A 251,325-nucleotide genomic window follows, 5' to 3' on the forward strand; every position below is an offset into this window, starting at 1 on the left:
TTTTTTTTTTTTTTTATTTTTTTAAAAATTTTTTTTTTTAAAATTTGTAACTAATGCAGTGTGTTCTTTTCAATTACTTTTTCCTGGGCTTCAGTTCATCTGTGCAATTTCTGAGAAAGATCTTGGGCTTGGTTTGAGGGTTGTAGTATTCGTGACCCTTGGAAAGAAGGAAAGTAAAATTTATTAGTTTGTAAATCCTTTTAAAACAAAGATTTGTCAACCATGCAAGTATATACCAACCTTGGACCAGTCATAACTTGCAGTGTAAGCGAAGATGTTTCCTTTTGAATTGAAACAACAGGCTGTAATTGGCATATTCAGCTGCTCAGAAGTCTGAAAGTAGAAAATTGCATGGAAAAGAATAAATTTACATTTACAGCATAAATTGCAACTTCCCCACCACCGGTAGTCATAGGCCCACAAGCCCAGCCCAGTCAAAATGTTTTTTAGTAGTAGGCAAGATGACCAGAGTAGTAGGCAGCACGAGCATCCCCACAAGCTCGTTTGGACACCATCTTGTTTGTAACTGCTAGAGCATTGACCACTGACCCTTCACAATGTTCATTTTCCCACGTAATGTTTGAGGCATTCCTAGGCTCCAGTAACCACAATCTGAACTAGAAGAGACCTCGTATTTATTATTAAATAAATGAACTTTATTGTGAAGAAGGTGGCAGATCTTTTGTTGTAGGCAGCAAAATCACTGGCTGCCAGCACATTTTGACTGAGCTGCAAGCCATGCAAAGGGCTGCATCTACATAACCCCTTTGCTTGCTTTACGGACCTAAAATACTAGATTAGTATTATCTAATGGGATTTAGACAGAAATGACACCTGTCCCCTATCCCCCCCCCCTCCAGGGTGTGTGGTGAGAACTCACCTTTAGCTTTGTGCGAGCATCCTTGTCCCAGAAACTGAACTTTCCATCTGATCCCACAGTGGCCAACAGACAAAAATGCACGGGGTGGAAAGCAATATCATTCACCTGGAAACAAAAAGACTATCATCAACCAACTGCTGCTACAGTTAATGAATTTGAAAGACAGCTTAGCTGCAAGAACAGGCTAAACGAAACAACTGATGGTAAATACTGGGCCAAAGATACAAGTCAGCTACAATATGTATTACAATCATGTACAATGAGATGTGAACAAAAGTAAGCTCACCCTCACAAAAGACGAGTATCTCTTCTCGTAAGAAGAGATTCTTGTATCGAGAGACAAGAGACCTGTCTCTCGAGAAGTTCTAAAATACTGTAAGTACAACGGTTTGATCTTCTTGTGAGATTTTAATTGTCTATGGTATAGAAAGTATCTGCTTTTAAGTTTTATCTTAAAAGTAAACTTATCAAAGATTTTATAGATTCTTAATCCTAGTTAATTAATTTTAAGTATGAATATCATCTTAGAGTTTTTAAGTAGTTTTAAATTATTATTGTATTTATTTCATTGTCTTTGAAAAGCCTCTAGGGGGAAAGTCAATAAAGTATGTATTGTATTGTATAACAAAACAAATGGTAAACGCATGTGAAAGAGGATGGCCTCGATGTTGCACTGAGTGCATTCATCAGATCAAATGATTTCTTCTGTCACTTGACTATATCCTTTTTGATGTCCTGTCAAATTGAATACTAGTGGACCAGGAATATGAACATTGCAATCACTTTACCTGACAGCATGGCTCTATAAAATGAAATTTCTGACAACCTTCAATCAGAATTTTTTCACTATAACCTCCTTGTGACAAAATATGTCACAGAGAACAGCTTGCTACAAACATAATAATTACCTAAACAGTTTTTTTTTCACCTTTGTCTAAAAAGAAAACATCCAAACAAAATAGGTAGTAAACTTACTGCATAAATGTCCTGAATGTTAGCTGTCCCAGTACCATTTGATCTGTGACACTTGAATGTAAAGTTATCTTTCCTATGAGAAAAAAAACGTGAGCAAAATATTAAAGATTTGAATTCCTAATTTAAAGGCCAGGAGTACAATGATCTCCATCTATTTTCTTGCTACAAGACATTGTCTAACAAATAGGTAATGAGAATTAAGAAAATTGCCATCTTACAGAACTGTTATTTCATATTTATCACATCAAAATAAGGATTAACACCTGTTTTTTTTCAGATAAAGGACCACAAATCAGTGTGAAATTGTTTTGGCAACAAGATTGTAGTGGTGCTTCCCATTGGCCTTGGGCCACAAAACAGAGCCCCATAACCATAGAAATAGGAGAATCATGCATGCATAGAAATAGGACAATCGTGCATTTGATTTTTTTATGGTCATCATGCCTAGTGGCATGGTTTACAGGCACAGACACCCTACATCCGTACGTATGACAGTGACACGCAACATGACAGAAATAGGTCCACCAAGTCGACCAAGCCATGCCATGGTTACATCTTTGACATTGGACATCCATGTTATGGTCAGTTGACAGCTGTCAAAACACGGCTGGTCTGCTGACCAGTATCACATGACCATATTGCAGCCTCAAGCCTCATATTGTAGAGCTCATCAAGGTCACATTTTTTTTAAGTTGACAGCTGACCAGGTAATGGTGTTTCCAATGGATTACTGGCTCAAGTTCTAACTTTTTCCTGTCTATGGTAAATAATGTGGGAGCTCCACTTTTAGACTTGGATAAATCTATTTAATATTTTCGATTTTCTCACGGCCACTGTACAGTTCTGTTCCATGTAGTACAGGAAAGCATTTCACATATCAACCCCACTAATAGGCAAATGCAAGATCAAGAATGAAATACAACAAGTAGCCATCTTATTCTACCTTCCATGTGACTGCAAGAGACAATAAATGGTTTAACAAATTGCTATCTGGAATGTTGTCGAAACAACCAAAAAGGATGGTTATTTCGTCAAACTTATCAACTTGCATGTTTTGATTTTTAGCCAAGAAATAACGGCAGACCAAAAATCTTCGTATACACACACTTTACCAAAAGATGCTCCAGAGTTTCTTCGTGATCTCCACAAAAGGTGCATAACGGAGAAGGAATGAATTTCATTTTATATAAAATATATTTTTAAAGTCGATTAAAATCTTGTATTGAAAGGCTCGCGTTTGTGTCAAGAGTGACGCAGCAATGATATATATATTTCCAGTCTAAGGAGTTGGAAATATTATATAAAGACTCAAACTTAGATTGAGCAGTTGGGGGATGGACCCTTAACCAGGGCCGAATAAATCGATTTCGAACACATACTAGTCATATCTTCAAGGTCATTTTCCGAGACCGTTTTGTCGATTTGGTTTGCATCATCTCCAGTTTTTAGAAGAAGTTTCCACGCAGGCGGGATAGCACTAAAAACGCCGAGAAGGAGAAGATAATCCGACGAGGAGAGGTTTTCTCTTAAAACTTCCCAATTTTTTAGCTTCCCGTCATTTGAAAGGATGTCTCCCAAATGTACAAAACCTGCCTCCTTAATTTTCTTATTAAATATTATTTTTATTGATCAAAAGTTTTTTGTTCCAGATAATCTCATTTAAAATGTCCTTTTTGAAACAGGTGTGCAGCTTTTAAAATCAGACCAGGCTTCGAGGCATTTTTGTAAAAAATTGGTATCGCAGGGAAGACACGATAATTGAAATTGCATTTGAAGAGAAATTCTATCCTACATTCTTAAGATAATGAGATAAGAAGGTTTTCCATGGGCTAACGCTATCATCAAAGTACCTTTTGACACATACAATTCTCTGTGTTGCAATCAAGGATTCAGTGTGAGGCATCTTAAGGCCACCATCTTCATATTCACTGATTAAAGCCAGTCTCTTAATTTTGTCTTTGCCTTTCCACACAAAATTAAAAATCACCGATTTATCTTTTAATTATATCCTTGTCGAAAGGAATAAGAGAGGCTCGGTACATGAATTTTGGCATAGCGAAAGTTTTAACAAGTTGAATCTTTCCGATCAGTGTTAAATTTCTCCATTGCCAGCAATTCAAAGCCTTTTTGATAGATTTTAAGGTTAAGTCGAAGTTAAGTTCTTTGCTTTTATCCTGATCGTAAGTAAAATAAATACCCAGTATTTTGATTGGTTCGTTTACTTTATTTATATCGAGAGTTTCATGATGTCTGTGAGAGCTTCCTAGCCAATAGGCTTCTTTTTTCTCTTTGTTGACTTTGAGGCCAGAGCAATCGCCATATGTATCTAATAATGAATAAAGCTATAAACATCACTTCCTTCATATATTTCAACTTACGGATTCTGTGGCTGAATGAACTGGATTGCAACTCTCCCCTCCACTGAGCCAAGAGCAAATCCCACTGGATTATTGTTTTTCTTTGGGTCTCGGAAAATACTCACACAGCGATTCTACAGCAAGAAAAAGAACACCATAGTTAAGTGCATATAATTATATGATGTGAAATCAGAAATCGGGTATGTGTTTCTGATGGATATTCAAAGCACTTGTAAGTGTAAAATACATATGGAATTTTTAGGAATGGGAAGAACATTACTTATGATATTTTTAGTCATTTTTTTTTCCTTGTTGAACACTCCCCTCCTCCTTTCTCCCTATCCTACCCTCCCTCAGTGTATTTGTCCACTTTTCCTTCATTAGTTCCCAACTTCCAACTTGAGTTTTGCCAAATTCAACCTCATGACTGCATGTATGTGAACACAGGGATGTCGCTAAGGGGCGGCTGCCAGCTAATTTTACCGGCTGAAAGCAAACTTAAATCTGGCTGAAATTTCACGTGAAAACGAATACTAAGTAGGTAAACTCTTAGCGCTGCCAAGGCCAGAAAAGCCAGCTGGGCTTGTTAATGACCCGGCTTAGTGTTTTCTTAGCTACATCCCTGTGAACACAGTTTTACCACAAGAATGTTCCAAATTTTATGTGACAAAGAGCACAAGTTCTAAACCTGATATTTCAATGGTGACTCAATCCTCTTGTATTCTGAAGGCTGATTCTCCAACTGATAGCAAATTATTCCCCTCTGTGCAGTTCCGACAATGGCCATGGGGTACACCACATCTGCACAGTACACCCTCTCTGGAAGTTGTAAAACGAGCATGGGGTTTGGTGACCGTGTGTCCCAGAACTTTAATGTCTGGTCCCAGCTTCCAGTCATCAGACAACTGTAGTTTGGTGCTTGAACCCAGTGACAAGTTTTTACTGCTTTGTCATGCTGATAAGAGAAGAAAAATAACAATAAATAAAGTAATACAGTCAGCTCTCTCTTAACAGACACCTCTATAAGGTGGACACTTCTTTAAGACGGACACCTGGTGTTGGTTCCGTCCCTGCTGTTTTTAAGTCAATTTACTGCAACTAAACTTGCCTATAAGATGGACACTTCTCTAAAACGGACAGTTGGTGCTGGTCCAGTGTCTGTTTTAAGGAGAGTTGACTATAAATCTGGATCTAAAAGTCGCCAATCCCTTACATTTGTGATGATTGTGCAACTGCCCTACTACAGAGCTATAAAGCCACTGGGAGTAAAGTAAGTAAGTAAGCTTAAGAGGAGCTTAGTCAATGTTAATGCGAGTTCCATTTGTACAGTCTCATAGTAATCAAAGGATGTTCTGACGAAACATATCTTTTTTACTTTCACTTGAGTTGTTTATCAATAGTAATAAAAAAATCTTTTTGGATGACTTCTGATCATTTTTTGTAGGCCAATGAAATCAGGGCTGCAAATAATTTTTTTCACTTGAAAGGACATATGTCCTACTAAGACACCATCTTAATTGAACAAAACAAAATTGTGGTTGGACAGATTTTTATTCATTGTTGCTGTAAAATGATTTACAGTGCAAATACTCGAACCGGGACAGTTGGAACAAAGTTAACCAATCACAACGGTAATTGAGAACAAAGAATGGCGACCTTTTTAGAAATGGACCAATAACGTCCAAGACCGCAAACAATAGATTTGCAACAAAATTTAAACAGTCAACAACGTTTGAAACAGTTGCGGACCTCTCAGGAAACTTGCCTTGTATTTGATTGGATAGTTTCGATCCTAAATTTTCACTGACTGCCCCCGAATTTTCAGTAGCGCTCGTAAAACCGTAATCAAAAGTTGGCTTTCACAGGCTGAAAAATTCTTCAAAAGAAATTTTCTGATAAAATTTATTGCTCTTCGTTGGTGATAGCACAGTAAAGATCGGGACGCTACACGACAGCGCGAAGCGCGAGAGGGATGGATTTCAATAGGACGTCTCAAGTGCCTATTCCGTTATGCAGTTCTTATGTCGCATGTGAGCAGAAAGTGAATAGAAACGTTCTAGATTTCATGTTTGAAAAGTCAGTTTTTTCACTCTTCTAAGTCAACTCGTTTTTTGATTATTTTTTTTTCTGACGAAAGACAAGGCAAGAAAGATTTGGGATGCCGCCACAGCGACAACTGACCTTGCATATTTTATTAATGGCAATTTTGCTTTCGCCGCATGAAATGAATTTTCTCCCATAAAAGTTTCAGTGACTTTAGCCTGTGGTATTTTTATAAAACCACAGAAAGATTGAAGACTCAATGACGAAACGGAACAAACTCCTCTTTCACGAAAACCGTGAGTTTACAAAGTTGTAACAGTAGATAACCGACAGAAAATGAGTCCGTGAGCAAACAAGCGAAAACAACATTCGACCTGATGTTTACATTTCACGTGGCCTCAAATCGTGTCAAAAAATGTAAAGTGGTAACTTGTGGACAGTTATACGGCATTGACCAACGATATAAGTATTCTGTTTTCGTGAATTTCAAAGTCATACGAAGGTGTAAAAGCAATTTGTTAACATTGGCGAGGAAGTGACTCGCATCGATTTCAAGGCAACAGACAGACCAAAGCTACTGAAAAGCTAGAGCGAAATGAAAATAATTACGGCGTGAATTTGATTTCACAGTCTTCATTTTATTTCCGGAGTGAAAATTTTCAAACAAGAGCGAACACAGTGTACAGTGTGGAATATTCAATTCACAACTCCTGGCCGTGAAGAGAAAATTCACGGTTCGTAGTTTGATTTGTAAACTTTTCGCGAAGATGATATTGTAACATACATCTTGTATAACTTGTCTAAAACTTTATCTATCTACGACCTCTTGAAAATTAAGGATCGAAACTAACCAATCAAAAACAAGGCGAGTTTCCTGAGAGGTCCGCAACTATTTGCAACGTTGTTGAGTTTTCAAATTTTTCTGTAAATCTATTGTTTGCGTTCTTGAACGTCATTGGTCTGTCAACGAAAAAGGTCGACATCCTTTGTTCTCAATTAACGTTGTCATTGGTTGACTTTGTTCCAACTGTCCCGGTTCGAGTATTCGCACTGTAAGATCAAAAAATTGTCCGGACATTATGTCCGACCACACTTGCGATTTTGTCGGACATGAGCAAATTTTGGTCGGCCAATGTCCGATGACCGACTGTTATTTGCAGCCCTGTGAAATTATGAAATCTCTGATTATCCTACATGTAAAATGATAAATTGACCATCCCCTGCATAGTGATTTTAGTAGAAGTTCCATAGTATTACCTGGGCCACTTGAATGGCCTGATTGGAATTTAGATCCCACATCTTGCACTGTTTGTCAGTGGATGCTGTAAACACTTTTGTACCATCCTGCAAATAGACAACACCATCATAAAGTAAGGCTTTTTATTCTTCAACTCAGTCTTTGTTTATCACAATTTCAACTACCTTATTGTTACTTACTTTCGCAGGAGTTTAATTTCGCGAAAAATCAAAGAGGCTAATTTCAAACTGTTTGCAAACTGTTTGGACAACCACTCAAAATGCAGAGGGGAAACCTGTGATAGACTATAAACCCATTATGGAGAAAAAGCAGTACTCCCATATTCTTTCTGGCAACTCGTAATTTTAACCAGAATAACAGAAGCTCCAGTGGTATAGGTCACTTGACTGGAGTGTAGACTCAACCTTTACTTTACAGGCCATTATTAACCTTTCACATCTGATCATCCTGTGGTTACAAAAGGTAAAGTCTGTGTTTGAGCCTTGAAGCCAATCAGGTCAGAGCTCATCCCAGTTTCTAAAGCATGAAGCAAGTATTTCGACTCCTTCCTGGATGGGATGCTAGTCCTTACAGGGTTCCCCCGCCGCCCCCCGCGGGCCCCCCCCGCCCCCCCCCAAAAAAACATTTTGTCTGTGTTTTATAGTGTTGTAGTCCCTAGTTCTTGTGCAAGAACTTGAAACAGCTGTGAAAATGTAGCTATAACAGCAATTTCTTGTTCACCCACACTACATTTTTTGTGATTTTTAACTCTATAAAAACACTAAAGAGTTTTTTTTTTGTTATACAACTATTCACTTACATCATGCCAGCAGCAATCCAGGATGGGGCCGGTATGAGACTGTTGTGCCTTTGGTATGGTCTGACCATTTTCTTTGACTTCCCAACATCGAATCTAAAGAAGTAAAACACAAGGAATAAATTTTACAGTCACAATCATGATTTTGAGGGATATTGTACCATGGCCTATATTTCCAAGTGTTAAACAGTAAACGAGTTCCCTCTAGGATAAACACCATCAGGAGCAACACAAACTTGCTGGGGGGGGGGGGGGGGGGAGAGGCCGGCCATAGGCAGGGGATTTGACAGCAATTGTATGCCCATAGTGGGGAGTTTGACCGTTTTCATGGACTTTCTTACAACATTTCATTGACGTTTAGTGACTCCTTTGAACATCCACAAATGCTCTGGGGTTCAGAAAGTCTCAGCTAAGTTCAAAATGCCCGGCCTCCCCCTCCTGCTGCTTAACATTGATCTAGGTGCATTAAGTGTGGCTTATTGGCTGGAATCAACTCCATTTAGTCGATTTTAAGGGTGTCTTTCCCAGAGACGTGTCTTTTCATAGAGAGTTGACTGCATATATATATCGATTTCATTTAAGAACTGTGAAAATGTACCCAAAATGCAATTTTGTTCTTTTCAATTCCGTTCTGGAACCGAGCTGATAGCTACATTTCAAAACCTGCACCTTTGACGATATACGCCATATAAACCCCTCAAAAACCAAGCTAATGCAGATGTACGATACTTACATCATTCGCCCAAGATGAGGCGATAAGAAAGTCTGCTTTTGGACTGAATTTGAGCCCGCTGATGGTGTCATCTGGAGGTGCCTGGACTTCTATATCCTTCATGGGGTTGTCGAGGGTTCCAAGACCGAGAGTGTTCGCAGTGGTAGAAGTCGAGCCAAATGTTCCAAAACTTGACGTGCCACTGAAAGCTGTGCCCGTTGAGCCGAACATGTTTGTCAACTAGCGATGCAGTGTTTTAGATTTTTATATTTTCATTGGAAAGACGGCAAAAACCAGCAAAAACTGCTTTTCACCAGAAAACTGCTTTCGACCAGTTTCAACCAATATGGCGCGCGGCTGAGTGACTCATGGCGAAAGCCGCTGCTTGCAATACTGAGCCCGTTTACAAACGCGCCGGCTCTGGGAACGAGATTGGATTTTTTTTTTCCTGTTCGTTTATTCTTAGAAAATGAGCATCAGATGATATGGCTTATTTTTATTATCTTACTTCATTTCACTACAATACTCTTTGCTTGTTGATCAACAAAAGTGGCGTTATATTTTAGCGTGGCACCCGACGTGGGCTATGAACTTTACAGAGATTTCAACCCTCTCGATTGCCTCGGCTCTCCCGATTTTTATCAGATTCAATCAATCAACTTTATTAAAAGAGGGTAACGGCAAACAGTAAAAACTACTGACAAACAAGCGGCCCTCGGATTACAAATTACAACTACATAATATATACTCGGATTCTAATCTTTAGTACGTTTCTTTTAAAGTAAAGAAAAGCACCAACAATGATTGTGAAAAGAATAAAGATCTGTTAAAATAACTCAGAAATGATGTCAAAATGCCGGAAATGGCACTTGAGAGAACTTAAATTTGCAAAATTTAACAAGCCCCCAGACCCCCTTAGAGGCTTACACCTTCGGCGCTAACAATACTCCCTATTATCCTTCACAAAGGGTTGGAATCTCTGACTTTAGAACTTTAAGTTTTCGATGCAGTGTCACAGATGTTTTTTCTTAAATTTCATCACTGGCTTCCCAAGCTCAAAATTCGACACTGTCCGGGACACCTGGTATATGGGGACAGCTTGTGTATCTAGAAAATTGTATGGGAAAGTCACCGCACGTAAGAAAATGGTGTAGATACCGGTAACTATCTAATTTGTAATAAAGTTTTCCTACCTCAGTTGTGTCGTGTACTTGTCTTTTGTGCCGATTTTGAAGCCATTCTAACGCCGTTTAGAGAAGTTATTCGAAATCATTGTCCTTCAAATAAAGTTGATGCTAATGATTTCAACCTCGTAGGGTTATTTTTTTTTTCCCCAGGGTTGTAATGATTTCCTTCAAATAGTATTAAAGATAGATATTCGCTCTCTCGAAGCAAAGACAAATCGTTGTCGATAATGATCAAGAAATAGCAGAACCTAACAAAATTTTAAATTAAAATTACAAGGAAAACAGCTTTACCACACGTTGTGGCTCATAATTTCCTATTAAAATGTACATACCTTAGTTCAGCTCACTTCAATTACAGAGGAACATATCCAGCCTTAATCTGAGCATGGAGCTCAGAAAGTTGGCAAAATGTTTGACTTTGCCAACGACATTTTATTCATTCGCTATTTTCGATGTTGGGTCAAACATGTTTTGATCTCCAACAACGTCCAAGACTTGTGGAACATGAAGTTTGCCAGGCCTAAACTAAGTTTTTGGTAGCACAACAACTAGTTACTGGTAATGAAGCACTGTTCGCACCTAATGAAATTCTAAGTTTGCTGATTTTAGTCCATTTTAACCAGTCTAGCAGTGCACGCACTCTCAGTCAGAACCCCCTTACTAAATAACTTACTACACCGACTTAATCAATATTCTCAAGGATTTCAGAGGTGGCAGAATGGTAATCGCGGCGCACAGCGAGGACAGTGATGTCATTGGGGGTCGAGGGTTCGAATCACGCTTTATAGGGGTTATTCTAGAACTGGCTTGGGGGCCGAATAACCTCTCCCCGGTGGAGATTTGAGTCTAAAACCAAGGAATTACTCTCGATCAGGCTTTAAAAGTAAAGTTAAGTCTCTTCGAGCCTGTGGCCCTCGGCCGGGTTTCCCGGTTTCGTGTTTGTCCCCCCGGTGGCCCCGTGGGGAGGGGGCAAACCGGGGGGGGGGGGCCCCCCCCCCGGGGGCCGAGTAATTCCTCCACAGAAATTCCGTTTTGATTTTTTTTTCTTATCTTAAGTAACTTCTGTTTTTCCTGATCTCCTTTTCCCTTTTTCGTACTGTCTAAGTTCTTTTTTTTTTTTTTGCTTGTTTTTTAATATTTTCTCAAATTTTCCTTTTTCATAAGTTCGTCCCAAAAACCGTTGCTGTGCTGAAAAAAAAAAAAAACTTTACTAAATTGCAAAGAATTCCATCTTGCGGCATAGCTAATGATTCCCGAATATCATGATTTAAATGTAAATAAAACCAGACTTATTTAAAGGCTAGTACTACGATAGAAGGCTAAAATTCATGGGCCAATATTTCCTGAAGAAGACTGCCTTTTTCGGCTAGTTGAAACATTGGCCGATAAATTTTGCCTTTCCGTCACTGTTCGATCCAGCCTTCTTTTTGTTTTTATGTTCTTGGTCTGGTATACAGATTAGGTATGCCTTTTCAATGAACTCTTTTCCGATGTACTGGTAGGACATTTGTCTACAAATGAGCGAAAAAAGGGAAACAAAAGAAACAATAACAGCAAAAAAAAAACATGAAACGTGAAACTGCAAGGCTGATGTAACTGCGCATGTGTAAAAAACTTAATGCGGCAGAGACACGATAGAGACCAATCCGAAAGTCATACACTAGCAGCATTTATATAATAACCTGAATTCTACGCGCATTTATTGTTTCACTATGATCTAGAGTCGACGATAGATGACGTCACGGGGTGTGACTCGCGCGCGTGATCAGAGTTCAGTCAATAGAGACAATAAAAAAATAGATCAGAACAGAAGAGGAACACAGCCCCCGCCGCGCCGTGCCCCACTTGACGCGAGAGACGCACGGGGACTATTTGTTAATTTGTTCGCGGCCTAGTGCATTTTGTTCGTTAAGCAAAAAAAAAAGAACGATTCCAGCAAAGCACGACCATAGACCACTGTTGTGGGCAGTTCAAAAGGCAAAAATCTGAAAGAACCAACAATTAAGCCACTAAAAGTTCTCACATGAAATCTACATCTTATATTTTTCCCAGAAGGTAATATGGGAGGAGCTGAGGTAACTTACGATCGAGATAGATAGATAGTTTAATTGATATTTTTACATGCCAGTCTAAAACTGAATTGCGTAAAAAACAGAGATAAATTATTAAAAAAAACATGATATTTAATATTAAAATCATTCAACTATATTAAAAATTTGCCATAGAGGGCTTAAATATGCCTCCCTATTTCCTTCATCTTTCACCAGTCACCCAATGCAACAAAGCACGGGGTACTACTTTATTATTGCAGTCGAGCGAGAAATTTTTGTCCCTTTCGCAGGTTAGTGAGGAAAATGCCTAGTAAAATATTATCACTACTTCCTTTCACTGTCTGATTTTTCTTACCAAAGACAAAGCAAGATAACACAGTTTGGGGAATAAGTGCCAAATTATTTCATCCAATCAAAAACTAGCACGAGCGCTCACGATTACTCCGAAAGCAAATCGCGCACACAAATTCGTGGAACGAAAACCGCACGCCAAATCACTTCTCGGAGAAGTGATGTCGCCATCAACTGGCACTTGTACCCCTGACTGAACAGACAAAGGAAGTAACGGAGATTTTCTCGAAAGCTCGAAAAAGAGAAATTATGAACCAGAATTGTTTTTTTCGGGGTGAGGGATGGCTTCAATACCGTGCAGTGTCAAAGTCTATTGAAGTAAGAATTCCAAACTACCACTCCCCCCCCCCCCCCACACACACACACACACACACACACACACACACACTTTCACTGTGAAAAACTGAAATGTCCTTTTCTCTTGGCACAGCTACATAGCCGGAGTCCCCTCGGAGGGGAGAGTGGGGGAGGTCTTCGTCATTCATAGGTTTTTCTGACCTAATGGGAGCCGGGGGGATCACAAAGGAACAAACTGGCTTACTTAGAATTCAGATAAAGTTGTTTAATTCATTTGAACATTCTAACATTTTTTACGGAGTACAATGAGTACTCGAAGATAAACAAATGGTTGATTACATACAAAGCTCTTTTGCAATTATTAAAGTACTTCAAACTAATCCGGCATATAATAATACAAATAGTATTTCGAGGACGCCTGAGTGATTTTGTAATACAGCACTCAGCACTAGTTTAATCATTACAACAGCAGTTTTTAAGAAGAATAATCGTTGGCCAAGGAAGATTGGTGCCGTTACAATGGCTAGTGAATAAAAAGAACACGTTTTTCAGTTTTCATCAAGGATATTACTGACATTGACCTCTATTAACAATGCATTCAGTTTTATCTTTAGCCAGAGCCCCCAGCGGGATCGCATTGGAGTAGGCGCACAATAGACGGGTCACTTTTGGCTCCTTCGATGAACTCGGGTAGTGAAAGCTTTCCATCCAGATTCTTATCCATTTGCGAGAAAATCTTCTCGACTCGCTTTTCAGGGGTGCTCTCGTCTTCGGGCATTTTCATAACAGAGCCTACCATCTTGTAGATAGCCCTGACAATCTCCAGCATTTCCTCTTTGGAAATGTACCCGTTGCCATCCAGGTCGTACATGCTGAAGGCCCATTTCAGCTTCTGCTCGAGTTTTCCGCGCGAGGTCACGGACAGAGCGCAGATGAATTCGCGGAAATCGATGGTGCCATCGTCGTTCTTATCAAATGTGCGGAAAACGTGCTCCGCGAACTTGGACGCGTCGCCATACGGGAAGAAGTTGCCGTAGATTTTCTTGAATTCTTCTACAGTGAGATGACCGCTCGGGCAGTCTTTAAGGAATCCTTTGTACCATTCTTGTAGCTCGTGTTCGTTAAATTCCGTCTGTTCTTTTAGGTCGGATAACTGTTCTGGCTTGAGCTTACTGTTTTGTTTTCCCATCTTTCACTCAGCTAGCGACACCTGCAAGACGAACCAAAAACAGCGTCTCTGTCAGCAGTTGAATTACACTTTTCCCTAGTTTAATACACTTTTCTCCTCGCGTTTCTACAGACCTTTGCAAGGCACTAGCGTGCGATTTTCTTATGAAACAACAGCTTTACACGAATATGTTGCGAAGAACAACGGAACATTCAAATATATCCCGAGTCACTTCTCTCCACAATCCAAAGAAAGTAAAACCAGTGCCGTTCCAAAACGAAGCAGGTAGTTTATTACTATTATTGTAATGCAAATTCTGCAAACACCGCGACAAATCAAGTTAACAGAAGCGAATTAAAACGGCGCAAATATTTTTTCTTTACTTTACTTCAACGTAATTCTTATGTTGAGTAAATCGCTCGACTTCTTTTCGATAAAGGGAAAATCAAATTGCGCACTAGTGAATGAGCAGAATCGGATCAAACCAGCCAGTGTCCGCAAGCATAGATAAATTAAATACACGTAAAGCTGTTAACAGCCGATCCAGACAGATTTACCCTACTGTGAAACTGAAAGCGGACAGTAGTTGTTTGTGCTTGGCAAACATCACTAACCCGAGTAATTTACATTAAAACAATGAGCCCCTTGCGATACCCTGTGCAAACATGGCTTGATTATTCACACAATGATCGATAGCTTGTCGTGATTGCTCTGCCACTGGAGTGTACAGGAAAACCTTCAGAGCAAAACAGACAGAACTGCTTGAGATATTATGCACAACTCGCAGCTAATTTTCACCGTAGAGGTTAAGTCAGCATGTCCATCCATATTACAGATTTAGTAATGGTGAAAACAAACATATACAATTGAATTCCATCAAAAAATACAGTTAAACGCACTGGCTCCTGACTTGTCTTAGCTCAAATATCCTGATTACTGCTTGACATTGTACCTCTAAAACTATTTAAAAATTTTATGACCTGGTACTCTTAAACGTAAAACAGAAATACAAAATGAAATCGAAGTTTTTTCTGTACTGAATTACTTATTTGGAGTTTGAACATGCACCTGCCGTGATGAATTCACTGCAGGGGGGGGGGGGGGATTGCAAAAAAAAAAGAGGGGCCGCTGCCCCGTTACAACAGCTGCGTTACAACTCAGGGTGCCATCTTCGGCGGTTGATGGGCAAAGCTTCTCAACCCCCCCCCCCTCCCGAAAAAAGAAAACAGCCCAGCTCCCCCCCTCCCCAATGAAGTTGTGACCATTACAGTATGTAAATCATCTTTAATTCTTCCCTTACTGCTGACTATATCTTAATGTTGTCTCTTAAAGTGCACCACACGGCATCTCAGAACCTAACCATTATAAAGCTCCTTAAATTCAGCACATTGTGACAATTTTTCTTTCCCTGTATTAGTCTTCTAAGCATGGTTTTTGTTCTTGTTGTAGTGCGATTCAATTTCGAGCGTAGTACATGTTGTTTTTTCGTTATTCAGGTTAGAAATCAAAACTTAAAGACCTCTATTGATATTGAAAAAAAAACTACCAAATTTAAGTATGCTATCAAAGTGCGGGCCTGATCCGAGTGGTCAAGCACTTCGGTAAAATCCAGTCTTTACAGGTAGAACCACATCTTGCTACTGCTTTCACGTTCAACTTCGGAAGTGAAAAAAAAAAAACTGTTTGAAAAAAAGAAACAAGGCAAAGACAGCTAAACAGAAGTGCTCACGCCAAGTGAAAGTTATTGTTAATACTTTCATAATACCCCCCGGTCCTAAATCATTTCACCGGTAAAAAAAGAACGGTGCATGCTATTGCAGCTACAAATTAAATAATAAGTGAAACTACTAGGCAAATTGTCTCGCGTGACTAGCGAAGAAGCGAGAATGAGGAGGAGCAAAACTCCACCCACTTCTTACGTGACGTCGCTGTTATTAGCTATGCATGAATACACCATTTTCTTTAGACTTGCCTACAAGTCGAGCACACAGAGCGCGAAGAAAGTCTACATTTTCTTCGTCGCAAAACTGAACGTAACATTGTCTGATGCAGTCTCGTAGGAAGATTCGTCCCAGTTCCGGGGTACATTATGTTTTTGTAACTATTCGAGACGTTTTTAGCGGGTCAGTTGACAGACCCCAAGACTGGTAACCCGACGCAAATAAGTTTCAAAAGCAGACAAGCGTTCAGCAACTTTTGACATTTTATTCAACATTTAAAACCATCTGAGATAATTGTCCACTTCGTTTAAGAGAAACGATCAGATATCTCCACGCATATTTATAAATACACGTTCTCTTCTAGTGCACTGATACAGTTCATATACACGGCACAACAACAAATTCTCTATTAATACACCTTGTCTCAGAACATTCATTTATCTCAGCAAAAAATGACGTTTATCTAACAGTACATACGTACAGTCGATAGAACAAGTCCCGTTGTTCGACAACTCTTCGTCAAAATTCCGATCGTTACCGAACGACATCCGATCTAAATTATCCAATCAGAAAATTGCACGAACATTCCAAACTTTATGACGCAAGAAACGATAGATGATTGCTTAGCAACTTCTGGACGGTCACTTGTTCCTTCACTGAACTGAAAGGAATTGTCACGCAACACCAAGAAGCGTTGTGTGACGAACCATATACCGTAACAGCTGTCAGAGAGAATACTACTTCATGCAAAATATTATAGCCCCAAATTTGCGCTCTTATTTTTTAAATTGTGATGGCCAAAAAAAACAGGCCTCTGAGCTAAGGAAAACCGATACATTAATACACAACTTACTAACAAAACCGAAAGGCAGTTTCTTTTTTGCTTTTAAGTCGAGAGACTCCATCAAGACATTAGACAGAAAGGCCCACTGCAGACAAACTCATGACTTTCTGCCTACATACCATCTAAACTGTCAGAAATCAATCAATCAACGACATAAATAAATAAATATTACTCTCACGAGCTCCGTTTAATTGATTAAATCTTCGCATTCTAAATCACTTATAATTATTCAAAGATTAAAGGAAGGATGGATTCTCTCTCTGCGGCTGTCTTAACAGACAATAATATCATTCACAAAGACGGCTACCTAAGGAAGCATACACAAATACAAGTGGTAACTTAGTCGCGTAACAATGATAAACAATTGCTTCTGACTAGAAGACTAAGAGCGCCATTTTTAAAGCCCTGTAAAGAACCCAGCTTTTGACCGCCTGCGTCAAAAGGTCTGCTGTCCTCAGCCAACGTGACAAGCTCATTAAAACTGTCTATCCACAGGCTCCGTTCAGCTCTTTCCCAGTTGGCTGGCTTGTCATTTTAAGAAGAAAAAGTGTTACGAGACTAAATATTTTAACAGACAATAGTTTAAGTTTAACCGAGGCTCATGTAGCCCAAAAAACCATATTCTTCTAAAGAGAGGGGAAATAAAAGAGAGAGCACTAAAACAATTAGCATAGTTCCTAGTCAGCGGCCCCTCCGGCGGGGTCACACTGAAGTAGGCGCACGATCGAGGGGTCACTTTTGGCTCCTTCAATGAACTCGGCTAATGAAAGCTTTCCATCCAGATTTTTATCCATTTGCCTAAAAATCTTGTCAGTCCGTTTCTCCGGCGTGCTCTCGTCTTCGGGCATTTTCATAACAGAGCCCACCATCTTGTAGATAGCCCTGACAATCTCCAGCATCTCGGTTCTTGAGATGTACCCGTTGCCATCCAGGTCGTACATGCTAAAGGCCCATTTTAGCTTCTGCTCGAGTTTTCCGCGCGATGTTACAGAGAGGGCGCAGATGAACTCGCGGAAGTCGATGGTGCCATCGCCGTTGCTGTCGAACGTGCGGAAAACGTGTTCCGCGAACTTGGACGCGTCGCCATACGGGAAGAAGTTGCCGTAGATTTTCTTGAATTCTTCTACAGTGAGAGTGCCGCTCGGGCAGTCTTTAAGGAATCCCTTGTACCACTCTTGCAGCTCACTCTCTGAAAACTGCGTCTGTTCTTTCAGATCTGCCAGTACCTCGGGCTTCAGTTTGCTGTTTTGTTTTCCCATCGTTCACTCGCACAACCTGTAAAAGGGCGTGCAACTCAGTTTAGTCTTTGTGTCAAACAGTGCACGTGAGTTACATGCATGTACGCATGTGACGACGTCGCGACGCGTCGAGATGATTGATGGACGTCAGCGGTGAGTTGGGTTAGTGTGAGGTGTGAAGATTGCAGGAAGACATTATGGTGAGACGTTGGTTGAGTTAAGAGGAAATATGACTGTTATCCGTGACCCAGCAGTGAAATCCGACTGTGTTAGTTTAACCGTCGACATCATTAACCGTTATAAACATGAAAATTCCCTGTTTAAAAACACTTCTTCCTATTTATTCTTCCTGAAATGGGAAACCTTCTTATACAGAGCAGTCTAACGTAAGCACTTACATCTCTTACAAACACTTCTTCTACCTGGAATCCGAAACCTTGGCTACGATCTGAACCAAAGAGATTCTGATGAAACCCTAGGTGTGTGACCACTGGAGTACTTTTAACGGTACTAAGGCGGTTCTACAGTCTGTGGACGATATCCTAGTGCATGACCAATTAGATAAAAGCTGCTTTATATTTTTATACTTTTATTTCAGTATTTACTCACATTTGGTTACAGCACTACACCTTATGCTCACCAGCACCTTTGCAGAATTATTTAAACTAGTTAAAAAAAATTTTAGGCACATTGCTTTCTAGAGATGGCGGCTTGCTTTAGCGTTAAATTTATAGGAAGCCAAGTTGTTTAATTTACCTAATAATTAATAAATTGATTTAGTGATTAATTAATTAGATTAGTTAGGTATGGAGTAATCCGAGGAACAACTCTCTTTGCTCCCATGTACCATGTTCGAACAATTAACGCTAAAAACCTGTAAAACATTAGGATGAATCACTGCTGGGAATTAAAAAGATTACGTAAAAGATTGATAGTAGTGGGATTTCTGTTAGGTTTCTGCAAAGTTTTCAGTGTAGAGAATTAAGGGATCATGAAAAGTGACTGAGGGAGAAAATATCTATGGTCAGTGACAGACTTGATCGCCAGTCCCTGGTTGGAAAATGAACCCCCGAATGAACCTGTGCTCCTTCCCCCTGAAGGCTCCAGGGAGGAACGCAGACTACACCCCAAAGAGTGACAGAAATCAAGCCTAGGGTAGTGAGCCATTAATAAGAACAAGATGAACATAATTCAATCAAATGAACATCATATTATTACCTGTTTGTACAAAACAAAATCAATACATGGAGGTTACAAGAATAGCATCTACGCAATATTAGTCTATGCTAAATAATCTTTCTGAATTTCAAACAACACATGGCTCTCAGGTGATTAACCTAATCAAGTTTAATTAATTTCATTGCATAGCAGCTGATCTGTAGGGTTTAAAATAGGATTTGGATGTACAATCACAGGGTTCGTACACTTTTGAGCATTTGAAATTCCATGACTTTCCTTGACCTTTTCCATGACTTTCAAAGTTTTCCATGACCTAAATTTGTCCATTTTTCTTGGAAATTTTCAAAATTATCTTGATTTAGGATACATTTTTACCCTTTTTCTCATAAAAAATAACCTCCCTAATTTATTTTGTACAATCAATACCATTTTCCATGACTTTCCATGACCCAAACTTAAATTCCATGACTTTTCAGACCTGGAAAATGAAATTCTTAAATTCCATGACTTTCCAGGTTTTCCATGACCTGTACGAACCCTGAATCAAACTTGACCTATAGCATCAAATCAATCTCAAATTCTCCCAGCCAACCAAAGCTGGACGTTGCCCTTCTAGTGCTACAAGCCCGTAGTTAAACCTTATCCCAGGCATCTTGGTGCCAAGACATCAGTGGTGTGAAAAATAAGCAGTAAAGACACAAAATTACATTCTGCATCTACAAGTAACACTCAAGAAAAAGCACACAACTTTATTGTGTAACGTGTCTGTGATAAAACACTAGTGCACTAAATAGAAACATTACAGATTTGTGTAGTCACTTTATTTTTTTACTGAGCGTTCACACATACATCAGAAATTCAGGGCAGGACATAGCAGATTAACACTTGTCATTTAGTACACATTATAGTTAAAGGTGAAGTCTGCATTCAAGCCAAGGAGGTCATCTGGCCAGAGGTTTAACATGACTTTGCCAAGGTGTCCGATATTAAGACAATAAGTTGAACTAGCGGTAATTTCAACAAACTCATTGCATGTGTAATGACTTATTTATGCTACACGTCAAAACATGTCAATACATTAAACAATTTGGGTATTTTAACAGATATAATATGAAATGGAGCAGATTCAATAACTTTTCATGATAACATGTTAAAATCAAGTTTCTTTGAAGGAAAAATTGATATTTTCTTTACAAGTACATGTGGTATAAAATCAACAAATCTTCCCTCCCCCCAAAAATAAAACTAAACATATCGATTTAGTAATTAGATGTCAATTTTCTATTTCTTTTTGGTACTGCAGTTCTAATCTTAATCTTATAACTATTACTATTATACTACGATTATTAATAAGTATATACTTTTAACAGTGGGTAGCGTTATTTGGCACGCACCGATTGGCTTCTCAAACCCTGAATATCCTTTGCTATTCACACCTCACGCAACTCGAGCAACTCGCGTGCGAAAACTGTACTCGTTGACAGGAATAAACTTGTCAAAAATCATCCTTTCTGCTATATTATCTCACAGTTTTAGTATATACTAAAACAACTATTCACCTCAGTGTGATTCACCGACTGCCGATGACGCCGCACGCCCGGGCCTGCTGGCGCCCGGGGGCCCACGGCGGCGCGACAGAGCGGCCGGAGGCCCGCCGGGACGCCCAGACGGGGCGTGGTGAGTGAGGGAGTGTTGCATGGGAGTGAGGTGAGGTGAATGGGATGATTACTTGGGTGATACAATGTGTCAGTGGCTAGTTGTTAATTATACTACTATTACTTAATGTTATATACGACTACTACTTAATAACATATTAAAGTAAATTCAAGGTCATCACAACAGAAAAATAACACAGAAACAATGGGAAAACACTTGAAAACAAGCAACAAAACAACTTCAAAACTGAAGGAAAGAAATAAGCCAGCAAGATATGCCACCAATTTGCTATTGAGATACAATTAAAACTGGAAAAGTCAAGCTTTATACAATGTTGCTTAATATGTAATTTATCCTACACTATGTTTAAGTACTGGAACTGGATGCATCACACTGTAGAAGCCGGACGATGGAGGGGTCACTCTTGGCCCCTGCAATAAACTCCTCAAGAGAAAGCATTCCGTCTTCATTTGTATCCATTTGATTAAAAATCTTGTCAGTACGTTTCTCTGGCGTACTTTCATCATCTGGCATTTTCATAACAGTGCCTACCATCTTGTAAATTGCTTTAACTATCTCCAACATTTCGTCCTTAGAGATGTATCCATTGCCGTCCATGTCATACATGCTGAACGCCCATTTTAATTTGTCATCCAGTTTTCCCCGCGATGTCACCGATAGTGCACACATGAATTCTCGGAAATCAATCGTGTCGTCGTGATTCTTGTCAAACGTACGGAAGACATGCTCAGCAAATTTGGACGCATCTCCATATGGGAAGAAATTGCCATAGATCTTCTTGAACTCCTCCACAGTGAGGTGCCCACTGGGGCAGTCCTTAAGAAAACCTTTGTACCACTCCTTGAGTTCGACTTCAGAGAACTCAGTTTTTTCTTTTAAGTCATCTAACACTTCAGGTTTGAGCTTACTGTTTTGCTTGCCCATTATTTACTCTAAAGGTACAAAAACAAGAAAGTATTAGCCTTTATTAAATAAACAATTATAAATTAAACAAAAATCTTCACCAGTTTTATAACCTCCTTAGCCTTGAAGTACTGTCTCTTTTTACCAACTTCTGTAGATTCTCTTAAAAATTTGGTGGTACATCAAGACAATGCTCCACCTGTCGATAACTTTCTTTATTCTCGTCACTCTTTGATTGACAGCATTAATGTTGTAAGGAGAAATTACTGCTGATCACACATTGGACTACAAACTACTGAGAGTGATTTCAATTTAAATCTCACCAAGTAATTAATTTTGTACATTCAAGAGTGTGTTAATTTGTCGAGTAAACACAACAGAAATTAGAACATTTAAAGTACACAGGCAGAGGTATTTTATAAAGCAGTCTATGTGCACCACTGATGCACCTTAATGTTTAGTAAGTTAAAGAATTCAGTATTATTCATGTGCTAACTTTCACATCTGCAAGGTGTTAAAGGTGTATTCAAACAAACTCTGCATTAAATTTATACAATAACCATTTTAAGGACTTGTTTGTTTTAAAATTCAGTACATTAAATATTGCTCGGGCATTAATATTTTCAAATGCAAAGTTTAAGTCACGCTGTTAGCAAATTTACATCACATTTCCCAAAGGGCCAAGACATTATCTTCCTCAAAGCTGGGTTGTGGATTCATCTGGTTTAAATCAAATTATCAAATGATTTGTTTATACAACACAGCTTCCTCATGGAAACTAGATACAATATTTGTTGCAGCTGGTGAACTGAATTCATGTTAGAAATAACACGAGATCAACTTGCTGGGAAATTTTAACGCAGCACTCTCATCTATTTTGGTGTGATTTTAAAAAGCTCTGACTCGAAACTAATGGTTTGATTTTGCAGAAGAGTACTTGACAATTGACAGGAACTTGACAGGAAGGATAAAGACCACTAATGGCCAAAAGTTTTGTTTTTTTTTTTAAAAAAAGAAAGAAAGGATTACTTTTATTGATGAAATTTACAGCATGAGGACCACTGTTCAAACTAGGCTCACCATACACTAAAGCAAAATTTAAGCAATGATTCTTTTTAGGAAACTGATTTCTACATTAAGTTACAATTATGAATATTTAATATAAACATATCCTGTACACGTTTATTACTATTTTATGAAAACAAAATGTACGTGCTCTATCTCATAACACAGGATGTGTTCAGAACACAATTTACAAACAGATGTGGCAAAATAATATCCATGAAAAATGTGCTCAAAATTATGTTGTCGTCTCAAATTCTAAAGTTAGGACAAAGCAAAAATGTAGTTTTGGCAGAATAAATATTAAAAGTGGAAAACACTTGGTTTACACTGTAAGTTTGTACTCACAAAGAGCAATTATTTACATTTGCAGTTATGAAAGCAGAAAATAAAGTGGTCACATAAAAAGGAAACTTTAGCTAATTCAACTGAACAAAACATTCATCAGTGAAAGTAATCCAATATCAACTTCATCACTAGTTAATCATATTTAAAGGATAAAATGTTTTTGCAATCATTATTTTCTCAACAGTCAATATTTAAAACCAATTTGATTTTATAAACACTAATTTCTTTGTGGGATAGTTTGGGAAACTGGTTTGTCACAATAATATTTATTGAATTACCAATACAAATTTAAAAGATGGGAGGTTTAAGGCATGACAGACAATTTAAATAAAAACATTTTACTATAAACTTGATATGTATTTAGTTGTAGTAAAATGTGCAAATGTTTGGACAAGCGGAGATAAAAAGCCATACCAAAATCTCTTAATGTGCAATAGAAGCTGAAAAATTCACTCACTAAAAATGTTGTAATAATTTCTTGCGTGATATGGTGCATAGTGTTTACATGACCTGTAATCAAGTCCTTGGCTAAAAGTACAAGACAGATATTTGTTTTGTCTTGGAAATATGAGCGATATCACAATAAGCTAAAACTCCAGGAAGGTAAAAAATTGAGTTTCCTGTTATTACTATTATTATTATTATTTTTTTGGTGCCAGACCCTGCAATAGTTGAAAACAATTGTGACAATCTTTCACTGAGGAAGCTTATGTCAACATAGAGTAATTTACAGAAGTTTTGTACTAAAATATAAACAAATAAAATCATAGTAAATGGTTTGAAGCAAGGAGTATCAGTAGTTCATGTAGTGCGATTGTCAGGGTGAGGGGAGCTTCTGAGAAAACTGTTGTTGGACTAATGTTTCAAAAACCCGAGCAGACATCATCTTTAGAGTCTTAATAAAATCATAACAGACACTGAGCCTTTACTGAGATAGACCTGGTTTGTACAGTGCTAGACTACAGGTTCCATGCAGAAACTGTCTTATAACTTACAGTATCCCTCTCATTTACCAAAAATCGTCAGAATTCTGAAAGTTGAAACTGTTGTCCTCAGCAATATTTTTTTTAATAAATAAAATTAATAATGTCATATAGCAGAACCACTGACAACCAACAAAATGAAAACAGTCAGATATGAGCATCCCTTTGCCTAATAGTAAGGCACAATTCACACAGTGAGTCTCTTTTAATCTTCTCTTGATGTCCAAACTGGTTTATTTTGGCATAGACAACCCTCCAAGTTAAGACCATTTTAGTCGCCATGGCGACTAAAATTTTGGAGCTGGCAACTAAATTGGAACCAAAGTCGCCAGCCTGGAGACCAAAACTGAGAAGAAGGATTGAAAGCGTGAGCTTAATTTAGAGACCTAAAATTTTTCACTGGCAACCAAACTTGAGCAGTCGGTGGCCAAATGGCCACTAAGGGAAAAAATAAACTTGGAGAGTTGATAGAGATGATATCATTGGCTTTTGTGTTGCAAATGTAACCATGATTACAGAGTTCAAGTGTAGTTTTTTTTTTGCTTTTATAATAGCTTTGAGGTTTTTATTAACCCATCAAAATGCCCATAACTTAATCTCAGTTATTTAAAAATTAAGAGATCAAAATTACTATTATATTTTTGTGTGTAAATACACAGTTATGGAAACAAGACATTTAGCCTGGGCATTTTAACAAGCCATATTCTTACAGAGCAGAAAATGCTTTAATGCCTGGAAACGTGCTAATATTATTCCTTGACTAACGATTACTGACTTTAATAGTCTTTAAAAAAATAGGTTAAATTTATCATCATAAATTATTGAGTGGTATTTCTGAGTAACATAACCTATTGCAACTTAATTTAGAAGAAACCATCTTCATAATTAAGTTTTAAATGAGAAATTTAACACCGGATGTTTATAATTTTGTTATGTTTATGGCTAGTGTAAGATGAAGAAAGTTTGATAAATCACTTTAATTCATGCAAACTAAGAAGCTTTTTAAAAGTACAGCTAATATTCCATGCAACTATGGTTACCAAATTAGAAAATAAAAATGTGTGTTATAGTAACTAAACTGCACTGTAAGCAAATAAAATAAAATGAATAAATGATTGTGCTGTACATACCGTGAGCTGTCGTGTCATGTTGAGTTTACAAGGCAGTTAGTGCTCCTCTGAAAAAACTGCCAAATAAAACTCCCAGTGCTAGCCTCCTTTGGTGAAGATGTGAGATTCTTCAGTGGGTGGGCGTGATATGTGCAGATAAGTGCTCTGGAAGTTGCATGTGTATTCCTGTGACCGCGCTCGAAAAAAAGTCTTCAGCGAAAATGACTGTGCAAGGTTACAGCGATGGACAGGTATTTGTTGGTGACTTAGCGAACAGTGCTCAAATGCGTCATGAATCTTGATTGTGTTCGCATGATGTCAAAGTCATTTAGTGGTGGCAGTACAAATAAACAGTGAAAGTACAAACAACAAAACAAACAAAAAACATAGAAATAAAATGCTAATCTGGCACTGTTACTGGCTTGGCATACAATACAGGTTCAACAACTTAAAAGATATGTATACTCATCTGGCCTATATAATCAGAAAAATACACTTACAATAAGTCAAGTCGCAAGTCCACTTACAGACTAATAACATGACACTCTGACTGGTGTTTCAAGAAGTTTACCTTGGATTTTGCTCTCTTGAAATTCTGCAAATAATCTGTAGTATGTACTTCATTTGAAATTCCAGTAACTGCTTTTCTGATTAAGTTGGAGAATTTGATTTAAAAATTAAGGGATCAATGTTGGCATTAATACAGTTTAAGGAAAACTTGGAAACAGTCTTCCTATACAAACAGTGAAATCTACCAGGATAATTTGAACTTACCGAATATTGTGTGACACAACAGTCAATGAGAACTGAAAACAACAACCTGAAGAAGATCAGTGAAACTGATCGAAACGTCGAATTCTTAAATATTCTTAGCCTCGGAAAATATCCCGATGAAAACAGTGAATAATTTTAATTTCTTAAGATGAGAGGTGAAAGTTTCAGAAATAGGATTAGGACTGAAAACTTTGAATTCCAAGATAAGCTAAATATTTCTTTGCACAAATAAAACAAGGCATTACTGTTGCTGCCAGAAGCTTATAGTGGGAGCAATGAAATGTGTAAATCTACTTTGTCTGTCTTAATTTCACTTCAGAGTATTTGAGTTATTAAGTACCGCATTTGGCATATAACACGAAAATTAAACTAACAAAAATCAATCATTTACATGTTATGACGCAGTTTGTGTCTCATGTTTACGTTTGGCTAATTAGACCCACTGGGAATTATTGGCAAATAAGAATAAGTGAGAGGACAAGATGGACATTTTCCAATAACGTACTTAGTAAAACTGAATAAAAGGAAACAGCTTAGAACACGTGTTCTATGTTTTTAACCACTTTTGGGTTTCATTATTCTTTCTGCTGTCAATTTGAATGACAAATTTTAATAGTGGGCACTATACGAATCATTTTATTATGTTTTTTTCTTATGTAGACAGAGAGATAAAAAGAATAACTGATTCTAAATTATGTTTTCTGTGGGTGTCCCACTTTCAAGGGTAGCACAGTTACCACAATGTCTAAAGAAATCACTTTTATCACTAACATAGCTAGACTAACACTGTGAAAAATAGTGACCTGATCTGAGAGTGGTATGAAAGCAAAAGTATATCATCTATTTTGCTGACTGTCTTTTCTGAAACAACAAAGATTTTGCAAAACAGAGTGTTGTGTATTTTTGAATTCTATTTTACAATTATCATAGTAAAAATGGGTTCTACAGTGTATATAAAGATTTTAATAAATAATTACTTATTCCGACTATGCCAAATTGTTTTGCATTCTTTTCCTTGTTGTGGGAGTAACAGCCAGTCTTGGCTACAGTTCAATTAAGTGCAATTTCACCTGACCTTGATTAAAAATTTGTGGTTCTCAGTTTAATTTGCTGATATTGATGAAATATTGACATGATCAACGCTTTCATAAAAAAACTCCTACTCAAGTTGCGACAACAAAATTACACAGAAAACCAGGTTACTCCCTTAGGAAATTCAAGAGAAAGCACTTTTCCACAAAAATTTAAATCAATGACATCAGTGAAAGTTTCAGGAAGTAACTTACAATAAATTTGACCTTTTTACGCCAGCTGATATAAATTGACTTCCACAAAGATAAACTGCACTTTGAGGTGAATATTCAGAAAACACAGAAAGAAAGCTTCTGTAATGTTATTTATGGTAATTCAAAGGAAGTGCTCAAAACACTTAAGCCAGGCAATTTATTCAGGAATCTTTTTGAATCTGTAAACTGTTGACTTTTCAAAAAGTATTCCTTGCTGATAGCACAGTAAATTGCCCCGAGTGCAAAATGGGGAAATTTAAAATGCTCAGAGCAGATGCAAGCATACCTTTTATGCAAAATTTGCCCACACTTAAAACTCAAAAGAGTGCAAATAAACTTTGCTACCTGTCAAACTTTATACAAGTCTCAATGTCAACTTTTCCTTAATCCAAAATAGATTAAAATATCTTTTAACAATGTTCAAACAGCCAAAAAATGAGTTCATCAGTTAGTGAAGCCTAACAAATTTAAACTTTTCTACACAAAAAAGAAAAGAAGCACACCTAAGAACAACCTTGAAGGGCAACAAAATGTCACATCTGAATAATTATAATTCTGGTTTATTTCCACACATTCTTCTTGTTAGATACATTTAAGATGATCTGTTTGAAGCAAAATACAAGACAGATTTTTTAACCTAACGACAAAATAATTAGAATAGGCAAGAAATTGAATGAACTTAAGGTCGGTCACAAAACAACTAGCATAAATGCCTGAAAACCATGACAACTTTGGAATATAACACACAGCTCTTAAGTCCTTACAATAATATTCTTTTGTCAGAAGCTACATTTCGAGATCAGCAGGGAATAGGAGCCAGTAATTAGTTAAGAAGATCTAGTAAAATTCTCTTTTTCTTGAGTGTTATAAAGACAAAAGTATCATATCAAATTGGACTCCACTTTGCCCTTTTCAAATTTCAAATGCATCAAAAACGTTTTACAGGCGAAGGAAGATAAACTGTGAATATATAAAGTGATAAATTATTTATAGCGAAACTATTCTCCACAATTTGCAATACATTATGTGAGACAACTCTCAGATATACACAACGTTATGAAGAAACGATCGATATGCCACACAAACCCATATCTATATAATGAAAAAAAAAATCCCGCCAGTAACAAAAACATGTACAATTATACTACAACAGTCGGCTACTCGAGATCTGTACGTTTACGCGAAAACAATCTGCAAGTTGTACAGCTCCGAAATTTAGCTTCTTGAAGCTTTTTACACCTGTATGCGACCGCGTTATGGACCAAACCATGTAATTTCGCCTTTCTTGGCTCTACAAAAGCAGTACACAATCCACACAGTTTTCCAGCCGAAACAGAACTCTTTTCGATCAGTATTTTTAATAATTTATTGGACACGGTCTAAAAGATATACTCACAAACAATACTCTGCAAAGGCCGAAAAAAGAAGCCTTGAATTGTTCTAAAACAACACAAAAGATGAACTGGTGCAGATACAATAAGAGTGTTTTACTTATGCGAAACATGTGATTTTTTCCCAACGTGAATGACAAATCGTACCCACGACCTTTGAAGCAGATCTTTCCGGAATGCGTCAACAGAGGAAAGCTCTCCACGAGTCAGCTGAATTTTTTAACGGCAAGCACGATTTAATATGTAGTGATACTTACTCTTTTGTTAGCCCAAACCTGCCCATTACGAGAGAAAATTTCTATTTTCGATATAATCGAGTTAAATTTATCGCAATGTCGCTGGTGGAAAGTCGAGCGCTCTGCATGTATAAAACATTAAACATGTCAACAAACCTAAGGAGCGCCTCGCGAACCCCTTTTGTCGCGCAATTCAAACAACTCACAGTTTTGTTAGTCCTTTCTTGGAGATCGAAATTTAATGCCCTGCGCTTGCAAGCAATTAAAACCCATACAGTAGCCGAAAAGCTTTGACACGAGCACTGTTCGTAGCTGGAATAGCCGTCGCAGATACCCAAGAAACAAGAGTTTACGCGAGCACCAAAGCTGCCTGTCGTATCGTCTCATCTAAACCTAAACATTCAAAAGCGAGTTCAAAATTGACCATTCGCGGCGAAAATACCGCAATTGATCGCTTAAGAATTGTGCACATTTGTTCTGCTCACTACTGCCCGCTTGTTGAGCGCATCCAGGTCGGCTAGCAGAGAAAATGTGAGCGCAGGTGGCTCGACTTTTGCCTCAAGTCGTTCGGGTTTATCAACAAACATTCGGTTTTGCGTGAAGAAAAATTGAGCAAGATTGGGAAATTATTGCAAAACCGAATGTACTTTGAACACTTCAACCTCCACACAGTAGCACACAAGGCCTTTCTAAGTTATTTGCTAAAAGAAATATGGAGAAATTACTCACCAAACGAAAGAACCGTCTCCTCAACCGACTTTGCGTACCGAGTACAGCTACAAGCAAAGGCCAGACAGTGACTCTATGACGTCACAGAGAATTTGACGCATGCGTTTAGAGAGGCAGTGCTCGCGCGATAAAGTGAATATCACGCGAAAGAAGCATCATGTTAACCCATGTGGAGAAGTTCAGTTTCTTTTCATGAAAAGATGAATAATTTGAACAATCAAAAACAAAACTACTAGATGTCTTTTCTTAAAACAGATTACTTATTGCTTCTACAATCGCGCGAATCGCGTTCTTTTTTCCCCCTAAATCGTGCAAGTGGCAAAAAATGGCATATCCGATCCAAATGTTTAGCTCATTCAAATCACAATCAAAACGGCTTTATATAATAGTTTCCATGGAAATTCCCCCCAAATGCACTTTCGAGAAAAGAGGCACTCCTCTCGCAAGCTGTCTTGCAAATACGACAGGAAATAATTAGTGGCAGAAGTACTAGATCGCGAGTCTTTTATACTTTTGATCGAGAATCGTTTTGACCCTCGAATCTGCCGTTCGTGGCTTAAGACTTCTTGACGGGTAAATAAAAGAAGCAATTTAATTTTTATTTTTTAAGGCTTTTCAAGTGTATCTTTGATAAGCGTCCACCTGGTGTTGTTTCAGTTTACGTTTACGGCAGAAGTGAATACGAAAAATATTCACCGCACGACGCCAAAAATAGACGTGATACAAAACCTCTCAATTATGAGTTTTTCCCCACTATTGTTCAAATTATTTCAACGAGCCCGCTTCAGGGGTTTAAAAGTGCGTGAAATTCGTTTATTTTTTTGCGATGTTAAAATGTTTTTTTTTTTTTAAAAAGAAACTCTGTAAAAGCCCGAGATTTATATACCCGGAAACGCGCGGTTTGCAAAACAAATCTGCTTCGCTCGTTTCCATCGGTCCCTATTTAGGGGATTATGCGTTTCAGTGTCAACAAATGAAAATATTGCTAAGCCCGGAGGTCTTCGAAATGCTGAAGGTTCTTATGAAATCGAGAAATTTGGCGATCGAATGCCGCACATTTTTCGTTTCAAAAATCGGCGGATTCAGTAAAATGACATTTTGTAAAGATATGGAGTAAGAAAGCGGCGGATTTTAAATCATCGGCTTAAAAAGCAGCGGGATATTAACGATTCTTTTAGCCCTCAGGCCCCGTTACTCCCACTCTGATCGACAGCAAATTTAGGTTAAATGCTGTAGCGACAATGCGTGTTTGAAGAGCAACGGAAATTGACTCGTTGGCTTAAAAGCCCAAATCGATCATTAAAGTGAGCCGGGAGATACATACAAGTGTTCAATGTGTCCTAAATGGTTTGTTCGGGTCTGTATTTATTCTGATTTGATTTCCATTTTTAAATGCAAATCCATACGTATAATCAGTCACTTGAGCTCCATCTATTACGTGTTCGAACATCATTTACACAAATTTTTCGAAAGATTTCTATCGAACGCGTTGATCATATAATATTCAGAAGTTGATGGAAGTGCTAAATTAATACTCACACATGTCAAAACTGACTAGTGCACACGACAAACTACGGTATATAATAGGCCCAACAGCGGATCTTTTCCGGCGAAACATGCACATTAAATGCAAAGTGAAGAACTTCGGAAATGATCAGTGTAAAAGGAGCTTTTATTTATGGGTCACAAAGGTAACTTTTTTAAGGGCTGTCATTTATTTTGAAAACAAATACATTTGGACGATTAGGTTCTATTTTGAGCAAATCATTTCTGTAGCTTCTTAAGGAAGCTCCCCTGGCGTTTAAAATTTAGCTTACAGAATAAAATTTATTGAGCTTGATTTAGCTCTTTGAATGAAACGTCGATATTACGTTTACTGAAACAGCTTTTTGCTGAATCGCTGATGCTGTTTAGATAAACTAAAATTGCGCTACATCCGCGTTGGACTTTAATTACGCGCGCGTGACGTAAGCAGGCCGAAAAGGAGTTACCTCATTGGACGATTCGTGCAAGTTGACGTCAGAATGGATTTCTCCTTTTCAGTGCGTCCTCGCCCACAAACTGGTCTGCAGATTTTATCGCCATATTTATAAACAAGATGGATAACAAGTGAAACAGGTTTATTATTTAGCATGAAGAGGAAGGCACGTAGGACTTCGGATCAAAAGACACTTTACTCTCACAGTGCCCCTCTCCACGTAGGAGTATAATTGCCCTACCATGTTTGAAGGGCGTAGACGCTCGTCGTTAAATTTGTAAAGCCGGACCAAACTGGGCGTGGCTCAAGCCTTGTTTGACGCCTAAACGATTCAAAATCGTGAACACATGATGACAGCATTTTTCATTTCTTTACGTGCATTTTGAAAGGATAACTTGATGGGTAATAACTTAAGAGTTCTGTCCTAAACACCTCTCTCCTCCGCAGAGGCTCCTTCAGTGGATGGGGGGGGGGGGGGGAGGCGAAAAACACGAAAATTGAAAAAAAAGGGGGAGTGTCCCCGCGCACTTTCGTTGCCATTCTCTCCAGGCTCCGCGCACTTACTTACCACCTCTTCCCCATTTCCCAGCCCGAGCGAAAAAATAAAGGGCCTCTTCGGAGAAGAGAGCCTAAACACCTAACACGAGACCAAAACCCGCAATTTACCCCCCCCCCCCCCCTAAGCAAGGCAACGAGCATCCCGCCCCTTTCCCAGTAGACCCTACCCTGGGATAATTGGGTAATAATTGTGGTTGGGAAGTAATTGCGTAGTAATTGTCACTTAAACCTATTGAGCAGAAGTACTTTGATGTGGTGCTGTTCGTTGTTCAGTATTTTTTAAACTGACACTTGAAATTTCTTCTGGATTTTTTGTGCACTTGGAAATTCAAATCTTCCCATGGTGTGTGCCATTTTGCGGCGGGTAAACTTGCGTGCCCTAAGGACCCCCAGAGCTGTGCCGGTGGGAGCTTTGTGTTCCTGGCTGGTCAGTTCCACCTAACCGCATTGGTCTGGGGGAGAGGTGACAGTGCACCAATACACACTATGTTGGGCGTGGGGCCAGCAACTTCACCCTGCAAAACCCCTTACGTGCTACCAAAACGTCAACTTATTTGCCAAGTCAACCGGTTCTGGGAGAATAAGGAAAGGGCCCCTTTAGAGAAGAACATTCTCCTCGGCTAAAACGAGAAGAATAACCCAAGAATAACCCACGATTTTGCAATACATACATTACAAGCAGGTTTCATCCACAGACTTAAATGTTCGAACCATCTGGTGTAGTATAATAAACATTACCACATGAAAGTACTGCTCAATAGCTTTCTTGTGAGTAGCCAAATAACCTTTAATTAGCCTTTTCTGTAACTAAAACCGAAGTTATTCTAGCAAGGGCAAGACACAAAAAGTACTTTGATATCTTGATATTTTCTTTATTGTCAATAGAGTTTCTAGCTGTACAAATTTCCCATCCATAACTATAACCCGTATTTAACACGCTTGTTGAAATTCTATTTTATCAACATAGACATTACTATCGAAATACCGAGTTCTCTGGTAGAAACAAAGTGACATTGATTGAGCGATTTTCATCGGCTTAGCCTGCGTATATGGCGGGCGACTTCTCCCTAATTCCCTCGCGGCTACGCAGTTTGACTCCGCCGTTCGCCGTAAACAAAGCACTCGGTCGCGAATCCCGCCAGCGAAGCAGGCTAGCTTTGGCTATCCTGAGCACTCCAATTGGTAACAATTCTTAAAATTGTAAGGTAGTCGCTTAGCACTAACTGATAGAATATAAACTATTTAGTGATTTAGAGTGCTAATGAATAAATTTGTACTGGATTTGTTCTGGGCGTAAACCACTAACTTGCCGAGATCTTGAGGGATTTGAGCCCACGACCAGTAGAACAAATTTTACACTGCACTATAGAGTGCTCAGACTGAAATGCGAGGGAGAAGTAGTAGTCTGCCCAAGGTTGCGTGACAGAAACAACATATGAAGTGTCACGCTATTTTGAGACATGAAATATTAAAACCGTCTCCTCGATGCTTGCCGACCAGTTCTAGTAGCTTTTGCTTCTTTTGTGAGCTGTAAGATGATTCTAGTTCGTAAATCGTGCACAAGTTAAAGAGCAGTCCTTCTTGAAGGTTTGTTTTAGGATCTTTCCAGATAATCCTCTCCAGCAATGCAAGCGCCTGAAAGCAAAATAATATAAGACAACCGTCCTTTAAATTTTAAAGATCTTTTAGGAACGGACGATAGAGCAGTTTTCTACTGTCTGTCTAAATAAATCTTTGCAAGGTTTTTTACTGCGAGATCTGATTGGTGTATTAAGCTATTTTGGCGCTTTGTGATTGGCCAGAAATATGTTGCTTTACTCCACCGAAAAACAGTCTGCTCTTCGAGGCTATGTACTGCTGCACGTATAGCAAATACCAGTGAAAGGGATTATTAAGCCCTGGCCAAACGGTAACGCAAGTGGACGCAAGAAATCGCAAGTTGAACTTGCGCACACACTTGCGTTGGGTGGCCAAACGGACTCGCAAGTTTACTCGCAAGTGCACGCAAGTTGCGCGCTGCAATTCAGTACTTGAAGTAAATAGCAAGTCAAGACTTTTGTTGACTTGCATTGGGCGGCCAAACAGTGAAAAACTTGCGTTGACTTGCGTGCAAATTTGATCTCGACCAAAGTGAAAGGGGGCAAGCGTGGCCGAGTGGTTAAGGGCGCTGGTATTGTAATCCGGAGGTTTCAAGACCTGCCCTTGCCACTAGTTGGATTTGTTTCTCGGTTGTCCCGAGTTCAAATCCTCGACCACGCTTTGTATATAGCCAACTGGTCTGCCTCCTGCCAGTTGGGATTTTTAACCTTGTTATGTTCATTTAAAATTATTTGTTTCCTGTTTCAGTGGCATGCCTGTAAACTAGCTATCTATAAACATATATATATATATATATATATTTATTATTTTAAACCATCGCAAATCAACGCAAGTGCACGCAAGTCCTGGCCAAATGGAGACGCAAGTAGACGCAAGTTTTCAACTTGCGTCCACTTGCGCCTCCTTTTGGCCAGGCCTTTACACGAAATGTACCAGAACACAATCTCCATGATAAACCAGTTAAGAACCTTTAGATGTTAAAAGCTTACCTCTTTTAATTTTCCGAGGAACAGCAAACAAACAGCCACGTTATTTACAGCCTGTGCACAAAAATAAGAAACAGTACTCAACAAAAAAATTGCGTAATAAAGTACTCATTACAATCTAATGGCTCTTTTAAAATTCTGCAATTCTACAAGCCTTCGTATTCTACGAAAGACAGTCAGCTCAGCTGCATGTCGTCGACTATTCGCCGTTCAAAGAAAACTCGCGCTCGAAGTCCAATTATCGAAAAGAAATTGTTTGAAAGACAGGATGGAAAACGTTAATGTTGAGAATCTGTTAACCAGGATTCGTACTCTTTTGAGCTTTCGAAATTCCAAGACTTTCCATGACCTTTTCCATTCTTGGAAATGTTCAAAAATTATCTTGATTTTCCTGACTTTCCAGACCTGGAAAACGAAATTCTTAAATTCCATGACTTTCCAGGTTTTGCGTGACCCGTACGAACCCTGGGCCCGGTTGTTCAAAGCACGATTAAGTTAATCCAGGATTAGCGTGAAATTTGATTTCAATTTTATATAATTTCGTTGAGGTTTGCTGTTTCTGTTGAATATTTTCTGTCCCACAGTTTTGACATGGACCAATCTCAAACTTAACAAAATATTTGCTCTGGGAAACCCTTTAAAACAAGATAAATTAAAATCTTGATCATCTTTTAATCCTGGGTTAGCGTTAATCGTCTTTCGAACAACCCGGCCCTGGTTAATGGGTTTAAGACAGTAAACGGAAGAGGGGGAATGGGCCCTTTGCAGGTAACGGTTACATGGTACAAAATAACACCTTGCTGGAGGACAGGTACGCGCTGGGAGATCCAAAACAGATCAAAACAAAGGGCTTTAACCGGCCATGCTTGACTTTCTTTGTTTTGAATGCCCCAGAGCGGGCAATTTTTTTTTTACGCCCACTTCAAGATGGCCGCCACTTACGGTCGTCGACTGGTAACTAGTACCGGTTATGCACTCCGGTTAGCCTACTATTCACTTCGGTTAGCCTTCGGTTAGCCTGTTTACGGTTAGCTATCGATATTTGTAAGGGAAACACGATATATAGTTAAAATTTACCAATTCTGGGAGCCGGCTCCCGGTGGCGTAGCGGTATCACGCTCGCTCTTCTTGCAGACGACCCGAGTTCGATTCCACCCACCAAAAAAAAAATTGCACAGAGCGGAGCTTGCCCTCCACCACGGAGGGTTTTTTTTACCATATGATCGCAAGCTGCAAAGGGACCATTAGCGACGCTATTCAAGCTTTTGGATTGATTAAACTACATTACGCGAGTGGAATAGAGAAGCGCTCTGAGAGTGAGTGAATTACAAGAAGCAACTGATCGAAGGCGTTGGGGCTTACCACAGAATTGTAAGGATCCAGCTTTGTAGCAGCTACAAAATGCCTGTGAGCTTCGTCAAACGACCCCGCAGACAGAGCCAACAAGCCCCTGTTGAAGATAAAAGAAACGGAAAAACCATCAGGATTCTTTAGCCTCAATCCAAGATTAAATGAGTAACTTTTTTTGACTACTAAATAATAATGTTTTGTGGAACCTGGCATTACTCAAGAGGGGGGGGAGGGGCAGAGATGGCGCAGTGGCGAGAGCGCTCGCCTCCCACCAATGTGGCCCGGGTTGGATTCTTGGACCCATTGTCGTATGTGGGTTGAGGTTGTTGTTGGTTCCACGGTAACGCTTGAAACCTCTCAATATCGGGTACAAAACACGAGCTGCGTCTCACACGGGTTTTTGGCTCGTCATGCAATCTTCAAACAACTGCGTGGCGAGCAACTATAACGTGACTATTGCATGACGAGTCATAGAAACATTTTGTGGGAGGCTGTAATTGGGGGAAGGAGCAGGGTTTTGATTTGCAATGGCAAAATGAATGAGGCAACCATTTTCTGACGAACGGAAAACGGATTTCGAGCTTAGATTTTTAATTTCCGTTTTCCATTAAATTTCGTCAGAAATAAATGGTATGGTTCTCCCTTGGGTACGCGCTTTGAGTGTGGAACGTTACACTCAATTTAATCTGAGGAAAAGAAAGAGAGGCAAAATACAAACAATTTTTTTAAAATAAAAAATAAAAAAACGCGTACTTATTCATGACCACGCTGCTAAGTGACTTTGGATCGCCAGTGGCTTTGGACTCCACCCGCTTGAAATAATTTTGTGCCGTTTCCAAGTCTCCAAGCTGTAAAAAGACATGATCAAACCAAACAAATCAAACCAAAAGCCAACCAATCGTTACTTCGCTTATGCGCGTTTTCCCGCGCTTAGCAGGGGTGGTTTTCTCTTCGAGATCTGATTGGTCCATTGGACAAACAGCGTCCACTGTGATTGGTCAAATTCACTTTTCCCGCGCTTACCGCTGGCTACAAAAAACTCAGAATTCTGATTGGTTCATTAATTCACTTTTCCCGCCACAGTGATTGGCTCTGCGACAAATTAGTCACAACCGTTTTAGCTTGACGAAAGCCATTAGGAAACAGATATTTTGAAGACACTCAAGAAATTTCAAGACTCCATACATATACATATTTCCTGAATTATTTAGTTTACCTGTAAGTAGATTCTTCCAATCCCAGATAACAAGCTGAAGGTACTGGAGGGGTCTCTATCCATGATTGATTCAAAAACTGCCACAGCTAAACTGTAATCCTGTCAGTTTTAAACAAAATAATCCACATGAAAAACTTCCATGCAATAGGCCATTTCCAAGTTACCCTTTGCCTCTATTTCAAAACGAGTCTACGTGCGAAACCATTCAAATGGAAATGAGTTTGATTTGCATGAAAATGGACCTGTAGGTGAAACTCATTTTCATATGAATGGTTTCGCACCTAGACTCGTTTTGAAACAGAGGCCAACAGTAACTCGGAAATGGCCTATTCGTTTCTCAATTTTTCTGTAAGCAGGGAAATAATTTACATTTAACATTGCAGTGAAAAACCCAACGTCACCTTCAGCAAAACAAATAGGGATCTGGCATTTCCGAGATGCCTTTTCCCACTGTTTCAAAACGAGCACTAGTGCAAAAGCTTTTTGTGTTCATATGAAACGTTGTGCATCAGGACTCGTTTTGAAACAGGGGTAGAAGGCTTTACTCGTAAATGGCTAATTCCAATAAAGGTTGATGTTACACTTACAGAGAGAAAGAATGAGTCATAACTAAACTACAATGCAAAAGTGACTCCTTTAAAAAACACCAAACCCTCGTATTAAACAAGGACGCTACTTTTTATCTCACCTTCATTCCAAGAAAACAGTTTCCTATTGAATAAAGAACTCGCACCTCTCTGGAGATCCACAACTCTATTGCAGCTGTAAAAAAACCCACTCTTTTTTACTCAGAAAACAAACAAATTAAGTCCAAAGGACTGACTCGTCCCCAGTCGTCTTTTGAGCCCGTCGTGAGTTCTTGACTGGGGGCGAGTCAGGTCCAAAGAGGTAAATAAAACTCAAAACTGCATAAAAAACAAATCAAGCGTTCCTGCCACCAGTATAGTAGAGAATTAATTGGAAAGTTAATCATTCTTTGTTTCAAACTATTACTCTTCTTTATCTACTCAACTTGTTTAGTTTATTTCTATTCTTCCCCAAGAACACAGTTCACAGTGATTCCACCAAAAGCTTGAACCTGTTTACAAAAACAAAATTACCTAGTCTGTTTTCAGGTGTCATCTCTCCCTGTCCCCCGTCTTCAGTCAGATTGTCCTGCAGGTTTTTCATTACTTTACAGCAGGTCCTCTGGAGCTCATACAGGTTGTCCAAGGCATCTTTGGGTCTGCCCATGTACTGAGGTAGTTCAGCCTGTAGGATTCTCAAGGAAAATGGAACCATGGATCCTACAGAAAATTAAGGAAGTGAATTTACCTATTAAAACGTTCAATCCCAAAAGTGTCCATATGTGGAAAAGAAAAAAAATAATTTTGCAAAATATTGAAAATTTATGTCATCACATAAATGTACCGGTTCAATAGCTTTCATTTGAATGGTCACACACAAGGATTTGACCCAGAGATTCAATAGTTAGAACCATCCTGTTAACAGCAAAGTAAGAACCACCTTGTACAGTATAATAAGCAGTACCACAGGAAAGTGTGGTTTTCCGCTGGCTGAGGAACGAAAGAGGTGGAAAACCTTTTTCTCCCACAAGGCTGGGAGCCTGTGTTCGAGTGTATGGGGGGTTTTAGGTCACGTGAGACACTCACTGTTCACTTTGCGTTTGCCATCTGCCATTGCCTGGCACCCCCACCCACCCACCCATGGAGTAATTCTAGGGGCAATTGAGTTGGTGTTTTCATTAAGGGACCATGTAGTTTCGTTCGCTTGATTCATGTCTTTAATATTCCCATGTATATTCTTTTGCCATGTATATTCCCATGTATATTCTTTTGCCATGTATATTCCCATATATATTCTTTTCCCATGTATATTCTTTCTTTTTTGACTCAGTTATTTTTTCTTGATGTATTGGAATTATTGTTTTAATAAAGGTTAGGCTGCGTGGTTCGGCTTGGCATGGCTCCCAGCTGTGTGCGAGAAGTACTGCATAATAGCTTTAATTTGAATGTTCACACACTAGGGTTCGATCCACAGACTCAAAAGTTATAACCACCTTGATAACAAACATTTGAATAGCCACATACAAGGGTTTCATCTACAAAAAAATTAAGAAACGCTTCCGCTTTTGCCAAAACGTTTTGAGCAGTTTGTGTGACCTTCCAAAGATTTCCAAAGATTTGTTCATTACATTGTATTTGCTACAGTTTTTGCAATGTGTACCCACAAGCAGCAAGATTAACCTACCTTTCCTACCAGGATATGTATCAGGGTAAAACTCATAAAACAAATCAGGTTGGTTAAAACTTCCAAATGCTTCCAATTCAACCTCAGCAGTACTAAACATCTGCAGTTTGAACAGGAGAGCTATTCGGCAAAACCAAACCTGTCAAGAAATGTAACAAGAAAGGCAGCCTAGCTAGTAAGACCTATTTCAGTCAAATCCCCTATAAGAAGGGATATCTCACTATAATGATAGAGTGATTTTCACTTAAATGTCGAAAGTAATTTGTGTTTGTTTTGGTTTTGCAGAACTGTTTTTAGTGATTGGTTTGAAATGCTTGTGTCACTTTCTCAACCAAAAAGAAGTTAAACCAAAACCAATCATGACTAACACACCCTTTCCCCGCACTTCACAAAGGGAACATATATATTTGTGTCATGTTTTGATTGGTTCACTGGATTGTCCATGTCCTTTGTGATTGGCCAGAGTGATTGTTTTGGTTTTGATTTTACAACACTCAATCAAAAATAACTCTTACTATGTGAAGCAGAGTAATCTGGCCTTGGTGGCTTGATAGTAGGTGTGTACAAATATTTGTACTTGGAGACTGCTGGGTAAATCTGACAAAAATGTTTGGTGGGGGAAAGGACAAGCATCCCATGAAGAGTGAGTAGTACTACTCCTAGTTTGAGTTCATGCTACAGAAACTGTAACCAGCAGTCTTATAATAGCAGACTAACAAATTCATATTTTATTAACTAATAGGGGTGGTAAACAGTCATTCGAAAATATGAGACTCACAGTTCTAATATGAGTCAAATTTCATGGGTTCCTCCATGTCAAATTTTTCGTAATAGGGTCTCAGAGTCTCAATTTCTCAAGACTTACAAAGTCTGATGCTTCCTGAAAAGATATTAGGGGACATGAATGGTCCATCAAAATTTTGCAGTGCTCGCAAAATTAGGCTTCTGCTCGGAATGCTCGTAAAATTTTAATGGTTGCTCGTTTGCTCATGCTCGCATATTTTTATAAGTGCTCGCATGCTCGGTTTTTAGAGGAGGTAGCTTTTTGAAGAGTGCTTGTTGCTCGCAAGGCCTACTTTTGTCAATGTTCGAGCTTGCAAAGAAAAATGCTTTGCTCGCTAAGACCCTTCGTAGTGGTAGTGTCCAGAAGACACTAAGCACAACTGTGCTAATTGAGGGCACTGTTAATTGTATTGTAACAGTGTCCTCAACTGTACATGTACTTACCTGTAGGGTCTTGTGAGTATGTAAAGCTCTCTGACCCTTCTGTCCCACTCCCTGACCATGTGCTGTTAGGAACCTGGTGGTAAATTCCAGAGCAGCTCTCCAACACTGTGAAGCCTGAAAAAAGAAAAACATCATGTAATAAACTGGCAATTTGCACTAAATGCATGCATCTGGATGCAGGTAACTTGCAATCACTAGACATGTTTGGTAAAAGCTATCTGCAAATCAGTAATTAAAGTCTCTGGGAAGCATGCATTCTCCCCTCACCATACCTGTGGCTCTAAAAATTGCTCTGGGAATTACAAAAGCACAACACAAGCCACAGACTGTCTCTGTCTGGAAACTTCCTATAAATCAGTGTCAGCTGACTTCAGCTGATCAAAAATTACATTCCCACTCATTCAACAGGTACTGTTTAGTAGTAGGGATAGTACTAATAAAGGTATAAATACCGTAAAATTCCTGTTATAAGCCCTGGGCTTATACAACTTCGTAAGGGGTTTTGGGTGGGCTTATAAGTGAAGGGGCTTATATCCGGGAGGGCTTATAAGCGGAATGAAAAAACGTTTCGAAACAAGCCACGGGAGTGTTGATGGAAATACGTTTTTAAGTTAAAAACGCATAATAAAGCAACATTTAGCCCTATTCAGTACTGTCACCTGGTAGAGGGGAGCTTATATCCAGGGGGACTTGTAATCGGATGTATTTTTTTGTTTCCAGGATGATGGGCCTATAACCAGGGGGGCTTATAAGTGGGGGGGGGGGGGGCTTATAACCGGAATTTTACGGTAAATCTTGATGTAGGCTTCAATAATAATAACTTTCAGTCTCAACAGGTTGTGAAACACACCCCTCCAGACTCCAATGGACCCACTCAGCCACAGTCACATTAAGTACTGTACAGTCATTGATCAGTATCACACCGCATGCTTAGAAATATCTACCTCCCCCTCGAGAGTTTCACCACAGAACAAAAAAATATGTTACAGGCTTGCCTTGTCTAGCTGTCAGTAGTATCGCATGCCCAGGGGGGTACTCCGGATTTCAAGTGACAGGGATGATCGAATAGGGGCAAAAATCAAGACCCAAAAAAATCCCTTAACCAACAATTAACCCCCAAGAAATCAACTGCAAAACACGTATGTTTGTACTTTATTTGTAGAACTACACAGCCAAAGCACTACCACAAATCTTAAGATCATTTTAAATACTCAAAGAAAATACTTACTTTAATCAAAAGTATAGTTGCCAAATTTTCCTATCCAAAAAAATCTCGGAATCAAAACTTTCAACCCCCAAAAAATCCTTCTATAATCCCTGGCCTTTTAAAATCCCAAGTACCCCCCTGGGGTCACATGCCTTAGAAAATGCCAACTGCTGTGTTCTAACATGGAATTAAATTCTCCCAACTATATTCCAATTATATTGCAAAATTATTATGTTGAAACCATGCACTTATTTGCTACATGTACCAGTAATTCTCTGAGCCCTGACTCATCAAGTGGAACGCTATCAACACTCAATGTCTTTCTATTCTCTGCTTCTTGTTCACCCATGAACTTTAACAAAAGTTCCTTCACTGGATCAACCTGTGAAAAGAAGTCTCCAAATTACCAAACATAGGACTGAAATAAGCTAAAACAGATTCTACATAACAGTACTGTGCAGTGCCGTGTCATACAGTGCGTCACAGTGCAGTGTATTGCAATTCAATCTCATCTTCTCAAAACAGAGAAAACATACATACATGTAGGAAATACAATGCAAACAACAAGAAGAAAACAAAGCTGCAAATACCTAACAGGAACAAACAGTAGAAGACTCAAAACATGTGTTTGTTCCCAGGATAGGGCACAGCAATGGATTCAAGATTTCAAAGATAAACACCATCCCACAGTAAAGGTTTTAAACCTTCCCTCCCTCTCTCCCTCCCTCTCTCCCTCCCTCTCTCCCTCCCTTTCTTCCCTCCTCTCCTGTCCCTTTGAACAACAATATACCTGTGGTCCCTCAATAACCAGTCCAGGGGATGTTAAGAACTGTTGATCGACATCAGATGGATTCAACATTCCTGATCCAATGGTGACAAGAAACTGATTGGTTTGAGGTGTCGATATCCATGCCGAGTTCCTCCTCTCAGCTTCAGTCTGTTTGCTTCTCACCCACTCCCCCTCAGGAGTTGGTGGTGCAGATGGCTGGCACCTTGGTTCCTGAGTAATATTCAGTCTGGTATCAGAGGACCCTTGTTTCTGTGCGGCATTTAATGGGTCGTTAAAACCTTGAGAGGTTTGCTGTGGAATTGGGGCAAGTGGCGGCATGGAGTTGTCAGCTCCTTGGAATGGTGGCCATTGCTGTGATTCATCTTGCAATGCTTCCTGGTTATTCAGTGTCAGAGACTCCAAAGGTTGCTGGGAAGGTTCGTGCACTGACTGTACTTCTGAAAGTTGCTGTGTCGGCTCTGAAGGATCATTTGATGTCAGAAAGGTTTGTTCAGATACTTGAGAAAAGGGGTCTGTTGTTCCTGGTGCGACTAGAGAATCAAAGAAACTGTGTCCTTCTTCATCACGAGTTGAACTGGAATTTGTTGAAAACAAGTCACTTAGGGTGCGATTGTCAATATGTTCAGCTGGTACACCTTGAATTTCCACACTCTGAACAGATTCGTCTGTCTTACTGGTGTACTTTGTCTTAGTAGGGCTAGGTTCTGGTGAGCTGTCATTCATCCATTGACCCTCTAGAAATAGACACAGACAAAATTTATTTTTAAGTAGTTCAGTTAGTCAGTCACTTAGTCTGTCAGTCAGTCGGACAGACAGACAGACAGACAGATAATTGAAAGCTGGTAAGGGAAGGGCAAGGGAAGGGAAAGGAAGGGAAGGGAAGGAAGAGTAGGATATGATAGGGTTGGGTAGTGTAAGGTAGGGTTGGGTAGGGTAGGGTAGGGTAGGGTAGAGTTGGGTAGGGTAGGGTAGGGTAGGGTAGGGTAGGGTAGGGTAGGGTAGGGTAGGGTAGGGTAGGGTAGGGTAGGGTAGGGTAGGGTTCACCGTGGTCAAACGTCTCAGGCAGGTTTTCTTTCCATTTCGCCGTTTTTTGTTCAAATTGAAGTGATTACGAGCAAGGATAGATAAAAACAGTTGCCGAGTGAAAGCATAATCCCATTCCCTCAGGTAAACCAGTGTTTTTACTTTTTAAATGTTTTGCATCCGAACCAAAGGTGCTTTGACAAATGGCGCCGACAAGTCCGCATATTGCTATTTTCAAACACGTAGAACTTTTTTAGTAAAGCTCCAAAAAACTTAGTAAACCCTTAGGATACCGGTTATGTATCGAACTTTGAACTGTGAAAATTAAAACCTTATCTTTGCAGTACTTTTCTTATTTTTTGCATATTTCTGTCGTTTGACCACGGTGGAAGGGTAGGGTGGGTAACGATGAGGTACACCAAGCCATCATTTTTTCAGGTTTCACTGACAGTTCATTGGTACCCTGGGTGGAACAAGGCACTATGTCTTGCCTTAGAACATAACAGAAGAACTTCAGTGAGGCCTGAACGAAGACCTCTTAATCTAGAGTTGCACTGTGCTTTAACTATTAAATCATGACACCTCCCAGCCAGGACACCAACTATAATCATATTGCTGGCCAGGCTGTAAAGAAAATGGATTTTCAAGGTTGCCCTTGAAGTCATTGTGTGCTACCCCAAAGGCCTTTCTCAGCAACCTTACTTCAGTGACTGTCAGGGGTTGAGACTAACTTTTTAACTCACTGGTTTACTGGCTAGAGACATGTCAGATTTTACTAGCCAAAAGTAATTTTTCACTAGTCAGGTATATTGATTTCTATCAAGAACAGTTGACTTTTCCGAGTTTTTCACTAGCCAAATGGTTAGTAGGAATGCTAAACCTGGTAGCCAAAACCTAAATTTTAGTAGCCTTTGGCTGGTTGACTACCTTTAGTCTCGAGCCCTGGACTGTGTAACAAAAAAGTCCACAAATGTTACTTTTCCATTATGCAAGTGATGAATAAAATCCACTAGCACAACAGGAACATTCACTAGCCCCGATCTATCAAGCAGGAATTTCTTTGCACACTGCTGGCAAATTCTTAATTGCAAGGTTTTTAATTTGACCACTTTGACTTACCTTCAGGGCTCGGACACTGCCAGCCAAAAACATTATCCATAATTTGAGGGTTTCGATAAAGCCAATTTTCAAACTCCTAAGAACAGAAAGAAAACATTTAGTAGTCACTTTAAAAAGCACTCAAAGTTGCAGTTAGGAATAGAGCATACCCAGTGCCGTAGCAAGGGTAAAATAAGTGGGGGGGGGGGGGCATTCGAGTGCCGGAGTCACGAACCGCTAGGGGGGTCTGGGGGCATGCCCCCTAAGAAAATTTTGAAATCTAGAGGCTTGTAAATGCTATTTCCAGCATTCTCCAAGAGCTATTTGTGATTTACGCATATCACGAATTTGAGACATTTTTTCACATTGTTGTCACGATTTCTGGTTTGTTTTAGTTTTTGGCTGTTTAATATTGTTGTGCATCACCCTACGTATGTTAAAAAATGAAAAGAAGTACAAATGTTATTGTTTCAAACCACTCGGGAGATAAAATTTTATTTTCAACATAAGTTTCTACCATTTTATACAGGTCTGTTTTTACTTTTTAGGAAAAAAACTGGGGGGGCACGAGCCCCCCCCCGGCCCCTTCTCTTGCTACGGCACTGATACCAAACAGCTTCCCAAAATTACTCTCCTGGTTGCATCAGGCTATAAAAATACAGTCAACTCTCTCTAAGACGGACATCTTCGGGACCGACCACAGCTGTCCGTCTTAGAGAGGTGTCCGCTCTGTAGAAAGTCAAAGTAACAAGGCACCAGTAATTCTGAGGTAATAAAGCTAAACCTTTGCACTTGTAATGCAACAAACCTTTGCTAACTGCAACAAGACTAAAATAATAAAAGGACCGTATTTGCTTGTTAAAGCAAAAATTAAGAGCTTGTACACAAACTGTAAAACTGTAAGTAGAAAACAACCTCTTTAGTGCCCATACATGTAAGCAGAAAAGTAGTCTTTTTGATTACTAAGCTTGGTGTACATGTTGTGGTTTAATTTTCATCTTGGTTCATTTTTTTCAAACCAGTTTATTTTTTTCGAACCAGTTCAATTTTTTTAAACCAGTTCAATTTTTTCAGGTCTTAGCACTTGTTGACAGGATTTCAGTAAATTTCCATTAGGCATCCACTTTGTTATTATGGCTAATATTTGTGGTGATGCTTCTGTTCCAAGACGGAGGCTCTAACAAGTACTATTAGGTTTTTACGGGTAATTATTATTGTTTTACATTTTATTTTATTTTTAACTTCATGATTTACTCTTGAGTAACAAAACAGAAAGTCACTGCACATTAATCTAAAAGTAGTTAAGTTATTGCCATGATGTGTTCATAATAAACAAGCTGCAAGACTTAATTTGAATTGAGTCTTTTTTTATCGTTGTCATTATTTAATTTTCACCAGTGCTGTACAAGCAGTGTCTGACATTTGCAGAATTTAGAATGCCGAATTCCAAAGGCGGAAATATTACAGACTGCAGAATCGCTTTGCTTGCGGTTAGCTTCACCCCATTTTGCTTGTGGTTAGCTTCACCCCATTTTGCTTGCGGTTAGCTTCACCCCATTTTGCTTGCGGTTAGCTACACTCCAGTTTGCTTGCGGTTAGCTTCATCCCAGTTTGCTTGCGGGTTAGCTTCATCCCAGTTTGCTTGCGGTTAGCTTCTGTTTGAGCTTAGGGGCATTTGTACATGCTTATCAGGGTTAGGCACTTGTTTAAGTGAGAAGGATTAAGCACTCAGTTAATAAGTGATTAGGGTTAAGCATTCAGTTTGGACGGTTAGCTTTTATTTGAGGTTAGGGCATTGCACAACAAAGTCACCTATGCTTTTTCACCCAGTCACTAATTAAAAACAACAGGTATTTAGAATTTGATATTTGAGTTTATTCTAAGAAAAATGCATTTAAATACCCTTTCTACATGCTGCAGAAAATGACAACACAGTAGTATAATCAAGTTTAATGTTCTGAGTGCTAGCTGTTCAAGGATATGAACTGGTGGGTGAAAAAAGTAATTACAATTTCTTCAATTTTTCCCAGAAGGAGATTTGAATGAAGGAACAATGTCTTGTCGACACGATCAACTTTAATAGAGATAAAGTCTCCAACTGAAGAAGTAGCGTTTGAATACTCTTTGTGTCTCTCCGGAAGTTTTAGCGCCTTAGGCTACACCATGATTTTAAAAGATAATGAGCTGTTATGTTCATGGCCCACTTATGTTCCTTGCTGCAATCGCATGAACAGTTACGAGAATCCATTAAATCAATCTTCAGGAGAGATAAAAGTTTCGGACATTGAATAGGTTTATCAACAATCTTAACACAACTTTTGCTCCACTGCTGCTCCGCATGAAAAACTGTACGAACAGATGGACAAACATGGCTGTCACTTTCACGTTGACTTCGGAATAGTTGTCATGTCTGTTTACAAGTAATTTCTCGACCACAATGAGCAGCTCGAAGGAGAAATAGCACTTCGTAAAAATCTCTTTTAGCCACCACTTTACTTTTGTCTGCTGAAATAAGCCCACTTCTTACTTGTTATTGTCGAGATTTCCCACTTCGATCGTTCGATCGCTGTCTTCTTTCGAGTGAATTCCAAGCTGCTTCACGGTCTGGTATTTCAGGTAGGCTTGGCTTTGCTAATGTTAAAGAACTTGTCTTCGATAAATAGCGTTATTGGCGATTCTTTTTTTCACTTGTTTCTCTTTCAATGCCGCTAATTCTTTACAAAATGTTTCTTTCGAAACACATATGGCACGGTTCAGCCATCTTTCGAATTTTTTACAATCTCGTCCCCAGAGGCCGCGATCCTTCTGGTCTGCGCCAGGGATCAGGACCTCTGGGCTATTCTAAAAAGCTGCCGAAACAATGAAAACACTTCTGATTGGTCGATCTGTAACGCGCCAAAATTTGAACGTGTGTCGGGATGATTGTCCTGGCCCCTGGGGAGTTGAAAGTCTGTGCTTTATGCAAATCACAGATTGTGCACGCAATCGTAACATGTGCAGTTTTTGGATGTATTTCTGTTTGGAGACGACATCAACAGTCTCAGAGCAATTCTTTTTCACTTAAATAAGCATGTTTAATGTATAACGATGTTTAACAGTAGAGAATGATCCCAAAACAGCATTAATTACAATTACGTGACACGACCTGAATTTGCATAAAACCGCAGACATGTCTAGTCTCTTGTGAATGAATTAACGGTCGAATGACTTTTTAATTATTCAGTGGAACGTGGAGCGTGCGCAAAAGAGTCTTGCAATCTCTGGCGCAGGCGCACAATCAAACCGGAACCAGGATTTCCTGGTTCCGGTTTGGATTCGTCCAGAGCCGTTGAGTTTCCCGACCGCTGGTCAAGGGGAACACAGGCTCTGGGGACGAGATTGAATTTTTTAAGTCTCATTTGCTGTGAAGTGCGCATGTACGCATATTTAGCCGAGCGAATGGGAGTCTGGGACCGAATAAGTTATAATAACAACAAATCTGGGTGAAATGTGCAACAAATCCTTCGTGGTCAAGAGGTTAAAGGCGCAGTACTACAGAGCGAAAGTTGAGCGAGAGGTCAGTGGATCAAGACCAGGTAAGGTTAGAGAAAAAAAAAAGAAATAAATATCTGTGTATAGGGGGTAGTGGGATAGCAAAAAAAGGGGGGAGGGTGTAGGGTATATCAGGGGGGAGGTGAAGGGGAGGAAGAGAGGGAGGTAGGGACTGGAAATTTCCCGTAATTTTTCCGTGTTTATTCTTTTCACCCCCCTAAAAATGCCATGCCCCTATTTTTCACCACACCCCAAAAGATGAAAGCCCTTTTCAGACAGTTGATAAATAAACTGGTTTAAAAAAATTGAACTGGTTCAAAAAAAATAAACTGGTTTGAAAAAAAATGAACCACTGACAAAAATTAAACCACAACATACACATATCCTTAGGTCGCTGACTAACTTTGCTTTAGGTCAATACCAAGTTTGGAAGTATTTTCACTAATAAAACATGATAAAAACACTTCTCAAGTGTCCGTTAATGATTTCAAAGTGTCTGTTGTCCGTTTTAGAGAGGTGTCTGTCTTAAAGGGAGTTTGGTTACAGTAATTAAAATGACTGAAAAACGGCAGGGACCATCACCTGGTGTCTGTCTTATGGAGGTGTCCGTCTTATAGAGGTGTCCGTTAAGAGAGAGTTGACTGTAAGAATGTGGACATTTTATTAACCTTTTTTAACCAACCTTAGCAGAAAGCTTTCCAGTTTTAGACACGTTACACGTCTCAAATGCATCACTGACAATCCTGCAATTAAATAAAATCAAAATTAATAATCATAATTTACTTATCAAACACATTGTAGCTTTAAAATGAGTCACACCTAGCCATATGGGCAATGATACCCAGGACAAAAAATAACCTTTTCACTTAATATTACCCAATGTGCACACATTTGAACCACTCACAAAAATACTGTTTATCTAATTTTGAACATTCTTAGGATGATATTTCCTTCTTATTAACCCAATATGAAGTTCAGTTTTTTAAGTTCAGTTCTTTCTGGAATGGACCAAGCAAAGCAATCTCCATGCAAGAAAGTCTGAGGGAAAATTTTTCCCAGTTTACCCGAAGCTAGCAAGAGTTAATAAGAAGTTTATTGTATGACTCTCTTTCTTGTTTGTTGTGCGCGTTTTGCCTGGGAACCCCCATTAACATCACTCATTATTGATGGAAAAATCAGTCCCAACCATTAGCCAATCACAATGTGTGTCATATCATAACAAAATCTAGACAAAACCATCGCTTGCATCTGAGCACAAACACCTGCCACCAAAACATGATCTAACTGGGTATTAAATGTGGCACGATTGGTCATCAAACATTTGAAGTTTAGCAGACTGTAACCAACTTTCGCACTCAAAATGCTTACCATGAATACTGAGTACAGGCGAAATTTGTGATTCAAGTGAACCTGTAAATGCATATCGACTCAGAGCGAAAGTTGCCATTAGGATCTGCTATATTTCAAATGTTTGATGACCAATCATGCCACGTTTAATTTCCAATTAGATCATATTTCGGCAGCATGTTCATGCTTAGATGCAAGCGATGGTAATCCATCTGAATCTAAATGCTACAACCTTGTTACAGTGTCAATCAGCTTGTCAATTCCAGTCCCCTCAGATTCAGGCTGCTCTACCTCCTCCACATTATCCAGTATGGTCTGAGCTGACTCAAGTGAACTTAAAAGAACAGCAGTCAGCTCATCTCTGCTAACACCATCATCTTCAGCCTGCAATTCACACAAATTGGTAAGTAAAAACCAAGAAGAAAGAATTTAAGAATATGCTTAATGCATACCCTGGGAAGGTGGAACCCCACATCCATCCCAGGGAGGGATACCCATACAAAATGGATGGAGATGCTTGTTGTCTTGCTTTAGGGGTGTTTATTACAGACTTAAGTCCAACTTAGGGTGTTTAGGACAGAATGACAATATTTTTAGCTGTCAAGGTCTCATTTACGGTTGCAAAAAATAAAAAAAAATAAAAAAATGTTGTCATACAATGTTGGTCGTCTAGACCAAACAAAAATCAGATTATGGTATCTTTTAGCAGTCAAATATGGTTTGAGTTACGCCCAGATTGGTAGAGGTTTTATTCAAATTTTCTGATGAGCATCCCTGTCCCTTTTCTACGGGAGTCCACTTAAGGGGGAAGCCTCGAGTCAAGTGGCCCATACTTGCCGGAGCTGATCCCTGTTTTTGTAGCATTAAGCAGCTAGGAATATTTCTACCCCCACCTCCCCCCTGAATGAGATGCTAGTCCATTGCAGGGTACCCCCCAGCATTATGTTGCCGGTACCCATTTATACACCTGGGTGGAGAGAGACACTATGAAAGTAAAGTGTCTTGCCCAAGAACACAACACAATGACCCTGGCCAGGGTTCGAACCTGGACCCCTTGATCTGGAGTCCAGCGCACTAACCATTAGGCCACCATGCCTCCCATCAATCCCCTTAGACATTCTAAAAGAAATAGAAAATGACTGCTTTGTGTTTACATACAACCTGTAGGCCAATGCAAACTCACTATGCCATTATATATTTCTTACATCAGATATATGAAATAGCATTACCAAATTGAAGATATGGAACAACAATCTGCATTTATCTTTAACTGTTCCATGCAAACACAGAGCTATTCCTCCAATAAACTCTTCCAGGTCAATAGTACCATTCTGCAAGGAAAAGAACATTGCATCAGTATCAGATAATTAACAACTATTCACCAAAGTGGAGGTGGTTAGTGGTGGATATAAATATCCACCACTGTACATACACTACATGTAACAGTGAGATGAAATAACCCCAAAAGGTTGATTTTTAACTCATTTTAATATTCCTGTCAATGATTGGAATTTTTGCGCACAAGTTGCTCAGAGGTGGATAGCAAAGGATACCTGGCATTTGAGTAACTAATGAGCGTGTGCCAACAACGCTATCTACTGTTTTAGTATATACTATTAGGGGGGTAGCTGTGTCACAATGTCGCATGTTTCTGAGAACCGATGTCACCTAGCCAACAGCTGTAAATGTCGCTGTCATTTTCCCTCTATTGTTGCAGTGTTGCATTCACATTCTGTTGCTATTGCATTTCAGTGCTGCAGTGATGTCACTTGTCACTGTTAAAATGTTCCTGTGTCAGTATTAACCCTAGATATGCCGTGGGCCAATTTAATTGGTCCATCGATAAACACCTAGATTTGCTGCAGGAAACACATTGGGCCATTTAGAATAGGAATTGCTGTACTATCGATCGTTAGTTAACTTTGACAACCCTTTGTAATTAAAATCATGAAGCCGACAGTCACCCAAGTTTTGAGCATCCACATTTGCAAAGAAGAAGATAAAATGACGGCCATTTTGTTATGTGTTTCTTCTCCCAAAATGTTAGCGTCCTCAGAACAAAATGAGACAAGGAAATCATGGAAATGGGATCTTCAGGACCTTAACATTAATCGATAACTGATCAATTTCCTTCGGCATGTTGGTACAGGACAGAATCTACTTTCAATCGTACTGCGTTGTGGAGCGACTTCGCTTGCCAGTGGATCGCAAGTGTGGCAAAAATGTTAGATTTACCACTATATATTTTGGTTCCCATCGCTCTTTTTGGATTATGGAAAGAGTTTAACCCTTGCTTTTTTAAGAGTATGTCACTTTGGATGGCTTGGACCAAAACATGAAGGTATAATTAAACATTTATTTCAACACATGTTTTTAGTGTGGTATAAATGTGAGAATGTGATTTGCTCTGGCATTTGTAGACCACCCCCTTTAAAAAGCTGGCACATTAAGGGTTAAGGATCATGTCGCTTGTCGCTTTTTCCCTTTGGAAGGCCTCTTTTATACCTGTAAACTTTCATGCACATGGACAAATCGGATTTATTTGTACTAGGTGGTATACAAAGATTTCGTGTCTGGAGTGTGTGTTGAGCCTTATAAACTACAAGATAAAAGATTTGTTACTACATTTGTACAAAATGGCATGAAGTAAATCTTACATAAGTGGTTGACAAAAATAAAACTACAACTTCTAGTGAAATGTCTGTACACCTTGCACAGGCCAGGGGAGTACTCAGGATTTGAAGTGACAGGGATGAACGAAGGATTTAACAGGGTGTGAAATTTTTCCATGACAGCTTCAGGACGGACAAAATGTGTAATTCATTACATATGCACGAACCCCACTTGAGTGGGGTTCGTGCATTATTTATGAGCCTAACGAGTAGCATATCTGTGAAAACCGGTTTTCGAAGCCGACTCCGACTCGAAACTGACTCGATCACTCAGAAGCGATATAAGTCTACAACTGAAGCTTTCTAGTTTCGAAAAAGTTGACTGATAGTTGGAAAGAATGAGGCAACGGCATTCTTCGAAAACAAGTTGATTATAACGGCGGAAGAATATAACGAAAGGTTTTGTTTGTTTATTTCACGGGCCGACAGAGCTAGCGTGATTTCACAACTACACAAGGTTTAAATTTCCGCTCCTACAAGCTTACGAAGATGTTTAAAACAGCAAAACCTCTATAGCTAATAAAACAATTCATGACTTATAGATTGAATCGATGCGCAAATTTATAATAATATGCTTGATCTAGCGAGTGGTCGAATCAACACGCGCCGATCAGATTTTATCTTCACGCGATGTTTCACTGATGTCGCAGCGAGAATTAAATCTCCGCTTCTACAAAGTTTACAAAGCCGTTTGTAACAGTGAAAAACTCTGTAGTCAAGGAAAGAAAATTATTTTAAACGATGCGCCGAGTATGCTTGCTACATTTTTGCGAGCGAATGTTTTTGTTTGATCTAGCGAGTGTCAACACACGCCGACCAGATTTTATCTTCCGATGTTTCACTAACGTCGCAGCAAGAATTAAATCTCTCGAAAATCTCCGCTTGTACAAAGTTTACAACGCCGTTTGTAACAGTGAAAAACTCTGCAGTTAAGGAAAGAAAACGATTTTAAATGATGCGCTGAGTATGCTTGCTAAATTTTTGTGAGCTAGTACTTTTGTTTGACAGGTGCCGACAAGACTGATTTTATCTTTGATGTTTGAATTTAACTTGAGAAGCGTCGCGACAGGAGATAAATTACCGCTTCTTCAAGGCTTTCGAAGGTGTTTACAACAGCAAAAAACTCTGTAGTCAAAGAAACAAGTCATGATATTAAAAAAATGACGCGCTGAGAATTCCTGCGAATGTTTTGTGAGCGAAAGATAATCACGCGAGCGAAAGTGATTGTCTGTTGATAATTTTAATTAAAACACGCTCCGAAATATGTGATTTCATATTTCGTTGTATGAAAAGCGCTAGCGTCACGACAGGAAAGATACCTCTGCTTCCACGATACAAAAAGTTTATAGTATATGTGGCGAAAGGCTCTGTAGTCACGATGAGCAAATACTCGTTGGAATGTTCATGTGTGAGACTGTTTGTTTAAGCCAAGCGACGGCAATTTCTACTGAATAAATAAGCGCCGTCACGAGCGTAATGTTCCTATCATCGGTTTTTTGCGTCTCGGCAAGAGTAATACCTCTGCTTCTATAAGATGTAAGAAGTAAAATCGAACTAGGATATTGAGTAAAACAGGTTTAAAACTGGATGCTTGCTTGCCAAGTTTCGCATTTAGTTGCTTAGAAACCAGTTAGTACAGGGTGTCCCTTGATAATTCTTTAGCTCCATTACGCATGTGCACAACAATTACTGAATACCTAATGAATTACACACTCTGTCCGTCCTGAAGTCCTAATGCGATTCTGGGAAGTAGAGATATTTTGGAGTTATAAATCTTAAGGTTCGTTGTAGTGCCTTGGCTGCGCAGTTCTGCGAATAAAGTGCAAACAAACCTGTTTTGCTGTTGATTTTTTGGGTTAATTCTGGGGGGTTTTGTTGGAAGCCCTAGGGATTTTTTTGGGCCTTGATTTTTGCCCCCATTCGATCATCCCCGACATTTGAAATCCCGAGTACCCCCCCCCCCCCCCCAACCCGGGACACCATGTCAGTTGTGTATTTATGTTGTAAGCTTGGTCAAGAACATAAGATTGCTGTCTGATGATAAAAAATTATCTATCATGAATTGCACAGCGAGGTAAATACCTCATCTTTGTCGAAAGCATGAAAAAGACGTTCACCAATAAAGCCTGGAAGTCGGAATCGTTCAGCAAAATCTTGACGATTAATCAGAGAGAGTTCAACATGTCGTGTGCCATCCTCTCTTTTCGTCGAAATCTCATTGAACACTGCTTCGATATTTGCCAATTCTATGCTGCTAAGTTTCTTTACAGCACTTTTGTAGCACTCTTTGGAACTTCCCTGACCCATTTCGTCGAAATACTGGATATTATCCAAGCGATTTCAGTCACATCTTGGATGATTTTGGCCAAAATGTTTTCTTTCCAAATCCAAAATGGCGGCTAAAAGCAATCCGCTGCCTGATCGCGGTTCAAAGTGTAAGGTGAACTCGCGCCAGGGCTCTTTAGAATTGAACTTTGACGGACACTTTGACGTAGACTTCGAGCAGAACAGTCCCATTTTTTCGCAGTCTGTGGAGCGTGAAGCGAAAAAAAATTTCGCAAAGTCCGTCGAGCGTCAAGCGAAAAAAAAATACGTTCATTTTTTTTTTGCTTCAAGTTCGATGGACTCTTCGGAAATTTTTTTTGCTTCAAGCTCGACGTACTCTGATCTGCGAAAAAATAGGGACTGCTCGTAGTCTAACATTTCAGTGGACTTTCTCTTTTTCCTAACTTGATCCTAGTTTATCTTCACCCGCTTTGCTTTCCGTTATTTCTGTTTAGAAAGGAACAGACGAACACTCCATTGTAAATCATGGCACTCAAAAGTATCAATAAAAATATTCCGGTTATATGGCCCCCCGCTTATAAGCCCCCCCGGTTATAGGCCCATCATCCTGGAAACAAAAAAATACATCTGGTTATAAGCCCCCCCCCCCCCCCGGATATAAGCCCCCCTCTACCGGATGACAGTACTGAACAGGGCTAAATGTTGCTTTTTTGTGCGTTTTTAACTTAAAAACGTATTTCGATCAACACTCCCGAGGCTCGTTTCGAAACGTTTTTTTCATTCCGCTTATAAGCCCTCCCGGATATAAGCCCCTCCGCTTATAAGCCCACCCAAAAACACTTACGAAGTTGTATAAGCCCAGGGCTTATAACCGGAATTCTACGGTATTCGGGAATAATCATTAACTACATGTATGCCACAAAATGCATTTCGTGAAGCTTTCGCACAGCAAACAACGGTACATTTCTGGGACGAACTTGTAAAAAAAAAATTAAAAAAACGCTAAACGCTGAAAAAGAAACGAACTTAGACAGTAAAAAAGGAAAAGGGTGAAAAAGATAAAAAGATAAAAATCAAAACGGATTTTCTGGGGAGGAATTAATCGGTCCCCAAGCCTGTTTGAGGGTACAGTCAACTCTCTCTAAGACAGACACCTTCGGGACCGGCCGCAGCTGTCCGTCTTAGAGAGGTGTCCGTCTTGTAGAAAGTCAACGTAACATGACGCCAGTAATTCTGAAATAATAAATCTAAACCTTTGCACAATGCAACAAACCTTTGCTAACTGCAACAAGACTAAAATAATAAAATGACCGTATTTGCTTTTCAAATAGGCATGAATAGATTGTGCTAGTAGATTCAGGAAAAGTTGCTTCATAATATACCCAAAAGTTGCTCTAAAGTTGCTCAAATATCAAAAAGTTGCCACCAAAATTTAGAAAAGTTGCTCTCTAGAGTCGTTTTGTTTTTAAAAAAAATACTCAGAACGTGTTTGTTTGTTGCCATTAAAACATTATCATTAAATGTTCTTACAATCATTAAAAGAGGCCAAAAATGATTTCAATGATTTTGATGATTTAATGATTTCAAAGTGTCCGTTGTCCGTCTTAGAGAGGTGTCCGTCTACAGTAAAATGACTGAAAAACGGCAGGGACCATCACCAGGTGTCCGTCTTATGGAGGTGTCCGTCTTATAGAGGTGTCCGTTAAGAGAGAGTTGACTGTAATTCCTTGGTTTTAGACTCAAATCTCCGACCGGGGAGAGGTTATTCGGCCCCCAAGCCAGTTTTAGAGTAACCCCTATAAAGCGTGATTCGAACCCTCGACCCCTGATGACTTCGCTGTCCTCGCTGCGCGCCGCGATTACCACTCGGCCACCTCTGAAATCCTTGAGAATATAAGCATATTAAGTCGGTGTAGTAAGTTTTTTAGTATGGGGGTTCTGACTGAGAGTGCGTGCACTGCTAGACTGGTTGAAATGGGCTAAAATCAGCAAACTTAGAATTTCATTAGGTGCGAATAGTGCTTCGCAACATTTTGGACATTGAAAATATTTCAAATCAAGCGTTTTTACGCTACCGAAAACTTAGTTCAGGCCTTGCAAACTACATTTCCCACAAGTCTTGGACATTGTTTGAAATCAAAACATCTTTTAGCCGCCGTAGGCGAGTGTTTCTCCCTACTTCTTGAGTGCTCTAGCCGCTTCCTAAGTGCTTTACAACAGAACAGAGCACAGTCGAGGCTTCTTTATTTGTTTTATAATTAAGAAATTCATTAATTTCCCCACGAATTCGCGCAGTTATTTTCAAAACAAACTTTTTTCAAGCGAATAGAAGTGGCGTCAGCGTACATCTGTACTCTGATAAAGTACGCAACAATTAGCCAATCACAAAACTCGTTAGAATGGTTAAAAGAATTTGATTGGTTGAATAAGACATCATCTGTCAACAGCTGTCAAACCATCAAGTTTAAAACCATCAAAGTTCAGAAATCCACAAGCTGAAAACGGCAAGTGGAATCCGAATTTTAACACGAGTCCTTGAAGTTCTTAGGACTTTTAGTACAACACAGGATAGAAAAGTAGACTGTTCAGTGAAAACCGGCTGAATTCTGGCCCATGAAAACTTGCACGTTGTTAACTTGACAACTAGAAAAACAAACTGCTCAAAGCTTGTGGCTGGTACTTCACAAAATGTGGCCGTGCGGCGTGTTTCGCGAATCATTTACAACCATCGGATTCAAGGGAAAAATTAGAGTCGGCTGCTGTGATTGCTGTGGCCTTCCACCTATCGCACTGGAAAGGATATAGGAACAGGATTGTCTTCCTGAATTGCATTGGAGGTTTTTAATTTCTGGACGTCTGCTTCTGGAATGACAGGTAAACTTGTGTTCGATGTTTTCTTTGTTTTCGCGCTTGTTCAATTTATTCTAACTTTGCAGCAGCTTGTTTGAAGCTTGAAATTCAACCCCTTTTGCAAATTATAAAAAGTCCTAGGTTTAGGGGTGAATTGTTTAGGTGTCTCTCGATAGCGTTGCGAAATCTAAGAAGCGATGACCTCGAGTAAAGTTCACCGTCTTTTGTTCGAGCTTCGGCGTAGAATTTACCGAGGTTGTTGTCTAGCTTCTTTGTTGGTCATTTTGTGAACGCTTTTGGCAATTTTTCTTTCACGGCACCAAGCTGTTTTGAAAACGCCAGAAAAAATTATTCAGTATGTGATAAGTCTGAGTTGTGTGTGTATTCGCTAGCTAATTTAGTTTTCTGTTTTTAGAATTGCTGTTTGTTTGTTTTGTTTGTTTTTTTACACGAAAATGTAGCTGTGCGTGTTTTATCTAAAATTCCGTACTTCAATAATGTGAAACTCATATTCAAAAACTCAGATAGCCCATTTTGTACTATCTTTCGTGTTTTTCGTTTCTGCTTTCGTTATAATGTCTTCAATTTCGGCCTTGAGTTGTTTACAAATCTTTGGTTGGTTGTTTTGTTGTTAAGCTTACTTTCCGGCTCGGTGTTTTTTCCGTAACTTGTACCGAAATTTCACTTTCTATCGCCGTGCAATTTGTGCTGTTAGGAACAGGACGTTTTAAATTAACTGACGCTAAAATCTCGTTTTCATTCTCGTTTTTCCAGGTCAAAGAAGATGTCAGGGTCAAGACAAAACCCGAGAAAGTCGTTCGGGAACAACCTCGTCCCCAGGACTGTCCGCGTGGTGCCCCCGACAAACAGCCCTGGTGCAGGGTGATATATCGAGCTTGGCGATTGGTAGATGGTATCGGATGGTATGTAAAATATATTGTGGCCGAGGATTGGCTATCCAAATTGTGCTTGCGACGCGGGAAGCTTCCAAGGTGTTTTGACTTCAACTTCGAAAAGAAAAGATTCCGCGCAGATATGACAAAAAGTTACGACAAATGCTTCAATGAGAAGAGTAATTCAAGCTCAAGTAAGAGAACTTCGTTTGGGATCGCAACCCAATTTTGTTTTAAGCGCCGATAATGCCGTTCGCTTTTTTGTGTTAACAATAATCAAGATGAAAAAGAGTTGAGACGAAATTCCCACGCCATACGTAGGAACGAAACCAAGAGAAGTTTGTTTTACGGGTAAGTTAAATTTTTAACTGGCTCCTGTAATTTTAACTTAATTAAGTTTTATTTAATTGGCCTCGCAAGTATCGCGTAAAATTGTGTATCTTGTGTTCACAAATTGACAGTATCACTCGACAAAAATGCCAAAAACATTTTCTATTGTCAAGAGCTCGAAAGTTTGGTGTTCATAAAATCTGCTTTTATTTTACTGTTTCGCAATTTTGAATTCCGATCAGCCTAGTGGAAGTTCCACTTGTATACTTTACGTTGGCAGTACCACCCATGGTGTACCACCGATTACTCCAAGTCGGAACGGTGCCTGATGGTACAATTTCAATTTCCCAATTCAGCTTTAGAAACCACAAGTTTGTCAGCCTTTAGAAATTACAGGAATGCTGTCCACTGGAAAAGAAAAACTGCTGATTAGTTGAAGATGAGTTAAAGTTTCAAATTTTGTTTACATGGTCCTTATCAAAAGAAAAATGTCAGCACTTGATTCCGCGATATTCGCTCGTAGGTCTGCTTCGTAGGCTGACTCAATTTGAAAGGGCAAGAACTTCTTTGAATATCAAAATCACGAATTTTTGATGTGTTAATCGGCTTAAAACACTGGCTTTGGAGTTCTTCTTTAACAGGTGGTTAAAATGCTGCTGGAAGAGAAATCATATACGAACGAAATTCGTTCCTTTCAAATGCACAGAACTATTTTTGCTTTGCGGTTCATAGCATATTTTATTTATTTAAATTTGGTGATGTATTTTGCATTTGATATTTTGCAGATGCGGCTGGATCACAAGTACTTGGCAAAATTAACCATCAGAGTGTATTTATTGACTTAATGCATGTATTTATCCGTAAATTAAGCAATAAAGAGAGGTATTATTAGAAACTCCTTGTCTCTTGGTTACTGGTGAGTTTAGTGGTAGTCCTCTGGACTGCGTCCCCTCATTTGAACACTAGTTTACAAGAAAAAGAGTAGTCACAGCTGTCAATTGTTGGTTTAAAAAGATCAGTTAAACATCAGTCAGCTAATATAAACATAACATAAAAAAAAATTGTAAGATGACAGGCCACTACCATTCTATTCTATTCAAAATAAGGCCTAAAAATAACATATTCCATATAAAAATGTGTTGTAGTGAGTTTATTTTAACCATGATAGCAAGGTTCAATTTGGAAGACATCTTGTGGTAAACAATTTTTTAGAATGTCTCCCTCCCTAACAGTATTAGGGACCGGTCATTATTTATGTAGAGGGGAAGGGGGGGGGAAATATGTTAGAAAGATCAAAAATTTCTGTAAGGCCCCCCTCCAGGTCATATAAGTAGCAAGTGACCCCCCATCTTTATTCAAAATTTATGTGATGCCCCCTCCTCCCTCACCTCATATCTCCTCTTATTTAAATGCATGTTACATACAATTATAAAGTGATAAGTTTTCTAAACTTTGGAAAAGTGACAGATATTACAAATTATGCTTTCATGGCAAACACAAATGTAATAACCATGCAAAATATAGTTTTTTTTCCAATTATTTTCCTACAGTTGTATTACAAAGGACTTCTTTCTTGTTGTTATATCATGTTTAATTACTTCTTGGGCTATTGCAGTGACAATCATTTTGTTAAAAGAAAATAATTTCAGTCAAACCAAATATTAGCAGATAATTGTAAATAACCCTAACCCTAAACCCTAACCCTTTCAGTAACTAAAATTTGAGATAACAATGGAGTTTAGAGTGCAAACAGTATTTCTTTAAAATACAAATCACTAAGTTGTACATAATGGTGGAGTTTAAAAAAAAAGAAAACAATAGAATTGGCATAAAATTGTAAAATTTAGCATTACTGACATTTCACTCTACCATTTAACTGTTTTAAGCCCCCTCTTAAAATAGCCTTGACCTCCTGTATGAAATAGCCTTGACCCCCCTTCTTTTTCCCTCCCCCCTCTGCATAAATAATGGCCGGTCTCTTAGTTAGAAATAATTTAAAACCAAGATTCATGACCTCATTTGAAGCCTGTGAAACTGTAAGATTATGCAATGGACTTCTTTACTTGCTGTGAAGGGTAAATGTCCAAAAGTATCTAAAGTAGGTGATTTGACCAAATGATACTCCAAGTACTACATTGTAGTTCTTTTTGTAACACCCACTGAGTAATATGGGAAAGACTTAACAAGTAAAGATGGCATAAATTAAAAAGTTGTGAATATTGGTTTGTTGTTCATGTCTTACCCCTTCCCCCAAAACTGCATACAGTCATTGCAGCTAAAATAACCTGGTTGCATGTCATAGATAACAATTTGCTTACACTTTATTGGTTCGTTTTTGTGTTATTTATTTATTTAAAAGATTCCCCATAAAAATAAATATTTACAATTAAAAATAATAAAATATATAAACTACTAGTGGAAGGATAAACGCAGGGGGAACTTAATTCCCATGTAAAAGCTGTTATCCAAGATAAAACTAAAATTTATAAATAGTGTTGTCCTGCAGGTTATTGTACCAAGACACATAGTACTGTGACTTTTTCAGAATCACATGAACAACTTGTGGCACAAAAATATCTTGAAATATAACACACTGAACTTTGCATGAAGCTGTCAAGAGAAGTGGGCTAGAATGAACTACCCCCAGTAACTTGTACAAAACATAATGGTCAGCAGTCAGAATGAGATAAAAAAATCAAATTTTATTGGTCTCTGTCTTTTTGTTACTAATTAAAACACTTCATGAACTTGTTGGGCATTGAATTTATTTTCCATTATAAAAACTTTCAAAGCTGTTTGATATTTGGTTTCCTGTCTTGTGTACATCATGATAATTACCCCAGTTCATCTTTCATAATTGTAAGGGCCTAATTCTTGGATAACCAGTTTTTTAAGTATTCTCAGTTCAACCTGCAACCTAGTACTCTCAATAATTTTTACAGGGAAGTTCCTTAATTAAATAGCTCCCAGGTACTTTTAATTTCATTGAAAACCTTACTGCTCAGGCTGTAACCTGCAACCTCTTTGACAGATCATGAGATATACAGAGGTTTGTCACTTGCTAACACATTTGGTCAGAAAATAAGGCCTGCCGTATCATTTTGTTAAAATTCAGTGATTGATTGAAAATAATGAGTTCCTGTACGAACTGAAGAGTGCATGGCATTCATTTAGTGCGAATGTAGGAGATTTATGACAACGAAGAGCATTAATATAAAAAAATGCAGGCCTATGTTGATCATTATCATAGTGATTTCATAAGATTGTAGGAATGCCTATTTTTTAAATTGTATGTTCTCGGGGCCTATATCGATTTTTCTTGTGGCATTAAGCTTCACACAAAAACAAATGTAGTCCAAGATCATTTGTAAACAAATTTTTTTTCAATGCTCGCCAATTATCAATACAATGTGCTTTGTTAACAACACAGGCAACCACTATGGTTTGAAAGACCTGAGATTGGAGCAGGGACCTCCCTTGCTTTGAAGCGACGATCGCCTCTGGATGTGCAAACAACACACGCAACTCACCCTTAATTTCTGTGAACAGGTACATCGAATTCAACGTAAACTTCTTCATCACTCGAAATCGAATCACTCGAGCTGCGGTCATCTTGCCCTGCTAACTCGACCTTTCCACTTCACAGGACAGCAAAAGGAAGTCCCCGCTTTTCAATGTGCGATTTGGCATGATTTGGAGTTAGTCTCTCTTCGCAATATTCACCTCGACTCCTCACAACTGAAACCATTCGTACTATAGCAACCAATTCAAATCAGGACTTAAATCAAAACTGGTCGGTAACACTCAGAGAATATCCCGACCTAAATATACTGCTTCTAGAGCACGAACTTTCTACTAACACAAAAATATTGCTTCTCTCCACTGCAAAGTTCAAGGCTCGAAGAAGCGGTATGGCCGCCATTTTTTTTTACAGCAAGAACTCGACCCATACCTCATGCGACAACTTAGAAACGAGGCAATCTCCAAGATTTCTGGAGATTTTTACAGCCTGCACCAGGGCCATTCGTCGGGGGATACCACGCGGATAGCCCTGGGGACGAGGTTGGTTCGGGAATAGTGGTCGGCCATATTGGGTCGATGGCGTGACATTTCCTCCGTACATCTGGACTCTGATAAAGTACACTGTTTCAGCCAATCAGAGCGCGCGTTATATGAAAACTTAATTATAATATTTCTTCAGAAAGAAAAGGTAGATAAATTTTTTATATACGCCAGGGCCGTAACCAGACCTTTGACATAGACGAAGCAAGAATTTGCTCGGGGGTTCTGGGGGCATGCCCTTCAGAATAGTTTGAAATGTAGAAGCTCTGGAACTTTTCTTCGACATTTTTCATAAGGTATTTCGTAAGAAAAATCAATCTCGTTAAACTTGGGATTTTTTTCTCAACAAAACATATTTGTTTTTAATTTTGGGTTAAAATCTAGACGAGGCAAGTGCCTCGTCTGGCCTCTTGCTAGTTACGGCTCTGTACGCTCTCTCGAAACAAAGACAGCGTTCTGAAAAAAAATCTCGAACTGATCAGTGTTCCTAAGGACAAAAGTTGTTTAAGGTGTTACTCCGGCGAAAGGTAGAAATATGAGCCATATGTGAAAGGGGAACTATTTTCTACGGACAGTATATGAAAGGGTTTCCTTTTGTGTCGAAAGTGGCGGTTTTCGATGTCCCGTGTTCATAGAGAGTTGTCAATGACATGTTGTTTTTTTAAAACAGGAACTCATTTGTTAGATTTGGCGTATTGCCTTCTGAAGTAGTTTGTAACTCTTAAAAGCTGCTTGACTGAATTACCTTTGTACTGGAAGTACGTTATAACACTTTGGATCCTTTCCACTATTTGTTTGTATATAAAATCAAGGAAACGACTAGATGTAGTCGTATTATTTACAAAGAAGGAAACAATGTAAAGTTCGAAGCTAGTTCGAGTTACGTATGCGAATCGTCTGAACTTGAAGTCAATTACTTTTATGTACGTAGTTTGTTTATCGATACTAACTAAGTACAGGGATAATCAAGATGCGCGTTGTAGGTAAAGATTGATAGTTTATATATAGTTAAAAACAAATAAGGGTTCACTGATAGCCGCCAGGAAATTTATCGAATTTTCCTTTTGTGAGATGTAGAACACACTTGAGCTATTTGTAGACATATATTTCCGCGATCTGAGCTAAATACGGCTCAACTGAACGAATTAAGTAATAGACTAAAAATAGCAGCCTGCACAAAATTAAACATAACAGTCCCTAACCTCTGAGTAACTTTACATACGAGTGATTTTACTACCCAATAATATATAAGCTCTCTCTGTGGCCACATGGAAACCTTTTGGACTCTTCTTAATACTGACCAATACTGAATTTATGAATATATGTTGTAGTTTAATTTTTACCTTTACGTATGGTTTGTGAACGAATAAGTAGAGTTCCAAAAAACAATGAGGCGTTTCCGTCTTAGTATACACTGTATAAGTGGCATTATGGATATTAAATAGCCTTAAATGGGTTTGGATATCCCGTTTCCGTACATTTTTTTAAATTTGTAGAAAGAGAAAACAAAATCCTGCTGGGATCAGTATAGACAGTATAATGTTGATATCTCTCTTAACTGCAAGTATCAAATAAAGAGTCCAAGCAATGCAACTACTAAACTAAAAGATCAACTGTTCATAACGGCAGTTTCCAACCATTGAATACAATCCCCTCCCTCCCCCCCCCCCAAACATAGCAATAGATAGCACTATTAGCTTTATTGTACACTGTTATCGATACAGCAGACGACTCACTTGGGAAAAATAACGCTTTTAAGGACAACACTGGTGTTGTCATCGCTAAATATACTTCGCTCAGTCTGAAAAATGTTTGCGCGCAATATATTTTAAAAGAAACCGCTCGAGAAGTTAAACCGCAAGATAGTTCTAGCTGATTATCAGCCACTTAAATACTAAGCAACATATAATTTTTGAGCAAACAATTTTCGATATTTTGCTTTTTCAGAGACATACTGCGTTTTCAGCTTGAACATAACGTCGAATAAGGTCTTGAAACGGAAACAGGCATTACTTTGAACTTTAAAATAACTACAGTTGAATCTCGATAACTCGAACCCTCAATAACTCAAACCTCCCGCTAACTCGAACCTTTTTCGATTCCCCTCTAGGTAATTTTCTCACTAATTTTACCCTCGATAACTCCAATCCCCGATAACTCGAACCTTTTTAGATTTTCCTTTAGGTTCGAGTTATCGGGATTCAACTGTAGTCATTCCAGTTTGGAAACAAGGAATTTTCTACAAGGAAGCTTTCGAAACCGCGGCAAGTTTTTCGTACAAAAAAGTAGCCGTTATAAATTAGATCAATATGAGTCGAAATGATAAATTATTTATTTATTGATAAGAGTTTTCGTGGAAATCTTCATGGGCCAGGAACACGTTGTATCGAGTCCCAACCAAAAAACCTTAGATCTTGTTTAAAAATAACTTTTTCCCAGTCTGAAAAGTGGCAATTTTCACGTGTTAAATCCCATTTCAAGTTTAATCTCGTACACAGATTTATAAAACCAAAAAGTCATTGCTAAAATCGTTCATACATACATCATATGTGCTTCCTATAAATATGCGATTTAGCTCAGCTAGTTGAAATATTGGCCAATAAATTTTGCCCTAGGGCCGTTGTACCAGTCTTTCAATCAATCTGGTTTTATTTTATGCGATTTATGTCATGTCAGCAGAAATAGAGGTGACGTAATACGATGAAATCGGAAGGGAAGTGCTGTGACACTTGAGATTACGAACTCTACTACGCACGGGAGAGAGGATAGTATTAAGTGATTTAGTGGGAGAATACGGATGTAGACAAAAAGAGTCACGTTCGTAAAAGGAAATAAAGGTCATTTTTGAAGGTCTAAGAAACCGCCATTTTGCGAGGTAAGGTGGCCGTCTGTGGTCACGTGACTAAACACCCCCTATTATTCAGTTTCACCATTTCGAAAACTTCAGCCATGTTTGAAAGTAATGTCAACAGTGGTTGGGTTTGAGAAGTTTATCTGGTGAAGCAAACTTGGAATTCATCGTTTTGAGGTCGAATGCCTCCATTTAGATGTCTCTGGCTGGAGAAGGAATGATTTTTGCCCCTGGCGGATAGTTTTGTGTTGGAATCGAGAAGAGCTTGCGTTGCGGGCAACATGGACGAGCGAAAGAGGAGGGAAAATCTCGAAAATTTCGTCCGAAATCCTCGGAACGAACTGTACATTGAAGGGCTTTTGGTAAGTTAATTGTTGCTGTGTTGAATTGTGGTACTGTCAGACGACTGAAGCTTTATCTTGTTCTGTTTTGTTAGGATGGCATCCAGTCGTTGGTCTGTGATTGTGACTTTCCAGCCCTCAGACGTAACAAGAACGTCGAAAACTTCCTTCAACGATGTGAGTAGTTTTGGCGTTCTAATATTTGCTGTTAACGGATCTTGAGAGGCACGTACTAAGATAGATTTAATTGTTTTTCAGATGAGAAGCCTAGTAAAATAATCGAAGACTGTCGCATGAATGCTAACGACTTTCAGGTCGTAAAAGTCATTGGCCGCGGTGCATTTGGTGAAGTTCAGTTGGTTAGTTACTTGTCTTGCACTTTTAACTTTATAAACGAATTATATTCCTCTCGAGAGCAAATCTTCCCATTAGTATTGTATTAATTTCTTGGTTTTCTAACTCAAAAGTAAATTTGTGCTTTCAGCCTCTTGTTAGAAGTAATTTCCTCTTCTAATGCGAAAGCAGATGAATTGCTAAAGCTAGCGAGAGACGCGAATATTTTAAACGATACCGTGCTATCGAATGCGGGCTTTATCATTTGTGCTGTTTCGCTTGTTTAAAAAGCTAGAAAACTGTACTGTTCTACTTAATTTTCTCTACAGGTGAGGCACAGAGCATCGAAAAAAGTATATGCCATGAAACTGCTGAGCAAATTTGAGATGGTAAGTGGCACAAAAATTCTGCAGAAATCTGCACACATCTTCTGGTTAAATCGGGCTAAAGTTTTCGCTCTTTTAGTCAAAGAGTGGGAAACAGTATAACCTTGTTTCGCAGCAAGCTTTAGTGTTAAAATGATGTCTTACTCTGTTGAAATTCAGACACAACTTCGATTTGTTTGGCGTTGAAGCTACATGGCTTTTACTGCAAGGGTTTTCATTTCAAGGTCATAGCAGCTTGAATTTGTATAAGTTGTAAATTACTGCTCTTGCAGTGAATACTTTCCCTGTGTTTTTAAGTTAGATCCTCAGTCTATGCCCTTTCCTTCGAGGTCATCTGTTCCTTTTGGAAGCTGTGGCTTTCTGAACAAGCCTTTAATTAATGTGATTCTCGCCGCTGGACTTCGCTGGACTTTATTCGCGTACAAAAATGTACATTTACCCATATGGTTGTTGTTCGAGGCAATGGCTTAGTTAAAATAATAAATGCATTGTACTGGCGAAGCTCGCTTCTTGAGTGCTAGAGAGATGCCTAGACCTTAGATTTGTAATTTAGAAGCATTACGTTATGAACAAATTAGCGACAAAGTCGCCCCTGGTTTCAATTCCTTAAATACCTGGGATAAATTGCGAATGTTGATTTATGCTTATTTACTGTTGATTTTGTGTTCAGCTACCCGCAAAATAAATCCTTTAAAATAGTTGCATTTTTCGTCCAAATTGGAGTGTTACTAACTAGATGTGTGTACAACATGTTGCAATGTTTTCTCCTTGGCTAATTAAAGGGTACAATTTGCAGAGGTGTGTATAAAAAAATAAAAATAAAAAAATCCCTCACTAAGCTTATTAGTACTTTGCCAAAATGTTTTGTTAAGACACCCAACATGTGTTCTACATTGCAAATCAATCATTTATTAATTGTAATTCTCAAGGATCATTAGTATAAAGCTCTAAGTAGTAGTTGCAAAAGTGAGTGTTTTGTAACACAATATTAATTGGTCAGGTTTAATTCAAGGGCAATCTCCGTTATTCTTGATATTGTTGGTACATTGTTCACATCAGGAAATGTGTCATAGAAAAAACTACAGCAACTATAACCTGTAGCTGTTTTCCACAATAGAGTGATTGCTTTTCCCTCTTTCGACAAACTTTTTTCTGTGTCTGATGATAATTGCATTTCAGGTCAAGTGAGTCTTTGAAAAACTTATAAAGGGTACATTATTGCTCCACAATTTTGGACACTTTTTATTTTCGAGGTTAATTTTACCCAAATTTTTCTTTGCCCATTGTGGACAAAGTTCTGATAAAAAGTTTTGTTACTGCAAATGAAACAAGGCATGTATTTGAAGGACATTAGCCCTTGTCCTGCCCAAGAACACAAACACAGTGACCCAAGCCAGTACTCAAACCCCGAGACTGCTAGATTGAATATTAGGCCAGTGTACAGGAGGGGGTGAATAGGTTGGCAGATTGACGGATTTGGCCTTAAAAGGCGCACAGATTATGGATTTTTGTGCTACATTGAGTGGATTCGCGTATCTCGAAAATACAGTGGATCGTGGATTTGCTGAAAATTTTGGTGCGGATTCTGGACTCTTCATGTCAGGAGCTTTGATCGTGGATAGTTAATGGAAATTCGGATCACTTAGATCAGTCTGTGTTGGTATGTTGGTGAAATTGTCACAAAAACAAGCAATTGGGCAAGAAAGAATGAAAAGTTTCTTGCCTGGCAGGAAAATCTTCTTGTCATGGATGACCAGACAGTATCTTTTTGGTTCCCTGTACAAGGGGGGTGAACAGGGTTACGCAAATCCACCCAACTGTTCTTATTTTTTGGCCAAATCCGTAAATCCAGGCAGGTTATGCAGGGGTTTCAAAATATTTTGAAGTAGGCGTCAAGAGTAGGCTGAGCTTGTTTGTCGCAAGCTGATTGTAATGACCACAGTAACTGGCAACATGTAATCAAGTAGCTGGCAGAACTCTGGTGTTTGCCGCTTGTTTTGAAAACCCTGGTTGTGAGAATAAAGAAAACAATCAACTAGAGGTTACTGTCTAGTGTCTGATGAACCATCCCAGTGTTGTGCTCTAGCAGAGCGCAAAAGTAAGTTGCCTGAGTTACTTTTGCCTTTGGGGAACTTGTATAAGTTTGTTTTCCTGAAAGCTTTTAAAAGTTGGGTACCCAAGATTTCCTTTGGGCACCCTGCCGTTATTCTAAGTGCACAGCTTTGCAGCCATTTCTTGGAACACACCTGGTTTGACTGTATTTTGTTTTGTGCTAATTGTCGCCATATTTTTCTTAACAATAGATCAAGAGATCTGATTCTGCGTTCTTTTGGGAGGAACGTGAAATTATGGCTCATACCACTAGTCCTTGGATTGTTAAGGTAGTTATTGTACCTCTTTTGTTTATCAATTCTTTTTCATTTGTTTGCTGATTTTTATTTTAACTTAAACAAAGTTATCTAATGTCATGTTAGTTAATTGAAATGTCAGACTTTTAATATGGGGGTACCATATTTCCTTGAATAATGGCCGAATCTTGATAAAACACTTCCCTTGAATAATCACCACCCTTGTAAAATGATACATGCATACATACATTCCATGATCACCTTGTTGGAATAATCTCCCCAATATGGTGACCTATCTTGACTACCCCTGATTCCAAGCACTCGTCTTAAGTCTAACTGGCAATCTTTATTACTATCTTGTGGAGCACTTGAAAACGTAAGAACTGAAAGTCAATTTACGAAATAAAATAAAATAACAAACGATTCGAAAACTGTACATTACATGTGTTATTATGCAAGTACTCGTGTACAAAGTGTACTCGAAAGTACTATTTCAACATTGAATTAAATCAAACGAAAACCATGATAACAAATTAATGTATATAATATTTGAAAGCATGCGAGCTATAATAGTACCTCTTTTCTCCTGTATTATCCTTATTTATCTTGATGTAATCTCTAAGCCTATAACCCTTTCGTGTTCGTGTGCAATTCGGAATGTCTGTTCTTTCATTGTCCTAATCAAAGGCTCTTCGAGCAACCTCATGGTAATTCGATGGATGAAGTGCCGACCTCCGCATTTTTTCTAAATAAGTGTCCAATAAAGTAAAGCAATCTCACTTTGCTTTATTTTTCCACGTGAGTTGCGACATTGATGGCTCGTGCTTTCAGGGGTCGTAGCGCTATTCAGTTTTCACAACCAAAATATTTACCGGTTAGTGTATTACCTTTGATCCTTTTAAGCATTAAGTAAATTTGTTTTGTGAATATGTTTACTTTTCTGTCAGCACGTATAGCGTTATTTTTGAGCAGCGAAAAAAAATTGAGAGAAAAGATACGCCCGAGCACTTCGTGTATCTGCTCGAGTCAAAAAGATGAAAAACGGATGACGTGACACGAGGTGACGTGACGCGAAACAAAAACGTGCCGTGGATGTTGTGTTGACTAAAACACGTCACAAGGCGAGCGTAATAATTTTAACAGTTTTTAAGCGTAACTATATGTAGTTCATTGGTGCTATCAGTAATGTCACAATCTCACTTAATTTGCCTTCGAATGTTTTCTTGCGTGAATGGGTCATTGATAGTTTTTTTCTTCAAATAAGCGTTCAATAATGTAACACAATCTCACTTTATTTCCCTGTGAATTTCCATGGGAATTGCGTCATTGATGGTTCGTGCTCTCAGGCTTCGTAGCGCGAATTCTATTTTATCACAAAAAATATTTAAGTGTAACCTTTGATCCTTTTTAGCATTAAGTAAATTTGTTTTGTGAATATGTTTACTTTTCTGCCAGCACGTATAGCGTTATTTTAAGCAGCCATTAAAATTTGAGAGAAAGATGCGCGTTTCTGCACGACTCAAAAAGATGAAGAACGGATGACGTGACACGAAGATGATGTGACGCGAAAAAAAAACGTGCATGAATGTTGTGTTTACTAAAACGCGTCTTTGAATGTTTTCTTACGTGAATGGGTAATTGATAGCCTATGCTCTGAGGCTTCGTTGAGCGAATTCTTTTCTCTTTTATCACCAGAGGATAAGTGGAAGTGATCCTCTTTCGATTTGTTTTGTGAAATTCAATTTAGTTCCCTGAAAGAGAGAGACCCTGGAACGAGGTTGAGATTTGATTGACATGTGCTGAATGCGTTTAAAGGACCTTTCTGTCAGCACGTTTCTCGTTTTAATGCTAAATTAATTGCGGTTTGATATCAGAATCGAGTGAGTGAGTGTTCGAGTGAGAAAATGCGGCCCATAACATAACCTCATTACCATTCGGTAAAAACTAACTTGACTTGAAACAGAAATTACGTAACAAATGGTAATAGAAATCATAGTTAATCATTACAACCCCCCCCCCCCCCCACTCCCTGCACCTTCACTTTCCTTTACCCTCTTTTTGTTAAATTTAAAATTTACAACTGGGATAAAATGATTCCAGCACAGACACCAAGGATATTGACACTGGAAATAATTACTCAAAGAAACCAAATTGAGAACATTGAGAACACTTAGAAACCTCATGTTTAGTGTATTTGGTGCGATTATTGTGATTAAATGGGATAATAAAACAAAGTATTTTTTGGACAACTACCTGTGAGAGATATTTTAAATAATTGCCTCTCCCCCTGTCAATTAATAACCTCTGCTTGTACAATCACCCTCTTTTGGACCTGTAGGTACAAAATATAAACTAATTACCCTTGCTATGATTTGAAGAAATATGGTATTTAACTATAGATACAAAATATAGACATTTCCAGGAAATTAGGGACTTTTTAAAGGCAATGTGTGATAAACAAATCCAGTGTTAATAATATTGATATGATTATTGAGACATGTTAACAAACAAGGTAGAGAAGAAAGGGTAAATGTTTTTTTTTGTTTGCAATACTAAAAGATAACAATGAACTTACCAAAGAACTTTGATTACTTATTCACAGCTACACTTTGCTTTCCAAGATGCGAAAAATTTATATATGGTAATGGACTATATGGCAGGTAAATAAGACTTCTCTAACCTTTTCTAATCTTGACAGTAAATTTGTGCAGAATATTTGATGATGTTCTTGTTGGTGAGTTGTATACTTATCTCCCAAAATTTAAATCAAAGCTTTCCTTGTACCTATATGTCAAAACTCTAAGGTGATTCAGAAGGGCTGGTCACGAACTAAGACAGCCAGATGGAATGTAATGTGTTTCTCCACTTCATTTCTGTCTTGAGCTTTCCATAATGGAATTTTTTCCCAGTGTTGCAGTGAGGTGAAGGAAGTTTCCAGACATTTAGGCATTGAAAGCTTTTGCATCATCACGTAAAAATGTTAAGTAAAGACAAAAAAAATTTCTTTGGTGAGAAGCAAAAATATTCTTAGAAAGGGAATGCCAGGATTTTTTTCTGTCTGTCTGTCAGTCTGTCTGTCTGTTTGTCTGTCTGTCTTTCACGTAAAGAAGTTTTTTTGAATTAATGGAATTACCCTATTAAAATATAAATGAATCAATCTGTCTGTCTGTATTTTTAGTTCATTGCACTTAAAGACTTTTGAGAGATGGAAGAGCTTGTGTAATGGCTCATATTCTGTTTTATCATACAGTCTTAATTTTAATGGAATGAATCTGTATTAAATCATGTAAGCCCCAACCATTTTGAAAATTCAAATTATAAAATTGCTTTTCCCTAAAGAAATCACCATTTAGTGGATAGCATAGTTGGTTTTGTCAATACATTTCCACTAAATAGTGGTTTGTCCACAATTATCTACCCTGTGAACAACTGAGGGCTGAGATGAAGGCTACCAAAACCCTTTTTCGATCAATCAAAATCAAGTCTAGAAATTTTGGTTGTGACATGAGATGATTGGGGGAAATACTCTTCTATCAACAGGAGGTGATTTGGTCAACCTTATGAGCAACTACGACATTCCTGAAAAGTGGGCCAAGTTCTATGGTGCTGAAGTAGTGTTAGCACTTGATGCCATTCATTCAATGGGATTTATCCACAGGTATTTTGTTTTTACTATTTGTTTATTTCATGGTAAAGTCATTGATTTTTAAATGTTTTCTATATAAAGTTAGGGTACAGTTAATAATGTCATGCTCTCATGGGGGGGCTAAGGTGTTTTGCCTGGGGCTATGAAAAAATGGTGGTTATGACACCCTTTTGTTTATTTTTTCTTGCTCTAATTGTATACAGAAGAAGAGATTCATATTATTTCTGCGTTACCAACAATAGCTGACAAGTTACAGTGAGGTTAGCCTTTTCCCTCCCACTTGTGAACATTTACTTTACTTTTTCATTGTAGGGATGTGAAACCAGACAACATGCTTCTTGACAAACAGGGCCATCTTAAGCTTGCTGACTTTGGAACGTGCATGAGAATGGACAAGGTACAAGCTAGCTGTTTTTTAATACTTTTGTCAGTGTAGTGCTGGTTTTTACCAAATGGTAATGAGGTGTAGTGATCATTCTTGAAGTGACGTGTTTCCCTCACTTGACCACTCACTCACTCCATTCTGATATTAAACCCCAATTAATTCATGTATTTAACGGTGAACGTGCTGACAGAAAGGTTCTTTAAAATGTCATTCAGCGCATGTCAAAACAAATTATTTCTCCAACCTCGCTCCCAGGGTCTCTCTCTTTCAGGGAACAAAATTGAATTTTCACAAAACAAATTGAAAGAGGATCAGTTACACTTATAAATCCTCTGGTTATAAACATGCAGTAAAATCTTGTTGATTAATCAGGGTAATGAGGAGGAGTACCCGGAAAAGCCTGTCTTTAAAATTAACCTAAAAAGTAACTACTGCACAGTTAGTCTAGTTTTTGACATCACCCATTTCTGTCAAATGCCTGAAAATGCCCAGAGAGTTAAAAGGAAGGCTTTATATTAAACTCAGGAGTCTATAGATTTAATTTTCTATTGTTTAGAAGAAATCATGTGATGACATGGTTTTGAGTTCTTTTGGGACTAACCAATGATTTTTATAATTTATCTTGAAGGATGGTATGGTGAGGTCAGATACTGCTGTGGGTACACCTGATTATATCTCCCCTGAGGTAAGAAACAATCCTCCTTTTCTGAGTTTCTTTTCACCCTGTTAATATAACTTAAGATGTCAGGATATGAGATTGAACTGCATATGAACATGTATCTAAGTTGGGAAAACATCTCCCAATTAGGTTCATAACACAGCATGTCTGAAATGCAGAATTTAAAAGAACCTGTTGCTGAAACAAATGACCGGTCCGTTACATGTACTTATAGATGCATGTCTATCAATGGCGGATTATTGCTTAGTGTCAAGCTTGGTAGAGTTTGAGAAAGATATTAATAATAATAATCACTGATGCTAGTTACTTGGAAAAATTTCAAGTCCTTCCCCCTCCCTCCTCACGACACGGGTTGGTCACTCGAGGCCATGTAACTTGATTCCACTGTGACAAACCTTCCTCACACTGCTTCAGCTAGGACTAGCTTTGTTATCCTGTTGGGAGAAGTTGGAAATTTTTTCAAGTAACATGTCACAGATTGAGGCAGATTACAGCTTTGTTGGACACTTACTTTGAGTTTTTTGCAATCTTGTCAGGTTCTCAAATCCCAGGGTGGTGAAGGCTACTATGGCCGTGAGTGTGACTGGTGGAGTGTAGGGGTGTTCCTGTATGAGTTACTCGTTGGTAGGTGAAATAATTTTTTCTGTAGTATTGATGCAGGTTTGTAGGAAGTAGACACCTTGCTCTTTGTCGTGTACTTGTCAAGTATCCTCTTGAAATGAGAGAGTTGTCTTGATATAGTAAATGGTTTGAACCCAGGAGTAGCAGTAGGTCATATAGTGTGATCGTCTGGGTGAGAGTAGTTCTGAGAAGAACCGTTGTTGGTGACTGATGTTTTGACAACCTGAGTGGAAGTCATCTTCAGAGTCAAGTGAAAAGTTGTTGTCAGTCAATGATGTTATAAAAGTGGTCCGTTGAAATTGATTCGTCAGTTTAGCTGTGATGTTATTGGCTTCATGCAAAGTTTGTCAACAGTAATTGGTCAGTTTTGATCCATCTATTGTTAGTCAAATTAAGTTGTACTGTCTGCGGTCTGTTTGTCGGTTCTGTTTATGTCATAAATAAGTTGTTTGAAGACATCACGGACTTACTGAACCTCTGCCTTACATCGACTTACTTTCAGTACAACGGAAAACACTACAAGCAGTTGCATGACGTACAGAATTGTCTTACTTTTTATACTCAACCGTTTTTGAGCAATTTAAGTTGTCTTTTTGTTGTGATTTCAGGTGATACTCCATTTTATGCTGACTCACTGGTAGGAACTTACGGTGAGTGTATGCACTATATTTTGATCAGGCCTTTTGTTTTCTTTCTATAGCATGTGCTCACTTCGGTAAAACTGAAGTTTGCATGCGTTGTGACAATTTTTCATTGATTGGCCACTTACTGGAAGTCGCCACAAGTTTGTCTTGTTGTTTACTTTAATCTGTTTGGTTTGTCTTGAGATGGCCAAAGTGTGAAATTTTGCTTTTATCATTATTCATTCTCATTAACTGAACCAAGCAAAAACAAATTGAGAGAAAAAATGGGAGACATATCAGCTTTGATGTGGCCTTGGTGGTCTAATGGCTAGTTTGCACTCTGGGCTCAAGTCCTGACCAAGAACACAACACAATGACCCCAGCCAAAACACTTTTAATTACTCTCACGGTGCCTCTTTCCACTGGTATATAAATGGGGACCAGCATATTAAATGCTAGGGTTAACCTTGCAATAGACAAGCGTCCCAGGGTGGATTAGAAGAACTCTTGCAAAAGCTGCTGATAAAACTGAAACCAGAGATACAGCAGCCACCTGTTGGGCCACTAAACTCAAATGGAGACTTGCCCACTAGTGTTCATTACTTGTTTACATTTTCCTTTTTTCTTTTTCCTCTCTACAGGAAAAATTATGGATCATAAAAATTCACTTCAGTTTCCTGATGACAATGAGATATCAATATCAAAGGATGCTAAGCACTTAATTTGTAGTTTTCTAACAGACAGGTAACTAGACTATCCTTTTATTTTTATTATCTTGGAGCTACCAGGCTTTGAATCAGGGTCTCCTATACCTCTCTGCGAAATGGAATCACGTGAAAATATTTGGCTTTTCAGGCATCACAAATAATTCTAAAAAAGGTTTTACGTTCACGCAAAAGTCATGGCGATCCCTGTGTAGACTGTTACGCTCGGAAGGTGTAAGACCAGGTATTGTAAATAATCAGTTATAAAATCACGAAAAAAAGATGATTCACGATTCACGTCTAATTCAACTCTTTGTTCACGGGTCACGTTTAAGCTAAAAATTGCATTCACATGCACGTAAAACAATCTTAAAATTGGGAAACACGAATCACAAAAAAATAAAAGCCCAAATCATGTTTCACAGCACAGAAACAGCCTCAATCAAGCTTCACGTAAAAAGTATAGGGGACCCTGTTGAATGCCCATTGTTAAATTTCTTTGAAAATTGTCTTTTTGGCATGATACCATTCTGGATAAATGTTATATCTATAAGTGTAAGAAATTGCAGCAAGGTAAATGAGTTGTTGATGATTTTGTTGTTGTTGTTTTGTAGAACACAAAGAATTGGTCAAAGAGGAATCGCGGAAATTCAAAAGCATAAATTTTTTGTCAATGACCAGTGGGACTGGAACTCCATCAGGGATGGTAATTATAATGACTTGTGTTAAGATTAATTTTTTAGAAAAGACTGTTGAAGTGAAAATACTTTTCACTGTGACTATAGTAGATTTTGTACTGTTTCCTTTATAACTACAGTCAACTCTCTTTTAACGGACACCTCTATAAGACAGACACGTCCATAAGATGGACACCTAGTGTTGGTCCCGTCCCTGGCGTTTTTCAGTCTTTTTACTGTTAGTAACTATACTCCCTATAAGATGGACAGCTCTCTAAGATGGACAGTTGGAGCCGGTCCCGACGGTGCCCGTTTTAGAGAGAGTTGACTGTGACTCTACCTTGAAACGCTAGTACATTACCATTTAAATGAAAGCTTTTGAACAGTTCTCTTTTACATGATACTGTTTATTATGCTGCATGTGGTGGTTCAAATGAATAAATGTAATTTTGTGGATGAAACGTTAGTAAGTGAGTGCGAGTTTAAAGGATTTTTGTGTTCTGGTCACGTGACTTGTAATCTTGACAGGAATAAACTAGTCAAAAATCATCCTTTTGGGCTTTAAAATATTATCTAACTGTTTAGTGTATACTAAAACAACTATTCACCTCAGTGTCTGTGGCTACGGGTGAATATTTACCCCGCTCCTTTGCAGCCCGGTAAATATCCACCTCTAATAGCCACCTCCACTTTGTGAATAGTTGTTGATTATGCTATACAGAGTGGTTCTATCTTTACATCTTTGAATGATCCCCTTATCTTCTCCAACCATATGTGTTGCATTGCTAGTTGGGTTGGTTTGTGAAACCTGGCATCTCAGTTCTTATCAATGTGCATAATTTGCTTATTTGACAGCTGTTCCTCCTGTGGTCCCGGAGCTTTCTAGTGACGATGATTACTCACACTTTGACGACATTCCAGAACCCGATAGTGGAGAAGAGTTCTTTCCTACTCCAAAAGTATGTTGCTGTTAATAAGACTTGAATTGATGCTTCAAAGAAATGGTTAATAAAAGATTTAGTGTTAGATTCTAATCATGATGCTTTAGTTATTACATGAAATTTTCGCGACATGTTAATTTCGCGATTTTGAGGGGCACATATTTCGCGACACTTAAATTTTGCGATTTTGCGAAAATTTTGTATTTTGAATCACTTTAATTTCGCGTTTTTGAGTGAGACACAAGTTACATTTTCTTAGCAATGTATTTTGACACGCCTTTGAATTATATAAAACAACTTCATCTAAGGAACAATAATGTCAAAATTAACAAAAACGCAGGAGGGGACTTAATCTCAATAGAGTAGTTCTCAGAATGTCTACAAGTGAGTCAATTGATGACAATATCTATTTACATTGATTACTGACATATGCGAGTCACTAAATATTCGCGTCATGTTATGTTCGCGACACTTCTTGTTCGCGTCACTTTAATTTCGCGATTTTTTTAGAATCGCAAAATTCGCGAAATTTAAGTGTCGCGAAAATTTCATGTAATAAGGTAGTACTGATTTCGGCTTGTAGAGTGAATCAAAGGTCATGTACATCTGGTTTTATTTCACAGGCTTTTGCTGGAAATCATCTACCTTTTATAGGATTTACTTTTTCGGAGGAAGTCGAGTAAGTGAAGGGCACTAGTTTTATCACTATCCATACCACTAACAAGACTGTGATAAATTATTTCCATATACAAAAAGAAAAGGACAATATAAATACGTCCAGACAAGCAGCAGTAAGTCTCTTCTTATTGCTTTTTAAATAAAAAATAAAAAAAATGGGTGTATTGGGAGAGGATGCACATCAACACAAGCTAGCGCTGGTTTTCATGCCAGTCCTCTATCCAGGTGGAATTGGAGTTTAGAAATGTTGGTTTTTAGTGTCCTGAGGGAGGAAAACCAGAGAACCCGGTGGAAAAACCCTTGGAACAAGGCAAGAACCAACAACAAACTTAACCCACATATGGTACCAGGCCAGAATCGAACCCAGGCCACATTGTTGGGAGGCAAGCGCTTTCACCCTTGCGCCAACGCTGCTTCCCGTTTTTTTGTTTATTTAACAAATGATTGTGTTTGAGCTAACAAACAAATGGTTGTGTTTGAGCTAACAAAAAAGGAAATTTCAGTAGAATGATTCATCCGATCTAAGATTGTTTAAACACTAAATTTTCGGTGGCCTCTGTCCACCTTCCTCAGAGTATTGAAAATGAGTTTGTTGAAAACAAACTCATTTTCAATACTCTGATGAAGGTGGACAGAGGCCACCGAAAATTTAGTGTTTAAACAATCTTAGATCGGATGAATCATTCTACTGAATTTAAGTCTACCGATCGCCACAGACAAAGTGTAAAAAAGGAAATCATCATAGAGACTTCTTGTGCTTCTCGCAGGCCAACTGTAATTGTTGTTTCCTAATTCTACTTTGATGTTTGCAGATGGAGTGTTTCACCAAGTGGCGGAGGTTCTGATGGAATGGTGAGGATGGTAAAAAGGACAATCCACTCTCATTGCCTTCAATTTTCTTTTTAGAATACCTTCCTTTTTATGTGGATAACATTATAATTTCTTTTCTTTTCTTTCTTAGGATGGAAATAATTCCAATGCTGGAAGTGATAGTCGTCAAAAGGTATGTTGAATATACTTGTTATGCAATGCTTTTGAATGGTATACTATTAGGCTTGTGCGTATACCAAGAAAATACTGGTGGGATATTCCATAATATACTACGAGAAATTGGTGTGTAACCATTTTATACCTTGCCATAGAAAATACGTTGACTAAATTTAATTCAGAATATTAAGATCCCAGCCCACAATAGGAAGGTTAGGTTGAATGCAGTCAAATATACAACAGCTTTCCTGTATTCTGATTGGCTGTATTTTCCATGGCATGGTATAAAAGTGAATATTAGTCATGAATGAATGGTGAAAGGACTTGAGGTTGGGCGAATGCAAGGTTTCAGGGAGAAATTGCGCAACATTAAGTCCTATTACCAATTAGTCAATTATACCCCTAAACAGTCCTAAACTGTCTTGTCAGAACAAAGGTGCTCTTTTAAAGGGGTTTGGCTCCTCGGACTTGGCTACTGAGTGTTTCTTACATGTAGGTTACAGTGCAAAATTTTGATGGAAATTATTTATTTAATCCGCACCTTTTATTTCTTGTCTGCATGATTTTACACAATGATTTCATTAAGGTGTACAAATGCATGACCTTATGAAATTTGGCTCTGTGCTGCTCATGAGGAATTCCTTGCACAACTCTTCTGTACTGTATATACTGCATGTTATTTGTACATGGCTGTAAAAATCTTTTGAGCCACTTTAAGAGGTGCACTGGCCAACTTCAGCAAACTCCAACAGTTAGATCAATATTATTGCGTTGTTCCAGAGAATATCCATACCCCTCCCTTGGAAGGTTTTTTGGTTTGAATCCCACAGCTCCACAGTCTAGCCCCATACTTTCCACCTTTGAAAAATGTTTTGGCTTTTGAGACCCCCCACCCCCTCAGAATTTCCAATGACCTTCCATGGGGGGGGGGGGGTATGGATATTTTTCTGGAACAGCACATTAATGCTGGTCGGAGTGGTTGGCACCTGTAATAGATGCATGCTGCACACACGCTAATTCTACAATGACAGGAGAATTTTACTGAATAACCTTCAATGATGTTGATTCTTTCAGCTTGAAGCAACTAACCACAGACTGAGAGAATTAGAAGAACAAGTTGCACTTGAAATGCAAGCCAAAGATGAGGTGGAACACAATTACAGGTTAGATCAACAGCAATAAAACCCCAAAACAAGTGGAGCTAAAATTAAAAAATGATTGTCTTATAGATGTCAAGGTTTAAAGATTGCCATGCTTTGTGCAAGCTCTGCACTCTGTCAGATGGTATTGGAATCCTAGTAGTAGATTTTTAATGTTGTGTTTAGTTAAATAGTGTTTATAAATTGTCATGTCCAACAAACTCTGTTACAACAGTCACATTTTTATTTGCTTGTTTAGAATGGTGAGCACCAAGCTGGAAAAAGTCATGAAAGAATTGGACAATGAGGTGAGAATTTTGTTCTGAAATCAAAAAGAGAAGGGTCAAAATTTACAAGAATGCAGCCTGAACTTCAGAGCCAGCCTACTGAAACACTGGGGGTGGGAATTGTTTTGGCAGTGCAGTTACTATAAAATGCTGTCATAGCAAGCAAATGTCTCAGTGATTGATTTGTTTCATCTTTATTTTACAGTCGGAGGCAAAAAGAAGAGTAGAATCATCAAACAGAGAACTTGAGAGAAATGCAGCATTGTTTAAACATGATTTAAAAGAGGTAGGTTTTTCCCCATTAATATCTACAAAGTAATAAAAGAAGGTGAATCATTTAATAAGTCTTCATCATCATTGTTCCTTATCACCCCCGTGGGAGCATAGGGCCTCCACCAGTTTCCTCTGGCAGCGCACATGGTTCTTTACTAATGCTTTGGCTCTTTCCCAGGAGTAGCCTACTCTTTCCAACTCATGCGACATGGATCGCTTCCAATAAGTAATACAGTGGAACCCCGATATAACAATATGCCAAGGGGGCAGTAAACTTATATCGTTATATCGAGGAATCGTTATATCGGGGTTCTGTCCCATACATTTTACTATTGCCGGAACATAACATATTCATCGTTATTTCGGGAATATCGTTATATTGAAGATCGTTATATTGGGGTTCCACTTTACTGTTTTATTTTTAGTGCAAATATAACATCATTAAGTGTTCTTGGCACACAAAGTATTCCTAGGAGTGAACTTTAATCTTACCGATAGTTTTCCATAACTTTTTGAAGTCGTGGTGCAAATTTAGGGTATAGAATTATTGAAAAGAAGTTGGATTAATGGAATAATAGGTCACTGAACTTACTTCTTCAATTTCTGCTGTATCACATAACAGGCACAGAGGCGGTGTGAGTTTGAAGCTGAAGCCAAGAGAAAAGTATGTAATTTGCCTAATTCATCTTGTTAAGTAAATTTAATTTCTGCTTTTGGACTTGTACTCTTTAAAGGTTTTCGTGTGCAAATAGGTAAACATGTTGTCTCTTGAAACTTTCAAAGCTTGAGGGCAAAGTACAGGAACTACAGAGCCGCCTTGATGCAGAACTTGATGCTCGGGACAGAATCTCGCAGTCGTCCCAGAGTGTCCAGACCAAGATAACTCAGTTGGAGAAGCAGGTCTGGGAGTTGACGGAGCAGCTCAGAGTGGAAACGGATGCACATACAAAGAATAAAAAATCATATAGCGATTTACAAAAGGTATGTTTCATCTACAGTAGATGATATTGATAAATGTAGAATAGTGTAAGAATTGTGTATAAAAATACACAAAACAGGAGGGCTTGAAAAAAACAACAACTTGAATTCCATCTCGCCCTTTGGACAAGCAGCTCACAAAATTTACTTGCCTGGGGCAGTTGGAAGCTTGTCTTAGTTTCTTTTTATGATTTAGTTGTGCACAGGGCTCAAAGAAATTTAATTCAATATTTTGTCAATATTTTTTTTTCGGGCTGGTTGTAGCCAGGATGTACTAGCCTGAAAGGCATTTTAACTAGCTCGAAAAAAAATCCCTATAAGCATGATTAATTTCCTTAAAAATGGTTTGCTGAAAACTTTTACTTGCCTGTTGTGCAAGTGAATGATAAAATGCACTAGCCCAACTGCAAAATCCACTAGTCCCGGGTTCATGCACGTGTTTGCATGCTGAGTTGGTAGACAACTTGCATTGGGTAGATAATGAAAAGTTGCTTGCCCGGAAGAAAAATCTACTTGTTCCAGATGACAATACATCTGGGTTTTACCGGTAACTGCAAATTCTTTAGAATGAGACATAAAAGTACTGCATGGTAAATCAGTCTCAACACTGTGGGATTGCTTTGTGTGAACCTCAAATAATAATTTTGTGACATCTTATACAACTTTTTTCTCAATTTAAATGAGTGATTGTGTTGTCTTCATAATGTCCTGCAGTCATACACAGTAATGGAGAGAACGTATGGGGATTTACAAGACAAGAATAGGATCATTAGTGATCAGAAGGTAATTTTACCATGTATATGTTTTGTGTTAATAATTAGTTTTTGGAACAAACTTGTAGGTAAAAATTTTATCATCAGTTTGAACCTGAGTAAATGACTTCTTGTTTGTTACAAGAGTTATACTTACAGGTGAATAAAAAGTGTCATTCATTAAAGTATTAATAGTGTTATATAGTGACATTGTTTGGATCATACCAACGAAACTGTGCTACACAAACACACAACTAAAATTTACCAGCCTAACACTGCTTTCTGGTTTTACTTGTTTATGTAAGTGAAAGTCTTCTTTGGGCTAGTAAATCTTGCTTTCTGCAAGTTCTAAATAACATCCTTTACTTTTTAAGGTATTCTTACAGTTGGTCACATTGCTAAGTACCAGTGTTCTACATAATTTCTTAAATCCATGTTGGTTTCATTGTCTTCCCACAGCTTGGCTTAGAGAGAGAACTTATCAAGGTGCAGGGAAACCTTGAGGCTGAAATGAACATGAGAAATCAAGCAAACAGTGCTAAAACTGATATGGAATGTATGTATTAACTTGCAGTTCAATATCTGGTCGTGTTAAATCTTGTAAAATTGTTTCAGAACAAGACAGTACACAAGCTATAAGTCGATAACTTATGGTGCATTGCCAAATTGCATTGACTGTCATGGAAAACAAGAATAAGTACTGTAGTCTAATTAATATTGCTTAACTAGGAAATGGTACATGTTGTGTAATTTCCAATTGTAAATGAAAAGGGAGGTTTGTTTTCTAAATCTTGACTATGCTTTGAATGTGCACAGATTAACACAGACTATCCATCAAATCTGTGCCCAGTGCAGTACATTAACTAGATGAAAAAAATGTCTTATGTTTTAATCAGGTACTTGCTTTTATATTTTATGCTTATATAAGTTTCCAACTATGATTACCTGCAGGTCAGAACAGAGTCTTAAAAGACGAGCTTGAACAGTTAAAAGCAAGAGCTGCATCAGATGCCAGATTACAGCAAAAACTTCAACAGGATCTTATCAACCTAGAAAAAGTATGGAATGAAATGTTACATTTTGTTAGTCACTTAAAATGAGTACCAGTATGCTTGAGATTTGTAACTCCTGACCCCGGTTGTTGGAAGGATGGACAATGCTATTCACTGGATAAGAATATATGTAATAACAATCCGAAGGATATGGCAATTCGTTTTCTCAACACTTATCCACTGGATAGCAATTTATCCAGTGGACAGTGTTATCTGCCCTTTGAACAACTTGGGCCAGGCTGTTTAGCATGAAGTGACTAGAAGTATTTCTTATCCCCCTGGGTGGGATGCTTGGCCATTGCATTTCACCCAGCATGCTGTCAGTTTGCTCAGTCAATTCATGAGCAAAAGTAAAGCCTTCCAAGCCTAGTGGCTTGTAATCCTTGCAGTTAACTGATTTCTGCAGCATGAAGTGGTTAGGATTACTGTCACTCACCCTGGATAGAATGCTAGTGCAGGTCACCCTACAAGAAACCTGACCAGGGGTAGATCCCATAAGGGGCTGTACCAGTTGGGGCGACAACTAAGGAGAGAGTAGGTGCCTCTCCCATCACCCCTTCCCCCCCCCCCCAAAAAAAAAAAACAACAAAAAAAACAAAAAAAAAAACACCTAGGTTGTCTGGCTATTTCCTGCTTTCTGGGAGAATGTGTGATGATGCATCCAATGAAATTATTTTTTTTTTTTAATTTTTGCGATGAGAGTGGGAGGGGAGGGGTTGCATGGCCTCCCCGGTCTTCCCCCTCTTCTGCCAGACCTGATTCCTGAACTTTTCGATCTAGAGGCAGTGCACTGGTTATTCCGCCACTGCAGTTCTTGTTTACTTAATGGTACTTTTTTCCTTTTGTCTAGGCAAAGGCTAACACTGAGTATGAACTAAAGTCAGTCCAGAATAAATTTGAAAAAGTCACATTAGAGTTCAAGGTATGGCTTATATTTCACAATGAATTTAAATTACTTTAAGTGTAATACAGGTACAAAGCTTGTCATCAGAATTTTACTGCATAGCAAGTATCTTATAGTAACAATGTCAGAGATAAGTGTCAATCCAAACCAGGGATTCAGTATTTCTGTTTTTATTACCTTTTTAATTTTATATTATTAGTTTTGCCAAATACTCACAATAAAAAATTAGTGAATGTTAGTGATGTTAGCGAAGAAATAACTTCAATCTGTGGATCTAAATGACAAAACCATAGCTTTACTACAAACAAATAATTATGTCTCTGGGATTATAATTAAAAGTTGCAAACAAACAAGATAAGCTTTAAAAACTGTTTACTCTCACAGTTTTTCAAAAAGCCACATCACAATCTGTTTTAATCTTCTTCAGTTTTTGTCCATCTGCGCCTTCTTTTGTATTTGCTGTGTTATTGAAATGTACCGTTAATGTTTTAAGTGGTTATTTTTATTTAATTTATTTCAGTTTGGTGTCTAAAATTAGTGTCTAAATTTGGCTACAATCCATGACGTAGTTCCTTTAAACTTTATTCCAAAGACGTGAATTTAATTTTTTGTTTTGCAGCAACAACTTACCAGTTATCAAACAGAAAAGAATAGATTATCACTGACCCTGGAAGAAAGAACAGAACAGGAACGAGCTGAACAAAGCAAAACATTGGAGAGACTAGAGCAGGAACTAGAGATCAGAACAAAGGCTGAAGCAGCAGCTGCCGAGGCTGAGAGAGAAAGATCAGTTTTAGCTGTGGATCTTAAAGATTTACAACAGAAACTGGCGAGACTACAACAAGAATATAATGCCCTTCAAGACAAGGTGAGATTTTTGTGGAAAAGCACAGAATAGATTTACAGCTCTACTGTCATATTATGTTTTGTTAGATGTCTTCAGGGGTCTCATTAAGGGCCAGACACTGGGCAAATTGACCAGCTGTGAACATGACTTTGCACAGCTGGTTTTAGAATTTGAACCAACTTCAGTTTATTAAAGAAAGTAGGTCCTTGCTGAAACTTTGCTCGCGGGCAAAAGCCTGATGCCCACCAGCCCAAAACCTTAATGAATTCCCTGAGTCTTGTAAATTTTTGTCAAACTTTTTCAACATGTTGTGAAACCACTATTGATACTGGCTTTGAAGAATAGGAAATGAAGTAAAGTTTCTGACCAGTTTTAGAGAAAATGAGCTTTGTCCCAAATTGATGAAATTCCATTATGGTTTTTTTTGGTATCAGCTGTTGCTTGGAAACCAGTGATAGTAATCTTAGTAGAGGAATATTAGTTTACCCCAATTGCTTCTCTCCCACTTTTTTATACTGTGTTTTTTACTTGACAAAGAATAATGAAACTTAAAGTTTAACTATGGTCGTAGAGCGGTTTTCTCTTGAGTGTCGAAAGTAATTCTCGTTTGCTTTGGTTTTGTATTACTACACAATCAGAAGTAAAACCAAAACCAATCGTGATTCTCTTGCGTATGTTTTTCCGCACTTTGTGCGGCTACATGTATTTGCTTCACGTTGTCATTGGTTCACTGGATTGTCTGTGTCCTTTGTGATTGGCCAGAGTGATAACTTTGGTTTTGGTTTTACAACACTCAATTAAAAACTGCTCTATGTCACAAATATGGTTTAGTTTATCAAACATAATTATAAGGTTGCCTTCTGACTTATTTGACCTTGGAGCCTCCTTAATCATTTTTCAGAGACAATAGTTGAGTTAATAAGTTGTAAACAATTTTTTTCTTCTTATCAGAATAAAAGTTTGAATAACAAGTTGGACTCTGAGAGCCAAAGAAGAAATCAACTGGAAAGTGACTTGAAACTGAATGCTCAGGAAGTAGCTGCGCTGAGATCAACAGAGAAACAACTTGCAAAGGTGTGAAACTTTGATCATGTTGGTCATGTCTTACACTAGTTTTGATAGAAGCCTCAGTTGTTAAAAAATCTCCTTATTAGTGCCCTTTACGTTGGCCACCCAGCATTTAAAACCTTGCCTTCCCTTGGCTTGGGCCATAGTCCTTGGTTGGAGCTTTAGATGCTTAAAATCTAAACAAACATATTTCTTTTTTGTTGATTCCACTTTAGCAAGTCGAAGATCTGATGGAAGAAAAAAAGCAGTTGGAAGATGCATGCACAAAACTTAAAAGGTAATCTTCTGGTCCGCCTAAATGGTTTGAAAACATAAGATGGTCATGGGATTAAAGCCCTACCCTCCCTCCCCTCCTTCCCTGTACCTTTATGGTATATAAGAACTTCCTTTGTGGAGGCGGGGAGTTGTCAGAACAACTGCACTTTTTTGGAAGGGAGGGTTAACAAGAAACCACCTAATTCTAATGAACCCTAGCACAAAATTTAATGCCCTAACATTTTTGTTGAGTAGTTTCAACCGATTTCTGTTCCACTTTGTCTTAAATCACAAGGCTAGCTGGCTGGCAAGAAAAAGGAGTCTTATTCGAGAATGTGTTGTTTTTGTTGTAGATGTTGTTGATTTAGGTGTCAGTAGTAGATTTTAAAAAAGACCGCAGGTCAAAATAAAAAGCTTACTCTGTACATGTTTTTTAATTTTTATCGTATCTGTACTTTTGCAGTGCAAGTGCTGTGGATGACCTACAAATGAAAGAGCTTCAGGACCAACTGGAGGCAGAAACATACTTTTCGGTAAAAAAAAAAAAAAAAATAAAATCTTAGGAACGTCTCATTTATTTAGCAAGTACGTTAGCATAAAAAACAACAGACATCTTCCTTGGGGTGTGCAAAACCTTCCAGTTTCAAGGCAAAAAGAAAATCAAATATTAATTATAATGTGTGTATTCTACCTTATTGGTTGTCACTCATTATCAGGAAGACCAAGTAGATTTCTTTAATACCAGAACTGAACTTGAAATGTTAAAATAATTTTTTTTTTATTTTGTCGTCATTGCATACATCTTGATGTTTTTTCTCATATAGACGTTATACAAAACCCAAGTCAAAGAACTGAGAGAAGAAGTTGATGAAAAGGCAAAACATCTGCAAGAGATGAGTAATGAGATACGTCAGCTCAGTGAAGAGAGGTGAGAAGTCTTCAACTGTGATCCACATTTAATTTCTCCGTAGTATATTCATCTAAAGTTAAAGATGTTGGTTAGGAGAATAAAGGGACGGATTTTCAAGTAGAAATTGCCTTTTTATTTTTACAGCATCAAATTTTTTGTGCAAGGGCTAAAAGGAAATTAAGTATCAGGGGCAGGGAAAACCCAGGTCCATTTACAAGTGCGCAAGTGAAAACTGAAATTTACTCCTATTGGGCAAGTGGATTTCAAATTTTTTTCCTGTCCTTTAGTTTAGAGAACTGTGAAGAGAATTTGTACATGGTTGCTAGCAGAGTAGGAAACAAAATTGATTGTTTTCCATTTGGTTTGTGTTGATGAATCTTGGATGGGAAGAAGTACATTTTGCCTTATAAACTTTTTCCCTTGCTCCATATTTTTCATCAAGACAAGTATTCTCATACTTTTTTACATCTTTGTTTGAAATTTATGCATTTTATTATTTCAGGGAGTCTCTCTCTGCCCAGTTGGAGTTAACATTGACTATGGTTGACTCAGAACAGCTGGCAAGGTCCATTGCCGAAGAACAAGTAAGTTTTTTGTTGCTCGAAAATGTTTGGACTTTCCTGCATGACATCTTCTATCAAAGTAGGTTTTTTTTCCCTGTCTTCCATGGTGGGTTAGGGCACTTTCCATTCGTCAGAACTGGCCGGCTTGTCCGGTGGTTTTGAATGTGAAATGGGCAGTTTCCACGAGATTTTCCCACAAGTCCACCACAACAGTGAGTAATATTTTTGCATTGACTGATTTGACAGGACAAATCTGACTAACAAGAGAATTCTGTTCTCCAGTATACCGGTCTGGCTAGCCAGTTCTGACAAATGGAAAGAGCCCCTAACTGTGAGACCAATGAATGTGAAAGTACAACTTAAAAAAAGAAAAAAATCAATTATGATATTTTTTTGTGCAGTTCTCTGATCTCGAGAAAGAAAAGACCATGATCGAGCTGGAGGTCAAAGAACTCATTGCAAGACATAAAAGTGACATGTTGGAAAAAGGCGCACAGATCAGTCAGCTTGAAGAACTTAACCAGCAGCTGACAGACAACTTGGATCAAAAAATGTCCGAAAAAGATGAACTAAATTCTAAGATTAAGGGTTTACAAGAAGGTAAGTAACAAACCTGTAAAGGCAGGTGAAAAAAGAGTTATAGTTGCCGGTAACATGAGTTGGTGGGTTGAGAAGTTGAGAATCAACACAGTTTTACAGTCAAACCTTGTTCAATTATTCATGCCTCCATAATACGGACCCCTCTTTGTTATGGAAGTTTACCTGGTCCCAGGGAGATCATAATTCACGTCTCTACCTCTTTAGAATGGGCACCCCCAAAATGTGGAAATGAAAGTTCTCCTCACCTTGCTACCGGTGAATAAAACACTATGGGGTAACCCTGCGATGTACTAGCATCACATACTTCAAGTGCTTCATGCTAAAGGAACCAGGGATAAACACCAGGCAAATTAGCCATTGCCTACCAGCTTCCAGAGCTGTGCTCTAGCAGAGCCCGGGTGCCACAGGCGACTTTCTTTTGGCTTTGGGCGACTAGTATAACTTTGCTATCATAAGAGCTTTTAAGAGCTGGGCACCCACGTTTTCTCACAGGAGAGCCTCTGGGCACCCTCCAATATTATTTTAAGAGCACAGCTTTGGCTTCTTCCCCCATATAGACCCTTTGCATGATCTGGTTACATGGTACAAAAATCAGCCATGCTGGGATGCAAGTTATGCATTTTGACCTTCAAAACAAAGAAAGGTGAAGCTTGACTGGTGCAAGTCGCCTTGTTCTGAATGTGATTGTCCCACTGCGTGTTTTGCGGCCCAGCCTGGCTGATTTTTGTACCATGACTGGATTATACAAAGGGCCTATTCAGCTTTCATTACCACTTAGGTCTCCTGGGGTCATGTGATTATACCCGCTTTCAGTGTTACTTGCATGACTATCTTTCTACATCCATCTTTTGACATGTTGTTTGAAATGAGCCAATCAAAACCGATGCATGCCAGTGTTGGTTTCATGCAAATGAGCCCACAAGTTCAGAAGGTCATGCTAGTGGGCTGTGATTGGCAGATTTCAATTCATCTTGTTTGTTTAGCACATCGAAAGATAAATGTCGATAGAAAGCCGCTATGCACGTTGTAGGAACTCAATGTTCTCTACTAGAAAGCAGCAACAAGTAAAACTTGAGAAGGGCTGAACTGCAAACTTCTTTTATTACATGATCAACGCATGGAAGTTTTAATTGTTGTCGCTTTCTTAAACTAACCTCAAAATTTAGTCCCAGTCATTACACATGTAACACTGAAAGTGCGTGTAATAATTTTTAATTGTTTTTGTTGTTACAAAAGATCTTGGAAAATCCAAGGACAACAGCAAGGACATTGAAGATGCCACAGAAAGCTTAAAGAAGCAGCTGGTCATCGAGAGAACGTTAAAAATCCAGGCTGTAAACAAACTGGCGGAGATAATGGCCAGGAAAGACTTCATGCAAAGGGAAAACAGCAGCAGTAAAAAGAGAAAGGCTACGTCTGATGACCTTAGGAAGAAAGAGAAAGAGTGCAGAAAGTTGCATCAAGAACTAGGAGCAGTAAGTTGGACAAATTGCTACAATCTTAGGGCGCATTTTTTATTCACAATTCTGGAATGAGAATGGCCAGAATGTGAAATGCGCGTGTTTTTCTATTGTGTTTTCCTATTCCGGAATGGACAGAATGTCATTCCATTCATTCTGCTCCCAGGAGCAGAATGAACAGAATGTTGCACATGAAATCCAAGATGGCGGACGGCATAGCCCGTGATTCAAGGAATGTGACTCCTCTCTTTTGTGAAAAGCACTGCCAGAACATTCGACAAATCCATTACAGAATCCATACTTTCTTCCTCAGCTTTATTAAGTAGAAAAAATGGTGCGATAATGGCTGCATGTAATGGTAGCCTCTTCGTTGGCCGCCATATTTGTTACACAATGTTTACTCGTGCCAGGAACCCGCATGTCATCTCAACTACATGGGCGTTTTGTAATGCAGGCGTTCCGAATTATTCCTATCATTCTGTACCAAACATTCTGATTTCAGAATTGTAAGTAAAAAACGCGCTCTTAGTCAAAAGAAGTTAACACATTGACTTCGCCTTGCAGTTTCTATGGCAAATTTACCACTAGTTTTTAATTTTCATCACACTATGCCAAAATACCCCTTTCTCCACCATCCGATGTTGTATGATTGTAGCCAAGGGCTTTCAAAAACAAAATACCGCATTGGTAGGGGGAAGGGGGTTGGAAAAGAGGGCGAAAGGGTGAAATTGGACCAAATTACAATAAAGTAGGGCCTAAAATGACAATATGTCAACACTTTTGTCACTTATTGCAGCTTTGTCTCGTTTGCAGTAAATGGGAAATAAATAATATAAAAGTAAATGGGAATTTACCGTGGGATCTTCTGCGTAGTGGCTCTTTTTGATCCCACTGATTCCAGATCGAATTGGAATTTGGAAGTGTTAGTTTTTGTGGAGGGAGGAAAACTAGAGAACCCGGAAAAACCCTCGGAGCAAGGACGAGAACCAACAACAAACTCAACCCACATGTGACGCCAGGTCCGGGAATCGAACCTGGGCTGCATTGGTGGGAGGCGAGTGCTCTCACCACTGCACCATCCCTGCTGCCCAAGTATATTTTTTTATCAAGTAAAGTCCTCTTTTTTTCTGGACCTAGAATGAATAGTGTAGTGTTCCTGTAGAAAAACGATGGATTCATGTTCATGATGTGATTGTGGCTACCCTGGGTGCAGAGGACTTTTCTTGTGTGTAGTGAAATACATAGCTTCGGCAGCCAAATGCGGCATCCTCGGAGACCCAGGGGCAGTTAGTGGGGGCGACGGGCAGCTTATCGGGACAACGGGATTTTCGGGCGAAAGTTTACAACATAGAGCGTAACAGCCCCTGGGCACTTTGTCTTACCGAACCAGTTCCAGAAGCGTTTGAACTCCTTCCTCCTGATTGGCCACAAAAATATTTTTGTGGCCAATCAGCGAGGTCGACCAGAAGAGTGACTCTGATGTCTTCTTACACGAAGTTGTTTTCCTCATAGACTCATCGTTGTTGTTAAGCCCGTCCATCGGATGATACTACGTGGGTCTCAGATAAAAAAGCAAAACAAAAACAGAACAGCGAGGCCTGGGAATATGTTAAATGGACACTTGTTAAATGTAGCATAGCGCAAGGAAACCAAAAGTTTTTAAAGCTATACGCGAGCACCTCTTGTTTATAAGTTTTATTTTTGTAGTAAATAATAAAGATGGTAAATTTTAAGCTCGGTAATAAATAATAAGGATAAGATGTTCCATGGGTTCGATTCCCGTCGGGGACTCAGAATTTTTCTTTGTCCCATGCTCGTGTCATGTAGAACATCTTATCTTTAAGTTTTATTTTTGCCAACAAATTAAACAAAAACCCTTTGTTTTAACTGTCAAGCCGGCAACAAAATAACAATAGGTGACGACAGCGATATCTTCGCTAACGCGTGGCCCGTGCAGTGAAGTACCCAAACCGTGGCAAGTTCCAGAAGTCGGGCAACGACCGAGAAAAATAATAAGAATTGTTGTTTACTCGAATAACTATTAAAAAGCGCGCAACTAACAGTGTAGAACTGGCAGTCGTCTAAGGCTTATTTTTTTCCGAGACTCTCCATGTAAATAGCATCCGATTGATGGGCAGAGCATCCACGACGAGTCTATGAGGAAAACAACTTCGTGTAAGAAGACATCAGAGTCTCCTGGCCGGTCCTCGTCGCTGATTGGCCACAAAAATATTTTTGTGGCCAATCAGGAGGAAGGAGTTCAAACGCTTCTGGAACTGGTTCGGTAAGACAAAGTGCCCAGGGGCTGTTACGCTCTATGTTGTAAACTTTCGCCCGAAAATCTCGTTGTCCCGATAAGCCGCCCGTCGCCCCCACTAACTGCCCCTGGGTCTCCGAGGATGCCAAATGCGGTTGCCACAAGCGGCAAAAGGCCTCTGGCCTAGCGTGCGGCAATTCTTTGTTTTCTCTGGCTTTGGAGGAAGTTTTCTTAGTCTTAGAAATCCACTCACTTCATGAAACTGACACCTTTTAACTTATAACTTGGTCGTCTGTAGGAACGAGAGAAGTATGGCCAGATGGTGACTAAATTCCAAGGAAATATTGCTGAATACCAGCAGAATCTACAAATGGAGATGGAGCAGCGACAGAAAATGCAGGCAGGTTTTTTTTTCCGTTTTCTAGTTTGCATTAGATACTTGACTGAAAATGTTGTCAACAAAGGGTCTCAAAGTGGGGTGGCCGAGGCTCGGATGCCCTGAAATTTTCACCCAAGAGCCTGGAGCGCCATCGTTTTTCTGTTTTGAGCACTTTCTTGCAGAGTGTAGAGCTCTGAGAATGTTTGCTACAGCGCCTTGAGTCCTGGAGTCTGGCTGTTTTTTCGGGCTTGGAACCTCAGAGCCCTTAACCCTTTTGTGTGCAGAATTTCCTTTTTCTTTTGTCAAGGTGTTGAATTCGAATCTCAAACAGAATTTTATGTCCTTTTTCAGATGGAGCTGGATTCTAAAGACCTTATGATCGACAGGCTGAACTCTCAGATTAAACAAAAGGCGCTCAATACGAGCATTACCGAAAATGATGATCTCTCTGTTTCAGGTAATACAATATATGTGCACATTCAAACTTTTTCATGCAATGTCTATTCCCATAAATGTGGCGGAAAGTGGTATGTGACGTCTCAAAAAGAGGGGCAGAATTTTCGTCTAGTGTTAACGTCGACATGGGTTGCAGGTAGCGTTACTTGAAGAAGAACCGAGTTCTTTTTCTTTGGTACCAAGCACACCCTGTCATACACCAAATTTATTTTTCTTATACTTTACTTGCTTGATGAATTTTACTTTCAAGCTAGTAAAGTATATCAAGCAAGCAAAGTAAATATGATTCAACAACAGGTGATGTACGACTTATGGCGTTCACCCATGAAATATACATTTGTCTTCTTTTCTGAACAATTATGGCAGCTACAAGTTTTTTATGATTGTACAGTATTGTCACACAATAAAGGTACTCCTTGTGTTACGTGTCACTTAGTGAAACCTGGCTTCAAAAGGATCACAACTAGAACTTGCGTTACTTCTGTGTACATAAGTTTGCTTGTTTGTGATCTAGTTCTTCTTACGTGTTGTAAAGTGTCATTGCAGATCGAAAAAAAACTTTTTATATAAGGGCGCTTTATATTTGTCAGAACTCAACTGGCTGGCCAGACCGGTATATTCGAGAACAGAATTCCTTTGTTAGTCAGATTTGTCCTGTTAGGTCAGGCGATTGACAATGCATAAATATTATACATTGACATGGTCGATTTGTGGGACAATCTCGTGAAAAAGGCCTAGGGCCATCCACATTCAAAACCACCAGACCAGCCGACCAGTTCTGACAAATGGAAAGCGCCCTTAGTGTTCACAAATGCCCATCTGTACACGTGCTTTCATCTTTTCAGCTCTTTTACCCAAGGAAGGTTGGGTATCGATACCAAACAAACAGAACATAAAAAGATATGGTTGGAAGAGACAAGTGAGTTTTCCTTTCCTTCATCTCCTTTTCCCAATAGTTTAGTAGTACCAGGTAGCGAGACACCTCGGAAGTATTAGCCTAAATTCGCTTTGGAATTAAACCTCGTGCAGTGCTTAGAGAGTTACCTCTCACCCTGCCTCTAACATTAAATGTCGAAGAAATAACGCCTGAAAAATTGCGTGGTGTGGGCGTGTCTTCAGACACTAGTACAGTGAAACCCCAATATAACGATCCTCGATATAACGATATTCCCGGTATAGCGATGAGAATTTAGCGGACCGAGCTTAAAATCTTTCCCGATATAACGATATTGTCAGTACTGAGTCACTTAATACCGTAACCTCACAGTAATCGAGTAATCTCTAACGTTTCTGTCAACAGCTTTGTACGCTTATATACGAAAATGATACTGTATTCTAAGCCTCTTTATCAACTTTATCCTCCTTCTCGTTCGATAGTTTTCTCAGTTTCAGTATATTTGACTAGGTTTATAACCCCGATATAACTATATTTTCGGTTATTTTACGGCCTTGCCGTACCCAAATTCGCAAGTAGCCAATCAGAAGCGCGATCTACTGTCCTGATATCCTACGATATCAAGTCACTGACCTGATATGCCACCATATCACGGTCACTTTGAAGTAAAGTAGTGTTACTGTACGATGAATTGAAAAGAGGTTTTACCAATAAAACAGAACTTCGTATTTTAAATTTAGCGGTGTTTAGCGGTCGTAAAAAGAGAAGAACTTTCCTGCCAAAACTAAACTTGAGCGCGCTCGCCAATTGCGCGAGGTTTGCCGACGAGTACTGAAACATTCAGACTGAAACAATGGAGTCGGAGTTTTCAAATTTTTCGCTTAATTTTGATTTTGAAAATTTAAAGAATGAAACTCCAAACAAACGAGTGGGAAAAAAGGCAGAAGAGGAACTTGGTAAAAGTGTTGAAGACCAAGTCCACACAATTTGCACTACGTACCTGGCAAGCATGGCTTCAATAGGGCGATTAATATAACCGGATTTTTGGCTGAATTTGGGTACGGTAAATACCTAATCGTACCTCTTTGGTACGCTTCGGCTGCATATCAGGCTCGTTTGGTCTCGCCATGGGTATGTTGGCTCGACTGCGTCTCGCCAAAATACGAACCATGGCTCAACCAAACTCGCCTGATATGCTACTGAAGCGTACCAAAAATATACGATTAGGTATAATATCGTTATATCGGGAGTTTCGATATAACGATTCCTCGATATAACGATATAATTCTACCGCCCCTTGGCATATCGTTATATCGGGGTTCCACTGTATTATGGGGTTAGTCACTCATGCGATCTAGTGTTTTCAGTTGCTATTATTGACCAGTGTAAATATTCTTCAGTTACTCCTTTTGCCATTTGTTTTAATTTATTCTTAGTTCTTCTTTAAGTCCTTTGCATATCTGTCATTTTTGAGTCATTTTGTTGTTTTCCTGTTGCAGTATTTAGTCGTTAGCAGTCGCAAGATATTCTTTTATAACTCCGACGCTGATCACAAAAGTAGTTCAACTCCTGCCATCATTCTAGAAATAAGGTAAGTATAGCAACCAACTCTCCACGAATATGTGTTAATTCTGGAAAATATTTTAATTAAATCCTAAACTTTATTCGTTAGTGTCAGGGTTAACACAGGTCAAGAAAAATAAAATTCTTCAAGGTCAGGGAACTTTATTTCAAGTCAGGGAAAACTGGCACATTGAAAATTATAACACCTCTGATGTAATACCATTGAAGGCTGGAAGAAATATTTCAGGCCAGTGTGATCTCGGCGTTTGCGTTTTTTTTTGTTGGAAATTGAGGCTGCAACTTAATATGACATTTTGCATTTTTGGTCTGGAAAATTTGATTTTTATCAGGGGAAAGTCAGGGAATTTTGAAAACGGATATCTGTGGCAACCATGAGTGTTAACGCGTTTCTTTCTAAGCTCTGGCTTATTATCATTCTTTGAACTTAATTTTACAGTAAGTTGTATCACGTGAGATCTGTAACGCAAGGCGATGTCATACGTGCCGATGCTAAAGATATTCCTAGGATATTTCAGGTGTGTATTGCGTTACCAATGTCACATTACATTCCCTGCCCGTCTTGTATCTTGTATGAAACTCAAAGTACTTTCTGTAGCCAAGAAAATAAGGGGTGGCTGACATGTTCACAATGCCAACTTATTGTGTTACTGTGTTGTTTTGCCTTAGTGTTCTCTTGTTCTAAAGGATTTTTAGTCCTCAAGTTATTTGCAGGCCTATGAGGAGTATAGCACTTTCCTGATTGCGCGCACGGAGAGAAAGACATTTTACATTATACATGCCGTTTATTTTGCAGATTTTATACGCCAACGAGGCTGAGAGCATTAATCCAGTGGAAAAAGACAAAGAGGAGCAACAGACAGAGGTACATCCAGAGTAGTCTTACAGTCGTCCCGTAACTTTTAAGTCTGTATATAGAACCCTAGTGTGTGACCATTCAACTGGAAGCTATTGAGCAGTACTTTCGTGTAATGTTATTTACTATGCGTACAGGGTACTTCCAACTTATGAGTCTGTTGTGTGACCATGTAAGAGAAAGCTATTGAGTATAAATACTTTTTGTCCAACCAATTTCATTTGATTTTCGAAAGTAATTTGCGTTTGCTTTGGTTTTGTATTGCTACGCTTAGTAATCGGTTTAAAAAAATCTTGCGCCACTTTCTTAGCCAATCAAAAGTAAAACTAAAACCAATCGCGACTCGCTCACGCAAGTTTTTCCGCGCTTCGTGCCTGCGCAGGCATGCATTTGCTTCGCGTTTTAATTGGTTCGTTGAATTGTCTGTGTACTTTGTGATTGGCCAGAGTAATTGCTTTGCTTTTGGTTTTACGACACTCAATTGAAAACTGCTCTAAATCACCAGTGTGTGATTATTACAATTCCTTCCAGTTCTGTCCAATTGTGACCAACTGTAATGCAATTAGTGTCAAACGTAATATGAAGGACAGTTATGGATTTTAGACCCTTCATTGACTGTTTTTACATGTACCTCACTGTGTTGTTTCTCATTTCTCTGCTTGTTTCAGGACCGAATGAACGCGATCGACTACATGAGGCATCAGTTTATTCCCATGCACTATCACATGCCTACCAACTGTGACTCGTGTAACAAACCCTTGTGGCACATGTTCAAACCTCCTCCAGCGGTCGAGTGCAAACGTAAGTGAATCGACTGATTCTATTTGATTTTCTCATAACAACATCAGTATATTGTCAAGCAGGCAGGTGAGGAGAATAAAGAAAATCATCAACTAGAGGATTCTGTCTTGATGTACCACCAGATTCTCAGAACTGGCATTACCTTATTATAGGAAATTAACGCTCCTGTTAGAGCGGTTTTCACTTGAGTGTCGAAAGTAAATTGCGTTTGCTTTGGTTTTGCATTGCTACGCTTAGTGATTGGCTTAAAAATCTCGCGCCACTTTCTCAGCCAGTCAGGAGTAAAACCAAAACCAATCGTAACTCGCTCGCGCACGTTTTCCCGCGCTTCGTGCCGGCTACATGTATTTGCTTCGAGTTTTGATTGGTTCACTGGATTGTCTGTGTCCTTTGTGATTGGCCAGAGTAATTACTTTGGTTTTGGTTTTACGACACTCAATTGAAAACTGCTCTAATAGGTCTTATCTCGGTTTTCGACGCCATCTTGACGAGTAGGCAAAGCGGGTAGAAATTTAACAGTGTTTGTATGAGAATCCGACGGCAAATATCTTGGACAAAAATTGAATTCTGGACAACTTATGAATTGTAAAGTTAAGATACTAGGCAAAAGTTTTTATTCGCCGAGTTTGAAGGATGTAGCTGGGCTAGAAAGCGTTCAGTTACGTTTATAATTACCCATACATTTGTCTATAATTTTTCCCGCGAACCGCGTCAATCATGCGGAAAAAAATACAGACAAATTTCTACCCGCTTTGTCTACTCGTCAAGATGGCGTCGAACGCCGTGATAAGGCCTATTGGAAGGGAACTTACTCCTGAATGAAGCAAATTAACGCGAAAAAGATAAATTTTTAAAATGACGGAAACTAACGCGATAAGCACAAGGAAGTGCAGTTTGTGGCGACATACAGAACAAATTATATTACAACATTGGATTTTTTTGGCCGAGATCATATTATGTACCAGTCAAATCGAAGGTTCAACATCCCCCCCCCCGGGCAACACACCGGGCATTTGAATTTTTGAAAAATTTGTGTTCAAATTCCCCCCTTCCAGGGCCAAAAAGCCGTTCAAATGCCCCATCATAGATCCATTTCAGGTCATTAAAAATTCCTTTCTTCGAGAATTAATTCACGCGCCAAGTCTGCAGACAAGTCTAAAATACAGGAAAAAGCTTTTGTAACCCTTCGCTTTTTATCCAAGTTGTCACAAAGTGGTAATCTTTTCTTTATGAATCCTTAAACTCGTCATTTTGGACCTTATTTCGGCCTTCGCCATGATTTATCAACCCACGTTCACTCACTGGGACACGTAGTACGAAATCGAGGTTAGAGTTCAAATTCCCCACCCCATATGTGTAGTGATTAAATTCTCCACCCCCAGGGACGACAAAGGCGTCAAATGCCCGGGGGGGGGGGGATGTTGAACCTTCGATTTGACTGATACATAAGAAGATGATGCGTCAAATGTCGAAATGTCCTTCTGAAAGCAGGCATGAAATGGAAATGTCGTAGAGATCGAAATAAATCGAAATACAAGCCAATGACCTCTGTAGAAAAGAGAAAGTCAGCTATGTCTTACTCTTTTTTAACATTTTAATATTGCCAGGTTGTCATATGAAGTGTCATAAGGACCATGTCGACAGAGAAGAAGCTTGTATCACAATGTGTAACGGTAAGTTTCAGCCACTTAGCTCGATTAGCCTTAGCTATTTCTAAGTGGCTGTGCTCTTTTTTATTGTTAATTTTTCCTCTTGCATGTATTTATTTATTGTAAAACTCTTCTGGACACGAAATAAAGATTGTTGTTGTTGTTGTTGTACTGAAGTGACAAACCTTTGGTAACAGTGGTGCAAGTATTAAAAAAAAAAATAAGTATGTTTATAGTGGTCATGCACATAGCTTCATATCTCAACGAGATAGCTATAGTTTACAGGCATGCCACTGAAACAGAGGAAACAAATAATTTCAAATAAACATAACACGGTTAAAAATCCCAACTTTCAGGAGGCAGACCAGCTGGCTCTATACAAAGCGTGGTCGAGGATTTGAACTCGGGACAACCGAGAAACAAATCCAGCTGGTGGCAAGGGCAGTTCTTGAACCGGGGAACTCCGGATTACAACACCAGCGCCCTAAACCACTCGGCCACGCTTGCCTCCAAAAAAGGACAGTTAAAAAAAACCTCTTCTGCATGATATAAACGGTTTGTTTTGTCTTGTTTCAGTAAATATGGAAATGATCTCAGCCAAAGAGCTCTTGGTCCTCGCGCAAACCGCTGATGAACAGAAGCAGTGGGTGTTGTACTTGAGTAAGAAAATCATCCGAAAAGAACCCAAAATAAAGAGCGCGTCTGTAAGGTGAGTGAGTGAGTGAGTGACCAGGCGGATTAGTGAGGGTGAGTTAATAGGGATGCAGTGTGGGTAGTCAGGGGTTGAGGTCTGAAGGAGAGCTTGAGGGGGGTGAAGAGAATTGAAGAGTAGAAAATGGGTTTGGAGTGGGGGTGTGTTTCGTACAGGTCTAGAGGTTAGGAGTCGACCACGTTCAAAAGAAAGAAATTTGCAAAAAACAAGGAAAGTTCTTCAATAAGGTTCTAATTTTCACAGTTCAAGTTTTACATGTATTCTGATGGTTTCTAAATGTTTTGGAGCTTTACTAAAAAGGTCTACGTATTTGGAAACAGTCATTTGCAGACTTGTCGGCTCCATTGTCAAAGCCATTTGGTTCGGATGCGGATCATTTAAAAAGTAAAAATACTCATTTATTCAAGGGATTGGAAATATATTTACATTCAACAACTATTTTATCTGTCCCTGCTCATACTTCCACTATGATGTGAACGATTTTCCCCGAAATTGAAAGAAAAACTGCCTGAGACGTTTGACCGCTGTCAAGGTTAGGAGTAAGGAGGTCTTGGGGATTAGTGGAGAGGTGTGGCGGATAGGGGAAGTACGGGATAAGTTAATAGTATGGGGTGTATCAAATAAGGGTGTAGGGGCTCGGAGTATTATGGTGCAGGGTTTTGTAGTAGATAGGTGTAGGGAATAGGAGTACCGTAAAATTCCGGTTATAAGCCCTGGGCTTATACAACTTCGTAAGGGGTTTTGGGTGGGCTTATAAGCGGAGGGGCTTTTATCCGGGAGGGCTTATAAGCGGAATAAAATAAACGTTTCGAAACGAGCCAAAGGAGTGTTATCGAAATACGTTTTTAAGTTAAAAACACATAAAAAAAGTCACATTTAGCCCTGTTCAGTACTGCAATCCGGAAGAGGGGGGCTTATATCCGGGGGGGGCTTATAATCGGATGTATTTTTTTGTTTCCAGGTAGATGGGCCTATAACCGGGAGGGCTTATAAGCGGGGGGGGGGGGGCTTATAACGGGAATTTTTCGGTATATTGTATAGGGGTGTAGGGGTAAGTATTATGGGGGACAGGGGGTTAGTGTGTTAGGGTTTTGCGGAGAGGGGTGTTGGAGATAGGGATGAAAGGGATTGGTGTTTGGGGGTGTAGAGAATGGGTTTATATGAGGCCTCAGGCGTAGTGGAAAGTGCAGGGATAGTGCAGGGTTTTTTAGAGATGTGGGGGATATTTTCTCGATTAAACGCTAGGTACCGAATAAAAGCCGGGTCTCCAAGGTGGAGTTGAAATCAGGCCCCTTGGGCATCTGTTTGAGGTATAGTAAGCTGTAGGTATATTAGCCAGATACATGTTTGTCAAAACTAATGAATTAAAACCTTTACTAAATAAACGTCGGGCTCGAATAAACTGGAGGAGTCAAATAAAAGCCGGGTCCACCAGGCCAAGTTTGATATAAACGCCGGGAGGGTTTAATCGAGAAAATGCATCAAAGATGAGGATCTTCTTTTGTTGCTTTTAGACTTGGAAGTGAAGAAGCCAATATGAGAAGAAACGTGGCGGAAAGAAACGCAGCCTCGAGACCTGTTGGTCCTGTGCGATCCGTGTCCGTTTCCTCAGGAAACAGGAAGATTACGTGACTCGAACCATAACCCGGCCGTTCTAGCCTTATCTAGTAAGAAAACTTTGTATTTGCGTTGTTTTAGTCTCCTTGATCCTGCGGTGCGCACTTCGTAGACAGTCTCTTGGTCGTCACGCTTTCTGTCGTCCGTGGTGAAGAGAGATTATTATTATTATGTTACGTGACGTGAAAATGTTGTGTTACGGTGAGTGAAGGGACTTTTTGCAGTCTCATTGGCCTAGAGCGTGACAAAATAGTTGCACAACTTACCTTCAGTCTAAGGGTAACGTGACGCCAGACTGGTCGAGAAACTGAAAATCGTGTGACGTTGGCGTGACAGATGTCACGACAGGATAATTTTTTCCCCTCAATAATTTTACTGATAATGTGTGAAGAAAAGCGATGCTAAGCGTTGCTTTTGTTTTCTCTTTGTAGGTGAACTTGACAGTGCAGTAAAGAATAGTAATGGAATCAGTGTATACAGTAAAACAGAACATTACAGTAATAATAACGAGCGGCCCCATCACAAACAGGCCTGCGTTTCCTCGCTTGTCTTGCGAGTGAAACTAGTGGTGTTCCTGTGCGACTCAAGCAGTCCTGAGGAGCAAATAGCCTGACTGAACCACAGGACTCTTACACACATCACAACGGACTCGCAAGTATCTATGTCGCGGCTGTCAGCGGACGATTTGAATCCTCGATTTAAGTCCTGTGGCTTATATGTATAGTACAAGTCGTTAACGGATAGTTTTCTTGCTTTTAGAACGCGTGGAAACCTTTCAATCCGATCCAACCCATGTCTCTTCCTTCTCACTGAAAAAAATTCCGTCACTTTCTAGTAGGGATAAAGTAACTGTCAAAATTTGCAGTGGTTTGTGTTTAGTTAACAGTGCACTGTTTCAGTCTGTAGCATTAGATTATATCGGGTGTCTTGATTGGTATATACAATTAACCACGCCAGCAAAGTTTATTTATTTGTTTCGGAAGCTCTTGTAGTGTATCCCAGAGAAAAGTGGTTCCTTGTAGTTAAAGCTTGTTGCCAATGTTACTGACGTGAAACTTGAAGTGTGCCCGATGTTGTAGTGTTTTCGTTGTTCTAATGGTAATAACATATTTTGTGTCTTGCAAATATTTGAAGTATTATGAAATGACAGAAAAGTGCATTGACAATGCATGAACTACAGTAAAACCACATGCACTCTTAAGCAGCTATGTCACGGGGATTTCGCAGATTTTTGGTCTAAACTGTTCTGAAATTAGTGATAGGCAACTAAACCTATAAAAACATTATCTTTGAACATCTAAAGGAAGATATAACCATAATTTGTGGATAGAAGGTCAACCTATGGCTATAAATATCGACTTTTCGAAAACGCGCGGAAACAACTTGAAAACGTTAGCCTAACTTTTTCAGGATGCAATCCGTTTCCATCCAAGCCATCAGCAGCCAAAGAAATTCGTTAACAGTTTCAGTGCTTCAATATAGCAGTTTTAAATTAAAATGGATTATTATTTTTTAGTTTTCTGCGACACAAGTATAAATTTTGGCTGTTCAAAAATCTGTTAAAATCCGTGACATAGTCCATTTAACGATTATATGAAATTTTACAAAAATGAGGGAACAAGTCGTCTAAGTCTGTCTTTTGCTCAGTAAAAGAATCAAGCCCAACGTTGAAAGTTTATTGGATGTTACTGATTGTTATTTCTATTAACGTTCCGGCTTCGTTAGTGCTAGTAATTTATTGGCCGGATTGTACGATGTAATCAATTTAATTGCTCTGATATTGGACAAATGAATATTTTCTAGTTGTTTGTATGGCGCATGTCACAGAGGCTATGAACAGATTCTATAATATTCGCTCGTAGTTCGGTGCTTGTAAGTTATAAGCTGTTTTTCGTCCTGATTTCTGGCGTTTTTGCCTCCAAGATATAGAAAAACCGTGAATAAATTTTAGATTTTTATACAAGTCATTGTGACTTTGTTCACTGTTCTTGTTTCTGTGCCTCGTTAAGAATTGTGGGTCACTGGGACTGGGAATCACAAACAAATAAACAGTAGAACAGGGTTTGGGATTTGGAAAATCGGGGGGAAAAAATAGGTTAGGAAATGGTAGCTGGGCAAAATTTGGGCTCCTAGTACGCACTCCTAGTACTCACTCCTTACGTACTCCTAGTACTCCTAGTACGTAATTCCCCCCCCCCCCCCCCCCACCGATTTCTCGAAGCTCCCGATTAGTATTTTCGAAGCAATTTTCATTTCCCCTGGTGGGTCTAGACAAGCTCTGATTAGACCAATATAATAAGATACTGCAATATCACAGCGACAAACCGATGAGTGGTGCCGGATCTATTGAAGACCTGGATCAGTAACTTAGTTAAAACGGAAAATATAGACGGCAAACTGATCCTGACGGCTAAAGCGGTCAAAAATAAACAAAGTGGATAAAAAGAAAAAAACTAGAATATATAGAAAAAACTTAGACCTGTTGGAGATTTCATTTTGTTTTTGGGGGGTGGGGTGGGGGATGGTTAATAAATATAAATCACGTCAGATGGGGTTTTGTGTGACGGGTTCAAAAGAGGCGTGACAGAATCCCGGCTGCGCTGGTAGGTAGTAAATTTCCGTGTTAGCAGTATTGTGGGTGCTGATTGATCGTCATTTCACGTGTTGACGACAGTGATCATGTCGATTGGAGTCTCAGTGGCAATCGGCCAACGATCGGTACTTCGGTTCTCCCCGATGATAAACCGAAAAGCCGGAAGGCACATAAAAGCGAGGCCTAAATGAATATGACGGAGGGTCTGGCGGAGGTGGTTCTAACCACTGCAGCAACTCTCACAAATGCTGTGCCGCTGCACTTTGTAATTGTCGTCCCGAAAACGGGAAAGAACTGAATTTTCATGTATTTTCGAAGGTTCCATGCCACACGATAAGCAGTGGACAATCAAAATGAAAGTAATCTGGTAATGTGACTTCCGGGTCACGGCAAAAAGTGTGTGTGTGTGCACGCTCAGATGTTTATTTCAACGACACCATTGGTCACTAAGGTAAGTTCTGTCATTGCAATTCAGGTGTAGGATAAGGTTAGTTCTGTCCAGACAGAGCGTAAGTTGAATCGTCTAATCCTGTGGTGAGAAAAAAAGGTTAATTTTTGGTTGAATCCCGTACTAGTTACGCACTCCAAGCAAGAGTCGGGTAAGACTTATTTAGCGTCATTGGTCCGCAGTTCCGCACATCCCAAGTCGAAGAATGATCGATGACTGGCGAAAATTCTGCTCAGGGTTACCACAGGTTAGGGGGAAAATAAAACTTTTGGAAGTGAGGGAAAAGTCAAGGAATATTAACTTGACTCGGGGAAAGTTGACATTTTGATGAAAAGTGAGGAGAAATTATAAGGTCTTATAAGAATTAAGAATTTAATTATTCACATTGAATTAATTTAAAATATAATTAAATTAGATTACGATTAAATTAAAATTTAAATAACTTAACCCATTGACTCCCAGAGATTCTTGAAGAAAGAGTATTTTTGGACAGTTTTGTCTGCTCCAGTCCACTGGAAACAGCATTTGGAATGTAAAAGTTGGATGCCTTTCTTTCCACTTCTGTCTACATTTTTGCTTGGCATGGCAAAAGTCAAAGTTCGGAGGTTTTGGGTAAATGGAAGGTTTTTTCATTTTTCAATTTTTTCCCCTTGATTTTCCTTTTTCTCCTTTTCTTATCTTTTCATAGATGCCAAGTCTCACGCTTTTGGCGTGAGACTCACTCTTTTTACCCAATCTCACGCAACTACGCCATTTAGACAAAATATCACGCTTTTTTAAAAATACTACAACTTGAGGAAAAAGTCTTATCAATTTAAATAAAGAGATATACTTTCAGCTGTACTTTGGTAGAGATGAATGCTAATCAAGTGGGAAAGAGGTTAAAAATAACAAATGCTTGCCCAGAATAAAGGAAATTGCTTCTCTGCAACTAACATTTCTAAAAATTTTCTGGGAGAGCATACCCCCAGACCCCCCTAGAAGTTCGGCCCTCTGGGTCTCACTATCGCCCCTTCAGGGCAATTCAATTTCTCACTCCATACCAACCAAAACACTTGGCATCTATGTCTTTTTGCTGCAGTTGTTGGCCTTCCACTGGGCTTATAGATCCCAATAGGAAATTCTTGCCAGTAAGTAGTCAAGGGTGGTTGAGGCAAATTTACCTCTAGTTGTTCACTCAAATTTCTGAACATTTTCGTGTGTATTTCAAACTCAATTTAAACCCAATTGCTGAGAACTGGCCAACTGGGTCTCCTGCAGAGACAATAAGTACATTAGTGTTGCCTTTTTTGGTCAAAGACGATGACATCAGAAGTGGAACAAAGGTATACCTGCCAACTTTTTCTGGGTCAAAGGGGTGAGATTTTTATCCTGAGAGTGCCAGGATTTCCGAAGACGATACGACCATTTCCGAAGTTTTCCGAAGACGTTCGAAGTATTCCGAAGACGTTCCGAACATATCCCGATCCCACGACCTGGTTGCCAATGCTTTTCTTGTCAAAACTCTGAGATTTCAGGCGTGAGACTCACACCTTAGGCATGGGAGTTGGCAGGTATACAAAGGGCAATGTTCTTCACGGCGGGTTGTGGTTTAAATTCTTAAATTTAAATTCTAGTTTCAGTACTGTAAATGAGAAAAATTAATACATTTTGTCCTTTGGTGGAGAAGAAAGTAACTTTTTCTTTTGCCTCTTTCACAAGCTGTCAGCCAGCAAGAAGAAAACATTTCATACAAGACTTTAACTTTGATACTGGTGTATCCTGTATTAAAATGAAAAAAACAAGTGCTGTAAAAAGTCAGCGAATTGAGGAACTTCAGGACCATCTGGTGAGTGCAAATAATGATATTTATTTACCAGTATAGCATGAGTGGAGCCCGAGGGGGGTTGAGGACACTCTCATATATGAGCTGTCTAAGTATGTTAATGTGCTGCTGTGAAGGGTATGGGTTTTCAAGCAGCTGGGATTGGGTGTAGAAATCAGAGAGTTTTGGTCTAAAATATAGGGTATCATTTGTTGGGAAACTGATTGGTGGGCCCGGTGATGAATAAATAGAATAGGGAGTCAAGAATAGGAATAGAAACTCGGAAGAGAAAAGTGCTTTCCTATCATAAATAAAATCTTTGTGGCGTTGTTATGTTGTTGACAGATGGTTTTTCCATTAAAACACTGATAGTGATGCAGTTAAAAAAATGCAAACTGTCTGGGATGGGCTATGGATTTTTGGTGTCTACCTTATTACATGAAATTTTCGCGACCGTTATTTCGGATCGCGATTATAAAAGAACGGAATATAGAAAAGTCGCGAAAACATGACGCTAAAATTAAGTGACTCTCATTATGTCAGCAATCAAGAAAAAATATTTTTTTCATTGAAAAATAAGAATTTTCAATGTAAAAGGATGTTGTCGTCAGTTGATTAAGAACAATAACTCATGCACGTACAAGCTTAAGCATGACCTACTTGTAGTCATTGTGAAAACAGCTCTGTTGTTGCTATTGCAGAAAATTATAGTCTCGCCCTTGCGTTTTTGTTAATTTTGACATTATTGTTCCTTTGATGAGGTCGTTTTAAGGGCACGTTAGGTAATATTGCCAAGGAAATGTACATTGTGACTTAATCAAAAACGCGAAATTAAAGTGATTCAAAATACAAAACTTTTGCAAAATCGCGAAATTTAAGTGTCGCAAAATATGCGCACCTCAAAATCGCGAAATTAACGTGTCGCGAAAATTTCATGTAATAAGGTAGTCTAGTATAGGGTTGCAAAATCAGCAGGACAAGGTCTGGTGTAGGGTGAGGGTTTCAAAGTCCCAGCAGCACACCCCACCCAAAAATATACAGAGTGCCCCCCTCCTGCCCTGACAGTGGACCTTCAACAACCATGAGAAACCTTCATGATTTATTGCCAAAAAAATAATTCCCTAATGACATGCATAATGGTTGTTGATCTCATTCGACCAATCATTATCAAGGAGCCACATGCATCTTTTAATTCAAAAGTTGAAAATAATTTGCAACTTTATAAGTTGAATTGTTTAATCCTCTGACGTACAAATGAGGGGGGGGAGGGTGGATGCCACTCCCTGCCCCCAAGGTTTGTTTGAAAATTTAAAAAGAGGATTTACTCTATAATGCTGAAACGTTCAGTAGCTGTTCATTCATCCCTTGCAAAAATTTTGATTTCAACCATGTGTCCATAATTTTACACTCCATAAGCATTAATCAGGCTTGATTTTACATCAATTTCCATTATTTTCTGACTTTCTAAGAGAATGGTGAAATCCAAGATGGCGGGTCCAAGATGGCGTGATATGACATCACAGCCAACAAAAATTATGTCATCTTGTAGAGTGTTTTGTTATTTTGTTGCCCAGGGGGGGTACTTGCAGTATACATGACGGGGAGGTCCGACGTATTTTTTGGGTTGAAAATTTACACCCTCCGTATTTTTTTGGGTCAAGAGATCCGTCATGTATTTTTTTAGATCTTAAAGTCTGTTTGATTGAAGAAATCAGTATCGAGGTGCTAGGTCTTGTACTTTTTGGGGTAGAAAATTTTGATGCCAGGTATCTTTTGGGTGTAAAATTTCAGGCTCATGTATTTTTTGGGTTCCAAATATGAAGCTCCGTCGAGCCCCCCCCTGTGCCATGTATACTGCAAGTACCCCCCCCCCCCCTGGTTTTGTTGGCATTGCTTTCTTCTGATTCAGTGTTTTTCCCATACAGGATTGTTACAAAACCCATGTGGAAAGACTAAGAAAGGAAGATGAAGCACAGGCAAAACTACTGCAAGAGATGACCGATGAGATACGTCAACTCAGAGAAGAGAAGTGAGAAGTCTCTCTAATTAAGTGATTGATGTCTACTTTCTATAGATTTAAAATGTAAATGCAAAGTTAAGAATGCTGGTTAGGAGAATTATGAGCTATGTTCCCCCACTTGGAAAAATGCACCGTCGTCCTTGAAAACCTTTACCACCATCTAACAAGGGAAGAGACACTGTTTTGGATCAGAGGAAATACAGAGGAAAATACTGAATATTCGTCATACTCAGATCCCGGGGGGGTACTTGGGTAAATTTTTGTTGGGTATGTCCCGCTGGCCTCTCAGAACCCCTACCCCATTATAGTCATATTCTATGGCCAATTATAGACCCCATCTTAGTCAATTTTGGGTAAATTTAATTTTTACGATCCCAACTTAGTCACTTTCTGGGAGCCGTTTGTCAAATATTGAACAACAGCAATAAATACGGTAACATTTTTTCGGCGAATATTTCCGTTCATAAATTACAACTTGCCAGATTTTCGTACTCTCAAAATCCCGGAAAAGTGTGACCCCATTCTAGTCACCCTATAAAAAATGCTTGAAATGGCGACCCCATTATAGTCAGTCCAGTCGTGAAAATGCGACCCCATCCAGCGGCACGTACTACATCCCCATTAGCCCATTTATAGGAAGTGCCCCCCCCGGGACTCAGATTGCTCATATTATTCACAAACTTGATCAGGTGAAAACCTACGGTACATATTTGTTTTATTTTTCAGGGAGTCTCTCTCGAACCAGCTAAAATTGACAATGACTGTAGTTGACTCAGAAGAGCTGGTGAAGTCCAATGGCAAAGAACAAGTAAGTGTAAAATCATGTGGTGATTAAAAAGAATAGAATAAATAAATTGACATATTTTACGAGGGTTGCACTTTATAGTCTTGCGACTAGCAAACCTGTGGTCCTTGGATTCCCGCTCGAATTTGAATTTAGCAGTGCATGTTGGTATAATTACCAACATTATTACAACATTATTAAGTACATTTCTTTTTATTGTTATATATACTTTTAAAACTTTTTTAGCTTGTGAATTTAAATTTTAAATTTTTAGCTTTTTTTATTTTTTAATTATATTGTAATGCGCAATTGAAAATTTTTAAATTGATAATTGCACAGCTGATTCGCTTTGGTTTATGTTACATTACGTTCTGGTTTATTCAGTGATTTAGAAATATATTGTTCCTTTTTTTTCTGGCTTCTCTATACTCTAATTAAATTTGTTTAAAATATACACTTGTCTACACTGTATGAATAGAAAATCAGTCAATGTCGTTTTTCTCCTTATTTCCGCTCATTTGTTTTCAACTCTCAATAACTTGAACTCCCGATAACTCGAACCATTTTCAATTTCCCTTAGAGGTTCGAGTTATCGGGAGTCGACAGTAACAAATACATGTATACTAAGTACTTTTATTCTCAACCAGATTTCTGATCTTCAGAAAGAAAAGACCATGATGGAGCTGAAAAAAGGCACACAGATCAATCAGCTTGAAGAACTTAACCAGCAGTTGACAGACAACTCGGATGACGAAACATCTCAGAAAGATGAACTAAATGCAAAAATTAAGAGTTTACAAGAAGGTTGGTTAAATTCCTGTATAGCCAGGTATTATTAGAATTATTGCATGTAGACAAGAGTTGAGGGATAAGAATTAGATGACAGTTTTCAACTGTGCTTGATAGTCATTCATGGTGTCAAGAGAGTGTGGTCTTTTAACCTATACTATTACCTTATTATTAATGTTACTTATTTTCTCAGGAATTATTTTTTTTTTCTCGTTTTTCAAAAAAATTTGATTTATTTAAGCCCACAAAAATACATTTTGTAATCAATTTACCTCAGTCTTTTTATTGTTTTTAATGTAGCCGTTTTTTGGAAAAATCATGAAAATTAAGTCCCACAAAATATGCCCATTTCATTTTCGTGAAATTGAGTTCCCACGAAAATACAGTTAAATCCTTACAACTTGAACCCTCAATAACTTGAACCTCCTGCTAATTATAACTTGAACCTTTTCTTATCCCCTCCAGGTAATTTTTTTACTAATAATATTTTTGCCCCCGAGAGCTTGAACCCCCTGATAACTCAGATCTTTTTCAATTTCCTTTGAAGGTTTGAGTTATCGGGATTCAACTGTAAATAAGGAACAATAAGGTACCTTGTCATAAGCAAAATTTCCAATCTATTCTGAAAATCTGAGCAGGTTTAAAAAAATTGCTGAATAAGCACATGAGATTTGGTGACTGACTGAGAGCAAAAGTTTGAACTTTTGTTGATTTCAGGGAGTACGTGATTTCATAAAGTTCTGCCTTTTGGCATAAAATATTAGATACTGATTACTAAGATCTCAAAGGGTGAAGGGATATAATTAATAATGGTATTATTATGATTGTTTTACCAGAGCTTAAACGCTTGAGGCAGCAGCTGGATTATGAGAAATCTTTAAAAACCCATGCCACCAACAAACTGACAGAGATAATGCTCAGGACCGACCCTATAGAGAGAGATCTGGATCAGAATCTAGAGGACAGGAGCCACTGCGTCATTCTGTAGCATTAGGTTGTATCGGGTGTCTTGATTGGTCTGTAAGTTTATTGCAAGTTTATTTAATTTGTTTCGGAAGCTCTTGGAGTATATACCAGGGAAAGTGGTTCAGTGTAGTCAATAAAAGCTCGTTGTCAAGTTTTTTGTGACTGCGAGCAGTCGGTTTTGTTCCTGAGATGCTAGGAGGGAGTTGGCATTATGCAAATGAGGGGGAAAACGAGGGGTGATGGGCCCACACTTTTCACGGCTCGCAGCTTCCCCCCTCACTACTTGCTTGCATTTGCGTTTAGGCGTCACACGCTGGGAACAGAAAGAGACTGCTTGTAGTGATCTAAGGTTGTTAGTATCCACGGTGTTGTTTTTTGCTGTTCTGTACTCTTAATAACATAGTTTTGTGTATAATGAAATAATGGAAAAGTGTATTCTTAGCTTAAAAACACGGCTTGGCTATATGACAAATTATGCATGAATTACTACACTAAAACCACATAGCTCTCAACAATTATATGGAATTTTACAAAAATCAGGAAATTAATCTAGCCCAATGTTGAGTTTATTGGATTTTACTCAAGATATAGAAAAACTGTGAATAAAATTTAAATTTTTAAACAAGTTGTTGTGGTTTTGTTCACTGCTGTTTTGCCTGTTTCTTGTTAGGAATTGTTGGTTAAGGGAAGTGTTTATGATAGTTTCAATTTTAACACTTTGTTTTTTTAAGAGATCTTATTTAAATTGAAGTCTCTGATGAGAGATATAGGACGGTGAAAAATGAAACAAAGGAAGACAACTGGCAGATCCCGTTTCCAAGAAGAGAGAAGTTAAAAAGGAGGAGGGTCTAAAATTATCATTTCTACATAACGCACCTGGAATACACTAGCCTGCAGAACAGGCGGTTTATATTGCGGGTCAAAGCGCTATACAGTCAACTCTCTCTTAACGGACACCTCTATAAGACGGACACCTCCATAAGACGGACACCTGGTTATGGTCCCTGCCGTTTTTCAGTCATTTTATAAGCTGTAAGACGGACACATCTCTAAGACGGACAACGGACACTTTGAAACCGCCAACGGACAGGCACTAAAAGTTATTTTTTCGCGAATAACACTTCAAAACTTGTTATCTACATATAGCATAGCAGGTCAGCGCCTTTAGAATACCAAATTTACCAAAAACAATCCGCTAAAACGCATTACCATTACTTCTCTGCTTAAACTTGCAGATTTAGTTTTCTACTTACAGTATCACCGTTTGTTATTAACAAACAAGTCGAATCTCTGATATTATTTTTGTTCCACTTTATAGGTTTTGCTAACGTAAGCGACTAAAACAGACGTGTATTCGTTGTGCATAGCCGTTTAGCTTTATCGTCTCAAAATTTCTGGTGTCACGTTACCTCGACTCTCTATAAGGAGGACACCTCTCTAAGACGGACAGTTGGGGCCGGTCCCGACGGTGTCCGTCTTAGAGAGAGTTGACTATATTACACTTGTTGGAGTTCTCATTTTGTTTTTTGAAGTGTGTGTGTGTGGTGGTGGGGGGGGGGGGGGGGGGGTGGTGGCGGAGTAAGGTTGCTTAAATCACGCACAGAGAGAGGAAAACTTTGTTTTGTGACAGCTTTGATACAGTGGAACCCCGATATAACGATAGGCCAAGGGAGCAGTAAAATTATATCATTATATCGAGGTATCGTTATATCGAAACTCCCGATATAACGATATGGCCGTAAAATAACTGATTTTGTCGGGGTTTGTTTAAAATATCGTTATATCGGGGTAAACCTAACATGTACTTTTTCACTAGATACAGAGGTTTATAATACAGTATCATTTTCGTATATCATCGTACAAAGCTGTTATCAGAAACGTTTGAGATTACTCGATCACTGTTATGTTATTGGATTAAGTTCGATGTTCTGCTTAAATTGTGACTGTGTACTGATAATATCGTTATATCGGGGAAGATTTTTTGTTTGTTACGCTAAATTCTCATGGTTATATCGGGAATATCGTTATATCGAGGATCGTTATATCGGGGTTCCACTGTAGAAGCGCAACAGAATGTCATCACAAAATCATTTTGGAACATCCTGGTTGTAGCCGCCCGCGCAGTAGTTTTAAGGGGCGATCGTGTGGGGAGAAGTGAAACACAAGTGCCCCTAAGGAGGCAATCCCGTTTGCTAATTAGTCGTCATTTTCTGATCGGAACTTTGGATTGCCCCGTTGAGGGGACAGCCTTTAGCCGCCAAAGCGAAGTGTTCAAAAAAATCCTGCAAGCCTCTACCTATTTTCATTCCCCCATTATTAATATTTCGGTTTAATTTTAGAATTGGTTCAATTTTTTTTGCATTTTCATTGTCTCATATTCATTATCATAATCTGAAACAAAGGAAAATAAAAATCAAACTGGTTTGAAAAATTTTCCACAACATAAACACTATCTCTGATTCCCAGGGTACTCCAATGATAGTAATATAAACAAAAAAGCTAAACAAATGGTGTTGAGCCCTTCAGTGTGAAACCGTTACCGTTACTCTGGTGATAAACTAGGATACGTCAGGGTCGTAACCAGGTATATTTTTTCATCGCTGATCCCAAATTTTAGCTCTAAATTTTGATTCCTAATCGCCAAAATGTGGCAACATTTGATCCCTGATTCCATTCTGATTCCATCTGATTGGCCGATCCGGATCCCAGTGACATTGCCATGATTTGTGACCCGGGATCCCGGGTCCATGATCCCGATCCCGAAGACCGGAGTCCCGAAAGCCGGAAGCTACATGAAAGCGAGGCTTTTAAAAAAGGCGCATAAAAATATGGCGGACGTGACTCTCGGCAGCAACTCTCACAAATGATTATGTCGTGCCACTACACAACATTTGTGAGAGTTGGGATTCATTTTGAGATCACTAGTTTTACTGCTAAGTTCTGCAACTGTCTTCCCGAAAACAGGAAACTCCGAAAGATCTGAAGTTTCATGTATATTTTCGAAGGTTCCTCCTCTTGTTCGCCATAGATAGCATTGGCATGGATATTAGCCCTGGATGGATAGGCAGTGGGCATGCAATCAAAATGAAACACTAATAGACGGCAGGTTTGTTTGAATAGTCTGAATAGTTCTTTATTTCGCTACGTGGATCACTTCAATATTTGAATTTGGCGGCCCTCAAGCATCGGTAGCGCGTACCATGTGACTTCCGGATTACTGTCATTACTGCACAAGTGTGTATTTGTGCACGCTCGGGATGTTTACAGGATTTTCAACGACACCATTTGCAATTCGAGTGTAAGGTGAGTTCTATCGTGTCTTTCTTAAATTTATGAAATCCCCGGCTAAGCCAGTGCGTAAATTGAATCTACTGCTCCCGGCACTGGGGAGAAACATGATTTTTTGGTTAATTTTCGCAGTCCAATGAAAGTAGTACGATTATGGTCAAGATTTTCGCACAGCCCCAAACATTAATTATGCATACAATTTTCTGACTGACTCGTTCTTTTTATGATTGCTGTTTGTGTATAGGTGATAGTATAATATAGTTGCATACTTAATTAATGTATGGGGCTGTGTGGAAATCCTACCGGTAAGTAGTACACAGTAAGTTTACAAGTGTAGCCCTAACAGGTTCTTACATAAATGGTTAAATTAGCACAAATTTAGGCATAGAGGGTGTCTAACTGGCAAAATTTAGCTTTACAGGTTCTTAAAAATTCGGTTCTTACTCACAGGTTTTTACTGTAGTACACAACTAGGGATAATTTGATCACATGACTGTAGTTTCTGATTCTACGACTTTATCTACACATTCTGTGTTGTTTTTTTTTGGTATAGAAATCAACTCGGATCTCGAATCAAAACAATCATTGTATTTGAAAACTCTCATTTTACCATTGTCCGATTTAATTAGCCGTAATCACACTCTTCTGTACAGTCTCGCACCCTCGGGGATATGCTACATATTTTTTGGTGGTGGCGCTGGGACTGAAACCCTTACCCTATACTGGACCCAGTTCAGCTGATTTTGCAACCCTTTACTAGATTAAACATCGAAAATGGCTTAACCCAATGCCAGACTTGCCGTTTTCAGAACTGTGTCACTATTTGTGTTTTTAATGTAAAACCATCTGTCAACAACGTTGCTGTGACGATTTAATTTACGTTTTAAAAGGCCTCTTCCTCTTCCAAGTTTCTATTCCTATTCGGGACTTAATTCCTCATACTACTGATCAGTTTCCCGGCAAATGATACCCTATTCTAGACCAAGAATCGCTGATTTCTATACCCTATCCCAGACTAAACTGCTTGAAAACCATATTACCCTTCACAGCGGCACATACCTATATAGCTTATGTATGGGAGTGCCCCCCCCCCCGGGTCTTGTACTCCTAGAGTCAAATAAAATAAAATAATTAAGACTAGTAAAGACTGCTTTTGGAGTCCCACACTCCAAAGGTTAATGACTTGTGAAATGTTGACTGCTCTTGAAGTCCCGTGCTCCTGATGTCAAAGAATAATTCGAGGGATAACTAGCGAAACTACTTTTTTCATAGTCCCAAATTCAAAGTCCTTCCTAGCTGCAATTATTAATGGCAAATGACATACCGTAAAATTCTGGTTAATCCCCCCCCCCCCCCCGCTTATAAGCCCCTCCAGTTATAGGCCCATCTACCTGGAAACAAAAAAATACATCCGATTATAAGCCCCCCCCCCCCCGGATAATTATAAGCCCACTTATGAGGGATAACACTAAACAGGGCTAAATGTTGCTTTATTATACGTTTTTAACTTAAAAATGTATTTCAATCAACACTCCCGTGACTCTTTTGGAAGCGTTTTTTATTCCGTTAGTTAAGCCCTCCCGGATTATAAAGCCCCTCCGCTTATAAGCCCACACAAAACCCCTTCCGAAGTTGTATAAGCCCAGGGCTTATAACTGGAATTTTACGGTATGCACCTGAGTACTGTTCTTGCATCCCAGGGGGGTACTCCGCCTTTTAAATGATGGGGATGATTGAATGGAGGCAAATTCAGGATGCAAAAAATCCCCAAGTCTTCCGACACTACCCCAAAAAATCCCTGGACCAAAAATAACCCCCCCCCCCCCAAAAAAAAATCCCTTGTCAAATTACCCCTAAATTGCCAGGAGGGGCAATAATATAACACAAAGAAAACCATAAAAATTGAATGCTCGTGTTTGTTTATCATCATACCATAAATACGGCAAGGCCTCGCCATGGCACTTGCATAGCTAGTGTGAATCGCATTGGCCTAATGGCTGGACTCCAAAATGAGCAGTCTGGGTTCAAGCTCTGGTCAGGGTTATAACAGTGCCCCGGCCAGGGCTAAAAACCCAGATCACTCAATCTGGAGTCCAGCGCACTAACTATTAGGCTGCCAAGCCTCTCACATAGCAGGATTCCTCTGTAAGTGAGAATCTTAACATTTTCTTTGGCATGAGAAGAGCATTTTTAACTTTTTCTCTTGCCTCTTTCACAAGCGCAGCCAGCAAGAAAAAAACATTTCATACAAGAATGTAACCTTTTGATACAGTTGTACCCTATACTGACATGAAAAGTGTAAGGGCTGAGAATAATCTGCAAATTAAGGAACTTCAGGACCAACTGGTGAGTCCATTAACATTCTTTTTGGTAAAAATTTAATGATATGTTAACAGCTTAATTAGTCTGAATAAACAGAAATCTTTTCTTTGGGGACCTTTAGTACCTGTAAGAAACCTTCATGATTTACTTATACAAAAAGTATAATTGTGTAGTTCCATAATTATCCAATTATCTCCCCCACAGAAGGGATTTTTCCTAAGACCGCCACCCCTCTGGAAATTCCAATGAATCTTCATACATTTCCTTACGTTTTTGGCCTTTGAGACCCCTCCCACCCCCATGAATTCTAAATCCCTTCTATGGGGGGAGTATAAACATTTTCTGGGACCATACATTAGGGGTGTAGAATGGTCTGAGAGACAAGGCAAAGACTAACGTCATGTTCTGCACTACCCTTTGAATCTCTGAGTTGTTATTTTTCTGGGATCACTTGATTCTGATTCAGAGTTTTTCCCATGCAGACTTTGTACAGAAACCAAGTGACAGAACTGAGAGAAGAGGTTGATAAAAAAGCAAAACAACTGCAAGAGATGAATAATGAGATACGTCAGCTCAGAGAAAAGAAGTGAGAAGTCTCTAATTAAGTGATTGATGTCTAATTTCTCATTAAAACATAAATACAAAGTTATAAGCATGCTGGTTAGGAGAATTATGAGCTATAACATGTACAGAACTAGAAACCTGATTTCTTAAACTTCCAGGGGAAATGGAGAAATCGGGATGTTTGAGAAATCAAGGGTATAATAACAGAGAAGTACAGTCCAAGAGAAGCAAGAATTCAGGTTCAAGAAATCAGGAATTTCGAGAAACTGAAGGCTAGAGAAATGGAGATTCTATGAAAGTGACCAACCAAGAAGTAACAAGGGAAGACACACTGTTTTGGATCAGTAGAGACTTGAAGGAAATACTGAAAATTAATCATACTCAGACTGGTTCAGAAACCTCCTGAAAACCTACATATTTTATTTTTCAGGGAGTCTCTTTCAACCCACCTAAAATCGGCATTGACTGTGGTTGACTCAGAAGAGCTGGTGAGGTCCATTGCCAAAGAACAAGTAAGTGTAAATCTTGTGGTGATGACAAATGAAATGCTGCATAAGAGAATGATTCATGGGACTTTCAGGCACAGGCCCATTCCCGTTTCCACCGTTTCATATGGAAACCAGTCAACCTCTTGTCCGAGTCACACAAAATAACCAGAAATGACATTTCAAGGAGTCGACATTTAACACTTTTCCTGGGGAAGCTTGCCCCCCCCCCCCCACCTCACCCCCACCCCCTAGCTTAGAAAATGGTCACCAGTTTTCCTGGATCCCCTGCTAGACATCCCCACATTTGGACTTTCAGGCACAGGCCCATTCCTGTTTCCACCGTTTTATATGGAAATCAGTCAACTTTTTGTCCGAGTCACACAAAATACCCGGAAATAACATTTTAGGGAGTCGACATTTAACACTTTTCCTGGGGAAGTTTGCCGCCCCACCCCACCCCTAGCTGGGAAAATGGTCACCAGTTTTCCTGTATCCCTCCCCTCCTCCTCCCCTCTCCTATTTAAGTTCTTAGAGCTTTTTTAGTCAATGACTTGAATATCACAAATAAGTACTTTTATTCCCATGCAGTTTTCTGATCTTGAGAAAGGAAAGGCCATGATTGAGCAGGAGGGAAGAAAAAGGCGCACAGATCAGTCGGCTTAAAGAGCTTAATCAGCAGTTGACAGACAACTCAGATCAGGAAACTTCTGCGAAAGATGAACTAAATGCAAAAATTAAGAACTTACAAAGAGGTAGGTTATTAAAAGCCAGGCCCCAGTTGTTTGAAGGTTGGATAACGCTGTCCACCTGATAAATCACTATCCAGTGGATAGTGTTGTATGTTTTGCTAAGACTTATCCACTGGATAGCGATTTATCCAGTGGATAGTGTTATCCACCCTTTGAACAATCTGGCCCTGGTGTAAAATGGAATTAATGTCAACAAGAGATGAGGGATAAGAATTAGATGAAAGTTTTTAACTATACCTGACCATCGTTCATGGCATCAAGAATGTACAGTAACTATAGGTCTCGCTTCTAATTTTAGTTGTATCATCTTCAGCTCTGTTAGTTTACCTTATTTATAGATAATTTAGGGTTTTTTGGGAAATATAACGAAGCATTTTAACAACGCGAACAAAATTTACGCGTAATATAATTAACGTGAATTTAAGAAAGTTTCTGGTCAGATACTTAAAGTAAACGTGTTAACGTGAATAAAATTAACGCGAATTTTTGAAATTCGCGTTAATAACACGTATCATTAATTTCCTATAATAAGGTATTTCTTAGTTCTAACTTTTATTGTGTTTTTGTCACGCATTGTACAAGCAACTAATTATAGATCCCACTTCTAATTTTCTTAATTCCATTTAAGATAAGATTAGTAAAAAAGCTGATCTGAAAAGTGGGCTGAAAGTGTTTATTTTTTTTTTTACTTTTGTACCAAGACACAGAAAAGTTTCTGATCCATTCCATGTCATTCTTTATATGTCTCGTACTACACTACTTTGGAAGGAATAAATTTCCCCTTATGATTAGTGTGTAGATTCTCGTGATTTTTATTTATTGATTAGTTGTATTGACGAGAAATTAGATGCTGATAACAAATTAAAGATCTCACAGGGTGAAGCGATATGTAATAGTAATTGGACTGAGTGGAGTACAATTCAGGTCAGGGAGTAATCGGGCGAGTCATTTCGAATCGGCCGAGCGTGCAGCACGAGGCCGATTTGAAATTACGAGCTAGATTACTCTCTGCATTGTACAAAATGAGGTCCAATTACTAATTAATCGTATCAATAACAAAATTCGAGGTTATGAAGTGTTTGAGAACTTTTTTTGAGAAAAAGTTTAAGGTAAATTCAATTGGTTGTACAAAAAGTAGGAAAACAGGAAGAAAAAACCCATTCAAATGCACATAATTGACGTTCGAATGGCGTAGGTGTCCAATTACAGGTATCCAATTTGAAGTTGCTCAAATTGGATACCTGTAATTGGACACCCACGTGATCGTGCGCCGATTGCGCGACAAATAGGCGCGCGCAGAACCAATCAAAATCAAGAATTTTGTTATAGATACAATTAAATTAATAATAGTATTATTATGATTGTTACACCAGAGCTTGAAAGCTTGAGGCAGCAGCTGGATAAAGAGACATCTCTGAAAACCATGGCTGTGAACAAACTGACAGAGGTAATGGCCAGAACAGACCTCATGCAAAGAGGGGACGAGTGCCACTGTTTCATTCTGTAGCGTTATAGTTAAATTGGTGTACAATTTACCACACCAGCAAATTTTACTTGTGAAAACGCCGTTTCACAGACGAAGTGTGGAAGTTGCACGCTCCGTGTATTGGGCTCCTAGTTAGTGCTTGTAATTTATTGGCCGGATTGTACGATGTAATCAATATAATTGCTCTGATATTGGACAAATGAATATTTTCTAGTTGTTTGTATGGCGCATATCACAGAGGCTATGAACAGATTCTATAATATTTGCTCGTAGTTCGGTGCTTGTAAGTTATAAGCTGTTTTTCGTCCTGATTTCTGGCGTCTTTGCCTCCAAGATATAGAAAAACCGTGAATAAATTTTAGATTTTTATACAAGTCATTGTGAATTTGTTCACTGGTCTTGTTTCTATGCCTCTGAGAATTGTGGGAAGGGAAGTGTTAGTGATTGTTTAGTGTGCCAGTAATGACCTTAGACCGCAGAGATACGCACAGAAATACGCGTGCGCAGTGTCCAGTGAGAGTTTGGGAGATTTAGAAGCAAATAATTTTGCTGACGCAATATTTGTCACAAAAGCTAAAGCACTGGCCAAACGGAGACGCAAGTGGACGAACTTGCGTCTACTTGCCGTTTGGTCAGGGCTTAACTCGACAGATTAAAATTTGGCCAATTTTACTCATCTACAAGAGCAAATAAAAATTGTCACATAAAAATTGCGTGAAAACTAGGCTTTAGCGTGCACTATCGAGTTATGGTGCACCCGGGAAGTCTGGAGAGCACGAAAGAAGCGCAAGAGTTGCTCGAGGCGATAGCCGAAGGCAACTCTAGCTTCTTGAGTGCTCTCCAAACTTCCCAAGTTCACCACAACTCGATAGTGCACAGCTAAGATCATGAACCAATTGTGTTATAACATTGCCGAGAAAAAAGTTCTCGCGAAGCGATTTGCTCACTCATTCCGCGTGCACTGGAGATCTAGGGTAAAATGAGAACTGGGATTTGGGCAAATTTTCACTGGGAAAATAAGATTTGGGTCACTGGGACTGGGAATCACAAACGAATAAACATTAATAATTTCCCGATTAATATTTTTCATTTCGCCTGGAGGGTTTATCAATCGGGATTCTATTGTATTTTCACATGTTCTTGGATGAGGAATGGATCTGGAATAGAAGAGCTTTTACATTAGACCTGTTGGAGTTTTAATTTTGTTTCTGGGAGTCGGGGGGAGGGGGAGGGGGGGGTTAAATTACGTCAGATGGGTTTTGTGTGACAGTATGCCATCACAAGACCATTCCGGAAAATCGGCCAGCGATCGGTACTTCGGAGCGCCCCGATGATAAACTGGGCCATGCGATACGTTCTCGGAATTGATCCGAGTCCTGACCAACACACACTTTCACCAATGCCGGAAGTCACATGAAAGCGAGGCCTAAGGGCCAACCAAATTTAAGTAATGGTCCGTGTAAGAACTAGGCAAAAGAACAATAGGCTAGTGAAATAGCGGCAGTTAGACTTCAGGCGCTAATTTCTCTAATCAAATTAAATCTGAACGACCTGATTGGCCCATACGCGAAAAGCGCGAAATTTGAATTTAAAATTTAAATTAAGATAACTCGTAAATCATTCAAACAACATTTTATTTCGGCTACCCATTCAATACATTCAAAACTGTAACATATCTAAAATTTGGACAATTTCTACGTGCCAACAGGGAGAAAGTTACAATGATATAAAATAACTTTGGGATTAGCTCAGCGATACATCAATCAGCGACCTCGTGAAAAACATTTCGCTCGGATTTCACAAAGGAACTGCCAATTTGTGATCCAAAACAGCAACAATTCACGCGGATATCGGGAACGCGCCAAAGTCGCGCGAAATATCACCAACAGCAACAACCATTCTAAATACAGACTGAAAATAAAAATACCTCAGTGAAAACGTTCGAAAATGCTTTTCAAAACGAGTCTTCTAATACATCTTATGCTGAAATAATGTTCACCACATCAACAATAATAATACTCGCCGTCTGTCGTGTCCGTTTCCAGGTCGAGTCCATTCCGAGCCGCGGAAAAGGTTTTGATAATATAAAAACAGACTCCATGTACTACAAATCGATTCCCCTGGCACAAATTTCTTTAGACTCTACAAAGAACAGTAAAGCGATAACGAGAACGCCGAAATGTTCGTTTTTGTAAAATGTTTATGCTGTCTTCACAAGAATCGAAGAAGAATCGAAGCGACGGTCAGCTTTGAACAGCGCTTGTTCTGCAATCCGGCACCAGACTTGTATGTTCAATTCCTGAAGTGGCGTAGCAGTTGAAAATGGAGCAGCCTAGAAAAATAACAAAGTCGAATGAGAGAAGAGTTAAGACAGACGCGTTTCGAAAGAAACAAACCAGCCAGTTGTAAGAAGTTACACGCGCGGACGTGTGAAAATATTTCCACTGCCTTCAGCTTACCTCAATGCAAGTGCTAAATTCGCATCTCGTTTGGAGTGGTATTCTCCCTACAAAAGCATATCTTTTGCTTCCACTTGTTGTGACCAGTTAGACTCCATTTACCAGTGCCACAAAAATTTTCTTCTTGGCAGGCGACAGCAAACAACTGTTCCAGGTCAACATTTCCAAATCCGTCACCCTTCGTGTTGTGGAAAGCAGCAGTCACTCTTGAAGGAAATTTTCATCGATATTTTCGACGATATATACTTTTCAATTGTAATAAATAATATGTTTGTATTTCGAGAAATATATAATAAATAAATTTGGTGAAAAATACGACAAGATTCGCTCGTAAAGGGCTAGAAAGCTCAGAGCTCCGATCGCAAATCCAACATGGCGTCGCATGAGATCGCGCTCGCTGCATGTTTTGCGTTCTATCTTTTGATTGGCGCATAGAACAATGCTGAAACTTGGCCGTGAGAGGGATAACAGGGGCATGGGGAAAACTACGTGAAAAAATGTTGTTTTTGTCAGGATTTTCTTGTTTTTTTGGGCGATTTTTTGATATTGACCAATCACATGCGTCGATTTAATTGAAATTAATAATTAAGACTTAACACCTTTTAATCGATTTTGCGTTTGGCCTGCCTAGTTTTTACGCGGACCATTACTTAAATATGGCGGACGTGCTTCGAACCACTGCAGCAACTCACAAACGCTGTGCCGCTGCAATAATCGTTCCGAAAACAGGAAGGAACTGAATTTCCATGTATTTTCAAAGGTTCATCGCCATACAAAATGAAACGCTCAGACGGCAAGTACAGTTATTCAAGGCAATTAAATAGCTGAAAAGTTCGTATTAAACGCTTACGCGGAATCGGAACCCTTTATGGTCGCCCTGAGGCATCGCTCCATGTGACTTCCGGATTTAATACGGCATAAGTATGTATGTGTGCACGCTCAGATGTTTATTTTTAATGACGCCATTGCAAATAATTCGAGTGAAGGATAAGGTAAGCTCTACCATATGCAGTCTTTTATTAAATTTTAAAGTGTGATTGAAGATTAGCTGCCGATGAATCCCCGGCCAAGCGGCCAGGGTGTAATTTGAATCTACTGTTCCCGTGGACCCGCATTGAGAAAAAGTAACGTGATTTTTTTGGCTAACTTCCGCAGACCAAGAGTAGTGCGATTATGGCTATATTGGAGATTAGTATACACCAATTAAGGGGTAATATTCTCCAGTTTACCCACTTAACATTTTGTGAATATTATGATCTAGCTGTAGTTTCCGATTCTACGATTTTACCTATAAAGTAAAGATTCTTCTAGAAATGAGGGCGGAGTACCTGCAGAATACACTGCCACTTCGAAGCAATACCTCAGAAACAGTGGCTACATGGGTATGCGGCTACGCGGCTCATGGATTAAAGAACGAGGTATATTCATGCTACATGGCTATGTGGTAGCCAAGTAGCCACTGTTTTAGGCTAATAGCTTCAGAGTGGCAGGGTATTCTGCAGTTAAGCCACGACTTTCCAAGGGGTAAAAGCGACAAGCAACATGACTCTTAATACTGGGGTTTAACAGTGACAAGCGACATCATTAAAGCACTGAAATGCGACAGTGACCCAATTTATAGCGGGACAAAAGACAGCAACATTTACAGCTGTTGGAGCGAGTGGGCAACATCGGTTCTCAGAAACATGTGACATTGCAACACAGCTACCCCATTTGAAAGGCCTCAGAAATCAACCTGGAGAATCAAAATAATCAGAGATTCAGAAGAATTGTATATAAAAACTCACATTTTACTATAATTTCTCTGATTTAGCCTTTAATATAATGATTATAATAATAATAATCATAATAATTAATATATTATTATGATTATTAGTATTGAGACAGAAACCCATAAGGGTTGAAACGTGTAACGCGTGCGCACACAGCATGAATTTGAATATTCATTTTGCTAAGTACCATATTTGGAAACACGAAGAATTTGTACGCGAATGTTTTATACACGTAATGATCGACACACGCAACATAATTTTTGGTTTTGCGCTTAGTTGCTTGAATTTTGACCTAAACGCCGTAAATTTCTTACAGAAATTAACTAGAGAAATACATTTAAGTGTATCGAAGCGAAGTTCTCCAGACTATACTTCAAGAAGAAGAAACAGGAGAATTTAACCAAATTTAACTTTATTCAACCAAGCTTGTTCAAAAACAAGATTACGCCATCGAGCGTGAGCTAGCGCGCGCTGTGAATTTAATCCAAAGGTATAGAAATTTTGATTGGTTAAACGTTTCTCGTGATTTTCCAAATATGGTACTTAGTGTAAACGAATGTACAAACGCTTTGTACAATGCAAAACATAGGGAGTTACACGTTTCAACCCTTATGGGTTTCTGATTGAGAGCATAATACAATCTCTGTGTACGGTATATTAAATTTAAAATAAAATTAAGTTAAATTAAATTCTAGTTCCACTGTAAATGGGAAACTGCCTTTTTTCTTTGGGGAGAGGGCCAGAAAGAATAGAAATAAGCAAGAAAAAAAAAATATTTCATACAAGAATGTAACTTTTTGATACAGCAGTGCACCTTGTACTGACATGGAAAGCGCAAGTGCTGTGGATAATCTGCAAATTAAGGGACTTCAGGACCAACTGGTGAGTGTTAAACATACTTCTCAGTAAAAGTTAATCGTATTTATTTAGAAGCTTAATTAGTATGAATAGAGAAGCATCTTTCTTTGGCACCTTTAACCCATTGACTTCTGGGGTTTTTTGACATTCAGTTTTTGGTCAGTTATGAGCTAAATAAGCTCACAAAGATGCTTAAAAAGCCCCTCAATATATGAAGGCACGAGGATCATTTCATTCATTTCACCATTTATACATAGTTCACATATATGTCTTTGATGTAATTGTTCACTTTGTCATCTTCTCTACATGCGGGACATTAGGACTCACAATTTCTGACCTGCTCTCAACATATATCAAGGCTTCAGAGCTCAGTTGGTAAAGCAATGCATTGGTATCGCGGAGGTCACGAGTTCAAATCCCGTTGTAGCTGTTGTGGTTTAATTTTTTATTTGGTTATTTTTCAAACCAGTTTGATTTTTATTTTCCTTTGTTTCAGATTATGATAATGAATAGGAGACAAAATAAAATAAAAATCAAACTGGTTTAAAAATTTTAAACCAAATATAAAATTAAACCATAACATAGCCTTGAAATTTTTTCAGGCTAAAAAATGCAATTGCTCAAATTGCTAATTACATACTGCGAGGAATCATTTCATTCATTTCATCATTTATCGTATGTTTTCGCCCCGCCTGGGGGGGGGGGGGCGCAGTTCACATATATGTCTTTCTTATATTCACTTTGTCGTCTACTCCACATGCGGGACATTAGGACCCACCACTGACCTGCTCTCAACATATCAAGGCTTCATAGAGAAGTTATTAGAACAATGCGCTGGTATAGGGCCGGGGAGGACATGGGTTAAATCCTGTTGTAGCCTTGAAATTTTTTTTCAGGCTAAAGATGCAAATTATTGCTCAAATTGCTTACACACTGTAAGGATCATCTCATTCGTTGCATCATTTATCCCCAGTTCACACACGTCTTTAATATATTCACTTTGTCACATGATTTTTTGATATTTTGTTGGGATTGCATGGTAAGCGCAGTGGTGAGAGCGCTCACCTTCCACCAATGTGGCCTGGGTTCGAATTCCAGACCCAGCATCAAATGTGAGTTTGTTGTTGGTTCTCGTCCTTGCTCCAATGATTTTTCTCCAGGTTCTTCGGTTTTCTCCCCGTCCATAAAAACCACACTAAATTCCAATTCGATAGGGAATCTGAGGGCCACAGGTTTGTTAGTCAGTCTAGACTATTAATTGCAACCCTCATAAAATAATTCTAATTTATTAATTTGATCTATTTATTATTTATCCTTTTCCTCTAAGTCGGTGTTTTTCCCATACAGACTTTGTACAAAAGACAAGTGAAAGAACTTAGAGAGGTTGATGATAAAAAGGCGAAACAATTGCAAAAGATGAGCAATGAGATTTGTCAACTCAAAGAAGAGAAGTGAGAAGTCTCTAATTAAGTGATTGACATCTAATTTCTCTTTAGTAGAAACTCGGCTGTGTTCTATTGGAAATCCGCGAATCTGATTGGTTCTCCCACTGATTTCTATTCGCCGATAGAAAACAGTCGCGCGCTCGCGTAGCTCTTTAAGCGGTAAATTTTCTTGATTTTTGTCTTCAAAGTGCACAATATTGTAGGTTTTGGATTGAAATCCTTTAGAGTTTCTACTAAAACAATTAGACTACTCGCCCTCGTTTTCTATGAGCGATAGTCAACTCGGCTGCGCCTCGTTGACTATTTGCTCATAGAAAACTCGGGCTTGTAGTCTAATTGTTAAATAAAATATAAATACAGAGTTAAGCACGTACTGGTTAGGAGAATTGCGAGCTGTGTATTTTACAAACGTGTCACTTAAGAACGATTGCGCTAATTGTTTATGTGCATCCTTACTGTGCATGTAATTCATGATGCTTGTCATGCCACGTCATGCATCGTGTGCGCACGCTGAGTCAACTATTTAAACATATACATGTTATTGTGTAGGGCTCGTAGCCACTGCGTAAACTTCACTTTCAGTTTACTCTCTTAAGTGGTCGGCGTCCCCCACATTTTTTTGATAGACAGCTTTCTTAATAATTCTCCACGGCTTGTAAAAAAATAACATGAACAAACATCAATGTGGGAAGTTTGAAAGATTTCAGTTTTTCTGTCCAGGCAGGATTGAATTCTGCCCTCCTACGGCGGTTATAGGCAGTTACAGTTAGACGAGTGCAAATGTGATCGCTATTTATAGCTAAATGATTAGATTTACTTCAAGGAATGTTACCAGTTGAATCATTTTGATTATTAGATTGACATATTAAACAATATTTGGCACAGAACATTGCATTTTATGGATTCATTTGCAATATTTTTGGACAAATTAACAGACACTGCAGCGATATTCAGCTTTTGAATCAGTAGAGACTCAGAGGGATCACTGATCAGAGGTACAGATTGCTATATTATCATTCAGAAACTTGCTGAAAACCGACATAGATATTTTATTTTTCAGGGAGTCTCTCTCGACCCAGCTGAAATCGGCACTGACTATGGTTGACTCAGAAGAGCTGGCGAGGTCCATTGCCAAAGAACAAGTAAGTGCAAGTCTTGTCAGTTGGCGACCAGAGAGGGAGGTATGAAATTCAGGCTAGTACTGTGTGCTGCATAAGGGATGATTCACGAAGCGTGTGGGCTTACGCGAGCGAAGCGAGCGGAAGAGCGGGAACTGAGAGGGAGTACGGGGGCCTTACTCAGGAGCCTGTTCGCAGGCTACCTGCATTTTTTTAGCACCTCAACTTTGATGAATCAATACTTACGTCTATAACGACTCCTTTTCAGTTGATGCAACAGTTTTGGTATTAAACAGATGCCAATTCACTGGTGAACAAGTTATGATTATTTTTTTGACATTCGAAGTCAAAAAAGCAACGGTTTATAACTTGTTAAATATAATAGAAGCACCCTTAATTTCACTTCAAGTGCTTGTAACTCAAAAACGAGCTCGGTGAGCCCCATTTTTTATGATGGAATAATGATCACCATGTTAAAATACAACTGAACAAATGCTAGTTTAGAGCACTTAAACTTTACCTATTAGACCGCTTTTTTTTTTGGGGGGGGGGTTTTTTTTTTGTTAAACAGTGTGTTTGGTTGTGGATGGCTCGGATGGAAATAGATTGCAATTTGAATACGTTAGCCACCGTTTTCAAGTTGTTTCCGCGCACCTTCCAAAAAAATTGATTTTTTTAGCCGAAAGTTTGATTTCTTAAGGTTATATCTTCAGTTAAATGTTCAATCTCAGAACAGTTTAGTTCACGAAACTGCGAAATCCCTGGGACTTAGTCCCTTAACGTTCTTAGCGCTTCTCCAGTCTACCACTTAAATATCACAATTTAGTTCTTTTATTCCCATGCAGATTTCTAATCTCGAGCAAGAAAAGACCATGATCAAACTGGAGGTCAAAGAAAAAGGCACACAGATCAGTCGGCTTAAAGAGCTTAACCAGCTGTTGACAGACAACTTGGATCGGGGAACATCCGAGAAAAACGAACTTAATTCTAAGATTAAGAGTTTACAAGAAGGTAGGTTAATCCTGTGAAGCCAGGTTAAAAAAGGAATTAGAACTAGCAAGAATTAATTGAGGGATGAGAAGTAGGTCATTTATGGCATCAAAGTGGTGGGATTTGATAATTTATTTAGAATACTAAAAACATGCTTCTGTTTACTTGCATGAAACTGACACAATGCAGCCTAAAGAACAGCCTGTTCCAGGTGTTTAGGTAAGTAGGGAGGGGGGAATGGTGCAAAGAAGAGTGACAGATGAAAACGGCGAGCAAAAAAATAGGGATGGGACTAGCTAGGGAGAGGAAGCGACACCTCATCCCTTCCCTATTTTTTTTCCTTTTCGCGCCGTTCCCCACTAATTGAACGCCTGGAACAAGCTACCTAAAGGGCCTTGTGATTTCAATTTTCTCATGTTTAGAAGATCATTAGTTGAGTCATGTTAAGGAATACTACTTGCTCGACTTTGAAAGACCAGGGCGACGCCCCAAGCGAACTGTCAGCTGATAAAATTCTTGGGCGTGCAGTAGGCACATGCAGAGAAGTTTCAAAACTCCATGTCAAACTTTATACAGGCTCACTATACTACTTTGGAAAAGCTGACCATCTCAGTCATCTTTTGTATTTATATTTGATTATTCGTAGTGATGAGAAATTAGATGCTGATAACAAAGATTTCACAGGGTGAAGCGATATAACAAATAATAGTATAAATTTGATTGTTAAACCAGAGCTCAAAAGCTTGAAGAAGAAGCTGGATAGTGAGAGAACTTTAAGAATTCAAGCTGCGGACAAACTGGCAGAGTTGATGCACAGGAAAGACCGTGAATTACGCATGCAAAGAGTGGACAGAAGTTGCAACTGTTGGCACTCATCAGACGATTTCTAACGAAGAAAATCTCAGTCCCTCAGCGATAGAGCCAATTTATACATTGAAATTTATATTTAAACGCTATTTCGTACACCGAAGAACAAGTAGTCACCTTCGCAACTGTTTTTTGGGTTGTCACGCGAGGCTTCTTCCCCCCCCCCCTACCCCCACACACATACACACACACGTGGGGAGGGGGAGGAAGAGTTGCATGACGAGCCCAAACAACGGCTGTAAAGAAGAGTGAAGAACAAGACTTATTTTTACCATTATATTTTGTTTATTATTACGCCAACAAAATACATACATACACATACACTAAATGACAAGATGACAACCGCGCAACTAATTACAAGACAAAGTTAAGTTATCATACTTACACTAAAAACAATACATTACTCGCACTAGTAACAACACATACTTACAATAGTTCTCTTATTTCCATTTAATTCCTCCCATTTCCCAGTTCTCCCAATTTTTTTTTTAAAAAAAGGATCCTTGATTGCTAATTTTTCATAGCAATATATTCTCCATTTTATAATAAATTTTAATTTTAAGGTTAAAGCTTTCAATATTAGGGCATACACCATTTTTGCTATTAACAGTATATAATTTAGTAAGGGGGTTTGAAAGGATGATTTTACTAAAGGCCGATTTACACGGTACGATTTTGTTGCATGCGACAAGCTTACGACACACCTACGACAGTCGTAAGCGAGTTGTAGGTTCGATTTAGTAGGCCTGTCGCAAGCGTCGCAAGCATTTTGTTGCATGCGACAAGCTTACGACACACCTACGACAGTCGTAAGCGAGTTGTAGGTTCGATTTAGTAGGCCTGTCGCAAGCGTCGCAAGCATGTCGCAAGCATGTCGCACGCGACAAAATCGTACCGTGTAAATCGGCCTTAAGTATAACGTCTTTTAATTTTATTCTTTGGTGTTTTATTGTTTGGTTATTTTCTTCAAATCTTCTCCAGAACATTAGATTAGAGTAAGGACAGTAATAAAGAACAAGGCGCTATGCAGTTTTTATAAATTTTATCAACTTGAGTAAACATTGCACTGTTTCAGTCTGTAGCATTAGATTATATCGGGTGTCTTGATTAGTATGTACAATTAACCATGCCAGCGAAGGTTATTTATTTGACGGATTTGGAAGCTCTTGGAGTGTATCCCAGAGAAAGAGTTTCATTGTAGGAAAAAAAGCTAGTTTCCAAGGTTACTGAGGTTGGTAGTATCCTCGATTTTGTTTGTTGTTGTTCTAGACTTTATAACATAGTTTGCAGATTCTATAATATTTGCTTGTAGTTCGGTGCTTGTAAGTTATAAGCTTTTGGTTTTCCAGTTTTCTTGCGTTTTTGCTTCCAATGTTTAGAAAACCCCGAATAAATTTGAGATTTTTATGCAGGCTGTTTTGGTCTCGTTCACTGTGTGTTTGTGTGCCTTATATTGAGAATTGTGGGTGGGAAGATTTCTCTGATGATAGAATTGCGGATACCCAGATGAAAGAGCAACCCACCCTTGAGGTAAGATAAGTATAATCCTGAGTGGATACGCAGTGGAAAAAAGAGCAACCCACCCTTGAGGTAAGATAAGTATAATCCTGAGTGGATATGCAGTGGAAAAAAGAGCAACCCACCCCTGAGGTAAGATAAGTATAATCCTGAGTGGATATGCAGTGGAAAAAAGAGCAACCCACCCCTGAGGTAAGATAAGTATAATCCTGAGTGGATACGCAGTTGTTAAACCATAAAAAGTTGATGTTTTTGAACGGTTATTTTGCATAACAATTTTAAGTTTTCGCGTAATACATTCTTTTCGTTTGACACCTTTTGTGAAGTTATTTTTATCATCAAACACTTATTTCATCTTTGATTACGATATCAATTATATACTGATTTTTGAGAATGTTTGAATTGAGTGTAATTTTGGTTGAAGTTATCTTTCTTATCTAGTGTGTGTTTTTTGTAACGAGAGTCAAGGTTTCTTGTGAGTTAGTTGCCGGAAAACAGTTTTGTTCGACTATTGAACGACAAAGTAAATTCATAATATTTATTCATTCCTAGGTAACCTACACTATCAACCATTGTATTAAGGTCTTTAAGAACAAGAGACATACTTGTTTGCTATTTATGATTAAATAGATCTTGACCTTTTTGACCTTAGATTGGTCAACCACGGATTCTTTCCTGGAATAACTTGTTTTCTGACCTTAAGTTGTTTTATACACTTTTATTCGGTGATATTTTTCTAGCAGGAAACCTTGACCCTATTTTCCCACGTTCTGTAAGTGACAAAGAACCTTTTTAACTATTGTACAATGTTTATTCATTTTTGTACACCCTTGTTTGAACAACCATGTACGTAAGTATTCTTTTAAATTCGGCTTGTACAAACGACTGCCCTGAACTCGTAAACAACTTAGTATTCATTTATGGAAAGGGGTCGGACTGTAGTTACCGAATAACACGCCCCTTCTTCTTCGAGTTTAGTGGAAAAGTTGTTGTTGAACTTTGTACACAAAGAAACCTATTTTCAGCTCTAACTGTACAATTGTATTACTTGTAACTGTTTTTGTTGTAGAAAAACAATGTTTGTAATTTTTATATTGCTCGCGCTGTTTTATTTTGGCCAGTTTACGTTCGGTTCGTAAGGAAATTTTGGACAGAAAAGCGTTTTCGACATCGCAATAAGCTCGAAGGTTTTTATGTTAATACCTAAACGCGCAGTCGTACTACAACGAAAACTAACTGCGCAAGTCATTACGTAAGCTTAGATACATCAAATTTGGCGTTTTGACAGAGATTGACAGCTAGAAATCTGGCCACTTTAAAAGAGCGCGAGTTGTTTTAAACACCAGAGAGAATTGAGAACAACTTTGTCAGTAAAGGTTCTACGCCTGAGGCAATGTTATTAAAGAAGTTGAATCAAGACGAAGTTGACCGTCATTCCTGTTTAAAAGTGGGAACTGCTAGTCCCCCTTAAAACCCGGAAAAAAGAGCAACCCACCCTTGAGGTGAGATAAGTATAATCCTGAGTGGATACGCAGTGGAAAAAAGAGCAACCCACCCTTGAGGTAAGATAAGTATAATCCTGAGTGGATACGCAGTGGAAAAAAGAGCAACCCACCCTTGAGGTGAGATAAGTATAATCCTGAGTGGATACGCAGTGGAAAAAAGAGCAACCCACCCTTGAGGTGAGATAAGTATAATCCTGAGTGGATACGCAGTGGAAAAAAGAGCAACCCACCCTTGAGGTGAGGTAAGTATAATCCTGAGTGGATACGCAGTGGAAAAAAGAGCAACCCACCCTTGAGGTGAGGTAAGTATAATCCTGAGTGGATACGCAGTGGAAAAAAGAGCAACCCACCCTTGAGGTAAGATAAGTATAATCCTGAGTGGATACGCAGTGGAAAAAAGAGCAACCCACCCTTGAGGTAAGATAAGTATAATCCTGAGTGGATACGCAGTGGAAAAAAGAGCAACCCACCCTTGAGGTGAGGTAAGTATAATCCTGAGTGGATACGCAGTGGAAAAAAGAGCAACCCACCCTTGAGGTGAGGTAAGTATAATCCTGAGTGGATACGCAGTGGAAAAAAGAGCAACCCACCCTTGAGGTAAGATAAGTATAATCCTGAGTGGATACGCAGTGGAAAAAAGAGCAACCCACCCTTGAGGTGAGGTAAGTATAATCCTGAGTGGATACGCAGTGGAAAAAAGAGCAACCCACCCTTGAGGTAAGATAAGTATAATCCTGAGTGGATACGCAGTGGAAAAAAGAGCAACCCACCCTTGAGGTAAGATAAGTATAATCCTGAGTGGATACGCAGTGGAAAAAAGGGCAACCCACCCTTGAGGTAAGATATGATAATCTAAGATAGATATAATTCTGTGTGGATACGCGAATACTATTAGATCGGAACGATCTAGAAGATCCCAAACGATCCTCAAAATCCCAAAATCAAATTAGATTAAATCAAAATGAAATGAATCTAAATTTAATTCAAACTTATTTTAATATTAATGTTAATTTAATTTGATTTTAATTTAACTTCAAAATTTAAAATTCTAACTGAAATTTAAAATGAAACTAAAAGTTAACTTAAAACTAACTTAAAATTAAATTAATTTAAGTTAAGTTTAATTCAATTTGATTTTAATGTAATTTGATTTTAATTCAATTTTAAAATTTAAAATTTTAATTTAAACTGAAAATTTAACATTAAAAATTAAAATCAAATTAAATTAAATGAGATTAATTTTTATTTAAATTTAATTAAAATTCAATTAAATTGAAATTTAACTTATTTAATTTAATTCTAATTTAATTTTAATTTTATGAGCTTAATTTTAATTAAAATAAACTAAAAATAACGATCTTAATTTTGATTTAAAATTAAATTATAATTAAACTAAAAATGTTCGGGTTGTAGCCAGGCATGTTAAAAATTCGAATTTATAAGTTGACACTGGCTAAAAATATTGTTTTTGGACGTTTCGGCAACTACTGTTGCCTTCTTCAGCAAGATAAAAATGCAAATGTTCAACGGCGTCCTGTTACATATTTTATCAACGTTGACGTTTATCACTATCCAGTAGATAAATGTCGACAAAATAAACTTCGCTATCGGATGGATAGCGTTATCCACGGAAGCTCTCTGTAGCGGTCCTACTGGAACCGAGTACTGTATGTAAGATCGCGCGACTCACTGGAAGGTTGGTAACCAGTGAGCTTGTTGCTTCAAAATGGCGGCAGTTTCAAGCATGAGCTACTCAACTATCGGTGTTTTCGTTGGTAATTTACATCATGTGAAAGGAATTACAGACCAAAACTTTTTTCTTTGTTCTTCAGTGGGGCTACTGATTACTGAAACGTCAGCTGCTGGTGGTATATGCTCTGCTGCTAAAAGTACGGAAATCAAACCTTGCGAGTCAAGAGAAGTTGTTTTCTGGTTTACCAGCTTTTACCGGCACAAAAGGCAGCAATTATGTGAAGTTGGAAACATTAGGACCATTTAAAATTACCAGGTATGATCTACATTAGGTCTTTATAGGAAAATCTTTCCATGTGTTCTCGTTCAAAGAACGATTTCCCCCTTACAGGAAAGTGTTTGAAACCCGGAGGGGTGGGGTGGAGGGGGGGGGGGGTACTCTGTATATTTTTGGGCGGGGGCGTGCCGCTGGTACTTTGAAACCCTTCAGACTGTATCGCTATCAGTGTTTTAATTGAAAACCATCTGTCAACAACAATGCCACGATGATTTTATTTACGTTTAGGAAAGCCTATTTCTCTTCTGAGTTCCTATTCCTATTCTGGTCTTAACTTGTCATGCTACCTGCACCAATCAGTTTCCTGGCAAATGATACTCTTTTCTAAAACTCTTTGATTTCTATACCCTATCCCAGACTAAACTGCTCAAAAGCCATACCCTTCCAGGGCGTCAAATTGCGCCCAATACAGGAGCCAATGCGACTAAATTTTTCACTTTGGCGACCAAATCCTGAAGCGCACAATCGACCTCAAATCGCTTGGGATCACTTAATTCATCAAAAACTGCATATCTCGTAAAAAAAATCGCACATGGTCCGGTGAGCAAAGTACACAATAACTTCTTGCTTCATCTAAAGATCTTACATCTCAGCTAAATTTATTAGTTTTGAAGGTTATTTACCTGTCCAAAACTGTAAGAAAACCTCTGATATGGTTTGCAATCAAGTGTTGTTATATGTATATATATATATTTTTTTTTTTGGGGGGGTGGGGGGGCAACTTCCTTTTTCAGTTTCAACTTAGCCACACAAACAGCCACACAATAAATTTGCTCTCTATCTTTGCTCTTTGTATTGTATTGAAGTTTACAAGGGCGCAAAATGGTTCCATTAGAAATGTTTAAATCCATAGATGAAGTCAAAAAACATCGCCAAATGACTGTCAAACATCGTATATAGTCTTCGATGCGTACATGGCACGTGCTTCTATTTAGGCTTTTGTACATCATGCTAGCATTTTTTCGAGCATTTTAGTGAGGCAAAAGCATTGAGCATTAATCGAGCATTTCAGTGGCATTTTCCAGGAAAATTGATTCTTTTCGGAGAAAATAAAAAAGAAACTATTTTTTTTAGAGAAAATGAAGACTAAAACTCAAAATTCAACAACAAATAACTTTCTAGAGATAGTCAGCTACTTTTTGTACTTAGCCTCCTAGACAATTTTGAGGATTATTTCTTTTTTGGCTGTATTATTTTATGAACTTGTATACCTTGTTGTCATTCGTTGCAACACTTGTATGTTTATGTAAGTGTTAACAGATAACACCATGTTACAAACTTTGAAATTAATTTTAAAAAACCGTTCGTTTGTTGAATTTTGAGTTTTAGGGCCTGTTTACAAGGAGGCGGGTAACCCTAGCACCTAGGGTTACCCTAGCGCTCCCACATTTCTTCTTTTTTTCATCGACGTGTTTACAAGGCGCTAGGGTTACCCTAGCAGCTAGGGTAACCCTAGCTGAGTGCTAGGGTTACCCTAGCTGCTAGGGTAACCCTAGCGCCTTGTAAACGCTCTGCTAGGGATAACTCGCCTACCCCGGGACAACTTTATTTTGGCTCCAAAAAGCTAAATATGTTTAAAAATACCGACAAAAACAGCGAATTGTGACCAAGAAACATCGTGTTCATTCACAATTTGTCGTACTTTTGCACTGGAACGGAATTATTTTCGAATAACAGTTTCTAACGACAAAATTTTACAAGGTTAACTGAAGCGTAACCGGTGTAAGTTGACCCGGGTAAGTAGGGTTACCCTACCTGCGAATTTTGCTTGTAAACCCGGGCTATCTTCTAACCCTCTTGCTAGGGTAACCCTAGCACCTAGGGTTACCCTACCTGCTTGTAAACAGGCCCTTAGTCTCATTTTTTGTAAAAAAAAAAAATTTCTTTTTTATTTTCTCCGAAAAGAATCAATTTTCCTGGAAAATGCCACTAAAATGCTTGATTAATGCTCAATACTTTTGCCTCACTAAAATGCTCGAAAAAATGCTAGCATGATGTACAAAAGCCTACCTATTAATACACCTGAGTGGAGAGAGGCAGTGTGTGAGTAACACAACACAGTGACCCCGGCCAGGGCTCGAAACCAGAACTTTCAATCTGGAGTCTGGTGTGATAAGCATTAGACCACTGTGCCTTCCACACCCCATTTGACATAAGGCCAAATAAATAACTTGCCATCAACAGATATTTTGGACAACACCTTCTGGTGCTTTGACCTAACATACTTGTCTTGTGGTCTGCAAATTTTAAAGAATTTTTATGTGAGTGTTCTTGAGAAAATTTAGGGTGAAGTTCGCCATTTTGTAAACAGCCTTAAGCCGCTGCACACCAATGGCAAGTAGTGTACTCTAACTGATAGCTCGGCCAATCAGATTGCAGCATTTGTATTAGAGAACCAGTAAAATTCTTCTAGCATTCATTTTAGTAGGCACTCTAAAGTATTACAGTGCAGAAGCTACAATTTATTTTGTCTAAAATCAAGAATAATTTACTCTTTCAAGAGCAGCACATGCACAATCCTGTTCTACTATGAAAATATCACAAAACCGTTGAAAGGCCAGGAATTTTTATAATAAAAACAGTAAAAAACGTTCACTGGCTAAAATATTAAAAAGAAGTCAAAACCTGTGCAAATGGCTCAAACATTGCGAAACATGCGTGGTGATTTGACCATCGCATAGACTTTATATTGCTGTCCCACCCACTTTCGCTGACAAATTCCAGAAATTTCTGTGGCTCACATGCTGTGGCTTCTTTCTGACACTGTTGTTTACGGTCCTTTGTTTGAACCCCACTTGAAAAATAATCTCGGTTAAATTTATTTGTTTCGCACCAAAACATAGTTTTTGCGCCAAATCTCGACACTTAAAGAAAATGGCAAGCACTTCCCAAGGGGTCAATTGGTCATATGTGGTATTGTCTTGTTGTACAACCGCAACCTCAACCAGGGCGCTTTTCCCTTCAGAGCAGGAGGGGGCCCTCCCGCTCTGAAGGGAAAAGCGCCCTAGGGACGAGGTTGGTACTACCGAATTCTTAACACTTTCATAACGAGAAATGTATGCGCTTAGTGAAGAGAATCAATAATCCCAGCATTTGACTGATACGTACGACAAAAGACCGTCTTTATGGCGATCATCGGAAGCATATTTGCACTCCTTGCTTGTAGCCTGTGTGCAGCTGTCTAATATTTCCCCGAGCGGAAAAGGGACAACCCTCTTCCGCTAGCCTGTTTCAGGCGTTCCGTTAGCCTGGGGGCTACTCAAAAAAGGTTTTGTACGGGAAGGCTCCACTCCGAGGTCCAACCCCTTACCCTTTTATATACCATTTTGCTAGAAAAGTCGCCCGTTTCATATACCTTTTACCCTTTCATATACCAAAAAGATATGACATATGCCTAAAACAGGAAGTCTCGATGCCATTTTTATGTTGCGTTTGATAAATTTAAATGATACAGCAATAAGGTGCGTCTGTTCGAAACATTTTTAATTGAATGCCCTTTTAAATACCTATCCTTTCATATACCTAAAATAATGACATCCCTACCCTTTTATATACCTAAAGCATGAAAAAGGTACCCCTTTCGGGCAGAGCCTCCCCATGCAGGCCATTTTAGAAAGTTTCCCCCCCCTCCCCGGGGTCGGTTAGTTAGGGAACAGCACGATAAACGGCGAGCGAAACATAAGGGAAGGGGTGTGGGGGAAACTCTTTCACTTCAAACCCCTCGCCATTTTTTGAAACTCTTTCACTTCATCCCTCGCCTGGGATGGACTAGCATCCGATCCAGGGAGAGTAGCAATGCTCTTAGTCGCTTTAAGCTACAGAACCCGGGATAAGCTCCGATCGTTTCTATCGCCTACGTCACTTCAAAAAGTTTTCTTGCGATCGGTGAGATTATATGAGAACATTACACAGACGATCGCTAACGTCTGCGGCGATTGGGGCGATCACGATCGTTTGGGTTTGTTCTTTCCTTCCAGCTTTTCTTTCCCTTCTTCGCCGTAAAACTGCAATAACTGAGAAGATAGGATGCCACAAGTTTTGCTATTTTATTGAAGGCAGTCATTGTGTTGGATCTGTAGCTAAAATGATTGTTTTTCATAGGTCTTAGCTCGTACCAGGTGATAGGGGCGATCATATGAGAACCAACCGCCTGGAACAGGCCACTTTTCCGCGTACAACAAAGGAAATAGGAGGCGGCTATGCGCTTGTTATTCGTCCTGTTTATGATTTCATTATTGATGTTGCAGTGCTCCGGGTTTCTAGACACATCTTTTTGCTAAGAGTGGCCCTCAGCTAAGCTGCAGCTAAGAGTCTGATGAAAATGAAAAGAAATTAAGAGAACAGGTCAAATTTCTTCCTAATCCGCTTTTTTCATGTAGTTGCAATTTATGGAGCAAAAGCAACCTGAATCGAGCGAAATTTTGCATGTACTTTGTGTACTTTGAACGGGGATGGATTTGCGTCACGTTTGTTTCCAAGGTTTTCATGTAGCATCACTTCTATAAACACGCGTTGGTTGCCAGTCGGTGGAATTTGCTAGATGATCTGTGATCCGCGAGATACAGTGGATGTTGGTGTCTGTCAGCTTCGACTGCTTCCATAAAGGTCCATAAAAATAGTCTTTCAATAGACCCAATGCAAATATGGCGGCTGTTAATTTTCAGCTCCCAGAAAAATCATTTGTCAACAAAATTAAATTAAGTAAATCAGTGTACGAAGTTTAAAGGCTATACTTTCATCTAATGGGAAGTTACAGGGGCATTTATATTGCGAAAAACACGAAAACGAGGCTAGGCAGGCCAGAGTGGCTTAATGAGTCATAACTTTGCAGCCATTTAACCCAAAACACTGAAACTTCTCATAATAGTTGTTTTTGGAATTTACAGCCTAATAAGTCGCTTATCGAACAAAGAAGACCGATAAAAAACAACCGTGTTTTTCTTTGTCTGGCTTTTGCACGTACATGTAAGACGAAAGTCTCAACGGCGATTTTTCAGTAGCTATTTTTCCTTTTATAATTATCTGGAGACTTTTCGATCATTCCTTGCAAAACAGATTCTTGTTCCCTCCCAAAACACGCGAACTGAAATACTGACTAGCTGCCCTCTCGCGTCGTGTCCCTCGTGCGAAGTGATTTTCTCGTGCTCGCTCACTCGACTGACCGGGAGGGGGAAGGGGATGATAACTCCTACCCTCACTTACGTGGGAACGGGGTGTTCCTATATACTGGCTTCCATGTAGGTGCGTACGCTGTTTAAAGAAGCCATGTCACGGGTATTTAGCAAATGTTTGGTCTGAAATGTTCTGAAATTAGTAGCATGCAACTTAACCCATAAAAAATATCTTTGAACATCTAAAGGAAGATATACTGAACCTTAATTTGCTGACAGAAACCAAGCTACGGCTATAAATATCGATTTTTTGATGACGCGCGGAAACAACTTAAAAACGTTTGCCTAACTTTTTGAAGTTGCTATCCGTTTCTATCCTAGCCATCTGCAGCCAAAGATGCTCACTAACAGTTTAAGTGCTATTATTTAGCAATTTTTAATTAAATGGACTATTATTTTTAGGTTTCTGTGACACGATAAAAAGTTTGGCTGTTCAAAAATCTGGTAAAATCCGTGACACAGCACCTTAAGGGCTATTGTTATGTATCATTTTCACTGAAAAAGGGAAATCCCAGGTTTTGGCATTTTATCTGAGGCTGGTTTAAGGGTTCTGCGGCATAACAGCCGGGCCTATCTAAACTCCTGCATTGTACCTAGGACTGATTTCGACGGCTGGTCTGCCGTTCAGCTGTGTTTTCTTAAAAGATACGAGTGGCACACAATAGGCTTGTCGCATACAAGAAAAATAAACACAGTGGAAAGAGAAAAAGGAACTTTCCCGATATTCAACAATCCACACAACAAAGTACTTTCCGGCATCAAAAGCTGTGTTTAACAGCTGCTACTCGCCAGTAAGTCTAAGTGCTAAAAGTGAAAAATTTTGTTAGTAATGTGACATTTTTGTTTTTGTGTGTTCTATTTTTTTAAGACTAAAAAAAAGTCTGAATGCGCTCGATAATGCGTGAGACGCAGTATTCGTTAAGGACTGATCATTTTAGCTTTCCAAACAACTCGGGAGCATTAAACTAAGCTGAAGATCAGGAAAATTAAAGGTTATGTACTAATTACTTAAACGAGATAGTTCTCACCAAGAAGTCATTTGTTTTCTCATTCCGACCTTGCCAACAAATGTTGTAGGATGGCCACTTAGCGAGGATAATGAAATCGAGAGCTTTAGACATTGTCTCAGTGAGGCAAGGCGCAGTGACCTAATAGTTTGTAGACTGTTCACAGCCTCTCTATTTTTCAAGGCAAAAAGAGCGCGAGTGCAAGCGCGAAGCGCGGTGGGAGGGAGGGCTGGAAGCGCCCGTTTTCGCGGCGTCCAATCTCTCGCCGTTCCAGGCGCGCTCATCAATCGAAAAATACGAAAAAATAGAGGGCTTGTGAACAGTCTAATAGTTTGTGTATTGGATCAATACCGGATCGAGAATTCTTGGCGATTTCTTTGTGTTGTGTTCTTAGGAAAGGCATTTTACTCTCACAGTGTCTTTCTTCACCTAAGAGCATACATTGTACCGGCGGCAATCTTGACAGAAAGCTGGAGGGTGGCCTGTGATGGACTAGCATCCCGTCCAGGGGAAGGTAGCATTCTCTGAAAGGACCCTGTCGCCGCTTTTTTTTTTTTTATTGGTTTTTTTTTTTTGGGGGGTTTAAAAGAAAGAGTTTTTAAATGTAAAAATAATAAAATTAATTTTTTTTTTTTGGGGGGGGATTAGGGTCTTAAGTCCAAGTAGCTTCGTGCTACAGAAACGAGAGTCAAGCGCGGGCACCGATGGTTCTTCCGATCCCTGTGGTTGAAACAGGTTCACCCTTTTACCAACGATTGTACCAGCTTTCTAACGCAGACCGGACTGTGTCTGTTGTTGCGTGACAAAAATTACATGTACCATTGAGAGAAACTCGCGTGTATTTGGCGTGACGTGACCGGACCGTTACCTGATCGCGCGAGCGCGTGTTGCGTTACGTTAATAATGTTGTGTTACGTGTGCTTGTTTCATCGCTCAATTTGTGATATGCATTTCGTTTTTTGATCATTTTATGCTTATAAATGTAAGGGGATCAAACAACACCGGCGCGAACATAGATCGCCCTGTACACAGGTTTATGGAAGGGCACTGTGAAAGTAAAGCCAGCACAGCACATAAGGCCAGACTAAGACTTTCTCGAATTTGATAGCCGAAAAACTAACTAATAGACCAACTCCTGACCAACACGCCTTCCAGAATTTCAAAAATATCCAATTTATAATACTGAGGCAATTTTGGCTCTATTTTAAGAAGTTACAGAACACGTGTTGCAATATTATTCATTCAGATATCTGATAAGTGTTGTATTTATGGGCTAGACTACTTTTAAACTTTGTTCGTTCAAGATCACCTGGATCACCTGTTTTTATTTGAAAGCTGGTCTCCGCACGAAATTTTTTTTTTGAGTGCGGACAAAACAATTTTCATTCTTGTTAACGCAGAAGAAAAGCGTTGAATATGCCTCACGGAAATTCTCCTAACTCTTTTGATACGTTTTCTTATCACTGGTAAGTCAGCAGGACATTTTTTCAGATGATTAAATTCTTTGTTCTCACTACCTATCCACACTAGTTTAATAATACCACAGTGATGAGAAGTTAGAATAAATCAATGCAGTGTGGATAAACAGGTTGATTCAAAATAAAGTGCATTGCCGTTTGTTTTCGCCCGCCTCACGTTTCAAAATGTCAAAAATCTTATTATTTTTAACATGACACACAGCGCTTAATAAACTGTAACACTTTTCTTTTACCGCTCAGCGGTAAATTTACAGTTTGAGTTGGGTGGTCGTATTGTTGCCGTTTTTATCTTGTGGGTTTTACGCGACTGTTGAAGGGTTTTTCATTGATAGATTTTGGAAACTGAATTTTAATCATTCCCTCGTCGAAAACTTAATAAATGCGTTGCGCGCGCTCTTGTGAGAAAACTAAAAGATGCTCGCAGATAAAAACTTTAGTTCAAAACGACTGGGTCTTCAAATTTTGTTAAATGCTAAATGGGCCCGGTTCTTTTTATGTTATGCCACTTAACTATACTTTTTTCTGCTTCCAACTGGGTTTCTTAGGAGATTTAATCATTTAACAAATTGCATTGCTTTGAATATGTCTGTCTTTGCTTGTGGCCACCGCACGAAAAACGGAAAGTTTCAAGATGAAAAAAAAAACTTTTCCTATTATATCTTACAATTTACAGACCAATTTTTATGATAATTCTTAAGCCTTCTGCTAGGTATAAACATGTTTTATGCGGAAGAATTACATAGACCGAATAATAAATCATTTCATTTTCCGAGCAGCATCGCTAAACAATTCTTGGCACATCGGGTTTTCTTAATCGTGTTTTCCTTAAATGACGGGAAACGAGTCTCTCTCTTGTCAAGTTTTCGAAAGTTGCACAATTTTTATGACTAGAACCCCCTGTTGTGCTCAAAATTTGATAAAGTAGCGCTAAATGTTTCCCGAAACCAAAGTAAATTACTTTTCGCTGTTGATTTCATTTAAAATTTCGCTTCAGCTGATCTAAAATTCAAATGTAATATTTTGATTCGCGCGCAGTGAGTGTACGGAATTGCAAATTGGAGCTTTCGCTATTTTAAATATCGCTGCTAATACATATTTTTCTTCACGTAAGCTTCTATGACTTATTTGTCGAAAGAAAAACGTTTTCTAAATAATTTCTGTAATTAGTTCGAACCACTTTGACTCGACGACAAGTGTTTTTAACTTGTATTTTGTTTGAATGTATTAAAAATTCAAATTGAACAAATTTCACTTAGATCGCTCGCCTCTTAGACAAGCTACAAGCGGCGGGAATTTCTTAAAATCTGAATATACCTAGCTTCTTAAAAACGTCATTATTCCCGTTGACGTTTATCATTGCGAGATATTCATCCGAGATAAGGAAAAAGTTTTCGTTTTCGTATGAATTAATGTTTAATCCAAAATTAACCCGAGGGTGCTGCTGGGCGCGCGGGGCATCTTGGGAAAGTTTTGTTTGGGAACTTTTTGGCAACGAATATGAACATTGGGCGATTGAAGTAGTTGAAAAACAAGAAGCAAAAACTTCACATGCGAGAAATCTCCCTGGCGGATCGAGCGATTGAAGTTCTTTCCTGCGCCGGTGAAAGAAATCCGGGCTCGAAAATTTTTTTCAGCGGGCGAATTTTCCGGGAGATCGGCGATACCGCATTCAGGTAACATTCTTCGAATAAGCTTGACTTCGTGTGGTGACAAAAAAACTTTTCACGTATGCAAATTAATAGCATGTGAGCGAACAAAACGGGGAGAAGAAGCGAAAGGGATTTTGTGCGTTTTCTGGCGGTGATCAGCCCCGGATAGAACTGTAAATGTGGGAAACTTTTCCTTAGCGAGGTAACCCGAACTTGTGTGAAATTTATGGATTGTTGTTGTTCTTTATCGACTTCAAGCAGTTTTAAATTTATGCTTTCCGTCTGTTGATATATTTAAATAGCTGTAAAATCCATGTAAATGTTTAGTTGTTGTTCGCCGATGCAGATAATAGTTTCAGCTGTAGGAACGAGGACGCAAGAGTTACTGCCTTCCGCTCGCGCGGACCAAGTAAGCGAGTTCTAAATCAGTTGGGGTAATTTCGTCGGAATTAAATATCTGTGTGGAGCTTTTGATAAAATTTATCACGCCGGGAGTAAGAATTTTTAATAATTTTCGCTCTACTCAATTGTTTGTCTTTAGGTAGAAGTAAGTTTAATTTTTGCGAGCGCTGGCAGTGTGCGAGCACTTTGTTTGGGGAAAATTGTCCGATTCCCAAAATATTTTCTGTCGTGGTAAATTTTATATTTTGACTTCGTAGATTATGCTTTAAGAGGCCGCGCGCATATATTGTTAGTTTAACTTTCGCTTCAGCCGATTGCTCGCTCATTTGAAAACAACTCTTTTTTTTTAGGAACCCCGAAAGCCCGGTGATTTTTGCAAAGAGCTGGCAAAAGGCAAATAATTCGCGAGCACAGAACAAGCTATGGAGGAACCTCCTGATGCGAGCAGGGAATTTGCACTCCAACAAGATGGGCAACAAACTCCTGGCGCAGGAATTAAACGGGAAGCAATTTCCTTCGAATCGGTAAGTAAAACATTAGATCAGGCAAAAGTTTTTGGGCGAGCAGTTAGTAGTTGCCGCAAATCCGCTCTTCTTGTTGTTAAAAAGTTTCAAAATAATTTTCTGGTGTGCACGAAATATTGAAACTTGATATAGTCGCGTTTGGGTATCGATTGAAGAGCGTGCGTTCACTGTAAAGAAGCGCTCGAGCTTAGGGAAATCGCTACAGCAGCCTGTCTTTCGTTATTGCCTGCTTCTTGGCTCGATTCGCAGGCAGTTAACTTTGCCCACATACCGTTTTAGGATGTTTTGGCCCGTTCACTCGGCGATCGATAAATCTTCACACTACTCTGCCGTGGTTTTAAAACTTTTTGTGCACCGCGAACTAATTTGCATATTTTTTTCTTCATTCATTCGCGAGCGCTGTTATGAAAAGTTTTTTCGAAGTAGAATTTTCTGGTCTGTTGAGCACGATCGGCCGCAGGCGAAAGTTAGCTTTACTCGAGATCTTCATTCACTAGTCTGTGTGTTGTTTCAAAGTTTTCTTTTACATTACAGGCAAAAGAACGTTTCATAGAAAATATCTTTTCATTTGCTCGTAAGATATGTTAATTTCTACCTGTACTTTCGCGAAGAAATTATCTTGCCATGTTTATTTCCTCATACAACTATTTAGTAACGGTTGTTGGGGATAGTTTCATTCGAAAATTTATTGATCAAGAGTGATTAAATTTTTCGCTACAATTCTGTAGATGTTTTAGCTGGTTCTAAATTAATGGGGATTTTTCTCGTCGACGATTAGAACTTACATTTTGAATAAGTAAACACAAGCAGTTGTTTTCGCCTAATACAAAGAATCGAAATACTTCGAAATAATCGGAGGCTGGGCCAAAAAATTATTGGATTCTCCCGACTTACTAGAGTGATCGAATTGCCACTAGAATCCTGAAAAATAGCATAATTTGGCCAAGTTTTGTAAGCGCAGGACATTTTCGAGTTTAATTGGCCCCTTATTGTTATGCACAGATGGTCTGTGTCTCTTTGCTGTTTATGAATGATGATGAAAGTTTGCAAACTCAACTCGAATTGCGTTTTTAATGCCCACCCCTGCCGCCCTTCTCTCGACTAAAGAGGTTTTGGATTTAAAAAGTTTAATCCGACTTAAGTTTTGGCATCCGTCGCTCAGTTTCCGTAGAGTTGTTAACTTGGAATATTGATATTAATTTCGTGGCTGAAATGAACAATTTTGGCTAAGACCTGCGTATCACACGGAATCGAGAAATGTTAATTGCGGCCTGGTGTCATTACCAAATACATAGCTCTTTTCATTAACTAGTTTCTTTGGGTGTCTTGCAGTTTTAAGAATGGAAATTCGAGAAAGGCCAAGAATTTCAAACAATTATGAAGTAGATATGAGTGGAATCCAGTGAATACTAAGGTGTTATTATTTGCAGATTGGAATAAAATGTGTTCAAATTACCCCAATGAGAAGAAGATTTTCACGGATTGTTTTCATTTAACAGCTTTAAAAAAATCCTGGGCTTATTTGCATCAGCAGTTCATTCTGCTCATCTCTATATTGGGCACAGAATATATTACAGGTCTACAAATTTTATTATTAAGCCTGACATTTAAATAAGATAGGTGTCAAATTATGGCAGATGACTTCTGTTTCACCTTCTTATCTGTAGAATTTGGTGTCATGTCAAAACAAATTTTCAGAAATTAAATGGAGCAACTGTGACCCTTTTCACCCCAGGCTGAAGCTTTTGAAAGGAAATAGTTTTTCTTGGCGTCACTAGTCAAGCGTGAAACCTTTTAACTGATTTTTTAGAATTTCAATTTAAGAAGTTTGATCATTTGCATATTTCCTAGTCTTTGAAGTATGTCCTGCTGAGGGCATTGCAAACTGGAGGTTGGGTGTCTGCAGCTGTTAAGGCTTTCCACTGTGGCCAGCCAGTCGAAATACGGTCCCACCCCTAAATTCAGCTGGCCAACAAACCATTGCAACCTCAGGGCTTATAAAAAACTCGAATTCCCGCTTGCCTTTCGGACAATCCGCTCTCAAATTTTGCTTGCCCAGAGTAGTCGCATGTTTGTTGGGCCTTTGCCCATCGGGCAAGTGAGCGCGCACAAAAAGTTACTTCTCCGGTCAGGGATATCTGCTTGACCTGGACAACTGGTTTGACACTCTTATAAAGCCCTTAACTGCACCTTGTTTTGTTGATAAGTCGTTAAAAAGGGGGGTAAGGGCACTGGAACAGTGAAACTAATTATTAATATATAAATCTGGTATGCTGATATTGTAAAATCCAAGTTATATATTTCACATATGTTTTCTCAAGCTGCAGGATCATGTTAATAATATACTGACACAAATAGTTTTTCTTGTCTACCTGATCCTGAATGGCATGTGTTAGACAAGATAAGATACCCAATTCAAAAGGTCATACATGCATATATAAATGCAAAGTAAAGATCAAGAAGAAAGTGCGAGGAATTTTGTCAAATAATTAACAAATAAATAAGCCTTGACCTGCATGCTTTGTTCTGTTATGAAGCATTGCAAGGAAGTGACAAGAGCACAGAAGAAGTGTAGGGTGAAACTCAAGCTGCAGGCGAGTGTTTCTCCCTATTTCTTGAGTGTTTTCATCTTTTCTTTGTTTTTTTTTTATAAAATTTTTTTTTTTTATTTTTTTTTTTTGAGCGTTTTATTTTAGGTTTTTTTTTTTTTTTTCTTAAAAAAAAAAAAAAATTTTGAAAAAAATCAGAAAGTTGGAGGAATCGGAGGGTTTCTTAACAGTGTTCAACTGAAGAACGGGAAATGACTTTTGGTAAAAGTTGTCAAGAGTTTTGGAAAATGAGGGTTTCAAGAGATCAGGATGCCACTCTTTACCTGCCTGAATTTCTTTTTTTCCTCAGGATTTTGACAAACCAAGAAAAGTTCCAAAGCTTTGTCTTAAAATATCAACTTCTGAAGTCAGGACGGTCGATAGTTTAGAATCTGGGGAAGAAGAGACATTTGCGTCAGATGACGTGGTGAGAAATTTGAGTCAGAAGCACGAGGAAACTGCACCAGCACTGAGCTGTCATACTTGTGGGGAAGAAATATACAGTGAGGAATTTGTAAATGATGAAAAGCTTTATTGTAGTGAGGAATGTATGGAAAGAGAAAGTTCTGTTGTGCCAATGGATACGACCAGGAGAAGGGTAAGATTAAGGGCCTTGTAAACCCAAAATTTAATCGTAATTTAAGTTGATGTTAGAATTTTGTGTTCAAACCACAATGTTTCATGGTTACACAGAGTGTGTAACAGTTGAGTGTAGCCTTGAATGAGTAATAATAACTTGTACAAACTAGTCTTGTGAATTTATTTATACATGTACGCCTTGCTACTCAACTTACTAACTGGGGAGAGCAGAGAAAGTGTAGTGGCGAGAGTGCTCACCTCCCACCAATATGGCCAGGTCCCAACCAAATTGGAATTTGGAAGTGTTGGTTTTTGTGGAGGGAGGAAAAGCAGACTAACATGGAGAAAAAACATCAGAGCAATGATGAGAACCAAAAACAAACTCAACCCACATATGATACCGACCAAGGATTTGACCCCAGGCCACATAGGTGGGAGGCGAGTGCTCTCACCATTTCACCAAACCTGTTCTCCAGAAATTACAGTAGTCTTTGTTGACCACCATCTACAGACAGACTAAGAAAACCAGCCTTACCGTTCAACCCTCCAAGTTAAGACCATTTTAGTCGCCAGGTGACTAAAATTTTGGTGGCGACTAAAATTGAACCAAGGTCGCCAGCCTGGCGACTAAAATTGAGAGGAATGATTGAAGGCATCAGCTTAAGTTGGTGACTAAAATTTTTCACTGGCGACCAAAACTTGAGTAGTTGGTGGCCAATGCAAATGGCCACTTAGGAAAAAAGTAAACTTGGAGGGTTGCCGTTATGTAATAAATTGAGTACAACATCCATCTACTGCCCTTTATAGTTCTTAAGATTCAATGTTCTTATAGGTTCATGCAACAAGACAAGCATTCATGTCTGATCTTGACAGACCTGTTGGTGGTGTTAGAGATATGAAGAGACAGTGCAGAGGGCTTGGCATGGCTGGTAAGGCATATGTTATGTTAGTCTGCTAGCAAGCTCTCTTAGGCGCAGGGGGGACCCGAAATTTCAAACCCAAAAAATCCTTCGATCATTCCCATCATTTACAAGCCGGAGTACCCCCCCCCCTGGGCTCTTAGGTGGGTGTGGAGGGGGTGCAGGAGAAAAGGGAAGTATCTTCCTTCCTTCCCTTCCTCTCCCCAACCATAAAGAGAACTAGCTTCCATGCAGGCTACAACAATTCACCTGATTAAATTCTCTATTTTTTGGAAGGATTTGATTAATTTTTCAGGGTTGGAAATTAGTGCTCACTCACTCGCCTGGGCGAGTGTGAAAAATGTCGGGCGAGAACAAATCATGGATCACTCGCCCAGTTTGGCGAGTACGATTTTTGTATCCAGAATATATTATTCAAAATGAGCGTAACTTTTACTTTCCACTTCAAATAATCTAACTGTCCACAAGCCGATAGCTTACCAAGATTTTGAAATCTCAGACAAATTAAGCAACGTCCGCGCATGAGCTATAGGATAAGTGGAGTTCGTCTAAATGCATGTAAAGCTAATAACTAACCACTAAAGTCGTCTTAAGTTGTATATTTAAGTATTTGTGGGAGGAGGGCGGCTCAATTTTTCTTTTCTTTTATGGAGGAGACTGGGCGAGTGAAAACTGCTCTGGGCAAGTGCAATTTGAAGGTCACTTGCCCAGATGGCGAGTGCTCTGAAATTTTAGTTTCCAACCCTGTTTTTAAAGATAAATTTCTACTTTTAATTAGTCTAGTAATTAGTTTATTTAGTTTTATTTTTAAGACAAAAAATTACTTTTTAATTTATTTTAATTTACAAAAATGTTTATAACATGTGTATTTTGTTCACTTTCAGCATCAATCCAAGAGCTAATTGGGTAAGTGACTAACCTATTCTTAAGCTGCACGAAAAAATTTCAGCAAATACCACAATACCATGAAAACATTTGGAAAAATGCCGCAATGTCATAGTAAGCCTGCATAGCTGGCGGTTTTGTTGTCTTAATGGTAAAATAATGTGGATCGACTTAGCTTGTGGATTAACTATAACTTAGTGGCTCTTGGTTGGGGCTAAGAGTTGTCACCCCTGCAATAGTGTTCTTAAAATTGACTGAAGCATCAAAGTAATGAATGTCCAAACTTTAAAGGGAAAGACAGCATGTGTACACATGTAAACGAAATCCTTAAAGCTCTCAATAATATTATAAGAGAAAAGTACAAAAACGTAAGATTTCAATATTAACAATATTAAGGCCCAGCACTAATGAAGGTAACAAATCCTCTAGAGAATTTGATTGTTTTTCTTTTAAATAAGTGTTTTTTATCAGCTTGTTAACACGTCTAACCACCTTGTTTTATAAGCTTTCTACTTGGTAAATATCATTTCTTCACTATACTTGAATTTCTTTTGTACCGGTTGAACCTCGTTATGTCAAACTCCTTGGTATCTCAAACTCAAATCCATTTCCCTTGGATTTTCTTTAAAGTCATTTAATTGCTATCAGCTATCTTGAACTCCCCAATTTCTCAAACTAGTTTTTGTTTCCCTTGAGAGTTTGAGATAGCAGGATTCAACTGTAGTATTGTTATATAGCAAAACAATTTCATCTAATATTGCATTTTTAATGTTCAGCTTTTGCCACCTTGTTACTGGAAAGCAAAAAAGTACTAACTGCTTAAAGTAGCAAGACATACATACATGTGTGAAGCCCCTTTAAACAGCCTTAAATAATTAAGACGTTTTAAGTGAGAAAAATTGTAGTTTATTCAATCACCTTATATTCACTACATGTAGTTTATTCATTACTGTGTTAATTTCAATGTCCCTGAATCTCGAGAACAGAATGTAATTTACATCACAAGAGTGATCCAAGTAATTTCTGCTTGCATTACTTTTGCTATGTAAATTAAATTTGGTTCCTATGGATTTTCACCTTTTGGAATAAAATTATTTTAATATTCATGATTTGTCTGAAAACACCTGCTGATGTATGCTGTCAGTTTCAAGAGCCAAAAGGCTAAAGTTTACTTTAATTTTCCAATATTATGCTTTATATTCTATTTCCTAAATTATTTTTATAAACAAATTTAAACTGTATACTCTCTGCTAACTGAACTGTCAGCTTTAATAATGCTCTCTTGCAAAATAACCTTCTACAGTAAGTCAGTTGGTGGAGCATTTACTATAATTATCTCAAGGTCATGAGTTCAAATACTTCAGAATTCGATGTGGAGTCCTTTTTCCTTCTTTAACTGTAGAAGCGTCATTATGTAGACAAGAAACAGCTGCATGTTAAGAGGATCAAGTCACTTTCTAAATAACTGTGAGCCCACTCAAATTGTCCCATTGCATTATTAACCACTCGACAATTACACAGGGCATACGCATTAACTTAAAGTAGAATTATAAATAAAGAGAAAAATTTAACCATTCCACAAGATTGCCACGTACAGGTCAGGAAATGGTCAAGGAAAAATAAAATTCTTTAAGGTCAGGGAAAAGTCAGAGAAATTTTATTTTGAGTCGGGGAAAATTGACATTTTGAAGAAAAGTCAGGGGAAATTAAAATTATAACACCTTAATGATACCATTGATGGCTGGAAGAAACATTTCAGGTTAATGTAATCTTAGTGATGTCTTTTGGATGCACTGAAGGCTGGAGGCTGCTACTACCTTTGACATTTTGTATTTTTTTGGTCAGGCAAAATTTCATTTTTTATCAGGATAGAGCCAGGAAATTTAAAAAACTGATGTCTATGGCAACTATGTGCCAACAAATAAGTAATATGCTTATAAGAAACAACTGCTTTGAAAAAATTTATATGAACATTCAACATTGAGTGTAGCAGTTCATTCTGTAAATTGAGGGATAAATTACTAACAGTTTTATTAAAGCAAAAATCTCCCTGTGATAATAGTGCACCTTAAATTTTGCGCTGAGGTATGGGTTGCTTACCATAGCCTTTTTCTGTTTCTACCAAACAACTAACGTTAACCCCAATCTATTCTTTGCCTGTCTTTATAATTATTTTCTACAGTAGTTATAATACCCTGTATTAACCTGTTTTTATTGAATGGTGTTTCACTCTAGGTGCCCCACGCCAGGATGTGATGGAAAGGGGCATGTTAATGGGAAGTTTGCATCACACCGCAGGTTAGAGGAAGGATTACATTTTGTTAACCTGTGAGGAGTGGGATATTTTAATATTATTATGCCTTATGTGCTTATAAGGAACAGATACCAGCCTAATTATATACTACAGAAACTGGAGTTATCAAGTGACAGCAATGTTGATGAAGCCATATGAGGCTTGTACAAAAATGTACAGGTCCTTTAGAACCCAGTGCTTTAATAAACACCAAGGACCAACATTCAACGCTTTATTGACTTTACCTTGTACCTATTTTCAGTGTGTACGGATGCCCCTATGTGCAGAAAACTAACAGGAGGTTTTCAAGAACAGACAGTGGAGGTAATTGATTTTAACATAATTTAATGAGACTTCTGTTGTTTAAATCTACAATCCTGGACAAAAATCACGATCAAGGAAATAGTGGTCAGTGACAAATTCTTTTGCGTTAAGAAGTCATTGTTCAATTTTCCAAACCCCTCCCCCCCCCCCCAAAAAAAAAAAAAAAAAAAAAAAAAAGGTTGAAATAGTGTTGCTTGTTTGCTTGGATATAAATCAGCATTGCATTGGGGGTGGGGAGGGGGGAGTTTAAGACAATGCCAATTGTTCGTCAAAATTGTTAGTGTCCCAAGACTTTTGTCTAGGATTGTAGAACTTCCTTGTGAACTTTTGTCGGGTTTCTGAGCATACCCGGTGACCAGCCAAGTTAGTAACCCAGACCCTGGCTAACTAACTTGCAGTGAAATAAATATTTGGAGAGGTGGTGGAATCTGTTGTAGGTAATTGCTTTTCACTGACTAGTATAGCAATAAAAACACACATTCCCATAGTGCCATTTAAAAGAATTTTGATTTTGAGAAAAAAAACTCACTATCTCTTATTAATCAACAGATAAGGATGCCGATTCAGAGTCTTCAAGGTAAGAAAATGAGTAAAAAGAGATGCTTCACTTATCTGTTATTATTATACATTGGTGTCACCAGCTTGATTTTGATTGGCTATAAGCACGCAGCTAATTCTTGCTTGCTGTTTCTCTTACGTCATACCTACAGACATTAGATTTTACATATGTAGAAGTGACGTCATACCTACAGACAATAGTTTTATGCATGGAGAAGTGACGAAAGGTTGTAAGCTTATAAAAGTATATAAACAATAAATTTTGTGCGCGCTCTTGTCTTTACAAGTGCAGCTCAGGAATGTGCATAATAAAACAATTATTGGATTCGGTTTTCACATGATAGGGATAATTATCAAGGCCTCAGTTTCTGTTATCCGCCTCAGCCTTCGGCTTCGGCAGATAACAGAAACTTTGGCCTTGATAATTATCGCTATCATGCTCAACCTCATCCAATAATTGTTAATTACCGGTAGCTATAATAACTGTTAGTGTAATAGCATGGTATTTAAGTTATGTTGATCACCCTTCTTGTCTTTTTTTAATCACAGATGTCCAACTCCTGGTTGTGATGGTTCAGGACACAAGTCTGGATTATTTGCTTCTCACAGAAGGTTTGTGTCATTTGTACGGTAGTGCATGAGACTATAACTCTTGTGTTTTTATGCCATTCTGTGTGCATTAATCTTATTGTTATTTTAAGTTGCAACAAATATTTGAACTGGATTTATAAAAACGTGGGCGCCGAAAAGTGACCTGAGTGTTTTTGACCACGTGCATTGCACTGCGATATGGCTAAAAAAACAAACCGAGAAGAGAGGAGAAGAGAAAAAAAGACTGACATTCACTTTAGTTTTTATATCGTCTACTTTGGAGAAAAAAAACGTGTTTACGGCGATTTGCGCTTAAAACAGTGAAAATTTCATCAACCTCATTTTAACGAACCAGTCAGATATATTGATGTGGGTAAAAAAAAATCCTCCTTTCCGTTTCAGTCTGTATGGATGCCCAAGGAGGATTTCTGTGGAAAAAGATAAAAATGGTAAGTTATGTACTATACTATCATCATTAAATTATATTTCAAACATCGCTCTGGGCTGTAAATATTTTTTTTCACTTGAAAGGACATATGTCCTACTAATTAGACACCATCTTGGTCAGACAAAACAAAATTGTGGTCGGACATCACCAAAAACAAAAGGCCACTTACAAGTTATCACTTATGATTTATGATCAAAAATTGTCCGGACATCATGTCCGACCACAATTCGGATTTTGTCGGACATGAGCAAATTTTGGTCAGCCAATGTCCGATGACCGACTGTTATTTGCACCCCTGTCGTAGCTAGTGTCATATCGTATTCTCGGCATTGAACTGGAACTAGCCTGCAATGGGAATTTTTTCAAATGGAAATGACATGGAGCTCTTTTTAATGATATTCCCCTGCATTAGCCTCCATTGCAAGCATGTTCCAAGCCAATACCAAGAATACTAATCTGGTTTATTAGGTTGTTGCATCCAGTCTTGAATTGTCAGTTTCAGTAAAAAAAAATACCTTCTTCTTTCGGGATGGGATTTCATCTACTGAATATCTAGAACTCTAGTGGGTCTGGTAGAGTAGTGGGGCTTGGGTTATATCAGGGCTGCAAATAATTTTTTTTCACTTAAAAGGACATATGTCCTACTTAGACACCATCTTGGTCGGACAAAACAAAATTGTGGTCGGACAGATTTTTATTCATCGTTGCCGTAAAATGATTTACGATCAAACAATTGTCCGGACATCATGTCCGACCACGATTGGGATTTTGACGGCCAACAAATTTTGTTCGGCCAATTTCCGATGACCAACTGTTATTTGCAGCCCTGTTATATCCATAAACAGTGCCATTTGAAAGTGAAACAAAACTGTTGCATATCTGACGTGGTAAAAAAATATCATTGCAAAAGTATATCATTGGTTGTTTTTGACAGAAAACCTTTTTAATTGATAAACTTTTAGGTAAGATGTCAGGAGCTGGAGATGATAATGGAGCAAGGTAAGATTTAGTCATTGCTTCCTGGAGGAAAATGAAGTAAATGATTTGGTACAGCATAGAACAAAATAATAGTGTCCCTTCTGCTTTAGAGAGGTCTGACTTCTTTAATTCGACAGGGTGTTCATTAAAATGGGCTTGACTGTATGTAACCTTTATTTTCTTTTTTTAGGTGCCCCACCCCTGGTTGTGATGGTACTGGACACAGAACGGGGTTATACACATCACACAGAAGGTATCATTTGTTCTTTCTACATGCTGTATCACTTGGAAGCAGCTGAATATTTCATCTTTTCCTCCTGTAACACTCAAGTTATATGTAATAAATGTATTGTAACGGCACCCGCGAGCCTCGTTTTCATTTGTATTTCCTTTTTTTTAACCGCATTTACGTCACAATGATTTTCCGCTAGCTACCACGTGACTTAAGCTTAAATATCGCAAGCACATGTAAAAACCCCATAAGGCTCACAGAAATTCTACGTGAACCACCAGTTATTGCTGTACAACTCAGAACCTACTAGAGCGTTCGCCCTAACACGTCCTACCATACAGGATCACTGTAACAGTTGGCACAATAAACCTGAGCCTTGTGGAACCTGTGAGTCTTTAGTCTTTTAGTTTCACGGATCTCTCCGCCATCGGAGCTGACGCCGCTACATGTATCATTGCAGTCTTTCAGGTTGCCCCCTTGCCACTGTTCAAAAGCAGACTGCTCGGCAGTGCAAGAGTCCACCAACTACACCCCCACACAAGAAAAGTAAGTCAAGGCTCAATTACTTGCACGTTTAAAAATATCTGGTTTTGTAGCCAGGCATGATAAGATTTAAATTATTTGATAAAAGTTGACACTGGCTTAAAATATGTACAGGTAGCATTCCCGAACATTTATAAGAAACTTAACAATTTTGCATACCACCCCCTATTCTATCCTTTTTAGTCGCGTTTTTAGAATTCCAGCCCCCATTTTATTCAGTACATTCCTTATCACCTTTTTCTGCATTTTTTAGTTTTTATTCCTATAACACCAAGGATGCCCTTTTAAATTTACATATTGCTGAAGAAGGCTACAGCAGTAGCCGAAACGTCTTGTACATATTTTAAGCCAGTGTCAACTTTTATCAAATAATTTTAATACTTGCACGTTGTTTATTTCATCTGACATCATTAAATTCTAAAATCTAAATTGCTCATCCTACAAGGCTGTTTTCTTCACATATGCTAGACAAACAAAACATTAGTCTCTATGCAAATTTTGGTATTGATTCAGTGCTTTGTTTCAGAATAAAAGTATTTTTAGAATTATGATGTCCTTAGCTTGATGAACGTGTTTTCAAATTGTCCTAATTGCATCTCATTTTAATTGAGCTGGTCGTGTTTTCTTTTAGCACGCCCACCAAAGTACATTCTAACAGACAAGACGCTGCCTCAGGAAAGCCCCACGTCTCCAGACTCAGGAATTTCTTCTGCTTCCAGCACTGAAGACAACTCGGCCAAGAAAGAACTCAACTTTGATTCTGACAATAAAGATTCCCCAGTTCATTTTACATTTCCAAAAAGCAAGCCACCCAAAACAAAAGCTGAGTCTCCGTCGGTGACCTGTACATCAACTACACCGGTTGTTACTTTTACACCATTTTCTATGCCAAGTATCATCTCGGCAACAACTGCTGTTGCTGTTGCCAACTCTGTCATGAGTGGTAATTTGGCTCCCTTGTCGAAAGATTTGTCTCCAAAGGAGTGTTCAGCAGAGGAATCTGAGAATCACACTGTTATCAGAACCATCAAATCAGAAGTTGGTGATAATGATGATGGTGACGATGACGACGACGATGATGGCCAAGTGAGTTCAGATGAGTTGTGTTTGGAAGCAAAGGAAGTGGTGCAGTACACGTCGTCATCTGAGAGTTCATCTGAAGAGGATGATTTCAAAGATGACGGGGAAGACTCTGATTATGGAGGAGGGAGAGGTGCCTCAAAGTTTATTGGGTATGTAAACTATATGCATCACTTTGTAGTTTCTATCAGTAACCTTTTCACAATAATAAATTTCAAGGTTTTATAAATTTATAGAAGAGTTATTAGAGTTACACTGGCCCTTCCCAGGGATGCTGCTAAGTGCCAGCTGCCGGCTTATTTCAATGGCTGAAGAGAACTTAAATCCAGCTGAAATTTCACACAAAAATAAAGATTAAGGTAAACGTTTAGAGCTGCCAAGGCCAGAAAAGTCAGCTGGGCTTGTTGATGAGCCGGCTTAGTGTTTTCTTAGCTACATCTCTTTTAATGTTTTGAACCCTACCTATATGTTCAATCTTACCTGAAACAACCTTGTAATGATGATTTGGTTTAGTCCTCTTCAAAGCATCGTTAAACACCGTCCACTAAACTATTTGTTTTTTATTCAGCTGTCCCACAGAAGGATGTGATGGTTCAGGCCATGTAAATGGCCGTTTTGCTACTCATCGTCGTCTCTCTGGCTGTCCAAGGGTTGTCAGGAATGTGCCTCTTCCAAAAACACCAGTAAAGCGTGAGTTTGGTAAGATATATTTCACTGTGTTATTTTTCACTTGTAACTGCTGCCTAATACATTAGAACCATTCTTAAAAAATTCTTAATAAAATGACTGCAGTAACAATAATAGTAATTTGGTTTGCCAGGTCATCATTTGATAGCCATCAATCCTACACAGTATTTCAGTTACGCATATTCTTATAAAATAATACAGAGCTCTTGCTTTTATAACATTTGTAGGACCTGATGGAAAACCCAAAGAACTTCTCAGGTATGTGATGACAGTACTAAACTAAGAAATCTTGTGTTGCTGGGTTTTGTTTGTTTGAACTTTTTTTCGTTACATAATGCTATTTCAAGTAGTCATTAACAAGCAACACTCCTGTGCCTCTGCTAGCAGAGCAGATCGTAACATTAGCCGACTTTACTAGGAGAAGATGCGTTATTTGGCTCGATTCCTCTAAAGTTGACCCAAAGATTACTCAGTTATTGTTGACAAATAATAACATTTCTGGTTGGTTTTGTTTCTTTTGTATTTAGTTGCCCAACTCCAAACTGTGATGGAAGGGGCCATGTGTCAGGTCAATATGCAACTCACAGGAGGTAACTCTTAAAGCCACTTAGTTTAATTTCATGCCATCTCGCACTGAAGTGAACATTTTTTTATCAAGACTGAAAGGTTTGATAATTATTTTACAACTATGTCAACTCTCTTTAAGACAGTCACTGTCGGGACCGGTTCCAACTGTTCGCCTTAGAGAGGTATCCGTCTTATAGAGAGTTTAGTTACAGTAAAATGGCTGAAAAATGGTAGGGACGGGACCAACACCAGGTATTTATCTTACAGTTGACTGTATGCTTGTTTTGTTTCTCAGTTTATCAGGGTGCCCACTGGCGGCCAAAATGCAGCAGCAGGAACACCAAGAAGTTAGGTTCATGTATGTGTTTAAGATAACGCAGTGAGTAGTTTGAATTCAACCGTTTACTCTCCGAGCGTCCAGTTAAGTGATGTCTCTTTTCATTGAAGGTGTCCCACTGCTGGGTGTGATGGAACAGGCCACGTGACTGGCAAGTACGCCTCACACAGAAGGTATGTACAGTAGAAAAACGAAGCTATTCGGGGCCTAGTGGATTAAAAGTCCCGAATGGCTAGGGGAATCACTACTACTCCCCCAGCTGAGGTGCCAGCATTTTCGTCTCCATAGCCCTTTCGTTTCTCTTAGCCGGCTGGGCCTTGGCACGAGGAAACAAAGGGCTCTGGGACAAAGAATTTCCAGTCCTAGATTCTAGGACTTCCGGTCTTCATGTATGTAGTCATGACGTTTCAAAAGAATGTATGAGAGAGTAGTTACGTTTTCGACTTCCGTTTAGGAATTCTTTGTTCCAAACAGCCAATCAAAAAAATTCGAATTATTCAAAAATCCTATGTCCCCAGAGCCCTCCGTTTTTTCGTGCCAAGCCGGCTAAGAGAAACGAAAGGGCTTTGGGGACGAGAATGAGGTGCCAGCCGCTTTATCGCTGGTTACCCCTAGCATTTTTACCTGGGCTTTGCCCGACCACTTGTCAGTACCTGTTTACATCTACATTACATCTGTGGAGAGAGGCACTGCAATGTTTAAGTGACTTTGCAAGAACACAACACGATGACTCCGACCGGTGCTTAAACTCTGGCCTCTTAATGTTACAAATGTAAGTCCAACTCACTAACCATTAGGCCTCACAGACAACATAGCTTTAAAAGAATCATTTAATATGAGAGTTCACGACACGTCAGACGTTTAAAGTTAGTTTTTCTTCAGTCAAAATTCCCAACAGCAATGGGTTAACAGAAAAGAATGATGAACTTCTGGGCCGAGTTGTTCGAAAGCCGATTTACACTTACCCAGGATTAAACGTTGACCATGGTTTCAATTTCTCTGTATAAATGTTTTTTGATGCTCATGTTTTTGAGGAGTTTGAGATAAGTAGACGTCAAAACTGGAGGACAAAAAATGTAATCAGAAATCCCAACTGAAAAGTTGAAAAACTGACATAAACTCCCCTAATCCTGGTTGATCGTGCTTTGAACCCGGCCCTGTTATAGTTTCCTTTTTGATGCAGTGGAAGTAAAATACTCCTGTTTTGACTCTTTCAGCCTGTCTGGTTGTCCTCTGGCGCCAAAGCTTGCTCTTCAAAATGCTGAAGCAGGTAGGAGTACGTAAACAAGCAATTACCGTGTTACTCTTATGTATAAGAGTGAGTGGCAATTGTCTATTTGAATTCTCCTGATTTGGAATTGAAAGTTGTATCATTATCATTGCGTATAGTGTAGAACTCGTTTCTCATTGTTCACTTTCGTTCTACTTTTCAGGTGGTAGTGGTTCGCAGTCTGAGAAAAATGGTCCGATGTAAGTACTTTAATGAATCAGAATTGCTTTTTTAAACGCAGATATGTGCTTTAAGGCAGGTTCACACTTCTGAGATAAGCGCAAGGATGTCATGTTCACACTTGCGACAAGCACAAGCACAAGATAACATACGTAAGCACAGTGTTCTAGAAGTTCTTATGAATATTGTATGATTTAGTCACGTCAACAGCCAAATCTTGCCTTTGTGTTTGTGTTTTGTTCTAAGCTCGCACCGGTTTACACTAGTGGAAAAGCACAAGCACAAGAAAAAAGGTTCTTTTGAACAAGTGCTTGTACTTATCTCACAATTGTGAACCAAGCTTTTCTGCAGACATTTTCCCGCAATTGGTTCTGACTGAGTAAGGGGAGTTGAAGCAATCTATGACACCAGATGTGAAGTCATTTTTTGTGATGTTTAAAACAACCTTCAAATCTAGGGAAAACCAAAAATAATAGACAACGTAGAAGGAACAACTCATTAGAAGTTACAATGTGTGCAGTTTTTATTGTTTCCTATTTTTTGAGCATATTCCTATTTTCTCCTATTTTTTTAAATAAAACTTTTTCTTGAACCCTAAAATTCCGATTTTCCCATTTTTCTGAACAACTATGCCGCTGGACACCCTGGAAGTAATAACAATTAAACCAAACGATGAAATTGAAAAGTTGAGTGACTATTGTATATTGTTTCCTTTCAGGTGTCCCACTCCAGGATGTGACGGGACAGGACATTCCAGCGGTCAGTTCAGCACTCATAGAAGGTAAGCACGATCTAAATGAAGAAGCGTTCATTCATTGACAGCTGGAATGCGCTGAGCATTCTTAAAGGGGGCTCTCCGCCTCCATAAAAAAAATCATGCGCAGGAATAGTAGAGAACAAAGAAATGAAAGGAAAAATAGCCTGTGTACAGCCACCCTAAAGAATAAATAACAAACAAGCCCTACTACTCTTGGGATCCTGTGGTGATCTAAAAAAGAAAATTCTTGCAGAAGCTGCTAACTCATCTGATTCTCACACAATGTTATTTGTTATCCACTACTTTGTCATTAACTGAATTGTTTTCCTTGTCCGCCGGCGAAGCACAAATAGGGGTTTCTGTTACAAACTGACCCCATTGTTCTGTTTTACAGTTTGTCTGGCTGTCCTTTGGTTTCTCCTTCTGAGAAGAAAGTTCTCATGAGACAGGAGGCTGAGTCAAAGTTGCTGGCTCAAGCAAATTCTATGGACTCTGAAGTCCAGTTGGTTAAGATTCGCTCTGGAAAAGGTAAGGTTTATGATGCTAAAAACGTCTCTATACAATGTTACGTGGGAGGGCTTGTGTTATAGGAAGGTAGAGAGTAACTGGAAACTTTATTCAAGTCCACTGCGTTTTGATTTTAGGTCACTGCGTTTCAAAGACGATTTTAGCGTGATTTCCAAACGTTTAAATATTCGCTTAGATGATATTTAATTTTAAGGCGGCTTCGAAAGCTATACCATATACAACACAGCATTAAAATTATCGTTAAGTCAAACCGTGAGCATGAAAAGTTAGTTATCAGCCAGTAAACGTTTTAGCAGTTTGGCCCTGAAGCGACCTTTATTATGGTTCCGTGGATTTGTCAGATGATACATGAACAAATGAATTCATTAAAAAAAATCATTGACCACTTTTTAGGCGGTGACGCCTATATGCTATGGCCCGGTGGACGGCCGTGTGAGGAGTGAAAGATTACTCCAACCGAGTAGCACTGGGAACTAGGCACTTTGTTGTTTACTCAGTTTCGGTACGCCATCTTTGATTGTCAATGAGTATGAATCAACTTTAAGAGCATCCATCGGCAAAACGCGTTTGATTTCTAACGTACAGTTAAACGGAGTTTTGGGGTCAGGGGAGAATGATGTACTGGATAATTGTGAGCTCGCTTAAAGAACTTTTTTACCGTTGTACGTGTATTCGAAGTCGGCATACGTGATGGCAGACTAAGTTGACTGATGTTGAATTTGACGAGTGAAGGCCGGTTAGTGTCATAACTTTTGAAACCTTTCCAAAAGGGAGACCGATGGCAGCAGTATCTTGATTAGATTGCAAAGGTGAGCTATCTGAAATCATTGTTTGCTTTGATCATGACGTGCATTGTCGATAATATTTAACTTTTCCCTTCGCGACTCGCCATCTTCCTTTTACTGCTTTTGATCATGATATTTATTCGGGTATTTATCTCAATCCATTAAAAATAACACAGTGACGGTATCCGTATTCCTATTTGTACGACAAGCCAGAGTTTAGAGAGAACTTCTACCCTATTGCTGATTTAGCTGATCTAAAATGTTTTGTTTGATAAGTTGCATAAATGCATGTATAAAGTGATTCTAGTTAGCGGTGTTGACTTCATTAAATTTCAGACCATTTTAATACGGAAATGTCACACAATCTTCAGTATCGTATCGGTGTGGAAATCAATCCTGGGCCTTTCTGTTGCTACACTCTTTTTTATTTTATAAGAATCCAGTTTATAAGAATATCGAGGCTGAAATTTGCGTTTTTTAAAGAATATTTTAAGAATAAACCCCAGGCTGAGATTTTGAAAAGAATATAGTTTTTATTTGAAACAAAATCAGGTATTTTCATTTCCGTCACTTTATCTCTGTGAGGAATGCTATGTTTAAAGCCAAAACGGCCAGGCTGCAACGAAAACCAATGGTACATGTGCACAATGCACACGATACAGAACTGGACTCCAAACACTTGTAATTGATTACCTTATACTTGCTAAAACGGAAATTTCAAATGGTATTTTCTAAGAATGTTCATAAGAATATTTTCAGCCTAAAATCGGCAGAAAAATAAGAATATTCAGCCTGGGTCGGAAAAACTGTATTCTTATAAAAAAAAAAAAGAGTGTAAATGACGAAGTTCATAATGATTTAATGTATTTATCTTATCATACTGTAGGTTTTATAATGTATTGGACGTTCGTTTTGTAGTCAAGGCAAATAAAATTAAAATGAATAAGAAAAATGCAATTTCTGTGATCATTGTAAAGCGTCATCGCCTGTGCATGCATGTATGCGTGCCGGTTATTTGTGGAGGTTAGACTTGCTGCAAGTCGACCTCACGAGTTGAGCAAGCGAAGCGAACTTCTTAGACGAAGGACTTCACGGAAAGTCTACGTAGAGGTCAATAGACTGACGCTCGAAACATTACCGGATAAAACCTGTAATACTGGCTTACCTTTCCTCTACTTAATTACCCACCTTATTTTTATCAAGTTCCTTTCGGTACAACACAAGAGCTGGAAGAAATGTAACGTCAGTCGGAATCTTGGGTCCGAGAATTGTCTGCGCCCGCAGTTCTCGTCAGAGACGTTGTTAAGCAATATGACGTATTCTTGTGGCGTCATGCTGACGTGGCAACGTTCGGAATGCTCGTGAGTGCTCGTGCCATTTGTGAAACTACACAAGTGCAGCCGGAATGATTTTTCAAAAGAACAAAACGCACTCGTGTTAGTTTTCTTTGAACAGCAGAGGAAGTGTTGCAAGTGTGGAAATGAGTTTAACTTACCACACTTAGTTACGTTTGACCGGCATCTACGTAGTTAGACACAGTCAGGCAGTTAAAGTCATAATCCTATAGGTGGCTTTTGCGGAAAGAACCTTCCAGGCATTCAGTGTGTACAGATGAGCTCCGTAGGAAGCAGTTTACCATGCAGGCAAGGAAGACAGTTAGTTCCGTTGCTTTTCTGTCGAATTTCGTCAAAACCTGGCAATTTTGCGTGACGCTGGTCACACAGTAATTGTGCGTGATGCAGGTCTTTTGTGTGACGCTGTTTCTTTGACCACAACAGCTCAACAAGAAATCGAAAAAGTCCGCGCCCTGGACAAAGAGATCAGCGTCCTTCAATCGTCCAACGAGGAGTGTGAGAAGCTCAACAAAGAACTTGACTCCGAGATCAGCCGCTTGGAGCAAAGGCTGACCGTTTGCAAGGAGGAGACGGCAAGTGACAGACACCGGACGGGCGTGGTGGAGACGAAGCTTGCTGTGGTGCAGACTCGTTTTATTGCCTCCCTGTCCCATGTACAGATGCCCGACATCGGCGTGAAACTCACGTTTGACTCCATGGATAAGTATATTGATAAGCTACAAGAAATTATTGAAGAAAATTCTGCAGATTATATGGGGCTTATTGCCGAGATTAAAGAAGCTTTATCAGATTTTAAGTTTTAAATATATGTAGAGAAAGATTTATTAATGTTATCGCATATGAAGGTTATCTTATCAATGGGAATATTAATTGAAATTATTAATTATTAATGTCAGGAAAATTAAGAATTTTATTATTATACAAGGTATTTTAATGTATGTTTAACAGATTTCTTTTAAAATTATCAATCATAGTTACAGAACTATCGAATAGGAATTTTAGTATGAACTAGTGTACTGGAAAAATACGTATTTGTCAAAAGACACTGATTTTGATTGATGTTTTTATCTTCTAAAATTAATTAAGATATTTCGTTGCCTTAATTTCATTTTTTGGCACCTTTCATTTTCTCGTCTTCTTTCTCCCGTGACACTTCATTTGCAGTTTTAACCTGAATTCATATTTAAGCCATATTTATACGCACACTATGTGATTGCTTCTTTGTCACGTTATTTACATTTTGGTGAAAATTATCTCTCAACTCAATTTTCTTATGTTGTACTTCTTCCGGGCCGCTCGTGAATACTCGTGATTGCTCGTGCCATCCGAAACTCTTCGGGAATTTTAACGAAGATTTGCCGGGAGCGCCACTCTAACCACTGACAGTGCAGGGTCTACTTTCAGCAAACAGGTTTCTCTTTCCCGCGCTCAGTTCTTGCTCAGCCACGGAGACGGAAAATTCCATACTGATGACGTAACTCTACAAAAATCCGTACAGTGTTTTTGATTGGTTGTTACTTGCGCGCGAAAATTCAAACTCGAGCAACAACCAATCAATCAATAGAGCTACGTCATCAGTATGGAATTTTCGGGTGAAATCTTAGATGTCCCCCTCCCTGGCGGGGAAAGACTTAAACGCGAGGAGAGACTTGTGTCCACTCACTCAGGTTACACAGGCTCTTTTGGAAAACTAATTTGGGCAGCAGTGTTCTTCATTGCGGTTTGGTCATGTTCCTATCTGTCTTCTTCTCAACACTTGGGCTGCATGTGAATGGTTAGATGTCAGAATTCTATTCTAGTTGCAATTTGTAGCCCTGTTTTCTTTTCCAAGCTTCGTTTCTTAAACGTATTCGAAGGAATTTTAATCACAATATTATGGTCACCCTTAGTAAATTCTGTATTGTTTCGCCCTTATCTTTACCTTGTAGAAAAAGAAACTGTATAAATGTCTTTTACTTATGAATTAATTGTACATATGTTATATGGAAATTTATAGAGACTTAAGTCGAATTTATTAGAAAGCGCTAAACCAATGACAGAAGTCACTGAGGGCATTGTTGTTTAGGGAGTAGAATCTTTACACACAGATTTTTAAAAATTTTATGGGTTTAAATCGAATTTTATCTTGGTAGCCAGTAGCAAATTTTGATTTTAAACATTTTTTTTGTAGAAGTGCGTTTATAACGATGCAGTTTACCATATTTTATTTGGAATTTGGTAGTTTCATATTATTATTTCTGCTTTAGTCCTCTGTGAAAACATTGTATGTGGGAAACAAATTTAATTTAATGCTTAAATGACAGTTTAGTTTGAGGCTCAAAAACTGCTATAAATAGAACGCTTGCAAGACCTATATTTCCACTGTATATATGTTCAAAACGTCGATTTAAATTTGAGATATTAAGATTCGATCAAACGAAGATTCCTCTAATATATTATTTATTGATGAGCATGTTGATTATTCCTGTCACGCGTGACCTAGCGTGACCTGTGAAAGCTCTGGCGAGAGACAAGGCAGTTTGGGGGACACTCTTTAATAATCGTTATAAAATATAATTTATTAAGTAAATAACAATTAACAAGAGAAATATGGAAATTAGTACTAAATTTTCTAATGTGCGGTTTGGAGTTGTTTTCTGTTATAGTAATCAGTTACTCAGTTATTTTGTGACATAAGTAACATTACGTGACGCCGTGCGTTATGTCAAGAAGTCACGCAATGGGAACCTATTGGAACCCTGGTGTACCTGCAACTGTGAAACTCCAAACTACATATTATCTATTAAAAATATTAATATATTAAATACAATAAGAAAATCATCCGTGACATTTTCACAATGCAATTTAAATTCCTGTATTTATAGCATTCCTTATCATATTTAACCAGTTCGAGTTAAACCGAGGTTTTCGTAAACTTGTTACTGTTTTCTGTATGGCTGGATGACACTCAATTTCTGATACGCTTTGGCTGTTTTCTGTTGAAAGAGAATTTGTTTTTGAAAAGGCGAAGTTGGTTTTGGTTAAAAACTTTCCTTTGGTTTCTGATCTTGGAATGTATGGACAATTCATAATTTCTCATTTGTTTTCTAGACTTTTTATTCTATTTTATCAGATCAAATGTCTTATTTATGTTATTTAAGTTTATTTATTCCTCTTAGAAGGAGAATTAGGGTAAAGAACAGCATGAAATGATCACTTCCAGTTCGTTTGCTGCTGATCAGTTTCTGTGAAATACGGGTAAGACAGGATTCTTTTTCCTTCAGTATCTCATACTTGAGTTATACAAATGAGTGTCATCCAAACCAAGTATTTCCTAGTTAATTGTATTCTAATCGGATCATTGTCAGGAACAAGTTGCTTTCTCGGTTGAATATAAGAGACCTTTAAATTCCAGAACAAAAAGACATATCGCGCGTGTCTTCTCGGCTTAAGCGTCTGATTTACATGCGCGCCTCTTTTACTATGGTAAATCTTTTCCTTGTAGGCGCATTCGCTCTAGGATTTAGAAAGTCCATGCTGACGCAAAGTGCGCGGTTTTCCACTTGGAAGTTGCTACGTCACTGTCGATACGCCGACGTGACAACTTCTGGAGTGTTCGTGTCATTTCTGATTGGACAATAGGGATCGGAAAATCTTCGGATACTCTACGAACGAACGAGGTTGATAATCGACGAAGATTTTTCCAAGCGCAACTGTGTTGGAGAACCTTTGTCGGGATTTAAAGTCTACTTGAATCCTAGTGCAATGCGTTTTTTTAAGCTGTTTTCCCTTCGTCATTTGTAACCATCGTTCATTGTTCTTCGCAAAGTGTCGGATATAAAGCTGTGGCTCGACCAGGAATGATCAACAATTGCATTACTTGGTCTATAAATTTTAAAATAATATTAGTAATATATAAATGAATATTGAATGTTTTAGTTCAGAAACCCTTCAAGCCTCGAAATCAATGTCTAAATCTCCTTACTGTTTTCATACATTTTCAATTATTCTCCTCAAGGAGAATTTAGTTTTTCGTCAAAACATCTCTGAGATGATCAGCTTCTTCATTCTTATAACCTACCTGCTTGAATTTGTTGTAAAATATTAGATCAAAAGCTGATCAGGTCTTTTATTCTTCTTAATGTTTTTTATAATTTTCTATCATTCTCTTTTGGAGAATTTGGATTCTAGTCAAGACGTTTTTCCTGCGATGATCAATATCTTTATTCTCATGGCCTGTTTGCTTGTATTGGTTTAAAACGGTAAGGAGAAGATAGACATTGATTGCTTCTGGAGATAACGGGTTTAAAGAGACCTCAGAAAATCAATGAAGTACTAAAAATATGTATTTTATAGTCAAAAGAGAAATAAAGAAAAAGTGAATCGGTGTGAGTTGCCGTTTTGAATTTGTCACAGTGTAACGAGAACTTGGGAAGAGAAAATTGCGCGGGGGTAGGGAGGGGAGCTTTTTCCACGTCATAATGAAAGTCTTGCAAAAGCACTGTATTGGAGTCAATTCAATAAAACATTTACAAGTGTAGCTTTTGTTTCCAACCTCTAAAACAATAGCTACACTTGTAAATGTTTTGTTGCATTGACCCCTGGTGGACATCGAGAAACCTAAATCACAAGTCCCGCCAGCTACGCAGGCTAACGGACAGAAAGAAATTCTCTTTTTCAGACTCCTCTGAGAAGGATAAACAGTAATTTAACTTGTTCTGTTATAAAATTGTAATGCTAATATTGCTAAAGAACATTCTGTTTCGCTTGATCCCCCAAATGCGACAAATACGGGCAATTTGTTGTCAACTCGAGGAACCGGGCAACCTCGTCTCCCGCTCTGAAGGGAAAAGCGCTCTGGACGCGAGGTTGGGATCCGGGTTTTTTTTTTTTTTTTTTCACTAGAGATATGTTGTGGAAACAACTCCATTTTCATTTTACTGTTCAACCTAGCCGTAGAGTCCCCGTTTCTTTTTGAACAAGGGCACTGGGCGGGATTTTCCACTGCCGGTTTTGATTCGACAGGTGCACAGTTAAGAAGAGAGAGGAAGACGTCCTCTTTCCCAGGTTCCTCTTGTTGGTTTGATGTTGATTAAATTGAGGCACTGGAAACGAGAATAAGCAGTTGGAAGAACCCGGATGCGAGCTTGAGCGAAATGAGGAAAGGAAGCGTTTTACTTTTGTTCCGTAAAGTGGCAAATTCATCAGCGGATGACGTCGGTGACAGCTGCCGGAAAGCTAAATCAGGATGATTTTTTTTTTGCCAAAAAACATCCGGCGCTCGGAAAAAAATTCAATCATCGGAATAAGCGCGTTTAAAAATAATTTTTACGAGAATTTTTGCGGTCGCTATTTACGGCCCCGAAATTTCGTTGAACAATTTACGTCGATTCCCGTCGGTAGGGACAGCTGTTGTGATAAATGTAAAAGTGCAATCTCTTATATTTGTTGTGTCAATTAGAGATTTTCGTCAAATCAGTTTCCGCAAGTGAAAACGTATTAATCTCGAATTGTCCTAACACCTCCACATTCGTACGAAAATGCAAATTTGGCAGTGTTTTTTTGTTTCGCTGCGCGAGCATTGTATTTGAGACTACTGGTAGCGTGTATGGTTTCGTTCTGATCGAGCGGTGGTTGAGCTGGTCAAGGAGTCTCAATGCCGTTGGATTTTCCGCTGTATTACGGTAAGAAACCCTTTTTTTAACGCGATAAACTCGACGCAATACAGACTGTGGTGGGTACGAAATTTACGGTTTTATACTCTGAATTGCCGAACAGAGCTTTTTACGCGCATAATCTTGTAAGTCATAAATCAAGCCCCAATGAAGCCATAACAGTGTTAGATTGTCTACAAAAAATTTCACGTTCGTTTTAGTGCACATGTTTAGGCTTTGGTAGCGACTGTATGTAACCGATCTACCGGCCTGTTAAAATCGTTTCTTGATATCGTTGTTCTTTCTATTGAGTTTGTTGACAATTGTCAGGAAACGAAATTGTACTTAGTGTATACGTCTGAAAATATTACTTTTTATTTATTTTTTCTTTCTCTCTTTATAATTGCCCACTCGCAAATTTCTTTTTCGTCGCTTTTCAGGCAAAACGCTTTGGCGAAGGCTAACATAATGCCGAAATGTTGCTTTCCCAGCTTTGAAAAAGAAGGGTATTTTTTTATTAATTTTTCAAAGGCAAAACGTTCTCTCTCTTCTTTCGTGCCTTTGGCGAATGTATTTTTCAATTTGATTCTCTTTTCTTATCAGATTCACAGTCGAAATCCAAGTGATTATCTCCAATACCATAAAAGTATTACACATTTAAGAGATAAGATTCTAGAGACGTCAAGCCGAGACAAAAGCAAATGCTTAAAAAATGCCCAATTTCGCAACTCGCTGTGAATTTTCTGTTTTGCTTTATTCTTGTATATATTTAACTTTCTGTAGAAAAAGACTTCCGAGCCAATAAAAGATAAGATAATCTTTCGGGTTTCTTTTTCTGTGACGCAAATGCGAGTCTAAGTCAAAATTAAAGAAAATGGAAAAATATAAACCATCAATATCATTTATTATAATTGGGATGCGAAATGAGAAAAATCAAGGAACGGAAAAAATTTAATGTGCTTTGCTTTAGCGACGGTTGAGAAGTGTGTTATGGCGTAAGTAACTCCAGTAGCACTAAAAACTAAAAATCTGATTTCAAGAGTTAGAAAAGATAGAAAAGAAACGATACATCTTTGATTAGAACACTGGTGAAATGGTTGAAAGAGACCCGATCAGTAATATTCAATCCTAGTGAAAACGTTTTATTTTGTCAGGAAAGGTGTTGCTGGCAAAATAAATCTAACTCAGATCAAAATTTCGCGGTCGACAATTTCTTTTTATTTGCCTTCATGACACCGGTTTAATGGCCGTGAGGGCAAGATATAAATACGGGGAAATGTCGAGTTACAAGGAAACAAAAGTGCTTATTTATAATAACCACTATTGCATGCCGCCTGGAATATATCTGTTTGTAATAGTTATGTCAATTGTCCAGTTGCCAATTTGTCGTTTTAACTTTTCAATCCTATGTTCGAACTCTTAAATCCCCTTAGTTATTGGCATACAGCTCTTTTAATGTAAGTTATGAGAATTCCGTGTGATCAAGACACTATACCCTACTTAATAATTTTATTTTCTCATCACCTGCATGTCGGCTTGACAATGTATAAGGAGAAATCAGATGTTGATCACTTTTGAAAATTTAATGCTTTACATCGGGACTTTTTAATATGCAGATGCGGACGGCGGAAAATAAAAATAAAATATTAAAAATGACCACTATTAGTCGAAACGTCTTCGGGTCACTACCGGAAACTCGTCGGAAAATGTTCGGAAAGTTTCGAAAATTGCATAAATGTTTCATATTTCAATCTTCACGAACTCTCTTATTTATCTCTTTATCTATCTTATTCTTGGGCTTATATACGAGTTTATCACTAAAGACAATGTTCGGATAATTTTCAGAAATCTTCGGAAGTTGCAGAAATACTATTCGCGCACTCGTGTATAATATCTATCTTTTTATTGGCGATTTAATACGAGGTTGCCTACATACTGAGTCTGGATTTCGAGTTCAATTTTCGAGTTGATGTGATCGTTGGCTTGTAAAAGATATGTAAAATGCCTAGAAGCTGTATTTTAATTTTTAAACAGCAGACAAACGCAAAGGGAGGATTTCGCTATGTTCAAACAACTTGTTTTTCGTGCAATATGAAGTTGTTTACCCCGAGGAAATAAGTTACAGTTGTTTCGAGGTCTCTTCGAAGATATCAAGTGAGGAATCACCTGTTCTCTTTTACTCTCCTAAGTTGATCATTCATTCCACACCATGTCATTATTTCAGCTTGATTTAGTTACCAAATCAGAATAAAGTTCACGCTCAATTGGGTTAAGATAAGCAACCTCACGGCTTGCGGGTGACATGCATTGCTTTTTCGTATATCAAATGTTTTTTGTTGCATCTTTTCACAATTAAAGTTCTTTTTTCTACGCGTTTCATACAGTCAAGATCATCTTTTGGATATCTATCATTTCTTTCTCTATATTGTTAGCTTCCCGTTGAATAATATATTTCAAGAGTTCCAATTGTGATGAGTCGTTCAATTCTATTGTCGCGGGACTACAACTAGATTGAAAATTACAAACTAGTCTGGAATTGTCATCATGCACTCATTTTTGAGTGCATGATGACAATTCCATTAATTCTTAGCGCATCCAGAAACTTATCACCAGGGATGAACGTTTTATACTACGTTTGCGTTGTCTGGCCAAGAAAGACTATTTTTATGAACATTTTCCCAATAATTTCGGCAGTTCTTTATACCAAAGTAGCGTACGTTTTGCACAAACATGCTCTACAGGGTAAGATCAAAAGATGGTTGCTTTTATACAGAAAAAAAAAATTCGAAGATGACTTTTAAAAAATAGCCTAACGCTAAGTCGCAAGTACAGCATAGGGATACTTAAGGTGATTCCACTGAAATAGAAGGAGTATTAAAAATTTTCTGAAACTTGGTTCAGGTTACAATTATGTTATGAGCATTAAAAAAATGAAATAAAAAATGGGGGTCACCGCGCTAGTTTTTGTGTAAAATGGATGGGCATTTTAGTAAATATACGACCCGCGAGATATATATTAGGAACCCCGGTAATCCAAATGGGGATCGCTATTGTTTTCAGAAAAAAATCATTTTGCATTAAAGAACTAGTCTAGTTCAACAAAAAGGACTTTTATCTTATATTAAAAACTATCCTTATTGTACAGGAATTAAGATAATGAAAGAAATTTAAGATTTTGCCCCGTGTGGACGTAAACGGCACTACCTAAAAACGGGTTTTTTACGGCATTAAAATTAAAATATCTCAATCTAGAATTTTAAACTTTTTTTTAAATCGCGATATATTGTAGACAACAGTTTGACATTTAAATTAATGCATTAAAAAATGGGGGTCACCGTGCTCGTTCAAGAGAAAACGACCATTTATTTCCCTACCGAGCTTAGCCTGAAGGGAATCTCGTAGTGTTCTGTGTGCGCGCGCATTCGTGCGCGCGCTAAATGACGCGAAAACCTGTGCGCAGAAAAGATGCGCAATGCAATACCGTGGAATCACCTTAAGGTCATTTCCCTGTTTTGCATTGGGCATCCTTACTGCGCAGAATTTTACACGTAATTAGCGCGCGCGCGCGAGCACATCAACAAAATGGCAGATCAATTCATGTGTTTGAAAAATAAATTATCGCTAAAAAAAAGTGTACTTTGCCAGTACTCGCAGAGGAATTATAAAGGAATTATATGGAATATACATGGTCGTCCTGCTCCTAAACGAATCTGGTGACCCCCCTTTTTTATTTCAAAATTTAAGTTCCCTTGAAGTAATAAACCAGTAGGCGAAGTTTGGTTAAAAATCTATGTTCAGTTTTATTTCGGGGCAATGACCTTAACAATTATGTAGATTATTTCATGAGAGCGCGTTGGATGTGAGATGGTAAGCGCCGAGTTGGCTATAACTATCTCATATCTAACAAGCGCGAGTGGAATAATTGTTTTATTGAAAACACTCAAAGAATTGCAATATTTGAGCACTCCGGATGTTCTCGCTGACGCGCACACCTACTATAGTTGTGGTCAATGGTATATGAGCTCGTATACCATTGCCTGTAAATCAATCAAAACTCTGGAATTGCAATATACCATTGCTAGTTTTTAATAATCTTCGTGATGATTTCCGGGTTGATCATATTAGTTATAGTAAGTTACAACCGATTCGCGTTCTAACTAGTTGTTGTAAATCGCTCACGCAGCTGGCGTAGCGGATGAAGACATGCTTGATGAATTCCTTGTGGGCAGACGAGAGCTAGATCACGGACAAAGCTCATCCATGGATGTCCGAAGGTACGTGAACAAAGAAAGGTATCCTAAAAATATCAAACGTTACTTTCCTTAGTTAAATAAGAGATGGATGGATGAATGGATGGATAGATTGATGATTGATTGATTGGTTGGTTGATTGATTGATTGATTGATTGATTATTGTATTGATTGATTGATTGATTGGTTGATTGGTTGGTTGGTTGATTGATTGATTGATTGTTGTATTGATTGATTGGTTGATTGGTTGGTTGGTTGGTTGATGAATGATTGTTGTATTGATTGATTGATTGATTGATTGGTCAGTTGATTGGTTGGTTGATTGATTGATTGATTGTTGTATTGATTGATTGATTGATTGATTGGTCAGTTGATTGGTTGGTTGGTCAGGAGTGTAGCAGCTCACGTAAGCTTGTAATTCTACTGGTCCTCTAGAGTCGCAGTTACTATTATTTTTAGAAAACCAATTAAAATGGCAGGCTGGCACTACGGCAAGGGGAATTTTTCAATACTAGGCCAATATTTCGACTAGTCTTCTTCAGGGTCAGTGCTATATTAATGGAAGATATAACGATTTTATTACAGTGACGTCTGATACGAGCATTTCTACAAAAAAAAGATCCGGCAACAAGAAGTACTGGGTCTTACTCTGCGATGTGTAGTTCCATGCATTCAAAAATTCATATTATTTTTGGGGCTAGGGGTATTGTTCCTGCTGTTTTTTCTGTTGTTCTCTCGAAGGATAGCGAGAACACGGACAAAGAAGCTTTATAACAATGAAGCTTTATAGCTTTATAGCTGTTGAAGGTCACTGCTGGCTTGTCTTTTTCTAGTTTTGTAGTCGCCTCTTTTTTGTGAAGCTGACTTTTTATTGCATACGTTCAATGATTTGCCCATCCCTAACATCAAGTCAGCAAGTCGTCGTGCGTTTTTCTGTCATCTTTGAAAAATATATTATTTATACATCTGCCCTGTTCAGCATTCGATGTGCATATTGAAGAGTTGTATCCAGCAACAGAGTTCTGCACGAAATTGACAATGACTATTTATTTCTAATAGACATGTTCCTTTTTGAAGGCTTCTTGTTTCCATGGTTCCAGACGGTGAGAGCAGCGATTTTTGGGGCTAGGGGCATTGTTCCTGCTGTTTTTTCTGTTGTTCTCTCGAAGGGGAGCGAGCCAATCATGTTAGACCTTGCAAGAGCAGCTACCACCTGATGATTACGATGGCACATAATGAACATACGGTAGAACTGCATTCATCGTCATGCTTTCATTGTCCATTAATGCTATGACTCTTGTTTATTCTAGATTTCTCAATGTCAAGTACCATCAGGCTTCAGTGGGAAAATTGAAGAAAATCGGGGCAGTGTCCACGATCGCTATCGTACTCATAATAGTCCTGATATTCACCTTTGGCTCCCCTCCCACGAATAAAATAACAATAAAGACCGTTCCCGCGTCAACAGCAGCCAAAGAGTCTGGTGCCGAGGAACACCGACACTCCTTCGTGCTGGCCACGAATCCCGACATGCCTGTCGACCTCGCACTCAAGTGCAACACATGCGCATTGGTGAGCTCCTCTGGAATGCTGCTGGGCAGCAACGCGGGCTCGCAGATTGATTCTGCCGATTGCGTTTTCAGGTTAAACTCCGCGCCCACTCTTGGTTATGAAAAAGATGTTGGAAGCAAAACCACAGTTCGCATTGTCTCAGTAACAGGTTTCAAGTCTTTAATCAGAGATGCCTGGCAGCAAACTCTGGCTTCTTTTGAAGACCTGGATTACATGATACTGCTAGGGCCGGATGATGTGCTGTGCGAGAACTGCACGCTTTCTAATCTGTACAAGAAATTCGCGGAATACCTTCAGAACACCGAGCTTCTTCGTGTAACGCAAGAAACCTATCAGAAGGTGAAACAAGAGTCAAAGAATCTCGGTGTCAAATATGGAAGGTAGCTTTCCTGCTTTGCTTCTTAAATTTTTTTTGACATGTTTTCGTCTTTTAAACATTTATCTTCCTCTACATTGGACACAAATTTAATCTTTTGTCGTGGTTCGTTCTAATTCATTCGAAGCGCATCCTCAGTCCAGACTATAAAATAATCAGCCAACCTTATTTCGTTCCCAGGGCATTTTCGACCTATAACTGTTTAAAATGGCGACAACTATTTTTGAAGAAAGACTATCCTTCATCTTTGATTTAAAAGCTGAAAAGACCCTGGGTACGAGTTTGTGCGTCAGTCATCCTCTAACTCCTTCTCCTTCTAATCCACTTCGTTGTCCGCCCTCTTAACCCACAAAAACTACTTTCTAAGCATGATTTGTGATACAGAATTCTTTACATCTCTAAAAAGAAAATATACACAGAGGTCTTGAATGACTTTAAATTGTCTTGTTTGCTTTGTTCCCTTTACAGGCAGGACCTTCCGATCTCTACACGATTTTACACATTCAGTCTCGTTCAACAAGTTTGTCCTCAAATCAGAGTATATGGTATGGAACTGGATAATCCTTGTGAAAGGTATGTAAAATAAGTTGGTCGTGTCATTCCTTACTTATATGGCATTTTTAAGTACAAGCGAGTATTGATGATGGATAATGAATGTTCAACTCTTGGAGTACTACTTCGAAGCAAATAATGACAAACGATAAGATAACTACCAACAAAGAGGCGGAGCAAAGTAGACTATGCCCCTCCCAACCCTCACCAAAAAACAGTAACAGCTTAAGACCTGTCCTGTGTATAACACTTATGACGATTTTGTAGGCTTAATTTGTTGCAAGTTTTTATGTCTACTAATAAGGCCTAGACACAAATATCCCAAAAAATGCCCTTAAAATCTATCTGGAAATTCACAGTTTTTTCCCTACTGAAAAATCCCTCAAAAAATCCCTAAATATCCCCAAAATTTTCTAAAAATCCCTAAAACGCGAAAATCGCAAAATTAACGTGTCGCGAAAATTTCACGTAATAAGGTAGTAAAGAATGTGACAAAATTATCATTTCATAGGAATTTTAAATAAAGCGGCAAAGAAAATAGAACAATTTTTCTTCCAAATCATCTAAAAATCCCCCCCAAAATCCCATTTTTCCTAAAAATCCCCGATGCTCTAAAATCCCCTGATGCTTAAAATCCATAAAAAAATCCGGCTTTTTGTGTCTAGGCCTACTACTAATCTGCAGTGTTAAAGCTCTGGTTAAATCTGATTGCTTTCTCGACCTCCCCATTTGATCAATATTAGCCTTTGCTGAATAACATTTTCATACATGTAATCAATTTACGCTCTTGATCATGTTGATTCCTGTTCGAAAATGTTTGATGTGGACTTTGTCCGTTTTAGATTGGGAAATGCTCCTCTGTTCTACTGGATCCCAGACTCCTGGCGGCACGAATGTTTGAGTCAAGAAAGAAGAGTCAAACAGCAAGTCTTGCAAGGTCTTAAAAGACTTCGACAAGAAAGAGAAATCTTTAAATCTTTGGCCAAGAAGTATCACATCGAGTTCTTTTATCCTTCTCAAAAAATTACATGAACACTTTAAGCACCAAGAAACGACATTTTTATTTATTCGTTTCGGTAGACGGTCAGCACCTCATTCCCAGTTTTCTTCACAATCGATCATTTCGTTGTCACGCAAACGCTTTTCCGTCACCTAAGATTCGTCACGCAATACCAAGAAGGCTGCGTTAGATGGCTTGTGCAGGACACAAACGTTTGTCGCAGCCAAAAGGAGTCGAGTTTCACGTTGGTTAGTTATTTCTCCGTCTAAAGACAAAACGTGCGAGTCACAGCGCGACCTCTAATGTGCTAATGTCACGCACCAACGAAAGTTTCATTGAAATACTGTTTATGTTGCTATAAGTTATTTCCTTAATTTGAAGCAACCTTCAAGGCAAAAGTCTTACAAATAAAGCTTTTAAGCCTTTCTTGTCTATTTTTGTTGCATATTGTGCGGTAACTCTCCTCTCCTCTCCTCTCCTCTCCTCTCCTCTCCTCTCCCTCTCCTCTCCTCCCTCTCCCTCTCCTCCCTCCCTCTCCTCTCCTCTCCTCTCCTCTCCTCTCCTCTCCTCTCCTCTCCTCTCCTCTCCTCCCCTCTCCTTTTCACGCCACGCCACGCCACCAAAATGTCAAAATGACTTTTATCAACCTTTCAATAACAATTATAGCGGCGTTACGGGTCAGCTGTTTATTTCAGTGGTCTATACTCTTATTTACAATAACTCTCGACTTAGCTTTGCCATGACTTCAATCACTTATTGTAAAATCTTGTTTATTGTTTATTTATTTGTCTATTTACAGTACTAATTAATAAATATGCTTTCAAGTGTTTATCTAACATAACTTGGTATATATATGATAACTTGTGCAGCACTAATTTTAGTTTATTGATGTTGAATCACAATGAAAACAATTCAGTTTTCACCATGATAGATAAATATTCACTTATTTATTTTAAGAAATATATATATTTGTTGTCTCAGTAACTTATATAACAAACAAATTACTTTTTATTCATTTGTAGTGAAGAATCGCACAAACTTCCAAAAAACTTCTTCACAAACAAACTTCTGACTCGTTCCTTGTGATTTCGTCCCTGCTGGTGAATAGAAGTCCTACTCGTGCTCTCTGCTAGCGTGCAGCAATCTCTATGATCCTCGGCTTATGTTCAACTCTCGCAGTAATTTGTTCAAGTGATACCTCGCGCCTAGTTAAATTCTAGAATCTGGTGTATTTAGCAAAGCAGCGCTGCTTAATAGGTTAGTTTTACAAAGTCCAATATCTTTTGTTAGCGATAGCTATAGCTTTATAGCTGTTGAAATTCACTGTTGACTTGTTTTTCTAGTTTTGTAGTCGCCTCTTTTTCGTGAAGCTGACGTTTTATTGCATACGTTCAATGATTTGCTCATCTCTATCATCAAGTCAGCAAGTTGCCGTGCTTTTTTTCTGTCATCTTTGAAAAATATATTATTTATACATCTGCCCTGTTCAGTATTCGATGTGCATATTGAAGAGTTGTATCCAACAACAGAGTTCTGCACGAAATTGACAATGACTATTCATTTCTAATAGACATGTTCCTTTTTTGAAGGCTTCTTGTTTCCATGGTTCCAGACCGTGAGAACAGCGATCGTCTGCTTCGTGTGTTGTACTCGAAGTCGATTTATCTGGACTACCTCTCCATGAAAACGAGACGAGCCATGTTCTTGGCACCATTCGTGTCTGCAGTGGCTTCTACCTTATGTTATAAGCGGACTGAGTCAAATAACTGTTTCCAAACCTTTACAAAAGAAAAATAATGATAAGAAAAATATATATTTATTTAGCATGAAAGAAGTAAGAGTATTGGTAGTCCTCCCAAGCATCAAACCTTTCTTTACGTACCTATTGGTCCGCTAGGAAGTTCTCCATTCAGACCTTCTGTACTCTCAATCTCCTGTATCCTTGTTTCGATTTCATGTTCTCGTTCTGTTTTCCACGAGTGGTCTTCAATTTGGGATACGGGCACTGCTCGGCCAGGGCCTGGGGAAAATGATATCAGGGCAAGGTTAAGTTTAATTTAAACAGAAGGCTAAGTAATGTGGCTGAATTATAAGCCGGGTGGGATTGGAGCTGATTTGTCGTGGAATACACAACGTATGAATTTTCTATCTTTTGCAATCGTGATCTAAAAATGTCCACTGTTTCTTAAAATCTGAGTCTAAGTAGAACTAAAAGCCTCTGTTCTTAGGCTTGGTTCACATTAGCGACATAACGACATAAAGAAAAGTTGACTTCTTTCCTTATGTCGTTATGCTTACGTCATCATGTTCCAACTATGTCGTTATGTTATGTTGTTCACACTGGTGACATAAAACGTCAACGTGAGGTGTTTTTTCATTTGCGTGACCTTGGCGTTATGTCGTTATGTCGCTAGTGTGAACCAGGCCTTGCCAATCAGTTATTGTTATCATTAATGGTCAAAAGTCAGTGAAAGAGAGAATGAAAACTAAAACAGAACGCATAATAGGTTGCAAGTGCAGTCTTACCAGAAAAACGGTCGTGTACCGTGCAAAGATTATAAAGCTGTCAGGTCAAAAGTCAGAATCACACGTGATGAATGGGTCAAGTCACGTGCAGTGTTCGTGCATGGTCATTCGGCACACTTACATCTGACAGGAGATCTATCCCGTAGACGGAATGAATGACCGCTGCCTTTAAAACCGCTGTCAACACTGGATGTGACACTCAACTCACTAAGGTTACGCTCTACATCGGAGATATCGGAAAGGCCTGGGACGTGCAGGTGCGAGAGATAGCTCAAGGGAGAGAGGAACTGGGGCTTATTCCCACAGCGGAACACGTTGTGCTGAGCTGGAGAACAGGAGATAGAAAAGAGGAGAGAAGAAGGCGAGTTAGACTTAGTGGAGGAGGGAGAGTAGTGCAAAGATAACATTGTGGTGGATAGAGTGCATGCTTGTGTTTATAAAGAAAGGCGACAATAGGACAAAGTTGAATACCGTATTTTGCGAAGAACTGACGAATAGAATTGTCATACGAATCAAGAAAAAAATAAATAGTAAACCAGGGTACGAGTTATATCTTTCAAAAAGCAGGAACAAACAAACAAATAACCGTGAGACTTGGACTAATTCTTATACGCAGTGCAGCATTTTTCCTCACATCTCTCTTACTATTTAACTAGTATCGGAACGTAATCGAATACTATGGTGTAATATCAGTAATCCATACTACCTTGGTTAAACTACTGTATCAGCTTTGTAGTTTATAGCCCTTTGAGCCCCAATATCAATATGTAAATTTTCCGTACTGGTTTTGCATATATTTTTCAAAGCATTAGTTAAAAGTATTAGGCTATCTAATCTATGTTAGGAGAAATTCAATCAGACTAACAAGAACTACAAATTTACAGAATCGATTAATGATAGCTAAAAGAGAGAACAACACACGAAGGTATGAAAAGTCCGTTTGGGATTTTTTTTTTAGCAAAAACGAATGATTCTGTCTGGAAGGCGGGACCCCGTCCCGGGAGAAAAGGGGGAGGGGCGGGGGATGAGAGGGTGATAAGTGGGATTCCCAAGGTGGCAGAAACCAGAAAAAATTAAAAAAGTGCAACATTTCGATATATTTTGCAAAAGAAATGAGACAAGGAGGGGGAACCACTACGGAACGGAACTGGAAGCGGGAGCAAAAGCTTAGGTACGGGAAACGCGAAGTTCAGACCCCTCTGCCCCCCCCCCCCCCCATTAAAGCATGCACTCACAATTAATTGCCCTCCACACACCGAGTTTCCTGTGTCGATTATGGTTGTTGCCATGGTAACCACTGTCACTCGAGCTTCCGCTGACCTGACTCGGATTCCTCGGCCCCACTTCGTAAATGTCCGGCGTGAGGTAATGGTAATTGTTTTCAAATCCAAAGACATTGTCGTCTTGGTGATTAGTATGTTCGCTTTCAACGTGATTCTCCATGTGATCTTCCAAGTGTTCATGATTCTCAAGTTCTGCCGTGTCCTCGGGTTCCAACGGACTAGAGATGCGTTCCACGGGAGAATCACGCGGAGAAATGGTGTCATTGTCTATCGTTATTTTGTCTTTTGTTTCCCGGTTAGGGAGGCTGGGACCTGCTGTTATGACGTCACCGTAGTCGATGCACAAACCCCCTTCAATGCGAGGAATTCCATCCAGTGATGACCAAGGTGGGAGCGGTGTTTTTTCGCCTAATTAAAAGACACAATGATGATACTTATAGGTAACTACAACAGCTTTTGACTGACTTTCTTGAAGTTTTTGTCTACCTTGACTTAACGTTCAAAACTAGCCAAACTGATCAGAACGAACCAATCGTGAAGGGTGAAATGAGTTGTCCAATTAAAATACAAAACGAGCCCTACCCTGTTCCCCGATTGGAAGAGTCGCGACAGCTTTTCTGCCATGCGCATCTTCAAGTTATTTCGGGGTGTTTAACACCTTTTATGAAGAAAACCATAGCATGTTGGGTTGGGGAAAGTTTGGGGGGCGGGGCGGGGGGGCCTTCGAGTTCAAATTGGTAAACTGCATTATTTGCTAAAGTAGTTTAACTGTGACCAAGAGAATTTTTCAGTGCTCTTGTTACTCTGTTGTCACTCTCATAAATAGAATATAACAGCACGAAAAAGAGGGCCTAAACGCAGGTTTAGCGACTTTATATAAAACAGTCATTACAACGCATTTAAGAAAACACCATCTGGCCGCTATGTAATTTTTCGCAAAGCTTACCTGCTTCTGATCCTATTTGGCTAAGAATTCTTAACTCTCTGATCTCATTGCAGCCTTTGTCTCCGTCGTCAAATCTGACGTCAAAGAAACTTCGTCGAATTGCGATGACTGTACCCGGGTAGTAAGTGTCTAATCGATTGTACCATTTGGCTAAGACCCTTGTACCAATTTCCACCTCCACGATGTGAGGTATCGCGTCCGCAACAACGCATTCCGGGTTTTCTTTCTTGTGAATTATTTTCTTGCCATTTTCAAGCTGTACGTGAATTTCGTCGTCCATCGCTGTTACGACACCTCGTAGGAAACAGCCTTTCTCTGCTCTTGCCCAGACTCGCGATCCTACTTTTACACACGCTGAAACACAGGGAAATTTATGGTATTGTCAGTAAAATAAATATGGCTTTGGACGAAAAAGGAACTAGAATGTAATTATTTAGACTAAAGGATCAAATCCAGGGAAAAAAAAAGCTAAACTAAAGAAAACAATTTTCCCCAGGCGACTACTGGTTTTCTTTTCCAGTCCCCACGACCGGGAATATTTTCCCGCCATTTACGTGGCAGCCGCGTCTTCAAAACGGCCCCTTTTTTTCAATGTTTTATTTGCATTTTGTTTTGTAATGCTTCAGAAAGATTGTGTTTGCTTCAATTTTTGGGTAAAAGCGGAATTCGCAAGAGATATTTACGACATGTGGAGCTAAGGTAAGGTTAGAAAATCATACCTCTGTCGCTAAACCTCGTACAAAACGTACAGTCCTTCTTGTATAATTTTTGACCGACGAAATGGCGAGCGACATCGCAACTGTTGCTCTCAATAATTGACCACGTGTAAGCTTTTATAAAAATTTCTGTCATGCAACCAAATCTAGTTTAATATTAAAACTAAAACCTTTTTGTTAGCGACCGGGTTTTGACAAAATGGTCTCACTCAGGAGCTTGTATTTGTCCGTAACTTAAGTTTACATTTTTCTTATAACTGCTTATAAATATCAACTCTTTCTGTTTATGTATCGGTTCATGGTAATAAGTTTTGTCGAGTTTATTGCTATAGTTTAAAAGAATTTATTTTGTTTGTAATAAGTTTATTTAGTAAACCAAAAGGTACTGAGGTTACCCAAAAATTGTTTCGTTTATTCGTTTGTTCGTTGGCAAAATTAAAAATTCAGTTCGCGACATGGTCTGTACTGCTCGAAAAATGGCCAAAATCAAAACGACAAGGTTGTTTTCATTTTCAGACCAGTTGCTCGTTATATCCGAGTATACTGATACAATCCTACTGTTACAATCCTAGCACAACTTCTTTTCCTGCATTCGAGTTCGTGATCCACCGGGCCGGTGCTTTTCAACACAGCATGAAGCGCCTAGGAGTATATCTACTTCCTTCTGGACGGGATACTAGCCCAGCACAGGGTTGCCCCCAGCATTTAATTCACTGGTACCTATTCATACACCTGGGTTGAGATATGCACTTGGGGAACATAGTGTTTTCCCATAGAATTTTAACCCAACGACCTAGGCCAGGGCTCGAACCCGGACCGCTCGATCCGGAGCCCAGCGCACCAACCATAGCGCACCGCGCTTCCCATTGTAGCAGTTACGAAATCGGTTTTGTACTTGAGGTACCACTAACCTATGCATCGTTTCCTTGTTAACTTGAAGCTAGAGTCTTCTTTAAAAAAGTGCGAGTTCTCGTACTTCTGGAGACGAAGCTTCTCTCCGCGGCGACGAATAAAATGCGCTGGACTCAACAGAGATTCGAATGCAAAATATCCTTCATACCACATGTCTTGAAGGGGAAGAAAAGTGCTTTCTTTTCCTGAAATGAGAGTAGAAATCAATGTTTGAGTGTTTTTCGCTAACGCAAATGATTTTTGTGAGAGTGTTTTTATCAAAAGCAAATCTAGATCGGAAAACTGAGCAAGCATACACTTGCTAGACGAATAAGAGTTTCCTTCGCAACCAAAAAAAATTTAAAAAAAAATAGTATTTAAAACTAATAAATTGGAAAAATGTCATTAACCTTTTTATGTTGAATATAAATTAAACTTGACATGCTTGGCAAGCATGCCAGAAAATAACTTTAATTTGTTTCTATCCGAATCTAATGTGGTTTTTTTTCTCACAATTTACAGTCCCAAAGTAAGGGATAACTTCAAAACGAGTTTTGTGATTGTTCTTGCGCAGCAAGTTTCATATTTGTGAAACATAATGAAGGGAACCTTGTACATTTTGTTCTAGTCATGGCGACTTTCACGAGTACTCGCCGAGCAATATATGTCACGCTGTTACTGTAAAAAGGCAGTTTTATTGAAGATCAAACCATGCAATCGGACAGGAGGAAGGGGATGTTATGTAGTTTTCAGCAGAAAACTATCGAAAAAATCCGTTTGATTCTGCGCTGGGGTTCTTATTCTGCTCAGGGCCTTTTGAGGTTGAGGAGGGGAAGCAGCTAGCGCACTTGAAAATAATTGTAGGAAAATGTTTTATAAAAGGTACCATCACGACATAAATAAAAAAAGATCTCTAACACTAACAAGTGAATGTTGTTCAAAAACAGCCAACCATAGTAAAAAGGGCTAGAAAGCTTATTAGGGGGCTTATTTCAAAATCGTTGCAAGGATTGGTAGGAAATGATAAAGAGGGACTTTATAGATTGCGGCCGGCGAACAAGCTTGTAATATAGCTTTTTATGATACAGAAATCTGTCCAAAAGAAGCAACTGTTCAAACGATGCTTAGTTGCCATGCGATGCTCCAGGGCTAATTTAACTATTAACATAAACTGGTGACAAAGCCGCACAGTAGTCTCATTCTCTAAGTTCTATATCTCAAAGCTTTTCAATGACGCATTGAAAAAGTTAAACCTTCAGATACAGTTTCCTAAACTGTGGATATTGGAATGCCAATAGCAGCTAAATTTAAAAATGCCAATGACATCTGAAAATTATAATTAAGAAATTTCTTTGTGCGTTTTTTTTCTAACAATTTGCTTTACGAATGAATCGTCGGTTTAATACTTAAAGATTTTTAATTTATTAACTTGCACCAGCTTGCTACAGTGTAATATTCTCGCAGGCTGGGATTCTTAACCTTAAAAGCCCAACAACTTTCACTTCCAAATCGTGGTTCAAAGCCAGCCTCTTGACAAAGGGCTAAAATTTTTGTAACTGTCAACACGAGACAAATGGCCCATTTATCTTCATCACAGCTTTAATTTATATACACACGGTGATACGTTTTCCTGCGAATACACTTTTTTAAACGTGACTGATTGAGTTTACGGCCGAAGAAGTTCTTCTGTCAGCCTAGTTCAGAAGAGTTTATAATAATCGAAAGACGGACTATGGTCTTTTTAATAAATACGAGCGATTTTCTGCTAGGCTGCTTGGCGCATTGCGCACCTACAGACTAGAACCAGCAAAGAAACGAAAATAACAGTGGGATATCCCAATTTAACTACTGCATCCTTGTGTTTTTGTTCAGTATCCACCACATCAACAAATATTTGGACATTTTGAACTGTTGTCCATTGGCTAGAAATTTAATCCAACTGAAAAGTGCTTTACAGTACCGATCCACGTTTGCTTTTGAAACACAGAACCTCCGGGGACCTTGCATTATGTACAAAACAATAACACGTTACGATGTTTAAAATGCAGCTTTCACTGATGAATTACATTGCTAGCAATTTTATAACACACCCACTCAGGTTTCCTTTACTTACTGTAGTCTTCTGTATCATCGAAAGGCTCCAAAATAAGATAGTTGTTCCTCGCTCGCAGGTAATGTCGCCTTTTAAGCAGACTTTCGAATGAGATTCCATCGACGCCCTCTGCCAGGCCTTTAACAATGTTGTAGCGATCCTTGCCTTTTTGCAGCGACTTCTTTCTTTCCCTTTCTCTGGCTATTTTCGATTGCTTTCTGGTCGGTGAACAGGGAGGCAGCGTACACGAAAACATCACCTGGTGGCCACAAGAAGAAGGTAAAAAGTTGATTTAAACCTACGCAAACATTAAAACGAAGATGTTTGTTCCGTGCACTTGTCATCCAACTGTCTGAAGTACGAAACTGTTAAAATTTAATCGCTTTTAGTAAGGTGATAATCCTATTCAAATTGACTAAAAATTTGCATGGGAAACCAGCACCAACATCCTTACGTTCTTCATGCGATCCATTCTTCTAAGACACAGATAAAACCATGTAAATTGAAATGCTCTAGGAACTTTCCTTCCCTTCGGCTAAACTTGCCTGCTGAATTAAAATACTTATTAAACCTAAAGTCGGGTGGCAAAACCACATAATTCCCAAATATTGAAATACCTGCTCGCGGTTGCCTTTTAGCAGGTACTTTGTACATGTTTGTATTTTGTTTACATTCTTGGCAATATTTGGCAATATTTCCTGTCTGAGCAGCAGTTAATGACCTGATTTGCTTTTCATGACATTTTATGTCACAAAGCGCTGGCACCGGGCGCTTGCATAAGATTATTGACATATTATTGCACCATTGGCCAACATACGCTGGCGTGACAACACCTTATCATCGGAATTCGAACTTATTAAAACTCTTACATTTGATTCCAACAGAGCGCAAAATCCGAGCAGTTATTTGCTAACAATTTTACGATTAGTGACCTTTCCTCTGGAAAATGTGCCTTAACAATAGAGGGTGTCTGGTCATTACTGTTTAAAAGGAAGTACCTCGATAATCCATGGAAGGTTTAGCAATCAATTTCTTTTTTTGGTTGAGATGAAACCGCAAAGGATTTCTTGTTAACTAGTTAAGTCGCAAAGATGAGTTTGAATATATAGAAAAACAGAGAACGCATACTTAATGCTGTATAAGTAGCCAAATTTGTTAGAGATTTTTATCAGCACCAGAAGAAGAAATGTTATGTAATTAAGTCAGATTTTAAGCTCGTAATTTACAGGTGTATGAAATCAGTTGTTGGAACCAACTTGGATTAATCAAGTTGTGTTTTCAAGAAAAATGACAGTAGATCGTGAGGTATATACATTTACCAAGTTCTACGTTTTTTTTTCTTTTCCTCATTGCATTTCTACAAGGATTGGGAACGTTCCGATAAATTATCGAACGGGTTGTTTTCATCTGAGGGAAAAAATAAGTTGAATTGTCAACTTGCAGAACATGAACAGGTTTTGATTTAACTGATATCTACCCGTCAGTACGTTTGGCTCGCTATTCTACGCGACGGTATTAGAAAATAATATGACTAGGAAAAAACCATGCTGTGAGCGAGTATAACTCCTGCTTACTGAACAGAAATTATCATCCCAAAGTGGAATAAACAACCAGCGGTTTTCTAGGCCACATATCGAAACGGCGAGAAATCACAGCAGGAGCCGAAACAAAATTCAAATTATACTACGGTTAAATTTGTTTTAATTTTTCCTGTTGGAAATGTTTCGCTGGCTTACTCTCTCCCATGAATACTCACCAAGTCGATAACTCTTTGAATTACTAATTTCAATGGAATATAAGTTATATTTTTTAACTTACGATTCGATTATAGCAATCCTATCAAAGAATGTGGCAGTTATATCATATTGATTCTTGAGACACATGTAGAGCTTTAGTGTAACGCTTATTAAAATATAGCAAAATTTCTTAAAAATTTGTACCAGAATTTATGTGAAGTGTTACATTTCCCATGAAACGTGATGTTAGCGTGGTCCCCGAACTTCAAACCACTCTTGATAAGTTACCCTTTCAAAGAAAAAAAATTTGCCCTGATAAAAACAAAGGTGTTGTACGTATATTTACTTTTTGTTTTCGCGTAACTTTTATTTTCGTTATTTTCTCGCATCGTGGAAGCTTCGCGAAAATTACCGTAAAAGCACACCGGGGGGGACACCGGGGTCTTATTAAAGGGGTGGGAGAGGGCCTTAACAGAGCTTTACGCTAATGCATCTGCCATAAATATATTAAACGTCGTGACAGAAGTGATGACAGCCAATAAAAAGCTTTGACTTTTTTGCAGTTTTTTTTTTGTGAATCGTCGAATATCACGAAAATTTTGCACGAGAGTTTACCCCTCAAGTTTACATGATTTTCGAATTCTATACCCTGCGACAATGAAGGGCATTAGAGCGAAACAAGAAAATCCTCTCGAGCGAAATTGATTTATCATTTATTGGTCGCGTTTTCACGTTGACAAAGTGTTCTGGGAATAACTTGGCGAAAGTCAAGAATCCTCCCAGTGCGTTGAGTAATATTTCGGTGATAATGTGGCTATAAAGTCTATAGAGAAGGGTACCATCACAAGCTCAATGAGCTTTAATGCCCTAAAAAACAATCAGTTATTTTAAGGCCTTGTACGGGACATGTATAAGAGTGCTGAAAAATTCAAATGTATTTTGACATGGGTGCTCGAAGCATATTCTAACTATTCAAAAAATATTATTATAATTTTCCAAAAAAAGTATTAGCATAAGAATGTATTCTCCTTTTAAAACTAATATCGCACTGATGCGCGTTTGTCTGACATGCAAATTGGAAATAATAATAAAAAGAATAAGAACGATTGATTTGGTTTCTCCCGGCCTTGCCACAATGCATGCACAGCTTTGGAACAAAAATGTGCACCACAGGATGACAGTCTGTAGGCCAGACCTCAAGCCGGTCTATCAAAGATAATCTGGAAGGGTATGCGCGCTTGTCTTCCCTTCCCTCGTAACATTTGTTATGTAATCATCACAAACGGGGAACATGTTTAATCTGTCAATCTTTCATTAAGAAACAGGTTATTTCACAACACCTTTCAATCGATGATTAGAATCGTCGTCAGGGGCAACGCCACTTAAATGGCGAAGTTTCAGCGTTTTGTGCTTTCAGGCAGGACTTCTTAGTGCTTATGGCAAACGTGAAAACTTTTTGTTCTATTTTCATAAAAGTGGTTGGCATTTCATTGTTCAATTCAGTAAGGTTTTTTTAATGTTTTAATTTCATTTTGCAAGAACTTACAAAGATAGAAATAAATTTGAAAATAATACTTGATGAATTCAACTTAATATCCTTAAATGTATTGAGGACCTCACGGTTTCCTCGCAACGTTGAACTTTGTACCCATCATTTACCAACTTTCCATTGCACACTTTTATTGGTTTATATTCTACAAAGAGATGTTAGGTAAACAAATTACGAAAATTTCCGCAGGCATCAAGGTCAAAAAAACTTTTATCTTGTGTAAAATAAAAATAAAAAATCAAAATCAATCTATCCCTTTGCTTGCAACTGTTTTGTATGTACCTCACATAAAGATTTTAGAATAATAATTGGAAAGAATGCTGCTCTATTTTTAAGCGATTATATCAAGTAACACCGGAAAATATATTATCGAATGAGGGAATTTTCCTATTGGAAAACACTTTAGTGACCATTTATCGTCGTAAAGGCACATCTTAAAAATTGGTTTGCACAATTCATTCATTAATGTTTGCACGGTTTATAAAGCAGTAGCCACCATTTCCCTGAGTTTCATTAATATATTTCAAATACAGTAGAAGATGAAGGCTTCGTTTGAAAACTTGCCCGAAACATCACCTGATCGGAACGCTCCGCATCTTATCAATACTTCACGTATTTGCCTAACAAATAACAGTGTTTGTTTTAAAGCCTTTATGACAGACCGCAAATCATTCTTTAATTTATTTTCTGAAGTATCAGTTGAAATCGACGGGTCCCTCCAAATTAATTGCAGGACGTTTACTGAAAACGCCAAAAATCGGAGATGAAGATCTTGCACCTTTTGCTACATTTCTCGCCCGAATAAAGTTAATATTTTCAACTTTTAAGGAATCTCTGCTATCAAGCGAGATCACTTCGAGTCAAAATAGGACGCGCGGTCAGTTACAGATGTAACAAAACACAACCAAAACAAATTTCCGGCGCTGAATCCGATCAACTTTTTTATAGCCCTTGCGAACCACGAGTCTAAAAGAACTAACAATGGATACCATTCAAATCACTGAACGGCCTTATTTTTTACGTCTCAGAGGAAAACAATTTAGTATTCATCAGGTTTACTACTGTTCTGCCGGACCATGGCCACATGTAAATAAGAAAGGCAAATTGTGTTTCTCCGAATGTCCGAAGAATTAAAAAAAATCATGCTTGGTTCGGTAAACTACATGTTAGTTGCTGTAAACGCCTGTCAACAAACGAATACGTACCTTTTCGAGGGTTTCTCTTTTGTATTTGTCTTCATGGTAATTCATGACTCAGGGGTCGGAATCAGTCTACAGTGCAGTCAAAAACAAGCGACGGTACTTGATTGACTTTCATGCGAGTATTCAGTCCTCAAAGCCCTTCTGATCGTGCTTACACGAACAGTTACGACATTAAACATGTTTGTTTGTAAAGGGCAACGGAAACGTACAAAGATAACCCAAAGCTGAAGGTCCTAAGCCAAGTATTGCGCGTGTGGGTCTAATTAATTTCGTAATATCTGTAATAAATATGAAATTATTCATTATTGCACGTAAAGAAAAAGCTTTGCATAAATCAAGACTTTCGATCCCAGACCAAGCAATCACCTGCTTTCTCTTTATTATGTTTCAATCCCCGAAGAAAACAATTCTAAAAAAAGCTGTTCATAAAAAATAGAGCGAGTATTCGATTAATTCAATCAATTTTTCCCCCAATATTTTTTCACCACTTCTGACCGCATTAATCCACACCAGTTTCACGAGATGTTAGAAACAAAGCTTTTCACAGCTTGCAGTAGCAAGGGGCAAATTACTTGCGTTTCAAAGGTTGTTTGTCTGGCAAAGCAAAGACCTGACAAAATTTGCCAATTCTTTTTGTAACGATATCAATTTAAGTTTTTTAGGCTGGCGTTAACACTTTTGTTAGTTTCGTCAAACACGCCTCGTTTCTTAATAAGAAAACACCCCTCTATTAGCTTTGTTTGCTGATTTTCCGGCTTTTTCGACCGCTTCTCAATAGCAACATTGCATAAACAGAAATCGAATTAAGGGAAAGAACAGAACCCATTGGTGACCCTTACCCCGCAATTGTTGCTAGAATATGGACTTCCTTCCGAGCAATTTGCATAAGAACCGAACTTGAGTAACGAAGTTACACATATTTGGAATCTTATTTCGTATCGCTGCCTGAAACGACTTTGTGATTCATTTTCGTCGTTTACGAATTTAGTGCCAGATTTACTTTTGAAAAATCTGTTGTTTTTTCCAAGATAAATTGGTGGAAATGTAACTCTTGTATACACTTTGCGTTCAGGGTTTGCCACTTTTAAAAGAACAGTTTAAAATGGAGGCGTTGAAAACTTTTTTCAGGGCCAGTTCTACCGATGCAGTTTTCAGTTGCTTAGATATTTTGAGAGAATGTTGCCATCTTTCTAATCATCGAAGGAATAATAAAACAGCTTTATTCTTTTGTAAATAGCATACAAATTTAAAACAAAAAGTTGCCGTCAGTCGCTGTCAGTTGTCAGGGGAAAAAAGTGAGGCTTTCAGGCGAACATACAGAGAAAAATCCAAAATGAATGTGGCCTTTTCCAATATCAGTCGTAAAAATAAACGAAAAATAAACATTGAAAGGCGAGTTGATTATTTAATTTAAACATGCTATTAACACTCATTCCTTTTTAGCCTACGTGTAGCGTAGGGGTAATTGCATTTCTATCCGAAGGCGAAGGTTTTTTTCTACGTGGAAATGTTTTTTTCTTTACAATAGAAAAGTAAACTATTATTCAGTTAGTAAATAATTCAAACCTGTGGGATTAAATCATGTCTTAATTTTGACAAACAGTCTAACACGCACCACAATATCTGATTAAGAACATAACGTAATTCAAACAAAAATACCTTTTTTTATGATATGTTATCGTGTCATGTCAAGTTTCTTTTTACTCTAATAATGAGTGGATTATATTTTGTTGAAAGGATTGTGACAAGTAGGATAAACGAACTACAAATGAAATATTAAATGCATATTAATTATACAACAAGGTTGTGTGGTAACAGCATGGATAGACATTTACTGCTACTAACAAAGAACACCTTGTAATTAATTGCCAAGCGAAGAATAGAACTTTTCCTCTTGTTGACAAGAGGTTTGAACATTTCCTCAGAAAATAATATAAATACTGTCAGAAAAAGATACTATTCTTTTTTAATAAACAGCTTCAGGTCTTGATTTTGCTGATGTGTTTGTATGTCAGAAAGCTCAAAGTTAATTTCTGTTCCTATTTTTCTCATTGCCCAAGGGGAAGGGAGAAGGGGGGGGGGGGGGAGGTGCACGGTTAGTCTCGCCTTTCAATCTTTACTACCAAATTTAAATATAAACGGCTAAATTCATTTCTACAATACAAGAAACACTTCTACTTTGCGCTTGTACTTCTGTACAAAGATCATTAGGGCTGTTGCCTGTTTCCTTTTTTTTAGGTAAATTTGTTAGCATAACACAAATCGAGAATGGGTCTAATCACATTTTAGTCTTGTGTATTCCCTAACGCCTCCTCGCCACTATTTTTTTGTGCAATATTTCTTTAAAATTTTGGTACTGATTAACGTTGCAATTGATTGGTAAAATAAAGGTTAATCGTAACTGCAAATGTTTAAAGGTTTCCTATAAAAAAATCAAGACTCCTCTGTTATAGAAAACGCCATTTCTATCTTAGTTGCTCTTGGCCGGTATGACGAAAGTGCTGCTTGTCGAATAATAGTTAGATGGCAACAAATAGACATTGTTATTACTCTAAAGTGTTTTTTCATAAACAGACCATTAGCTGTTTATTTTAGCATTAAAGTCATTAAGAAAAATGCTCATTACTGTTTTACACTTGTTCATCAATTTAAGCATGCATTTGAGTTATGAACTCACGGTCACCGTCAGACCACTAAAATGTGGGCGTATAAAAGCCCTTAAATTAAATTCAAAGGGTTTTCCTCAAAGCAAAAGTTTTATAATGCATTATGACCAGTTGCATCAGTTTCTGAAATGTTTGTAACCACTTTCCTAAATCGAACCCTTTAAACCGCTGAATTAACTCATGATCAAAACGCTGCTTTTTTACCGCTAAATTGTTTCTTTTGGTATCATGACCTAAAATTGTCTCAACTTCGCAATAAAGCACTTTTCTTACATTGAGAGCTACATTTTGATGAACATTATGTATTAAAAAGTACAATATTATACTTTGGCACATGCCTTTCCGATACTTTTCTTGCTCCTTTAACTTTCGATGATGATAACAGAGTCATCATCATCATCATCATCATCATCGTCGTCGTCTTCGTCCACATTATCATTATTATTATTCTAGGACATGTTAAAGAGCTTATTCCAGACTTTTTGGTGCAACCGCCTTTTGATAAATGGTTATTCTTGCTTTCATGTTTAAGTTCTTTTGTAAATGACAATACAGTAGCATTCTTAGTTTAATATCAAGGAATATTTGGGTACTCGCAAACATTCGCGATAGATTAGTCTTTAATACAGAACTGGACCACTATATAAGCAGCTGTTCTGTTAAAAACCATAAAAATGTAGCTATTAATTTCAATCACAAAAATCAAAACAACGTTTTCTGAAGCTCTCTGCGCCCCTTATTGTTGTGAAAGCATATGACGTGAAATGGGTTCAGTAAAAACTTGCTTTTCAATTCCAGTGTTAGAGTAGTTAGACTGTACCTTCTGTGAATGAAACTTTGGAGTGTAACCATTTAATGGAAGCTGTCTAGCAGTAACTTGTTTGCTCTTCAGTTTTCACACTTCTGAGAGTGAAACTGTTTTTAGAAGTGACAGCGTAAAACCACATACACATCCATACTTTGTACATCTCTGCAGACGATTAAATCTTGTAGTGTTATTGGTATTTGACGCTAACTCCAAAAAGAATTCAGATCGTCAAGAAAATGCGACCTATGTCACTAGTATAACCCAAATAGTAACATTTAGTAGACCCATAGTAGCCTGAAATGCAAAGGTGCATTTGAAACTAATACAACATGTATAGCCTGTTAAAGACAAAACAGGCCCGAAGGCATAGACGCTGGGTCTTTTCAACCGACCGGCACAGAAGACCTTTTTTTCCTTTCAGTTGAATTGTAGTACTGTATATTAATATTGACCATGACAGTGAATAATGTGCACGTGGGCTTATACTAAAAGCTCCTGTCATACTATCTAAGAGGAAAGAACAGAAGAGAACAGAAGAGAAATTTAGAAAGTGCGAACCGTAGGGGAGCGTTCACTACACTGCTCAAGTCAGTGCTGTTCTTAAATGACCGAAATCAGCGCGCACTCCAATGAATCCAAACTGTATTAAAATGCTATCAATAACGATTTTCATAGAGTGCGAGCAATCCTTCTTTTGCTTTAAAGTCCGTGGGGACGAACACGAAAGCGAGCGAGCGCGCTACTCGCCGTTCTTCGTTCCCGCGCTAGTTCCCTTTCTCGTTCGTCCCCACAGAATTTACAGCAGAAGAGGGACTGCTCGCAGTCTACGTACGATTTCCGTTTTCGTCGATATTTTCTCTTTGAAGTTTGATTCAATTTTTTCAGCAAAAACTCATTTTTTGAAATTTTCTTACACTGACAAGAAATAAGGTCAATAAGGTAGAGGCATAGTGTCAATCGAGTTTCGAAGAACTGGGCACTGGTAGTAAGGTTGCAGATATGCTAGGCAAGCAGTTTACTACACCGTGTCAATAGGATTAAAACATCCTTGTGATTCTTAAGGAACGCTTGATCGTACGTTAATGTACGATCAAGTCAGTTACGACGATCGCGTCACCACTGATGAGCCCCTTAAATTTGCCCGTATTGAACACTTATTGTAACAATTGAGGCTACGCAGCAAAACTCTTTTTATGTGACAGTTTACTACACCGACCTATTGATCAAAGTAACATGTAAATATTTCATATTTTTCGTCTTTTCGCCGAGATGCTTTGACTATATATGATATATAGCCTCAAGGCATTAGGTTAGTGCAGATGTCACCAGATTGAACCAGAGCCCCGTAGTACAGAGCAAATAATCAAAGTAATCATCGATTCAACGGCAATTCATCGGTTTACGCTACTCTTGAAATGACAAAAAATTTATGTGGAGTGTACATTGTCAGGAACGTTTGGTTGAAACAACTGAATCCAAATATGATGCTGAAAAAACCTGCTCAACAAGTAACATCGAATATGAAATGACACATCTTTATAATTATCAAAAGAGGATTAGAAGTACAGTATCATTGCTTCATTCAGTTTCAAAGTTGTTTTTCAGTAGTTTGCGTCACTTGGCAACAGATCAGGTCAAAACAACGACACATATTAGAGTTTCGAATTGGGTTTATTACATTAACAGCTCCTAAATAGAAATAAAAAAATAAAAAAAAAATTGCAGCTAACTTTCTTAGAGAAACTCCAAGTCTTTTAAGGCGAAAAGGTCATGAAAGTCACTTTTCTGATTCCTTTTTCGCCAGGGTCAGGACAAGATGTTGATCAGCTGGCTATTATAAAACGACAAAAACAACTGTCACAGATCTGCAGGAGGACTCAAAGACGCTCAGCAGGGCACCCATATAAGCGCCTCGTCAAATTACCTGCGTATGTACCTTCTTTGAATAATTGCAATAAGAATATGAAAGCGTGATTTCAAACACGCATAATAATGAATTGCGACTTTTTACAGGTTATCTTCAGAATCTTATATTATAAACGTCATTTGACGTCTTTTACTCATTCATAGATCAGATATCTCCCTCTGTCAAAATCAAAATTAGGTTTTACGCTGTTTGCTACAAAGTTCGATGGAGTTTGTCGTTGTTGTCAATATCTCTTCCTAATTTTTCTAACCTAGCTATGACGAACGTGAAAAAATAAGTCCTTTTCACTAATGTATCCTCGTAGAATAAATAATAAATTCAGTTCGTGCGAAAGACTTGCCTTGACCTTGGTTTACGGTCATTTTTTCGTTTTCAGCAGTCTTCAAAGCAGTGAATTTTAATGAGTTAAAATCGCGTCTGTTGTTCGCGTGCGTATTCAAAGTCGCTGACTGCGAGAGACTATCAGTTTCAGTTTCGCTATCGAAGTTTTTTGTTTTTGTTTTATAGTCTTTGTTTGGTGCGGATGTCGCTTCCTTCCGACACTGATTTATTTTTTAATTCTGTAACAGCTTTGAGGTATTACATCACTGAATAGCAATGATTACTACAGAACTGATAAATCTCGATACGACTGATATGAACTCAACAAAGAAAGAATCGTCAGAATAAGTTATGGCACCAACCTGTTTCATCAACAACGTAGTTCTTTTCTCGGGCATTTGGGTCTTAAAAGTACTCCAGGGCTTGCAATAACGAATGGCTGGCCTATCAACCTTTTTAGACACCACAATCGCAATGACAGATGGCTCAGTAGATCCGATCGACTAGTTATAGTCAGGAAGAAATCGTCGTCTTGACGCTGACGGGCGATAGAAGCTCACAGTACGGCCAGTTTTAATAACAGGCACAAAAACGCATCCAGAAATGATGAAACGGAAAACTATTCGCTCGTGTTCCTCCTACTTTGCGTTGGCGGCGAACTTAAGTTACAAATAAATTTTCAAGATATGAATACTGTCATCTCGTTAAATATTAAAATAATGCTGGATTTGATTGATACGTTTAGGGGGAGGGAGGCATCATAAACACGGGTAAATAGGATGAGAGAAATCGCTTCAAAGCTTTATAGTTCGAGCCGTGAAGTCTATTTTGCTTGCTTTGGCAGAACGTGAATAGAGAAATGTTAATTTGTGTGAGTGACACTGAGATGCCCGCTATTTGATTCCTTTTACTGTAAATAAAACTTGTTTTTGGGCAAGTCGAGTCATTCGATCACTGATATTTTATTTGCATCACCACACATCAGTGCCACGATGGTTTTTAAATCACAAAAGTCCAGCGTTGTGTATCAGTGGGATCCGAATCCGAAATTAAAACTAAAAATGAGATTCGGCACTTTCAGACCAGAGAATCACGTCTTAGATTCAGATCCCAACTTTACACAAACTTTCGGTTTGTTCGCTAAAAACCGGCAAATTCGGCAATAAATGAATATTTAAGACTCTTAATCAATACTAGTACTTGTATTTTCTAGTAGAACCGGCTTGATCATCAGTTCGGAAACAACCGCAATCAATAAAACATGCAAACAAATACTATATACTACTATACCGACCTTGTACACTAAATCACTCCAAACTTTCATCCTTCAATAAAGTGTTTTTTTAACCTGGCATCCTAGGCGGACAACTCTGAAGTTCTTGACCGAGAACTCGAATGAATGGAGTACGATTACTGTTCCACCATTGACTACAACGATTAAAAATAAATTGTTTCACTTAATCAAAGACGCATGCATTATTCAGCAACTCCCACACAACCCATGTGGATGTCAACGGTTGTAATATTGTGCTGCTGTGCACTTCAATTGTCAAGACTTCTCCTCCTAGCGAGATGTTGTTCGGGTCGAAATTTCGTAATTATTGAAAAACGGTAAAACAAAAGCTTTGCTGGGTTTTTGAGAGGATCGCGTTCCTATCATTGGCAAAGGGTTTATTCTTCGCGTCACACATGCGGCGATAGCACATTAAAACTGACCGAATACGCCAGGAATACTGCCAGAGCCCTCTGTATGTGCGCCGCTGGGTGTTCATTGTGGTGCTAGTTAGGATAAGAAAACAGGAAATTGATATCCGTTATCTAAAATGCTGACCAATTTGTCTACGGCTTCAGTTTTGCAGTCAGTCCTTTTTGTTGAGTATGCTTTTTCCTTTACCATCAGTTATAATGACCTTTTACACCGTATTTGGAGCAAATCTCATTCCTAGCTTCCGCCAGCCTCCTGTAGCTCGGTGGGAGAGCGTCCCGCCCAACTGGTGTGCGGAAGCTACAGAGGTCCGATTCCTGTTGGGAGAACTCGGAATTCTTTGTTAGGGCGCTTTCCATTTGGCCAGACCGGTTTATTCGAGATCAGAATTCCGTTGTTAGTGAGATTTGTCCTGTCAAATCAGTCAATACATAGATATAATACATTGTTACGGTGGATATAATTTGTGGAAAAATTTCGTGGAAAAGGCCCAATTTACATTCAAAACTACCGGCCCGGCCGGCCAGTTCTGACGAATGGAAAGCGCCCTTAGTGTCGCTGACTAATTTGCATTTTCTTTCTCAAATCTGGTTTGTTTATTTTGGTCAGTTTTCAATCAGCGGCATCAGTGTAAATGATTTGTGCCTGTCTCGGCCTGTATTCTTATTGGTATAACTTACAAATGCCTGAAAATATGGATGCTACAGTGCCTTGCACCTTGAAATTTTGTCGGTATTGTTTACAGTACTTTAGTTTATTTACTGTGTGCTCCAACTGGTTTTTACAACTTCTAATGTTTATTGAATATTTTTCAACACACTCTGGGTTTGCTTTAGTTTACCGTCTCAGTCTGTTGTGAACGACGAGAATATAAGGTTTATAAATCAGTTTGAGGAGTAAAAACGTGGGCTCGGAAGCCGGGAAGATGATACTCTCTGACATTTTGGTGGGTGTGTGCGACCCACCTTATTTCAGGTCAAAATATGCCATTTTAAAACCATACACCATCTCAGACGTAATCCAAGAATCCATACCTTATTTCAGACCTTGACCTTGATGTTAAGTCATTTCAAGTCAGAGGGGCTTAGTCTGATGTTTGGATTTCCTTCAGTGACGGATGAAATGGACCGCCAGGTCAATACAGTCACCCAAGACTGGAACTCTCTACATCATGAATGTATTTACCTTGAGGTCCACTAACACCACAGAAGCCGAAAATCCAGGATACAAACTATGCGCCTCTGACCTGAGAAGAGTTTTCTCTTATGCTACCGCCGAAAGCCATTTCTTATTTATGATCTTCTCTACAAGGACTGGCTCCCGTTTACGTAAACAATTTAGAGTGACTTTAAATTACCGTTTGTAAATGGTTAAAATGCACAAACCTACGGCCTATTTCAGACCAAAACGGTCAAACAAAACCCCCCAGTTGCAGATTAAAACAGCTAAACACCCATACTTTTTTGGACCTGGCTTTACTTATACAGCTTACATAAGGTAGAGCCCCCCCCCCCCCCCTCCCTCCCCAACCCGTTCCTCGATCGTGGTTTTTAAAGGGGCAATATCAGCGGGAGTTTGATACATTTGTGGCCATAACGGAGCTAACTTGAAATTATGACTAAATAGCTGCGCTCATTCACCAGATGCGCCTAGAACACCAAGGTGAAGATATTAAGTGAATCATTCACTTAACGACTTATCCAAGAAACAGGGCAAAGTTTGAAAACGTGTCCCAGACGTTTTCAATTTTTGATTGAAATTTCATGCCTGTAAAACTCATGATAATACCTCGTTTGTTACTTAGTGGACTGTTATAGTCATTTTTAACAAAGCTAGACCATTATTTTTAGGTTTCCAATGTAAATATTTCTTTTGACTTTTCGAAGTGATGCTCATGATACTTCCCCTTTAAGTATTTTCGAGTACGACTGCGGTGTTATCCCTGTCAGGATACAGGGACGGCGGAGCACGGGGGGCTTGGAGGGGCCCCCCCCCCACTTTTTCCGAAAAAATAAAGACTTATTAAGAGAAGAGTCTCTTAAGCCCCCCCCCCCCCACTTAAAGTCACTAGTCAGCCCCCCCACCTGGAAAACCGCTTCGCCGTCCCTGAGATAGTCCATTACCTATGATGTCTTTACGAAAAGGTGTTATCTGGTAGCCAAGTGTAATTAGAAATGAAAAATGTAAGCTTACTTAAACCACAAAACAAGGCGTTTTAAAACTAGCCTGAGATAAAGAGGATAGCGCACATGACAATCCTGTAGTGGGGGACTTAGTAAATTAGCCAGGAATTAATCCAAGACCAAACAAAGTGGGTTATTAAAAAGCAGTAACATTTTCATTTTTGTATCAGAAGTGTACCACACCGAATATACTGATTTAGTTATTGACAATAGTACTATAGTTAAGTCTCAAACTGTTTTTTTTTTTGCTTTTCAGCCGAATTGTATTTTCTCCTCCGTGCATAAGGCGAACGAAAAGCAACCGCCGGTCACTTTCAGTTTAATTGCACAACAAAAGAAAAAAACACTTTCCAGGACTTTTAATAACTCAAAGGCGCCATAGTGAATAGATAGTTTAAATAGCTGTTAACATTTTAGTGAACTTTCACTTTACCATTCCCAAACACCTGCCTTACATCGACTTATCCTTTTAACGTTAAAAGCTGTCTTTTGTGCTTTGTAATTAGTCCATCAACATGAGTAGCCCGTTACCAATGAAACATTGATCATCTAAATTTATAAATTCACCCAATCTTACTTAAATAGGCTCCACTTACCGGCTTTTATATCTTCATGTCCCTTTGTATTCACCTTTAAGGCTTCGAGGTGCTCCGTATTTATTGCTTGTGAGCATAAGTCGGTATGCGTTGCATAACATAAGTCGGTCGAATACGTATTTTCGTATGCCTCTGTTATTGAGCCGTCTGTGTCAGCAGAACATCGGGCTTAAAGCCTACCCCATGATGAAAATATCTATTATGTTCAATATATAATAATTTTTTTTGGAACAACAGAACACTGAATAGTTACTAACGTCGTCTTCGTTGGTGTTAGGCAAAACTGTAAAAAGCCATAGCTGAAAAGCAGTCAGTCATTAAATATTAATCCTTCAAAACGAGTTTTAATAAACAGAAGGTTGTCGTTAGCCCTGAAACAACATGCATAACAAAACGGCTATATTAAAAAATCTCTCTAATGTAAGGCACAGCACGACCCAAAATTCTTCTCAACTGAATGGGCACGTAAAGGACCGACACAACAGTTTACTTAAAATAACAATACGTTTAACAAGCGGGTAGATACTCTGTGAGATATCAAAGTAAATATCATAATTACAGGATAAATACAGAATCTCAGTTGAGGTCTAGACTTCTGCCGGGGTAAATACACTATGTTGTTAGTTACCATCGGGGAAATTGCTGTACAATGGGTAATCCCGACAGTCCATGCATAGACAGCATCATGGCACTACGAAATTTGGCTTACCTTTTTTTGCTTTGGCTTTTTGACGGCATACATATTATCTCGAATTTTCTACCCGTTACTAATTTAATACATGTACAGGTTTTCATCGCTGTTGCAGCTCTCGGCGATCCCCGATTGGCTAGTCAAAAAGCAGCGTGAGGCAAATTGACAATCAATGAATACAGTAAAAACCCACGTTTTAAAACCTAAAATTAAAGAACCTGTTAGGCTTAAAAATTTTCATTTTAAATTCCTTTTTCACAAGAACCTATTAAGCCTAAAATTTCCGATAGGTTCTTATTTTGCAAAATTAAGACACAGATGAAAACACAGAAAAAATATTTTTAGTCTAGACATGCATGCTAGTACTTCGAAAAGGTAAATTTTCTGTATGGTTATCATCTTAACTGTATTCTAGATAATTATTTAATACGGCAATAAACTCCATATCACATATGCCCTGTAGTAGTTATCTGTGCTGGTCGCTAGTGCCCCTATCGAATAAAGAACCTAAGTAGCCTAAAATCCCACTAAATATCATTTCTATAAACACCTATTGAGGCTAAGTTGGAAAAAATCTAGATTCTTATACGTGGGTTTTTACTGCATCGCACACCTGCACACTTTGTTTAAATCAAATTTACAATATCTAGTGGAGTGGCCGGCAGGTAGCAGTGGCTAATCTAGGCGGGCCAGTCAATTTTTGGAAACGTATACGCCGTTGTCAAAATATAAATGGATGTTGAAATGATTTTTACACCGGTATACAAAACGTAATATTATCCATCTTCATTCAGTTGAGTTGTGGGAGACAAGAGAGGGGGGCATATTTCAAACCATAAATCAGTTAGGGAACATATAAAAGAAATGAAGTGGACTTTCTAACGTTTAAGTGCTGTTTAGTAACAAATTTACACTACAACATTACAATAAAAAGTAAATGAGTGTGCAAAAATGAATCTAAAAGCCTAAAATTACTTGGTTTTCTTGTTGTTCAAATGATTGTCACGATCTACCATCTAGAGATGGGGAGGGGGGCTTAATTGAAAGATGGGGCTTATTAAAAAAAATACTTAAACTTCACGAGGAGGGCTTATTAGAGGAAGGGGGCTTAAAAGAGATAGAGATGGAGGGGAGGGGGGCTTCATTGAGCTTTAATATACTGAAGTTGTGTTCTTGGGCAAGTTACTTTACTTTCACACTGCCTCTCCACTGTCAAATTATTAGGGCCACTTGATTAAAAGGTTGGGGTTTACCTGCAATTGACGAGCATCCCACTAGGGGGAGGGGGGGGGGAAGCAATACTTCTAGTCACTTTATGCTATGGAGACAGGTGTTCAGTGCTAATTAGCCACCTAGTTGTTGGCTTGCAAAAAGACTTCACGTCGATTTTATAGAAATCTAGTTTTCATAGAGACAATACGCGCTTGCACTTCTCATTCATCGTTTCAGTATCAGTTGGATAACAAACCTCTAATTACACGTTTTCGCGTGTTGGATCGCTGTAAATTGACGCGCCCTGCGAGCACGTCACTTAACCGTCTAGCGATCTTTGTTGACCTCGAATAAATTTAAACGATTGTATCAAAGAAATTGATTTACAATTAGAAAGAGCATGTCAAATTGAGCTGTATTCCAAGTTTGAAAGGAAACAGTTCAAAAGAATTTTATTCACCCGATGACCAGTTTGTCCAGACGTTTGTATTTCTGGATGGCAACTATTGCCCCTAGCCACAAATACGTCGTTAAATACATACATACATACATGGTTTATTTGATAAAGCAGGTTACAAAATATTTGTCAAGACGTTATGTCTTGTTGTGGACCTGCACTATCTAAAATAATATATTACAATAAAATCCTATATAATATATATTCAAAATTTTTTTTAAAATATATAAAAAAAAAATAAAAGAAAAAAAAAAAAAAAAAAAAAAAAAAAAAAAAAAAAAAAAAAAAAAAAAAAAAAATTAAAAATATATAAAAAAAAAAATTTTTTTAAAAAAAACCAAAAACTTAAGTAAAAGTGACGTTTTCTTTAATAGTCCTTAATACTGAGGAAATATCTCGTACAATATTCGTGTTTTTCTCGTGTTTGCTACATGGGCAGAGGCTAAAAAAGGCTAGCCAGACGTAGGCTCTATTTATCTATGGAGTACTGTTGCATTTGATGGGAGGGTCACCCTCGGAGTCACAGGGGTGTCCGCTTGAGCGGTACAGCTGAGTGGAAAATAACAGACAAGACTCAGACCGCGATTCCGCTAAACAGTTTTAATTTCATGCTCAAATATGATACAATAAGTCTACTATATGTCTCAAATTGTCCCGACAATACAAGGTATATTCTTAATAAATAAAAAACAAATCTTAAACTTTCTTTTATATCACCTATTGCAATTTATGCGCCAACAATAACGTTAAAACGGTTCAAAAAAATGACACAGTTTCCCTCTTCCTTACATAACTTAACATAAAGGAAATGCTACATATACCAGGGGTAATCACGAAAAACCATTACACTATTTTTTTGACGCTTAGCATGCGTTTGTTTTCTTACTGACAGATTGCTTTTGTTTCATTCTATCATGTTGTTATTGGTCATTTATATTTTCCATTATTTTAACATTTATGTCACACTGACAAGCAGCTCTGTTCCATTTTAAATGGATAGATGAGGTTCATCCAAAACCTGTATTTCTGTTTACTTTTCCTAGATTATTTCTTGTCTGCTTGCTCTACAAACATGTTTATTACCAGCCCGGGGGAGGGGGACTCCCTTAAGAAAAAGACGGGGGTTCTCATCGAAAACAAAAAAATTAACCCGTAAAGGAGATAAATCTGGGTCGCAATCTCGGCCGCATGTCCCAAGCCCTTTTCACCCCTAAAAGAAACAACTTTTGACACCTGAGCGGTCAAGGCACATAACGGCGTTTTAAATTCTTCACATGCAACCCTAAACGAGACCTTGACGTCAAAGAAAAACATGGTGTCCAGTCCCAGACACCCTAAATGAAAACAAAATACTTAATTGACACTCCTAAGTAAGAAACTTTCATATGGGATCCCCCAACCCCTGGGATTAATGGGAAACACAATTATAATGAAGTCAAGTTTGAGTTCATTCCTCCCCCCTCCCCTCCCCCCCTAGCCACTTGGTATAGCCTTTAAAATGATCATAATTTCTACAAATACCAAATTAAATTATAAAACCTTGTTTCTGACCTAACACGGTACATAAAGCAGGAACCCTCCTGCACATACATGTATGTGACTAAGACAGCATTTACAATGTAACAGACATCTCAATGTCTGTAATGTTGAGGATCGATATCAAACTAATACAAATAAGGGAATACAAAATTAAAAGTGATAATATTAGAAAATGAAAGGTACTTCCAGTAAATTTTAAAGGCGTTAAAATGTTCACATGCTAACAGCACACTTTCTTTGTCCTATTAAATTATATACCCAGCTGTAACTGCAGAGTGACATATTCTATTTATCTCTTTAAAGAGCTTTCTATTTTTCAGGGATGTAGTTAAGAAAACACTAAGCCAGCTCATCAACAAGCCCAGCTGGCTTTTATGGCCTTGGCAGCTCTATAAGTTTACCTAAGTCTTTGTTTTCTTGTGAAAATTCTGCCAGTTCTACAACCCTGATTTTTCTATTTTTTTCTCTTAAGGATTTCTCTTTAGAGCTTCTTTAATTTTCAAGTATCATCCACTTTGGGGCAATGAATTTATAAACTGTAAGATCATTTTTGCTGACCTCCATGGTCTTTCAAAGGTAATAGCATGGCCACATCTCTCTAGAATTCGAACTTGGCAGTTCCTTACTTTTTCTCTTATGATCTCCACAGCAGAGATGTCCAGAATCTGTAATATAATATTAAAAACATAATTGTGCAGTTGCTGCTTGCACTAAATGGCTACTACTTTTATATGCAATTTTTTCTACAAGATTTAGTGACTTAAATTAAGTGATTTTCTGAAAATTGAAAACTTCGAGCAATATTGTGTAAACCAGTTTTAATAGGTCATTTCCAAATTACCCTGTGCCTCTGTTTCAAAATGAGTCTACGTGCTAAACCATTCAAATGAAAATGAGTTTGATTTGCACGAGAATGGATTTTAGGAAAAACTCTTTTTCATAAAATGTTATAAATGTTTTTAAAGGAGAACCGGTTTAAAAAAAAGGGAAAAGGGAAAAATAAAAAGGCCCAAAAATATAGGTAAGATGGAAATAACTGTTCAGTAAAAGAACAAAGCCTCCTGTAAGTGAACAAACATAAGGGTCCCCGTCAGGAAAATCAGTCATGCTCTCCACCAAAGTGGCAATCCTAGCTCTCTCAACCTTGTTACCTGTTCCTTTGTTTTCCTTCGGGGGAGAGGGAGGGGGGGAAGGGGGGATGGTCTTTAATCTAACACATATTAATATTTCACCGAGAAAATGTTTTAGCTATAGTGCTAAATTTAGCCATTTTCATTCAACTCCCTAAAATGGCTTAAATCAGTAGCTGCTAGAAATAGTAGCCTTATGGCACAGGCTTTTAGCCAGGATTTAAAAAGTGGGAGTCCAAAATTTTTATAAGGTCTGACTTTGTCCCCATAGGAGGGCCTGAGGAGCATGCAAGGCGTTTTTCTGCAGTTATGGGTGCAAAAGTATCTAAAGATTTCCAAATTTGCTAAAAAAAACCCTCTGTATACAGTAATTCATATTAATTCTCTCTGAAAAGTGGCCGTCCATAGGACTCCTGGACTCCCACCTGGCTAAAAGCCTGTTGTGGCATTTATGGTTTAATGAGTTTGATCCAAGCCACAGGTCAAGCCTGAGGCTTGATATGGAGTCCAGTGTGGGAACTGCTCCTTATCCTTGGATTATATGAATTATGCAAAATGAGCTTCCTGACCTTATCATTATCTCCCCACAGGGTAAGGGTGGGAACATCAATGTCTTCCAAAACATCTTGAAGAAGGAACCTCTGGTCAGGATGGGATATTTCAGTCAAAACTGCAAAAAAGAAAGAACGAAAAAATTAAAAAAATATGCTTTTAAGTCTACTTTGCACACTAAGTTTTACTGACACTTCTGCAGGTAAATTGTAACCTCTCCAAATTAATTGACACTGCCTGAAATGGTAAAATACTCTATATATGCATGTAGAGTTCACAGATAGTTTGTTCTATTTTAGTAGTATTGTAGGTATACACCCAAGGGGACTTTACCATGAAAGTACTTTGGAAAAGAAGTTGTATAGGCATCTGCAATGTTAATGTAGCAGTTTTGTAAAGGTTTATAAGGAATTACTCAGGAAAATAGGCTGGATGTTAAACCATGGCTATTAACAACATTTGACCAAAATGTAAACTTTTAGTGAACAGTGGGCTGGTGTAAGTGAACTTTCTTAAATGTCCATCAATTTTTATAACACTGCCCCCCAAAACTGAAATGGCACAGCAGCCGCCTGCACCAAATTAGGAGCAGGGCAATAAATGGGGTAATGGAGGTTACATTCTTAATTGACCCTGATCACTAAATATTGTGTTGTTGTTTCCATTTAACCCTGTGCCTTCCCTCCTTTCCTATTAGTTTTAAAATTGTGGTATTTCCTCTTTGGGTTGCTAGGATACTGTGGTGTTTTAAACATATTTTAGTTACCTTTTTCATAAAACGCATGCGATTGTTGCCTAGCTGCACACATTATTTTGACAATGAAAGAAGGAAGGTAAACTTGACGATGAGATACTTTCTTCAACATAAAATTAAAGTCCTCAGGACTTTCTGGTAGCAAGTAGTTCTTTCCACCAGTGGCAATTTCACTGATGAAATCACTCAGTTTTGGTGCATTTATTCCTGCAGGACACATCAGGACCAATGAAGACAGCAAGGAGGGGTATCGTGCGGCAAAGACACCAGCCACAAATCCTCCCATTGATAAGCCAACCAAGTGGAACTTTCTCTTATCCAGCCCCACAGCCAACACAAACTGAAAACAAACACATTTCACCAGTAAGTTAACTAGTCTACTGCATGTATTTATTTTTTCTGATGCACAAAAATTTCTCAGGCTGGAGCAAGATTGAGGTACAAAAGTTCCAAGAGCCTAGGAGGATGCAAATTTATGCCTGCAAAAGACATTATTGAATTAATCCTTGTGAAGGATCAATTCTGTTGAAAACTTTGGTCCCTTCCTGTTGGGAGCAATTCACAGAACAGTTATCTTTGATACAATGCACCAGCATCTTGCGAGTGATATATTACATGCTAAATGTGACCCTCAAGGGGAAAACAGGGACAAAGGTAATAGCACGCTCACAACACACTTCCACTTTAAACAAAATACTTTAGTGACTCTTGAGAGAAACAAAATGAGTCTTGAGAGAAACAAGATGAGAGTTGGTAACTGAAGTTTATTCTGCATAGATCACTGTTTTAAACAAATAAATAATGACTCCTGTATAGCTGCACATCCTAGTACAGGGCTGAAAAATCAACATACCCACCCTGCATGTCACTGGAGTGTTAGTTTCAATTACTGTTAAATTCACTAAACTTTTATTTTGTTGTTTAATTCCAACAGAGAAGTCATACTGTTTTACCACAGTTTTCAAATCCCCTGTACACCATGGTACACCTGTCCAGTACATACTGGACAAATATTTATTGTTCTTATTGACCAGAATACATTTTTTACAATTTTGAAAAAAAAAAGATTATTTATTTGAAACAATTTTTCCTAAAGCCTGGTTCGCACGTGTGACGAAAAACCCAAATGCAAGGGCAAGAGACGTTCACAAATAGAACGCAAATGCAAGGAACTTGAGATAAGCAGACGCAGTTGAAGCTTTTCCCAAGATGGCGGACAAGTCACGCTTCACTTGCTTGCATTTGTGTTGCCCCAGTTCACATGCATGTCAAATGCAAACACGTCACATGTGCAAGAAAATGAAATTTTTCCATTTCTTACGTCGCACATGTGTTTGTGTCGCACATGTGAATCAGGCTTAACTGTGATCTGCTTCTTTATTCTTATTAACCACAGCACTACTCTGTTAATACAAACTTGTGGATATAAATAAAATACAATAAATAAAAGACTTCATTTAACCTGAAAGGCCAATCAGTGATCACTGGATCACTGGTATTAACTGGCGATCAGCATTTACAATGTACATATAAAATACAGCTATTCTTAAAATTATACTTTAAAAAAAAAACTAGAAGATATATATACTAAACATTTACATTAATATATAATACATTAGTATATCAAACTGACTCTAAGGGTTAATTGATTACCTGATGAAGCTTTGCAACTTGAGCTGGAATTGAATGATCATCATGATGTTTGCGAGTAGTATAACCATGGCCTGGAAGGTCTACAGCTACCAGATGAAGCGTTTTAGGGAGGGCACTTCCCATTAGAGACCAAACACCTTTATCTCCCGTAAAACCATGAACCATCAAGATAACATTTTCTGCGTCTTGCCTGTTCCCTCTCTCTATGTAGCTAAATCTGAAATCCCCAACTGATACATACTTTATGGTGAAACCTCCCTTGAAGATTGTAAGTCTGTAAAACAAATTGTTCGTAGAAATTGTTGGTTATTCACTGAAAAAATTTTGTTCTTGTCAGAACACAAAAGAGGTTATGATTTATCACTAGGTTATATAATTGAGTTTAACTCAATGAGTGCCTTCTTTCAGATATCGTATCTAGGAAACTAATTCTGTGATTCCAATTTTTTTTTCATTCCTGACATAAGTAACTCGTACTGAAGCAGTGGTCAAAATTTAAGAAAAATAGCAATGATGGAAATTTTTGTGTAAACGTCCTTAAGGACCTTCGTGCTAGATGTTTATGCGCATCCCTACTGCTCACGTAATTCATGTCGCGACTCCATGCCACGTCGCACTTGCGTGCGCGGGCTGAGTAAAATTTCTAAGAACATTTAGGGTGTGTTGTCGTTCCGTTAGCTTCGCTTGCAATTTGCTCTCTTAAATGGTCAGTGACCCCTACTTTTTACTTAACAGATCACTTTTGTTAATTAATATCTACGTTTTGCGAGAAAATGAAAAAATCTATTGAGTGGAAGTTTGATTTTTTGTCACATTGAATGTTTTGAATTCCGCTTTTTGAGCTTTCCTTTTTGCCGTACGACAGTTTCAAATGCGTTTTCCAGGGATTAGATTTACAAATAACTGGCACGCGATGCATGCAGAAGCGATGGCGTTTCACGAGGGGTCTTACATAATTTTGAGGAAAACTTAAAGTAAATAATAGTAGCTGACACCTTGTGTGTCGAAAAGACTTATCCAACTGCATCTTACATTTTTTAACATAAGAACTGATAAGAAGCAATGTTAGTGATTGTATATTAAAATAGTATAGTCCGAGGATCTGATGGAATTCAAAAAAAATGCAGTTGTTGTGAATTCACAGACCAAGGATGCAAATAATACATTTTCTTCGTAGATTTGCTCAATTGAACATCAGTAATACTTTATTTTATATTTTTATTATTTATTTAGATTTCCCTATGTTGTCTCAACAAAGATTGCGTTATACTGCAGTGTGATATCACGGATAAACGACATACGATACGCGCGAGCAAGCTTTTATTAAAGGTCAAACGGTCTCTTGCTCACAGCGGCCCTTTGTATTTTAAGAATTAGAAATTTCTGTTTTCTCAATCTAATAGATTTCATCATATATAATAAGTCTCTTTTGTTCATACATTGTAGTTTTCCATTCTAACTGCACAGAAGTATTTTGCTTTTGTGTTTTACGCGGCGATTTCTTGTTAAGTTAAACTTGATTTCTGTTCGATCGGGCCAAACAGACAAAACGAACCGATCGTGCGATGGCATAAAAGCGATGTCACGCCATCGCTTAAAAAGATGGCAAAACTAGCAATTATTTACGCAACAGATGCACTTCTACAAAATGTGACTATTATTGTTAGCCTCTGTTTACTCATCTTCGATATTTAACTATAAACCCTGTAAACTATGCTGAATAACAAATATACGCCAATTCAAAATCAGGGTAGTTTTCTACACGCTTTCTCTCTGAAACGAAGTCGGTGGTCCCAACTTTTTTTTGCATTTCTGACACAAGTAACTCATTATCTGACCACAGCAAAAATTTTAAAGAAATCTATTGAGTAGAAAATATTGGTGCAAGCATCCTTAAACCACAACATAGGCATATTTATGCAGTCAACAACAGGCCATAAAAATTTGAAATTGAAATTTGGAAGGGTGGTCGTATTGATATTTAAATAATGACACTGAGTACCAATCCCTTTCAAATTATGCCATGCCAGCACTACTGGTGTTCACATATCAACTCTTGCTTACTGTACAGCCTGACACAACTGATGCATATTATTTTAATGAAACAAGGGTGGAGTTCGCCTCCATGTTCTACTCCAAATCACGTGACATCGATTACAATAATAAAACTTGCAGGTACATATCACAATGAAGAAACCTGCAAATAATCGCGCAGTAAAAGAACTCCGATAATCAAACGTAACAAGTGTGTATTTCAGTACTGAGCAATCATGTTTGATCCCCTAGAAATCATTAAAAGTAGAACACACATAAATAAACCAGCGAATAAACGTTTTGATAAGACCTCAAGAAAACAGTTTCTTCGATGCACGCCAGTCAAACTCTGGCGAAATTTCACATAATATTGTTACTGAACAAACAAAGAAAATATTATAATGTCAATAACTTACTTAAACTAGACTGTCGGGTCAATATTTCGTCGTTTAAAGATAGTATTTTCTACACATGATACGTACCTGTGTATCAAGTGGCTCAAAACGTGAGGGCACACGAAATATAACACCACACAAACAGCCCAGACGAGAAAGGTCGCCAGTGCCAGAACCCCAACAAGGGGAAGCAATAACCCCAGCCATAGCACCATGCTCACTTAGTTTGCAAGACGTCTTTTCCTGCCACACAGATTACCAGATGTCTTTTCCTGTCTGGGATATTTTCCTTGGCTCACTCAGTCGATGAAGCCGACGTTCAGAGAAGCGAAAATGAATAATTGATTCTTGACAAAAAACCACAACAGCACTTCATTCACATCTTATGCTCCAATTACGTAACTTTTTGACGGTCGGTGACAAAAAGGAATCACCGGTTTTAACCGCAAGATCTGAAAATATTTCTTTTACGTTGCGAACTCAGCTCTGGCAAAGAAGCAAGTCAAGTGTATCAATTACCCATGGTGACTTGGGCTTCCCATACGTCACGCTCTTGTCACGCATTACACCATCAATCACGATCAGCTGGGCTACAGAGGACAAAAAACGTTCGCGAAAAAATCGACGAGTATAAAACCAGGATTAAACATCATGAAATTTTAAAAAGAAAACGTTTTTTTGTTACAAATTATATGAAACACTGAGCTTTCACTGAGAGTTCAGTAGTATAGCCCGAGAAAATTAACCAAATTATTGCCCCCTCCGAGTCTCTTCCAGGCGTTTGTTTAAATATCTCGTTAGCGTTTCAAGCAATCCAAAAGCTCTCTGCTCATTTCACAAGTCTATGTTTTGCGGTTTCTTGTGAATTTTTGGGTGATTTTTAGGATTTTTTGAGAGGAGATAATTTTTCACAAAGGATTGGTAAAATTTAGAGAAATAATAAATACTGGAGATTTAATGTGATTTTAAAATTAGAATTTGAAGTTTAAAATTGGTAGACGGACATCAGTTAGTCCCCCTGACAACCTGGAGTGCTCTTGCGTGGGGGTCAACTGTTTGGTGGTGTTACAAAAACAATTTTGTTTCTCCTTTCCTTTCTATAAACCTCCTAAAATTTTCACTCAAATTCATATTTACCCCCGCCTTAATAGTGGGGAACGGCGCGAGGGGAGGGGGGTCAGCCCCAAGCGGCACATCTTAAGAAGGCCACTATATTTTCCAGCAGATATCTTCTAGGAACTCAAAGAGAACAAGGAGGTTGGTTCCAACAGTAGCGAGTTTATTCAGCAAATAGTTGTATAGTTATCGACGATAACGTAAGGTTGCTATAAAGTGTACCATGTGCCAAGAAACTGAACATACCGTTATCTATACATGTAATATGTTATTCTTTATCTTCAAAGGGTAAGGATAATGGGTCCCTAGATGAAATTCTACGTTCTATCCCAGGTTACTGTGTTGAACCGTGTGACTGAAAGCATTAACAAACTAACTGGCAAAGAAAGACGGTCCGTAAAAGCGAACAAAAAACAAGGAAGGTATATTATATTAAGATCGGGCAACACTGTGGCAAGCTAAAAAAGACTGCAAGAAAAATGAAGAATTGTTCATAGCTACAGGAGCAATTAATGTAGGTCGTTTAGCCCTCAACCTAAATTCAGTTAGAGAACAAGGAACAAACCTGGCCTGAAATAAAAATTTGTCGGATGGTGCAGTCACAAAGGTCAAGATAAACTAAATGCGTTTAAGTTAAACACTCAGAAAAGGACTACTGTTGGCTTTTAAAATGCTGAATTAAGTAGTGCAATTTGTTGAATCCTCTGCTATTAAACACTCTTGCTAGAGCCTAGATCGCCTATTATATCGTGTTTGTTTTCAAGTAAACCATTACATGAAAACTACTACTGCACTACATTATTGTCCCAATCACCGTTTTAAACTGGAATACAGAGTTTCGCAAACCTGTTGTGGTTCAACAGTCCTATTCTACCCTAACGGTTACCGAGGTATATCTGCATCTCATTCTCAGGATTATATTGTGACAATCTTATCGTAGAAGAAATTCTTAGGATTCCGCTTTTGAGTGGTTAGGCAGGTCTTGGTCTTCGGGAAGCATCCACGGCCATCAAAGAACATAAACTAAACGCATTTAGGGTTGTTACTGCAGCGTTTAGCGCACTCTGTCAGGGAAACAAATCCATGGATGGACCAGATGTCATTTCCAGGGCAATCACCAGGCCTCATCGCGTATCCACTGGGAACTTTGTCATAGAACATTTTCTTGGGATTACTCGTTTTGGGTTGAGCGCATGACCTGGTCTTCGGGTAGCACTCTTTAGCTTCAAACTTGTACGTGAACGAGATGCAGCTGGCGTCTCTGTTACATCGGTTGGTACACTCTGATAGGGAAAAAGATCCGTGGAGTTTCCAGATATCATTTCCTGGGCAATCGCCAGGCCTCAGAGCGTAGCCCACAGGTACTTTGTCGTAGAAAATGTTGAGGCTGTTGTCACACTTCAAGTAGCAGCGTTGGTTGTCGTAGTGCATGAAGTTATTACAAGCTGAAATGGAATCGCAGATTTGAGCGCACTCTTGACGGGTCGAGCGACTTTGGATGAGATTCCATTTATCATTCCCAGGTCAGTCTCCTGCTCGCATGGTAAAGCCGGAGGGAACTTTGTCGTAAAACACATTGAGAGGGTTGGATGTGCTAGTTGTACCACAGGTTTTGGTCTTTGGATAACAACGGCGATTGCTAAAGAACATGAAGGCCTGGCATTTGGAAGATGAGGAACACAGCCGCGCACACTCTTTCAAAGTAGTACGATCTCTGTAAAGGGGCCAGATGTCGTTTCCAGGGCAGTCCCCGCTACGGACTTTGTACCCACGTGGCACGACACAGCGAAGCTGACGTCCTTCTAATTGTATTCGGCAGGGTGTAGGGCTGGTGTCATCACCTTTGACCAGTGTGATCAGAGATATGGCCAATATCCACAACGGCAACAAATTACGCATCATTTCTGGATCAACAAACAAAGAAATTGTTAAGTTATCTAGCTATGTGGCGTCTTATTGTTGTTGCGCATCGAAAGAAATTAATAATTGCCAACGAGACAGCCGAGCCAAGAGGCGAGGCTGTCGAGGCGGCAGAATCATAGAGCCGTGTGCGTATGAGTGTATAGGCAGAGAAAATCTTAAGTTCTGCGTAAGGGACTTTTTTTTTGACCATATTTGGGTGTAAGTAAACCCCATATTTGGGTTGTATTGTTCTTCCAAACTGGTTCCCAATCTCTCACTCCTTGCTAGAGAGCAAATGACCAAAATGGCGTCGACGCGGCTCGCTGTTAAAATTTTCAATGTGGTCATTCATCCCTTTACCGATAAATACACCTTTAGGTAATTATAAATCGAAAGAGAATACCCTACAGAATATTCGACCGCCGAAAAAATGAACATCAAGGTCTTCAAAGCGATGAAATAATCTTTCGACTTTGGAGTGCTTTGATTTACGATCGAAGAGAGACATAAAAATCAAAAGCGGACTGTTGACTTCAAATAGAGTTTTCTTGACTTATGAGAATGCTGAAGTCGGGTAAATGCTTCCTTTTAGTGTTGATTGTGTTTATAGTAATTGTTTGACCGATGATTTATTCCAAATCAAATACCGTTTATATTTTATTTGGCACGCATTTTCGCTCCGCGTAGGAATAACATCAATACAAAGCGACGCTCACTAAAATTACTGCATGTCATACACACAAGAAAGTCAAAAGTTTTTTGCTTCTAACGGCAAATGTAATGTTAACTTGAATAAAAATTTTGTCTCCAAATAATCCTTGACCGTTCAAGTTTTGTTTTCTGTTCAAATTTTTCAAGTTTTGCGTAACTGAACATGACACTTCGCATGCGAGACTGAAATCTGACCCGTGCATTACTGTCTCTGATTACTGAAAATTATTTTTAAAAAAGCATCTTAGCAGTTTTGATTTTGGGATTTGATTTATAAGAAGTTCTTGAAATGCAACTATCCCTTTTGTGGACGGAAACAATTTAACCATCGCGTGTTGTATTTAAAAAACAGTGATTAAACCTCATTTATTAATTAATTATTGCCTACATTTTGTGACAATTTAACGTTGAACAGAATTTAAAGATTTGTCAAGAGTTATCAATCTGTCAAACCCGTAGCCTGCGTAGCAGACATCTGTGTACGTCTTTTAGTGTGTTTAAAAGAGTGCGCGATCGCGAGAACACGCGCGCTGGAAACTACGGCGCCTGCTACGCAGGATATCAAGCCTGTGTCACTTATGAATAGCACTTTTTTCGCATATTACCTAAAATACAATTTACCATATTTTGGTCATTTCAAATATAGTTCTATCAAAAACCATTCAATATCTGTTCTTATGAACAAACATGAGTATTTCGCTCGTTGGCACTTACCGATAGGTACAACTAGTAAAATAAGAATTAATCTTTACGTAGGAAAAGTGTAGATTATTCGGCTTTTTCCACCTTTTTTTGCAGCGCTCTAGCCAACTACACTAACTACAATAAAGGCACTTGATTCGCAAACCTTCACCCTATAACCATCTTACATTTATTACTGACCATGCATTTAACAAATAGATTCCATTTTGTTGATTCCTTCGTTGGCCATAAACTGACGCCCACTGATATGTGTAAAGGTACCGTAATGATTCGATTTAGCGCCCGGGGCGCTTATTTACTTTTGGCACCTCAAGGGAGGGCGCTTATTCGAGACAGGGTGCTTATTCGGAACAGGGCGCTTATTTAATTTTTTGAGAAACAACCAAATGTTCAAAACAAAACTTTGATAAATATTGAAATAACTAACAATAACAGAAACAGTAACAGTAACAAAGTGTTGAAAATTCAGTTACTTTTAAAAGAATTTTAAAGTTCATTTTAGCGTTAAATATATGCCTGTACGGTACGGTGAATGTTTATGAGTGGCAGTTACCCACAATAGAGGCGCTCATAAGAATAGGGGCGCTTATAAGAATGGGGACGCTTATTAGAATGGGGACGCTTATTAGAATGGGGGCGCTTATAAGAATGGGGGCGCTTATTGGAATAGGGGCGCTTATTTACAAACACACATTCGAAGGGGGGCGCTTATTCGGAAGGGGGCGCTTATTGGAAGGAGGGCGCTAAATCGAATTATTACGGTAATAGCCAATGAGGTGTGCAAGGTTTCCCATTAGTAATTTTCCATATGTTTGCTAGTGCAGTGTGTTTCGGCTCATTGCTCTAGAAGGACAATGTCTGAAATTTTGTGTGAAGATGTAACTATTCTGCTATTAAACCTGCCCGGCTGTTTACCTTATCACGAAGGACATAATTGTCTTTCAGAGACTGCTGTAGCTTTACTTCGAGCACACATCAAATTCACGATCTTTCTATGCAGGCACAGTCAAGATTTCGCGGAAAATTCAAGATTGTGCCGGCATAATCAAGATTTCGCGGAAAATTAAAGATTATGCTAGCCTAGTTGTTTTAAGTTCCTGTTTGGGGAGGAGTGAAACACGATCGTCCCTAAAATTGTGTGGAAGGCTAAGATTTTGCCTGCATAGTCAAGATTTTGCGGAAAATTCAAGATAATGCCGGCATTATCAAGATTTTGGGATCCAAATTGAAAACCCCAGTCTTCTTTGTACACAGAGCAGTAACAGAGAACTTGTCAGAAAAAATGCCATTTTTTTCATGGAATGTCACGGTACCGAATGCCTCACTAATTTTAAAATTATCAATTGATATGGACGTCAAATTCAGTGGACGTCAAGTAGCAAAAGACACCACTAAAAAAGTTTCTTGAACCGTTTTCAAGCTTAATCTTGGGCGCAAAAGCTTTTACGGGTCTTTCACGCGAAAACGTTTTGTTCGATCCTTGGATCAACTTTACTCCCGGAGCGATGCTACTACTATTGGTCCGAAGTGGCTACTGAGTGAAATCAGCATAGTTCGTCTCTCCATTTATTGGAGAAATTGCGCTGCAATAAAAAAATCGAAGACCATATCTCTATCATTTTGACATTTCGGCGATTTATAGGCTCCATACAGGCAGCAACAATGTGCAAAATGAAGGCTGTGTGAAGCGACCTTGCTTTTAGCTGCGTGTGTTTCTAATGTGGTCCAAACAGTATTTAGTGTAACCTGCGATCAGGCGTTCTTTTTTTTTCCGCAGCAGTAGTAGGGAGGGAGGGTATGATTTCAGGTTATATTTAGTGCTGAAAGCTGCACGAACCTAATGTAGCGATAAGCGACAGATAAAGTAAAAAAGCTTAATCCTACCTTACGTGAATTTCAGAAAAGAGAGTTCCTTGAAACCGTGGTCTTTCTTTGGGATTACAGATTGAATGGCGATGCTTATAACATTTCCACAGGAAGTTGAATAAACCGGATTCGATTACTCTTGACCTCAGCGACACGCCTTGTCTTTGAACGCGGAAAAAAATCGCGAAAACAAATAACTTTTGACGCGACCACAGGGCACAGAGGAGTCAAGTTCGACCACAGGGCACAGAGGAGTCAAGTTTGTCCGCAATTCAAAATCTCTACAGTGCAAAACGACCTTCAAAAGCTTTTTAAGGCGATCGTGTGAGCCGTACGTGATACAACGCCGTCATGCGATATCACCAGACGATCTGCAAACAAGTATCGCATGACGGCGTTGAATCACGTTCGGCTCACACGATCGCTTTGAAAAGCTTTTGAAGGTCGTTTTGCACTGTAGAGATTTTGAATTGCGGACAAACTTGATTCCTCTGTGCCCGGTGAGACCGTGCCGAACAGATTAAACGGAAACCTTCGAGAAAAGTAGGACCAGAAACCAATTATATGACCAAGGACCCTGGATAGGGGGATCTACCTTGTTCGCTTTATTTTCGCCAGAAACTTTCTCCAAGGTCGTCGATATAAAAACTAAAAGTAAAATCAATTTTTTTCTCTTCTCGGCTATCTTAACTTCCCGTCCGTCAGCGCTGGTTTTTCCACTTTTTCTTTCTTTCTTGGCGCTATTTGAAGTCATGCACATGGTTAAAAAGAGACGGTTTCATAAATCCAGACGTACATAGATGTCATACATCGCATCAGATAATATAATAGCTCTCTACCTTGCAGCGCTTAATCTTAGCCGATCTTGCAAGAGCGCGAAGAAATTAGACCTGATCGAATGATAATTAGCGCTTGCAAGAGAATACAAAAAAAGAACAGGCTTGAGTGAGTGGGGGATCCAAAAGCTGCCTGGAAAACAAGTCAGAAGACTTAGCGCAGTGACAGAAAACGTATAAGAAAAAAACATTGTATATTTTTCGTGGAATGTCACAGTACCGAATACCCCGCTGATTTTAAAATAATTAACATGATCTAATTGATGGACGTCAAGTAGCAAAAGATATCACGGAAAAAAAATGTGAAAAAAGATTTTCGTGAAACTGTTTTCAAGCTTAATCTTGAGCCCAAAATTTTACACGCAAAAACTTTTGGGTGCGATCAAGAATGAAACGAATAAAAAATATGGCTACTAAGTCAAATCATCGTCCCTCTCTCTATTTGTTGGAGAAATTGCTCTGCAATTAAAACTCCTAGACTGTATCTCAATCATACTTAAATTTGGGCGAATAATAGGCTTCATATAGGCAGCAACAATGTGCACTGATGAAGGCTGTGGAAAGCGACCTTGCTTTCAGCTACATGTGAATTTAGTGTGGTCCATACAGTATTGACTGCAAGAGAGCTAATGCGAGTAAACAACAGATAAAGTGAAAGAGCTGTATCTTACCTTACGCGAATTTCAGAAGCGAGAGTTCCTTGTAACCGTGGTCTTTCTTTGGGTTTCTTCAGAATGGCGATGCGTATAAAACATTACGACAGGAAGTTGAATAAACTGGATTCGATATCTGATCGTACATTGACATCAACGACACGCCTAGTAGTCGTTGAACGCGGAAAAAAATCGCGAAAAAAAATAACTTTTGGCGCCAGGAATTGAAGATAAAGAGATTGCGGAATTGAAATCAATATGCAATATGAAGTCTATGAACAAGGATCATGGATAAGGATTTACCTTGTACGTCCTTGCACGCTTTTTTTTCTCGACGATATAAAAACTAAAAATAATGTTTACCTCTTTTCTCTCCTCGGCTCATTGTAGCCGACAGTGCCGCTTTTTCCAGTTTTTCACACTCTGATTTACACGGTAAAAAGGATCTCAAAAAATTCAGACATGATATGATCACAAAGATTTATTTGAACCGTTTTCAAGCGCGATCGTGGGCGCAAAATTTTACATGCAAAAACTTCTGGGTTCGATCGAGAATGAAACGAATCAAAAGCATGGCTACCAAGTCAAATTAAGTGGCTAATTAGTCAAATCATCTTCCCTCCATTTATTGGAGAAATTGCTCTGCAGTAAAAAATCGAAGACTGTATCTCAATCATATTTAAATTTAGGCGAATAATTGGCTCGATATAGGCAGTGTCTTTATTTCATTTGATAAAATACATATCAAAAGGTACATTGTTAAAAATATTTAAAAAGGGCTAAATACAGGAATAAGAATAAAAATTATATTAAAAACTATATAAAAACTAAGAACTAACAGCTAAATTATATTTAAACGCTAACCTATTAATAATACTATTTTTAAAACGCTCAGTATTTAGTCGAGGTAATACAATATTTGCTGACCGTGACTGATGAGTAGAACAGTGCCGCTTTGGTAGAAAATTGTATAGTGGGTGTTCTTTCAGTTGTACCGATTTTTTTCAAACAGTGTGCGGTCCGCTTTCTCAAGTAGGTCATTAATATTGATTAATTCGGAGATATACCGTCGCTTGTGACACCTTTTAAGGAAACACTGTACTGCATTAAGGTCCGACGCACTTGCACCATACACTGGAAGTCCATATGTTATCTTTGGAAGGACAATTGCTTTGAACAGATGATCAATTATACACCCCTCTGTAACAGACCTGGTGAAACCCGACCTGGTGGGTTATTTTGCCCTCCCTGGTGGAAATTCGACCTCCCTGGTCCCTGGTGAAAATCTCAAAAATCCCTGGTCAATTTTATTTCTCCCCGGTGAAGAATTTTGTTGACCTGGTCAGGAAAAATCAGCTAAAATCTTTCTGCTGGCTTTAATAAACAGAAGAAAACGACGCGCGGCAAAAAGATAATTTAATAATTGACTAAGTAATTGTTAACTTTTTAGGCGGTGACGCCTATATGCTATGGCCCGGTGGACGGCCGTGTGAGGTGTGAGAGATTACTCCAACCGAGTAGCACTGGGAACTAGGCACTTTGTTGTTTACTCAGTTTCGGTACGCCATCTTTGATTGTCAATGAGTATGAATCGGCAAAACGCGTTTGATGTCTAACGTACAGTTAAACGGAGTTTTGGGGTCAGGGGGAGAATGATGTACTGGATAATTGTGAGCTCGCTTAAAGAACTTTTTTTTACCGTTGTACGTGTATTCGAAGTCGACATACGTGATGGCAGAGTAAGTTGACTGATGTTGAATTTGACGAGTGAAGGCCGGTTAGTGTCATAACTTTTGAAACCTTTCCATAAGGGAGACCGATGGCAGCAGTATCTTGATTAGATTGCAAAGGTGAGCTATCTGAAATCATTGTTTGCTTTGACGTGCATTGTTGTCGATAATATTTAACTTTAAGTTAATTTTCCTTCTTTTCCCTTCGCGACTCGCCATCTTCCTTTACTGCTTTTGATAATATTTATTCGGGTATTTATCTCAAGCCATTATTAAAAAATAACACAGTGGCGGTATCCGTATTCATAAAGAACTACCGTATTGCTGATTTAGCTGATCTAAAATGTTTTGTTTGATAAGTTGCATAAATGCATGGAAGTGATTCTAGTAAGCGGTGTTGACTTCATTACATTTCAGACCATTTCAATACGGAAATGTCACACAATCTTCAGTATCGACTAGGTGTGGAAATCAATCCTGGGCCTTTCTGTTGCTAAATGACGAAGTTCATAATGATTTAATGTATTTATCTTATCATACTGTAGGTTTGTAATGTATTGGAGGTTCGTTTTGTAGTCAAGGCAAATAAAAATTTAAATGAATAAGAAAAATGCAATTTCTGGGATCATTGTAAAGCGTCATCGCCTGTGCATGCATGTATGCGTGCCGGTTATTTCTATTGTTTTTGTCGCTTGTTCCGTTGTCAAGCACGTCACTGAAGAGACAAAACAGATCTGTTTCCTTTTCTGTATGTAATACGAGCTTGTGAATGATTCAGATCGATTTGAACAGCGCGCGCGGCCCAAAACAAATGTGTGGAAGAATTTTTGACCCGGCTTTCTACAGCGTTTTATCGAATAACTACGCAGAGGATAATCAGCTTGACATAATTCTTGGTGAGTATTAAACGGCCTTTTTTCGTCGATTTAGTAGCCTTGAGCAGTTTGAGAGGCGTTTGATGTATAAAATATCGTGTTAAACTTTGCAACCTGCCGGCACAATCATGTAAAAAATACGCAAGTTATTCAAATACATTCAAGATCATTCAAGTGGCGTATGACGGTAAATTTTAATTAAGCTGCCTCAAATTGTAAGTACTGTCTAAATATTACTTTGTGTAGCTTTCGCCTGCATGAAACTATTGATGCCGAGGACTGCAGTCATTAAAACGTATTTTTCATTGCTCGCTTAATCCGAAAAAAGAGACAATTTATTCGACCTGTAAAAGATATAAGCAAACGGTTTTCCTATTTTGACGTCTTTATGCTATGACCTACTGAAAATGGATCAACGAATAAGGGCCGGCATTTTTAACATTTTGCAACTTTAATGGTAAACGGACCGTTTAAATTTAGGCGCACCCGTGCTAGACAACCTCTGGATCTGTCTCTTGGTGCTAGGCTCTTTTGATAATAAATATTTATGTCATTTACCTTCTGGAAAAGTAATTAAACTTGTAGTCAGATTAGCAGACGTTCAAACTAGGGAGTCGAGAAAATGATCCCGCGAAACGTTCTCCCAATTATTTTTTAAACATATCGAATATCTGGCTGAATTCACGTTAACCTAGTAGACTTTCTAAACGTCCTTCAAGACACGGTTTAGGAATTTAAGTCGTAAATGTATGTTTTGGTGGTGTAATCCGTCAAGCGCAAGGTTGGTTGCCTGGTGAAGCGCGTTTCTCTTCCAAAAATAAGGAGCTTTGATTTTAACTGAAAAGGTCTAGCAATAACCGTGTTTTTTAAAGTTTACTTTAAGCTGCCTAGTTTCCTATGAAACTCCCTTCAAAACGCACGAAATACGATTACGGCCTGTCTAATTTTCAAAATTTCCCGGGGAGCCATGCCCCCTGGGCCCCCAGTAGCTTACATCTTCGGCGTTCACACGATTGCATCTTTCAGATCTTTGGCGCACTGAAGAACCGTCGTTTTAAATCCTGCCTACAGGCCTGCTAAGAACTGGAAAAGTAACATGCATCTAAAGGAATCATTTTAAGGCGACAACGTCAGTCCATCGCCTTATATCATAAGGCGGTCGGCGGAATTTGTTATTCTGTTCGTCATCGCTTCTGCATGCATTGCGTGCCTTGTATGATCAATGATGGACAAAAACGTGCGAGGATTTCAGGAATATAACACGACTGCTTCAAGTCCAAGTGCAAACTGACAGTGTCAATAGTATGATTACTCATTGGCTCATTGTGACAATGATTTGCTAAATTTGACCCATTGCGGATCTAGTGGCGGAAATGCACTGTTCGATACAAAGAACGCTCGGGGATCGCAAAACGGCCCGTTTGCCGTATAACGCGAAGGCCTAAAAGGTCTTGTTATAAGAGAAATTAAGTCCGATGCCTTTATTCGATTCTGTTTTTTCTTTGCCACTTTTCTCCGTGTAAGAGCAGGATACAAAGAGTACATTATTTCAGTTGTCTACGTACAATGCGAAAAAACGACGGTGTCATCTACAGCCGTTAGGCGACACCGGTGCGGAAAAATTGTGCACGATTACCCCGCTAAGTTTATTGCACACAAAAAGTAAGTAATCAACCTGGTGGATTTTTTACTTCCCTGGTCGATTTTGGTTAAAAACCTGGTGGAAAATCAGGTGTCACCAGGTCTGTTACAGAGGGGTGTATCAATATCCTTCTTTAGTGTGGTCCATACAGTATTGAGTGCAAGAAAGCTGTAAGAACCTAATGCGTGATAAACAACAGATTAACTTTAACTCGCCTTACGTGAATTTCAGAAACGAGAAATCTTCGAAACCGTGGTTTTTCGTTTGGATTACAGAAACGCGATGCGCATAAAACTATACTACCACAGGAAGTTGAATAAACTGGATTCGATATCTGATCGTACATTGACCTCAACGATACGCCTAGTTCTTGGACGCGGAAAAACATCGCGAAAACAAATAACTTTTGGCGCCAGGGGATGTTTTTCTTTTGCGTTGAAAAATAAAGGGGCTGTGAACCGCGGATAGAAACGACAGCCGGAAATACGTCTACGTTCGCAGGCTAGCAGAGGCCCCTTTTTTCCTTGTATTTGGTGAGCTGACGCAGCAGGGAATCTAATTAATGGACGTCAAGTATCAAAAGATAGCACGGTAAAAATATTTTATTGAACCATTTCAAGCTTAATCTTGGGCTCAAAAGTTTACACGCAAAAACTTTTGGGTTCGATCAACAATGAAACGAAATAAAATAAAACTTGGCTTTGTACCACCTTTACTGCCCGAGCGAGGTTGCTTCCATTGGCCACAAAGTGCTGCAAAGTGGCTACCGAGTCAAATCTTTGTATCTATCTCTCCATTTATTGATAAAATTGCGCTACAATTAAAAATCCAAGACTGTATCTCAATCATATTTAAATTTGGGCGTATTATAGGCTCGATATAGGCAGCAACAATGTGAACTGATGAAGGCTGTGGTAAGCGACCTTGCTTTCAGCTGCATGTGTTTCTAGTGTGGTCAAAACGGTATTAAATGCAAGAAAGGTGCATGTACCGATCATGACTAATACACCACACGAGTACTACGAGTAACATACGAGTAACACACGGAACACACGGGTACATACAGGTAACACACGAGTAGCATACGGATACCTACGAGTAACATACGGATACATACGGGTGCATACCAGTTCCTATTTCATTTCACTTTATTTTATCTTATTTTTCATTTTTATTTTATGCTCCCCCCCCCCCCCCCTACTTCCCTCAACAAGGTTGCACGACGTATACCAGCCAAGCCGACTTAAGTGAAAATATAAAAAGTTACAGACCAAACACGGCCCCCGGAATTATTGATCTGTTTTTACTTTATCATGGCGTGACAGTGAAAGCCAGCAATGCTCTTTGTCCTTTGGGCTTGTCACGCAATCTTTTTTGGCGGAGAGAGCGATGTAGAAACCCGTTACATCATGACCGTTATTTGATTTTTTCGATTACCGTGATTTGTTTCTCGTTTGCTACCCGTAAGTACTCATATGTTTTGTTTGGTTTACTTATGTTGCATAAAATAAAATTGAAAAATAAAATAAAGTGAAGTGAAATTGGAACTGGTATGCACCCGTATGTGTCCTTATGTTACTCGTATGTTGCGGGTAAGATCGTAAAGATGAGCTATTGATCTTATAACATTTCAAACTCTTGACTTTTTTTTACTAGTAAATGGTTTTGTGTCGTACTTTTTCGTTGCGTGACAGTGAAATCCAGCAATACGTCTTGTCCTTGGGGCTCGTCGCGCAACCTTGTTGAGGGAAAGGGGGTGGGGGAGCATAAAATAAAAATGAAAAATAAGATAAAATAAAGTGAAATGAAATAGAACTGGAATGCACCCGTATGTATCCGTATGTTACTTGTATGTATCCGTATGTTACTCGTATGTTACCTGTATGTACCCGTATGTTCCGTGTGTTACTCGTATCATACCCGCATGTTACTCGTAGTACTTGTGTGGTTTATTAGTCATGATCGCATGTACCTAATGCGCGATAAACAACAGATAAAGTGAAAAAGCTTTATCCTATCTTACGTGAATTTCAGAAAAGAGAGATCCTTGAAACCGTGGTCTTTCAATTGGATTACAGAATGGCGATGCGCATAAAACCTTATCACAGGATACTGAATAAACTGGGTTCGATATCTGATCGTAGCTTGACCTCCGTGTCACGTCCAGTCTTTTAACGCGGAAAAAATCGCGAAAACAAATAAGGTTTGGCGCCAGGGTGTTTTTCTTTCGCGTCGAAAAAAGGCTGCGAACAGTCTAAAAAGCCCGCAATAAAAGTAGAATCAGAAGCCAATTAATATGACCAAGGACCATGGATAGGGATTTACCTTGTACGTCCCTGCAATTGCGCGCTTTTTTGCCCCTCGTTTGGATGGGCATAAAACTTTACTAATCAATGATTCAAAGGACTTTCATACTATCGAAAACATCCCATACGATCAAGAGAAGTCTCATACGATCCAAAATATCCCTGATCCAGATAACTTTCATACAATCCAAAATATTCCATACGATCCAGATAACTTTCATCGATCCTGAACATCGCATACGAGATGGTTTTGACTTTGGCAAATTTCATAACACGCGTATCATAGCACGCGTGTCATCGCACGCGTGTCATAGCACGCGTGTCATAGCACGCGTGTCATAGCACGCTTGTCATAACACGCGTGTCATCGCACGCGTGTCAACGCACGCGTGTTATCGCACGCATGTCATCGCACGCGTGTCATAACACGCGTGTCATCGCACGCGTGTCATAACACTCATGTCATAGCACGCGTGCGATGACACGCGTGCGATGACACGCGTGCGATGACACGCGTGCGATGACACGCGTGCGATGACACGCGTGCGATGACACGCGTGCGATGACACGCGTGTCATAGCATGCGTGTCATAGCACGCGTGTCATAGCACGCGTGTCAACGCACGCGTGTTATCGCACGCGTGTCATCGCATGCGTGTCATCGCACGCGTGTCATCGATGCGATGACACGCGTGCTATGACACGCATGTCATAGCACGCGCGTCATAGCACGCGTGTCATAACACCCGTGTCATCGCACGCGTGTCATAGCACGCGTGTCATAGCAAGCGTGTCATAACACGCGTGTCATAGCATGCGTGTCATAACACGCGTGTCAGCACGCGTGTCATAGCACGCGTTTCATAGCACGCGTGTCATGGCAGCGTGGCCATGGTTAAAATGGTCGAAATTTGACCCAATTAATCATGGTTAAAATGGTCAAAATTTGGCCCAATTAACCATGGTTAAAATGATCAAAATGTGCCCCAATTAACCATGGTTAAAATGGTCAAAATCTGCCTCAATTAATCATGGTTAAAATGGTCAAAAATGGTCAATGTTTGGATCGTAAGGTTCTTGTGGATCGTCTGCATCTTCTGGATCTTCTGTTTTTTGGATTGTTTGGATCGTTTGGATCGTCTGAATCGTTTGGTTCTTCTAAATTTTTGCTGCATTTTGCTGCCCTTTACTAATCGTGTACGTTTGGCTGCGCTTGATACACTCTGCTACACTTTGCCACACCTTCTTCACTTTGCTACGCTTTCCTATACATACAGCGTTACGTAAGTATGTTTTTAGCAACTCAAAGGTGATTTATTATTCCTATACAGTTGAATCGGCCTTGCAATTTTTTTTAATTGGTTATTTAGTAATAGCTGATTAGATTCTCTTCAATGAGAGGATCCGGTACTTCTATTTTGTCACGGTGCTCCTTGCAAATTCACGTTACTTTTAAAGTTAATTTAAATGTGATTTGCGCGATGCAGTCGTTGTGTCACCCACAAATGACTTCTGCTCACCATTAGAGTTCTCAGTAGCTCAGTGGTTAGAGCGTCCGACTAGTGTACGGAAGGTCGTGGGTTCGAGTCCCATCTGTGAACTGAGAATTTTTTCTGAGTTCATTCTCTCCACATATCAATCCATAATTATTTATTTAATTTAAATTAATTTTAGTTTTAACTCTAATTTAATTTAATATAATTTATTTTTGTTGTTAGGGCTATCAGTGTTTGACATAATAAAAAATTTGGTTTGTATCTGATCTTAAAAAGTTGGTAAAAACGTATAAAACTAGATTTTCGGTAACTCTCTGTTACCTTCGTCAGAGTTAACCCATTTTAACTCTGACGAAGGTAACAGAGAGTTACAGAAAATTCAGTTTTAATACGTTTTTACCAACTTTTTAAGATCAGCAGATACAAACCAAATTTTTTTATTAATTTATTTTTATTTCAATTAAAGTTTAAATTTAATTTTATTGATAATTTTACTTTTAAGTTTAATTCAAATTTAATTTTTAAATGTAATTTTTAATTTAATTTAATCTTAAATTTTTTAATTTAAATTTAATTTAATTTTTAATGTTTTAATGTTTTAATTTAATTTTAAATAAATTTTAATTTTAATTTTAATTTTAATTTTAATTTTTAATTTAATTTAATTGTAAGTTAATTTTAATTTTAATTTTAATTTTTAATTTAATTTAATTGTAAGTTAGTTTTAATTTAGTTTTAATTTTAATTTTAATTCAATTTTAATTTTAATTTGATTTTAATTTTAATTTTAATTTAATTTTAATTTTAATTTTAATTTTAATTTTAATTTTTAATTTAATTGTAAGTTAATTTTAATTTGAATTTAATTTTTATCTTTAATTTTAATTTGAAGTTAAATTTTAATTTTAATTTTAATTCAATTTAATTTTTAATTTTTTAACTTAAATTTAATTTTTCGGAGTCGTCATAATGCCTTTTTCAATTTCCAAAAAATGAAAAGAATAAACTGTCTGGATCGGTTCTGGATCGACAGGACCGATCCGGATCGATTTCTCGAAAGAGTTTCTTTCGTTTTAGATAATTTTGCTAATCCTCTAGAAAGCCATGGCTTTTGAGATCTTTTGAAATTTTTAAGCGGCTTTCACACAACAAACTGATGTTGGCAAACTCTTGTTGGTAAACTCAAGTTGGTGTGTGTGAACGACAACAACAGTTGGCAAACAAGTTGGCAAACTGTTGGTGAGAATAGAGACAAGTTCTTTTTGTCGCCAACAGTAGGCCAACTTGTTTGCCGTTGTTGCATCGTTCACACACCAACTTGAGTTTGCCAACCCAAGTTGGCCAATAGTGTGTCGTGTGATGGCCGATTTATTAGATCGTTACTTGCTTATTGACAGGGGGGATAAAGTCGGCACTTTTATTTGAAGACAAAACAGTGCCTGGAAAAGGTGTGAGTCTACCAATCAAGCCGTTGCTAAGAAAGATTTCACCCAAAGTTTTTGTTTCCTCAGAAAAATTTAAATATCAACGACTGCATGCTTGTGAAATGCGAATGGCGACGGTGTTTGAATTTGATGTTTTACGCCGCTGAGATGTCTTTTGCATCTTCAACAAGATTTTTCACCTGATGTTTCACGTCACTGAGAATGTTTTGGCGGCGTGGAATTTTAAACAAGCGAAACATTTGTCACGGTTGACATTCCGAGCAACCAGAAGCCTAATTTTGCGAACACTGCAAAATTGTGATGGACCATTTATGACCCATATATCATTCAGATTCTCATCTATACAACATTCATACGATACAGATACATTCACACAATCCAGCCTCATCCGTACGATCCAGAAACATTTATACTTTCCGGAGTCGTCCATATAACAATCATACGTCTCTTACCGTCCTGCAGGCGTTTGCTGCAATACGGTTGGCTAAAACGGCAAGAGAAGGTACCCAGTGTACTCCCACTTTTGATGGTATAGGATTAAGTTATGGGTTGGAGCAACTGCTTTTGACAGAAATGTTTGCGTACCTAAGCGCTAGTTTGTCGCGTGGGGTCTTGTAATTCGTTTGGGTGGACAGAATAAAAAAAGGATCACAAACATAAGACGAATTTCATCGCAGAACACGCCAGTTCATAGTAGTGCTCGGCCACCGAGCGGAGCCCCCATGCACAGATAAAGAAGAACTATGCATTTTTTTCATGGTTATCATGGCTAGCGCAATAGACTTATGGTTACCGCCCCGTTCTCCGGAGCAGACGTTCCGGGTTCCAGCCCCAGCCGTTATTCTATACTTCAATCCACAAAAAGCATTGTTTGTTTTTTTCCTGTACAAACTGAATCTGCGTTATCTCGTTTTGTAACGTTTGAGACGTAATCGCGCGAAAGAACTTTCGTTCCATTCCTTTCAAATGCTAAATTTGTTAAATTTCTTTTCGTTCTCTGCACTGAACGCTTCCCGGTTTTATTACGAATTTCGAGTTCAATTTAATATACTCATTGTATACTCTATTCTTTTGTAAATTAAAAAACGGTATCGGAGAAAGCGATAAAAACTGTTCTTATTACAAAAAGTTACGTGCATGTAAATCTCATTTCATTTTTCATCTGAAGTTTTAGAGGCAGATTCTTCACTTAAAGAACGTTCAAATCAATATAGCATCACCATGCGTCTACAAACACACCTATTCTACATGTAAAAGCGTGTAGATTACTTAGAAGAAGTCATCTTTACAGACCCCTCTCCCATTTCAATGTTGTCAAATGACGGATTCTTTGCGCAATATGTTGGGGAGCTCAACATTGAAAAGGGGAGTGAGGAAACAACGAATGAATTTGGACATCGTGGCAACACTTTTGACGAGGGCTAGAGAAGGCCCTGTAAATACAATGTACTAGAGCAGGAGCTCACGACTCAAGCAATGTCCGATAAAACAAAAATACTAGAATATCTAGATGATAACCCGTTCCATGATTCACTAGCGTTTGAAAAGTGATGGTGTCCGAAAAAGGAAAAGCTAAGAACAGCAATACAGAAAAAAAAATAAAAAAATAATATTAAATCAGAAAAACGAAAAAAAAAAATAAAACGAGCAATTCCTAGAGCCTTAATAAGGCTAGGATCTTCACTCGGGGAGAGGATATTCGGCCCCCAAACCATTGAGAATATCCCCTATACTGGAAGATTCGAACCCGCGACTTTGAGGTGATGAAGCTACATCAGCCGCCGGCAGCGATGCCACTTCGCCACCTCGGGAATCCCATGAGTTGAAAGCAAAAATTGTGCCTGTGTATAGTTGGTTAGAATTAATTAACTTCCGCCGGAAACTGGCTGAACTCGAGTGCGCAGTCAGTTAAATTATTCTGCGGCAGTGAAATTTATTACAAGTCCGGCGAAACATTTTTGGACCAGACGGTCAGTTGTCGGTCATTAGAGAAGTTAAGCACGACGTTTATTTTTCCCGCGAACGGCAAAAATTCAACTTCTGCCGTCTGCCGTTCGTGCGCGGAAATGAGTGGTGGTTTTTTGCTTGTTTTGAATGTGGGATTTTTTCCCTATTTTATTAATAGGGATTAATTTTAGAATTCGATAAAAACGGTAGGTAGCAAAACGAAAGGGAAACTTGCGTTTGACGTTTGCCGTATAACGTCAAGATTAATCTCTCTTATATCCTGCGCGTTTCGATGGCGAAATATGACTTTATTCTACTTTGATTAAGCAACGGCAAACATCGAATAGTTTCCAACAAGCTGTTGACTTTGATGATAGTTTTGTTCAGTTGAGTTTCACATACAAAGAACGAAAGTGCCAAGGGAAAAATGAATGTTTACGTTTTGTCTATGAGAACACCAAATGTACTGAGAAAATTCATCCAAATTTGCATACAACCTAGTACACAGACACTTGTATATTTCCACTTGATATCCGACTTTGACTTGAGAACGACATTAAGCCAACGTCGAAAAAATCATTGTCGGCTAAACATGTTGTTTTAATTGTAACTTTACGACAAAAACTGGTGACTTAGATGTAATACACATACTATCCGAGAAGAAACAGTTTTAAAATTGCAAAAGCCGGTGAAAAATCGCTTGAAGCGCTTGTGCTGTGCTCAAAGGCCTCTAGTGTTATTATTTCTCAACAGTTTTAAAATAATGGGTCCCTAGATGAAATTCTACGTTCTATCCCAGGTTACTGTGTTGCACCGTGTGACTCAAAGCATTAACAACTACCTGGCAAAGAAAGACGGTCCAGAAAAGCAAACAAAAAACAAGAAAAGTATATTAAGATCGGGCAACACTGGGGCAATGTCAGAAAGACTGCAAGAAAAGGGAAGTATTGTTCATAGCTAAAGGGGTACTGTAGGTCGTTTAGCCCTCAAGACGATTTTCCATCAGTTGGTGGTCAACGGTCAAAATAAACTAAAAGCTCAGGCCCGGGGCGCTTATTTACTTTTGGCACCTCAAGGGAGGGCGCTTAATCGAGACAGGGCGCTTATTCGGAACAGGGCGCTTATTTAATTTTTTGAGAAACAACCAAATGTTCAAAACAAAGCTTTGATAAATATTGAAATAACTAACAATAACAGAAACTGTAACAGTAACAAAGTGTTGAAAATTCAGTTACTTTTAAAAGAATTTTAAAGTTCATTTTAGCGTTAAATATATGCCTGGACGGTACGGTGAATGTTTATGAAAGGCAGTTACCCACAATAGAGGCGCTTATAAGAATAGGGGCGCTTATAAGAATGGGGACGTTTATTAGAATGGGGGCGCTTATAAGAATGGGGGCGCTTATTGGAATAGGGGCGCTTATTTACAAACACACATTCGAAGGGGGGCGCTTATTCGGAAGGGGGCGCTTATTGGAAGGAGGGCGCTAAATCGAATTATTACGGTAATAGCCAATGAGGCGTGCAAGGTTTCCCATTAGTAATTTTCCATATGTTTGCTAGTGCAGTGTGTTTCAGCTCATTGCTATTTGGATCTATTTTCTCAAAGTGTGCGCTCTAGAAGGACAATGTCTGAAATTTTGTGTGAAGATGTAACTATTCTGCTATTAAACCTGCCCGGCTGGTTATCTTATCACGGAGGACATATTTGTCTTTCAGAGACTGCTGTAGCTTTACTTCGAGCACACATCAAATTCACGATCTTTCTATGCCGGCACAGTCAAGATTTCGCGGAAAATTCAAGATTATGCTAGCCTAGTTGTTAGTTGTTTTAAGTTCCTGTTTGGGGAGGAGTGAAACACGATCGTCCCTAAAATTGTGTGGAAGGCTAAGATTTTGCCTGCATAGTCAAGATTTTGCGGAAAATTCAAGATAATGCCGGCATTATCAAGATTTTGGGATCCAAATTGAAAACCCCAGTCTCCTTTGTACACAGAGCAGTAACAGAGAACTTGTCAGAAAAAATGCCATTTTTTTCATGGAATGTCACGGTACCGAATGCCTCACTAATTTTAAAATTATCAATTGATATGGACGTCAAATTCAGTGGACGTCAAGTAACAAAAGACACCACTAAAAAAGTTTCTTAAACCGTTTTCAAGCTTAATCTTGGGCGCAAAAGCTTTTACGGGTCTTTCACGCGAAAACGTTTTGTTCGATCCTTGGATCAACTTTACTCCCGGAGCGATGCTACTACTATTGGTCCGAAGTGGCTACTGAGTGAAATCAGCATAGTTCGTCTCTCCATTTATTGGAGAAATTGCGCTGCAATAAAAAAATCGAAGACCATATCTCTATCATTTTGACATTTCGGCGATTTATAGGCTCCATACAGGCAGCAACAATGTGCAAAATGAAGGCTGTGTGAAGCGACCTTGCTTTTAGCTGCGTGTGTTTCTAATGTGGTCCAAACAGTATTGAGTGCAGGAAAGCTGCACGAACCTAATGCAGCGATAAACGACAGATGAAGTAAAAAAGCTTAATCCTACCTTACGTGAATTTCAGAAACGAGAGTTCCTTGAAACCGTGGTCTTTCTTTTGGATTACAGATTGAATGGCGATGCTTATAACATTTCCACAGGAAGTTGAATAAACCGGATTCGATTACTCTTGACCTCAGCGACACGCCTTGTCTTTGAACGCGGAAAAAAATCGCGAAAACAAATAACTTTTGACGCGACCACAGGGCACAGAGGAGTCAAGTTCGACCACAGGGCACAGAGGAGTCAAGTTTGTCCGCAATTCAAAATCTCTACAGTGCAAAACGACCTTCAAAAGCTTTTTAAGGCGATCGTGTGAGCCGTACGTGATACAACGCCGTCATGCGATATCACCAGACGATCTGCAAACAAGTATCGCATGACGGCGTTGAATGACGTTCGGCTCACACGATCGCTTTGAAAAGCTTTTGAAGGTCGTTTTGCACTGTAGAGATTTTGAATTGCGGACAAACTTGATTCCTCTGTGCCCTGTGAGACCGTGCCGAACAGATTAAACGGAAACCTTGTAGAAAAGTAGGACCAGAAACCAATTATATGACCAAGGACCCTGGATAGGGATCTACCTTGTTCGCTTTATTTTCGCCAGAAACTTTCTCCAAGGTCGTCGATATAAAAACTAAAAGTAAAATCAATTTTTTTCTCTTCTCGGCTATCTTAACTTCCCGTCCGTCAGCGCTGGTTTTTCCACTTTTTCTTTCTTTCTTGGCGCTATTTGAAGTCATGCACATGGTTAAAAAGAGACGGTTTCATAAATCCAGACATACATATACATAGATGTCATACATCGCATCAGATTTATAATAGCTCTCTACCTTGCAGCGCTTAATCTTAGCCGATCTTATGATAATTAGCGCTTGCAAGAGAATACAAAAAAAGAACAGGCTTGAGTGAGTGGGGGATCCAAAAGCTGCCTGGAAAACAAGTCAGGAGACTTAGCGCAGTGACAGAAAACGTATAAGAAAAAAACATTGTATATTTTTCGTGGAATTTCACAGTACCGAATACCCCGCTGATTTTAAAATTATTAACATGATCTAATTGATGGACGTCAAGTAGCAAAAGATATCACGGAAAAAAATGTGAAAAAAGATTTTCGTGAAACTGTTTTCAAGCTTAATCTTGAGCCCAAAATTTTACACGCAAAAACTTTTGGGTGCGATCAAGAATGAAAGTCATGAAACGAATAAAAAATATGGCTACTAAGTCAAATCATCGTCCCTCTCTCTATTTGTTGGAGAAATTGCTCTGCAATTAAAAATCCTAGACTGTATCTCAATCATACTTAAATTTGGGTGAATAATAGGCTTCATATAGGCAGCAACAATGTGCACTGATGAAGGCTGTGGAAAGCGACCTTGCTTTCAGCTACATGTGAATTTAGTGTGGTCCATACAGTATTGACTGCAAGAGAGCTAATGCGAGTAAACAACAGATAAAGTGAAAGAGCTGTATCTTACCTTACGCGAATTTCAGAAGCGAGAGTTCCTTGTAACCGTGGTCTTTCTTTGGGTTTCTTCAGAATGGCGATGCTTATAAAACATTACGACAGGAAGTTAAATAAACTAGATCCGATATCTGATCGTACATTGACATCAGCGACACGCCTAGTAGTCGTTGAACGCGGAAAAAAGCGCGAAAACAAATAACTTTTGGCGTCAGGAATTGAAGATAAAGAGATTGCGGAATTGAAATCAATATGCAATATGAAGTCTATGAACAAGGATCATGGATAAGGATTTACCTTGTACGTCCTTGCACGCTTTTTTTTCTCGACGATATAAAAACTAAAAGTAATGTTTACCTCTTTTCTCTCCTCGGCTCATTGTATCCGACAGTGCTGCTTTTTCCAGTTTTTCACACTCTGATTTACACGGTGAAAAGGATCTCAAAAAATTCAGACATGATATGATCACAAAGATTTATTTAAACCGTTTTCAAGCGCGATCGTGGGCGCAAAATTTTACATGCAAAAACTTCTGGGTTCGATCGAGAAACGAATCAAAAGCATGGCTACCAAGTCAAATTAAGGCCATTAAGTGGCTACTTAGTCAAATCATCGTCCCTCTCTCCATTTATTGGAGAAATTGCTCTGCAGTAAAAAATCGAAGACTGTTTCTCAATCATATTTAAATTTAGGCGAATAATTGGCTCGATATAGGCAGTGTCTTTATTTAATTTGATAAAATACATATCAAATGGTACATTGTTAAAAATATTTAAAAAGGGATAAATACAGCCTGATAAGAATAAAAATTATATTAAAAACTATATAAAAACTAAGAACTAACAGCTAAATTATATCTAAAAGCTAACCTATTACTAAAACTATTCTTAAAACGCTCAGTATTTAGTCGAGGTAATACAATATTTGCTGACCATAACTGATGAGTAGAACAGTGCCGCTTTGGTAGAAAATTGTATAGTGGGTGATTTTTGTTTATACTGTTTATACTGTGTGCGGTCCGCTTTCTCAAGTAGGTCATTAATATTGATTAATTCAGAGATATACCGTCGCTTGTGACACCTTTTAAGGAAACACTGTACTGCATTAAGGTCCGACGCACTTGCACCATGCACTGGAAGTCCATATGTTATTTTTGGCAGGACATTTGCTTTGAACAGATGATCAATATCCTTCTTTAGTGTGGTCCATACAGTATTGAGTGCAAGAAAGCTGTAAGAACCTAATGTGTGATAAACAACAGATTAACTTTAACTCGCCTTAAGTGAATTTCAGAAACGAGAAATCTTCGAAACCGTGGTCTTTCGTTTGGATTACAGAAACGCGATGCGCATAAAACTATACTACCACAGGAAGTTGAATAAACTGTAATCGATATCTGATCGTACATTGACCTCAACGATACGCCTAGTTTTTGGACGCGGAAAAACATCGCGAAAACAAATAACTTTTGGCGCCAGGGGATGTTTTTCTTTTGCGTTGAAAGATAAAGGGGCTGTGAACCGCGGAGAGAAAGGACAGCCGGAAATACGTCTACATCCGCAGGCTAGCAGAGGCCTCTTTTCCTTGTATTTGCTGAGCTGACGCAGCAGGGAATCTGACGGCAAGTATCAAAAGATAGCACGGTAAAAAGATTTTATTGAACCATTTCAAGCTTAATCTTGGGCTCAAAAGTTTACACGCAAAAACGTTTGGGCTTGATCAACAATGAAACGAAACAAAAACTTGGCCTTGTACCACCTTTACTGCCCGAGCGAGGTTGCTTCCATTGGCCACAAATCTTTGTATCTCTCTCTCCATTTATTGATAAAATTGCGCTACAATCAAAAATCCAAGACTGTATCTCAATCATATTTAAATTTGGGCGTATTATAGGCTCGATATAGGCAGCAACAATGCGAACTGATGAAGGCTGTGGTAAGCGACCTTGCTTTCAGCTTCATGTGTTTCTAGTGTGGTCCAAACGGTATTAAATGCAAGAAAGGTGCATGTACCTAATGGGCTATAAACAACAGATAAAGTGAAAAAGCTTTATCATACCTTACGTGAATTTCAGAAAAAAGAGATCCTTGAAACCGTGGTCTTTCAATTGGATTACAGAATGGCGATGCGCATAAAACCTTATCACAGGATGCTGAATAAACTGGGTTCGATATCTGATCGCAGCTTGACCTCCGTGTCACGCCCAGTCTTTTAACGCGGAAAAAATCGCGAAAACAAATAAGGTTTGGCGCCAGGGTGTTTTTCTTTCGCGTCGAAAAATGGAAAGGCTGCGAACAGTCTAAAAAGCCCGCAATAAAAGTAGAATCAGAAGCCAATTAATATGACCAAGGACCATGGATAGGGATTTACCTTGTACGTCCTTGCAATTGCGCGCTTTTTGCCCCTCATTTGGATGGGCATAAAACTTTAATAATCAATGATACAAAGGACTTTCATACGATCCAAAATATCCCATACGATTTCGATTCATACGATCCAAAATATCCCTGATCCAGATAACTTTCATACAATCCAATATATCCCATACGATCCAAGAGAACTTTCAGACGATCCAAGATATCCCATACGATCCAGATAACTTTCATCGATCCTGAACATCGCATACGAGATGGTTTTGACTTTGGGAAATCTCATAACACGCGTGTCATAGCACGCTTGTCATCGCACGTGTGTCATCACAGGCGTGTCATGGAACGCGTGTTATGACACGCGTGTTATGACACGCGTGCGATGACACGCGTGCTATGACACGAGTGCTATGACACGCGTGTTATGATACGCGTGCGATGACACGCGTGCTATGACACGCGTGTTATGACACGCGTGCGATGACACGCGTGCTATGACACGCGTGTTATGACACGCGTGCGATGACACGCGTGCTATGACACGAGTGCTATGACACGCGTGTTATGACACGCGTGCGATGACACGCATGCTATGACACGCGTGTTATGACACGCGTGCGATGACACGCGTGCTTTTTTAAACATTTATACTTTCCGGACTCGTCCATATAACAATCATACGTCTCTTACCGTCAGGCAGGCGTTTGCTGCAATACGGTTGGGTAAGACTGCAAGAGAAGGTACCCAGTGTACTCCCACTTTTGATGGTATAGGATTAAGTTTTGGGTTGGAGCAACTGCTTTTGACAGAAATGTTTGCGTACCTAAGCGCTAGTTTGTCAGCAGCCTAGTACGAAAAACTGAAACGGGCCCTTCCGGGTCGAGGGTCGGTTGGGCCTAGTGACATGTTTTATTCTCCTCGTACCCTTCCATCAATAACCAATTCTGCTATCAGAGATTTTTGATACAAATAGCGCTATTCAACCTACAAAATCTGCAAGAAATATTAGGACTTTTAAACCTTCACATTTTTCGCATGCTGATTACGATTTGTCAGAGCATGATTATAGACTATACAATGAGTATATTAAATTGAACCCGAATTTCGTAATAAAACCGAGAAGCGTTCAGTGCTGAGAACGAAAAGAAATTTAACAAATTTAGCATTTGCAAGGAATGGAACGAAAGTTCTTTCGCGCGATTACGTCTCAAGCGTGATAAAATGAGATAACGCAAATTCAGTTTGTAAAGAAAAAAACAACCAATGTTTTTTATGGATAGAATAATGTCACACGTCTCAAACGTGACAAAACGAGATAACGCAGATTCAGTTTGTAAAGGAAAAAAACAATGCTTTTTGTGGATTGAAGTATAGAATAACGTCACGCGATTACGTCCCAAGCGTGACAAATCAAATGACTCGTGACGGGCTGCTGGTTAATATTAAACTATTGCAATCGACGGTTTTCCTATTCTAAATCGCAGTTTTTTGTTCCAAATGGAATCCGTGCTGCCAAGTTACTTGCTAGAATGTGAAATAACTGTAAATACTGTGATTTTAAACGGTTAACAAGAGGATTTTTGGCTATTTTAACGGTTTACACGGTTTACAGCTATTTAAAAAAGAACTTCGATGATCATCTTTTATTGCCTCTGTAAACCGTTGTAAACCGTAATTTTGGGCTTCGGTTGTCTTCAACATACAAAGTTAACTGATTGTTAACCGACTGTTACTAGGATTCTTTCATCGCTTTCCGATTTGAAAAGGAGTCAAGAATATTTCTGAAATCTCGGGATCTTCAGTGTTCACTTCCCGCGGGTGACGCGGGATATCGACACATGCCCGTACAGTCTGACTCTTTTTAGCGCTTTTAGGTGATCAATTGTTGCACACTTAGTTTTAGATGCTTCGGTAAAATAACGTTAAAATCAATATAGCATCAGCATTCGTCAACAAACACGCTTATTCTACCTACAAGAGCATATATAGACGCCTTAAAACACAAGATCCCTTTAACAGCTGAGAACAGCTTGTCTTGTATCTCAGCATCTCTCTTCACTACCTCCTTCTCCATTCTGGCTTTCAGCTGGAACCTTTGTACATCCGTCCGCATGTGCTTGCTCGCACATTTTTTCCACATCGCCCAAGTCTTCAAAATACTTGTCCGTTCTTTACTCAAGATATCGAAGCGGCCTTTGTAATCTGTCAATACAGCTTTCATCATCGTAACATATCCTTTCAATCCAATCCATTTTTTTTCTTCAGTTTCACTGCTGAATCTAGATTTTCCTTTGCAAGAAAGAGCTATGCACCCTCTACGTTGCTCTCGGAAAGCTTTCTAGTCTTTGTCCGTTGTTGTAAGTGACGCAACAATCGAGTTGTTTCCTTTGAAAAGAAAGCGCGCGCTCAATTTAAAATATCCGCGCGCTACACAAACTATAACAATAAATACTACTTATTAACCGAGAGTGAGGTCATTACAGGGGAATCTCAGACCGAGGCCGTGATGTATTGACCGAGCGACAGCGAGGTCAATATATCAAGGTCTGAGATTCCCCTGTAATGACCGAACGAACGAGGTTAATAAGTTATTTATTATATGGCCTTTAAGCACTATTCAAAAAAGAGTATAATCAAGGGAAAAAACACTGGAGGTCTCTGTGGCTCTCTTCGTCGCTCATACTAAAGAAGTATCGGTATGCTTATATTTTTCTTTCAGTTATTGAAAAGATAGTTATATTTTGTCGGCATTTTTTGTTGTTTTTGCCCCCTCGCTAGTAGCTTTTACTCACAACTCAAAAAATAGGGCCCCAATGGGTCCATGTGTTTTGCTGCTAGAGCAAAGTCTTAGGGAACATGTTGATGAAAGACAACACTGCACGAAAAAACGGATTTACAACCTAGCAAAATCGTAGCAAATATGAAGTAAATACCATATTTGAACGACACTGCTCAAATTTGCTCAGAAACAAATATCATGATTGCATTATATTTGCACACAAGGCAAATATGGTAAATACCGCATTTACTCAATGTTTTCATACCGGTAGCAAATGTAAAGATAAATTGTACATTTGCGACAGCTTTTCTGTTGTAGTAAAGGTGAGGTAAATAGTTAAATTTGCTAGACGAAAAGTTGGATTTACACGTGTAGCAAATATGTTGCAAAATATTACATTTGCTTAGCTTTGATCATATTTGAACGCAAGTCAAACTTTGTGTTTGCTGTAAAATTGCAAGTAAAGCAAAGATCTAGTAAATATCGTCTTTGCTCCGCATTTACATTGATAGCAAATACTTACAAAAGTGAAGTTTACTTCGCTTTGATGATATTTGGACATGAAATAAACTTGATGTTTGCACACATTTACTATAGCGTGACAAATACGAACAAAAATCAATTTTACTTTCGCAGTAAATAGCAGGCAAATATATAAATTTGCCTCATGAAAGGAAGGATTTGCACTGATGGAAATACCATATTTGCTTTCGTTTGGTTATGTTTGCTATATAGTCAAATGCCATATTTGGCCAGTATTTGCAAGAAAATAAGGGAGGGCAAAATAGTAAATTTGCCTAGTCTTTACATGCTATTTACAAATAGAAGTGCCAGTGAACATTCACTGATCATGAAAGCCTTTGTTTGAACAAGCATTTAAAACGTTGTGCCAAACAAGCAAACTTCCCCTCTCACTAGTTACTTGTATAATGAAAAATGAAAATGGAAAACAGAGAATGATTAAAATAAACAAAACAAAATGCATGCACACATTTCAAGCTCTATGTAATTATATTTATTTCAACAATGTCACATGGCACCATGGAATCAAAAGAAATATTATAAATATCTTGAAATAGAAGTAAAAGAAAAAAAAAACCAGCTAAGCACTTTGAAACAGTCTTAAAAAGGGCATATACAATGCTTTCTATTTCTTTACCGGTCATCACTAACTTAAAATCAATAACTATTCTCACATGGTAAGTAGCTTAAAACTTTTTTAGAACAGTAAGCATGAGATGCCTACCATACTTAATGTTCTTGATTGACTGTTCGTACAGTAACTGTTAAATGAATAAAATATTATACTTGTACATGCCGGTAAGTACATATATCTTTAAATATTGTCAGAAGGCAAACAGCTAAACATTTTAAAACAATAAGTATAAAACTCCCCCAAACATCTACATAAGAAATATTGTAATTATGATCAGTAAACTGTTTTAGTGCATGTATGTGAACATTTGGTTACCATGAATCAGCCATTGTCACAGACAGTTCAATGCACATTTGAAAGATCAATGACAGCATGAAAAGCCTAACTTACAGTAGCTTGTTCACAAAAATGAGGTTTTTGCATAAAAAAAGACAACTAAACATTAAAAAAAAAGAAAGCATTCAATCAAGTACAATGTACATGCAGCTTTCAGGAAAACAGTACTGTAATAATCACCATTCAATAGTTGAAATTTCCATTTTAAACAATTAAAGTTCTCAAAAAGTTTAAAACAAAATAGTATGAGATTTTAGTTTTTTTCCTTTAAGCTTTAGAAATGCAGTGATGCACCCCATTATTAAACAAAAGGAGGGCAGAAGGTACCAGTTATGCTAGGGCAAAGGAATGCCATCAGGTGCAAAGGAGCTCAAGATTACATATTGATGCCTTTTTGCAGTCCTTCTACAATGTATGTGCTGCCTTTCAGTAAATGGTGTGCATACATGTAACCTGCATTAAAGCAGGACTGCGCCACTAAAGTGTGCTGGTGCTAAAGAATTTCTTTTCTAAGCCTGGGCTCTCACAGCCATCTCTGTTTCCACTCTCCTCTTCTATCTCTGGCATGGAATACTCAGACAACATAAAGTCCACAGTCATGAATTTCTGGTAGTGATCTTTTTCCTTTACTGTTAGGATGTGGACTGCTCTACTGAAAGCTTTTACCCTCTGCCTTTTTTTCTGTAAAAGAAAAATATATTTAAGAAAATTATTTATCAATGGTAACTCTTGAGTCACAAATTGACAATAAAATGTGGGTTTAAAAGAATACCAATCTAAAGACCACTCTTTCTTAAAGTCTTTAAACAGAAAGGCCTAAGAATCTATTTAGAGACAGTAAACTGTGAGAGAGCTATGCAAAATGCATGAATCATTGTACATGTACCGGTATGTATTTTGAATGTGAATGCACACAAAATATCATGCACATTACAGTTGTAGCAGCTAGAATTAGAACAACTACAATGTGTTTTTTTTTAAATAATGTAACCAAAATATACAGCATTGCATTCAAAAATTTAATCTTCTTGTTTTTCTTCTTGCGCTTTCATGTAGGAACCTTCTGCTTGCATCCATAGCTAAATAGACTCTGAATATTTAAATTACATTTTGTATTCACATACACTAATTGCATTTAACTGTACAAAATTCTAGAACACTGTTGAATCATAAAAAAATTACCATATTTAGATGGCTTTGGACGCTCTGCTCCTTCGAGAGATGTTGACTGCATTTCTTGAGTTAATGACACTTTGCCTTTACTTTGTCTGAAAATGGACACCCATAGCAGCTACTACCCCTTTTTTGAAAATAATAATAATCCAAAAAAATCAGTTTGTTCAAACATGGCAAAGAGAAATATTCTTAGATTTAATCAACACTAAACTATTCAAAAGATGTATTCATGAGTGTTTGAAATAAACTATTCCAAACAAAAATAAGAAGGAGAAAGACTTGGGGTAAAGTTACAGTAAAACTACATGTATAATCTGCACCTTTTTGCACAATATTTATGACAAAAATTAAATAGCAGGTGTGGGTTATCTACTGAGACATCTGTGGTTAGAGTTCTCAAGAGCTTACTTAATGTTCATAAAACTTCTAGGATGTCACTGAATAAACACCACAAACTGTTGTTTCAGATTTCCAATTTATCAATGAGATCAGTGACCATGCATACTCAACAAAGGCAATTAAAATTATACTGGTGAGATTAAAATTTTTAAACCAATGAAAAATTCAGACTAGGTTCTGCAACTGTACTTCTAACAAAACAGTTGATAGAGCTAGTAGTACATTAATTTTGTGAGATAGAAGAAAAAAGAGGGTTTACTTTTTATGGTGCCAACTGGTACTTTGTACACCAGCTTAAATTTGCCATTGTTGTCAAGTTCATTGAATCTAGGTTGATTTGGGTGCCTGCCCAAGCAAAAAAGCCATATTCTTTGTATCGGAAAAGGAAATGTTGGTTAAATGGCCTTTCAGCTTGAGGATATTATTTAACTTACAAGTGACTAAAGAAACCCTTTTTCTCTTCTCTGAAAAACCTCAGTAGTCAATTTGTGGTTCCAGAAAATACATTGTATCCATACCATTTCCACTAAGGGATCTTTCATATGACTCCCCTCCTGTCTAAAAATTTTAATTTAGCTTCAAACATTGCTTTAAATGTTTGGATCTTTGAGATCCTCTCCTTCCCTTAAATTTCCAACCTCTCTATGGGGAAGTATGAATATTTTCTGGAGCTTACACACTTGGTAAAACATTTGATTATAACTTAACAAAATTCTAAGATCTGATTAGTTTTTTATGGCGAGCCCTGTTTATTCGCCAAATTGGGGCGTGTGCAGCTTAAATGCCCAACAGCACATTTGCATGTTGCTGTCATTTGACTACTATTATTTAAATGTTGAATCCCCGGTGGGTTTGAATTTAAAACAAATTGCTCTAATTAAAATGATAAAATAGCTGATAGTTTTAAGAGATCAAGGATAAATGTAATACCAAGTAAATGCATTGTGTCTAAAATACGGGCAACAAATGCAAGGAATGGTTGGTGTAGTAAAAATATTTTGATATAATTCTATTTCATCTTCAGACTAAGGTGACAAACAGGTAGCTTTGATTTTACTGAAGGATGGTACATTTGCACATGAAAATAAAAAACAAGATGGAACTGTAAAAAAAGTAGGCATAATTCCCTGCTTGCTTTTAGACCGTTGTTCAAAGATGGTGCTATGAACGCTTGATATGGTAGGCTTTTTTGCAAAGTAATAGATTCCAATTGTCATCGCTGTCTATTATCTTTGTGTTTGCATGCCTGGTTTGGGGGAGAAATTATCTGTTCCGTTCATTAGCAGGTGGGTTGTTTTTATTGATAAAAATGTCCAGTAGATTGTATTAAGTATCTTTGTTTTGTATTTTCATGTGCATATATTAAATGCAATGTACCAACCTTCAGGATTCTTAGGTTGCATTTAATGCCTGTATTATAGACACAATGCATTTACTCGGTATAACATTTATCCTATATTATTTTGTATAAGTACATTATAGGACTTTGTGTCATCCAATTATATCTGTAAACACTCAAGAGAATAGCAAATCAGTCCCCTGCTCCATAGTTATCTGCGTTTTTCCATCACATGTGAATGATTTTAGACCAAATATCACAAACTGAACTATTAAAACTCAGCCCTATTACCAGGATGAATTTATATAAGACAAACAACCAAGTAGCAAAGATAAAAGCTCTATAAATTTTCAGAGGAATGTTAGTATGTTTGGTAGGCAGTTTGATCCTCGCAGTCTTACTTACCGTTGTATGGCATACTCGATAACATCAAATACCGGTGTGGATGACGCTGTGGGCGATGAACGTTCCTGGTTTAAACTGTCAGTGAAAGATGGGCTGTTGTTCGAGGACGTTTTGCTCACTGTCTACATGGCCGTTGGACCGTTCGGGCTCGAAGATGATGGCTGCGTTTGAGATCGCGAAGCTCGAGGTGTACTTGTGAATTACTGTTTGCATCCCTCATGTTCAGAGTCCCGTTTGCCTGTTTGGTTTGGTGATTTTGTTGCCATAATAGAATGAACTAACAAAAAAAAGCGACAAACTGAAATAAAATGGCGCTCCTAGGTTTGAATCGGTTTGAATGGGTATATAATCACCACGTGACAGCCATTGACATTTTCATTGGCTAAAACAGCATAATGACGTCAAACTACGGGAGGACCTGGTGACGAATCGGTACATCTCGTGTTCAATAAGTGAAGTAGCAAATTAGCGTAAAGCCTTACCACTGACACGATTTTTGCCGGGAAAAAGCGGGAATTTTTAACACGAATAATTATGTCGGCCTCCAGCTAAAAAATCGAGAATGAACGTGAATCTTTTTGGAGAAAGAATACACCAGAGGAAAAAGTGAGGATGTAGAACGAAAAAAGAAAACGAAAGAGAAAGGCTAGGTCTTAGAAAAAGAAGAAAACGGGAAAAAGATTGTGCTTGCACTTGAGGATGATCAAGCGACGACCATGGAAGATTTGACAGCACGATTGCTCTATGTTGTGAGAAAGTGCTAAGCAAAATGGCTGACTTTACATCGTCGTGAACAGGCAAGTCTTAAAGAAATCATCTTAATCTTTCGTATAACACCTTTTTGTACAATCTCTTCAAAGTATTGATATCATGGCACACCAGTTGCGAAGGCTGATGACAATTGGATCATTATTGACTTACCACTGGCTATTTTGAACAAAATCGACCTACAATCTTAAAGCTTAGGGCCGGTTTACATGAAAGGCAGGTGCCCCGGCTAACCCAGCTACCCTGGCGAGCCAACTTTTCATACGTTTCTCACAGGCGGATCCCCCCCCCCCCCCCTTTGCGCAGCATTTTTTTATTTCTTTTGAAACTGCATAAAAATAATAGAATAAAATTGTTTTATTCGTAGTTGTTTCACTTCCACCACTTCGCTACATTGTTCAATATACGAGACGAGGCCTGAAGAAAAACGACAAATATGAACTATTGTTGTAACTTCTGTCCCTTTTAATCATGCATAAAAAATATTAAGGTATACAACCCCCCCCCCCTTTCAGGAATTCCTGGATCCGCCCCTATTTCTTTTGAAAACACATTGAAGTGTTTACATACTAGGCGGGAAGCCCGCCTTGCCTGCGCACTCGGTCTACTTGCCGGGGCACCCTTCTAGGTAGGATAGCCTTTGTCATGTAAATTGCCTGGGCTATCCTGGCTTGCCGGGATAAGTTTTTGCACGTGTTCTAAATTTAAATATGAAGTTAATGGCATAAAATGTATAAATTCTGGACCAAAACAGTGCTATTTAACCAAAATTAGTTCAAATTAGTTTTATCTGTTGACTGGAAAATATAAATTTATTTGAGCAACAGCTTATTTAATAATCTGAAATTTTCTTAGGAATGATTATCCTTATTCACGAAACAACAAATTTAATTTCATTTTGGTGGCCAAAGACTTGAATTTTGATTGAGTTCCCCCAAAAATACACGCAGTAAGTGTTTAAGAGCTTGCGCATCAAAGTATAATAAGTTTGAAGACGGCTAGCCTTAATTATTCAGTAAAAAGTCATATTTTTCTTCAATCATTTGGATCTACATGTACCCGGTACATGGTTTTCCCAGGCAGTAACACGCTTCAATGACACTGTTCTTAACTCGGGTAGAAGGGCTGTGAATTCTGCATGTTAAGGCGGGCTATGTTCATCCCTTCTAGCGGGGTAACTCGGGTAGCTGGGGCACCCTCCATGTAGGAGGACACAATATTGACAATATTGACAGATCACAATATTTTGCGGAAACCAAGTTTAATAATTGTTTTCTGATTTGATCAGTAAATTAGTTTTGCTCATGGGAACCGCTTGCTTTTTGACAGACTAAAACCTAACTGCACCTTCGATAATACAAGCTGTTTTTATGAAATGTAAAATTCTGTTTGTTTATATAGACTGTTCACAGCCCTCTATTTTTGTGTTTTTGATTATAAGTATAAATTCACTGCTCACTACATGTAGTTCATTGTTCATTGTCTGGGGCTTTAATGTGCCCAAAAGAGTGAACTTTCATCACTCATATGCTCTCTTTGCATTGGTTTGCTTAACTAATAACTTTGAAAAAAAATCATTTTAAGAGGGTAGCAAAGAGTTTATGTGTGACACATGATAAGGGGAAAAATAGACCATGATGCTTGAAAATAGCGAGAAAAAATACTGTGACACAATTGAAAATGGAGAGAAAACCCTCCCCACAGAAGGCTGTTTGGGTTACAGTGTAAATTCCCCCCCCCCCCACCCCCTCCCACTCTTCTGGAAATTCCAGATAATTTCCATATGTTCCTTCAAATAATAATTTGGCTTTTGAGCCCCCCTTCCTCCCTGAGAATTTTCAATGACTATGGATATTTTCTGGAACTGTACAATCCAAGATCTCAGGCTAGGGAAGCCCCATATGGTGGGAGCATTTGAGGACTTTGGTAGGCAGACAGCTTCCTCTTAGACTGGGGAATTTGTTAATAATTTCTCTGAAATTAATCCCAATACTTGTGGACAAGATTGTAGCCCGTGAACAGGCTCCTTGGTTGTGTGAAAATAAAACTGGTTAGCAAAAATAACTCACCATATTTCTCTTAATGTCATAGTCTTTCAGTGAGGCAAAAAAATCTCAGAAAAAAAGAAAAACAGTCACAGGCAATGATAAGAATATAATTTCCTTGTATAATTTTAATTTTTGTCTTGCTAAGATGACAATTTGTCTAGCAGTGATCAATACTGTGCAAATATGTTGTAAGTTAAAGAATTTTTTCAGACTGTGGTTTATTAGACACAATCCATTACCAGATATAGAAAACATGCCAAATAAGGTTATCATTACCATGTACAGTCTTTTGCATTTTGGCCATGTTTTCAAAATTGACATAATTATTTTTAGTTGTTTTGTGTATTTTGTCAAGTCCTGCAGGCTTGCCATAAAATAAACAAAAGACCTGAAAAACTTGATATGTTAATTGTTTAATTTCTTTTTTATTCAGCCTTGGCAAAAGATGAATCACAACAGGCACAAAGTATCCAGCTCAGCCATAATAAAGATGCTGGGGTTTCTGCTGACAAATCACTGACGGAAATAAACTGAAGACACCTCAGTCATGTCAAAGATCCCAGGAGTTCTAATGACCAACCACAGTGAACCACTGCTACTGGGAGTGTGGGGTCTTTGGCCAATGCTACAATATCTTTTATAGCCAGGCATGTTAGTTGCTGCTAAACAATTCAACAAATATCTATCGTCAAATTTTTGAAAGTCACTAAAGGAGCATCACTCTTAAAACAGTTAGACAACCCCTGTTTCTCCCCTGGTTACATCAGTAAACAATGACTCCTTTTTTCACAGGTTAATGATAGAACCGAATCCCAGCAGATAAAATTTCATTCTCTTAGTGGATGCTTTAATAAATTAAGACAATTTCAATAGAATTCCATTAAAGGAAAGACCAGTCATCTTTGTTACATACAGTTGAACCCCAGTAACTCAAACTCTGAAGGGAAACGAAAAACAGTTCGAGTTAGCGGGGTTTTCGAATTAACCGAGTAAAAATGACTGAAAAGTGGGTCCAAGGGAAATAGAAGCTAGTTTGAGTTAGCGGGCTTGTTTGAGTTATCTGAGTTCGAGTTACCGGGGTTCTACTGTAGTTTCCACTATTGGGTTTTCAAAATGTGGTCATTTTTAGGAAGCCCACTGTCAAGATGTGGTCATCTTTAGTCAGTCAGTGAAAACTACAGTAGAACCCCGGTAACTCGAACTTGGATAACTCGAACAACCCCGCTAACTCGAACTAGCTTCTATTTCCCTTGGACCCACTTTTCAGTCATTTTTACTTGGCTAATTCGAAAACCCCGCTAACTGGAACTGTTTTTCGCTTCCCTTCAGAGTTCGAGTTACCGGGGTTCAACTGTATATAACAATGTAAATACCAATCATGATTGACAATAAATAAGCAAGCAATTATTTTATTATTTTCTTGAAACCCTTTTTATTATAGACATAACCTTCACATAGAAAAAAAAAAACAGTTGAGGATTTACTGATGAAACCATGTTTTTTAGCCCAAAGGTGACAACGAAGAATAAGAATAAACAATAATTTATTATTTTTTCTTGAAATGATCAAATCCTTCAGTTGAAATAATGAAAACGAATTATTGAACAATTTGAATGTTATTGTTGGTATTCAGCTTTCCACTTTCTTCATGAGTATCATAAATGACTGTAATGGAAACTTTATGAAATCCCTTACTCCACTTTCAAGCAGTGGTTACTTTATAGAGGTGAAATATAAATGAGCTGACTGCTGGGCCTTTGTCCAGCAGTTTTTTGTTGTCCTGTTTGAATTTAGGCAGAGGCACCTGGCATTATCAGGAACAGATCTTTTTGCGTTCGACGAAGGTGAACGCATTCCTAATTTCAAGTGGTGTCCTGTACACATACTGGGTGTCCTGCGTATACCAGGGGGAATTTTGGAGCTAGCATAAATGCCTCGCTTTCAAGTTATCGACGCCCATTTAATGGGCATACACACTTGGACTTACCGCATATGACATCACACTTATCAACGCTTATAACTTGCCCACAAGTCAGTCCGATAAGACCCAAAGAAACAAGGGAGAGTAGGGCGGTGGGGATGGCTGGGTGGTGGGGAGAGACACCCAACGATCAATTTTCTGTCTAAATAGTGAAAATGGCAGTAAACAGACAACCATCGAAGCTGCTGTCGATGGCCACCCATGAGCCGAAAAAAGGATTCATAACTATAACTGCCTGCTTACAGAAATGATTTTCAAAAACTAAGATTTCAAAAACCCGTATGGTTATACCATTGCAGCCATAACTAGAGATGCATGACCACCTATTATAGGGTTCGCTTGGAGAGCTTCCACTGTAGTATACTATATATAGGTTTCCTCCGCAAGTGGGATATGTGCCAGAACATAAGGGAGTTAGGTCGTCATGTTTTCATGGTAGGGAGATGATGATTTCAAGCCTATAGGCGGATCCTTGTTGATGGTCGAAGTCCGATCTATACGTGAAAAATCATTGAAAATTTTATAGTAAGCTTGGGGAATAGCCTGCGAATACAGCCGCCACTCATCGTTCCCGCTACTTTGCTTTTCGCATGTGAAAACACGAAACATTGAAACAAACTGTTCTTCCAAAGAGAGCAAATTAAACATTTGCCTCGGTAGCAAAAATTTGGTTAATTCACATATTTGCTCCCTGGCAAATGTGAGCGTAATTGAGGCAAAATTATTTCTTTGACACATGCGCACATCTATAACAAATGTACACGTTTGCTTGTATGGCAAATCCGAGAAAATTGACCGTAAAGTTACTTATTTGTATCTCGCGCAAATGTGATGTAAACTTAGTACAAACAATTTATTTTGCACAGTGTTTACTTGAATTTGCATTAAGTAGTAAACGTGTAATTTATACACAGAAGGCAAATGTTTAACAAATGAATATGAAAGTTAAAAATTTGCCTTGCGAGCAAAAGTGAGGTAAATAAGGAGCAAATGTCATCTTTGCGTCACATTTGCACAACAATTCGTCAGATACAAACATTTGTGTTTACATGGACTTTACAACTTGAGCAAATTTAGTGCAAAGATAGATGCCCAAATTTGCATCATATTTGTTCAACTTTCAAACTTGAGTAAATCCATTTTTTCGTCCAGTGCAAGTGAGTCGAGATTGAAATCCAACGTCTTTTATTGTCTGTCACTTGTGTGCAGGTTAATAATTGCACTATATTGTAGTCACTTTGTGTTAATTCAATCCTGATAATTTTACTGATCAATGTTATGTTGAAATCAAAGACAGCAAACATAATTTAATTACTAGTAAGTTAACGTAATGTCTGACATGATTGTCTCTTTGATAAAAAACAGTAACTCTTAACATTATAAAAAAATCTCAATGAACTCAATGTGATTCTTTTAGTGGCGTTATCTCACTGGTTACCGTTAGTTGTATTTGGAATCATTGTCACAATGGTAGCGTTTTAACAACAACGAAAAAGACAGAATCTATTGACCTTATAAGAACTCAATGTGATATATTTATTAGTGACAAGACAGTGGTTCTTTAACCACTTTCACCCAAATTAAACACTGGAACAACTAACTCTTAACAAACTTGTTGTGTCACCCTGAGTTAAATATGCAAAATTCAGAAATTATAAATAATCGCACGCGCACCGGCGTACAACAACAGAAAGACGGCGTTGAACGTAACGCAAAGTTCATTTTGAAAGCGAAAGTTTACAAATAATTATTATCATTCGTCAGTCATCCCTTCACGCATGAACACTCGTCGAATTTCAGTGTCTTCACAACAAGATCGGAAGATCGATAAGGACCAATTTTTGATTCTGCGAAAGTTCGTTTTCTTAAAGTTTTAGAAATTTGTGAAGTTGGAGGATTCACTGAGGACTGCGTAGCCGAAGATGCAGTGGCTCGCTGGACATCAAATTCTATTTTTCACGGCGTTTAATTAATCTTCACAAAATAAACATGTGGCGCCAGCGCGTCTGGCAGTCAAAAATTCATTTTTCAAAAAACTTTCCCTTTCCAGCTATTTTAGCGGGGCTTATACTATAGTACCTACCTGTCAGTCGTAGAAAAGCTGAAATTTAAGGATGAACTGTTTATTAAATGAAGACCGTATTATTTTTTAATAACTAGTAAACAAACTGGTCGCCACGCATTTAAACACGAACTGACGAATGTTGCATCTGATGCAGTGAATCTGGTGAATGAGAACTTCCTTTAATATTTCTTTGTTTTCGACGGTGTGCACCACTGAATAAGTTTCTTTCCCATTGTGATGTTACTAGTATTAATTCGTTTCTAGCTGTCTTTTATATAGCTCGAATACAGCTACAATTAGCGGTGCAGCCTACCAGCATGGTATATTCCTTTCCAGCTGTCTTTGCGTGACAAGTTACACGTTCATACATTTTATTTTAAAATATGAAGTTCAGAGTTAATACAGTACTAGTATGCTGTAGACAGTGTAGACAAGGTGAGGGTAAGTTTATTTTCAAAGCGAAAGTTTACAAACTGTGCACTAACCGGTCCTTTGGAGAAAATATTTATGACCTTCGGCGAGGTTCCAAGTCTTCGCTCTTTTCGTAAATGATGAAAACTGCAGAATAATTTTCTCATAAAACTGGAGTGGTCGCGCCACAGTTTGTTTTCTTTCCCAATGCGATATACTTTTAAATCGGTTTTCTGTTTTCCAACGTGTCCAACGTGGTTTGCGTTCGAATACTTTGGCCCGTAACTTCGAATGCGATCAGCGCTACGGTTCATTGGTTTCGATTTTGTTTGTTCATGGATTTGATTGACATCGGTAGTTCAGATTTCTCCTCTGTTACGGCACTTACACCTTACGGCACTTACACCTTACACCTTACGGCACAAACTTCAGCTCTCAATGTGTTTTGCTTGCAGCCATTGCGGCTGCAGCAAAACACAAAAACCATGGAGCCGAGAAAAATTTTCATAATGCCCGGTCATTACAAGAAAATAATGCCCGTTCAGCAGCCAATCAGAGCGCGCGTACTATTGTAGACATATAATAAATAATGATATATTAATTTATATTGCACAATTATCCATGTAAAATTTTTAATTGCGCTTTCCAACGTGAAAGAAGAGCTAAAATTTAATTTCAAAATCAACTACAATCTTGGACGAAACCTGTTGAGACAAACGCATTTCACAGATTTTCCGCGAACGTCTCAAATTGCAATGTTATCACCCACAACAAAAATGAGTGGAAATTAGCGAAGTGAGTCAACCATTTTTATTTGC

The 251,325-nt window shown here is 38.6% G+C and overlaps 11 protein-coding genes, 2 long non-coding RNA genes, 1 other non-coding gene and 1 pseudogene across 35 annotated transcripts in view; 6 read left to right on the plus strand and 9 right to left on the minus strand.

Annotated features, from left to right (window-relative positions):
- The window catches only part of LOC144645155 (mRNA export factor-like), a 10,414-nt gene extending 1,024 nt beyond the window's left edge, over nucleotides 1–9,390 (minus strand). The window contains exons 1-9 of the mRNA XM_078504636.1: nucleotides 9,043–9,390; nucleotides 8,313–8,405; nucleotides 7,513–7,599; nucleotides 4,901–5,167; nucleotides 4,234–4,346; nucleotides 1,856–1,928; nucleotides 881–985; nucleotides 241–333; nucleotides 44–157 (exon numbers count right to left, since the gene is read on the minus strand). Of these exons, the coding sequence (XP_078360762.1) occupies nucleotides 74–157; nucleotides 241–333; nucleotides 881–985; nucleotides 1,856–1,928; nucleotides 4,234–4,346; nucleotides 4,901–5,167; nucleotides 7,513–7,599; nucleotides 8,313–8,405; nucleotides 9,043–9,252 (1,125 nt within the window). The 5' untranslated portion in view covers nucleotides 9,253–9,390 and the 3' untranslated portion in view covers nucleotides 44–73. The remainder of the gene's footprint in view (nucleotides 1–43; nucleotides 158–240; nucleotides 334–880; nucleotides 986–1,855; nucleotides 1,929–4,233; nucleotides 4,347–4,900; nucleotides 5,168–7,512; nucleotides 7,600–8,312; nucleotides 8,406–9,042) is intronic.
- Nucleotides 9,391–13,157: 3,767 nt separating this feature from the next.
- Nucleotides 13,158–29,882, minus strand: LOC144646294 (neurocalcin homolog). 3 transcript variants are annotated; one of them, XM_078505830.1, is made up of 2 exons: nucleotides 29,775–29,882; nucleotides 13,158–14,117 (listed from the first exon to the last, which is right to left on the minus strand). In XM_078505830.1, the coding sequence occupies exon 2, from the start codon at nucleotides 14,094–14,096 to the stop codon at nucleotides 13,518–13,520; it is 579 nt and encodes a 192-aa protein (XP_078361956.1). In that variant the 5' UTR covers nucleotides 14,097–14,117; nucleotides 29,775–29,882; the 3' UTR covers nucleotides 13,158–13,517. The 3 variants fall into 3 exon arrangements, with proteins under 3 accessions (XP_078361956.1, XP_078361957.1, XP_078361955.1); XM_078505831.1 differs by lacking the exon at nucleotides 29,775–29,882 and adding an exon at nucleotides 14,210–14,679; XM_078505829.1 differs by lacking the exon at nucleotides 13,158–14,117 and adding an exon at nucleotides 16,261–18,134 and having other exon boundaries at nucleotides 29,775–29,855.
- Nucleotides 21,024–25,924, minus strand: LOC144646295 (neurocalcin homolog pseudogene; annotated as a pseudogene). The gene is made up of 2 exons (XR_013569382.1): nucleotides 25,380–25,924; nucleotides 21,024–21,885 (listed from the first exon to the last, which is right to left on the minus strand). The product of XR_013569382.1 is annotated as a neurocalcin homolog pseudogene (transcript).
- A 3,774-nt stretch (nucleotides 29,883–33,656) lies between the features above and the next one.
- On the minus strand, nucleotides 33,657–55,001 carry LOC144645106 (trafficking protein particle complex subunit 12-like). Its single transcript, XM_078504585.1, has 16 exons — nucleotides 54,689–55,001; nucleotides 51,164–51,265; nucleotides 50,167–50,318; nucleotides 49,270–49,330; nucleotides 45,078–45,153; nucleotides 42,936–43,669; nucleotides 42,411–42,527; nucleotides 40,939–41,052; nucleotides 39,712–39,850; nucleotides 38,562–38,747; nucleotides 38,150–38,223; nucleotides 37,462–37,560; nucleotides 36,999–37,093; nucleotides 36,258–36,345; nucleotides 34,899–34,949; nucleotides 33,657–33,945 (listed from the first exon to the last, which is right to left on the minus strand). The coding sequence occupies exons 1-16, from the start codon at nucleotides 54,911–54,913 to the stop codon at nucleotides 33,754–33,756; spliced, it is 2,505 nt and encodes an 834-aa protein (XP_078360711.1). The 5' UTR covers nucleotides 54,914–55,001; the 3' UTR covers nucleotides 33,657–33,753.
- On the minus strand, nucleotides 50,958–51,030 carry Trnaw-cca (transfer RNA tryptophan (anticodon CCA)). Its single transcript has one exon. It is a non-coding gene; the product is annotated as a tRNA-Trp (tRNA).
- Nucleotides 55,002–65,940: 10,939 nt separating the features above from the next.
- LOC144645092 (rho-associated protein kinase 2-like) lies at nucleotides 65,941–102,185 on the plus strand. Of its 2 annotated transcripts, none has more exons than XM_078504563.1 (45): nucleotides 65,941–66,240; nucleotides 66,315–66,396; nucleotides 66,478–66,578; nucleotides 66,882–66,941; nucleotides 69,242–69,319; nucleotides 71,889–71,946; nucleotides 72,827–72,944; nucleotides 73,245–73,329; nucleotides 73,946–74,002; nucleotides 74,533–74,620; nucleotides 75,226–75,267; nucleotides 75,882–75,984; nucleotides 76,559–76,650; nucleotides 77,477–77,580; nucleotides 78,186–78,241; nucleotides 79,053–79,101; nucleotides 79,202–79,243; nucleotides 80,302–80,390; nucleotides 80,626–80,674; nucleotides 80,859–80,939; nucleotides 81,549–81,590; nucleotides 81,710–81,907; nucleotides 82,619–82,687; nucleotides 83,116–83,212; nucleotides 83,608–83,714; nucleotides 84,559–84,630; nucleotides 85,232–85,480; nucleotides 86,411–86,533; nucleotides 86,743–86,804; nucleotides 87,246–87,315; nucleotides 87,607–87,710; nucleotides 88,195–88,276; nucleotides 88,657–88,855; nucleotides 90,092–90,330; nucleotides 92,871–92,972; nucleotides 93,303–93,408; nucleotides 94,253–94,326; nucleotides 95,802–95,893; nucleotides 96,323–96,401; nucleotides 96,680–96,748; nucleotides 97,408–97,540; nucleotides 99,148–99,213; nucleotides 99,766–99,898; nucleotides 101,416–101,568; nucleotides 101,950–102,185. In XM_078504563.1, exons 1-44 carry the CDS (start codon nucleotides 66,160–66,162, stop codon nucleotides 101,531–101,533), a joined length of 4,200 nt encoding a protein of 1,399 aa, XP_078360689.1. In that variant the 5' UTR covers nucleotides 65,941–66,159; the 3' UTR covers nucleotides 101,534–101,568; nucleotides 101,950–102,185. The 2 variants fall into 2 exon arrangements, with proteins under 2 accessions (XP_078360689.1, XP_078360692.1); XM_078504566.1 differs by having other exon boundaries at nucleotides 79,053–79,092.
- Nucleotides 102,186–105,301: 3,116 nt separating this feature from the next.
- On the plus strand, nucleotides 105,302–111,466 carry LOC144645204 (rho-associated protein kinase 2-like). Of its 2 annotated transcripts, none has more exons than XM_078504697.1 (6): nucleotides 105,302–105,884; nucleotides 106,123–106,387; nucleotides 108,289–108,392; nucleotides 109,110–109,191; nucleotides 109,815–109,971; nucleotides 110,793–111,466. In XM_078504697.1, the coding sequence occupies exons 2-6, from the start codon at nucleotides 106,190–106,192 to the stop codon at nucleotides 110,942–110,944; spliced, it is 693 nt and encodes a 230-aa protein (XP_078360823.1). In that variant the 5' UTR covers nucleotides 105,302–105,884; nucleotides 106,123–106,189; the 3' UTR covers nucleotides 110,945–111,466. The 2 variants fall into 2 exon arrangements, with proteins under 2 accessions (XP_078360823.1, XP_078360824.1); XM_078504698.1 differs by having other exon boundaries at nucleotides 109,830–109,971.
- A 1,352-nt stretch (nucleotides 111,467–112,818) lies between these two features.
- LOC144645230 (rho-associated protein kinase 2-like) lies at nucleotides 112,819–120,193 on the plus strand. Its single transcript, XM_078504729.1, has 6 exons — nucleotides 112,819–114,225; nucleotides 116,435–116,556; nucleotides 117,015–117,118; nucleotides 117,527–117,608; nucleotides 118,173–118,336; nucleotides 119,707–120,193. The coding sequence occupies exons 2-5, from the start codon at nucleotides 116,500–116,502 to the stop codon at nucleotides 118,245–118,247; spliced, it is 318 nt and encodes a 105-aa protein (XP_078360855.1). The 5' UTR covers nucleotides 112,819–114,225; nucleotides 116,435–116,499; the 3' UTR covers nucleotides 118,248–118,336; nucleotides 119,707–120,193.
- Nucleotides 120,194–122,934: 2,741 nt separating this feature from the next.
- Nucleotides 122,935–130,062, plus strand: LOC144645211 (rho-associated protein kinase 1-like). Of its 2 annotated transcripts, none has more exons than XM_078504706.1 (6): nucleotides 122,935–123,270; nucleotides 124,857–124,932; nucleotides 126,256–126,359; nucleotides 127,414–127,495; nucleotides 128,317–128,482; nucleotides 129,194–130,062. In XM_078504706.1, exons 2-6 carry the CDS (start codon nucleotides 124,876–124,878, stop codon nucleotides 129,349–129,351), a joined length of 567 nt encoding a protein of 188 aa, XP_078360832.1. In that variant the 5' UTR covers nucleotides 122,935–123,270; nucleotides 124,857–124,875; the 3' UTR covers nucleotides 129,352–130,062. The 2 variants fall into 2 exon arrangements, with proteins under 2 accessions (XP_078360832.1, XP_078360831.1); XM_078504705.1 differs by having other exon boundaries at nucleotides 124,860–124,932.
- A 13,347-nt stretch (nucleotides 130,063–143,409) lies between these two features.
- On the plus strand, nucleotides 143,410–176,921 carry LOC144646296 (uncharacterized). Of its 4 annotated transcripts, none has more exons than XM_078505832.1 (27): nucleotides 143,420–143,709; nucleotides 144,438–144,611; nucleotides 147,510–147,797; nucleotides 148,611–148,707; nucleotides 149,583–149,604; nucleotides 151,819–151,881; nucleotides 152,139–152,200; nucleotides 152,750–152,777; nucleotides 153,308–153,370; nucleotides 153,752–153,798; nucleotides 154,760–154,796; nucleotides 154,966–155,028; nucleotides 155,468–155,553; nucleotides 156,182–156,782; nucleotides 157,199–157,329; nucleotides 157,545–157,575; nucleotides 157,845–157,907; nucleotides 158,180–158,242; nucleotides 158,332–158,394; nucleotides 159,439–159,491; nucleotides 159,655–159,691; nucleotides 160,390–160,452; nucleotides 160,823–160,956; nucleotides 172,913–173,003; nucleotides 174,290–174,931; nucleotides 175,396–175,500; nucleotides 176,322–176,921. In XM_078505832.1, the coding sequence occupies exons 2-27, from the start codon at nucleotides 144,510–144,512 to the stop codon at nucleotides 176,509–176,511; spliced, it is 3,225 nt and encodes a 1,074-aa protein (XP_078361958.1). In that variant the 5' UTR covers nucleotides 143,420–143,709; nucleotides 144,438–144,509; the 3' UTR covers nucleotides 176,512–176,921. The 4 variants fall into 4 exon arrangements, with proteins under 4 accessions (XP_078361961.1, XP_078361958.1, XP_078361960.1 ...); XM_078505834.1 differs by lacking the exon at nucleotides 143,420–143,709 and adding an exon at nucleotides 143,732–143,887; XM_078505833.1 differs by lacking the exon at nucleotides 143,420–143,709 and adding an exon at nucleotides 143,915–144,094.
- Nucleotides 176,922–177,091: 170 nt separating this feature from the next.
- LOC144646297 (uncharacterized) lies at nucleotides 177,092–196,587 on the minus strand. 7 transcript variants are annotated; one of them, XM_078505838.1, is made up of 8 exons: nucleotides 196,437–196,587; nucleotides 184,955–185,192; nucleotides 182,862–183,047; nucleotides 181,235–181,588; nucleotides 180,262–180,696; nucleotides 179,127–179,330; nucleotides 178,362–178,499; nucleotides 177,092–178,257 (listed from the first exon to the last, which is right to left on the minus strand). In XM_078505838.1, exons 1-8 carry the CDS (start codon nucleotides 196,464–196,466, stop codon nucleotides 178,238–178,240), a joined length of 1,605 nt encoding a protein of 534 aa, XP_078361964.1. In that variant the 5' UTR covers nucleotides 196,467–196,587; the 3' UTR covers nucleotides 177,092–178,237. The 7 variants fall into 7 exon arrangements, with proteins under 7 accessions (XP_078361964.1, XP_078361963.1, XP_078361962.1 ...); XM_078505837.1 differs by lacking the exon at nucleotides 196,437–196,587 and adding an exon at nucleotides 195,505–195,803; XM_078505836.1 differs by lacking the exon at nucleotides 196,437–196,587 and adding an exon at nucleotides 189,424–189,661.
- Nucleotides 181,718–206,315, plus strand: LOC144646299 (uncharacterized). Its single transcript, XR_013569383.1, has 3 exons — nucleotides 181,718–181,933; nucleotides 194,699–194,822; nucleotides 206,175–206,315. It is a non-coding gene; the product is annotated as an uncharacterized LOC144646299 (long non-coding RNA).
- Nucleotides 202,570–210,676, minus strand: LOC144646298 (monoacylglycerol lipase abhd6-A-like). The gene is made up of 5 exons (XM_078505843.1): nucleotides 210,131–210,676; nucleotides 207,615–207,888; nucleotides 205,974–206,301; nucleotides 205,225–205,325; nucleotides 202,570–204,190 (listed from the first exon to the last, which is right to left on the minus strand). The coding sequence occupies exons 1-5, from the start codon at nucleotides 210,256–210,258 to the stop codon at nucleotides 204,032–204,034; spliced, it is 990 nt and encodes a 329-aa protein (XP_078361969.1). The 5' UTR covers nucleotides 210,259–210,676; the 3' UTR covers nucleotides 202,570–204,031.
- Nucleotides 210,677–211,822: 1,146 nt separating this feature from the next.
- LOC144646300 (uncharacterized) lies at nucleotides 211,823–237,878 on the minus strand. Of its 7 annotated transcripts, none has more exons than XR_013569387.1 (2): nucleotides 235,334–235,437; nucleotides 211,823–213,063 (listed from the first exon to the last, which is right to left on the minus strand). XR_013569387.1 is itself a non-coding variant. In XM_078505844.1 (2 exons), the coding sequence occupies exons 1-2, from the start codon at nucleotides 237,771–237,773 to the stop codon at nucleotides 212,684–212,686; spliced, it is 447 nt and encodes a 148-aa protein (XP_078361970.1). In that variant the 5' UTR covers nucleotides 237,774–237,878; the 3' UTR covers nucleotides 211,823–212,683. The 7 variants fall into 7 exon arrangements, 2 of the variants coding, with proteins under 2 accessions (XP_078361970.1, XP_078361971.1); XR_013569384.1 differs by lacking the exon at nucleotides 235,334–235,437 and adding an exon at nucleotides 231,820–232,059; XR_013569388.1 differs by lacking the exon at nucleotides 235,334–235,437 and adding an exon at nucleotides 222,292–222,382.
- A 2,549-nt stretch (nucleotides 237,879–240,427) lies between these two features.
- LOC144646301 (uncharacterized) lies at nucleotides 240,428–243,567 on the minus strand. The gene is made up of 3 exons (XR_013569389.1): nucleotides 243,235–243,567; nucleotides 241,098–241,206; nucleotides 240,428–240,596 (listed from the first exon to the last, which is right to left on the minus strand). It is a non-coding gene; the product is annotated as an uncharacterized LOC144646301 (long non-coding RNA).
- Between the last annotated feature and the right edge of the window lie 7,758 nt (nucleotides 243,568–251,325).

The sequence above is a fragment of the Oculina patagonica genome, chromosome 3 (assembly GCF_052425735.1).
Source record: "Oculina patagonica isolate OP01 chromosome 3, crgOcupat, whole genome shotgun sequence".
Taxonomy (NCBI): Eukaryota; Metazoa; Cnidaria; class Anthozoa; order Scleractinia; family Oculinidae; genus Oculina; species Oculina patagonica.

Bases quoted from the DNA above. Each gene is read 5' to 3' on its own strand.
- LOC144645211 (XM_078504706.1), top strand. From the start codon at position 124,876: ATGGAAAGCGCAAGTGCTGTGGATAATCTGCAAATTAAGGGACTTCAG. The intron at 124,933-126,255 runs GTGAGTGTTAAA...TTTCCCATACAG, and splicing joins AGGGACTTCAGGACCAACTG to ACTTTGTACAAAAGACAAGT. The intron at 127,496-128,316 runs GTAAGTGCAAGT...ATTCCCATGCAG, and splicing joins GGTCCATTGCCAAAGAACAA to ATTTCTAATCTCGAGCAAGA.
- LOC144646297 (XM_078505836.1), bottom strand. From the start codon at position 189,468: ATGAATTACCATGAAGACAAATACAAAAGAGAAACCCTCGAAAAG. The intron at 185,193-189,423 runs GTACGTATTCGT...TGTGGCCACCAG, and splicing joins AAAGAGAAACCCTCGAAAAG to GTGATGTTTTCGTGTACGCT. The intron at 180,697-181,234 runs GTAAGCTTTGCG...TCTTTTAATTAG, and splicing joins CCAAATAGGATCAGAAGCAG to GCGAAAAAACACCGCTCCCA.
- LOC144645230 (XM_078504729.1), top strand. From the start codon at position 116,500: ATGAAAAGTGTAAGGGCTGAGAATAATCTGCAAATTAAGGAACTTCAG. The intron at 116,557-117,014 runs GTGAGTCCATTA...TTTCCCATGCAG, and splicing joins AGGAACTTCAGGACCAACTG to ACTTTGTACAGAAACCAAGT. The intron at 117,609-118,172 runs GTAAGTGTAAAT...ATTCCCATGCAG, and splicing joins GGTCCATTGCCAAAGAACAA to TTTTCTGATCTTGAGAAAGG.
- LOC144646298 (XM_078505843.1), bottom strand. From the start codon at position 210,258: ATGGTGCTATGGCTGGGGTTATTGCTTCCCCTTGTTGGGGTTCTGGCA. The intron at 207,889-210,130 runs GTACGTATCATG...TTTGTTTTACAG, and splicing joins TTGAGCCACTTGATACACAG to ACTTACAATCTTCAAGGGAG. The intron at 206,302-207,614 runs GTAATCAATTAA...GTTTGTTTTCAG, and splicing joins AAGTTGCAAAGCTTCATCAG to TTTGTGTTGGCTGTGGGGCT.
- LOC144646294 (XM_078505829.1), bottom strand. From the start codon at position 18,118: ATGGGAAAACAAAACAGCAAACTGAAGCCCGAGGTACTGGCAGATCTG.
- LOC144645092 (XM_078504563.1), top strand. From the start codon at position 66,160: ATGGACGAGCGAAAGAGGAGGGAAAATCTCGAAAATTTCGTCCGAAAT. The intron at 96,402-96,679 runs GTGTGTATTGCG...TTTATTTTGCAG, and splicing joins ATATTCCTAGGATATTTCAG to ATTTTATACGCCAACGAGGC. The intron at 96,749-97,407 runs GTACATCCAGAG...TGCTTGTTTCAG, and splicing joins AAGAGGAGCAACAGACAGAG to GACCGAATGAACGCGATCGA.
- LOC144645204 (XM_078504697.1), top strand. From the start codon at position 106,190: ATGAGAAAAATTAATACATTTTGTCCTTTGGTGGAGAAGAAAGTAACT. The intron at 108,393-109,109 runs GTGAGAAGTCTC...TTTATTTTTCAG, and splicing joins CGTCAACTCAGAGAAGAGAA to GGAGTCTCTCTCGAACCAGC. The intron at 109,972-110,792 runs GTTGGTTAAATT...TTGTTTTACCAG, and splicing joins AATTAAGAGTTTACAAGAAG to AGCTTAAACGCTTGAGGCAG.
- LOC144646300 (XM_078505844.1), bottom strand. From the start codon at position 237,773: ATGTGCGAGCAAGCACATGCGGACGGATGTACAAAGGTTCCAGCTGAA. The intron at 213,064-237,706 runs GTAGTGAAGAGA...TTGTTGATCCAG, and splicing joins AAGCCAGAATGGAGAAGGAG to AAATGATGCGTAATTTGTTG.
- LOC144645106 (XM_078504585.1), bottom strand. From the start codon at position 54,913: ATGGGTCAGGGAAGTTCCAAAGAGTGCTACAAAAGTGCTGTAAAGAAA. The intron at 43,670-45,077 runs GTAAGTCAAAGT...GTCTATTTCTAG, and splicing joins GCAGTGTCCGAGCCCTGAAG to AGGGTCAATGGATGAATGAC. The intron at 39,851-40,938 runs GTAAGTACATGT...ATTTCTTGACAG, and splicing joins ATACTCACAAGACCCTACAG to GTTTGGTTTTGCCGAATAGC.
- LOC144646296 (XM_078505832.1), top strand. From the start codon at position 144,510: ATGGAGGAACCTCCTGATGCGAGCAGGGAATTTGCACTCCAACAAGAT. The intron at 155,029-155,467 runs GTATCATTTGTT...GTATCATTGCAG, and splicing joins TTATACACATCACACAGAAG to TCTTTCAGGTTGCCCCCTTG. The intron at 158,395-159,438 runs GTATGTACAGTA...TGACTCTTTCAG, and splicing joins AAGTACGCCTCACACAGAAG to CCTGTCTGGTTGTCCTCTGG.